The sequence below is a fragment of the Rattus rattus genome, chromosome 3 (assembly GCF_011064425.1).
Source record: "Rattus rattus isolate New Zealand chromosome 3, Rrattus_CSIRO_v1, whole genome shotgun sequence".
Taxonomy (NCBI): domain Eukaryota; kingdom Metazoa; phylum Chordata; class Mammalia; order Rodentia; family Muridae; genus Rattus; species Rattus rattus.
In genome coordinates, this window is record NC_046156.1 from 119,112,028 (window position 1) to 119,400,385 (window position 288,358).

Genomic DNA, 288,358 nt, shown 5'->3' on the forward strand with positions numbered 1-288,358 from the left:
CGGTTTCAAAAGAATCCTCTCATTCCCAGCATGCTCTCTGCTCCCTGCTTGTGGATCAAAATGTAAGCTCTCATCTGCAGCTCCAGCCCTGCCACCTGATACCTCTGCTCTGCCATCGTGAACTCTAATCCTCTGGAATCATAAGCCCCAGACTTTCTTCTACAAGTTCCCTTTGTATCAACATCGGCAAAGCATGAGACTTTATCATTAAAACCTAATCTTAGAGAGTGGGAATGTAGCTCACTGATGATTGGCAAGCCTGCATAAGGCCCTGAGTTCAATTCCTAGAACCGTACACACATGTGTAGAGATGTCATTTAATGTTTCCTGTCTTAGTTTATGGTTTTCTGAGACAGGATGTAGCTATGTATCCCTGCTTGGCTCAGAACTCACTAGGTAGGCTTCCTACCTCCAGATTGCCTCCCTGCCTCCTGATGACTGTAATCACAGCGCTCACTTCTTCAGGCTTAAGCTTAACCTCATAGCTACACATAGTACAAGCACTGGGTGGCTGGGAAACGTGTGTATAAAGTGTTGTATCTTGCTACAACATAGAAAAAAGAGACACATGCCTAGATCTATGACTACGTTTTAGCCACAAAGATAACAGCCAATTTTGAAGAAATAAACTACAAACTGATTTTTTTCATTTATCAATTTTATTTCACACGACATAAAAGAAGTGAGAACCTTGTCAGTTTAAAAAGAAAGGGAAAGAAAGAAACCTACTTTATTTCATGCCATTATTTCTTTTCAGTCTCCTTGCTAAAAACCCACCCATACCTGCTTTTGTTTCTAGATCCTTATTATAGTGTCCATAAAAATCATTAGAAATACACTGTTTCAGAGAGAGAAGTTGATTCCTCATCTGTCTAAATTGTTAGTTTTCTGATTGACTCCCAAAACCAAAACTTTACTCTCTTGGAGGGAAAATAATCTATTTTCACAGTGAATTCTGATCTGTCAGTCACTCTGATAGATGCACGGTTCCGACCATATTATTTTTTGTTTCAACGAACATATTTTAAAATTATTTTTAAAGGCAAAGGCAACTCAATGTCTTGATTAGTTCCAAAAGTTCTCTCTCTCTCTTTCTTTTAGGGAGAAGGCAGAGTTTTATAGTTGTTGTTGTTCTGCTTAGCTTTGTTTGAGACAGGGTCTCGTAGCCCAGGATAGCCTCCACTTATCTATGATGAAGACGGACAAGTTCCTAGACGTGTCCCTCCAACCTGGCGGCTGTTGCTGCTGCGGATTCTTCTTAGTCCTCCTCCTCTTTCCCCTCTCCTTCCCTTTCCCTCCTCCTCCCCCTTACTTCTTCTTTTGTTTTGCCTGTTGTTTGAGGCAGCATCTATCTGTGTAAGACAGGTTAACCTTGAACATATGACAATCCTCCTGTCTCAGCTTCCTAAGTGCTTACCATGAATCACCACGCCCACCTCAGTTCTCTAGTCATCCAATGACTGCCAAGTTTTCTGAAGTAAGACATTCTGACGTAAGACGCTCTCCTCTAGCAGCGAACAACCCCGTGATCCGTCCAGACATGCAAACTGCACCCACACATGATCTCTCAGCAGGAGAGGCTGCAACGCAAAGTCTGTAGCGCGTATATTTTTAGTTTTAAATTGCACAGCAAGTAACTTTAGCTCCCAGACATTAAAAAAAAAAAAATGACTAAAAGGGAAGAAAATAAGTTCAGGAAGTCCTCGCTGCTCATGGTTTTAATCAATGATTCATCTGTGTGGGCCATGGGGACTGTCACAATGGATCTCTATGTGAGGACACCAACTGTAGTTCACTGTCACTTCCTCTGGGGAACTAGAATATTCCAAGTCTCTAGCTCAAAGTATTGATGGAGGTTAGAGAGTTGGGGGATTGTTTTTTTTTAGCAATTATTCTTCAAAAGAATTCCTCTACGAAAACTTGTCTTAGTTGTTGCAGAAACAAGACGTTGTGGTGCGTGCTGAGGGTTTTCTAGAAGCCAGTTATCCAAGAGAGTTCAGCCTAGAAAAGGACATATTCAGTAAGGAGGTATTTGGAAAGATTAGGTTCTCTGTTTCCACCGCATGGGACCCTGGGATCGCCCACGCCATCAGGTTTGCCAGCAAGCACCCTTCCACGCCGAGCCGTCTCACTGGCCCTGGTTGAGCTGATCCTCGGAAGGAAGAAACCTGATAAAAACATTATACAAGTTGGTAGGCTCATGCTGTTACACACACACACACACACACACACACACACACACACACACACACACACACGTCTTCCTGTCTGTTCGTTTCCTCTCTCCCCCCACACTTTCCATTTAAATCTTACTATCTTTAGCCTGGACCAGGCTTGAATCCTGTGTTTTGACTGCTGCAGTTACTCACCAGCCAGAACCTTCAGGAAAAAGTGCTTCAGGAGGCCGAATACAGCAGGTCTCTGAGGCATGAGACTCAATAGCTACAACAAGCAGCCAAGAACAAGGACTATTGTTTAAAAAGTGTGTAAGGTTGCCACATGAACATTATGTCACATTATGGTAAAAGAAACTGCTTCTTTCAGTAGCCCAGGCTGACCTTAAACTCCTGACCTGCTTCAACCTCCAGAGTGTTAGAACTTAGTTTCCCTAAATTTTTTTTATATTCTTCAGTTTGCAATTAGATCAATAAAGTTTACATTGAAAAAATACAGAGAATATCTTGCCAGTTCACTCCATCCCATCCACCCATCCACCCATCTACCCATCTATCCAACCATCCAATCTATCTGTCTGTCTATATCTATCTGTCTGTCTGTCTATCTATCTATCTATCTATCTATCTATCTATCTATCTATCTATCTATCTAATGAGGTAGGGTCTTCTGTAGCTCAGGCTAGCCCTGATTGATCGATTGATTGATCAATTGATTGATTGATTGAGGTAGAGTCTTTTGTAGCTCAGACTGGCCTCAATTTGCTGTGTAGCTGAAGATGACCTTGAACCCTGGCTTCCCGATCCTGAGTGCTGAGGTTACGGATAGGGGTCACTTGACCTTGAACACCTGGCTTCCAGTTACATATATTGACTGTATGCCAGAGCCAGAGTTAATACTCTGGTAGTTTTTTTTTTTTTTCTTTTTTCTTTTTTCTTTTTTTTTGGAGCTGGGGACTGAACCCAGGGCCTTGCACTTGCTAGGCAAGTGCTCTCCCACTGAGCTAAATCCCCAACCCCTCTGGTGGTTTTTTATTTACACATGCATGTAGTGTATTTTGATCACACTCACCCACCCTGTCCTGTTTCCCCTCCCACCCTCACTGGCTGCCTTCCTATTCCCAGCTAGTCCCCTTCAACTTTTCGGAGGTGGAGGGGGTTGAGGGGTGGAGAGTTTCATTAGGGTTCATACAGGAGCTTGAGTGAGAGGTTATTTACAGGAGAATGGGCACCTTACCTGTGGCTACTGCAATAAAGGACAATGTCTCAACCCTTCCATCGTCATTAACAGCCTATAGATCCCCAGGGAGGGATTTCTCTCCCACAGAGATGTTTTTCATCTGTTTACCTGATCTTTTCTCAGATATTCCACCTTAGAATTTACAGCTGAGCCATTCCAGTGACTATAAAAGTACTGTGGACTGGGGTCTTCTCCGCCAGTCACAGGTAAAAACTGTGTGCCAAGTGACACTCCAATGTGACGTCATTCAGAAGGTCAGTGTGAACACAGCACTTCCAGATCCTACAATTTATCCTGAGGAGCTGAGAATATGTTACTATTCATGTGCTTTCCCAATTCCTGGCTATTGGTATATGAATAGAACTTATCTGAAACTGGCCATGATGATGTGCTCCTCTATCCCAGCACTTGGGAGGAGGAGGTTGGAAGACCAGGAGTTCAAGGCGAGCTTGGGCTACATGAGACTCTGTTCAAGAAAATATACTATATAAGTAAAATGAAATGGCACACATCTTGGCTGAGTGTTTCGCAGCTTTCATTCTCCTTCCAGTGGCAATTTCCCCTCTCCCGCTGTCTGGAGCTCCTCTGGCCTCTGCCGTCCTTTGTCCTCAGCCTCAGCTCGGCTTGCTGTCTGTCCTCTTAGGCTGCCTTTTAGGTCCATCTCTCCATGAAGACTTAGTGTGCCACCCATGTGACAGGTTCTAGGAGGGCAGATGTGGAGCCATGGCACCCCTATTTTAGAATGCGTGTTAACACCAGACTGGAACTAACTAATGCAAAATAGCCTTTTTTCTCATTCTTTGTAAAACATCTTTATGACAGGGTCTCAAGTCACAATCCTCCTGCCTCAGTTCCCCAAGTGTTGAGATTACAGTTATGAAATATCATGACTGCTTTAAGGGTTAATTGTGCTAACAGTGGTACACTGTTCTAGGCCATCACTGTGACCCACTAATACCATAACTCCTAGGAGCTCTGGGTCTTCTCATCCAGATACAGAGAGAAAATGGAGCTCTGAGTTTACTCTGCTCATATTCTGTGAAGTTCAAATATTTGTTTGTGGATGTTTGTGTACGTGTTAGGTATTTGTAGTTTTGGAAAAAGGGTCTTCAGTAGCTCTGTAGCCAAGGATGACTCCTAATCCCCCTGCCTCTACCTCCCAAATATTGAGCTATGTGAACACAACTGGCTTAATAAGAGTCTTAAAGGTCATTTTTAAAAAATGTCTATAACATAGTTGCACTGGCTGGTTTTGTGTCAACTTGACACAAGCTGGAATTATCACAGAGAAAGGAGCCTCCCTTGAGGAAATGCCTCTATGAGATCCAGCTGTAAGACATTTTCAAGGTGATCAAGGGGGGGAGGGCCCATTGTGCCATCCCTGGGCTGGGCTCTATAAGAAAGCAATTTGAGCAAGCCAGGGGAAGCAATCCACTAAGCAGCACCCGTCCATGGCCTCTGCAGCATCTCCTGCCTCCAAATTCCTGCCCTGTGTGAGGTCCTGTCCTGACTTCCTTTGATGATGAACAGCAATGTGGAAGTGTAAGCTGAATAAACCCTTTCCTCCCTAACTTAACTTCTTGGTCATGATGTTTTGTGCAGGAATACAAACCCTGACTAGACAACAGTGGTTAAAACAACAAACAAAACCAACAAAAGCAAAGTAAGCGGTCAGGGAGACTCTGTGGATGAGGACACTTGTTGCCAAGCCTGGCAGCTGAGTTCAACCCCCGAGACCCACATGGTGGAAGAACTGAGTCCTGAGTCCTGAAAATTTGTCCTTTCCCTTCCACACATGCTCTGTGGTGTGTGTGTGTGTGTGTGTGTGTGTGTGTGTGTGTGTGCATGCGCACATACACACAAAGGCATGTATGCGTGTCCAAATAAATTATTGTAGTCAAATTTGCTTAAAGGGAAAAAACTAAGAAGTAGAACTTGTGCTGGACATGAATCTCAGTTCGTAAAAGTTCTTGCTCACTATGCCTGAAACTCTAATTCAATCCCCAACACCTCAGGTGATCCCTCATCAGCCTTTCTGAGCTGGGATCACAGCTGTGGCTTGCCTCAAAACACTACTTTTTGTTTGGTTGGTTGGCTGTTGTTTCCTTCTTTTTATTATTTAAGTTTTTCCTTTATTTTTATCTTATGCATATGGTGTTTCACCTGCATGTCTGTGTATTAGATGCATGCTGTGCCCTCAGAGGCCTGAAGAGGGTGTCAGATTTCCTGAGCTGGAATTACAGAGAGTTGTGAGCCACCAAGTGGGTGCTGGGAACCAAACCCAGGTCCTCTGCAAAAAAGACCAAGTGCTAGTCACTGCTGAAACATCATTCCAACCTGTTTGTTGTTTCTTGAGAGATGATTTATATAGCCCAGGCTAGCCTAATACAGCCCAGGCTAGCCTACATTGAGGGCTGTGATTATCGGTATGCATTGCCACACCTGTACCTGATTTTGCCTTTTTAAATTTTCTTATGGCATGTTTAAGCTATCTAGTATCTCCAAGGGGATTATTGGTTCTCTTCTCCTATCTGTAAAGCTTGGCATTCACCCTCCCCATCCCTGCAAAAGACTGATGGTTTGTTCTTTGGAGAAAGTAGGCGACGTGGGGTGATCAGGCACAGCTTAGGACAGCACTGTGCTGAATCTAAGAGAGGCCTCAGTGCCGTGCAGAGACATCCTCCAAACACCCACGCAGCTAGATGGGTAGTTCTTCCCACACACTGTCCTCCAACCTCCAGCTAGGAATTAGAAGCACTTTTTCCAACCACCCAAGAGAAAAGGTTCTTCAAAAGAAAAATGCTAAGAGAAAGGTTGGACGGAGGGTCTCACACAGAGTATGCCCCACCTTCTCATAGTAACTAAGACAAATACTTTGATAGACGCAGGTGGAATGAAGCACAGCTGTTTAACAACAACGACAAAATCAATGCTATCGATAAACTATTACAGTTAGAGGGCTGGGGATGTGGCTCAGTTGGTAGACTCCCTGGTGTGTGGAAGGCTCTCGGGTTTTGATCTCCAACACAGAATCGCACTGTGTACAATGGTGAATCTCAGTATTCAGGAGGTAGAGACAGAATCGAGGATTAAAGGGCAGCCTTGGCTACATAGAAAGGTAGGGGCCTGTCAGATTACATGAACCCCTGTGTCAAACAGAAAGAAAAAAAAAAGGCCATTCATTTGTTTAACATATTTATCAAACAGGCGGGGTGTCGGGCTGAGCATTTTCTATAAGGATGCATGAAGGATTCAGAGAAGCACCTCCCGTAGAGAAGTGTACATCCCAGAGGAGGTGTACTGAGCACAGAGGCTCAGAAAGCATATTTAATCCCTGAAAGGAAGAGTAAGAAGGTTTGGGACTACAGATTAAAATGAGCCACAAAAGAGAAGCTGAGAACATGAATGTATTTGAACTTTTTCTTATATTTAGAATTTGATGTATGTGTGTAGACATGCATGCAAACATTGTGATATTTACAAAAATAAAACACAGTTGTAAATATTAAGAATCTAGAGGTCATTTTACAGTTCTTCCCAGAAGGAAGAATGGGGCATGACACACAATCCAGCAGTCAGCAAACTTCGGTAAGGCTTCTCAGAAACCAGGCTGCAAGAGCGTCACACTCACACTGACCAAGTGGTCTGGTGCCCTTCAGGAAGTAAGATACTTCATAAATAAAGATGTGTGGACAGAGTGTGTGACACAGTAAAGCCTCCACAACGAGATAGGAAGGGACCGGAAGAGGAGTGAGATTGGGATGTGTGAGGTAAAATTGACAAAGACCCAATAAAAACTTAAAAGAGGGGGCGGAGGAAGAGGAGGAGGAGGAGGAGGAGGAGGAGGTGGAGGAGGAGGAAGAAGAGGAGGAGGAGGAGGAGGAGGAGGAGGAGGAGGGACATTCAGGCTGGGTGTAGTGCTGCGTGCATTAAATCCCAGCACTCTCAGAGGCAGAGGCAGGAAAATCTATGAGTTCAAGGCCAGTCAGCTACAGAGTGAGTCCCAGGATACCCAGGGCTATACAGAGAAACCCTGTCTGGAGGTGGGGGTCTGGGTTGGGGATTGAGGGAGGAGATTATGTTTTTTGTTTGTTTGTTTGTTTGTTTGTTTGTTTGTTTTTGCCTTGTCAGCTATTCTGTGAATTTTCCTTGGAAGCTATGAATAAACATCTATTTCACACCAGATCTCTTTGGGACTCCCTCATTGGGCTCTAATGTCCTGCCTCCTCTGTCCCCTCCTGCCTAGCCACAGACTGATCAACTCTTTATTAATCAATCAGAGACAAAGGAAAACGGTTTCAATATAACATTGAGTTGGGAGATGCTTGACCGTGCCAATGGCTGGACTGCAAACGGATGTCTGAGCACACTGAGATGTCAGTATCTGAATACACAGCCTACTCACCTGAGGTAAGACTCTAGCCCATTGATGTGGTTCACAGTGCTATGGTATTGCTGGAGGGGGTGGACAGTAGGAAGTAGGGTGTAGTAGTATTGGGGGAGGGGATGCTTGTGCTCCCTTTGCTCCCAAATAACTTCAGGGAGATTCTATGCCTGCTCTAGCCCATTTTAGCTCTCGAGTAACTGACACAGGCCTTGTATTTTTTTTTTTTTTTTTTTGTTTTTTTTTTGAGCTGGGGATCGAACCCAGGGCCTGCGCTTCCTAGGCAAGCGCTCTACCACTGAGCTAAATCCCAACCCCTCTTGTATTTATTAATAATCTGCGAGCACTAAGCTGCAGGTCCTGTGGAATTCTAACCCTCTAAGGCTGTCTATTCCCATCTTCATGGTCCTTTATCTTCAATCCGAGTCTTGCCCTGACTCACTCTGCTCCACGTGTGTCCTCATGGTGACTCTTTCTGGTCCCTCCACATGGTCTTTCCACACCTTTTCTTCCTCCCTCTTCAACTTCTTTCTCCCTCTCTTGGTCTCTTTGGGACTCCCTCATTGGGCTCTAATGTCCTGTCTCCTCTGTTCCCTCCCACCCAGTCATAGACTGATCAGCTCTTTATTAATCAATCAGAAACAAAGGAAAACGGTTTCCATATAACATTGAGTCGGGAGATGCTTGACCATGCCAATAGCTGGACTGCAAACGGATGTGTGAGCACACTGAGATGTCAGTGTCTGAATACACAGTGCATTAGACCAACCCTTAACACGTCGGTCCTAGTGAGAGGATGTGGGTGTGTCTTGTTTCTTGTCCTTGGTCTCTTCCTGTCCTTTGTTAGGGGTTTTCAACTTTCCTAATCCTGGGACCCCTTAAAACAGTTCCTCATGTTGTGGTGACCCCAACCATAAAATTATTTTGTTGCTACTTCATAACTGTAATTTTGCCACTGTTACAAATTTTAATGCAAATATCTGATATGCAGGGTAACTGATATGTGACCTTCAAAAGGGCCTCAATCCATACATCCAGGGCCTTAGGTTGGCCCATCCCATCGATTATCCCATCTATGAACTGCTGGAGCACATGAAGGGGCCGGCCCTGCAGATCCAAAGCTGCAGGGTCTCCATGACACAGCACAACAGCAGATACCTGAGAGGAGTCCCAGAGAAGATCCAGGATTAATGATATAGCAGAAAGCAGAGGCCTCGAGCCTGACCAACAACTCATTGCAATGAACATTTGAAGTAAAGAGGTGTGGAGAGAATGAAGAGTACACAGGGGACACGCTGTGACGCTCTACAGCTTCCTCAACTAGATTTATGTTTTCCTTTCTGGGGGAGGTTGCAAAGGTGGAGGGTGGGTACTGGGAGACAAGGAGATGAGTGGAATTGGGGTACATGATGGGAAACTCACAAAGAATCAATAAAAAGTAAAAAAGCGTCCCTGGGGGTGAAGTTGGCTCAGCTGTTAAGAGTACTCGCTCTTGCTCTGATCCCAAGGGACCTGGGTTCAATTCCAACTCACATAATGACCTATAGCCATTCACAGTTCCAGTTCCAGGGGATGTGAAGCCTACTTCTGACTTTCATGGTAGCAGGCACTCACATGCACACATACATACATGTAGGCACAGCATTTATATGCATTAAAAAGATAAATAAAAATAATTGTCCCGTTCCCTTCCATTCCTATGACAGAGACCATCTTGGAGGTGGGACTGGAGGGTTTAGATGATCTTTTTGATTAGAAAAGCTTCAAAAATATCTATGACAGGTATTTCCACAAATTAAAACCACACATTCAAAATATGCGAGTATTTTCAAAATGCTCCTTACAATATAACACAGTATAGGCAGAAAAGAATGAGGCTCTAACTCAGAAACTGGGTGGTGTGGTGTGTGACCCCCATGCCCTGAAATGAGTGTATAGTGCCGTACCCGAGTGTGACCAGAACCCACAAGAACAGTAAGGTACTATTAGAGGTCAATGGAAGTTAGATAGAGCTGGTGGTTTCAAAAGAACTTCTCTTATGCCTATGACGCTAGCTTTTGTTACAGCTAAAATCTTTGAGTCCATTCAGTAATTAGATGGAAAGGACTTATCTCCTACAGTGTGGCTGAGGTGAGACGGTGGCCTGGGACAAATGACTAATCCCAAGGGCATAAGCTGGAGCTGTCCTGCTTGAGTTTTCTGTGTGTGAGAAGCATGCATGAGAGCGGGACACAATTCTCAGACATAATTATGAGGGTTCATTGCTTTGGGGAGAGGTAAGACGTAAGGGCCCTACAATCCAGCCCACTCCCTTCTCTAAGCCCGTGTCTCTCAGACTCAATTCATTGCTGTTTCCAAGCCCCAGCTCCCCCAGCACAACCTCGTCTATCTTGTCTTTTTTCTTTTTCGATGACATCTCTCTATTACGTAGCTCAGGCTAACATGGAACTCACTATGCAGCCGAGGAAGACCTCAAACTCACACAGACCCATCGGCCTCTGTCTCTCAAGTACTGGATCAAAGGATCAAGCATACGACAGGCTTGTCTTTGCTTTTAATATTTATTTAGTTATTTACTTATTTGTTATTGCGTATATGTGTAAGTTTGGGCACACAAATGTCACTGCACTCGTGTGAGGATCAGAGGGTAACTCTCCAGGGTTGGATCTTTCCCTCCGTTGCACATTTCAGGGATCAAACTCAGATTATAAGGTGTATGCAGCAAGCCTTTTTTTTTAAACCCACTGAACCATCTTTGCAGTCCTTATTTTATTTTTGAGACAGAACCTTAAGTAGCCCAGGTTGCCCATAAACTCGATGTGTAGGGGAGGATGACCTTGAACTGTCCCTACTTCCCCAGTGCTAGAATTCTGAGAGTTTGCCACACCAGTCAATGCAGTATTGGGATCCAGTCCAGGGCTTCATAAACTCTACCAACTAAGCCACATCCTCAGCCTGTTATCATGCATGCGTTTAATCCCAACACTCAAGGGGCAGAGGGAGGCAGATCTCTGTGAGTTTGAGACCAGCATGGCCTACAGATAGAGTTCCAGGACAGGCAGAACTATAATGGAAAACTCTGTCTTGTAAAACCAAACCAAACAAACAAATAAAAGGGGGAGGTGGGGAATGAAAGAAAGAAGCAAAGAGACACCGAATGTAGGACGGCCATACAGGCCAGAGGGAGGACATGGACCTAGAAGGATGTCAATAAATAAATAACCAAGACCTTAACACTGGTGGTTTCCACACAAAGCCTTTTATAATCCAGAACAGGGTCACCTTTTCCCTCTCCTAGTTAGGGAAAGACATTGTCTAAGATCACAGGTCAAACCAGGCATGGTTGTCTATACCTGTACTCCAAACATTAAGGAAGTGGATGCAGGAAGACGGGAGTTCAAGACCAACTCTGAATGTACAGTGAATTTGAGACCAGCTGGGCCTACATGAGACTGTTTCTCAACAACAACCAAACAACCACGGAAACAAGAGAAACTGTGAATCCCTTGCACCTGCTTCCTCCTCTGTTGATGGCTCCCCCTCTCCCTCTTCTCTTTCCTTCCTCTCAGATGATCTGCATCTCAAGGTGAATCTGAACTATTTATGTCTGGACTTAGCTTTTCCTCTGTATGGAGCTATACTCGGGGAGGTCTGGATTCCTGTTGGCTCTCCAGCCCTACAATAGGTCTCCAGGATGAACCAGTTAGATGGCTCAGGAAAGATGCCACCAAGGCTGGCAGCCTTGGTTCAGTCCCTGGGACCTGCACAGCGTCCTCTGGCTTACATAAACTCAACACAGGAGTGTGGGATGCGCGCGCACGCGCGCGCGCACACACACACACACACACACACACACACACTTTTTAAGAGTTGGAGTTTGCATCCCAGCTTCTCTAATTTCAACCGAGGTCGCCAAGTTCTGTGCTCCACACCCAGGCCCTCTGGTACATTTTCTCTTTGAACTCTGTGAGGAACTGCGCACTCGCGGGCGACTTGTCCATCATACACTTGATCCTCAGAGAGAACCGGAACTTGCTGAAACCTGCAAACAATGCTACTACATGCAAATCTTCAACTTCCCACAAGTTTCCTCACCCTAAACTGGAGAGTCACCCCTCTGAGACTCCTTCCGGTGGGGAACCCAGTCCTTGGTCCCCAATCTCTGAGAAGGCTTTCTGAGTAAGCCAAAAGAGACAGCCTAAGTGCAGCATGCGCGTCCATCCCTCGCCGCTGCATTTCTGCAGCCCTTTCTCTGTACTCATAGCAAAGTCCCACTTCGCTGTAAAACTAAAGTTTATGGCGGAGGTGTTTGCTCAGCATCTTTAAACGTACACAACATCAGCAAACGCAAACTCTCAGCAGACAGACGACAGGAGATTGACCTTGTTCTGAGAACAGTGCTAGAAACTTCCCCAAGTTGGAGCTACGATGTGGCTGGAGTCTCTGAGCAGTGTCCTTGGTTGTTGGATTTTTTTTTTGTTTTTGTTTTGTTTTTTGTTTTTGTTTTAAATTGTTTTAGCTAAGACTTGTTCTCTCCCTGTTCCCCAGCATGGCCTCTTGTATCCTTCCCACCTCAGACTCTAGAGAGGCTAAGACTACTCTCCCACCCACAGACCTGACCTCTTTGTATTCTACATAATATACAACACAAGCTCAGGCATGGAGAAAAAAGATTAGATGCAGTTGATGAAGTTGATGCAGGGCCTGAGGGATAGCTAAGTTGAGTGTTTGCCTCCTACGCACAAAGCCCTAGGTGGGATCCTTAGCACTGAATAAAGGAGGGCGGGGAGTTAGTGAGCCGGCTCAGGGACTTACAAAACATTTGCTGCCTCGGTCTCAGGACTGAATTCAGTCCCCAGAAACCACAGTAGAAGAGAGACCATCCTAAAAATTTATTTCTGACTGCCACAATGCCCGTGCATCAACAATCATATACCTACACATGGAGATAGAGAGTAACTATAACACATTCTTTTAAAAGGCCTAAAATGATGGTCCACGCGGGTGACCCCAGCGCCAGGAAGGTGGAGGCAGGAGGATCAGAAATTCAATATTATTCTTGGCTGTATCTGAGCCCATTTCAGACTACAGGAGATCCTGTCTCAAGAGAAAAAAAACCAAACAACGCTGATTCAGTCACGACTGTGGAGAGCGCAGACTCAGTGGGCATAACTGTCCGGTGCTATGCTCAGAGCTATACAAACATCACACCTATGATGTCAGCAGATCCCTGAGGCAGGTCTTAGCAGCCTCAGCTCACAGAACAGAAGATGTCTTGCCGGGCCTGAGGAACTTCTTCCGGCTTCTGAGACACTTCCAACGCCTGACTCAAAGGTCTCTCTCTGTGTTTGCCTGCTGGGACCCTCATAGCCTAAGAGAAGCACACCAAACACCATCAGCTACAACAGAAGCAACTTTATCATGAAGGAAATCCTTCAAACCTTTGGGAATTCTGGTCCTCAAATAAGACACCAAGTCCTAGAAGCCTGGGGAAGTAGCCTCCTCAGAAGAGGAGAGGAAGGTTCACCCTACTGGTAAATACATTTTAGACGTGGGTTTCTGTTACTGTCGTCTAGACCTTATCCATATGCTGCCAACAATGTACAACACATATCCACACTCACGTAGATATCAGACTCCTCTAGCAGACCATCTGAAGCTTTGCCCAAGGAAGCCACTGGTCACAGGCACCTGACTCAGACTTCCACTGCTCTCTAAACAGTACTCTCAGCACCACACAGTTCCTGACATCACAAAGCATGTACGTAGTGATTATGGATACCACGGCTGGCCAGCATTCCTATATATAGTTTTCTTGTTATTACTGTGTATTATGTGTGGGAGCTAGGTGGGCACGGGTGTTATATGGTGCACATGTGGAGGTCAGTTCTCTGCTCCTACCTGTAGGTGGGTTCCAGGGATTGAGCTCAAGCCATCAGGCTTGTTTAGTAAGGGCCTTTAGCCATTCAGCATTCTCACCAGTTTTTTGTTTTCTTCTTGGGTAGGGCCTCATGTGGCCGATTTGGCCTTGAATTTACCACTTAGATAAGAATGATCCTTGATTGTCCTATCTGCCTAGGTGCTGAGAGGACAGGATGATCACCAGCTGAAGACTGTGTGTCTGTGTGTGTGTGCACGTGTGTGCATGTGTGTCTGTAAGATTGAGATGGGGCTCCTGTTCTGCTGTTTTTTGCCTTGCTGCCTTCAGACCCGGTTTCTCACTGAACCAGGAATGAGTCAGGCAGCAGCAAGCCTCAGCCACTATCATGTCTCCAACCTTCTCTTCTAGCACTAGGGTTACAAGCAAGGACAAGAGACTGCTCCCAACTTCTTACATGGGTACTGGGACCCGAACTCAGGTCCCTCATGTTTGCATAGCAAGCACTCTCCCCTACTAAAGTCGTCTCTCCAGCCCGTCGGAAGCTTTTTTGTAAGAGACATGACAATGCATGCTTATTTCTCCCAGCACTTGGAAGATAGGAGCAGAAGTTTCCAGGCCATTCTAGGCTATAACAGACCAGACTCAGAAAACCAAACCAAACCAAGACAACACAAAAGCAAGCAAACAAAAACAAAAACAAAACACAAAACAAGAACAAAAACAATGGGCTGGAGAGATGGCTCAGTGGTTAAGAGCACCGACCTGCTCTTCCAGAGGTCCTGAGTTCAAATCCCAGCAACCACATGGTAGCTCACAACCATCTGTAATGGAATCTTATGCCCTCTTCTGGTGTGTCTGAAGACAGCTACAGTGTACTCATATGCATTAAATAAATAAATAAATAAATAAATAAATAAATAAATAAATAAATAAATATTTTTAGAGAGTACTTACTTCTGTATAATACACAATTAGAAAAAGAGAAAAGAAAGAGAGAACCAATACAGCCACATCCAGAGTTTGAAAAACAGTCTTCAGCAAGATTGGTTGCTTGGGGCAAACTTTCTGGATCATTCAAACCTTATCTTTGAAGAAAAAAAAAAGAGTTGATTTGTACTACTTCAAATTACCTGTGTAGGAGGGGAGGATCTGAGGCAGCTGCATGTGAGTACACTTGCTCTCAGAGGCCTGAGGGATCAGATCCTCTTGGAGCCAGAGTTACAGGATTGGATACCCTGAGAAACTGATCTAAAAGAGAGAGACAGCATGGGCGAGCAGATCTGAAATCCCACTGTTGAGGAGGGGGAGGCTAGGGATCACCACACGTCTGAGTCCAGCCTGGTCTGTATAGTGAGTTCTAGACCAGACAGGGCTACACAGCAAGGCTCTTTCTCAAAAGACAGTGTAAAATAACACTAAAATAGGATAAAGCAGGAAAAGCCTGCCAGCGTTGGAGAGTAGGGGCAGATGACGTAGCCCTCCACAGGAGGGTCTGCAGGCCGTCGGCCAGCTCAGGAGCCTAGAGCCCAAGATGTCCATGGTCAATCCTATTCTTCCTCACATGAGGTTATTGGTAACTTTCTGTATTTTTCCCCCTTTAAACTTGGAAAAATTGTTCCAGAACCAACTGCCAACGGGGAAAATTTGGTTCTGAGGACTCATTAGGGATTTTGTGTAGAAAATGGCCCAATATCATTTGTAGGGAATATTCTTGTAGACATTTGTGGGAGCACAGCTGTTGAGCCCTGCAATTCCTTAATAAAAGATCATTTCCCTTCAGCTAAATCTCAGTTAGAAACACTATTAGACAAGTCTTGGTCACCCTCTGCTCCAGTCTTTTCTGCAATTTGGACACTTGAGGATTTCATGCAAAATGCACTGTGTACTGAGTCTGGCTTCATGTGATCCTGGGTTTTCTCTTTGATGTAATCACTTAAGTGCATCCATCCTGGTAGAAAAACAGCCGAGTTTGGGCAAACAGTGCTCGCTCAGACCCTGGATCCCTTTCAGACCTGGGGACCCTTCATCTAGCCCAGTTCCCATTCTTGTGCCTCTCCCCGCGGCTTTCCCCAGTGCCATTTTATTAAAGCCCCAGTTCATCCACATCCAGCCGCACGACTTCTTACAGGCTTCAGAATAAATCACCACATCGCTCCGATCTTGGCTTCTCTGCCCTCGGCTTTCAATTAAATTTAGAATTGACTTTAAAGGTTCAACCTCAATGTGCATGGTTGAAAATGACCTTGTTTCCCCTCTCCCACCGCCTGCGACTTCCTGCGAGGGGTTCTTACACTTCAGCTCCCGGTTCAAAAACTAGAAACAGGAATTGGCTTCATGCTCCCGTGGCAAACTGTAAGTCTCAAGCTGTTTAAAGACTTTAAAGTCCTATCCAAAAGGTAAAGTATACTCTGCAGAGAGAAATCTGGGGGCCAGAATCTGTGTCTGCCTGTATCCAGGAAGAGGCACCGAAGGAGACGGAGAAGACAGAGAATCCCATCTCTCCGCTGAACACTTTTAATTAGTTTTGTTTCTGGTTTTTCTGCTCATAACATACATCCACCGTTTAGGTAATAGTGTGAAGTCTTTAAAGACTCAGCGATGAGAAGCCACCAAGGCAGACTGAGAACAAAACCAATTTTTGCCTTTTGTTTTATCTCTTGGCCTCTGACTCTTCGCAAGGACTGTGGAGTAGGGAGCAGACATATTGAGCTTTTTAGAACCCTCTGCTCTGCCCGCCCCCTCCCCCCCAGCAGAAAAGGGTGGCTTGTTTGAAAACACTTCTCTCTCCGTGCATGAACCATTAATATTTTAAGACACAGGATTCTCTCTCTCTCTGAGGGCAATAAGGTCCCTCCGGTTTGGAAAAGGAGAAGAAAAGAATGAATTGCTCGTCCAGAGGATCAGAGAAGATTCTTTAGGGGAGGGTCTGTGAACTGCAGGTGACTTCTTCATTCCGTATCAACCAGTGGATTGGGTATTCATCACACAAGTCTCACTTTTCTCCCCTTGAAAATGGGTGCAGAGACCCTTTGTCTTATGGAGGTAGGAATTAAGCAACAGAATACACACAAAACAGGACCAGACCAACCTAAAACTTTATTTTTATTCTTGTATTTTAAAGATCCATTTATTTTCACGTGTATGCGTGTTTACTCGCATGTTATACATGTGCACCAACTCCCCTGGAAACAGGACTTATGAGAAGCAGGCAGTTGTGAGAAGCTATGTGAAGGTCTCAAACGCACAATGGCTGAGCCATGTCTGCGGTCCCAAACTAGGGTTTTGTTGTTTGTATGTGACTACTGTGAAGGTCAAAAACTTGTGAAAGTTGGCTTTTCCACCATGTGGGATCCAGGACTCAAGCGTAAGTCATCAGGCCTGGCAGAGAGGGTCTTTACCATACTGAGTCGCCCTTGAGACTGGATATTGGAGCTTTACATAAATATACAAGTTTTCCAAATGTGTGGCAGCTAGAACAAAAAAAAAACCTCTCAGATTTGCTATTTTTTTGTTTGCTTGTTTGTTTCGTTTTTGGCAAAAGAGGTTTTGTGTAGTCCAGGCTAACCTCAGTCTCATTAAATAACCAAGAATGACCTTGAACTCCTGGTCCTCCCACGTCCACTTCCAGATTACAGGTATATATGTCTTAGGGTTCCTATTGCTGTGATGAAACACCATGACCAGAGACAACCTGGGGGAGAAAAGGAGGGTTATTCACTCATGGGTCATCATCAAAAGCAGTGAGGGCAGGAACTCAAGCAGGGCAGGAACCTGGAGGCAGGAGCTGATGCAGAGGCCATGGAGGGGTGCTGCTTACTGGCTTGCTCCTCATGGCTTGCTCAGCTTGCTTTCACACAGAACCCAGGACCACCAGCCCAGAGATGGCACCACCCACAATGGGCTGGGTCCTTCCCCCATCCATCACTAATTACAGCAGGAATTTATAGGGTCATTTTTTCAGTTAAAGTCCCCCCCCCCTTAGATACCTCCAGCTTGTGTCAACTTAACATAAAACTAGTCACATCTAGTCTAACTATTGGATTTGAAGCATAAAATTTGACAGGTTTCAAAGTTCTCAAACCTCAAGTCAAAATGCTTTTCTATTATTTTCCCTTCAGAAAGATTTACTAGGGCTAAGGAAACAGAGACATGAAGATGACTGCAAGCTTAGGGAAAGCAGGAACTACATAGTAAGTTACAGCAGGTCAGCTAGACCTACACAGGAAGACCCTGTCCCACAAAAGCACAGGAGGGAAAGATTAGTAAGCAAACAGTGAGGGTTTTAGTCCCAATTCACCTCCCCTCCTTCATGCTGAGTATGTGTGTGTGTGTTTGACCCAGTGAGTTTCATTTAGGTAGAATACGTGATCATAGGTGAGAGATTGTTTATAGGAACATAGGCACCTTACCTGCAGTTACAACAATGAAGAAAATATCTCTCTTCCTCAGAAACCATTAGTTACCTGTAGATATTGGTGGGCCCAATATCATGCAGGTCTTCTGCAGATATTTATGGCTGCTATGAATTCATGAGTGCAATGGCCGTGCTGTACCCGAAAGACAACACATTACAACACTTCGTCTCTTCCAACCCTAACGGTCTTTCTGCTCTCTCTTCCACGATGCTCTCTGAGCCGTGGAGGACATGAGATAGATGTCCTATTTATGGTTGAACCTTGGGCCTTCAAGAATCTCTTATACTTAGCACTCTGACCAGTTCCCTGGTCTGCAGTCACACCTTGTAAAAAGAAGTTTCTCTGACCACAGCTTACAACAGGGACAATTTACAATAGAGACTTAGTCATTTAGAAGGCAAGTTTGTTATAAGGGTAACCAACCCTTTCTGATTGGAATCGACTTACTCCTGAGAGGCCAAACCTACTTCATCTTGGGACCGGCCTCCTTCTTAAAGAAAAGAAAAAAGCTTGACAACTTGACCTTCAGCAGAACTCGAGCTGCACCCATGTACCAGAAAGGACCTCAGGGCTTGTCCATGGCCAGAGTTCCCCCCTAGCTACTTCCTAGCAACAGTTAATCAAAGATTAGTCTGATTGTTTCAGATGTTTATGGCCTTGCTTCAGAGCACCCACCTGTCCACTTACAGTCATTCTATTAGTTGCTCACCAGATTGGACACCCCTTCCCTCATCCCCTCACTTGCTTCTATTTTCCTAGAAAAACTTGTCCTGCTGAGGGTTTGAGGCTGCACCACTGTCTCAGTCAAGATTTCTATTCCTGCACAAACATCATGACCAAGAAGCAAGTTGGGGAGGAAAGGGTTATTCAGCTTACACTTCCATGTTGCTGGTCATCACTAAAGGAAGTCAGGATTGAAATTCAAGCAGGTAAGGGAGCAGGAGCTGTTGCAGAAGCCATGGAGAGATGTTACTTACTGGCTTGCTTCCCCTGACTTGCTCAGCTTGCTCTCCTGTAGAACCCAAGACCACCAGCCCAGGGACCACACCACCCACAATAGGCTGGGTCCTTCCCCTTGATCACTAGTTGAGAAAATGACTTACAGCTGGATCTCATGGAGGCATTTCCTCAACAGAGACTCCTTTCTCTGTGATAACTCCAGCTTGTGTCAAGTTGATACACAAAACTAGCCAGTACGTCCACCTTCCCTCCCTGTCCTGCTGTGTCAGGGTTGGGTTGGAGGAGAACCCAAGCCTGAACTTGTAATAAAGAGACCCTAATGCTATTACACTGGAGACAGTCCTTGGTGGTCTTCTGGAGTTCATGAACACTTCCTGACACAACACTCCATAGGAAAGAACTCACATCTGGTATTCCTGCTGGTTGAAAGCTAAGGACTAGAAGATACTAGGCTCTACTGGGGCTAACTGAACATGATGGGCAAGGGAGGCACGTGGCTTGGCAGTTAAGTAATAGAACATTTTGGTGGTGGGCTTTTTGGGTTTTGTTTGTTTGTTTGTATGTTTGAGACAGGGATGCATATGGTCCAGGTTGGCCTAGAACTCGGTCTGTAACCAAGCTGGCTTTGTACTACTGATCCTCCTGCCTCTGTCTTCCAAGGCTGGCTTTGAGTCACTAATGCTCCAGTCTCCACTTCTCAAGTGCTGGGATTTCAGGCATGGGCCACCGTGCTTGGCTTGACAAGTATAATTTCTCCTTCTGTCTTGCACATAACATTCTATCGTGAATTTCTTTCTTTTCCATTTAAATACTTCCAGGTAGAACCTTCCTTTTCAGCACTAAGAGATCAATATTGGCAGGGCTGTTTCTGACAGCTTTGATTCTCTTTTCCTTTCTCTCCAGAACACTTATGCTTCTCTTGGGAAGGAAACCACACACATGTGGAAGACTGTGAACTCAAGATAGGAAAGGAGGTTGCACCGTGCTGACCCTCTTCTGAAAGGCTACCGCCACCCCCTCGGTTAACTGATTCCTCTTTCCTAATTCTATATTTTACAGCCTTCCAAAAAAGGCAACTCTTAAGTGGATGTATGTGCCCTGCTCTCGGCCTTCCCATCACAGGAAAAATGACAGTCAGACATTAAAGTCAAACCCGGCAACTCAGGGCTGAAGCTGTTGCTGGGTAGATCCACCGCAGTTGTTTCCGTGTTGTTTGATTGGGTCTGATTTGGCTTTGGAATTTTGGGAAGGGGTTTCACTATGAAGCTCGGGTCAAATTAATTGCCTAGATGCATAAGTGTGTGTCAGCATCAAGAAGCTTGGTGGGTAGGGCCCAGGCTCCATAGCATTTTGAAGGTATTAAGGAGATGCCAACTTCCCTAAAATCGTTCTTCTGAGACTGTCACCCTCAACCCAGTTGGCGTGACAGCATTGATACAGTGTACTTGGCCCAGACTTGCTGACTGAACTAAGTCTGTCCATAGAACAAAAGGTCTTGCTTCTTAGGGATGGATGGTTCTTTTAACACTTTTCTCCTTCCTTCTTTTCCTAATTGTTCTTTCCCCAGTGGATAACAGGAAGGCACTACACTGCTCTTCCACCGCTGTGGATTCCTCGCCGTCCGAGACAGTCTGTAAGTTTCAGAATGAAAAAGATTGAAGGGTAAAAGCATCCTCTGGGACTTGGGGACGGGGGAAGGGAGGAGATGGGAAGAGGAAGGATACAGTCTGAGCTCTTGAGAATGTCTCATGGAAAATAAATGTGCAAGTTACCATGTGTGTCGTGATGCTGTCAAGGTTGGGCAGTGTGTACGATGGGCATACTTGTCAGTGTGGCTTACAGTTCTAAGGTACTGATAGGTATTTGGCCTTGAAAATATTTTAAATCTATTTTTTTTCTAGAATGTAATTCATGGATAGTCATGCTAACATGACAGGGTGTGTTGGAATAATGAAACAGGATGATCTCCCGGTCAAGGCCAGCCTGGGCACGATAATGAGATCCTGTCTGAAAGGGAAAAAGAAAAACTGGACAACTGGGAATGTAAATGTATCCCCCTTGCAGAGTGCTTGCCTGCCCTCATAGAGTCTTGGGCTCTGTTCCTGGCAGTCTTCTTCAATCTGTGGAATGGTGGTGTTAGCAATAAAGGACCATTAATGGAAAACCAGTCAAAAGAATAGAATCTGATGCTGGGCATGGTGGTACCAGCTTTTGATCCCCAAGCTAAGGAAGCAGAGGCAGGAGGGTCTCTGAGTTTGAGGCCAGTCTGATTTACATATTGAGTTCTAGGCTGGCCTGGTTTACATAGTAAGTCTCTGTGTCAAAACAAAATAAAAACCCAACAGGTCAAGTAAAATGAGAGGGGGGAAAGAGAGGAGAGAGGAGGGAGAGAACTGAATCTCTAGCCAAGGTGGAGATCCAACATTCGGCTATGCAGTGTCAATCACCTGGCTAAGGGACACCCCTAGGAAGCTTGGTCTACCTTAAGCCGGGCTAGAGAGACCATTTTCCTTTATTGAGATGCTGTATCTTTTTTTCCCCAGAGTTCCTGACTCTGGTGCAGTGCACTCAAGCCAAGCTGAGCAGCCCGAGTGTCCTAGAGACTGAACACTTTTCCCAGTACAGCATCCCCTTCCCTTTACCTTTTACCCTTTATCCTCTTCCTTCTGTTGCTGGCCTGAACTAAGAATGTTTTCTCTGATACTTGGGCTTCCCAACTCCTTCAGCTTGCCCCTTGTGAAGGACCTTCCAGCCAGTAACCCAAAAGGCATAGCATTATCCTTCTCTTCCCCCAGTCTCCTCCAAGCAGATGCTGAGCTCTAGAGCTCCCCTGCTCTAGGGTTTTCCTTTTAAATTCTTTTTTTTCCTAAAGATTTATTTATTTATTATATATAAGCACACTGTTGCTGTCTTCAGACACACCAGAAGAGGGCATCGGATCTCATTACAAATGGTTGTGAGCCACCATGTGGTTGCTGGGATTTGAACTCAGGACCTCTGGAAGAGTGGTCAGTGCTCTTAACCATCACTCCAGCCCTTCCTTTTAAATTCTAATAAAATTATCATTTTCCTTCCATGTGAACATTATTTTATTAAGAACCTCAGAGGGAACCTTGATCTTCCCAGAGTCCCGGGTGCTGTTACTGCTCTCCTGGGAGTGCTCTGTGATTCTGTGCTCTGGGAAGACTGCTCTCAGTAACCTATGGCTATTCAGGAAGTGCTAAAGTCCAGATCTTTCTCTTGAAGTTCTGGTGTGGAGTCAAGAGAATATCACAAAAAGATGATGCTCCGTGGTTATGTCCCCTCAAACTTCCTCCTGAAGACCACAGCTTTCTCTTAACCTACAGAACCCTATGGGAGGAGCACACATAGGTAGGGAAACTGGTCACAATCATGGAAGATCCATAGGCTGCTGTAAGCGGAAGCTGGACTCAGTCAGTAACTTCTCTGTGCTGTCCCCATCAAGACAGGGCAGACCTTGGGGCCTTGGAACTTCCTGTTGTACTGCTGGGAACTCAGGTGGTCACTTGGCTTCCTCCTGGTCAAGGACATTCCCCCAAGGACATAGCCACTATCTGGTCGGAGTCAACTAGACCTCTTGCCTTCTGTGGACTCTGCAGCCCCTTATCTTGTTTATTTTTGAGGCCACTTCTCACTCTGACCTTGAACTTTCCCCTCTGCTACACCTTCCAGGAGCATCCTGTCTCATCCGGGTCAACACCCCCCTCCCCCATCTTGGCTGGATTTTTCTGCTAACACTTTTCTTCCCTTATTTTTACTGTTATTATTTTTACTTTTGAGACACGGACTCACTATGCAGCTTTGGCTGTCCTCAAACTCATAGTACCCAGCCCACCTCTGCTTCTCAAAGGCTGGGATTGAACGTATGCGCCACCACAACCCACTCCTGACACTCACCAATATACGAAATTGCCTGTCCATGAGAAGGTAACAGCCATAAAGAAGGAATATTGAGGAATTTCTCTAGCTAGTGTCATTGAACATTTGCTGAATGATGAGACTGTGTTATTGGGTATGAAATGATGGTATTCCTATTTATTTAGTAAGGCTGTAGTGTGTGTGTGCTGTGCACAACTTGTGGGAACCGGTTCTCTCCACATAAGGATTCCAGAGTTTCAGGTTAGGTCATCAGGCTTGGGCCCTGGTGGAGTCATAGTTATTTTAGGACTTGGTATTAGGATGTGGGCTTCTCACATCGACCTTTTCACTTCTGATATTTCTTTTTATGTCTTAAAGATGACTTTATTTTCGATTTGATGTCTGTAAGCATTTCTCCTGCATGTGTGTACGGATGTGCACTACATGCATGCCTGGTGCCTGAGGAGGTTGGAATAAGGAAGGCATCAGATTCCCTGGAACCGGAGTCACAGACGGTTGTGAGCCTCCATGTGGGTTCTGGCAACTGGACCCGGGTCCTGTGAGAGAGCAGCAAGTGCTTCTTAACTGCTGAGCCATCTCTCCCACTTATACTCTGATCTTTCAACCACCATTTCCAGCCTTGTGCTGGGACCCGGAGCATCATTAAAACCACATGACTCATTTAAAGAAAAAGAGAGAAATTAACCCTTTTCTAAAATCGGTAAATTTCACCTAGAAAGAATACTGTCCACTCGAGGCATGGTGGGCCTCACTCACTATCCCCATAAAGAGTGTGCAGCCAACTCCGGCAGGCTAGGAGAACTGCAAAACAAACAAACAAACACAACCCCAAACCAGCTCTGACCTTATCACCTTCCCCTCTACTCCAAGCTGCTCTCTTCCATGGCCCCAGGTCATGCTCAAGACCTCCACCCAGAAGGCCCTCGGGGTCTCCGCTTTTCCCAGGCCTAGTGTGTCTCCCATTTGCTGGAGGGTGTTGTAAAACACCTTTTATCTTTTTTTTTTTATCTCCACAATCAGCCCTGAAAGAACATCGGTTCCATCCCTTAGCCTTAACCTTCCCCTCCCAAACCTAGTGACCTCTGGGATCTCCTGTAAAGTTAGGGAGAAATTTTGAAATAATTCGTACCCCAAGGAGAACTCGGGGTACCTTGACCATACCATTCTTTGGTTTGTTTTTTAGTTTTTATTTCATGTGCATTGGTGTTTTGCCTGCATGTATGTCTTTATGAGCCTGGCAGAGCATCTGGAACTGGAGTTACAGAGAGTTGTGAGCTGCCATGTAGGTGCTGGAAGTCGAACCCAGGTCCTCTGGGAGAACAGCCATCTCTAACTGCTGAGCCATCTCTCCAGTCCGGACCATACCATTCTTGACATGTGTTTTCAGTGTCCCAAACAGATGAGCCAAACATACCATGGAACCAGCAGAGTTTTCAGCCATCCTTGTACCAAAGAGAATCCAAGAGAAGGCTCCAACGTAACTCAAATTGTTTTTGTTTTTGGTGATTTTTTTGTTTGTTTGTTTGTTTTGTTTGTTTGTTTGTTTGGTTGGTTGGTTTTTTTAAAGATTTATTTATTTATTTTATGTATGATGTACACTGTTGATATCTTCAGACACACCAGAAGAGGGCATCTGATCCCATTACAGATGGTTGTGAGCCACCATGTGGTTCCTGGGATTTGAACTCAGGACCTCTAGAAGAGCAGTCAGTGCTCTTAACCACAGTTTACTAGGATACTTACTTAACGACTGGAGACATATCTCAGTAGAAACTGGGGCTCTCAGGAGCTGAATATATGAATTGGGTAGGAAGACAGTTCATTGCTCTGAAAAAAAAAAAATCAAAAAAAATTTTTTTTTTTTGGTTCTTTTTTCCAGAGCTGGGGACGAACAGGGCCTTGCGCTTCCTAGGCAAGCACTCTACCACTGAGCTAAATCCCCAACCCCCAAAAAAAAATCAAAATTAAGAGCTAAGGACTAGGACTATAGCCCAGTTGGTAGAGTGCTCACCTAGTCACAAAGCCTAGGTTCCAACCGTGGCACTGAGCAAAGTGGGCATGGTATCCATAACTCAGCACTTGGGAAGTAGAGGTAGAAGTTCAGAAGTTCAAAGTCATCCTTAGCCACCTGGGACTCATGAGACTGTCTGGAGAGAGAGAGAGAGAGAGAGAGAGAGAGAGAGAGAGAGAGAGAGAGAGAGAGAGAGAGAGAGAGAGAGAGGAGATACAGAGATCTTGTTTTGTCTAACCTCAGGCACTGCACCATCCTGGACAGCAACGTGGATGCTCTAAGTCTGTCCCCAGGTCACTATAGTCATGTCTAAGATTATTTTCAATGGGAGGAGGCCTTTAGCCACAAGTGAGCAGACATGTCGGACTATAATGAGGTAAAATTCATCTTCCAGCATCTCATAAGAGCCTTCTATTTTTATTGCCCAAGCTACTACGGCAGGGGTTTTTCTTGAATTGGGACTATTAATGCTTGTAAGATAGAAAGAAACCTACAGTGTTTACCAGCACAAAGGCCTTCCCTAAATCAACAACACACAAAATGTGGTGTGAGAACCCAGCTGTCTCTGCTTCCTGTTCCTCCAGAGCTGGAACAGGTGAGAAGCCCCAGCGACAAACCTCAGAGCTGAGTGCTGCCTCGCTCCCCCACCAGCCTGTGTTCAGGGCTCAGTCCTCAGGAACCAGCGTTGAAAACTCCACCTTTCCACATTGTCAGCTACTCCAAGAACATCCCCAGCTAGGAAAGGCCCAGAAAGGAGACCTCGATGCGATCCCTAAAGTTCCCGTCTGGAATAACCTGGAGCAGTTTAGGAGTAAATGCCAAGTGTGAGCAGCAGGGCATTGTTTGATTCAAGCACCAAATGCAGCTTTGTAAGAGGCCTTAGGAAGTGCGCTCTCCATGTAGGAGCTCAGAGAGGCCACAGTGGAGCCTGAAGCAGGCTGTGGAGAAGGGACCAAAACTGAGCTCTAGGTAAGGAAGCTGAGGAGGCTGCTGCTTCTCCAGCTCCCGTCAGTGAACTGTGAACCCCGGCTTCTGCTTGTTCTGCTCCTTCTGTTGTCCTGGGCATGCCATCTATCGAAAGCAAGCTCAACACGTAGTCCTCCTTCCCAGGGCCAGAGCTAGTTCCGGAGCCTTGGCTTGGGCGGGAGTTACCTGTTCAAACTCCTCCTGAATGTCTCCCTGGTCTTCACAGGGAATGATGAAAAATAACAAACAAAAAATAAGGTAAGTGGACGAGACCACCCACTTCCCCCTCCACCCCACTCCCACTCTACTCTTCTGGTACCAAGAGAAGTCTTTTACTTGTTCATCTGCCCCACGGGAGGCAGCATCTCTGACTTGGCCTTGGAGAAGTTGACCACATTGACTGAAGAAAAAAGCATAAAGATAGGCGGCTTCTTCTTCCCTGGGGTTGGGCCTTTGGTTCTGGGTTTTCGTTGTTTTTTGTTTTTTGTTTTTTTGTTTTTTGGTTTTTTTGTTTTTGTTTTAGAGGCAGGGACTCATGTATTTCAGGCTAGCTCAAATTCACTGAGGTTTGCCTTAAACCGATCTCTACGCCCACTTCCAACTGATGAGATAAGAGGCCGGCACGTTCACGTCCAATTATAAAAACCTTAAGGAACAAACAAAGCATTCTTTTTTCAGGATCTAGCTTCATAAGAGTGGTCCTCATCCCTAGTCAAGGAAACGTCTCTTTGCAACATAAGTAGACCATTACAGAAAACCACAGCCAATCACATTGCAGAATTGTGAAGCCCAGTCACATAGTTACATTTATAAAACTCCCCCACACACACACACACACACACACACACACACACACACACACACACACACACACCCCTAAGGCTCAGGGAATAGTGCAGAACACAGGGCAGAAAGATTGTAAAAGCCATAGAATTGGGGGTGGGGCTTCGGGTAGGATGAAGGGCGGCTGGTGAGACTGTCTCCTAGGGATGTCACCCATGAAGTCTAAACAACATGACTAATTAAACATGAACTGGATAAGGACGATAGGAATGACCAAGATGAGTGGGAGAAAGACCAGGAGGCTTCATCCCTGTATAAAGAACGGCAGGCAACCAGGGAGTGCCAAGAACGGCCGACATAATCTTCCCCAAGGAAAAGCACATGGATTGGTTATCCGATGCCAGAGATCAGCCCTGAAAACACACATACGAGTAATATTACGTAGACTGAGCAGGTTATATTTAGGAATATGTGTGTTATACAAATATATGTATATGTACACATATATGTGTATGTATATAATAACAATAAGAAAAAAAGCGATTGATTTGAAAGAGCAAGAAGAGGTATATGGAAGGGTTTAGAGGAAGGAAATAGATGATGTAATTACAACCTCAAAAAATAAAAGAGAGGTGTACATTTCCCAAACAAGACGTGTACTCTACCAAACAGGACAAAGGCAGTCCCGTTTCTGTGACTGTGTGTTCTCGTATCTTCTTGGAGAGATGCTGGCAAGAGAGTAATACAGCATTGTCCTTGGTCTCTTTTTGGACTATCTCACAGGTTTGTTTGTTTGTTTTTTGTTGTTTTGCTTTTATATATTGATATCCCAAAGTGACATATTCCTCACACTCTTTTAGCCCCTCCACTTGAATATGGTTTGAACTCACGACTTGGTTTGCCCTGTAGAATATGATGGGGAGGAATTTGGCCAGTTCAAGGTTTGAGCCTGCAAAGGCTATACGTCATTTCCCTTTAATTAAACATGGCTCTAGCCTGTAATAGAGTTGCAGGATGCCAAAACCACAGGGAGATTTCCTGAGGAGAAGCATGGCTTTCTGTTTGACCAGTCAAGTAGCATGACTTCCCGATAGCCTCCAACCATTACCAATGTCTGTCTCCCTGTGCGTTGTATTAGAAACCAACGTTGGAAGGTTCAGAACAGATGAATTCCAGACAACACGGCCCAAAGACTCTGATTCCACTGGCAACAGAGGATGCTCAGATAATTCTGAACCAAATCACCATAAGAGATAATAATAATAATAATAATAATAATAATAATAATAATAATAATAAAAATGGCTGTTGCTTCAGGCAATCAAATTTCACACTGTTTTATTAGGCAGCAACGAGCAAATAAACATTATCAATCAAATATAACAAGCAACCTTTGCCCTCTAGCCATGAGATTAGCCTCCAGACTCCTTCTAGGTATACGAGTGTGTATAAACGAGATATATGACTTATTAGTATCCTGAAAACTATACCTGTGGAGTACATATAGAGCACACACACATACATATTCACACATGTACACACACATATATACGAACACACACACACACACACACACACACACACACACACACACACACACACCAAACTAGAGAAAGCCTGCATAAATGTGGTGGTTCATGCCTGTAGTTTCAGGCAGAGACAGGATGGCCATGAATTCAAAGCTATCCTGGAATACCAATAAGACTGTGGTAAACAGCAAGACCGTGTCTCAAGTAAACAAGTAACCAAGCAAACAAAACAAACCCCACAGACTGCTGGTGGATATTGGTGCATGCCTATAACCGCATAACTCAAGAGGCAGGCAGAGGGAGGTGAGTCTCTGTTTCCTAGGCCAGTCTGGGCTACATCGTGAGAGTCTTGAAAGCAAACTGCAGCAAAAGCCCTCACATAAGAATAACAAAAAGAACTTGTTTTCAGAGATGATTTTTCCATTTTATTTTATTTATTCTCTCTCTCTCTCTCTCTCTCTCTCTCTCTGTGTGTGTGTGTGTGTGTGTGTGTGTGTGTATACATGTCATGGATCCCTTGTGGAGGAGATCAGATAATGATTTTGTGAAGTTGGGTCTTTTCTACCATGTATGTTCCCAGGATGGAACTCAGGCCCCTAGGCTTCTGTGGCAAGTTCCTACCCACCAAGCTGACCATTCCCAATTCCTCACCCATGTTGGGTTTTAAAAATAACTGGTTTTGGTAGCTTCCCTTCCTCCAAACCTTCCATGCAAAGAAACGTCAAACTCATATGTCTAGCCATAATGATATGATATTCATATCAATTTTAGAATTGGGGAAAAAAATCACTGGGATTTACAGATGCAAAATTGGTTCAGGTGAAGTTTATGTGACCTTTTTTTCCTCTTCTCATCCCAGTAAATAAGTCCCCAAGGATAAGTGTGGGCATCATCTCTAACAAAAGTAATCAAATAAAGCCAGAACAACGTAGACCCAAACCACACAGACGAGACTGATAGAAGTTATTATTTCAAACACACAGCTCTCCAATCTTGTCTCCCTGGAAGAGAAAGCAAAGCCTGGGCACTCATCGATCGCATCCTTCCGTGGCCTCCTGCCCAGGCAGGATCTTTGCCCTGCCTTGAGGAAGATGGGGGGGAGATGGGGGGAACGACGGACTTCTCTATGTGGCCTCGTGGTACAAGTGACCATGGCTGCAGAGGAGGAGAAAAGCCCATGAAGCTGAAAAATTTTGCAAAGAGAAAACAATTGTCCCGCAGACCACAGTAAATAAAATAACAGCGGTGGGGCGATTTGCAAGCATGTAACGCGCTTTTGTGCGGGGCTGTTCCTGCAGGCCTCGAGGGTTTCTGTGCGCCTTCTCCGCAGGACCTCCGTGACTGGCCTGCAGCACAAAGGCCGAGACTGCGCCCCTCCTCCAGCGGCTCACCCCCAATCTTCCCCATGCTGAGGAGGTCTTACAGCGCACTGAAGACTTTCAGTGGGGTGCAGGGCAGTGCAATTTAGGATTTCTGCAGTACCGGGTGGATTTTCAAGCCGGGCAGACAGGAGCCAGATTTAAAAATAGCCTTTACTCACCCGATTAACCCTTTCCTCGCTGAGCTGCTCTTTGCTATTGCTTGTTCTGAACAGTGTAAGACCCAGCTTCTCGTGGTTTGGAGACCAGTTGAATAAATGTCATGATTCACTGCCAAAATTTAAATTATCGTCCTTTATGGCAGGGTTGAAGGGGAAGAGAGTTAGCGAGCAGGAGAGAGGTGATGACCGAAGGAGAGAGAGAGAGAGAGAGAGGGAGAGAGAGAGAGAGAGAGAGGGAGAGAGAGAGAGAGAGAGAGAGAGAGAGAGAGAGAGAGAGAGAGAGAGAGAGAGATCATGGTTAAAGGAGAGACTGCCGCCTTGCCCTCACATGGGGACCGAGATGAGTCTGTGATTACTTTAATGACCGTGAAACTTGAGTATTCAAAGAAATAAATGAAGCTATGTAATCACTTTCTAAGTCCCATCAAAGGCCAGTGAAGGCACGATGGGAGGGGCCGGTTATATAATAGTATTTATGTCCCACAGTGCTCTGCAGGCCAAAGAAAGCAAGGGCGGACGTGTCAGGGGGAGAGCAGGACCGAATTCGACCCTATGGTGAAAGCCTTATCTAAAGCAGGGAAGGGTAGCCCGGCCCATTGGGGCCGTGGTGGGCTCCTCTGAGCCCTTTGGCCAGGAAAGTTCTACTGCTGTTCTGTGTTTCTGAAAGTTTTACAGTGCAAGTCAGCCTTCAGCATTTCACAGAAGACGGGCAAACACCACCCAGCGTGTGCCTGTATGCTTTAATTTTTAAATAAAAGCACAGGACCCACCCAATCAAAAGACAAACTCCTGATTATCCTAAAGTGATTTTATCTTTATACTTGTATCTTTTTGTGGTTGTTAATGTGGCGTTATTGACCTCCTGCTCTTTCTAGGGCTGAAATCGCTGGTCCTTTTTTAATTTTTTTGCCTTTACCTCCCGAATTCTGGGACTGCCTACTTGTGCCTGGTTATAGCATTTGGGATCCAACACCGGCTCGTGAATGTTAGGCACAAACCCTATCACCTAAGCCACATGTCAAGCCTCAGACAGTTGTGATTTTGGCCAACTTTAGTTTTTTTCAGCCTGTTTCTCTGGCACAGGTCTCTGCTGGCTTCCAGCTCTGATTCTTGTCCTCACAGCTCAGTGTGCCAGGGTCTCTGGCGCCTTCTCTGGAGACCCGGATACGTTTCATGCTAAGTACCTTGTTTTGGGGACACACATTGACAAATAGGTAGTGTCTGCTGTTTGACTGACATGTCTGAGCCGCAATGATGTTGTTCTGCTCCAAGATTCCAGCAGGTTACAGAATTCTTAATGTTCTTCATCCTTAGCAGTTGGAGTAAATGAAGCCTTTAAAAAGCAAAATAATACCTCCCGATTTCTATGAGTTTTTTATTGTTGAAATTCTCTAGAAAAAGAGAAAAAAGAAAAGAAAAGAAACAAAAGCTAAAAAGCAACAAAAAACAAAACGCAGACATCCAGTTAAATTTGAATTTGAGATGAATTGACATTTTTCAATGTAAATATATCTCAGGAGAAAAACAAGTTGTTTAAAATTCTAGTTTGGTTGGCCAGCCAATTCCTACATGCCAAACTGGGCCCTCTAAATTTGACTGGGTGTCTGGTTTTTGTTTTTGTTTTGTTTTGTTTGTTTGTTTTGTTTTTTTAACCACAACCAAAATAATAATAAAAAATGAAATTAGATTACAAAAAAGAAACAAAGAAAGAAAGGAATAAAGAATTAAAAGTGGTACTTTTAGGTTTTTTATTTTAAATGTTAAAGGTTTAAAAGTTGTGATCTGCCTCTACTGTTCCTTCTTCATTATTGATTCACATGAATTCTCTTAGTTTCATTTTTATAATATTCCAGTGCGTATATATATATATATATATTTATGTATATGCACATATGTACTTCCTATATATATGTGCAAACATATATGCTACATATACATGCATACTATATATACATACGTACTATATGTACTATGTGTATGAGCGTGTGCTTGCACAGATGTATGTGTATCCATATGAGTTCCTGGTGTCCATGGAGCAAGAAGAAAGCATCAGGTTCCTAGATTCAGTTTCAGGTGTTTATGAGCCTCCATGTGGGTGCTGGGAGGTGAACGTGACTCCTTTACAAAGGCAGCCAATGCTCTAACCACTTAGCCACCTTCCCAGCACTTCCTCCTACCTTACGACTCAACACAGCACAACCATAAATAAGCAGATCGGGCTGGAGATGGCCTTCAATCAGTGCAACTCCAGTTCCAGACACTTTAGACCACAGTGTGCATGGACCTCGGCTGTTGCATATCAGTCTGACAAACCAGGAGACACGACTACCACAGGCTTTAGCACAAATGGCCTATGACGGATGCAGATGTGGCGTCATGCAGGAACCCCAAAGCACCTGCAGGAACCCCCCAAATATCTCACTTGCCTCTGGCAGACAGAGGCTCACCTGAATCTGAGCACCAACTGGCCACAAGTACAGTTTCCTATCTCCACATGGAAGACGTTTGAGGGCTGGTGACTGAGTATAGAGTAGATGTCACAGTGTCACACACCGGCTCGGCTTGTCAAGAGAGTCTGTGACAGAAGGAGCAGCGTTCGTCAGCTTTTTGTTAGGTGGTTGTGAGCGAAGTCAACTGTGTTTCCTTTTCATGAGGCTGGGCCTGCTCTGCAATGGAGAGGCAGACTGAGGTGTCTCTGGTCCTCCCTTCCCATCACAGGTAAAGCAAGCCCACCTTCTGTTTTGGATTAGATGACAAATCAAGAATGAAACTGCAATCTTTCCCCCTACATGCTTAATAACAAACACACACACACACATGCGACTTATTCTGCTATGATAAAACACCACGATCAAAATCAACTTGGGGAGGAAAGGGCTTATTTCCTCTTACAGCTTTCAGCCCATCATGAAGGGAAGTAGGCAAGAGCTGAGGGCAAGAACCCAGAGGCAGAAACTGAAGTAAAGGCCACAGAGGAAAGCCACTTACTGCTTACTCTTCTTCACAGCTTCCTCGCTTATCCCCATTCCCTTTTTTAAATTTTATTTTATGTATATATGAGGACACTGTGGCTCTCTTCAGACACACCAGGAGAGGGCATCGGATCCCATTACAGATGGTTGTGAGCTACTATGTGGTTGCCAGGAATTGAACTCAGGATCTCTGGAAGAGTCCCTGCTCTTAACTGCGGATCTATTTCCCCATCCCACTCGCTTGCCTGTTGCAACCCAGATCTACTTGCTTAAGACTGACAGCTGCACAGTGGGCTTGGCCCTGAGGCATCAATCACAGATCAAGACAATGCTCTACAGTCTTGCCTGTGTGGAAGCATCTTCTCTATTGCCGTTATTCTTTCTAGGTGACTCTAGATTGTGCCAAAATGACAAAACCTAACATGTGTGAGTGAGAGAGTGAGTGTGTATGTGTATGCATGTTTGTGAGTGTGAGTGTGTAGGGTTGTGTGTGTGAGAGAGTGAGTGTGTGTGTACATGTGTGTGTGAGAGAGACAGTGTGTATGTGAGTGAGTGTGTGTGTGTAGGTGTGTGTGTGTGAGAGAGAGACAGTGAGTGTGTATGTGTATACATGTTTGTGTGTGAGTGAGTGTGAGTGTGTGTGTGTGTAGGGGTGTGTGAGTGAGTGTGTGTGTGTATGTGTGTGAGAGTGTGAGTGTGTGTGTATGCATGTTTGTGAGTGTGAGTGTGTGTGTGTATAGGGGTGTGTGTGAGAGAGTGTGAGTGTGTGTGTACATGTGTGTGTGAGAGAGAGACAGTGAGTGTGTATGTGAGTGAGTATGTGTGTGTGTGTGAGAGAGAGAATGAGTGTGTGTGTATGCATGTTTGTGAGTGTGTGTGTGTAGGTGTGTGTACGTGTGTGTGAGATAGACAGTGAGTGTGTATGTGTATACATGTTTGTGTGTGAGTGAATGTGAGTGTGTGTGTTGTAGGGTTGTGTGAGTGAGTGTGTGAGTGTGTGTGTGTACGTGTGTGAATTCCTTGGATTTTTCCGTTTGGTTGACTTTGCTTGTTTATATTTTTAAGGAGAGAGAGAGAGAAAGAGTATGAATTGGCTGGTTGAGGAGGTGGGGAGGATCTCGGGGGAGTTAGGGAAGGGAAAACTTATGACCAGAATATATTGTATGAAAGAACGTTTTCCAATAGGGAGTGGGAGGATCCTCAGGCTAGGGAGATGTCTTCGTGAGCAAATGAAATTGCTGCCCAGACTGACTAGCTGACTTTCAACCCTGGGGCCCTCTGGTTGAAGGAGAGCACGAAAATCTTCAGAAGGAACACGGGAGGGACAGCCTGCCTAGCGTGCCCAACAGCAGGTTTTGTCTCCGGAGAGGAGATGCTGCAGCTGTGGGTGAGGGGGATCACGTGCAAACTTCTGCCACCAGCCCAAGAAACGAGGTCTTACTTCATTGTGCAGGCTAGCCTCAGGCTCCTGAGCCAAAGTGTCTGCCAGCTCAGGGTTCCCCACCCTGACTGCCCAGCCCTGCTGGGCAGGTATCAGCAGTATCAGAGCCTGGCTAGAGTAATCATTGACACATGCTAGAAGACCAGGCAGAAGTTTTTCACTCATCCTCAGAATAGGCAACCAGCCATCTTCCAGGCCACAGCACTGTGGTTTACACTGCATTCAAACACCGGCAGTCAGCATATAACAGTGACCTACTTGCCCCTGCCTCTAGAGTGCTAGAAATAAAGGCACATACCCTGTGCCTGGCCCCCATCAACTATTTTATTATCTCTCTTCTGTTTCTCTTCTTTCTTTTTTTCTTCCTTCCTTCCTTCCTTTCTTTCTTTCCTTCTGTCTGTCTGTCTGTCTATCTATCTATCTATCTATCTATCTATCTATCTATCTATCTATCTATCTATGGGTCAAGCCATACCTCAATCTTTCCGAGCTACATACTTCTAGGATTGATAAGACTCTCTTTCTCTTATTGTTTCACATGTCACACTCAAGTATGCTTCCTGAAATGTCTGAATTGTTGTCTGTGTCGGAGTCAAATTTAAAACTATGGTACTGGGCATTCTCGATGCTGTACAGCTGTCATAATTACCAAGAAAAGCTTTCCAAACATCTGGCCCTTGCATAGGTTCTAAGGGCTAAGTAAGTGATTTGCTTTGAACTGAGGCCGGAGTAACCCTTTGTTGATATCTCTGAGTGTAGGAGATGTGACTTTTCCCTGTTTTGTTTTTGTTGTTGTTTTTAAAATAGAACCTACATACACCTTGCTCTGAGTCCTCCAAAGGTTTGTCTCCTGACTGAAAAGAGTCTGTGAGTTAAAAACCTCTTAGAACTCAGTCACGGCATAAGGCTCTGAGCTGAGCAAATTGCATGATTCTGGACCAGTCTTGCTCACCAATAACTCACTCGTGCCCTCTCCGATTTAATCAGCTGTGGACAGGAGCTGTGTTTCCTTCCCAAGACCTGCAGCTCATCTTCAGCATAAGCCTCAGATTTCCTTTTGAGTTGCTGTTGGAATATATTCCAACCCAGTTTTTCTATGTGAGCGGATCTCAGGCATCAGTTGCGAGTCTCTACTGACTTAAGGTTTCTTGGTAAGGGCTGGGTGTGTTGGTGCCTGTAATGAGAGCAGTGGGAGTGAGAGGAGGAGGCAGGAGGACCAGGGGTTCAAATCATCCCCTTCACAGTGCATTTGAGAGACCAGCCTGAGCTATAGGAGACTTCAACTAAAGGGTGAAAAAGGAAGGGAGGGAAAGAGCGAAACACCATGAAAATAACCTTTTCCTCCTGCCTTATTCTATGCTACCCAAAACCTTTGTGTTCACTGACTAATTTGATGCTCACCAGACCATTCTGGAGGCTTTCACTCTCTGCTCCTGTCTTTCAGTATATTTGTGCCAGGATAGTGGTGAATGCCCGTGATGCCAGCCCTTGGGAGATGGAGACAGAAAGATAACTAGTTCTAAGTTAGTCTTAGCTGCATACCAAGTTCAAGACCAGTCTCAGATGCAGGGGGCCCTGTCTCAAAAAAACAAAACAAGACAGCTGTTGAGGAGAGGCTCATGGGGGCCCCATCTCTGCCCGAGGATCTTGGATAGTTAATGGTTGCTGGAAGGTGAGGTATGCGTCTTTGATACTCACCAGACGCTGGATGGGTGACTCTGGGATTGGATCCCACTCTCCCAGCCAGGGGGTGTTACATACTCACATGCAAATGCTGTACAGCAGAGTGTAAGAAGATCAGTGCGTTTGCTGTGAGATGGCGTTTCCAGAAGCTACACCTGTAAAGGCTCACCAACATGGCCACCCAAACCTGAGCTGAACAAGGAGGACACAATGAACATGTCGAGGTACAGGAGGAAAAGTTCATGAAGTCTCAGCCCTACACAAAGACTTATAGGCACCCAAGGAATGCTGGGAATGGGAGAGGTGCTCTTCCACATCAGTTCACTGCCCGATTGCCAAACAGCCCTGAACACATACATACAAGAACCATACAGACTCAGCAGTCTGTATTTAGGAATGCGTATGTGCGTACATGTGTACTCTCAATAACAAATAGTGAGAAAAGATTTGAGAGAGAGAGGAGAGGGACACATGGAGGGTTTGGAGGGAGGAAAGATGAGAAGAAATGTCATAATTAAATGGTAATCTCCAAAAAAGGTGCTAGATAGCAACTGGATTGCTGTCTTTTCAGATTTGATTTCTAAAATTGACCTAGGAAGATTATAAAGGTATCAGAAGGACACTGGCAAGGTTTGTGACCCTGACTGACAACTGCTGAGGGACCAAGTTTGGTCACCAGGGAGGGTCTTCCTGAGGTTCTCAGACTAATTTGCTCAAATGAAAGGGAAGGTTTTCTTGTGCATTCCAGCCCCAGGACCCAAACCACCTGGAGTATCTTGTCCTTTCCCAAGGGGTGTGTGTGTGTGTGTGTGTGTGTGTGTGTGTGTGTGTGTGTGTGTGTGTGTGTATGTGTGTGTGTGTGTGTGTGTGTGTGTGTGTGTGTGTGTGTGTGTGTGTATCCTGACTAAATAAATCAGGGTCTCTAACCTGCTGGACAAGTGCTCTGTCACTGAGATACACTCTCCTCATGCAGTTTTTTTCCCCTCCATTTTTTAAAGTTTGCACAGGCCAGCGAGAAAGCAGGAGCACAAAGGCATGATGGAGTTCAAGGTCATCTCAGTTAGAGATAGAGACTATCTCAGACAAACAAACAGAATGCCTAAGGATAGGCGGAGTAGACAGCCGTGACTTGGGAGGCAGAGGCAGAAAGAGCAGGAGTTCTAAGGTCACATGGGCTGTAAAAAGTGAGGAGCCAACTTGGACTACACAAATTTTGTTTCTGACTCCCAGGGGGGTGGAAAAATCCAAGTTGAATCAAACATTGGCATCATTTTGTCTGTCTTTTTGTTCTGTTTTTTAAGATAAGGTTTCTCTGTGTGGCCTTGGCTGTCCTGGAACTCACTCTGTAGCCCAGGCTAGCCTTGAACTCAGAGATCTAGTGTGCTGGGATTAAGGGCTTATGCAGCCACCACCCCACTTGATTTTTATGTTTAGAAAGGGCTAAATTAACACAAATAAACATTATAGCATTCTGCAAGTACCACTTCGCTGTCTGTCTGTCTGTCTATTTGTCTGTCTATCCATCTATCGAGACAGGAGCTCTCTATGTAGCTCAGGCTGTCCTAGAATTGCTCTGTAGACCAGGATGACTCCTTGAGTTTCTATCGTGTCCCAAATGCTTGATTAAAAGCAGGTACCATCATATAGGGCACTGCCAACTCTTTAAATATGAGGAATAAATCTCCAAGAAGAGGGGCTGGGGATTTAGCTCAGTGGTAGAGCGCTTACCTAGGAAGCACAAGGCCCTGGGTTGGTCCCCAGCTCCAAAAAAAGAACCAAAAAAAAAAAAAAAAAAAAATCTCCAAGAAGAGCAAAAGTAGAAGATAATTTTGTTTCTTCAATCTTGCCAAGATATTAAAAGACAGCAGTCCATAAAAACTAAGGGGCGGGCGGGACATGGCACGGGGTGGGGGTGGGGTAGGATGCTCACTCTTAAAGAATGAAGCTCTGAACCCTTAATCCCCCTCGCCCCAATACACAAGAAAGAAAAAGAAACCCTGGGTTTGAACCAGCACAGAATGAAGCCAGAAGCATGTGAAGCAGAGGCAGAAGGATCAGGAAGAAGCTCCAGCTTGCCTAAATAGTGAGCTGTTGATACACAGGAAGTTCTAGGTCAGCCTGGGCTCCTTGAGACCTTGTCCCTAAAAGAGAAAAAACAAAGCAAGTTCCATCAATGGGCATGGAGGTAAAAATGTTTGTATAGCATGGTCAAGGCCTGGGTTTGATCAGAACGGGAGGGAAATCTGTGCAGTCATTTAGTTAGTTACACAAAACTGTCTTGAACTCTCAACCAGTGTTTTAAAAAAATCATATACAACAGAAAGGGGCAGATTTCTGGGAATTCAAGGCCAACATGGTTTATATAGTGAGTTTCGGGCAGTGAGGGATGCATAGTGACAGTGTGTCTCAACCAACCAATCAACCAACCAATCAATCAAAATATTTAATTAGAAAGCATGTACAATGCCAAGTGGTGATGGCACACTCCTTTAATTTCAGCACTGGGGAGGCAAAGGCAGGCAGATCTCTGAGTTCAAGGCCAGCCTGGTCTACAAGTGAGTTCCAGGACAGCCAGGGCTATATAGAACCCCGAGTCAAAAAAATAAAAATGGGGAAAAGAAAGAAAGAAGTCATGCACAATGGTAAACATAATTGGCAAATTTTACTGAATTTAAGTCTTTTTTAAAGATTAACAGTTTTTCTATGTATTCCCCGGGGTCACCTTTATTTAACGCCCCATAAAAAACAAAACCTTTCCTCTTCTTCTTCTTCTTCTTCTTCTTCTTCTTCTTCTTCTTCTTCTTCTTCTTCTTCTTCTTCTTCTTCTTCTCCTCCTCCTCCTCCTCCTCCTCCTCCTCCTCCTCCTCCTCCTCCTCCTCCTCCTCCTCCTCCTCCTCCTCCTCCTCCTCCTCCTCCTCCTCCTCCTCCTCCTCCTCCTCCTCCCTCCTCCTCCTCCTCCTCCTCCTCCTCCTCCTCCTCCTCCTCCTCCTCCTCCTCCTCCTCCTCCTCCTCCTCCTCCTCCTCTTTCTAAGACAGGATTCTACTATGTAACTTGGCTGTCCTGGAACTCACTGCATAGACCAGACTTGCCTTAAGCTCACAGAGAACTGTCTGCCTTCCACCTCAGGAGTGCTGCGATTCAAAGAGTGAACCATCATGCCATCATGCTTGGACCCCATTAAAGAAAAGTAAATAGTAATGGTATTTAATTGGGAAATTGATTTATGTATGATCCTATTCCTGTCATTTCATCCCACATCTGAGTGCAGGGGCCCCTTGAGCAATCTGTCTACAGATCCATCGCTGGAAGGGCATCATCCCTGTGAGATCTATGCTGTCCTGGGGAACAATAGCATCACTGGGACATGCTTAAGACAAAGAAGTGTGTCGTGAGGGTGAGGAGGAAACAGCCAAGGTGATCTTTATTGAACTCTCAATCCGTCTATTGAAGATGAATCACTGTTTTCTTAGCTAAGCTGTTGTCATGTCTAACTTTTCTCGAGTAGCAAATAATCTACACTTCCAACTAAGTTATTCATGGTCCAGTTTGTTCTCAGAATACTATAATAGGCTTTGTGGAGATAAGTTTTATAATAGGGATTTAATGGACTGAGAAGCCTAGTAAGGCCCAGGCCTTAGAGCAGGAAGTGTGTGTGTGGAGCACCCCCTCCCACTCTGCACCCCAAAGGATATTCAGCCTCACTTAGAATTTTCACAAAAGAATCAGATGGAAAGGCATGGCAGCTGCTTCCTATGGGGAAGGCCCTTGCCATTTGCAGAGCTGGAAAAGGGGGAATAGCAAATAGGGATGGGGGGAGCTCAGCGGGGGTCAAGGCAGAGCCCTTCTGGGCCTCTTTCAGTGAGTGGCCTAACGGTGCTCTCCCAGGAGAAGTGGTGCATTCTGCAAAAAGTAAGGGTGTGTGTGTGTGTGTGTGTGTGTGTGTGTGTGTGTGTGTGTGTGTGTACGTACGTGTGTGCACATAAATGCACCCGCACACACTAATAGACTTACAAGGGTATATACTCCTTGGTTTTATTCTGCAGGCTTTAGATAGCTTGAACTGTTGACTACTTGTAACTCTTCAAGGAGACGCTGTTACATTTTGTCCTTTTTTTTTTTTTCCCCTCTGTCTTCTTCTTTAGCCACGTGTGATGTTACTTTCCTTATTTACACATTTTCCTTAATTTGTATCCAAATGGAGGCTATTAGTCATTTGCTTTACAAAGTAGCAAGGGAGTGAGGCAGACAATTCCATCATCAATCCCCACTGCCCAGCATTGTCCAGAGAAGGCATCGCTGTCAAAATTCCTCCTTTAAAACATTTCAAAACAGGCAGGCACTTTACTACTTAACAATGCTACAAGTTCTTTGTTTACTAATGACTTTTAATAATTAGCTTTCTTTTCTACCACAGGTTACTCTAGCTTTGTCTAGTTCCTTGTAGCTCTTCCTATCTTATTTGCATATTTGTAGCAAAATATATAAAAAGAGTAACAATGTTTTATTATCTACATAAACCTGATTTTAGTCAGGTAGGGAATCCGAATCTGATACAAGAGCACTTGTAACTTTTGAAAGCTGCGTTCCTTGTTTTGCTCCGTGAGCTTTAATGATTTCTGGGACTGACAACCCCTCACTTGCCTGTTAAAGTGTTTATACTGTCCCCAATAACACTCAGCAAATGCTGTCGTCTCTGGCTAAATCCTTACTTAGGGTGCATGCTATGCCTCTGTGAGACAGGGTCAGGAGGTCAGAATTGATTTTGGAGGCCACCTGGAGAGTCTAGGCCATGAACTGACTCAAAAAATTTCTCTCTGAGCCAGAGTGGAGCACCTCCCACGGTCAGATGTGGCCTGACACTCCAACCACAGGACCAGCATTGCTTGGGCTCAGGGAGAGGGCAGAGTTGTCGACCCCAAGAACTGACCTCTTCAAACTTCAGGAGAATTTTTTTGGCAGTTACCACGGTGACTGGATACTCTAAAGGCTTATCCTTCTTACTGAATGGAGTAGGGGGAAAAATAGGAAAAAATATGTTAAAACCTACCTCACAGAGATGTGTATCACAGTTAATGTTTTTCAAAAGAAAAAGAAAGACACTTTTGATTTGTTTATACTTTGGATATTGATAAAGACCTAAAAGACGCTCTTCCAAACCGAGAAGTTTGGTGTTTGAAGCAGATACTGTTTTTATGTTTGTTTCGTGTCTTTTTTTTTCTTCTTTCTTCCTATTTTTTGGGGTCAGATTGTTGACAACATATGAATGAGTCACAGGCAAACATTTTTCTACGTCACTTTTGACACAAAGACGATTGTCTTTGAAATCCTAATATTTCCCTGCTCCTCTCAGAGAATAATCGACTCTGAAATAAGACCCAGCATAAATTTTACCTACCGGGAGAAATCTCTGAATAAACATTTTTATTTCTAATACGGGCTCAGGGTATTTTTCCCCCTTGAGTGAAGAGTCTTCCTTGGACCTCCCTTGAAATAATAAAATTATGGAGGGAAAACTTCCAAAAGACTTGCTATTAATACTTAATCTTGTAACAAATGACTTTAAAAAAATAATATGTATGTTAAAGACAACACCCAGGACAGGAGAGGTGGCTCAGCCGATTAGGACCACTGGCCCCCCCTTTCAGAGGACCCAGGTTCAATTCCCAGTAACCACATAGCGGCTCACCCCTGTCTGTAATTGAAGTCCCAGGGAATCCAGTGCCCTCTTCTGACTTCCATGGACACTGGGCATGCACATGGTATACTGTCATATGTGTAGACAAAATACCTGGACACATGAAAATGAAAAAAAAAACCCTAGAAATACTTTATGCATAACAAAGAATATACAGAGGGAAAAAAGTACTTTATTTTAGAACAAAATAAATATTGAAGCTTTGTTCTTTCATGTTAATACTAAATCTGACCTTGTTATAAAGTGCCAGGCAATGAAAATACTCTCGTGGTTTTGATTCTTCATAGCAAATGCAGATACGTTAGAAAAACTGCTACTTGAGTTTTGGTCACAGGTTATAACACAAAATTCCTTAAAATAGTTCCTGGGCGTAATATGAAATTAAATGAAAATCAAAATAAGTATTTCTTTTCTTTTCTTTTTTTTAAGCTTGAAAACAGACAGTCTCTGGTGATCAGGGCCTGGGTTTGAGTCTCGACATTGGCAATGACAAACCAAGTAGAAGCTGAGTGATTACTTCTGGGAAACGGAACCACAGACTTTCAGTGCTGTGTCTGCTCTGATCCACCCCTGCTTTTCTCATCCACCACCTCATCTGAGGCATCGGCAAGGCCCCCTCCCTCCTCCACCTCCTGCATGCTTGATGTATGCCCACCCTTTGGTGCCGGTGTTTAGGAACACTCCTTCACACACACACCATCAAGCACCGGAGAAGAGAGGGTTGCCGGGCATTTAAAGAACCGCTGGCTGTATAGTAAAACAATGTCTTTGGTCTAGATAGCATTTCTCTGCTGGAAATGTCCATCCCAGATCGAGGCCATCCTCTGATTCATCATGAGTTCAAGGCCAGCTTAGAATAGAGAGCCTGATTTACAAAATAAAGAAGTAAACATATATCATCTCATATTGATTCGAAGCCTCCCTCCAAAAGATGAATTATAGAAATGTAGTAACTGCCACACCAAAAGTGACACAGAAGTGACAGATAAGTATTCTAAGCTGATCTTGAAGGTGCTTTCTGTTGTGAACAATGTTTATTGTTCTCTAATCACCACTGGTTTCCTGGAACAGAGTGCACACAAATCTATGTATTCACTAAGTCCCGTGTGTGTATGTGAGTGTGTGTGTGTGTGTGTGTGTGTGTGTGTGTGTGTGTGTGTGTGTTAAAAAGAGTCTCTCTAATCTGTACTCTTGAGTGTCCTCTTGAGTGTCCTGGAATTCAATATGTAGACCTGGATAGTCTTGAACTTGCTGCCTGCATCTACTTTTCAATTGCTGGGGTTAAAAGCATGAACCACCGCATCTGGTTAAATTACCTTTTTTAAAGGTAACCTGTTTTCATTGCTGTGGGTTTTTTTTTTTTTTTTTCTTTTCTTTTTTTTCGGAGCTGGGGACCGAACCCAGGGCCTTGCGCTTCCTAGGCAAGCGCTCTACCTCTGAGCTAAATCCCCAACCCCTGCTGTGGGTTTTGTTGGTTGGTTTAAGACAAGGTTTCTTGGTCTAGCCCTGGCAGGCCTGGAACTCACTCTGTAGACCAGGCTGGCCCTGAACTCAGAGACCTACTTTCCTTTGCCTCCCAAGCTCTGGGATCAAAAGGTGTGTGCCATCATGCCCAACTGGCTATTTGTTTTCTTTGAAACAATCTCCAGTGGCCCTGGCTGACCTCAGTCTGAGATTCGCCTGTCTGATTCTTTCTAGGGCTGGGACTACAGGCATGTATCACTGATTAATTGATCTTAGTTTTAAAATTAATTTTAAAAGGAAACAAAGTATAATTCAGAAATCATTTCTGTCTCTGTCTGTCTCTGTCTGTCTCTGTCTCTCTCTCTCTCTCTCTCTCTCTCTCTCTCTTTCTCTCTCTCTCTTTCTCTCTCTCTCTCTTTCTCTCTCTCATCTTTTGATCAGAATGCCCATAGAAGAATAGAGCTCAAGTTAACCCTGCTGTGTTACCAAATACAGAGAGAGAATGCTGTTGGTTCTCCACTGTGTAAGTCACTAAAACTGTGGTGCCACCCATTGTTTGAGATGAACTCACATGGTCCTTCTACTTCTGGGGACCTCCTGGCAAACTTCTTACAGGGCCCAGCGATGACAAAACAGGAGGACTCAGCAAACGGAAATGAAGACTTTCTTAAGAGAAGAGATGTCTGAACTCAGACCAAAGCAAGCAGTCAGGTTCTCTTTCACGGATCTTGAGGAGAATATAATTTCTAGGTTCTATCTGAAAAAGGAAAAAACAGATAAGATATAAATCTCTTATTCCCAAGACCCTCCAGTTAGCTTTTCTAGTTGTCAGTCCGCCCCCGACATTTTTCCTTCCTTTTTTCCTGTGATGCCCTTGAGCTTCAGAATCTCCTGCTTCCACTACTGTTTATGCTGCACTGGAGATCTAAGCCCAGAGCTTCTTGCACCCTAGGAAAGCTTTTCACCAACTGAGCTACACCCCAGCCCTCATTTTGTGCATAAACATTTATGCAATGATACGGATATTTTATTTAGCAACTCATCAAGCTGAATGTTCTCTAATGGTGAAGATCTACAAGCGTGTTGTGGTATGAAGCACGCGCTAAGACTTAAGATAAATTTATAGTAGCAAAGTCTGAACTCCAGAGGCCCCACTGGCTGGAATCCTCTCTGAGACCTGGGGGCCTGCTGAGCCCCCTGACAGACCAGGGAATATCAACCGGCAACATCAGTCCTTCAGGTACCCAATGCAAAACCACTTAAGCTACTCTTCCAGGAACAACGTGAGCAGAGACTCCACAAACCCAGGTGTAAAGAAACAAAGTCCTGAGCCTTGAGAAGCTTCACAATTCCCAGGAGGTGGATTGTATGGAACACAGCGAGGTCATGTTGTTGGTATTATTTCTCCAATTTCCTTTCTTGAGTTGTTATGGCCGATAATAGTGACCCTCGGATTTTAATTGATGTCAAACAGAGGAGTTGCCAGCCTTCCGTTTATCTCCCTTAGTGGCAGGAAAGATCGCCCAGACACCCTGGAGCTGTGTGACCCAGGATGGCTGACTGTCCAAACATGTCTTCACCTTGTCGCTTTAACGTTGCTCCATTTGACACCAGCTTTGCTGCTGCCTGCCTCCAGGACCCAAGAACCTTGACAAGAGTTAGAAGAATCCTCTCCTTCCTCCTTCTGGCTGCCACTTGTGGCTGCTTTCAGTCTTTGCAGAGTGGCCTCATATTTCTCTTACTCATTACTTTTGTGAGAACCCCCCTCCCCCACCTTTTCTTACTGTTGGTTAGATCATGGTTTAATTATGAAAAATGTCCAGGGAGCCCCAGAGGAGAAATGAGTGAGGGAAAAGATGACTATTTCTTATTTCTTTTTTTTTTAAAGGTTTATTTATTTATTATATATAAGTACACTGTAGCTGTCTTCCGACACACCAGAAGAGGGCATCAGATTTCGTTACAGATGGTTGCAAGCCACCATGTGGTTGCTGGGAATTGAACTCAGGACCCCTGGAAGAGCAGCCAATGCTCTTAACCTCTGAGCCATCTCTCCAGCCCCTATTTCTTATTTCTTTTCCTTCTCCTTTTTCCTCCTCTTTTTCTTTTGATAGGGTCTGATGTACACCAGGCTGGCCTGGGATTCTCTTTGCAGATGAGAATGAATTTCAGTGTCTGATTCCCCTGCCTCCTATCCCCAGTGCTGAGTTGATAGCTGTGCACCGCTATGCTCAGTGGGGCTGGGGTTGTAGCTGAGTTGGTGGAAGGCTTGCTAACCTGTAAAGTGGGGCTGGGGTCGTAGCTGAGTTGGTGGAAGGCTTGCTAACCTGTAAAGGCCCTGGTTCAATCCTTTACAGCATATACTAGGTATGGTGACACATGCCTATATCCCAGTACTCAAGAGGTGGGGGCAGGAGGATCAGAGGTCCAAGGTTATCCTCAGCTATACGGTGAGTTCTAGGCTAACCTGGGCTACAAGAAGCCCTGTCTTAAAATCAAACGGAAACAAGAAGTGGAGTCCAGAGCTGGACAGAGAGAAGAAAGTGGGCAAGGCTTGTGGAAATGAGGGGTGGACGTGTCCCTGATCAGGGGTGAAGCCAGTGGAGAAAAGAGGTGATGGCCTGGCCACACCCTGTCCTTCTCAGACGTGATCCCTTTGCCCCTCTAGACACATGGCCCTGCTCTTTGAAGTAGAGCTCTCTGGGCGTGGCATGGGCAACTCAACCCATGTGGAAAGGCCTCCCTGGCATCCTTCATAGGCCTTTGGGAAGCTGTTGGAGATGGGATGTCTTCTATTAGAGCACACTGGCTCCATCGTCACATACATGCATCAACAGAGGCTCAGACGTGTGCCCCCCCCATCCCACTTCCCCCTCTCTGCTGTCCTTCCTCCAGCTAAATAGTTCTTCCTTTTGCTTTCGAGTGATTTAAAACTCGATTGCACACAGGGAAAACTTGTCAGTTTGTTTGTCTTTTGTTTTGCTCTCCCTAGTACCCTTTCAGGTACATGTCTAAAAATAGAATTTTTTGGGCCAACAAGATGGCTCAGTTGGAGAAGGCGACTGCTGTCAAGCCTGACACCTTGAATTCAATCCCTGGGACTCACATAGTGCGAGGAGGACATCTTCTGACCTCCATGTCCACACATCCACATAAATAAATAAACATGCACAGAAATCTCGATATTGTAATTGAACTGCCTTTTCGTTGTTGTTGTTTTTTCAAGACAAGGTAGGTCTCATATAATCCAGGTTGCTCTCTTAACCACGATGGTGCTGAGGATGGCCTTGAACCAATGTTCCTCCAGCCTCCAGTTTCTGAGATTCTATGTGTGAGCCACCAGACCAGTTGATGACATTCCGGGGATGGAGCCCACGGAATCCTGATGCTAGGTAGGTGCTCTACACTTGAGCCACATGCGAGCCCTTGACTACTATTTTGTTTATTGCTTGTCCTGGCACTAGAGATTGAAGCTAGAGTCCCTCAAACACCCAGTGGATGCTCTGTAAACAGAACTCGATAGATAATGAATTTTGATGATTGTCAGAAAAGATGGGTGAGGCCAGCAAATGGTCCATCTGCCCAGTCTACCTGCTCCCAAGACACTCTTGGCCATCGTAGATATCCCCAGTACAAAAAGAGGGGCATAGAAAGGTGAAGACGTCAGGTCTAGGATCCTGGTTCTGGACACACAATAGTCACTCATCTACATATAGAAAACAACACAAACAGAGCAAAGCCCTTAATGGCTTCAGGGTCTCCCTCCCAGTTTGCTCAAGGGCATTGTAGGAAGACACTTCAGTGTCTGATTCTCCTGCCTCCTTATCCCCAGGGCTGAGCTGACAGCTGTGCACCACTACGCACAGCTGGGGTTGTAGCTGAGTTGGTGGAAGGCTTGCCTAGCTGGTGTGTAAAGGTTCCAGCTCAATGCCTTACTGTAGCCTGAATCCCAATACTCAGGGAGGACCTAGAATTACCCAGGTGATGGGCGAATGGAAATCACACACACACACACACACACACACACACACACACACACACACACACACACAACACCGCCAAACATACATACATAAACACAAGCATACGTATACATACTTACACATGCATGTATCTTTTTATACCTCAACATCAAGCGCAGCCCACCCACAGAGGTGATGGGGGATTGGGAAGAGAGGAGTGTTACTACAGGAGGAGCTGGATCACCAGAACTCACAAGACCTGTACAGGGATATGACTAAATGGCTTGGGTGCTCCTTCTGCTAGCCTGGACCTTGTCTCTATGGGGAACAGTGCCTAGGACGCTTCTCTCAGCCACAGGTTTGTTCTCAGGCCTCCAACTTGCTGTATATCTTGTGTTTAAATCTTCAGAGTCCCAGGCATATGCTACCGTGTCTGGTTTATGTGGGAAATCCAGGCTTTTCTGCACGCTAGGAAAGCACTACCAAATGAGCTACATCCTCAGCCCCTTCCAGCATCTAGTTTTAATCCCAAAGTACAAGTGCTGGAGAGTGAGACGTCAGGAAACATTACTGCGGGCAATGAAATGGCTGACAAACGGCAGGCGACAGAGCTGTAGCAAGCTGGACGGCTCTCGGCAACAAATAAGGTGGTGTGAGCAGATCCGAATGGTGAGGTGGGGCGAGCTGCAGACCCTGGCCCGGGTCACAGCTTGTGCTCCGACCAGCAGACCTTTGGGTACCTGAGAGCTCTCTAGCTGCCTCCACTGATGGCTCTTGCTCTGGTTTCCTTGTGATCACCCAGTTCCACCAGGGTTGCTCTCTGCTCCACCTGCTCTTATGCTTCCTGAGGTGCAGGTCCACGTCTTAGGCATCCTTGACCTACACATTTTCCTGACCCAGGTGTCTATGTTTGTTTGTTTGAAGTCCAGGGGCCTTGGGATTCCTTGGACTTCCGCCGAGATGAGTGTGCTTGCCTGTGCCTTACCACAGAGAAAATAATGCAGAAGATGAAAACGGTTTGCTCCTCTATGTCTATGTCAGAAGAATATGTGCACATCTTTAAGAACTAAAATGTGAGTTTGAGGAGCTTTCAAAGCGATGTGCGTTTGGTGCCTCCATTCTGGCCTCCGCCCATCTCACGCTGCTGCTAACGGCTGCTGTCAACATGCATGTGTGCTCATAAATTTTGAAGCAACTTTAAACACCTACAATGACCTCGTATACACTTGGTGTTTCATACTAAAGGAAGGAAGGAAGGAAGGAAGGAAGGAAGGAAGGAAGAAGGAAGGAAAGAAAAGGAAGAAATAAATATCTTTATTTTTCATGTGTGTGTGTGTGCACCCACACGTGTGAATACTGGTGCTCCACTGAGGGCAGAAGGCATCAGATTCTTATAGGCTGTTGTAACCTGCTTTGACATGGTGCTAGAAACTGAATTTCGGTCCTGCAAAAGTGGCAAGTATTCTTAACTGCTGAGCCACCTCTCTGCCTCCTTTCTAAGATATGATTTCTTTTAAGGTTGATGCGTCTGATTGTTGATCATAAGTATTCAAATTAAACAAGCCAGTCCCATCCCTCCTCTTAGGGTTGAGTTAGTTATAAAAGTTCAGGTTCAAAATTGAATTCCCCTTTGCACTTCCTCAGGCTTGAATTTGATTAAGGCACAGCACTGGAGTTAAGAGTCACCTTGCTAAACTGGACTCTCTCCTCAGTCTTGTGAGTGCTATGAGCAACACTGTCATAAAATCAATAGGAAAACCTCAGCTGTCACAGATCCTAAGCAACTCCTAGCCACAGAAATGACATGAACTGGCATTTCCCGAGTTGGGAAATGTTCTGCTGGCTGATGTACCCGACTGGCTTCAAGTTTCCCCAAGATCGCTGTGAGAGCAGAGGCCTGCCCCCACTGAGCGACTGAGATGCCGGAATCCGCTTTCTCCTGGTTAGAGACCAGGTGTTCCCTTTCTTCTTTCAGAAACAACCACAGGAGCCAGCACAGCATGTTGAGATGCGGGACTCAGAGCTATTTCTAAGCTCTTCTAAGTTGGCTTTCGTAGAATTTATAACAGGATTTCAAATTAGGTATTTCCCCCCCCTCCAACCGATGGAAAAAAAAATTCAGATTTGGATTTAAAAGTAGAATTCAGAAACCAAGCGCCGAACAGTTAGTTCCAAAGCCAGTCTGCAGGGCCATTGCCCGGGTACTGCAGCATCTAAATCCTGCAACTCCAGAAAATAAGGGCACAGTTTGAATCGCTTTTGTCCCAACTTCCCCGTTGCTGGAGACAAGCTCAGCCTTGCTGCAGTTTGCCTCTCGAAGGCTAGCATGTCACTCAGAGGAGGAGAAGAGGAACCTCTGACTGGACCAACGCTGCTATCCGTGACCTGGTGCCTTCTACTCAGTTCAGCGGCTTGTTTCATGGGAGCTCACTTAAAAACCCATTACTGGATGCACCTACTCTGGGATTCATCCTACTGAAAACACGTTAACCCTCCCCAAAACTTTGCTAAGAAGGCATATGGCTGACTGCTAAGTGGCACACCACAAATTATTTACACACTGTAGGTAAAAGATACTCTGAGAATTCTGTCAGTCTGTGTCGCAAGTAACACAGTTGCCCTGTTCATACATCAAACTACCCCTGTAAGTAAATAAATATACGCATAAGGAAGCTGGAAGGAGCTGGATGATGGTGGCACACACCTTTAATCCCAGTGCTCCCGCAGCACAGGCAAGTGGATCTCTATGAGTTCGAGGCCAGCCTGGTCTACAGAGAGAAGAGAGTTCCAGGACAGCCAGGGCTACACAGAGAAACCCTGTCTGCAAAAGCAAAAGCAAAACCAACCAACCAGTCAAACAAAAACAAAACAAAACAAAACAAAAAACCCCAAAACAAACAAACAAACAAAAAGAGAAAGCTAGAGGTAAACCAGACAGCAGCAGGTCAAGTGACACAGCTTACCGTTTTTATAGCATGATGTGTGACACTTGTCACTGCTAAACCACGGCTGTTGGAGTCCGTATTTCCTATATCTACCATCGTTAAGATCTCTGGTTTGACAATGAAACACCCCACCTCTAATTTGCTCAGCCTTCTGGAGTCAAGGTTGGTATGTTGCACCCACTTAGCTCTGGAAGAAAATAGAACAACCAGAGCTTCTGTAAAAGGCCAGGATTTCAAATCAGCCTCATTTCACAAGCTCTCAGAAGCCACCCGACACATTCCAATTAGTCTTTTGAGACAGGGGCTCAGGCCTAGGTTAGCTTTGAACTTGTGCCTCCCACGTACTGAGATTGCAGACATGCGCCATAGACACCCAGTTGATGCAGTTGAACCGGATGCTTCGCGCATGCCCAGCAGGCGCTCTGACCGACAACTTTGCTGGAGGACTGTGGACACAGCAGAGTTCATCCATGATCGTGGTCCACGGGCTTTTCTAGAACAGCAAGGGGGACAGAAGGGACAAAGTCCACGCAGGTACCAAGTCACTGGCAACGAATGTCACCAGCGAAAGTGGGACAGGCAAAGTCAGGAGCAGGAACATCATGCCAGCTGTGATCAGCTAACCTCTGATGTTTATCGAGACAGCTAACTGGACATTTGATCAGTTTGTTAGCCTTTCTTGCCATTATAGAACTGACTAAATACCATCCCAGTCTGAGGTGAGGTGCTGCTGGGTGGGGAATGGTATGCTTCCAAGACTGCCCTATCCTTTCTTCCCAAGTTTAATACACTGTCCTCCTTGTAGCCAAGGCTGGTCTCAAATAGTCAGTGTTTGATCTTCTGCCTCCCACCCCCTAAATTCCAAACCAACGGTATAAGGTGCTACAGTTAATGAACAAACCGTCCTAAACTCTCATAAGGGTCTGGCCACCTGAATGTGCCTTCCCTAAGCTTTGTCTTAGCTGATTTTACAGACTTATTTGAGTCTCCATTCATCTGTCTAAATGGCCCACAGTATATGCCAAGCCACCAATTCCGGTATACTGTCTCGTCTAGAGTCCCTGTCTGTCCTTGTCCAAGCCAGGCCTTACAAAAGGCTAATTTCCAACCCTGAAATACACTCATAGTACAAAACTCATTACAGCAGCATAACACATGTGACTTCCAAGCTTATAGATCTGAAATCCTGTGGTTCTATTCACTAGATGGGGAACCAGGTATGACGTTCTTCCGCAGACTCGAGTTCTAGGCCAATGGTAAAGAATCTGGCTGACCCTGGAAGCACAAATCCTCGGGGGACTAAGAAGAAGGAAAACTTCCAATGTCCACTTGACAGAGTAGCTACATTTCCCCCCCTTCCCCCAGGTTGTCTCTGTGTATCCCTGGCTGTTCTTGAACTCACTTGTAGCTCAAGCTGGCCTCGAACTCACAGCCGTCCACCTGTCTCTGCCTCCTAAGTGCTGGGAGTAAAGAAATGTACCAGCACACCATGTCTGAGCTACTACATTTCTTAAAGACTCCAGAATCTCCACCTCTTTTTGCTTTCTCTGTCTGTCTCTGTCTCTCTCGGTCTCTGTCTCTCTCTGTTCTCTTTTTAGTCACCAAGAAAATACATCTTAAAAGGAATTCTTCCCTATGCATCTCACTAAGAACAGACATATCAGGCTATCTCTCCTGGGAAGTGTGAGCACTTGTTGGTCTCGGGGGTTAGGGGTGGAGTTTGGGAAATTCGACCTCTGCCTGCCCTTGCAAGTTGTGGGGTTGTAGATTGGCAGGCGCTCTGTGGAGGCAGGGCCAGGGATAGCAGGGGTCAGCGAGGTTGAGAAGTATTCAAATGTAAATTTACACCTGAAAAGACAGAATGGAGTCACCCACTTGGGGGGTGATTTGAGTTTCTTGTGAAAACACGCCCTGAGTGCTTCCTCTGGAAAGATGAAAGTTGCAGTGGAGGGGAACAGTCTAGGAGTGATGGAGCCGGAAGAAAGGACGGAGCAGGGCAGCTTTGATGAGCAAAAGAAACGGGTTCAGCCACCGGTTGTAAATCTATTTCCAACTTTCCCTTTTCAGTGCAGTTTTGGGATTCAATAGTATGGTGGTATTTCTGCCTTACTAAATATTTGGAGGTTGTCTATGAAATCAAGAACATGCAAATAAAGAACCAGTCTATTTTTTTCCCCTGACATTTGAACGGGTTTCCTTTGCCATGTGATAGTTTTGTTTTTGTTTTTTGTTTTTTTTTTAAATGATTGCTACCTACATTGCTTAGTGGAATCCCCAAAGTACCAGTGAGAGAGAGAGAGAGAGAGAGAGAGAGAGAGAGAGAGAGAAAGAGAGAGAGAGAGAGAAGAGAAACTTCCACATTCCAACACTGCCTTCAACCTCAAATGACAGTAAAAGGTCCATTCAGACCCCAGGACCACACGGAGGCATTAATTAGGCTGATGAAATCCATGGAAATGTATGGATTCAGCATAATCAAGTTTCCACCGCAGACTACCGTTCAGGAATACGTGAGCAGCTGGGAGAATAGAAAGTACTGTTAGAGTTAAGTCATGCATGTAATTGAGTATATTTAACATAACCATTTTAATGACCAGTGATTAAAAGTGCATCTTACTTAAATGGTATATCCTCTGCAGCTTCTTCATATCAACTCAGTAATGTTCTCAGAAGGAAAGGGGGGGATACAAATTTCTAAACAAGATTTTTTTTTTTTTTTTGAGTTTGGAAGAAAAAAGCGAGAAAATGGACTGAGAAGAGAATAAAGAGACTCGTGCAAACAGCCTCATCGGTGTGCTCTAGAGTGGTCACTCCTGTGCCTCTTGTGCTCAGTTCAAATAAAGTAGTAGGAATACATAAGCAAATGACATATAAATAGTTTTTCTTAAAGATGAAAATTCGATGGTGTCCATCTGTGTGTGCATGTGTGTGCGTGCTCACCCTCCAGCTCTCACGTGCTAAAACTCCTCTGATGTTGAAGAGTTTCCTTAGGAATCCGGGAAGTTGACCCTTCTGATTCCTCCAACCTGTAGGGTTGGCTGATGTGAATGGCGTCTGCCTCTTGGAAGAAAGGAGACCGGGCACAACAGAAGTGCCCAGCTGTGACTGTCCATGAGCAAACAGTCCAGAAATCTTGAAAGTGGGGGGAATGAACTTTTCAAACCAACAAGGAGCCTGAACCCTCAGCCCATCTGTGTTAGAAGGAAGTCTGCTCTGTTTAGTTCACAGCAACCAGGCCAGAAAAGTGGGGGGGGCTTCGTGGGACCATGCAAGCCAGCTAGTACTTTGTTATATGTTCTCAGTTTTTGTGCTAAAAAAAAAAAAAAAACCAAAAAAAACCAAAAAACAAAACAAAACAAAACAAAACAAAAAACACCAACCAACCAACAACAACAAAAAACCTAAAACCAAAGAACCCCACCCAAACCCCCCACTGACTATGCCCAGGAAAGACAGAGGAGGCTCCAGGCACACAGCTAGGAGTGTGTAGATTGCATGAAAAACACACACCCATACAGGCGCCATTAAAAGTGGGAGTTTAAGAGGGCTGTCCAGCTTCCAAAAGTTGCTTCACAGCCTTCTTTTTATCTCTCTTCGCTCTCCCCCATTCCCACAGAGAGACGATCCATTCTCCTGTTGAAAAGGACGGCCACAGAGGGGCACATCGCTCAGAATGTCTGGGAGTTGTGCCGACACCTTTACTAGCCCAAGAGGAGGGCATTTAAGGGAAGTGTGCAAGCACAGAAAAAGGAGCTTGGTGCATGCGGATAAAGTAAAAAAAATAGTTTTAGGGGAAAATCATTTGGAGTCTCTCGTCTTCCGGGTAACAGGTCTTCCTTGGTTTGGAGGGGTAGGTCTGGGGATGTACTGTCTCTGAGGCGTATTCTTGCCCTCGATGTGCAGTCTATAAATACAGCCCAGGAGTAGAGCCAGAGCGGTCAGAGCACAAAAATCTGAGCCTTGAAAGCGTCTTTTCCTTCTGGCTATGGTGGCACTTAAATGATGATGTGGGCAGTCAAGCTGGGAGATTTATATCTTTTGGAAAGTAGGGCAGGCCAGATGGTAATAGCATCATTAACACACAAACTTGGGACAGGCGAGTGAAGCTTGAAATCAGGGAAGAGCTCAGGAGAACAAAGGGGGTTGCTGTGAAGAACCCCTCCATCCCCCCTGCTGGCCAGAGCTAGGAGCCCCTAAGTACTGAGGGTCTGTTCTTGTCCAGAACTGGGTAATAAACAGTGGCTTTCCCCGTCTTCCAATAGGCAAACTTAACAGTCCTTCACGGGTGACCCTTCATGCTCTGAAGTGGCAGGAGTGGGCCTTTAATTCAAATGTGTGCTCCCCACACTGGTAATGATAAGTCCTGCAACTGTTGGCACTCTATGAAATCAAAGTTCTGCTTAGTGTAGGCTTCAGACAAAAGTTCACCTCCCTCCCCTTAGGCAAACACTGTGTGCAAACAAGGCAAGTCCAGAAGCACCTCCTTTTTTAAAATTTTGGTGTTGGGGTTTGGTGCCAAGGTGTTGGAAGGGGCTGTGGTAAACTATGAGTTTTACTTTGGAAAACTTTGACGTTCCAGTCAAACTCTTACTGAATAGATTGATACGTCTTAGAAGGAACAGAGAAGAGACTAGGACAGTATTAAAGTGGTAATAATAATAGTGTTTATTCTAACTACCTCAACAGACGTTAGTGAGCAGGAAGTGCAGTTGTTAACTGACAAGACAGAAAATTAGTAACTGTGTCATTTCATTAACACGACGTAACACAATATGTACATACATATATACACAACACATTATTAAAAGGAAAAGCAATGTTCTTGACACAGACAGTGTGTGATATACAGCTTCTGGAAGATAGCAAGCAAAGGTGACAGGGATCAAGCGTTGACTGGCTTTGAGTGATACCTGTTAGCAACTAAAAGTTGAAGAGGAACAAACTAAACCGAACGTTTCCCTTTTTCTCCTTCAAAGCAAAACCGAACACCACCCCCCCCCCGCACTCTCAAACTGGAGCTCTTTAAAGACCCTGAGGACTTACGCTCAAGGCTTTATTCAGAAAAACACTGAGCCGGGTCGTTCGTCACAGGCAATTGTTAAAGGCTTTCAAAGAGCCGATCAAACGCGGCCAGAGTAATCTACATTGGAGTCCGGATGGTGGAGTTACGGCGTACACCTGCGGGATGTTTGCTGTCGTTGCTCCTCGCAGAGCTACAAATCTTGATTAAAGCTCCCTGCCTAAGTTGCTCCCCAGTTTGGAAAGAGTTTCTTGGGACAGTTCACGTTGACCAGAGAGCTGTTTGGACACTCCAGCCAGAGAGGAGTGAAGCCACCAAGGTGGGGAGGGACAGGGGCGGTGAACAATTGGGAAGGTCTGCTTCTTGCTTTGACTTTTTGAACAGAACCTCCACCCGACTGTAGACAACCCAGATAGAAGTCCTGATTTGTGGCTTTGAGTTCCCGTATCTCCAAAACTCCTTACTGTCTTTGCCACAACTTTCCGTTGTCCTGGTGTATGGGTGGCAATGCCATCTCGTAGCTTTCTTTAATCTATTCCTACAGGTGTCCACCTAGAGCCAGTTCCCAACCTCGTCCTGCACACCTTTTCTAGTACAAAACTTTATCTTTCTCCCCCAGAGTCCGTATCTAGTTTGAAATTTTCACTTTTGATTCGTTTGTTTGAGATTATTTCCCCTCCTTTTCTGGGTTGGCTAGGTTTCCACTGCTTTTACTCTGAGCGGGGGTGGAAATGCGAAGTTGTGAGAAAAGACGACGCGAAGGTCGGGCACTTGGAGGCGGGAGGGACCTCAGCGTCTGTCTGCAGTCAGCTAGCAAGTCCGCAAACCCTCTGCAATCCCTGAGCGACCCATTTGGGGGGTGGGGTGGAGACTAACCGGCTGCCCGCAATGCCAAGATCAACACTCGGAGCGAATGTTATCAATAGACCAATTTTCTGCTCTTACCCGGGGCTTTTTTGTTTCATTCCTAAGTGGAGAGTGTCTGAGCTGCGCAAGACGCCACTGTACCGAGGCGCCCGGAAAGAGAGGGCGCTAGAAGCGGGAGACGCAAATATGGAAATTAACTCATTAGGAAGGGGTGTGGTTAGCGCGAAGCCCCCTCCTCCATCCCTTCCTTTCTCCCTCGCTGCCACCGTCCTGGCTTGCTAAATATGAGATTACAAACAAACAAATAAAGCAGAAGCTGACTACGCAGCCCCAGATCAAGCACGCTCCAGATAATTCTCTCCACTCAGCGCCGAGGCCAGTTCTGCCACGCAGCACCCGCCCCCGTCGCCACTGGGGGCTGCGGCGTTCCCTGCGCCATCTCCGGTCGCCGGGCACTGCAGCCCGGCCGCCGTCACCTTTCGAAGGCACAGCACGTGGTCCTAACACCCGGCGGGGTGCAGGTTTTAAACCCTAAGACGCCAGCTTCAGCCACTGTGGCGCCCTTCCGAGGGCCTCTGCTGACCTCGAGGTTCTTCTGCAATGGCCCTGGGTGCTGGTGTGCTCTGAGGGAGAAAACAATCGAGCTTAGAAAAGAATGTTCCCGAGTCTCTGGCCTGGGCTTCCCCGCCCCCTGCGGGACCGTACTCCCAGCGCGAGATTGCAGTGTGCCAGGGCTCGGGTGAGACAAAAATTGGCACCAAGGTGGAGGCCTGCTTAGCGTCAGAGCCCGAGGTTGAGATAGTAACAGAAGACGAGGTGCCTAAGAGTGAAGTCTGTGGGGTTGGACCGCCTGGGGTGCAAAATTCCGTGTCTAAATAAAATCGTGAGCGCGCGGGGGGGGGCAATTAAAATGAAACAAAATGCGAAACTCGTCCTCAGTTGAGTCGTTCTCCCCACCCCCTATGTCTCATACAGCCCTGTATCTAGGTCCTCAAAGCCAGGCTTTAGTGTAAGGCCTGAGGCAAAAATGGTACTTCTAACGGCTGTCCTTCCGGCGACCGGCCTCCCCGCCCCTGCTCCCATCCTGGTGCTCCCGCAGCTGCGGGCCTCTTGGAGGAAGGCTGCGCAGTCCCCAGCCTCCCGCTGCCTGCAGGCCACCGCGCCTCAATGCGGGCATTGTCCGCCGCGGGTGGGGAGGCCAGACGACCAACACACAAGAATAGCAATGTGCCCGACTCCTGTTAAGAGAAACTTTCCAAATGTCCTCCTTGTGCTGAAATACTACTTTTTTTAAAGTGCGAGTGCATGTTTCTGTGGGCAAAGATTCGTTTTTGAAAGTCCACTCTCAATTCCTCAATCCTTTTCTCTTCTTTTTAAGTTCTCAGAAAAGGAGAGAGTGGGCAGAGATTAGGGTAAAGTGGTGTTTGGGGGGGAGGTTTGCAAAAAACGTAAATATGGTTGGCGATCAGTGGGACTGTTTAGGAATACCGGCAGTTGTCACCCAGATCTGGTTCGGGGACACGGGGACAGATGCTCGGTTGGCGCGCGGAGTGGGAGGAGGGCCCCGGGGCGCGTGTGCTGGGAAGCGTTTCGCACCTCCTGTTTATCTTAGAAAGGCGCGGAGGGGTGGGTGGGAGCGGATTGTTCCTTTTCCCCCCGACAGGCAGTATTAGTTGACTAAAATGGAGAGGCGGGCGCACACAAAAACAAAACCTCTGCAGGCTCTCCTCTGACCCGAATTCCAAAGGCTGGGGCTTGCTACTCAGAAGACCCCAGCGTCCGCGGTCTTCTGACCACGGCAGAAGCAGTGGTGGATGCCCTTAGAATTGGGCCTTTGGGGACAAGGTTGATGAGGCATCTAGCAGCGGGGACGCCTTCCTTCCAGGAGTGGTCTTTCTCGTGAGAGGGTCTCTGGGTACTCTCAGCTTTTCCCAGGCATTTGAGAAATAATGGCTCAAGTCCCTTGCCAAACTGTCTGAGACAAGTATATTCCAAGACCCTGCAATACTGATTTCGTTAAAAAAAAAAAAAAAAACAGAAAACAAAAAACAAAAACCAAAAACCCCACAGCAGAACAAAATAAGACCAAACCAACCAACCAACCAAAACAAAGCAAAACAAAACGCAGACCCCTGCTCTCCGTGTCCCACAGCCAAATTGACCGTAAGGGCGCCCAAAGGGTTGTGCCTATTGGCAAGTCGTGTTAATTTGGTGAGCTGACTGGATGCCTTAATGATAAATCCCCAATGTAAAGAGCCCGATACAAGCTCTAATTGCTCCTGGGAACTTCTTGCTAGGCTCTGTGGACCACAGCCACCCCAGAAAGCCTCCAACAGTGTGTTTGGATGGTGGGTAGAGGGGTGGGGTGGAGTTTCTACAGCTAGCGGTGCGCACATCTGCTGGGACTTCCATATCGAAGCTGTTCATTTACCGGAGCCAACTTATGAAACCTCCACAATTAGATCTTCATTGTCCTTCCCCCATAATACTGTCGAGAAAGAAAAGGTCTTCTCGGTCGGGGCCAATCCAACGAAGCGTTTGACGTTATTAAATAATAAAGCGATTGTGATTTACATTGTTGTTGAGAAAAAAGGCCAATTATCCACTGTTATGTTGCCATAAAGATCATATTAACTCGAATTAGTAATCAAACAATATGCGAGCGCTTTAAAAGTACAGCAGAACTGGGTGACAGCTACCGCGACGTCTTCACTTTCACCAGCAAACCCACCCGCATCGTCAGCCGGAGCAAAAGAGGCCGACACCACAGGCCCGAAAGGAGGGAAGAGAGCTGCGAAGTGGTGATTAACCGTGTCCAGTGTTAATTATTCTCAATTAATCCCAAACAGTGCAAACCTTTCCTGGTTCTCTGCAAGTTCCCCTGTTGGGGATGCTTTGAGGATGGCGCCTCTCTGGGAAGGAAGAGGCGCCTCGAGTACCTGTGGGATGAGCAAAGAGGCCGGGATGCAGGTGCACTAGAGAACGCTGCGCGTGGCGCGCGCGCGCGGGATGCTCACTGCTTTCCCCACAGCTCCAGCTGCAACCCGATGCAGACTCCAGACGTGGGCAAGGCCCACAGCATCCTTCCGCCCCCCCTCCGTGAATCCTGCGTCTTCTCTACTCAAATCCCTCTCGCGCGCGCCCTCTGTTATTAGGTTTATAACTCTTTGCCCACTTAAATCTGTGCAGCCAACCAAGGAAATCTAAATAGGTTTGAGTTGCCCCTTGGGTACCGAATGGAGGCTTTAATAAGAAAGATTAATTGTGGGTGTGTACCGGCCGGAAGATACGTTAGAGCCTAAGCTTCAGGCGCTGTGGACGGGGGAATCGGAACACTTCTTCTAGGCCTAGGCTTTAAGTAGGCGCCATAGGCATACCTGCCGTAAGACCACAGGCAAGTGAGCTTTGTCTCCCTCTCAGACATCTGTTCCTGCGATTCGGGGTTTTTACAGAATTTGGTCTTTACTATCAATCCCTTTCAGAACCACCCGGCGCACTCCGGCTTCTCTTCTAATCCAGAGGTGAGCAAGGGGGTTCCTTCCGAGTTCCACCGAAGTGTGTAAGTGAATCATAAACAGGTTTTACTGAGGAGAGGTGTTGGAAAGTTGTTTTTCTTGGCTAGAGGGATGCGTTTTAACTGGATGTAAACAGTGAGTGACTCTCCTCAGCATAAATGGGAACTGTCTGTTAGTTGGACCACCTTGGTGTCGCCCTCTCATCACAGGCTAGGGTGGTGCTGAGCAAAGTATCTGTCTTTCCCTAAATCTTCAGATCCAAAACTAAAACCCGGCACAAACCGTGGGGGTAGGGCAGGGTGTTCAAAGAAGGGCCTTGACTGCCAAGTTCCCAGTAGCCTCTCACTCTTAAATAATTCCATTTAAAACTTGCTGCACCCAGGCCTGAGCTCACACCAGCGTGAAGAGGAAAACTCTTCTAGCGTCTGCTAGTTGCCAGCAAGGGCAGCTAAAGGGTGGTCGCATTTCTGTCCAGAGTTTTAAAACAGTTGCCGCCTTTCCTGACCCCCTTCTCATCCTCCCCACCCCTCTCCCCAGTAAAACCAATTCAAAAGGGGACTGGACTGTGCTCAGCAAGATTACCGCGCCTTCATTTGTAGGATTAGCCCTCTCATGCCGCATAATAAAATACTAGAGGTCCTTTTACATTTAAACAAATACACGAAATTCATGCCTTCTCTCCTTTCCTGTTTGATCTCACAGGACTTGCAAGACCCAGCCTTGGAACCTAAGTAGTCTCAGAAAAACTTTTAACTCAGAGTTCTCAGATCCTAGCACATCTGGGCCTCATAGGCATTGATTCTGTGTATGAGCAGAGCGATCCGCTTACTTTTAATATCTACAGCAATAGATTTGAGTTTGGAACTCACGATTAAAACCCTGTTTGTTCCTCCCAGGGCTCATGGATTTCAATGCTGGCCATAGGAACCACAAAATGTTCATTAAAGGAACCTATGCAAGGCTACTGTATGGCCACTTTGTCGGTTCAGAACCGTGGATGGGGGGAAAGTATGTAAGTGTGAGCCGATGTCACGCTGGCCACCAGTGTGTGGTCTATTGTGGGAAATGCTGCTTTTTGACTGAACAGAGGGCCCCCTCCCCCTTTCCCAGCTCTACTGCACCTGCAGTGGATGAGGGAGTCCCTGCCATTCAGCCCGTTGCAGATTGTTCAAACAGAAGACATCTCTGACAGCACTCAATTCATTACATTTCTTCCTGCTTTTCAAACCAACACACACACACAAAATGAGTATTGCCAGCCAGTGACAGCCAAAAAAAAAAAAAAAATCTTAAAATACTTTATATGCAGCTAATTTAGAAGCTCACACAACTAACCATGAAATATTTTGTGTCCTTAACTTGGAAAGCTTCCTGGGGCTGGGTGGGGGATGGGAGGATTACCTGCTTTTCTCAATCTCTCTCTCTCTCTCTCTCTTGAAACCTACCTCCATAGTTTATATGGAAATAGTAAGTTTGTAGAATGACATTGCTTACAGGGCAGGGAGAACTTCCTATAGGGATCAAAGCGGAAACATGCAAGAGAGAATAGGTCCTGATTAATCTTAGCAGAAGGGCCCACTTGATACATACTCATAATTTATGCCGGGAAACCAGCTTACTAATAGAGGTAGGGTACCCACGTTCCAGGAGAAGGCTGTTGAGGAGGAAAGAGGGAAGTACTGGGGCCTGAGGTGTGAGCTAAACATTTACATCAGTTTCCTGACAGCCAAGCCTGACCTCCATATGCTCAGGTTTACTTTGCCATCTTGGATTCTGAAATGCTTTGCACTATTTCAAGCTGACGAGAGGGTGTTTGGAAAGCTGGTGACTGGGTTCAGTCTGGTTTACCAGAAGTTGGAGTAAACACGCTCCCTAGAAGACTAGATTCTGAGGCACCTTCCCTGGGGGAGAGAAGACAGGGGAACAAGCAGAACGGGGACCTTAAGAGACAAGCTTCCTTCAGGGTCACTGGACTGGAACCTTACGCAATAGCCCAGACTGGAGCATTGACTGACTTTTGTGGAATCACTATTTTGTGAGATTCTGGGCCCATATCAGAAAATAAAGTCCAGTTTCCAGACCATTTGTCTTGGAAGGGAATTCAAAAAATGAAACTGATTTGAGGGTTGAAAATAAATCCTGGGCAATGTCCCTCCAGGAACACCAAAGGATGTCCATCTACCAGTGGTTTTGTCCATCTTAGACACACTCCGGCTACCAACTGGTTTTCATCTTTAACTCCCTTGGGGGATGTCCATAATCAAGTGTTTGACTCTAACATGTTATTGTTCTTATTTTGAGATGGGTCTAATGTAGCTCTGGCTAAAAGCTATATAAATCTCCAGGAGTGGAAGTATGAGGACCATGGAAATGGTATGCCAATGGTAAGCCAGAAGCAACTGTTACAATCACCGCGACATCAGCGCCAGAAGACTTTAGAAGCCTGAAGCTGTTGCTGGGACCCAGGAAGATTGAAAAGAGACAAGCCATGGTGCATCTAGGAAGGCCTCTGGCCTAATTTGATAAAGAGTCTGAAGACAAATCAAAACACAGCTGACCAACTCATTCTGATCTCAGAACAAACTCTAGCTACCAGATCACTCAACTCTGAAAACACACATAAAGGAAGAGAGTACTGCTGTAGAGGTATGTGGGCCCTGTGTGAGCAGATCTGGGATTATTTATAAGGGAGATCAGCCATTTGAATGTTGGGGAGGCCGGGGGGCCTCTGAAACTAGATCTGTTAGTATGATTGAAGTCAACTGTACTGGCTTGGTCAGGAACTTTCTGGTGTTTCTTGTGTAGACCTCCCATTGTAGCTGCAGACTCTGACATCACAAGGCGGGGGTTTACCCTACTCTGGCCTGGCCTCCAGGGATAAGAATGCTAGGGGAGAAATCACTGCTCCTTCTAATACAGTCACCATTTTATTGCCCTTTGTGGGTGGGGTGGGGGCAACTCCAGTCTCAACTGCCAATATTCTTCCTTTCAGGAAGATACATGCTGATGGTAAAGTTTCAAAGTGAGTTCCCAGGCTAGCCCTAAGTCAGGAGGGGTGATAAAGAGGTGAGAAGAGGGACCCCCCCTCCAAGACTAACATCAGTCACTGCCTAGGACCCTAACAAGGGCAGGATCTTTGTATACAGCTTTGAGACCACCTTGGCACGTGCTTCCCTGTCTCTCACCTTCTGCAAGACAGTTAATCTCAGGCTCCAATCAAGCTAGTAGATGTAGGGGGTTGTGGGGGTGGTGTTACACAGCTATCTCTACTTCATGCCTTAGGAAGTGAAGGGCAAGCTCATCCCTACCTGTTTCCCTCTCCTCCAAAAACAAAACAAAACAAAATCTCTCAAAGTCTCTCCCATTTTTACCAGTGCTCTCTGGCTCTGATCTTATATGGGAAGAACCCAGTATGGCTTGGCCACAGGCAAAGGACTAGGATAAAATATCAAGAAGATAACACCTAGTTCAACAGCTTCTGATGTTGAGGGTCTGAAGCCAGAAGGCCAGGAACTCAACATATAGAGGGTTCGGGCTCCTGCGCAGGAGACAGGGCACTCTGTAACAGCAAAGGAACTCCGGCAACTTTCTTTCCTTGCAGTATTGAGGCAGGGCAGAGACACTGGGAACCCCTCCGCAGCTTTTCGGGGAGTCTCTGGGGATGGGGGCCTGGCCGCAGTGACGTCAGGTCCTAGTCAGTCCAGGTTAGCTACCAACTCCAGTCGGTACCATGCCACAGTTTCCAGGCTTTGGCCCTGCGGTCCCTTCCCTTCAGGCAGCCTGCAGGAGGCTGGAGAGCTCTCAGCTCAGCCCTGCCGAACCTGGGCCTAGAGAAGCAAAAGTGGTTCAAAGCGCCGAAATCTTTATACACCCGTGTCCACTTGACTCGCTATAGACAAGCAGATGGGGTCATAAAACGAATGGTCCCTCCGAGCTTTGAATCACCTGACCTGCCTGCCAACTAGAAAAAACTACTTCTAGTGCGAACGCTGGCCCAGAAGCAGCAAATACATCTCTGCGTCCTTCAAATGAAAAAGATCACCGCTTGCTTTTGGAGAGGAACTGACACCAGCGTCCGGGCAGTCAGCACTATTCCCGTTCTACCAAAGTACAAAATACAATCTATCCGGAACCGCACACAGAAAGAGGGCTCTGAGTAGAGAAATCCCTGCTTACCTGTGTACTCCAGTCTCTCCAAGAGAGGTTTCGTTAGTCAAAACAAGAAAGTCGAGTCGTCCATTATTTTCTAAAGGCCACAGAAGGAAAATATCCTCGCGGAGAATAACAATACTAGAGCTGGCCAGCATCCCTAGAAGAAAGGAGGCTCCCGGCTGGTGTCACAAACACATTTCCGGGAAAGTTTTTAATAGAAAATAATTATGAAAGACGTCGACCTAATCCTGCAGTTTGAGCCATTTCCCTGTCTTTGGAAAGCGCTGTTGAGCCTTTCATTTTAAATTTCCAGAGGCTGTGTGCCTTTGGACATTATCCAGACTCTCACAGTAAAAGCCAGAGTTTCTCCCTTTTTTAAGGGGTCCATCTCCTAGAAAAAGTCCCTAGGGAGAGGCAGTCAGACATCTTTCAAGTCAGGTCAAAAAAAAAAAAAAAAAAAAGGAAGAATATGATGGAGTCAATCCCCAACCCCAGGCCCAGGTGGAGCCTGCAAAGTCTTAGCTCCAAGAGCCAGGAGAAGCAGCCGAAAACAAACAAAAACAGAGAAAAAAACCCCCACAGAGATGCAAATTATTTTAAAGTAATAGTAGGGTGGGGGTGTGGGAGGGATTTCGAGCTTCAGTCTTGGCCTTTAACAGTTATAGCCAAAAGAAACTCCAGGAAGAAAAATATGAGTGTCTATTTCTCAAAACTTTCAAAAGCAAGGAATGGGGGGGAAGGAGCAGAGAGAAAAGTGCTTTCAATCACAAGATAGAGAGGTAGATGACAGACAGACACAGACGGACAGACAGATAAGAGATGCCAACTAGCAGGCCACAGTCAGACCTCAATTTCAGAGCAGTTAGCTATAAATCGTGAGCAGTTGAAAAGTATAAACCTTGCGCACACACAAAGGCACGGTTTAATTTCGCTCTTCTAATGGTTCTAAATGAAGACCCCAGCACTATGCAGTTTAGCAGTAGTCCTTGCCCCCCTCCCACCCCCAGGCGCTGATCAGCTCCTTTTTAATGTGAGAAAACTGGCAGCTCTAACCCAGTCAATGGAGCGCCTACAACAAAAGTTCTGAAAAGCTGAATGAATTGGGCTGTAATTACTACCCCCCCCAGCTTATCTCTTATTCATTCAATTTATATTATTGTGAAGGAATCTTACTCTCAAAATCATTCGATTACCATTTTACCTAGGGTCATGGAGAAACCTGTGACAGGGCAGGAATGCGCCCCCCTCACAGCATTCAGACCAATAGAAGTGGGGACCACCTTGCACCTCAACTTACTCTGCCATTACCAGAACTCAGTACACTGAGCCTGGTTCCTTCCATTTCAAACCCTTGCTTTTATTGACCAACAGGAATGTGTACCCTACCGAAAGTTCAAAGCCTGACAGGGAGGGGCTTTGCTATTTAGACAAGGCAGATGGTATATGAAATACCACCCAGTTTCCCCCCATATCACAAACTCTAGAAGATCTTGCTAGACACCGTGGCAAAATGAACATAAAATTATATTGTTTTTCCTCTTAAACTAAAAATAGTCACTGAAAGCTGAAATGGGGGTTTGGGGAGGGTGGGGAGTATTTCTCTCCCTTGGCCCCGGAAAACATTTCATGAAAAAAAAAAAAAAAAAGTCAGCCTGGGCAAGCCAGGGCTTCACACACCTTTCCATCGGAGTTGCTTCTGATGGACAGTCTCAGGAGGTTTCTCCACTGCAAGAACGTGTCGCTTCCCAGAAATAAGTACAGCTATTACATCCAAATCTACTAGCAGTCTAAATAATTAATTGAGGCGTTGCTCTTTGACCTTGAAAAGTCCAGTAGGGACACATTTATAGTAATAATACCTCCGAATGAGCCCTTGTCAAATATTCATTTAGTGGTTAATGTGAGCCATTTCCCCCTGGGATGGTCTGTGATACCAGCTTTCCGGCATTGGCAAAGGAACCTTGTTAATCTACTCCCGCTCAGCAAAAATATTTTAACACTCTTTAAGATACGGAGGGGGTGGGTGTGGAAGAAAAAGACTTAGCAAGGGCAGATTCTATGCCCGTCCTGGGACAGATTTCTAGTCTGTGTATAAAGTCGAAGCAACGTTTAAATTCCCCTCTGGACTGAAAATGAAGCCTCGCTGACCAGAATAAAAAGAAAAGAAAGGAAAAGAAGTTAACAGGCAGCAACAGCAGCAAGCCCTCTCTAGGTAGAATTATGACTATCTCTTTTCTTAAAAATGAAATTATTCTTAAAAAGTATTTGCTTATTATTATTAGTCTAGGTACGCAATTACACATCTTGAGAACTGTTTTTTAACTGAATGAAATGGGCAACGCAATGAGTGTTCTTCAGCTGCAGTCTATCAAAGCATCTAGATTGACAAACAAAATACTTTGGCCTCTTCTGCTTTTAAACTGTTTGGTTTGGAGATATGGTGGGATATGAGGAAGAACGAGGCATCTCCCTTTTTGCAGAGGGGTAATCACTTAAAAGAGTTCAACTCGGAAAAAGTGCTCTTCGGTCCTGCAAAACATTTGAACCTGAGTATCTCCCCGAAGTGTTTGGTTTGGGTCAGATACACCAAGCCCTTTTCTTGTTTCTAAGTTGGGAGGCTGAATCGGGTCGATTCTTGTAAACTTTATATATACCCCTAAGATATATTAATTTTCAAATATATATTCTATACTGTCCATTGGCTTGAATTCCGGGAATATCCTCCCCTCCAACACCGTCGTTTGGTTCTTTATTCAAAGTTTCTTTTATTCCTATGTGTGAGCAAGAACTGTCGAATGTGCTCATTACCACGTGAATAATCCTATATGCATCACAATGGCTGGCCGAGCCCGGGGAAATTCTTTTAGAGTCTCTGCATTAATTAGAGAGGAAACTGCCTAGCTTGGACTGGGAACTGAATAAATGTCCCTTCCCAGTACATCACCCTAAAACGAAAATAAAGAAGTAAACAACCCGCTATACACCTGAAATGAAGCGACCGAGAAGAAATAAGAACACAGAAAACGAGACCTTCATAATCCTCCACGGGACATTAGTTGCTCCTCAAGAAAGAAATTACTTTCTTGCAAAAGAGGCGACCCAGGCCTAGAGGCTGAGAGAACTGGCTGCGGCCGGTACCCGGCTGAAGGGCAGAAGGCGCCACGGGATTCTAACTTCTGCAGAGGTGCAGCGAGAGGACGCTCTAGAAATAGAGAAGCAATGCAGAACTCCATAAGGACGCCCCATTCCTGGTTCTTGGTGCCTTTGGATAGAAGATGACCGAAGCTAGGAGATCCCCGTCCCTCCCTCCCCCCACAAAAAGCAAAGCGGGCCAGCAGCCTCTGCTATGCCAGAACCCGCTGCTTAAATTAAAGACCACGGCGATTCCCTCAACTTTTCCGCTCCAGCCGAGGACGTCGCCAACCTCTTTACTTCTCCTGGGGCAAAAGAAAACAGCAAATCCAATCTCGTTTCCCCACCCTCTCTCCTCCCCCTCTCTCTACTACTGTAGTAAAACAGTTAACAGATCAAAAGCACAATCATGTCCAAATGTGATCAGAGCGCACAATGCGAAATATCTACCTCGGAGTCGAGAGCTTTCTTCTGTAATATGTCTGTTGCCTGGCTTCTCTTTTGCGTGTAACCAGCTGCAGAGATTATCCGATTTGGGACTACAGGCTTGGACCCGCGCTGCCAAATTAAGAAGTGGAATCCGGAGTGGGGGGTGGGGGAAGAAAGGGGGGAAATAAATAAATAAAAAGTCCATGATAATGAAGGGAATTTTTGCAAGCCACTCTTCGCTTTTCCCTCACCCCAAACAGGAAAACGTAGAGGACTAAGTTTATGAAGTCAGGAAACAAAGACAGAAAACCACTTGTTTCCTCATACAATAGCAGGGCGAGAGTCACCCAACCACCTACCCGGCAGTACACTCAGCGTGTCTACTTTGTAATTATTCCGATACAAGAAGCATCATTTTCCCCTATAAACCACATTTCAAAGGGCCATTGTGTTGTGAAGAAAATGAAAACCAACCCAGCCAACCTGGTTCTGATTTGGCTCAGTACCCCATCTGCTAAGCTACACGAAAAATTTCAGAATCGACTCGTTCTGGCAACAAGTGCTACAAGAGAGCTTAAGCCCACATCGCGCTTATTCACGCTGCTCAGGAAAGGAGGGGGTGGACTTACAATATATGCTTCTAGTTTCTATTCTAGAAATGCCAGCGCATTTCAGTTTTCCGTTATTAATCATCCAGCCATTTTTTTTTCCTTCTGCAGTTAACGCTAACAGACATTGCTGGTAACACCAAGATCTTGGTGACTGAACAGTTATCCAATCCCCCAAGAAGTTATGTACAAGCATGCTAGCCAAAGAAATGAAAGACTCAGGCATAATTTCAGTGTCCATATTTCAAAAATTTATTTATCTCAAACTGTGCATAATGGAGTAAAAACTTAAGTTGGAAACGTAACTGTTATAAGGATGGTATTAGTTCAAATATATACATGGATTCTCGGCAGCCTGGTTCCAATAACAGCCGAATCTTTTAAAATACAACTACGGAAAATAAAAGGGGGAAAAAAAACCTTAAAATATCACAATTTACAGAAATATTACAAACCATAAGAAAATATTTCAAACACAGTAATTTCCATATTTTTATGTGAACAAAATGAAAAGGGTGGGATTGAACAAAAGCTATTATAAATTACCAACGATATCAACCTGCATGGACATTTTTTTTTTTTGCCTTTAACAGTAAGTTAAAAATTTAGTACAATCTAGAACGTTTGCCCTAAACAAGACCACGAAAACGGTCTTGCCAGTACTTGCTCTCATGTTTTCCTTTTGTACAATTTTAAAACTAAAACGTTCAAATCCGAATAAATTCCTTCCTTGTCTGTAACGGTCCTAAATTTAAGCTGCAGAATCAAAACCCAGCAAGAACCCTTTCCTCGAAAAATATTGGCAAATTCTCAGCTTATAAACAATGGACATTTGATTGCCATGTTTATCTCGATAAATACTGTACAAAAGTTGCTTGCAAATATTAAAACTTTTTTCATCGCCCGGAGTCTAGCTCTAAATATTACTGGTAAAGACTTTTGCGAACTCCCTGCGAAGCGCCTAACGTACCACTAGAACTTTAAAAAAAAGTTTTGCGTAGTTTTTTTCCTCCAGATCTATACATGGTCCGATTCCCCCGCCCTCCCCGCCGCCCTCAGGTTTTCTCTGTACAAAAATAGTCCCCCAAAAAGAAGTCCCAAGATCTCTCATAAAAGTTTTCTAGTCGGCATCACGGTTTTTGCGTTAATTTGGATGGGATTGGTGGTTTTTTTCCGCAGCTGTCATTTTGCTGCGGGTAATGAGATTTTTTTTTTTCCTTTTGAGCATTCAGATTTTTCTTACTCTCCTCTTTTGCACCCCTCCCAATTCCCTTGTATCTTTTTGAAAAATCTCTCCCCTTCTCCAGTTCGCGGTCCGGCCCTCACATGTGCGACAGGGGCAGTGTGCCGTTAATGGCCGTGCCGGGCACCGGGCCGCTCTGGTAGTGCTGGGCCATGTGCAGTCTACTGGGCGCAGCGGGCTCCGGCACCTCGGCGCCGGGGAGGTACATGCTGATCATGTCCCGGAGGTCCCCGGCCTGGCAGGGCGCCCTGGAGTGGGAGGAAGAGGTAACCACGGGGGGGCTGGAACTGGCCTCGGACTTGACCACAGAGCCCATGGAGCCCAGCGCCATACCGGGGGTGCCCTGCTGCGAGTAGGACATGCTGTAGGTGGGCGAGCCGTTCATGTAGGTCTGCGAGCTGGTCATGGAGTTGTACTGCAGGGCGCTGACGTCGTAGCGGTGCATCGGCTGCATCTGTGCCGCGCCGTGAGCGTTGAGGCCCGGGTGCTGCGGGTAGCCCAGCTGCTCCTGCATCATGCTGTAGCTGCCGTTGCTCCAGCCGTTCATGTGCGCGTAGCTGTCCATGCGCTGGTTCACGCCCGCACCCAGGCCGGCGCCCACCCCAACCCCGCTCGCCATGCTGTTCCCGCCGGGGGCCAGCAAGCCTCCGGGAAGCGTGTACTTATCCTTCTTCATGAGCGTCTTGGTTTTCCGCCGCGGCCGGTATTTATAATCCGGGTGCTCCTTCATGTGCAGAGCGCGCAGCCGCTTGGCCTCGTCGATGAACGGCCGCTTCTCGGTCTCCGACAAAAGTTTCCACTCGGCGCCCAGGCGCTTGCTGATCTCCGAGTTGTGCATCTTGGGGTTCTCCTGGGCCATCTTACGCCGCTGCCCCCGGGACCACACCATGAAGGCATTCATGGGCCTCTTGACGCGGTCCGGGCTGTTCTTCTGGTTGCCGCCGGTCGCCGCCGCCGTGGCGTTGCCTCCTCCGCCGCCGCCCCCCGAAGCTTGCTGAGGGCCCGGCGGCTTCAGCTCCGTCTCCATCATGTTATACATGCGGGCGCTGGGCGCGGGCGCGGCCGCCGGCGGCCGCCGACCCTCGGCCCGGCCGGGACTGCGGGGGGCCGCGCGCGGGGCCGGGATGCAGGGTCCGCGGGCGGGGGCGTCGGCGTGCACGGCCTTGCGCGGAGATCTGGCGGAGAATAGTTGGGGGGAAGCGGAGCTCGAGACGGGCGAAGTGCAATTGGGATGAAAAAACAGTCGCTCTCCTCCTCGGGCCGCCGCGATTGTTGTGATTAGTTTTTGGAAAGGCTTAAGCCTCGGGCTCCAAACTTCTCTCCTTTCTTTCTCTCTCCTCTTCTTTCTCCCAGCCCTAGTCTTAAAGAGGCAGCAAAGTACTTTTCCCTTTTTGCAAACACTCTCTTCTCTGCCTTGACAACTCCTGATACTTTTTTGAACAAGTTAATAGACAACCATCCATGTGATGGGGGCTGTCAGGGAATAAATGGGTTTCCGGCGGCCAATCAGCGAGCGCGGGCTCCTGCGCCGGAGCCCAGCCTCGCCAGAGGGTTTTGCATGAAAGGGGGCGGGGCCTGCCGCGCCGCCGAGCCGAGCCCAGCAGAGCGCTGTGCCCCGAACCGCGCGGGGGAGGCGGGCCCGCAGCCTGCAGCCGGCCGCGGGGGAACCTTTGTATCCCCCCCGTTCTCAGCAACAGGTCACGGCGGCACGCCTGTTCGAAGGAAGTGGGTAAACAGCACCAAGACGACAGCTCCTTTCCCCCATGCTACGGAATATTGGCTCTCTCTTGGGTACATAAGGGTGGATGGGGCGCGGAAAGCTGGGGCCAGGGTGGGGCGAGGCCCATGGGTGGTTCGGGGCGACCGTCCAACTAGTATTTCAGGAAGCTGGCAGGGCCGGAGGTGGTGTGCCATTGTTCCTCCGCTCATCCGCGGCACTGCTCTCTGTCCCAGCCCCTCTTCCAACCTTGTTGCCAACACCCACTCACCCCCTCTTCTCACAGAACAGACCAGAAGTTAGACCCAGGCCTCAGCGCCCTCCTGGCTTCCGCGTCATCGGCTGGGTTCCCAAACACGAGTCCTCTGCCCATGTGGCTGACTGTAGAGCTAGGGCCAGGCCCTGTTCACAGCTTTCTTCTAGGCCGACTCAGGTGTGGCTCAAGGAACCACAGCACGTGTCCTGAACCCTAACTCCCTCCTCCACCAATCTGTCCCATCTAAAGGGTGCAAAGGCAAAGCTTGAACTCACTCCTCCCTCTCTTTCTAACCCACAACCCCGACACAAGAGGATTTCAGTGATGGCAATTTCAGATGAGAGCTAGGGGACGAAAGAATCAACGGAAAGAAGCTCCAGAGGGCAGAGGATGGGGGAGGGTCACGCAACTTCCTGGCATCCCACCGCGAGGCACGGAGGTGGCATTTAGGCTGCGCTCACAAACTCCCTCCCACGCAGCGTTCCCAGGATGGGGCAGCGCAGCCGGCATTGCCCCTGCTGATTGGCACAGTGGTAGTCGCGAAGGCCCGGCCGAGAGGCGCCGGGGCCTGGGAAACGCGCGGGGTCCAGAGGTGCAGGTGCAGGCGGCGTGCGCAGAGGGAAGGCCCGCCGAACCCGAGGAGCCGGGACCGAGCAAGCCCAGGCTGTGGGAGAATGGGCTGGGGGCGGGGGTAGGGGCTCAAGAATCTTGCCCGCCCAAGACCCGAGAGGGTAATTTTAGCCGATCTCCCATTGTCCAGACGTAAAGATTTCAATCGGCAGGCGCTCAAAAAGCCCAGAGCCACAGCACCACGTCCGTTACAAATAGGTAGTTTTGTTTCTCTTGTTGTCGCTACACGGAGTCAAACAAAGCCCCGTCTAAGTTTCCTTCCACTCTCTTGTTGGAACCTTTGTGGCTAAAATGCACTTGGGTACAAAAGAGGGGAGAGAAGGAAAAAAGTCCCGATGCCATTTTTTTTTTTTAAATAAAGAGCTTAAACCATCAGGGTTACTTTTTTTTTTTTTCTGCAATACTCTCGCAGCCCCTCCTCCCCTCATCTACCCCAACTCAGCCTAAAGAAAACGTTCAGAAGGGTATCTGCCGGCCACGCTCCGCTCATTGTCCTTACAAACTGCCCTGTTTATTCTCCCCTCTCTGCCCACCACCGCTTCTTCCCCACCCCCACGTCTCCAAACCCTATTCTCCCAGGCTTGGCTGTTATTGTCACACTCAGCTAACTATGCCCACTTAAGACCCAGAAAAGTTGTGGTAAAGAATCTTTGTAAACTTGAAATAAATAATTTCTTCTCTACTCCACCCTCTTCCTGCCCCAGGTTCTCTTTAAGTTTTGGTTGCTTTAGTCCTTGGGAACCCAAGAAAGAACTTATAGAAACGCGTAAATATTTGAGACTCTTTAAATTAAAACATTGTTTTCTGCTTAATCGGGGTGTACCATTACGCTCAACACGAATCTCTGGAGACTAGAGCAAAGGTTGAGCTAGGGAAGGCGGCCACCGACTTTTCAGCGCGCCTGGTTTCTGAGATGTGGCTGCTGCGCCCCCTGCTGGTGGACTCGCTTTTCCAAGACTGTTTTCACCTTTAAAAGAAGGTGTGTAAAAATAAAGTTAAAAAAAAAAAAACGAGGAGGATGGAAGATCAAACTAATTACACATAATCTAAACAAAAGAAAAGTTAACATATCATATAAGCCGTGGGACGAAATCATAAGAATCAAATTTAATTTGCTTAACTTAGAAATGTACATAGAACCGCCAGATAAGTGGGAGGTTAAACGAGGGGAAAATAGGTATAAATTATGAGATTCAAAGTATGAATGAATTATGATTGTCCGCGCGCCACGAAGGGCAGGCCGAGCACTCACTTTGTGATTGTGTATGTATCGGTGGGTGCTTAATAGCATTTTTCTGAAAACTTAGAAAAAGCTTATGGATAATTAAGTTTGAAGAAAAAAAAAAAACCCAGCGAGTTGATGTGGACAACGGTGGCGAATATTTATTAATATAAATACTGATAATGGATGATGATAAAAGAACATCTCTTTAAATCTTGATATCTTTCAAGGTTAGTAGGAAGCAGAATTTTTTTTTCTTCCCCCATTGGGTTATTGTGAACCTCTCAGATGTGTGTTTGCACCTGAACTCTATAATAATCTACTTAAAGAGGGTAAGGGGTCTGGCTAGGTCTCTTGTTAATTGCTTTATCATATGAATAAACTATGGGAGTGCATTACAGTCGTGTTATCATTTGTAGTATTTATTTGCAGCTTTCTTTTTAATTAAGTCTACTGTACTTATCAGAGGCAATAAACTAATGGTGGCTGGTGTTTATGCATAATAATGTGAGACGAAAATAAGATTAAAGAAGATGGTGGTAGCAAAACCCATTTTCTCATTAGAATATTTTTAGAACATATTGAAAAAAAATTAGATCACTGGCCACCCGATTTCAATCCAACACCGTCATAGTCCCCTGAGTATTATTATACTTATAATAATAACTATAACAGCCCCAGTCCATGACAGAAGCAAGCCTCTTTTGGGGTTATACTAGCTGACTATAGTTCCAGCGACAATATACTATTGACTAGCAGACAATCAGAAAAAGACTTGGAACAGGGTGCTTCATCCTCTGAGAATTTAAAATGTTGCTACTGGCATAGTTTATGAAAATTGGAAGTGCTTCATCTAATGTAACACTTCCCTTCCTGGGCAGCAAAAAAGCTATACACTTTTAGACCAGCATTAGTGATTAGCATATGCCTGGAGTAATCAGATTTTATTTTGCTCTGCTATTGGCCCAAGCCAGAAGCCTTAACTGCCAAGTATAACGCAATTTTATTTAAAAATCTTTTACATTTTTCTCTCCTCGAGTATTATATCTGAAGCCAACTGACAATGTTGTGGAGGTGCGGACTGTAGACTTATTTTTTTTTCTTCTTAGTGGCAAATAGAGGTTTAAGTTGCAGTAATTAGCGAGAACTAGCCAAGCATCTTACTATTATGATGCTTGTTAAAAACGCTTCGCTCCTGCATCTGCATTTGAGTGGGTTCCCCTCCTCTCCTAATCTCCTTATGGAAATGAAGGCGAACGGCGGGGGACCGGCCGAGTCTCCGAGAATGCCCTTGTTAACTGGAATTTCTCAGCATTGCTAATTAGCAGAGTTTGACGACCACCAGTATTGGGGGAGAGCTCTGTTTAACCACTCGCCAACCATTCCGAGGAAGAGCAGACTAATTTTATTTTGTAATTAAAATCTGAAAAGGGCCCTATTTGACAGTTAGGGCTATGAGAGTTTTATCTCCCCGAGAAATAATTACTGCCTTGATAACTCAATTTTCTGAAAAATGTCAACTGTGGGCTCCAAAAGTTTTAATTTCATTACATAAGGAAAAGAAGCAAGAAAAATAGGAGAAAATGTACAGAAAGGCTTTCTAATTCTGGAACTGGTTAAATATATTGGGAACCAGCTTTAACCAGACGAAGTGCCCCCCCCAACCCCTTTTGTTAAGTTCCTCTTTCCTTTAAATGCTAACCTTCCAAGCATCTCTTCTGACCACAACATAGCAGGGATCCTTCTACATCGAGGAAATTACATTGGACTCTGGTATTCAAGAGGCAAGTAAATCCAAAAACTGAAATACAGAAACTATAGGAAAGTTCATGATTTTAAAGGCCAAAGATGCAGAGAATATTGGGAGGCTTGGGGAAAGGCTGAGGAATCCGACGAGGTTCCACTTGTCTATCTCCCCCAACTAGTACAGGAAGACAGAGACTTACAGAGTAAGGACATTGGAACGTGCTACTTTGTAAAATGCTTCCTTCTGCCCTCTAAGTCACAAAAATGCCGGGTCACTCCACATGGCAGGTCTCCAGAAGAACCAGAGCTTTAAGATTTAGGAAACACGGGTGGAGATAAAGCAATGCACTTAGAAGGCTTATTTGCCAAATAAATAAGTTCACAAAATCACATACCTTCCAAAAATAATCAACAAGCAATGTGCCAGAAAAATTGGAATATTGAAAGTTAGGGTAGGAATTGGAAAATGAATCCCATTCCTGTGAGGCTTCCTTTCCTCTGACCTAAGTTTCCCTCACTGAAAGAAACCTGTAGGGGATACCTTAATTTTCATAGTATGACTTTGACGATAATGGTTGTTCATTCATCGGTGCCTTACCCATCCCATTTTCTTCCTATGTTAAATGTTATATTTGGTAAGTGTGAGAGATGACTGACAGGGTTCGTAATCCACTTTTTTCAAGATGTTACAAAGAACAACCCCAGACTTCTATCCCTTTTTATTTACCATATGGAGACAAGGTACACTGCTAATTTAAAATTGCTTAATCATATTTTTTTCTTCTTGTGTCTCTCCAGGACCTTGCCTTTAATTTTCAGAAGTGGTGTTATACGCAACAAATGGACAAGGGGCTGTTGAAGCCCAGACCCAATTTTACCAAATAATTTCCCTCAAGAGCTGCAAGGACTCTTGAAACCTGAGGAATGCAGGGTGGTCTGCCCTGCGACTATTGTGTTCACTTTATTCCATCTAACTCTCACTGATGAAGTAAATACATTAAAAAAAAAAAAAGAGTTTGGCAGATAGAAACTTCATATATTTCCCTCTTGCTTTGAAATATATATATATATATAGTATATATATATATATTCGTCTTTTCGAGTCTCCTGGGCTGTATGTAAAAGTCACATAACTTACAGTGCTTCATATATTTTCACATCTTTCAGACAGTCCAGATCAATTATTGTTATTTTTTTTTCTGGGCAAAAGATTCACACTTCACCTTTTAAAAACCATGAGATTCTGTTTCTACCACTGCTGTGGCTGTCCAGGGGAAATGTAGTTTGCCCATTAGATGATCTAATTGCTTTAAAACAGAAATTCCCCTATTGAAGACAAACCGAGGGCATGAAGAGCAGCTACTGTTGGTCTTCAATTGAACTTCTGATTCTCAAAATCAGGGAGGGATCACCAGAGAGACCAAACACTCTAGAGAGACTTTAGTCATTTCGCACCTCCAAATCAACCCTTGGAAGTTTATGTATACACTTATTTGACAGCCAAATATTTTGGGCAACTCATCCTACCAAAGGCATACACATATGTCTTTTGTCCAATGGCCAGGATTGTTTCCGTAATTTAAAGAAAAAGATGTTCCTTTAAAATTGTCTAGCTGCAATTACTTTATTTAGTTGTGCCATCTGAAAACAAACCTAAGCCTTCCTTGAGGTTTTTCTGACCCATATTAAGTGACAGCAATGCAGGCCGGTGACATGTGACTGCTGCAGCAAAGTCCAAGTAGCTGAACTCTTAGCCCGGAGCACTCTTTCCTCGGTGACCTCATATAACTTTCTGCTTTGTGTCACTCAAAAGCTTCCTTTCCGGAAGCTCAACCCGATGGAATACGAACAACAGAAAGTGAGAAGGCTCGGAAAGCAAGAGTCTTAGGGACCCCCAAAGGAAGCGGAAGGGAGGGGAAGGGGGAGATCTGCTCTTCTGGACTGACCGGACTGCTTTTTACAGGAAACGGAGGAAAGTTTTCCACCTGTAGCAGAACAAGAAGTTAAAGCAAGCCTGTGTGTGAAAGTCACCCACAGTCACCACCAGACCTAAAAGAAGCCAAGGCTACCAGTGGAAAGTTTGCCTGTGGCTCATGCTAAACGCCAGTGAATCAGTGTGCTCCCATCCTGGGCAGGCTGGCATCCTTCAGGCCTTCTGTTGACATCAGGAGGCCGCTTCCAAAAGCTCTTCTAACCTCAAAAGCAATGTCGGAGAAGTCAGCTTTCCCTGAGGCCCACTTCTGCTCGTCCTCAGCATCCCTTCCATTCCCCGGCCCAGAGTTGGGCTTCCAAACACATCTCCGCGGAATTCTCAGATCAGATCGCTGGCCTGATAATCTTTAAAGCCTTCTTCTTAGCTGGGGCTCTGACTTTTATCTCCCCTCCCACCCTTCTTGGCTTTTTGTTGGCGGGGGAGGGGGGGCACTCCTTCTTCCTCTCTCACCCCCTCCCCCCTTAATTTGGAGATCAGTGACACGCCATGCTGTAATGAGTCCTTCAGAAACTGTTATGATCTATGGAGACAGTCTCTACACCTAATTCACAGATTATTGACAAGCACCGTAGGCTCAATGGTGTCAAGTTGTACTTGTGGTATCTGCACCCTTCAGCAGCCCACGTAACTGCCGGGCCCTGGTTCTGCAGCCACAGCTTGGCAGTTTATTGAAAGATAATCATCTATCTGTAGCTCTACTCCTTTCAGCCTGGTCCTGTTCTCTCCCTGGCTCTTTGTCTGGGACTTGAATTCCAGGAACTAAAGGTTCTCCAGCAGTTAAAAAAACGAACAAGAAGACTAAACTTAATAAACGAAAGCTCATCCTCGAACCTGGATCTTATTAATGAACCTTGCCCCTGCCCCATCTCCAAATAGCCTGCCCAAGTCCAAACCACACACTCTGCTTCTCAGCGTTTTAAGCTTGGGAGGTAGGGAGAGAGAAAAGAAGGAAGGAAGGGCTGAGGACTTGGCCTGGACTCAGTGGACCTAAGCTAAGTTGGCCCACCCGGCTGGCTGGCTCACAGGATCTCGAAAGACTCACTACTTTACAAAGCAGGGCGCCCAGCCAACCCGCCAGGGCTCAAGCTTGGACGCGGCGACTACAGACCCAAAGCTCCTGCCACGCCCCTAAAGGGTACAGCGCGGCTGGGGAGATCCGGCGGGATGCCAGCCCCAGGAGGCTCTGCCTTCTCCGAGAACTCAACCCCTATTTGGCGGCCTTCCTAGTCTCCAAAGGTGGAGGGGCCTCCTCCCCGTTGGCAGTCCTGTAGCATGGGATTGGAACCGGGGCTCAGCCACCTGCGGCTGCAGAATCACAATGCAGCAGAGCATGGGTGGTGCGCTCAGGCCTGGCTCACCCACTGGCTCACTGCTTTTTGCTCAACCTGGCTGTGCATTCTCCTCCGACTTTGCTTAGTTGCGGATTGGCGGGCTGCACGCCTGTCCCCGCTGATCTTTGCCTAAGTCTTCTGTTCGCTTGCAGGAGAGAAGGCTCGTCCCCTGCCAATTCTTCCACACTCCCCAATGGCGGTTGTCTAACCCCTTTGCAGTCCGCTTCCGAGGCAGGGCCTGCTCTTGGCTTCTCTACTCTTCTGCTCCGCGAGACAGATGACCGCAGCGCTGAGACCAGGATGCCCAAGAAGCGTTCCCCAGGCTCCTCGGTGCGCGTGAGGTCACAAGGCTAGTCTCAGGTTGCGATTTCCCTAACCAGGCCTAGCCTCTTCGTGGAGTAAAGGGTGGAGGTGCCGAGGCAACGGCTCCTGAGTGCTCATCATTTCCACAGACTGTCGGGTAGATTTCTCAAAAGCTGGATATGTGCCCCCCTCTCTACCGAGATCCGATCCCGGAATCAGATGAGAGGGCATGTCATCGCGCGGAGCAACTCCTTTAAAAACCATCTCGGACCCGCTAATCTGGAGGAGGAACAAACACACCCTCAACAGCAGATTTTCAGAGATACGGCATTAAATGTGCACAATGCTATCCCGTTAGGAAATGTTAAAATAGGTTGCTATGCTAAGCGGATAAAAGTTAAAACGGCAAACATGCCCCCGAAGTAGGAAATAGACATTTTGTTCATTTGTTGATGGTTTCTTTTTTTAATTTTAAACTAAACAAACCAACATTTTCCGCTTTGTTGGAGTCCAGAGGCTTTTTGTAATCCGTCTGACTCAAACACAAGGCTACTCTCCTTCCCTCGCTGACAGAAGTTACAGCTCTTTTTTTTTTTTTTTTTAAACACAGACAGGTTTGGAAGCATTAAATAAAACAAAACAAAACTGTTTCCAGGATAACTTGGATTCCTAACCAATAAAATGTATCCTAGACCAACCTCCCCTGAAATTCTACATTGATATCAAAGTCAGAAAGACACCTGTTTGGTAGACAATAGCTGGAATTTAACCGATTGCCAGGAAGGAAAAGTTTGATCAAGAGTGGTTTGAGGGGAGGTAAATACTTGAAGGAGAGACTGGACTTTTAATTACATTCTGGAATTAATAATCAAATATAAACGAGTTACTTCATCCACTAGAGATCCAAGCAGTTTATATTTGGAGACCTTGTATCTGAAACGCAGCTGGCATTTAAGCGATGCACTCTTCCCTTTAGAGTTATTTTGTAAAAATCGGACAAGCAGAAGAAGCATTTTTCTTTTTTTTTTCTCTGTGGTACCATGGCATAACCTCTAAAAGAAGACCCCGAACCAAGCCAGGATGGAGGAGGGAGACTGGGATGTAAGGAGGAATGCCATTTTTTAAAGAAATGGAATTGAAAAGAATACAATCTCTTTGGTTTTTGTTGAATTATAGTTATCTTTTCGAGGCGTAAAAACTTGTTTCCGCACCCCCACTTCCTTTTCTGAGGGCAATAAAGAGTTTTCTCTAACCCCAGGGCAAGAACTGAAGGGGGTTCCGGAGGGTGCTGTGCATCTCCCACTGCGTCCAATAGGGGGCGCTGTCACGAGACCGCGGAGTTGCTTCTCTTCTGAGCTGCTCCGGGCCCTACCGCGACAGCCGCTGGAGGGGTCGAGCTAGAGCTTTCGTCTTTGCGGATAAAAAGAGATTAAAGGCTAAATTCTTTTTGGGTGTGGTGTGTGTGTGCGGGTGTGTGTGTGTATGAAGAGAGGGTATCAGTTTTAACCAACTACGAAAATGTAGAGCTTTGATGTTCTTATAAAGAAACTCCTATCGGTTGTAAAATTATAAGGTTTCTGAGCCAATACGCAGCTACACTCTGTGTGGGAATTGTTTAATTAAAAAATATTTTCCATACGTTTATACGATCCTTTAGAAGTACTTTAAAAGCTGACGTTTAATCTTTTGGCTGGCCTGTTGACCCTGCCACAAGTTTCTAATAGTTTTATTTTAGCTGGGTTGAAGGCCCTTCTGTTAATTCGAAGGGGAAAAAGAGAGACCCAAATATTTAAATCCCTCGCTAAACAGTTATTGGTCTGTTTCTTCCATACTTTGTTTAAATGGGGGCAGTTATGTGACGGACACATTTTACTCTGTTGCTTCCTCAAAGCCAGGTATAAATGACCAAAAGGAATTCTAAGAGGAAAAATCCGGTGTTGGACCACATAACCATCATAGTACAAGGAGAAGTCTAAATAAAATTGTAACCCACCCACCCCCACCCCAACTTAAAAAAAGAAAACCTACCCTTCACCTGTATTTAAATAGCGTGTCTTTAATTACAGCGGCGGGGGTTGCCTGAGGCTGGAACGAAATTAGCAGTCATTACCGTCCTTTAACTCCGTGGTGCTTTGATCAGCACTAGATTAGTTTTCCAGTTCTAACAAAGGCTGTACAGCAAGCAGAGGGCTGTAAATAAGACCGCGCGACCTGCCCTCAACACCTTTTCTCTTGTCAATCATAGCTTTATCATTCAGCCCAAGATTAACCTTTATCTACCAAAATTTTAAATAAAAAAAAAAAAGAGGAAAAGAAGGAGGAGGAGGACGACGACGACGACGAAGAGGAGGAGAGAGAGGGAGAGGGAGGCCCCTGGTCACTGCATGCCTAGGTGACAGAGGTCCTCAGGAGCCTCCTTGAATTGCGATGATGGGCGGGTGTCAGGATGCACAGACCCTCACACTGGTCTTCCCAAACACACTCTCAGGCTGAGAAGCCTCTGTTCCCCACTGCACTGCTCATCCCCACAGGGCCTGGCTCCACGAATCAAACAGCCATCCATCATCCTTTCCTCGGCTTGGAGGGAATACGCGCGCCAAAAATCACCTGTACTAAGTTTCTGGACTGAAAAATACCTATCTCTTCTACTAAGTGCAGAGAAAAGAAAAGCAAAACAAATACAAACCAAATCAACCAGCCAACCAAACAAGCAACAACAACAACAACAACAACAAAAACCCCACAGCCTCCACAGCGACAAAACCCTCTCCTGAGCGTGGGATGGCGAAGGCAATGTCGTTCGATTTGTCATTAGAGGGCGCCAGAGAGTAGCCCACCGCCCTAGCCAGCTTTTCACAGCCCTCCCAGCTCCCAGCCTCGTCAGCCTCTGTATTCCCTCTCAGGTAATAGTTCTTGATAATCCTGCCCCCTTGCGTTTCTATCTCCCTCTATTTCAGTTGCATAAAGAATGAGGGTTCGTCATGTCTCCTGCCTCACTTTTTAAAAAAATGCAAGCTCTTTCTTACCCCAATTACAGGCGCCCCCCCCCCGCCCCCAAGTACCAACGGGGATTGAAGTGAGCCCTTCAGTATCTGTACCTTTCATTCCAAGTCACTGCGGTCTGCACAGGGCTCTTAGTAGGAGAGCAATACTAGAATTTAACAGTTTTAAGATGGAAACCCGAAATTTTTCATTATTGGATTTACCTATGGGGACTCACGGATGTTTCTTAGTGTTCACTTAAAGAGAAATACACACACCCCTTTCATCCATCCATACAACACCTTGATGACGTTCAGACCTTAAAACTATCTGCTCAAAAGAGAATAAAATGTCACTTCAGTTCTGCATTTGTTAAAGAGATCTTAATTAGCATTTAATTCCAAACTTAACACCTTCAGACTTAAATCGGCCTGCGTTTAATAATTGCCACACAGGGTGGGTATCCAGTTCTCTTAAAGGTCACACACACACACACACACACACACACACACACACACACACACACAAAGAGGCAGAATGAGAGGAGAGGAAAGTGAGTGAGTGTGTGTTGGGGGGTGGGGAGAGAGAGCTAGCCTTGAATGTCAAAGTTGCAAGCTACTTACGTCCATGCCAGAGCAGGGTGTTGTCTTGTAGCAGTTTGATTGGCAGGTAAAAAAGCACTGAACGTGAAGGCTCCGGAGCCTCTTGTCAGCCCAAGCTGGATCACTCCTCACCGGACAGAACGAGTTGAAGGAGCTCGCACTTCCCCGCTCTTCCTCCATCCAAGGCACGGAGAATCCATTTCGGCTTTTCTTCGACCAGTCTCTCCCATCAGCGTCCTGCCTTACCCGCACCGCCTTCCACCAGCCTCCAAGACCTAGCCTAGCTTTGCCTCTGCAATCCCCTGCAACAAGAAAAATCGTTTATGGCTTAAAACCCCAAATGGCTGATTTTTTAAAAGAGAGCGAGAGAGAGGGAGAGGGAGAGAGAGAGGAGAGAGAGAGAGGGTGAGGGGGAGAGAGAGGGGGAGCGAGAAGAATGCACCCAGAGAACAACAAAAAAGTCAGTTATCCTAACATTGCTCTGTCCCCCACCGTACAGAAGAATAAAAAAAAAAAAAAAAAAAAAACAAGCTTTATGTTTTTCAGTGGGTATTCAAAGATAATTTGATGCCATTGTTTCTGCTACAGATGGTTCTTTTAAATACAATAACACGGCTCTTTGTGCAAGCTACTCACAATAAAATCCAAAGCGTTCCCCTGAATAACCATTTTGTTCTCTCTTGTATGGGGCCAACAAAAGATTCCGTGAGGTAATGGGTTCTGTTTATTGAAGCCCATAGAATAGGGGTTTGATAAAGATTTTTTTTTTTTTTTAAGCAGAAGACCTTGGAAGGTCGGGCTGATCTCTTCATATTTTTTATTAAAATATTTGTCCAATACATTATTCCTTGGTGCAGCTGCAAGCTTCCTCCTCAATTCTTAATCAGCCCAAACATCTGTCTCTTGAAGGCTTTAAAAATCTGCAATTGTATCAGTAGTGCAGTAACCTTATGAGACCCTAAATCTTCAGTCTCAGTGCAGGCTTGAAGGCGATGCAGTTTCAACTGGGTGTGGGTGAAAGGAGGGTTGGAGGAGAAGAGACAGGCAATCTCAGTTTCAATGACTTAAGGAGATGTGGCTTCCCTCTCCTCCCCAGGCTGGCTGACCATGCTACCAGATGAATCAGACACATGCATATCAACAAGGACTTCTTCCATCCTGAGATGAGCCTCCTCCCCTCTGCCAGCATCCTCGGTGTACACAGGAGGAGCAGGGGGCAAGGCATTCTTTTTTTATCCCAGCTGTCCTTCCTCTCTGCTAATCTAAAAATCCTAGGCTGGGAGCCTAGGTTGAGTAGAAGCAGTTAAAGGTCAGTCTCTGACACTCAATGAATCCTACTCTTAGCTCTCTTTGATTCATCCCTAGCTACTTGTGACTGTGAAGGGTCTCAGGATGGGACTGATGGCCAACCTCCTGCTGCAGCGCCTGTCTCTCAGGGTGGCCCTTACAGCCAGCTGCTCCCTTTCTTTCTGTCGCTTCCTCTCACTTAGGAAACCCAACGTGAGAACTCAAGGAGGGTCGGAATGAACCGCAGCAGCGCCCCCACACTGGCACAGGGGAAACTGCAGGGAAGTGGTGAGTTTCTGGTGAGCCTTTCTGGATACTCGATGATGCTCTTTCTGGATACATGGAGGGTGCGCTGCACTTTAGGCCTGCAAGAGCCCAGAGCCACAGTCACTACTTTCCTGACTTGTGCTGTCTGCGTTATTTGAGGCAAGACAACAGTCTAGGAAAATCCCTTTCATTTTAAAAACAAGTTTCAGTGAAATTTTCCCAACCCTCCCCTTTATTACTCCTTTTCTTCTCAGAAATCTCCCAAATAAAAGTCACCCAAACAGATCCTTAATAAACATGATATCATCTTCTTTCTTTTCCTTTAGGAAAAAAATTCTGTTATCGGTTTACAAGTGGACATCTCACAAGGGATTTGGGGAGGGTGGTTACATGAATGTTAGAAAAAAAAAACCTTGGCAGCAAAATCATTTTAGGGCTTATTTCTCAATAATTTAGTTTCTAAATTATTTAAGATGGAGTTTCACAATGCAGCCCTAGTTGGCCTGGAACTCACTATGTAGACCAGGCTGGCTTCATTGCCTCTGCCTCCAGACTCTTGGGATTAAAGGGGGTGTGCTATCTCACCTGGCTTAAATTATTTATTGTATATTGTATAAATTGTTGAGATAAGCAACTTAATATAAGTCTGAAAAGAATAAAATTGTGTCTGTATTTTATAAAGTTATGCCTCTCTCTCTCTCTCTCTCTCTCTCTCTCTCTCTCTCTCTCTCTCTCTCTCTCTCTTTCTCGCTGGTGGTATTTTTGGTACAGGTTTTCCTGACTATCCTGGAGCTAACTCTGTTGACCGGGCTGACCTCGAACTCAGAGATCCGCCAGTCTCTGCCTCCTCAGTGCAGGGATTAAAGGTGAAGTTAAGCATTTCTTAAGACTGGTTGAAAAGGTGAGCTCCAACTGGTGCTGTAGCAGCTGGATGGTAAAGCCCTCTCCTTGTATGCATGAGGTCTTAGGTTTAATCCCCAGTGCTGCCAGCAAGAAAAGACCTTGAGCCTGTATGTGTGTGTGCAGGGAGGGAGGGATCTTTAGGACTGGCACAGAACATGTGGGTATTTTCCACCTGGGGCACTGTGCGAATGGGTGGGGCACCATACAGTTAGTAGGAACACTTCTAATAACTCTGGGGACGAGGAAGGCAAGTGTGACTCAAATGCCCACGTTGTCATAGCAACTAACTCTGGAAAGACCAGAGTGAACCACTGTACCGCTCTCCCTATGTTTCCACTATTTAGATTCACAGGCTGTGGTCAAAGTTTCCCCCTGTTTTACATGAACTGAAGAAGACTCAAGCTGATGACTTCTCTCCACTGAGGAATCTGAGACTAGACCTAAGGCTCTGGCTATCTTACAAGCTGAGTCTGTACCGTCCAGACCTAGGATGTTTAAAATTAGTTGTCCCTTGTCTCCTGTAAGCAATCAAGAAGGTGTTCACCTGCTTGTGTGTGTGTGTGTGTGTGTGTGTGAGAGAGAGAGAGAGAGAGAGAGAGAGAGAGAGAGAGAGAGAGAATGTAAGTCTCAGAAGGCTTAATGTAAAGGCTTTGCACTCAACTAGGAAGCCAACACTGAACTAATTAATGAAGGAAGGAAATGTTCCAACAAGTGATGGCTCAAAGGTCTTTGCAGATAAGAAATCTGGATTCAGTGGAGAGCTACGAGGAAAGGAAGGAAGCGGGGGGTGGGGGGAGGGAGGGAGGGAGGGAGGAAAGAAAGGAGATGGTGGAACAGGTGGAAATAAGGAAATAAGGAAGAGATTGAAGAGAGGAGGGAGGGAGGAAAGAGAGGCTTTCTATAGTAAGGGACAAAGCTAACTAATCTTCCACCCCGCCCCTGCCCCCATGTTTGGGGCAAAGAGCCACTAAAAGGATGCTAGAGGCCTGGGAAGAGGCAGCTGCTCTCTGGGTATTTAGATAGGCTCTTTGGGACCTAGGCTAAGTCCTGCAAGTCTTCCATTGGGGAGAATGGGTGAGGTTCCTTCAGAATGGGAGTGGCTAGCTCTCAACAGGAATAGATCAGGATGAGGAAAGGAAGAGGGAGGGAAGGAGAAAGGTGGAGCACCTTGTGGTCCAGGAGCAGTACAGAGCATCCGGCTTACAGATAGGCAGCCCATGAAGCCTGCAGCTTCCATTGGCAGAAGCCCTCAACCATCCACACTCTGCACTCAGCACCCATCCATGCTCTCCACAGGGAGAGCAGGATTGCTGGGATCTGAACAGGACATGGTGATAGTGACCTGCTGGCTTGCCCCAGGTCAGGACTTGCCCCAGCCTGAGGAAGTGCTCCTGGCAAGCCAAGAAGGGAAGGGACTAGCCACTTCAGGAGGTTAGATGTAAGCATAGGACACCCTCCAAGTGTTCTCTTGGACCTAAACCCAAATGTGGCTACAGGGAGGCTAATGATGTCCCTGTAAGGCACCACCTGAGGGAAGACAGGACTTAGGATCCAATTGTCTGAGGGCTGAGCACCCTCTGAACTGCAAACCACCACAGAACCGAAGGCGTCTTCTCGGCGGTCCTGTCTCTGCTATGGCCAGCCTTAGCCAACTTCCCCTAGGTTGGAAAGTGGGGTTGGGGTGGCCAAACTGGGTTTCCTTAGCATTCCACCTGGCTCGTGATCAAGTCCCGTGTGGCCCCTGAGGGCCTGGCCCAGATCAGAGAGAAGAAGCCTCTGCAGCAAGGTGCAGAAGCCATTTGTAGGCCATAGCTTTCAAGGTTGCTGTTTTTCACAAGCTTGTATGGGCCCACAGGCTGCTTCAATGTGTGTGTGTGTGTGTGTGTGTGTGTGTGTGTGTGTGTGTGTGTGTGTGTATCTCTGACTACAGGCTCAGACTTTGAAATGACCTTAGAATACTTCTTCCTCTGAGCACACAGTGTGGCCAGACTGGTTTGGGGACGGGAGCTCGGGGATTCTCTAGGGAGGACTGGGTTACCAGAGAGGGAGGACCTGAGATGGAAAGTCTTGCTGGAGAAGACTGCCTACCTCGGAGGGGGCTAGGTCAGCCAATCTGACTCGGAACCAGGAGCCGCCAGCTGTTATGCCTGTCGGCTGTAAGGAGGGCATTTGCTTAGCAAGGCACAGTCTGGCACTCGCTGAAGTTCCTGGTGTTGACAGACAACCTGAACCTAAGAAAGGTGAGCTTTATAACTAAGTGGAAGGTTCAGCAAAAGCAAGGGTTACTGGGAGACTGCACTGTGGTTCCCCTCAGGGATACTTTTCGTCTATGAACGGAGATTATACGAACAGCCATATACTTTATCTGTATATTTGAAAATATCCCTTTTTGCCAGGTATAGTGCCTCACATTTATAATTTCACCACTCAAGAGAGGGAGACCGAGGCAGGATGAATAGTTGCCTTTTATTCAAGACCATCCTAGTCTATATAGAGAGTTGCAGCCAGGAATAGGGGTAAGGCCATATTTTAAAAAAAAAAACAACAAAGAAACAAACCAAAATATGACAGGGGGACTGTGGCCATAGCTTGTGGTAGCGAGCTTGCCTGGTGTGTGCAATGCCTTAGGCCCAATTGCTAGAATCGTGGTAAATAAGGAGATGAATAAAAATAAAACATGAAAAAAATAAATAGTTGGACTCATTCTATACATCAGTATGATTGACAGTTGAAGACACCAATCGAGGAACATATTAATCTCTTCCTAATTTTCCACAAACTTTCGATATCCTTTTGTCTGCCTAAGGATTTTTCCTTTATTGCCTCTCTACAGGAGGTACATATGCTAAACTGCAAAGACTGGTCTACGTCTACAATCTCAGCACCTGGGGAGCTGAAGTAGTGAGACTGTCAGTATCTGGGGCCAGCCTGGGCTACAAAGAAAAACATTCTTGTATCAAAAGAAAAACATGAATAAAGAAAATTAATGAAGACTATTAAACATTTAAACTGTGTTACGACGTTTTTACGAACCTGTTAATAAGTGTCTTAATCTACCTATATATTAATTCACCTGAGTGTTACTCAGAGGCATGGTGGGAGGGAAAGCAGGGGCTGCAGGGTGTGCTCCCAGAGTGTGTCATTGGTACCAGCCATGGGGAAGGCTGCTGCTGGGCAGCGTAAGGAAAGAATCTTTCTGTACCAATAAAATACTAGTGTTACCTGTTAGACCTCGAGACTCATGCGGCCGATGCCATTTTCAAAAGACATGTTTTCTAATCTGTTTTAAAACAGAGTCTCGTATATCTTTGGCTTACTCAAAGCCGGTATGGAACAGCCTTAAATTTCTGAGCCCCTTCATGGCTGGAGAGGTAGCTCAGTGGCTAAGAGCATCGGCTGCTACTTCAGAGCACCTGGGCTCAACAGTCAGCATCCGCGTGGCCGATGGAAATTGAAACTCCAGTTCCCAGGGATCCAACACCTTCTTCTGACCTCCATGGGTAACAGACAGGGGTATGGCATACATACATACATACATACATACATACATACATACATACATACAGGCAAAACACTCATATACAAAATGAAAAAGAAGTAAAAATGTAAACGAAGAAAGAAGAGCAGCAAGACGAATGCAACCTTTTGCTTCTCCTGCCTGAGGAGCTGCAGTTCTAGGTGTTCAACCCCCCCCCCCACCAGCTGACTGCATTATGTACAACTCAAGTTACCAATTCCATCTACCACGCTTGAGTTTTCTGAGCCAAAGTGCTTAGAATTTAACCCCACTCTCACCATCACAGACCCAGGGCACAGCGGTTTGGAGAGGACTCGAATGGCATTCCCTTCCTTCCAGGCACAAGAGCAGGCAGCTGGCTTGGGGAAACTAACTTACTGGGGCTTTGTGGTTGCTGAGATACAATCTCATACAGTCCAGGCTAGCCTTGGACTTGCTATAAAGTTGAGAATGACCATAAACCCTAACCCTTCTGTCTCCACATCCCAAGGGCTAGAATGACGGATGTGCACTACCTCACCAGCCAGGGCTCAGGATTAAACTCAGGCTGTTGGGCCTGCAAGGCAAACATTCTGCCAATGCAGTCACCGCCTCGGCCTCACTCACGAATGGTAAAGACGTCCTCAGGAATTATTATTGTGGCAGATTCTGACAGAAAGGAAGAGCATTCTTGGGGGACTTGTCTAGGAGGAATCAATGACCCAAAGGAACCTTCCACGGAGGGTTTCTATTGCTTTCTCCCCACAGTGCATCCTAACATTCCCTTCCTCTTTGGAGAATAAACAGCATCCTATTCACTGAGGATGAACCCGAAAGGAACTAACCTTGAATCTGGACAGCAACTACTGTCTCGACTTCTCTTAGCAGCATGTGAAGTTGGAATTACTCTAGTCCCCTTTACCTTACAGCATAAAAGGAGATGCTGGGTGCAAGGCCTGTGGCTTCTGAGCTGGGATCAGACTCAGCTTTCTCACGTGACTCTGAAGCACTGTGCGGTCTTTAGAATGCGGTAGACTGAGGCCAAGTGGACTCGAGCAAATATCCCTGATGCTGATGTCTGTGAGCACAGGAGGAAACTGGCTGCACACTTAGGTTCTTGCCTTTCTGTTTTCCTGCAAGACAGACTTTCCCTTTGTCCCTACCCCCTACCCCTGACCACTTGGTTGTAATTTGGATACAGGATCCCACTATGCAGGTCAGGCTGAGTGGATCTCACCATGTAGCTCAGGTTGGCCTCAAGTTCTCAATCTTACTGCCTCAGCCTCTGGAAGGCAGGGTTAGAGCTGAAACAGTCCAATAATTCTGAACCTTAGGATCCTTGATATACTATTGTGTGTATCTTCCTGAACTCCAGAGTTGGGCCTACAGGTTACATTAATTTTTTTTCTTTTTATTTGAGACAGCATCTTAAACATCCCTTCCTGGCCTCAAACTCTTTATTGAGCTGAAGGTGCCTTTGAATTTCTGATCCCCCTACCTCTATCTTCGTAGGGCTGGGGTCACAGGCTAGAGTCACCATACCTAGCTTATGGAGTGCTGGGTCTCAGATTTAGGGCTTTTGAATTTGCCATCAAGACCCTGTCTCCCCTTAGGCGACCCTGGTCCAGGCCACGGCTCCGTGAACTTAGATTATACAATCTGAGGAAGCATTAGCCTTAAAGTCAAAGGTCCGGGAGGGAAATAGAGAAATAGCAGGGCATATGTTGCTAACTAACCTTACTAAGGACTGCAAACTAGAGAGTGTTTATGTTTGTGTTTTCTCAGAAAGGCAGCGGAGGATTCTGCTTTGTGTGCGCACTCCATAGGTGATGACTTCCATCAAAACTGCCCTTCAAGGTCAGTAGCCCTTATTTTAAGTCAGCAAAATATAAAATAAACATTGTTATTTTAATAGGTGCTCTGGACGGTTTAATTTGTATCTCATATAGAATGAAACATATGGTGAGCAAGGTATAATAGGTATTTTACACTCTGCTTGCCAGCGTGGCAACAGTGGCCAGCTCCTCTCACCGGCAGACTTGCCCATGGTGTGTTTACTGGCTTATTTGAATCAAAATAAAGCTTCGAGTCTGCTGGCTGCACCGCATTATCTATGAGACGTTAATCCTGCGAGCAAATCCTGTATCTTCTAGAACTGGCTCTTTTGTTTGGGATTACTGAGAGCTTAGTTTATAACAAAGAAGGAGGAGGCATCTTTCTCCTCCTCATAATTAAGTGTAGGGACTAATTCAGAAACAAACCCAGAGAGATGTACTACTTAGAGTTATATTTCTATGCAGAATGGAGAGGAAATGGGGTGGGCCAGACACCTGATTGTTAGCAGAAGGTTTACACTATTAGATAAGTGTACTACAGGATTCCGACCCATTAAAATGAAGAGCAGCAGCCAATGAGGCACCGAGAGAGCCTCCGCCCAGGGCAGCGATTCTGCAAGGAGGATCTGAAAGTTTGTCTGTGAAGAGAAAGTGCTCGGGTCGGGCTTGATTTGCTGTGCGCTGAGCCTGGGTGTCATTTGTCTTCCTCTTCCGTTACTCTAAGAGGCTACGAAATTCATAGTTGTCCCGTGCAGAGTCATTAAGTGAGAAATAAGTGGAGCAAAAATACTTCTATCCATTAGGAAAAAGCACGCAACTTTCCCTCACTAGAATTGTCAATGTTTCGCCCCCCAAGGGGCACACGATTTTACAGATGTACAGATAACTCGAATGTGCGTGCAAAGGAAGGGTTTTACAGAACGATACAGGCTGCTTAACAATCCGCGTGCGAACTGATGTCTGTTTATTGATGGAGAAGGAAAACAGGCTGACTGATCAACGTCACCAATATTAACTGTCACAGACAGGAATTGGAGGATGTCTGTAAAACCGAAACAGACTGCACTGTAACAGGCCCTCCGACTTTGAAACCATCTAGGCAAAGTGACAGTTCAGAACATCTGCTAGCCTTCTGTTGAGCCTGCACTAGAAGTCATGGGGTGCACAGCTGTAGGCATTTCAGCCTTTTCTCCCCCAACATCTGTCACAGCAGTGTAATAATGCAGGTAATTATCAACACCTTACACAAACTGTTTGCTATTTCAGCTTTGAGAAAGAGTAAAATTAGCGTTCCGATGATTGGGAAAAAAAATGGAGATAAATGTAATTATATTTTTATCTAAAAGTGAATAAACGATCTGATCTTTTAAAAACACACACATTTTACATATTTTCTGCAGCTGACTTGGGTATGTATTGTATTAAAAAGCAAATATCACGCATAGCATTACGTTTGAAAGTAAGGGCAGAGCGAATGAGAGAAGAAAGAAGCCAGCGACCAGCTCTCCCAGCAAACGAAGGTGCTATGGTTTGTGATTAAGAAGTAACATTTGACACATGGACTGACCCAGGGCTCCAACTGCATACGTAGTAGAGAATAGCCTTGTTGGGGCACCAGGGGAAGGGGAAGCCCTTGGTCCTGCCAAGGTTGGACCCCCAGGGCAGGGGAATATAGGGGGGGCAGTAAGGAGGAATACCCGTATAGGGGAGAGGGAGGGAGTGGGAGCTTATGGACGGGAAACTGGGAATGGGAATAACATTTGAAATGTAAGTAAAGAAATATATCTAATAAAAAATAAAAAATAAAAAGTAGCATTTGCTAAAACTACACAATTCTGGCATTAACTGATTGTGTCTTCATAAGAAATTAAAAATTCATTTAAAATACCGCTCTAACACAGTCCACGGTGCTGAATTATTAAAGCCTGCATCTGCCCGCTCCTCTTGCAGTACTAGAATTCTGCATCGATGAAGAAAATGAAGCTGTGATTCATACTGCACCAGCCCAGTGACTGGAAGTCACACACCTTACGTGTACCCAAGGCCCCTTTACTCTTTAAGATCAGCCTGCCTGCAGATCACCTACCAGAGACAGCGCTGGACTGTTTCACAGCTGATCCCTTCAGTCTGTTCAGTTATTTTCCAGCCTAAATCACCCTGAGAGACAAGATTGTCTTGCAAAGTACCTGTTCTAGTGGAAGATGACGGTCAGTGATGCCTTGTCGGGAGACCAGGACTAGAGGGAGCGGTATAGCCGAGCTTTATCATTTACACATGCAGTGTCATGGCTGCCAACTAATTACACACTTCTTTTGTTTCTGCTACAAAAAAGGATGCTACTTTTGTCAGAGGCTGTATGCCTAGTAGGTTCAGGCAAAGACAAGAGAAAAATTGAAAAAGTGCTATTACTTCTACCCACAGTGAAGAAGAATGGTACAGTCATAACCACCATCCCAAAGACCACAGTTTGCTAAAGTTTCTGGGTTGTCACAGAAAGATGTAAGAAGGGGCTGGAGATCCTAATTACATTTCTGTTGCCATGATAAAGCACCATGACCAAGGCAACTTAGAAAAGAAAGTGTTTAATTTGGGGGTTATGGTTCCAGAGAGTTAGAGTCCATTACTATCATGGGGTGGGGGGAACATGGCAGCAGGCAGACAGGCATGATGCTCGAGTAGTATCTGAGAGCTTACATCCAAGCCACAAAGCACAGGAGAGAGAGCTAACTGGGGATGGTGTGGGCTTTTTTGAAACATCAGAGCACACCTAATAACACACTTCCTCCACCGGGCCACACCTTCTAACTCTTCCCAAACAGTTCCACCAACTGGGGACCAAGCATTCAAAGTTCTGAGCCTGTTATTCTCATCCAAACCACAACAGATGGCTCAGCAGTTAAGAGCATTGGCTACTCTCGCAGAGCTTGATGCTCACCTCCCACATGATGGCTCACAATGGTCTATGACTTCGGTTCCAGGGACTTCAACACTCTCTCTTGTCCTTCACAGGACCCAGGCATGCAAGTGGTCCACAGACATATATACAGGCAAAACATTCATACACATAAGATAAAAATAAAAATAAAAGTTAATATGGAGAGCTCATTAAAAAATGAAGAAAGATATAAGGAAAGGGAATCATGAAGAGTGCTGGGTGAGAATTGTTCTCAAACATGCGGCAAAATGAAACAGTTTAGTCACGATTGTATGTGTTCAGCATTATTCTTTCTTAGGAGTATCTTATGGAGGATGGATAGTTTGTTAATGGGCTCACTGTGGCAAAATACTGTGTCTCCAACTCATACTCTAATGATCTAGAAAGAGTGGCAGAGGTAAAAGGACGTTAGGGGTAAAGATGACTTTGTGGTTGTCGTGGTTCATGCCTGTATTCCCAGCACTCTGGAGGCTAAGGCAAGGATAGAGAGTGAGCTCTCTTCTCAAACAGCCATCAGACTGAGCAAACCCCCAAACCAAACAAAACCCAAGAGTAAAGGTAAGAAAAAGAACAAGGAGAGCTGGAGAGATGGCTCGGTGGTTATAGAGCACTGCCTGCTCTTCCAGAGGTCCTGAGTTCAAGACTCAGCAGCCACATGTCTGAAGACTGCTATAGTGTACTTACATATAATAAATAAATAAATCTTTTTCCTTTAAAAGGAGAAAGGAAGGAGGTATTGATGGCCAAACAGATGAAAGTTTAGGTGCTGTAAAGGTGATGGTTTCTACAGAGAGTCTTGGAAAGAGAAATATTTTTAAATTGTAAGCTTAAAGTTTGGTTTTGAAACCTGTTGAAGTGGGCTTATTTGATACGTTTCAATGTCCTGCTTCGGTATATTTTGAAGTCCAGAAAAAGGGAAGAGAAGAAAGAAACTGAGTTTCTGAATGGCTTGGTGAATGATTTCATGTCTTGGCCTTTGTGAGGGCATTGCTTTTCCTACCTGGCTAAAGCAGGAGGAACATATCAGCAACTGCAGATAATATCAAGATGATTGTGCTAGAGCGGTGGTTCTCAACCTTCCTAATGCTGCCACCCTTCAATATACTTCCTCATGTTGTGGTGACCTCCAACCATAAAATTATCTCATTACTAATTAATACCCAGTCTTGCTATTATGAATCATAATATAAATATCTGATACGCAGGATATCTGATATGTGATCCTTGTGAAAGGGTCATTCATCCCCAAAAGGGTCCCACTAGTGCCCCACTGTGCTGGAACAACCCCCTGACGTGGGACCATGTGAGGAAATGTTCAGAATGCATTGTGAGCACCAGGGGCCCTGTCTACAAGCATCCTCTTCCTATTTAGAGAACTCTGTTCTTGGTGGAATAGGCTCGGACTCTTGGGGTGATCTGTTTCACAGGTCTTTGGGGCGCACAGTTGGCAGCCCGCCCACATCCCTTTCCTCTTTTGTGTTATCTTCGGTCCCTGAATGAGCCCACTGCCTTCCTCATCTTTCATGAAGAGTTTGGCTATGGGTCCATCTTCCCCGGGTATGTCCTAGGCTAGCCCCATCCTTCTGCTTTTTGAAATCTGAAATAAATGGCTCATAAATTGATCCACCAAGACAAATAGGTGACTGATAACAACATCAAATGCTTACTTTAGAGAAAGGAAACAGATTGTAGCCATGTTTGTCTTTTTTTTTTTTTTTATAGACATGAACTCCTTGGCCTTTGCAGATGCCTGTCTTTCTCCCTAAAGCTCGCTATATATGATAGTTATCTCCTATGATTAAAATTTGGTTTGGGGGGTTCTACTAGCAACAGTGATGGAGGACAATCAGAGGGTCTTTTTGTTTCTGAGATAGGGCTTTTCTATGTATCTCTGGTTAGCTTGTGAACTCACTATGTAAACCAGTCTGGCACTGTACTCAAAGACATTCCCCGGCCTCTGCCACTGTCTTAGTTAGGATTCACTGCTGTGAACAGACACCATGGCCAAGGCAACCCTTATAAGGACAGCATTTAATTGAGGCTGGCTTACAGGTTCAGAGGTTTAGTCAGTTATCGTCAAGGTAGGGACATGGCAGCATCCAGGAAGGCTTGGTGCAGGAGGAGCTGAGAGTTCTCTGTCTTTATCTGAAGGCTGCTAGCATGATACTGGCTTCCAGGCAGCTAGGATGAGGGTCTTAAAGCTCACATCCACAATGACATACCTATTCCAATGAGGCCACATCTATTTCAACAGGGCCACATCTTCTAACAGTGTCACTCCCTGGGCCAAACACATACAAACCATCACAGCCTCCTTGTGCTGGCGTTAAAAGTGCATGCAATTACAACCGACTTAAGATTAGAGTTTTTAGATATCAATTTTCTCTTTCCTGATATTTATTATTATTATTATGTTAAAGAGACAACTCTAAAGGCAACACTCATCTGTTCTACCACATTAAGAAATGCTCCATATTAAATTCTCCATATTTTGGCCCACAAACACTTGGTATGTACCAAGTCAGCACGCACACACACACACACACACACACACACACACACACACACACACAGAGAGAGAGAGAGAGAGAGAAAGAGAGAGAGAGAGAGTTTCTCTGCATAGCCCTGGCTGTCCTGGAACTTGCTCTTGCTTTGTATATCAGGCTGGCCTCAAACTCACAGAGATCCACTTGCCTCTGCCTCCCGAGTTCTGAGACTAAAGGCGTGAGCCAGCACACCCAGTGGGTCTTCTTTTGTAGAAGGGGACATTAGTAGCATAGATTCTTAGAGCCTTAAAGTAGTGCTAAAGGAAAGAGGCCTGCACCCCTTGAGTCTATTTGAAAAAACGCCCAGCTTTCAGCTTCTCTATCTTTATCACTAGCGTTTCTCAAGACAGAGCTTAGCGGTGTAGTTCACTGTTCATAAAACGGGTCTTTAATGCTTCCAGCATCGTAGCAGCCTGCTTGTTTTCACTGTTGCAGCCTCACTGGAGGAACTCTGCAATGTTCTGTCAATCAAGGATCATAGGGAGTGGTTTTGAGTGTAAATGATTATTAGCGTTACTGTGATAGAGCTAGAAAGATTTGGAAGAATCTCACAATGTGAGGGGTAGCCTTGAACCAATAAAAAGAAGAACTGAAAGCTATGACAGGGTACTTTTTTTTTTCAGAGCTGAGGACTGAACTCAGGGCCTTGCCTAGCAAGCACTCTCCCACTGAGCTAAATTTCCAACCCCATGACAGGGCACTTTATCAGAAACCTTCCCTCGAGCTGTGTATGGTGGTACACACCTGTAATCCCAGCACATGGGAAGTAGATGCAGAAGGATCAGGGGTTCAAGGTCAACCTTAGCTACATACCTTATACTGAGTTCAAGGCCAGACTGGGTAGCATGAAATAAGAGATAGATAGATAGATAGATAGATAGATAGATAGATAGATAGATAGACAGACAGACAGATAGAGGATGGATAAATAGATGATAGATAGACAGATAGATGATAGATGGAAAGATATATAGATGATAGACAATGGATACATAGATAGAGGGATAGGTAGACAGGTGGGTAGATAGAGGGATAGATGGATGGATGGATGGATGGGGAGAGATAGAGAGAGAGAGAGAGAGAGAGAGAGAGAGAGAGACTGACTGATTTTCTCTTTTACTCTGTTTTGACCCTCTAGTTAGTTGTCTTCATGTTATATACACAGTATAAATAACTACCTCCCTTCCTCACACTTCCCAACAAGACAGACAGACACACATCTTGATACCCAGTTGATGGAGGCTGATTCTTTGTAGTGTAAAATTCAGTCAGTCCTCTCTACTCCCAACATTTAAAGAAAGGGATTCATGATGTAGTCAGGACTGGCCTTGAACTCATAATTCTTCAACCTCAGCCTCCAAAGGGCAGCCCCACAGGGTGTGTCACCAGGCTCAGTTTAAAACACCACTTGATACTTCAATGGAAGTCTGAGGCCATTAACCAATGTGGACTATTATCAGTATTAACATGGAAAGAGATTGCATCACCAGACCTGTGCAATTCTGTTCCACAGAAAGCAACTGACACACACAGTGCCAGGAGCCAGGCCATAAGCTAGATGTAAGGCACTTACACACCTGTCCTCAGCTGTGCTATTCATTGTAAGTGCTGTCACTTTTGTTCATTCTTGCCTGTAGGCTGACTAATTCTCTGACTCCATAATATCCACAGCACAGACAGCACAAACAGATGTGTATGGGGGTCATGAAAAACACGAAAGGGTGGTGACGCAGGTTGCATTTGCACTCTGCCTGCAGTCAGTCACAGACGCCCTGAGGAGAGGCAGCATCTCCAAACACCACCTTGGCTCCTGTGCCCAGCTTCCATTCACTCCACCTCCCCAGCCAGCTGGCCTGACAGCACACCACCTCATCTTATATTGCAGGCGAAAAGCCAACAAAAACACAATCACACAGAAAAGTCTTTTAAACAGTGAGCACCTCCCCTTCCCCATGGTTCCTGTTCTTTCACATTCCTAGTAGTAGCTTTTAAAGCAGTTTCCCCAACTCTTCGCCTGACTCATTCCATGGCTGGAGTAGATACAGCAAGAGTCTGCTCATCAAGAGACTTTTACACCCACTGTGTCCCTCTACACCTTGTCTCTGCTAAACTAACTCTTCAGGTATGGGCTGGCTTCTTGTCTGAACTATTTTGCATATTCCAAGTCATTTACAACTTAAATACAACTATTTAAGATGAAGTTTGGAGCTGCGTACGTAGAGTTTTTGTTTGCCAAGACGCCTTACTTGTGACTGACTTGTGGGACTCAGTCAAGGTGCATCCAGTTGGGTGTGTAAATGTATAGAGGAAGTCTGGAAGGGATATGGCTCAGGGAGAGAGCGCTTGCCTAGCATGTATGAGGCTCTGGGTTCAATCCCCAGCACTGCAGAAAGCTCCCCGAATAAGCCTTGAAGTAGTAACTGTCAAACTAGTGACACCCTGTGTGGTGGTTTGAATAGGTTTGGCCCCCATAGATTCATGCGTTAGAAGGCTTGGCCATAGAGAGTCGTGGCATTATTAGAGGTGTGGCCTTGTTGGAGGAAGTGTGCCACTCCAGTGTAGAATCACAGTCCCCTCCTGCTGCCTTTGGATCAAGATGTAGAACTCTCAGCTTCATCTCCAGCACCATGTGTGTTTATACCCTGCCATGCTTCCCACCACGATGATAATGGACTGAACCTCTGAACCTGTGAGCCAGCCCCAACTGAATGTTTTCCTTTATAAGAGTTGCCTTGGTCATGGTGTCTGTTCACAGCAGAAAAACCCAAGCTAAGGCACCGTGTTTACTAAGGCACCCAGTTTCCAGGTGATTGGAAAATTTCCCTGTTCTTTTCTCAGGACAAGAAAAAGGTGAAAGTAACAGATATTAGATAGATTGCTAATATCTAAATCTAGATATTAGAAAACCTGACTGTGGTCTGTGAGTAAGGCTCTAAAGGGTTGTTTACACTTGGCCTTTTATAAGTGCACTGGCTGCGTTGTGTGTCAACTTGACCCAAGCTAGAATCATCAGACAGAAAGGAGCCTCAGTTGAGGAAATGCCTCCATGAGATCCAGCTGTAAGGCATTTTCTCAATTAGAGATCAATGGAGGAGGGCCTGGTCCATTATGGGTGGTGCTATCTTTGGGCTTGTGGGCCTGGGTTATATAAGAAAGCAGGCTGAACAAGCCAGGGGAAGCAAGTCAGTAAGTAACATCCCTCCATGGCCTCTGCATCAGCTCCTGCCTCCAGGTTCCTGCCCTGCTTGAGTTCCTGTCCTAACTTCCTTCAATGACGGACTGTGATCTAGAAGTGTGAGTTGAATGAACCCTTCCTCCCCACCTTGCTTTTTGTTCATGTTTTTGTCGCAGCAACAGAAATCCCAAGACAGTGTTTGTTGTGTGCTGTGTGCTGAGAGTTGTACAGTAGATATGCACAACATAACAAACACTGGGTCCTGGAAGAAACTTCCAAGCTAGTGAGAAGAACGATGAATAAAATAGGAACAAACTAATACACGCGTAGAGAAACAGGCTGTGTAGGTGCGCCCGAGTGATAACAGCTTGTGTAGCTGAGAGATAACAACCAACCTGTGGAGGAGGCTTCACAGGCGTCTCCATGGTTAAGGGTGTTGCTGCCCTTGCAGTGGAGCCGCACGGTGGCTCACAACTGCCCATAGCTCTGATTCTAGGGCATGCGGTCCCCTTTCTGACTTCTGCAGGGCGAGGCTCCCATGTGGTAGACATACATGGATTCAGGCAAAGACGGACACAAATCCTAAGGGGGGGGGAACCCTTAAAAGTAAGGTTCTGATAAAAAGATGAACCTGGAGTTGGGAGAGTGAGCTAGGATGGTCAAGATCTGAAGTAGAGAAGCATTTCCAGGCTGGGTAGGCAGCTCCATTGGTAAAGGTTTACCTTGCGAGCAAAGAGTAAAATCAGCCGGGCATGGTGGCACAGCCTTGTGATCCCAGCCAGCCCCGCCTGATGAGTTTCAGCTCCTGTTTCCAAACCCACGGTGGGCAGTGTCTGCCTGGCCAATCTCTTCACATTGAAGAAGTCGGCAGGTTACTGAGCCACCCGTGAAATCCCATCTTTATGACCAAAGTTTCTCTTTTGTCTTACGTATAAAACACTCTGGGGGCTCCGCTCTCAGATGAGCTGGTCACTTGGTTCAGCTTCTGAAGCAACTATTTCTTTCTTTTTTCTTTAAAAGATCAATTATAAAAACACAAGGATTTTTACAGGTCCCTGGGGACAAACAGTAGGACTAGTTCCTGGAATGGAGAGGAAAATAGGAAATAGGTGACTTTGGTCAAGGAAACACTTCCCTTTGACCTCCTTCTCCTCTTCTTTTCTAGACTTTGAGGCCCTTATTTATTTGCATTTGTGTGCACATGCACCCGTGTATATCCATGTGTGTGGGCACATGTATGCCACAGCCTGTGTGTGGAGCTCAGACTACAATTTGCAGGAGTCTGGCGTAGAGAAGCTGGACTCCTTAGCCGCTGCTGGTGGGAAGGTAGAACTCTGCAGGTGCTCTGCCTAACAGTGGGGAATGTAAATGTTTGGCTCATCAAACAGCATCCTTTTTCTAGCTATCCCCCGAGGAGGAATGGAGATTAGGGTCTGCAGGGTCCCAAAAATGGCTGGAATCTGCCATCCCGGTCTCACACCTCTAACCTCAGTAGAGAGGTGAGACCGGAGAAATTCAAGGTCAGCTTTGGCTACATACAAGTGTCAAGGGCAGCCTGGCCTACATGTGAACCTGTCTAGAAAAAGAAAACAGAGAGGATAGATCTCATATTAAATGCTGTGCACACACTTAGAGACACACATTTAATTATATTTTCGAAATGTGGGTGACTATCTTTGAGGATTCTGAGCACAAAACATGGGTGCCCCAAAGACGGTTCAAACCTTTTGGGAGGTTTCTCTGATCTGCTGGCTAGGGTTCGGATCTCTCCAGAGCACCTTCCTAACACCCTAAGCACAGGGTGATCTCTGCGAGCGCACCTGCTAGGGGTGGTAGGAAGGAAGCATTGCTTGCAAGTGCAGTCCGAGTAGCTGTATCTTCTGTCTACTAACCCCCTCTTATTTTTATTTTATTTGTGTTCAGGTGGGGTATTCCTGTGCTGACCAAGCTGGCCTGGACCCTCTGGTGGTGCTCTTTATGTCAGCTTCCAAAGTGACTGGGACTACAGTTGGGGCCTACTACACGTGACCTGAACTTTTTTAAAAATTAGAACTGTATGTTAAAGAGATAAGAAACAGGGTCGCAGAGAGATAGCCTTCAAAGTAAGGATATGTCTCTCTCCCTGGAACCCACATGGTTGAAGGAGAGAAATAACTCCCTCTGACTCCAGAGAGGTGCCACAGAACACACACACACACACACACACACACACACACACACACACACACACACACACACACACACATACACACACACGCATCCATGCCTTTGCACAACATGCACAGACACATGAGTGCATGCATGCAATGTTCTAAATAAACAAAATTTTACGTTGAAAAAAATTAGAAGAAGGTTAATGGGAGGAGCCCGCGACCAGCAAGCTCTTTCCTTTCGCTGCTGCGTCTGCAGCCATGAGTATGCTTAGGCTACAGAAGAGGCTTGCCTCTAGCGTCCTCCGCTGTGGTAAAAAGAAGGTGTAGTTGGACCCCAATGAAACCAACGAAATCGCCAATGCCAACTCCCGTCAACAGATCAGGAAGCTGATCAAAGATGGCCTGATCATCCGGAAGCCTGTGACTGTCCATTCCCGGGCTCGATGCCGGAAGAACACCTTGGCCCGACGGAAGGGCAGGCATATGGGCATAGGGAAGAGGAAGGGTACTGCCAACGCTCGGATGCCCGAGAAGGTGACCTGGATAAGAAGGATGAGGATCCTGCGCCGGCTTCTCAGGAGATACCGGGAATCTAAGAAGATTGACCGCCATATGTATCACAGCCTGTACCTGAAGGTCAAAGGGAATGTGTTCAAAACCAAGCGCATTCTCATGGAGCACATCCACAAACTGAAGGCAGACAAGGCCCGCAAGAAGCTACTGGCTGACCAGGCTGAGGCTCGCAGGTCTAAGACCAAGGAAGCACGAAAGCACCGGGAGGAGCGCCTCCAAGCCAAGAAGGAGGAGATCATCAAGACTCTGTCCAAGGAGGAAGAGACCAAGAAATGAAGCTTCCCTCACGTCTGTACACAGTGGCCAGGCTGTGGCCTCACGTGGATCAGCCATTAAAATAAAACAAGCCTTAAAAAAAAATTAGAAGAAATAAATACAATTCTTCATTCTTTTGCTTCCATGAGTGAGAAAAGAAGCCAGGAATAAGATTTGAAGTAGAAATACTATGCCTGAGGCTGGTACCACCCATTGCAAAGGCAGGTACAGTCCGATGTGATTGCGATAGATAGTTCTAACTGGATTTTGTTTTCAATGCTGGAGACTGAGCCCAGGGCTCCACAATCCAGGAGCAGTGCTCTCTGACTAGGCTAAGGGCTCAGTCCCTTTGTTGGATTTATGAGGAACAAAATAACATTTATATGATGTCCACAGGCTGGAAATGTTTAGACAGAACATACACCAGCATTAACATGCCACGAAACATGTCGGTAACAGTGTTGCTGACTTTACAGTATGTAAGGGACTGAGGACACAGAATGCAGAGTGCAGGGACATGGAGTCATAAATGTTGCCAGCACCGAGTGACAGGACAATGGCTGAAGGTGAAAATGACCACTACATTTTTCCTGACTGGGGAGAGCAAAATGGTTCCTAAGCAAAATTAACTCAAAGTAAAAATTGATCCATCTACACGAAAAATAAGGATTTTTTCAATGTAATACAATAGTATTAATAAGCATGCATGAAAATATAATGAAGCCCATTACATATAATTTAACATGTGGTCATAAAGTCATCAAAAAGAAAGTGGTATTTGTAATTCTTAAAGCCAATAAGGGAAAATGTCCAAATTATGTAAAACTCCTAGATTACTAAAATATGGGGAACTCAAGAGAAAGAAAACTTTACAAGGGCAAATAAGTAACTTACGGAAGAGGTCCAAATAAATTGCAAATATATGAAAATTGTCATTCACTGTAAAGGCATGAGATCCAAATTAACAAAATATCACCTTGTATATATTCTGGTAGTAATTAGGAAGGTGAATATTACCAGGTATTAGAGATGGTTTGTGGCAGAGGAGAAGTCTGCATTGTTATGAATAATCCACAAGTAACTTGACAATAGCCAGATACATCAAATACAAAAAGAATCGCATTCAAGTTTCTCAGAGAACCTGCAGAAGTTTGGTAGGGACACATGTATGGATATAGTGGCCACTGACAGGAGAGAAGATGTGAACTCCATCTGAGGTGTTCACCAGCAGCTGAGTTAGTAGTTGACTACAGAGGATACGCACTACAGAATACTATGCAGGTAAGCAATAACGAGTTAAGAGGCTGCAGAGAGGGGGTGGGGATTTAGCTCAGTGGTAGAGCGTTTGCCTAGCAAGCGCAAGGCCCTGGGTTCGGTCCCCAGCTCCAAGAGAAAGAAAAAAAAAAAAAAGAGGCTGCAGAGAAGCCTCAAATTCAGTCCCGGGAGAAAATGCAGGCCACAAGATAGGAGTGACCTAAATGGAAAATACAGTTCCTTATAAAACAACCAAACAACCAAGCACACTCTGCAATGCAATTTATATTTAAAAACACATCTCCAGGTTGGTGGGCAAACATGGAGGAAGATCACAGAGAAAAATAGAAGAAAGAAAGGAGAAGGAGGAGGAGGGGAGAGGAAGAGGAGGGGAGAAGAAGAGGAGGGAGAGGAGGAGGGAAAGGAAGAAGAGGAAGAGGAGAAGTCACACATGGACCAAAGGTGACAACAGACTGAGAAACTGCAGCTCCAATTTCATTATTCTGCTGCCTCTGCAGGTGCGACTCTAAACCTGAAACTCAAAATAAATCACACAAGACTTGAGCTAAGCATTGGAGAGTTCCCTTAGTGGTTAAGAACACAGGGTATTCTTGTAGAGGATCCAGGTTTAGCTTCCAGCACCCGCCTAACATCTGCGTGTTACACAACCAAATGTAACTTCATTCCAGGGTAGCTGATACCCTCTTCTGACCTCTGTAGATGCTAGGCATGCACTGGTGCACATATGTGCATGCAGGCAAAACACACACACATTAAAAAAAGGTTTCAAGAAAAATGATGGGCTTTGTATAGTCTTTTGCTATAGAAAATTATGCCATAGAGGTCATTGTTATAATACATATTTTTCACATTAATCATATTCTTTAAAATAATTTTTTTAGATTTAGTTTTATTTATACATATGTGTGTATATATGCCCTGTGTGTGCAGAACCCTCAGATACCAGAAGAGGGCACCAGATTGACTAGAGCTGGAATTCCAGTCATTGTGAGCTCCCTAATGTAGGTTTTGGGAACTAAACTTTGAACCTCTGGAAGCAGGAGCTGTTAATGGCTGAGCCATCTCTCTGGCCCCTTAACATTCTTTAATTTAAGAAAAAGTTTATTTATTTAGTCTGTGTGTGTGTGTGTGTGTGTGTGTGTGTGTGTGTGTGTGTGTGTGAGAGAGAGAGAGAGAGAGAGAGAGAGAGAGAGAGAGAGAGTGAGTTCAAAGGACCACTTGGAAGAGTCTGTTCTCTCCTACCCTGAGGATCCTGGAATTGAACTAAGGTTGTCAGGCGTGGTGGCAAGTACTTTATTACTTGGTTATCTATATTTTTGTTTAAAAACTGCTAAAAACTAACATTCTACAAGTTATGTGTTTGTGTACAGGAGGCCTCAGTATGTAGGCCAAAGTGGCCTCAAGCTTGAGATCCGACTGCTTTAATTTCCAAGGTGTCTCCACTGTAGGTGTGCACGCTGTTCCCTGCAAAGTGTTTGCCTCTGCTGTGCAGTTTTTGCAAAATCTCCTCTGCTCAGAATTCTACCTAAGAGAGACTTGTAGTGGAGTTATGGTTACGCGGCTTCGAGACAGATGAGGTATGTTGGGGGTCTCTAGAGTGTCGCTGTCTGAGACACAAATTCCATTTCAGTCATCCTCTGCAAACAGCCTCACTTGCACACCCCTTACCCCCTTGACATCATATAGTCCAAAGAGGTTCTGTCAGTTGTTGTATAAGAAATCAAGATGGAAAATAATGCAATATGAAAATAATAGTATTCTTGAACAAAAGATCATTGTCTCAAAACAGGATGTTAGTGAGAACCTGGAAGAAATGTCCTGGATGTGCAAACCTCCTTAGTGCCTGGCTTCAGAGAGGACAGTGGGGTCTCCCATTTACTCTCCCATTCAGTCTCTGAGATGCTCCTACTCAAATAGCACTGGACAGGCCAGCTTTGCACAGACCACTATTAGAGAAGTAAGGGGTCCTTTAAAAGCTTTTCCAGATAGCCAGGGATGTTCCATCTGATGCTGCTCAATGAGCAAGGGATGGGACACTGTCATGACATAGCTGGTGACTCTTCCAGGGAGTTCTGGAAGTTGATTTTACTAAAGTCCTACAGCATATCTTGGATTTTGACATGTTATTTCCCCCATACCTGGTTTTACGCAGCACTGGTTGTTTGGAAGACATTAGTTCATGGGGCTGTGTGCATCAGGTCCAGTGTTTGAATGTACAATATATGTTGATGACAGTAGGCTCCTTAGAGGAGGCTGCATGGGTTGGGAGGCTGTGAGCACTCTCCATGTCAGTAAGTTTCCCAGAATGGTGGGACTTTCATTTGAAAGCTGAAAGTTCATCACTGATACTTTCCCCATTCTTTGTGCATGTGTGCATGTGTGCATGTGTGCATGTGTGCATGTGTGCATATATGCACGTGTGTATGTGTACACCCCAAATGAGACAGGGTCTAACTAGGTAGCCTAAGCTGCCTTTGAAATCATGCACTCCTCAGAGGTGAGATTAAGGCAGGCGTCAGTCACCTACCTTGCCCTGGCTCGGTGGAGTTACGCATGCCCCATAGCTAATGACCATTTCCTGCACCCTCGCTTGGCCTTTATCTTTTCCATATCCTAATTGTGAAAAAGAGTCCATTAGCCAGAATAGCTTAATTTTCAAAGTAACAGTTTAGGAGGAGGTCCAAGAAGTTATCTAAGGGGAGTAGTTAAGGAAAAACACGTGGAGAGGGATGGGAGCAGACGCGGCACTGGGGAGTGGGGCGAGCTTCTTCTCGAGGATGACTGCACTGTAGCTTTAGAAATTCCCATAGTGGTCGGTCCCATATTGAACTCGAGTTGGAAGAGGCAAGTCTGGTCTCAAAATGGAGGGCCACGATCCAAAGGAACCAGAGCAGCCGAGGAAGCTGTTGAGCTTTGTGGTGGTCTGAGCTTTGAAACCACAGATGGTAGCTTAAGAGAACATTCTGAGAAATGGGGCACACTTACAGACTGTGTGGTAATGAGAGATCCTCAAACAGAACGTTCCAGAGGCTTTGGTTTTGTGACCTACTCTTGTGTCAAAGAGGTGGATGCTGCAATGTGTGCTCGGCCACACAAGGTGGATGGACGTGTGGTGGAACCAAAGAGAGCTGTTTCTAGAGAGGATTCTGTAAAGCCTGGTGCCCATTTAATGGTGGAGAAGATTTTTGTTGGTGGTATTAAAGAGGATACAGAAGAATATAATCTGAGAGACTACTTTGAAAAGTATGGCAAGATTGAAACCATGGAAGTTATGGAAGACAGGCAGAGTGGGAAAAAGAGAGGATTTGCTTTTGTAACTTTTGATGATCATGACACAATTGATAAAATTGTTTTTCAGAAACACCACGCTATTAACGGGCATAATTGTGAAGTGAAAAAGGCCATTTCTAAACAAGAGATGCTGTCTGCTGGGTCACAGAGAGGTCGTGGAGGTGGATCTGGCAACTTTATGGGACGTGGAGGGAACTTTGGTGGAAGAGGAGGCTATGGTGGTGGAGGTGGTGGCAGCAGAGGCAGTTTTGGAGATGGTGATGGTGGATATAATGGATTTGGAGGTGATGGTGGCAACTATGGTGGTGGTCCTGGTTACAGTAGTAGAGGATGTTATGGAGGTGGTGGTCCAGGATATGGAAACCAAGGTGATGGAACTGGTGGTGGTGGAGGAGGAGGATATGATGTTTACAATGAAGGAGGAAATTTTGGTGGAGGTAACTATGGTGGTGGTGGGAACTATAATGACTTTGGAAATTATAGTGGACAGCAACAATCAAATCATGGACCCATGAAGGGGGGCAGTTTTGGTGGAAGAAGCTCAGGCAGTCCCTATGGTGGTGGCTATGGATCTGGAGGTGGAAGTGGTGGATATGGTGACAGAAAGTTTTAAAATAAAACAAACAAACGGCTACAGTTCTCAGCAGGAGAGAGAGCGAGGAGTTGTCAGGAAAGCTGCAGGTTACTTTGAGACAGTCGTCCTAAATGCATTAGAGGAACTGTAAAAATCTGCCACAGAAGGAACGATGATCCATAGTCAGAAAAGTTACTGCAGCTTAAACAGGAAGCCCTTCTTGTTCAGGGCTGTCATAGCCACAGTTTGCAAAAGTACAGCTATCGATTAATGCAATGTAGTGTCAATTAGATGTACATTCCTGAGGTCTTTTATCTGTTGTATCTTTGTCTTTTTCTTTTTCTTTTCATTACATCAGGTATATTGCCCTGTAAATTGTGGTAGTGGTACCAGGAATAAAAAAATTAAGGAATTTTTAACTTTTCAAAAAAAAGAAAAGAAATTCCCATAGTGAAACTTAAGCAATGACATATCCTAGAGTGCTAGAGTAGGAAAAAGCTTTCCAGCAATGACATCATAAGATATGCAAGAATTATTTTTAATGGTTTTTATATATGTAAAATATAGTTAAAAATGTAAATATATATTTTACAAAGGTACCTCTTGGCTGGGCATGGCATGCCTTCAATCCTAGCACTTAGGAGGCAGAGGCAGGAGGATCTCCTGAGTTGAGGCCTAGCCTGGTCTACAGAGTGAGTTCTAGGACAGCCAGGGCTACACAGAGAAACCCTGCTTGAAAAAAAAACAGAATAAGACAAACAAAGAAGCAATTTTGCAAAGAGTCAAGGACAAATGCCTATGACATATCAAATAAAGGATGAAACTCCTTAGTGCTCTGAGAACCAGAAGCCATAGCACAGTGGGTGGAACGCAGAGGCACGTATTTCCCAGAAAAGCGAGTGTGAATGGCTCCTTACCACAAGATGTTCACCCGTGCTCTTCCTCAGCAGCAATCAGAGCCACAGCCCGACGCGGCTGCCCACCTAGCAAACAGGCCCAACCCTTCGCTTTGCTTCATGCTGGCAACATTCAGGAGGCACGGGAATCCTGCCAACTGTTACAGGAGCGTAAGCTGGTGTACCTCCTGCCCAGAGCAATTTAGAAACAGCTCTCAAATTCTGCTGCTCGAGAGTTTTGTTGAGATGGACTTGTGCATGAATATATGTGAAATTGCATGGAAACAAAGGGATAACATTTTGTATTTTGTTTTATCACCAAAAACGTAGAAACTATTAGCTGTCCATCACATGCGTTGGTCGGAGTTTGTGATGACAGGGGCTCTCGCAGATGGGAGCAGGAGGAAGACTAGATATATTATGTTTTCCCCTCTTGTGCTAAAGATAGGAACTAGGGTCTTGTGCACAACAGGCAAATGCTCTTCCAGTGAGTGGCACCTCCAGTTTGAATGATGGAACGGTGATGGGTGATCATAGACATGGGAGCTCATGTCTATGAATACAAAAGCAAGGGGGGAGGGGTACAGCTCAGTGGGTGAGTCTTTGCTTGGCATGTTCAAGACCCTAGCAGCACTACACACACACACACACACACACACACACACACACACACACACACACACACACACTTCTTAAGGAAGAGCTACCCCATGTGGATGGACAGTTGTCTATATGAGATCTTTATGGTTAAGAATTAAACCCACTCTTTTTGACCAACCATGAATACACATTGCTATTATACAGAATAAACAATCTGCTTTGTTGCTCATGAAAACAGAAGCTGAGCTGAAGAGCTTTCCTTTCCTTTCCTTTCTTTTCTTTTCCTTTCTTTTCTTTTCCTTTCTTGGATATTTTCTTTATTTACATTTCAAATGTTATCCCCTCTCCTTTTTCTGTTATCCCCTTTCCTGTTTCTGCTCCAGAAACCCCCATCCCATCCGCCTTCCTCCTGCTTCTATGAAGGTGCTTCCCCTCCCACCCACTGCTCCCTCCTCCCCACCCTGTCATTCCTTTACACTGGGGAAATGAGCCTTCACAGGACCAAGGGCCTCTCCTCTTATTGATGTCAGACAATGCCATCCTCTGCTATGTATGAGGCCGGAGCCTTGGGTCCCTCCATGTGTATTCTTTGGTTGGTGGTTTAGCCCCTGGGAGCTCTGGAGTGTCTGATAGGTTGATATTGTTGTTCTTCCTGTGGGGTTGCAAACCCCTTCAGCTCCTTCAGTCCTTTCTCTAACTCCTCCACTGGGGATGCCATTCTCAAGCTGAAGAGCTCTAACTCTGAGATCTCACTGCTGATTCACTGATGCCTGAACGAAAACATTTCCTTAGACCACTGCAATGTCAGGAAATGCCCCAGAAAAGCTTAGAATCCAGCAAGTCAAAATGTACATTTACGATGATATAATATGAAATATACTTAATGCTGACGACCAATAACAGAGGAAGAGGCCATATTAGTTTCTTAATTACTCTTTCATGAGTTCTCATGTTTAACACAAATTATCATATGCTCCTTTTATTGTACGTTGTAATTGTCGTTAATCTCCCTTTTAGAAAGAAACTACTGGCAATGGAGGTTCACAGCTCATCGCACAGTGTCAAATATCTGACAGACGGCGAGAAAACAGGCAAACTGTGATTTGGTTTGCAGGATGAGACACTTCACAGCTTTGCCTGTGTGTTTGCAGGCATGCACACATGGTAGCAAGCAATTCATTACCAGCTTTTGGGAAGCTTTTATTGGTGAAAAAAGAATGTTAGCATAATGTATATTTGTAAATGATGTAATTATGGTCATTTATTTTTGATATATTTTTGATCATTTTGCACCATTAAATTATCCCTAAGTAAAAAAAATTACCATCCTATGAATTTTAATTTTAAGAACTAATAAAGTCAAGGTCAAAATACTCTTAATTTTTTCCCATATAATAAGATAAAACTACTAATATTACATCTATCTACCTATGTATCTATGTATCTATGTATCTATGTATCTATGTATCTATCTATCTATGTATCTATGTATCTATCTATGTATCTATCTATGTATCTATCTATGTATCTATCTATGTATCTATCTATCTATCTATCTATCTATCTATCTATCTATCTATCTATCTATCTATCTATCTATGTCTCTGTGTGTGTGTGTGTGTGTACATCAGAGTATATGCTACAATATTACCTGTGGAGGTCAGGGGACAACTTTTGGGAGTCAGTTCTCTCTTTCCACTTTGTGGGACCAAACTCTGGTTGTCAGAGTTTAATTTCAGATTAAACTTTGTGTCTGGGGCAGTGGAGGTAAGCCTCTGTGTCTAGGAGACTCAGAGGTCCTCTCCGAGAGCTCAAAATCCACTTCTGCCTCTATTAAATCTCACAGGCATTCTGGAGAATGGATTGGGTCAAGCATAGAGGGCTAGAAACTTCTGGAATATTTGTGGAATGAGAATCTTGTGCAGAGATGGTCACCCACTCATGCCTAGGGGCAGCAGGAATGTAGCGTCTGGGAAGAACCCTCGTCAAAGGCCTTTTCATTATCAACAGTATATGCCTGCCTGCCAGAGAATGTCTCGGCCGCTTGTGAAGCTGTGCCCTGGAGTTCATTCGGGGAGCAGTCAGTGCAGTAGAGAGGTTGCAAAGGATAGTGACTGACATGGGGTCTTTATAGTTCTCACTCTGCTGGAGACCTCCAATGAGTAGCCTTAGACCTGCAGGAAGCGTCTGCAAGTTACTCTCTGAGAAGAACAGGATAGACTCCTTGGTTTCTAAAATACCAGCTTCAGCAGTTAGAATACTTGAAGCACTTGTCGCTATTACAGAGGACCCAGGTTCAGTTCCCAGCACTCACGTGGTGACTCACAACCACCCTTGGGTCTTTTGACTCCTACACAGTGCACATAATACATGCAGGCAAACCACTCCTACACATAACAAGGTAAATTTCAAATAGTATTTTTGTTAAAGTTTTTCCTGGAAGTAGTGGTAAGATTTTGTTTTGTTTTTTAGTTTGTTCTTTTGAGATAAGATCTCTCTACTTAGCCCTGGCTGCTCTTGAACTCAGTCTGTAGACAAGGCTGACTTTGAATTCACAGAGATCTTCCTGTTTCTGCCTCCCTAGTGCTAGATTAAGAGTGTGAGCTACCATTCTCTACCCAGCAAGATTTTCCTTTCCTTCTTTTCTGGTCCTGGGAATCAAAGCCAGGGCTCCATCCATGCCAGGCAAACGCTTTCTCAGCCAAGCCTCTCTACAGCCTCGAGGGATTCCTTTAATCCAGCATGATTATTATAATGGGGCTGCAGAACTTATATTTCTGGGCCTGGAGAGATGGCTCAGTGGTTAGCGGCATCCATTTCCAGCACCCCCATGGAAGCTCACAAGTGCCTGTGACTCCGGTTCCTGGGGACCTAGTGCTCTCTTTTGACCTCTACAAGATCCTGTCTGCAAATGTTACACAAAAACTCACACAAGCAACACACACATACAGTTATGCATAATTTTAAAAAGAATATACAGTATAAGAAAATTCTGTACAGACTATAAATGTTGCAAGGCATGGCGGGTCACACCTATAACTTCAGTCTTTGCTAGACTAAGGGAGGAAGGTCTTGACTTCTAGGCTATACTGGGCTAACACACCCAGAGCCTGTATTAACAGGCTGAGAGCAAAGCAACGAGCAAACACACAGCCCTAAAGTGCTACTGAACTTTTTCTTTTCAGAAAGAACTTCACCTGCATTTACATATTCATGAACCCCAAATCACTATTAAAACCTTAAAATTACCAAAAATGACACTGGGAAGTAATTCCCAGGATAATCTTGATAATATCTTTTTATGAAGACTATTTTTTAATCTGGGTACACCAGCATACAGTTTTTATCCTAGCATAGGATCTCCATGAGTTCAAGGCCAGCCTGGTTGATATAGTGGTCTACATAAAAGGACCCCATCTCAAAAAATAAAAGACTATGTTTCAAGACCTTTTTGATGCATTGAACATTGTTGTGTTGGGTCCATCTTTATTTTTAAAATGTAATTAATTAATTTCTGGGTACTGTATGGTATATGTGTATGTGTGTGTGAATATGTTCATGTTCATGCATGTGGAGTACACTGGGTATCTCCTGTCCTTTCCTGTCTTATTTTCTGAGACAGGGTCCCTAGTGAAACTCAAGCTTCAAAATGCCTAGGTTGGCTGGTAGTGAGCTTTTGGGAGCTGCCTGTCTCCAGGCCCTGGCTCCATGGTCACTGGTACTCGTGGGAATGCTGGACTTTCATGTGGGTGCTTAGGAGTTGAACTCAGGTCCTCTGCCTTTCATAGAAAGCTCCATTACACAGATGGGTGTGACTCCACATGGGAGGGGGGGAGGAACTCAGATGAATTGGGGGAGGGAAAACTCTACTCAGAATATATTGTATGAAAAAAACCCTATTTTCAATAGAAGAAAAATAGACAAGCAAAACCAAAAAGCCCAAAACATCTAACTGTGTAACCTAGGCTAGGGTAGAACTCACAATGTTCCCACCACAGGCTTCTGAGTGCTGAGTGTGGGTTACCAGGTGTGTACCACGTGCCCTGTCAGATTAGCCTTCAGAAGCATGACGAGAGCGAGCTTCCTCTTTAGTTTACACGACTTGATTACCCCCCTGTGTGAAGGACATAAAGGACTTGCCTGGGTATCTTGGTGACTTATTTCTGGATGTGCCCGTGATTCCTGTCAGAGTATTTGGCACACGCTGTGGATGTGCCATGTGGGACACCCTAGCTGTGCTCTCAGCTCATTTCTCGTCAACGCGTGAGGTACAGCACTCACCAGCAATCTGCTTAGTGTGTGCTTCGCCTCTCAGAGTGTGTGGTCTTGGGAACTGTGAGGCAGGCTGGAATTCTTCATGGATAAAGTCGGTGACGCACAGTTGCTTCAAATCGCCTCTCTGCCGGTGGAAAGAAATGGTGGCTTTGAGCAGTTGGGGTGTTGGTCACCTGTCATTCTCACACTGGGAAGCTGGAGGCAGGGGATCAGGAGTTCAAGGCTGACTTGGGCTTTATGAGAGAGACTCTTAACTAAAAAAATAAAAAAATAAAAACATAAAAAATTAATAGAAATGGAGACAGAAGAGGAGGTGCCGTGGTGCACAGAACGAGGCCAGTTCCCTTTTGTGTGTGTCGTTACACGATCTAAAACGCATAGAAAAATCTCTCTTTGATTCAGCAGATAAGTCCTGGTTTTTCAAGTCTGTGTTTTTCCTCTACAGGCCTAGTGTGCGTACCCAATAAGTGTACTACACAGAGACTGTTTATAAAAATTCTGGAATTAAAGCTAGAAATTTACTTTATTTATTAACCCTGAGCATGGAGAGTAGTCAGGTTAGGCATCGCTCTCTCTCTCTCTCTCTCTCTCTCTCTCTCTCTCTCTCTCTCTCTCTCTCTCTCTCTCTCTCTCCTCCCTGTTTTCCTTCTTGTGGCACTCAGGACTGAGTGATGGCTCTCTGCCCTCAGCCCTTTTTACACGTTTTGAGACAGATTATTACTACACTTCCCAGATTGGCCTTGAACTCATGATCTGCCCTAACATCTGAAGTAGCTGGAATTTCAAGTCTGTACTGCGGGGTCAGCTCACGTTCCAGGTGGTGTTTTTGTGGCTGACTGGCTCTTCATCCACGAATGCTTCAGACTCCTCAGGAAGTGGACCTCCAGCACATCTTCCTGTGAGTCACCCCAATCTGTGTGGTGACATCAGCCATTCCAGCCTCTTCCAAGTCTGCTCTCTCATCTTCAACCTGGACTCTTGTCTCAGCAGAACATCTTGCATCTTGAGCATGACGTCTCTCGTGAGCAAAGGAGGCTCTTGAGGCTGAAGTTGCTCTCGGCAGCTTCCTTTCTCCGCTCTCCACTCCCAATACTTTGAACCCCTCCCCTGTGTCCCTTCGTACCAGAGTGCACTGTGTAGCTTGGAGAGATGTACAATTGCATGTCTATACTCAAAGCAGAACAAGTATGCTAATGAGGTACTACAAGGATGGGGCGGTCATTTTCCCACAAGTGTTAAGCCGCATCTTCAAAACTCCCTAAAAATAGAGTGTAGCTTATAGGCAGACATCTATCATTTAATCCAACCACTAATTACCGAACCTTAGATCTCGCCGAAGGCTCTCCTGTGTTTTTGTCTTCTGGGCTGAGGAAGGCTGTTGTGGGGGAGGCAGTCCACACTGGGTCTACATATCCACATCCCACCGAAACAGACTTTACTCATGTATGGAGAGAATAAGCAATGTATGCCCCAGGGTTTTTTCATGTAACACTAAATCATATCCAGCTGGCCTGCTGTTTTCAATGTTCACTGTTTTATGGACCTGGGAAAGCAGCTACTGAGTGCTGCATGGATCATGCTAAAAAGGCCTTTTTATTGTCATTAATAGCTGAAGTACCAGGACCATCCAGGAAGTCAGACATGATGTCTGCTTTATTCAATACTAAAGAAAAAGGAAAAAAGGAACCCAGTTTATTTATGACTCTTAATAGGTGCCCCCTAAATGCTTAAGAAAATCATTATTCTCAAATAATCATCTAATGATGCTTATTCTCCTAGCTGGTCAGATACAGAACAGTGACTAAATGGCATGGTTCCTCCAACTATGTGAAGAGGCAAAAACGGAACTGCTCCCCACACCCGTCTTTTTAAGACAGAGCCTTGATGTAGCTTTGGCTATCCTGGAACTCACTTTGCAGAGCTGATGAGGCTGGTCTCGAACTCACAGAGATTGGCCTACTGCTGCCTTCCCCATGCTGAGATTAAAGGTATGTGCCACCACGCCCAGCTTCTGTTTTACTTTTCAAGACACAGTCTCTCTGTGTAGCTTAGGTGGACCTTGAACTTGTAGCAATCCTCATGTCTCTCTCCTACACACCAACATTGCCTTTCATCTTATATAGTACATATATAATCAAAGGGTTTCAACATTGAGTTGACTTTTTTTTATGAAATTTGTTACTCTGATTCCAAAATATTTATAAAAGGTTTACGCAGCTTTCAGATCCTCGCTGGATTTTTTGAACTTTCAAACATATTAGTCATTTTGATCTAACTCAGTCTATTTTCTGCCATTCAAAATCCAAAACATATTCTGAGTTTTCCCTCTCACCACCCTGCCTTGTATCTCTTCTTATGGGGATGTTACTCTATTTCGTGCAGCTTTCTAGAGAAGTGGTGTGTGTGTGTGTGTGTGTGTGTGTGTGTGTGTGTGTGTGTGTGTGTACGAGTGTGCTACCCATGGAGGCCAGAAGAGGGCTTTGGATCCCAATGAGCTGCCTGACCTAGGTGCTAGGAACTGAACCCAGGTCCTTCTAATAAGCATTCTAAGATCTTAACCACTGAGTGGAGCTCTCTTTCAGGCCTTAAACTTACATCTTAAAAGTTATAAAATGCCTCTCTAACACTTCCCTTTTCCATACCTCTAGTGTATTGAAAGACCAAGTTGAGATTCCATGACTTTTTTTTTTAAAACTAATTTTAAGCTGTAGAACATTCCAGAAATCCAGAATATTGAAATCATGACAGAGAGCAAAGGAGGGAAGGAGAGAGAAACTTAACCTGTCACAGTTTTTCCCTTGTCCCAGTGTTCTGTGAATGTTCTAGAGATCAACTGCTCCAACCGCCATTTTGTGAATTGTTTCCTGATTGCTAGTAGAGTTAATTTAGTCTGAAGAGGTAACCGTGATTCTGAAAAGAAAGCTACTGTGGTCTGTGAGTTCACCCCAAAATGCTGAGCACAGAGCTGCAGAATTATCCTTTACTTGAAAGTTGAAGACAGACTTAAAATTAATTATGTTCAGGGGACATGGTCATTGGTCAGTGTGGCCACTAAAGGAGGTATTCCCCTCTCAGATCACAACAGTTCCTAATTATTTCTTTGTCTTTGTGGACAATTATAATAGTTAGTGGAAACCAGACACTTCAGGATAAAGGGTGTATAGCTGGGAAGGAGAGCTGGAGAAGGAGAGTAGACAGAGCAGAGGAGCTCAGGGGAAAAGCCAGGAAGGAAGAGGTAGTCCTGTGCCTCATTAGCATTGGTGAATCCCAGCCATTCAGAGCCTAGTACATCAGTGTTAGGGAGCTAAATAGATGCTTACCTGCTGGGGGCTGCTGGTCAGGGGGCAGCCATATTGATTGCATTGAGTTCAGGGTTAGGTACTTTCTTAATGCTTAGTAGAGTATTCGGAGAACATGATTTCATATGTTCCAGAGTCCACTGATTGGCTGTAAATCAGAAACAGCACTACAGAACCTCAAGGACCTATGCAAAAACCCAACCAAACAACCTACCAAGCAACCCCAACAAAGACCAACCAACCACGGTTTCAGACAGAGCGTCTCTGGCTTTGGCTGGGTTCAAACTTCCCATGATCACCTTGGACTCCTGAGTCTCCTGCCTCCACGTGCTAGGATTACAGGCACGTGGCACCATGCTGGTGTGGTGCTGGGGACTGAACCAAGAGCTTCATGAATGCTAGATGAGCGGTTACCAGTCCAGGCATAACCATAGCCTCCACGGTCAACTTCTATCGCTAAATTCCAGTGCCTTTTCCTACAAATAAAAAGTGCCTAATAGGAAAAGAGAAAGCTTTAGAGACCTGTGGTTGCTGGTAAGGCAGTGCTATAAGTAATTTCTTACTGGATCAACGAGACTGTGTGTTTTCATGAAATGTCAGGCATGCATGCCTAAACAATTCACCATGGCTCTTCTGGGGACACCGAGGCAGCCGAGTGTTGAGCTGGTGGTGAGAAGAGGACCTGAGGTTAGACCTCATCCCCATGAACACCAGCTGTGGAAGTGGGCTTGCTGGATGCCCTTGCCCTTTAGGCGAGGTCTTCGCTGCAGTTTCTGCTGTGGCTTTCGGAGTCCCTTTCTGTGTCACTGTCACACACTCACTTTAGCAAAGTCTGTGGAAGGAAAGTGGGCCTGGTGCTGGGGACTGGGTCTGATTTCTATCCCTGTCTATTCTGTCTTAGCGGAGGGCGCTTACTTTGTGTCTCCATCTCTCAGTCTCCTCATTTGTCCTATGGAGGGTGACAGTGATCATGAGTGGTGTTTGTAAGGTAATTGCTGTTAGTCCCCTTACCATACAGAAACTCCAGGATGCCTCTGTACTGTTTTGGACACAGTAGAAGCAGCCCTCGAAGTCTTCATTTTCATTTCATGGATTCACAATGAAGATTTAAAACACCCACTTATTCTTTGGCAATATTTCATCTGTGTATAATATACTCTGGTCACATCCTTCCTTCGCCCTCTCTCCCTTCCTACAGTTGAGGCTTTGGTTAGGTCTGGATGTTTTAGGAAGAAGTCAGATGTCTGTACCCTTTGACTGGATCCAGTGTGCCCCCCTTTCCTTACATCCCAATCCCCCTACCTCCCACCCCGGCTCTGAGGCATGGTCAGAGGCAAGTTTGTGCCTGTGAGTTCCTGTGTGTAGGTCAGAGGTCAACATCCCATGTCCCTCAATTGCTTCCCCACTTAGTCCTTTGAGAGAGGGACTCTCACTGAACCTGGTATTAGGTGTTTAGACTAGGCTCTTGCCCTGTGACCTGCCAGTGCTGGGGTTATGGGAGTGTACTGCCATGCTGAAGATCCGAACTCACGCCCTCATTCTTACACAGTGAGCACTTGTACTCACTGGGCCATCGCTCCAGCCTGATACTTTTCTTTTTAGTTGGAGGCATTTCCAGGCTAACAGGGCTTAATTTTCTGTTTTCTTATCTTGTGTATTCTGTGTGACAATCTTTGGTATTCTAATATGCCTGAAGACACGTTGGAGTGCTGTATACTGTTCTAATGGTACTAACGTCGTAACTTTGTATACAGTGTTTCACAATGCAAAAAGAAAAAAATAGAAATATATATTGTTCTCCCTTAAAAAAAAAAAAAGATGGGTTAGGTTCATGGTTCCAGGCAAATAGCTTAGTCAATGCTTCATAACTAAAAACAGTCAAACAGAATAAACAGCTGGAGGGCTTAGATTATGAAGAATCTCTTTGAAAATCCGTTCGCTACAAAGATGTTTACTGCAGAGTGATTTGTAACTGACAGACTGAAAGCAATCTAAATGGCTAATGTCAGGCACATGAGTGGCAACAACAATAAAGATTTATTAAACATCTGCTATGGGCCAGGCTCTTACGTTTTCCAGGTGGTGGCTCATTTAATCCTCACACTACAGCTATGGTGTGGACAAGCCTAACTGTTACACTTGCAGGGAGGAGATGGGCCCAGAGCTGTGGGTGAATTGCCCACATTTCCACAGCTGGAGAGGGGCAGGGTAGTGTCCCCACTTAGTCCAGTGGTGTTGGGGCTCAAGTCTGTGGTATCTGTGTAATATTTATAACCTGCAAGTGGTGCCTCACACGCCTTTGCTGACACGGCATGATGGTGTTGTGATGGGACACAGACTTCAGGACCAGGGTCACAGAAACAGTATCCTCTGGAGGCTGAAAAAGTGTGTGGCAAAAAAAGCCCAAAACAAATTAGTTTCCTCTGTTGGGGGTCTGACGACATGTGCCTGTAAAGCTATCGGTGGGCAGGATGAGGCAGAAGGATTGCCTCAAGTTAGAGGCAAATCAGACCTACATAGAAGCAGACCAGCCAGGACTGCATAGAAAGACCATGTCTCAAGACAAACAAGCAAACAAAAGCAGTGAAATTACATTTAAAATTTAAATTATCATTATGCACGCACATATGAATGTGGTATCTGTGTGCACGCCTCATGCCATGTGTGTGGAGGTTAGAGGACAACTTATTCCCACAAATTCTCTCTTTCTACCATAGATAGGTCCCTGGGATTGAACTCAAGTCAATCATGGTGGATCATGCCTTTATTCACTGAGCCATCTTGCCAGCCTGACCTGGGATGTTTTTTCCTTGAATATATATATCTGGGAAGAAAGATTTTAATTTTCAATTAATTAATTAATTAATTAATTAATTTTGAAACAGGGTCTCTCTATGTAGTCCTGGCTGTCCAGGAACTTACTACATAGACCAGGCTGGCTTTGAACTCACTGAGATCTGCCTGCCTCTGCCTCCTGAGTGCTGGGATTTAAGGTGTGTGTGTACCTCTGAAATGAAAGTATCTTAATTGAGAAAATACCTCCGCAGTACTGGCCCGTGGGCAAGCCTGTTCAGGCATTTTCCTGATTGATGGTTGATGTGAAGGACCCCACTCACTATGGGTAAGGACACCCCTGGTGGTCTTGGGTATCTTGCTGCTTATGCCTGGGGAGGGAACCTAGGGCCTTGGGGGTATAGAGAAGTGCTCTATGTCTGAGCTGCACCCAGGCCTGGGAGCCTCTCGATCCTGTCAGAAACTGCTCTTATCCGAAGCTCACCTCCTCTGACCCTCTGGCCTGGCTCTTCTACGTACTCTTCTTGCTTTTTTGTGCTGTGTGTGGCTTTTTAATCGTTGTGCCTCTGCTTCCACTTAGCCACCACACCTGCTACCATAAACTGCTCAACCAGTACCTCCCAAGGAAATCCCCATGTGTGTTGGCCTTGGGCTGGCTCTCACCACACAGAGAACATTCTTCTTCCACAGGATGCACAGAACTTCTCATTATGAACAAGAGCTCTTGGTGTCTCAGCTACCACACTCCAGGCATGTGACGTCACTTGTCATTTCCCCTGACTTAGGGAAGTCTCCTTTAGATGTCACTCATGCCCACAAGGGGCAGAACCCCTCAACGCAAGAGGCTGCGTAATTGGCCTCAGTACTGGCGAATGGCAGTTAGGACCACAAAACAGGTCAAATCCCGTCATTAAAGTTCTCTTAGGACCTCTGGGTACTGCTCTGCTTAGAAGATGACCTTTTGTCTTGGTGACTCAGGGTGACAGTGATGAGCGTGGTTAATGTGCTGTATGGAGCGGTGGCCCCTTCAGAGGCCATGGGAGTTCTTCTGTCTGTCTCCTAATGAGCAGCATGCCTCTCTGGCTCGCGACGTGATCATTAGGTGTTCTGATATGCAACTTCTGATTTGGAGCACCAGGTTGAATTCCGTTACCCACCGGTGTTAATGAATCACGTATCAGCTGGCTCAGGCAGCCCAGAGGGCAGGCCTAGGGACTTCTCTTCTGGGTTTTGGGAGCTGTGGATGCTGCTGGGTATCTTGGCAATTTGGGGGACTTCGTTCGAGCCATGCTCTGCATAGCTGACACTGATTAATAAGACGAGGATTTTGAAGTCCCTTTCAAGCCTCCGAGGGCAGATAACTTAGCAGGTGCCATCACTAAACGCACCCCACCAGACGTGGGTGAGTGGAGAAGAAGAGAATTTGCTCGCCCATCCTCAGCACCACTTTCTCTGCCACCATTAGATGTTAGAGTCGGAAGCACAGTATCTGGGGTGTACCTCAGTGACTTATCCAGCATGTATTCCTATGCTCACTTCCAAAACCCAGAATAAAACAAAAACAAATGAAAACAAAGAGCCAGACGAAGGTTGGAAGTGAGAGACAGAGCAGCATTCCTCACCTCCAAGCAGACTTGCTGGAGAGTCAGACACTTCCAACATCAAGGTCCTGCTGTTCTAGGGAACCCGTGGAGAGTTTTTCTTGTTATTTTTGAAAACCTGTTGGGCTATGGGAGGCTTTTCTTTTCTTTTTTTCCCCGTCTACAGAGATAAGATGGCAAAAAGACTGCTATTTCCCAAGTCTTTTTCATTTAAAAGAGATCGTCAGATATCCTACCCCTTGCAGATTTAGAGGACCTTTTAGGGACTCCAAGATAGGTTCAGCAGAATCAGGGCTTTTCTGTAGCATTTGGACTACTTTATCATTTCAACAAGATGCCACGCTGATTTACTTATTCACTCAGCAAGATAGGGTTGGGATGAGGGGGCTGGGGAGAGGGAGGGAGGGAGGGAGAGAGGGGGGGGAGGAGGAAGGGGAGGAGGAGGAGGAAGAAGGAGAGAGTGCTTCTAACCTTGCCAGATGCAAAATGAAATTTGGTTTTGAGTCTATGTGAACGGAAAGAGAAGAAATGAGGCCTCTACACAACACTTTTATTCAGATAAAAACATACTTTGAGGAGTTGCAAGATGGCTCAGTGAGTAAAGACCTATGCCGCCAAGCCTGCCAAACCTCAGTTTGATCCCTGGAGTCCACACAGTGGAAGAAGAGGTACCCGCTCCCCTCCCCGCCCACACATACAAATACAATGTAAAAGCAAACTAAAAACCTCACTCTTTACCTAGCTGAGATTCACATTATCTCACAATCAGTCACACACGTACGGTTGTGAGGACACACACTGGGTCTTTGAGGGCCTCTTTGTTTTGTACGGAACACTGACAGTCAAGGACAGTACAGAGGGCGGGGGGTTCATTCTTCACCTAACATGGAGAGGTAGAGAAGGGGCTACAAGTATGGACAGTGACTTAAGAGGCCACACGTGGCCCAATAGAATCAGTTCCTGCCGCACAGCTGAGACGCACGGATCAGCTGGGTGGAGATATTGTGGGAGGAGCCAACAGCATCTCCCAGAGCGTAGGACAGTTCCGCTAAGCATTGCCTCCCGGAACAAGTACACTTTTTTGTTTGTTTTATTGTTTAGATGAGGAAGTTAGCTTTGGAGGCCCTAAGCTACACTCAAAAGGCTGCTAGGCTAGATTTGAACCCCAGCCTCTTTATCCTTGAAGGGGACATTCTCACCATGATACTCCCCTCTCTTCAGGAGGGACTGTCGAAAATTGCAAGCTAAGGAGCTTCCTCATCCTCTTCTGTGAACCAGGGCAGCATTGCTCTACTCTGGTAAGAAAGGCTCCCTGATCTCTCTGAGTGCCAAGACCTCTGCTTTTGGGGGTTTTGTTTGTTTGTTTTTAAGATTTATTTATTCTATGTGAGTACACTGTTGCTCTCTTCAGACACACTAGAAGAGGTTATCAGATCCCATTACAGATGGTTGTGAGCCACCATGTGGTTGCTGGGAATTGAACTCAGGACCTCTGGAAGAGCAGTCAGTGCTCTTAACCACTGAGCCATCTCTCCAGTCTTAAGACCTCTGTTTTGAAAGTAGGGACCAGAGGGCACTCTGAGGAAATAAAAGAAAAGTTTGATTTCAAGGCAAGTTCTGTTCTCTGTTCAAAATGCTGTGGGAGGAGGCTCAAATTGCATTTTGTTTAGCCAATGGGCATTAATTTGACATCTATACTGTATACAATATACACTGTATACAGCTGGTGCCCAGTCACGTGTGTCATGGAGTCCGGTTTGGACCCTTGAACTTTCCAGAGGGTCGTCTAACAATTTCATTACAGCAGTTCTCTCCAATCCTTGTCCCTGGAGAGTGGAACTCAGCAGGCTGGGATTTCCCATTTGTAAGTGTTCACAGAGGCAGCTAAGCTGAGGGTGGGGGGTGTGCACTTGGGGAAGACTTGCTCCAGGCAATAGTTCAAAAAAAAAAAAAAAAAAAAAACAAAAAACAAAAACAAAAACAAAAACTTGAAATCTGTGACCGGAATCTTGAGGTCAGCAGGCTCCAAAGGGGAAGGATCTGTTTTCGATCTTAGCAGTGAAGACTTTGATAGATAGCATTATTTGAATGTGAATGTGATGAAACTGAAGATTGCAATGGACGGTTAATCTAAGAGAATCTGTGCATGTGTATAAGGAACACAGTAGTCCTAGGTATGCAAAGTGCAGGCATGTAGGTGCATATGCTGCTCTGTATGATCTACATCTCATTCTGTCCTATAAAATGGCCAAGTTTGTCTCCATTTTCATTAGTTTGGCTCAATTTTTGCTGGAGAGCACTTGGTGTGTGCTTTGGCCATGCAAGCTCCTATTCTCTCATTCCTCACAACGAATGTGTGTGCACATATGCACTCGTTTGTGCACACATGCAGTCACACACAAATGTACACACACATACACATGCACACACAAATGTACACATACACTTATACACACGTACACACACACACACACACACACACACACACACACACACACACACACACACCACAGGGATTCTTCTGCTCTTTACCACCTTTCCCACAAAACCAGCTTTAACTGGTTTAAACTCTTTAAACTTTGCTGATATATTCTCTCTTTCCTTTTTGACACAGGGCTTCATGTAACCTAGCTGGGTGGCTTCAATTCCTCATTCTCCTGCCTCTGATACTTGAGTGTTGGCATTAAGGTGTGCGAACCAGGCCTGCCTTATGTGTTGCAGAGGATGAAACCTAAGGCTTTGTGCACTCTATCAATTGAGCTAAACCCCTAGACTATGGATACCCATTATAACACGAGTCTTCGTCTTCTTCTTTTTAAGAAAAGAAACAAAAAACCATGTAGGGGAAAGAAACAGCAACAGCGTGAACATCCTGATAGGTCTGTGGTGGGTTGGGGGCTGGGCTCCATGGTGACTTTGTCTGCAGAGCTGTACCCCCCAAAGTGACAAGCACAGATTCCATCCATTGAACTGGCAGGCTCAGCCCACCAGCCCAGGGGGTTCCCCCAGGGTGGCATTGCTGAAAAGAACAGGCTTCTAAGGATATTCTTTGGAAAATGCAGACAATAGGGTTACAGTAGCTTGCCCTGTTCATCTTCTCTGTCAAGAAACCTGTAATTTATGTGAACAAACTGAGACTCCAGATGCTTGAAAGCAGAACCTGAGACTCTGGGTAATTAGGCCCTGGGAAGAGATTAGCTTTATTCTGTGTTTTCATTTTAACTGATTATTTATTTATTTAGTCTTGTTATATAGTTCTGGCTGGAGTGGTACTCATTACAATTCTCCTGTCTCAGCCTCCTCAACAGAGTGCTGGGATTTCACAGGAGTACTAACACACAGACAAAAGACCATTCATAAAATCTCAGCCAGTTTACTGGGTTCCCATCACTGTAAAAGGCCTTCCAAGGTTCTAACTCATAACATCTTCCAATGCCTGGTGTATGGCCACTATTGAGGCATAGCAAGCCCTGGCATACTAAATTTCTATTGCTGTGATAAGATACCATAACAAGACAATTTATTAAACAAAGTGCTTTATCTGGGGCTTATGGTTCCAGAGGGTGAGACTCCACAACCATCATGGTGAGAAGCATGGCAGCGGGCACATAGGTGTGACACGAGAGTACTAGCTGAGAACTTATATCTTGATCCACAAGCGCAAGAAGAGAGAGCTAATTGGAAATGGCTGGGCTTTTGAAACCTCAAAGCCCTCTGCCAGTGACACACCTCCAGCAAGGCCACACCTCCTAATCCTTCCCAAACAGTTCCACCAAATAGGAATCTATGAGGCCATTCTCATTTAACCTCAAATCCTATGTTTGTTAGAATAAAAATAATGATTTGTTTTAAATTCCATTATTTTATTCTATATTTAGTTTATTTTCAAACAATCATATATATAATATTCATTATGTGCATATATAATGTATGACTTATATATGATATATATTTCACATGTATGAAGAAAGTGGGGTGAATTATTATATATATAATATATATTATAAATCAGATAAAGATCTGGAGATAAAGAACACTGTGTGGGTGGATAGGGGACCTTCTTTAATATGAATTTAAAGGGTATTCTGGTCTTACGTACCTCAAATCATTTTTTAGAGAGTGAAGGAAATAATTTTTTGTAAGAAACTTAATAAAGATTAACACTAAGGCTGAGGACACAGCAACAATCTGTGTACAAACATCGTTTTCTTTACCTTCTTGTGTGATTTCATGTCTTGGCTATTGTGAGTGGAGCTGAGAAAGTAGGTATCCATGCTTATCTCTCACGTGCTGACTTCCTACCCAGGAATGGAATACTGGAACTTATGGTAGATTAGTCTGCTTGGGTTGTTAAGGCCTGATTCTTGTGGAGATTGAGTTAGTCTGTTATAGAAGTTGCATCTTTAAACAGAATCCAAAATGCTTCCTCCAACAACTGAAACTCTAGCACCTTTAAAAAAGGATAGAGTGCTTAGTTAGTACCTAGGCAGCCCTGGGTTCAATTTCTAGTACTTCATACACACACAGGTTAAAACCAACACTATCCATCATGATGGCCACACCGTATGTTAGTATGTCAATGTATCACAGTCTCTTTAATCGTTAGGGTCTACTTCCCTCCTCGCTGTGTGCAAACTGCTGTGTTGAATGTTGCTCCATACACAATGACAGAAACTATGAATGATTCTTTCTATGGCATAATCTCTCAAAGGTAGGTATCTGTAGGGTACAGGTAGGTACATTTCAATGTAACTGATGGACTCTTTTCTATGAGAGGCTATTTAACGCCTCCACAATGATTTTTTTTTTTGAATGTCTGTTTCACTGTTACTTGCTAGTTCTTAACTTTATGTTATTTTTCTCATAAAGTTAAAGCTACCAGTAATTTTCTTTGTGATTTCTGAGTTGTTTCATGCTAAGATTAAATAAAATTCTTGATTCTTTTTATTTCTTTTTAGTTTAGTAATTTTTAAGAAGTCACATTTAAGTTGTCAGTACATTAGGAATGTATTTGTGGTTGGTTTGAGGTAAAGATTAATAAACATTGACATGCTCCTTCCTGCCGGCCCTGTGGCTTCACACAAGTGTGTGGGTGTATATTACTTACTGAAACCTGCTGTCTCCCACCCCTGACCCCAGTCAGCATTGTGTTTTGGAGATCATTTTTTGATAGAGCAAAGGGGTTGACTTGTACCTTCCTGGTACCATAGTGTGTTTGTGGATTGACTCCTGTGGAGTTCAGTCAATTGTCTGTTGCTGCCGAGTTTCCAGAGTTTTCGTGACACAAGCCATTGTGACCTCTACCTATCTGTCCCTGGTGTATGCTCTAGTCTCTCAGGAGACATGAAGTAGAACTGTCAGGTCAGCTGGCTGAGCACGGCTTGCATTTTATAAGACACTGAAAAAATGCCTTCTCAGTCGACTTACCAGTTTTATTTATTTTTGAAGTTAAGTTTCATGGATGAATAAAAACATAAGGACTGTATGTATCATGGGTAACACTATGTTTCAATTCAGTATATAATGTTTAAACTTGATTTAAACTTGGGCCTCTCCTTAAACATTTACTATTATTGATATTGTTATTAATTGGGCCTTTAAAGCCAAGGTCTCATGTAGCCCAGGCTGGTGTCAAATTCACTACATAGCTGAGAATGGCCTTTGATCATTCTGCTTCCACTCCTGGGATTATACCACTGTGCTTGGCCTGTATTACTTTCCTTTTGTTTTCAGAAACAGTGTCTCTATACAGTCTTTGCTGGAATAGAACTTGCTAGGTAAGCCTGTTGGCCTTGAACTTTCAGTAGTTCTCCTGTCTCTATTCTTCGTGGTAAAACTTTTAAAAATCTTTTTGTGTCACTGTGTGAACTATGCCACACCTTACTATTGCCTGCGACCACCCTGCTGGATAGAGGCTCCCAGGGCTTCTCGCTTCATTTAATTTTACCTCCACAGCTGCTGTATGCACGAGAGCATTTTGTTTACTCAAATTCCCAGAGTGGAGGTCTTGTGAGAGGACTCAGAGGTTGAGAGCCTAAGCTGCTCTTACAGGGGATCTGGGGTTCAGTTCCCAGCACCGACATGGAAGCTCAAAACCACCCGTTATTCCAGTTCCAGGGGATATGCCGCCCTCTTCTGGTCTCTGTGGGCACTGCCTGCACAGGGCACACAGGTGTACATGTAAGCCAAACACCCATACACAGATCATAGAATAAATATGCCTTAATTATATAAGAATTTGTAGAGTTTTCCCAGGCGTCTCTATGCTAGCCTGCTTCTTTGTTTAACTGCTAGGTGCAATTTAGGCAAATTCACAATCTGAACTGGAATGATATCATGGGAGAGCTTTAAGTTTTTAAGTTCCATCAGAGAAATATTTTTCTTTAGTCTGCCTTAAAAATCTCAAACAGACTGTTTTGTGTAAAACTGTTGTACCCCCTTTTTAAAATGCTGCTAGAGTTTCAGCTGTTGGAGGGAACATTTTGAACTCTGTTTAAAGATGTAGCTATTATGACAGACTTACTCAACACCCACAAGAATCAGGCCTCAACCCGTGCAGACTAATCTATCGTAAGTCCCAGTATTCCATTCCTGGGTAGGAAGTCAGCATGTGAGAGATAAGCATGGACACCTGCATTCCCAGCTCCAATCACAATAGCCAAGACAGGAAGTCACAGGAGAAGGTAAAGAAAATGACGTTTATATGCATATGCATACACTATATGCCATAAAACATAATTTCTTATTTGGCCATAAATAGTGAAATTAGTCTATCTCTAGGAAAATGGATGATGGAATGGGAGTTCATCTTGTTGAGAAGACTTAGCTGAAGAAAGAAAAGGGCTACAAACTAACTCAAAATAAAGAACGGACTTCCATGGAAGAGGCCGCCAGGCAGTGGATAGACGGCTGTCAAGAGCAGGCATGTTTTAATCAATTATGATCCACAATGAGCACATAGTGAGGTTCACCGACAGAGAAATCGGCTATCACTAAAACACTCCCTAAAGAGAAAAATCACTAAACCGTGTATGTATGGAATGTGTGTGCTGTATGTGTGTGTATGGTATGTGTGTTTATTGTATGTGCATGTATGGATTGCATGTGTGCTATATGTGCATGTATGGTACGTATGTGTGCTGTATGTATATGCATGGATTGTATGTGTGTTGTATGTGCATGCAAGGAATGTGTGTGCTGTATGTGCATGCATGGATTGTATGTGCTATATATGTGTGTGCTTATGTGCATACATGTAATGTATGTATGCTGTATGTACTTGTATGGTATGTGTGTGCTGTATATGCATGCATGGATTGTGTATCCTGTATGTGTGTGTGCTATGTGCATGTATGGTGTGTATGTGCTATGGGCATGTATGGTATGTATGCTATGTGCATGTATGGTGTGTGTGCTGTGTGTTTATGTGTGATATATGTATAGTGAGTATATGTGGTATGTGTATGTGGTGTGTGTATGTATATGGTGTATATTTATGGCATATACATGTGTTTGTGTTGTATGTGCATGCATAGAATGTATGTGTGCTGTATGTACATGTATGGTATGTGTGTGTACTGTATGTATATGCATGGAATGTGTTTGTGCTATATGTGCATGTATGGTGTGTGTGCTGTGTGTTTATGCATGATATGTTTATAGCGAGTATATGTGTTATGTGTATATGGTGTGTGCGTATGGTATGTATATATGGCATGTTTGTGTGTATAGTTGTAGTATACATGTGGTATATATATAGTATGTGTACATGTATGGGGTATGTGTGGCATGTGTGTATGAATATATATGGTGTGTGTCATATGTGTGTGTATAAGTGTAGTATATGTGGTGTATTTATGTGTACAGTGTGTATGTTTGGCGTGTGTGTGTGTGTGTGTCTGTGTGTGTATGTATGTGTTTGTGTATTATGGTGTTATGTGTTTTTGTGTGTGGTGCAAGTGGTAGGCAATGCCAAGAGGAATAGCCACCTTGTGTGACTCCTTATTGAACCTCTATGATGGCTTCAGATGCTCTATAAAGACAGAATCAAAACTTCCAGCAGGTTCCACGTCACTATGAAGTAGAGCAAGACATGCTGAACGCCAAGGATAACTGTTAGCCTCTGGTCCTCGTACACTTTCTGAGTGCTGGGACTAGAGGTGTGCAAGGCTGCAAGGCCCTGCTTGGTTTTTTCATGTCTGAGATCAAATTCAAGGCTCCAGGACTTCTAGGCAAACATTCTGCTAATTGAACTACATCCTCAACCCAACTGCCTTTGCTTTTTGAGGCAGCATTTTGATAGGTAGCCCAGGCTGGTCCCACACTTACAAGTCTCTTGAATACTAGAATTCTAGGCACATGCCAAGGCACTGAGTTTGGTATAGAATATCTTTTTAAAGATGCTATATAGTCAGGTGTGGTGTCACACACCTTTAATCCCAGCATCCGGAAAGCAGAGGCAGGCAGAGCTCTGAGATTCTCAACTACCCTAGCCTACAGAGTTCCACGGTAGCCTGGGCTCTATTGTGAGATCCTGTCTTCAAAGCTAGCCAGTCATCCAGCAAGCAGACAGACAGACATAAATAAATAAATAATAAAAATAACATAAAATAAAAACAAAAACAAAAAAATTGAACAAAAACAACTTCTAAAGCCTCAATAAACAAAAGCTCAAGTGTTATATAAACAAGAGAAAACCATAAAGTGAGAATTAGAAATTAAATGTGATCTACCCGCCCCTACCTTTCTGCGTCCCACCATGAATTCAAATTGAGGAGTGCTCCCTTAATTTCACAAGTCACTCAGGTATTAGGGATCTATGGAGGTTCACTCACTCAAATTGCTGGACTGTGGACTCAATTCTAGTTCTGTTAAATCTATCAAAGCCAGGAGTCAACATGAAGCATTTCTGCTTTGGAACAGCGCCTCACAGCAGCTTCTACAGAGCAGAGAGCATGGCTGGTGGGGCAGTTGAATGCATGGAACTCGCCAGCCAGCAAACCAGAGCCCCCTGCATCGCTTTATCTGCGAGCAGAATGGTGGGGAAAGCTGTCTCTTAAGGCACAGGACACTCAAGGTCACCAATGGTGTTCAAGTCCTCCGGTCCACGACTCTCTTTTCGTTGCCTTTCTTATGTGCTGTTTAAGGACATTTAAAAACTCTTCTCTATGACAATGGAATCAAACAGCTTTAAAAATGTCGCGATTTGTTGATTAACTTCGCTTCTAAAATTATATTATACCAGTGTTGATTTTTTTTAAAAAAATGTTTTAACTGTTTCCAAATGCAATTATCTTGAAATAACCATGAATAGAATATTGGCTATAACAGAAAAGACAGGCTCTCGTAATGTGTTAAAGTACCTAATTTAGTAAGTTGAATAGCGGGGACCCGCGGAATCCATTTTTGAGTCTGTAATTATAAGTTAAGTCACTATTAAGATGACATGCATATATATTTCCAGTTTAAAATAATTAAAGCTTCACCCCATCCCAATGCTTCTGCTCATAACAGGAGACACTTGTGAACATATGAGCTCATATATACACAGAAATATTTCATATTTATCTACCATACTTGACAAATGGGGTCTGTCTATCCCGTTCTCTCCCAGCACTACCTACCTTCACCAACGGTCGTGCATTTTAACCAGGGTAGCTAACTGTGAAATGGCCAGCTAACATTTGAGAGTCAGAAGTGATCATACACTGACCACCCTTAATCGTAACCCAGCCTTGGGGCGTTGTATGTCTCCAGGGCAGGCGCCCCTCCTGTTTTATTTACTCATAGTATCATTAATACCGAAGATATACAACCTTTTCTGCCTGTATGTCACCCTCTCTTTGGGTCTTTAGTAGTGCTTGCTTATCTATTTCAGTCAAATGTATTTCTTATTTAAAAAAAAAAAGAGTAAGAGACCTGACAACACAGTGTTATCGAATGTTTTCAGCTGAGACCCACATGTCATTCGGCATTCAGATGTGCGTGCGCTTGATTGATGGATGGGTTTGCGACAAATAAAACTAGGATCAACAGCTTTGCCCCTTTCCCCCATCAGAGAGCAGAGGAAAGCATAACTCTACAACAATAGCAGGATTAGGGATGCATTAGCCAGCCATCGACCAGAACCATCCGTCCCCATCAATACCCCGCACGTAATAACCTGAAGCTATGATAAGGAAACAAAAGCTGGAGAAAGGAGACAGGAGAAAACAAATCAATAGAAGAAGGTGTCGTCTGAAAGCTGCACTGACCACACGAAGACCCCCCCCACCCCACCCCACCCCCGCATTCCAGGGGCTCCTGCTACCGAGTGTAGAGCCGCCTTACCCAGAGTTCGCGTGGGGAAGGAGATGGACAAGGGTTTGGGACCTGAATTTTGGTCTCAATGTGTGGTATTTATGCAGCGAGCCTGTGTCCCCAAAATTGCTTTTAAAGAAAGAACACCTTTTACCTAAATGGTTCAGACCCTGGGTGATCAGAGAGCTCTCAGAGACCTAGTGGAATGAGTGTTAATGTCCAAACACTCGTGTAAATATTCCCTTGAATATGGGCTAGCTCGACAAATCCCGATCGACTAGTTCTGTGAGACACACACAAAGCGTAACTTTATCTCTTAATGGAAAAATACCAGTAGTCTTTGACAGAAACCAATGCCAATCCTAGAAGTCTTACTTTTCTACATAGGTTTTTTTTTTTCTTACAAGATCTTTTTCACAAAAATTTATTTTTCCATTCAAATTGTAGAATATTTTGATGATAATTCCATCATTTCCCCCCACAAACAATGGAGGCTTATTTATTCAGCTTTCTTGTTCTGTGTCTTTGGAGAGAGCTTTTGATTTTTGTATTACCTGTCATATTTGTTCCAATTTACAATTTGTTCTAATTGGCCATTGAAAGGGCCGGGGTGGCTTTCCCCTGGCGAGGAGGACATTAGCGATATTTGTTCTCCTCTGAAGAAGAGGTGAGAAAGGAAGGGTGCCCACCTCTGATTGTGGAGCCCTGCTCTTGGGAAAGAGGCTTCATCACTGGGCTTCAGCTCCACGCTCAGAAGAAGCAGCCCATTATGATAATTCGTCATTATCATCATTGCTGTCATTATTAATGTTGTTAATATTCTTTATTGACATGGTCTAGTGCTTCATTTCCTCGTGTAAGTTTGCAAAGTGTTGAAAAGAAAAGTCATTTAGCTCTATCCGGATGCTTGTTTAGTTCTGGGAAGCTTGACTGGAGTAAATACAGAAAGAACTTTGAGGAACTGTACCTCCAAACAGCATGCAGACAATTCTTGGCACAGGATGTAAGCTTCCAAGTGTGTGGACGCGAGACATAAGCGATATTAGAGAGTTTCTAGTCTGGATCTGGTTGTACAGGCCAGTGGTCCCAGCTGCTTAGGAGATTCACAGGTTCAAGGCTTCCTTAGGCTTCAGGGTGAGATCAAGGCCAGCTTGGGCAAACTAGTGAGAGCTTGCCTTAAGATCAAGTAAAATGAAAAATAGTAAAATCTAGGGATGTAATTCAGTGATAGAGCGCTTACGTAATAATTGCCCTGTACGTCAAAGAAAACAGATTTCAGTGAGATTTTTGTTTATTTGGTTTTCTTTTAGTGTGTATAAGTGTTTTGGCTGCATGTTTATCTGTGCACCACATGCACGTGTCCACAGAGCCCAGAAGAGAGAGCTTGGTCCTCTGGAAAAGAAGTTATAGGTGATTATGAGCTACTATGTGGGTATTGAGACGGGTCCTCTGGAAGAGCAGACAGTGCTCTTAATACCCCCCACCTCACCCCTAGCCCTCTCTCCAGCCCCTGGTTTCTTGTTTTTGTAGTTTGTTTTCAGGTAGAATCTTGCTAGGAACCCCAGGTCATTCTTACACGACAGGGACCCCAGCCTGAAGGCTTTCTGGTTGCTGTAGACACCATTCAGCCAGTGATGGCTATTATTATATTTGTGAAATCTTATTCGAGAATCCAAAGACAACTGTTTGCAGATGCACAGGCAGATTTGGGCTTGCATTATCGAAGGCCGGGGCCATATTAATCATGAAACAGAATTACTGTAAACACACTCAGAGAACAATTGCATTTCAATTATGAGTCTTTGGACTTGAAACGCTTACAATTTTCAAAGCACAAACTTAATATTTTAGATAGCATTTCCTACACACCAGTGAGGTTGGTAGTGTTTGAAAGTCTTTGTGTAAGCTGAACACCTTTAAGGTGCAAGTCCCTAAGGGAGCCTGAATTATATTTGCTCCTAAATTAGACCTATTTTATAATGGGTATAATCTAATGGGTATTTTTCCTCTGTGTGTGTGAGCGTGTGTGTTGTGGATGAATGTGTTGTGGACATATGCTTAATATGTATGTGTGTGTAGTGTGGATGTGTGTGAGTGTGTTTGTGGTACATGTGGGGTATGGATGAGTGTGTTGAGGATGTATGTGTAGTGTGGATTGTGTGAATGTGTGTGTATGTGTGTATCTAGGGGAGCCATGCATGTATTTGCATTTTAAAGTTCATTATTTATTGTTGTTGTTGTTATTGTTGTTGTTGTTAAGAAAGAGTCTCTTACTTAACCAGGACCTTTCCAACTTGGCTCTACTGAAAAACCAGTGAGCTCCAGGCATTCACCCGGCTCCCTGCACCCAGCCCTGGGATTAATGGCATACAGCCTCACACCAAGCTTTTCACATAGATACTAGGCCTAGCCCTCAGGTCTTCCTGTCTGTACTGCACGTGCTTCACTGGCTGACACGTGTCTCAGCCCTCTAGTGGGTATTTCTTTCAGATCTTAAAACATTTCAGGGCAGTCTCAGTAAGTGACCAGGTGACCGAGGCCTACCTCCACTGAAGCCAAATGAACCCAACAGCTAACTCTGACTTCGGCGTTAGGTTCATCCCACCCTCCAGCCCTACTAGACCTCTCTCTGCAGCACACTCACCAGATCTGAGCAGATCCTGGCCCTGCATCTGAACTATGTATCCACCAGAGGAATGTCCAGAATTCAGAGGTCCATCAATGCAGTATTAAGGGATATTGCTAAGCTCCAACTGACATCAATCTAAATGGGACGATGACCCTTGATACATTTGCAAAATCTAGGTCATGCACGGCCTGATTGATAGCCTTTCTCTAGGGCATAGTTATCATTTTAGTGGTCCATGAAAGCTATTTCAACGGCTCTTATGCCCATGGCCCAATGCAGGGCCCCTGACTCATTCTGTCCAAGGTAGCATGAGTAAAAACCCAGCCTTCTCTATACTGTTTGTGCACTAGAGGAGAAGGAAGCCATTTCTTCCAATGACTGGGTAGATGCAGCTCTTTGGATGGTATTGGAAGATTACTCCATGCTGTATGTGTCCCTGGTCTTTGACACTGAGATACAATGGCCGCATTATTATCTACCAAGTTCACAAGAGAACAGTGCAATTGAGTTACGAAAAGGAAAAAAAAAAAAAAAAAGAAATGAGAGAAAAATAGCACATGCTAAGTAAATTTCCAATATTTGTGGATGAATGTGTTGTGGATGTATGTTTAGTGTGGATGTGTGTGAGTGTGGATGTGTGTGTAGTGTGGATGTGTGTGTAGTGTGGATGTGTGTGAGTGTGGATGTGTGGATGTGTGTGAGTGTGGATGTGTGTGAGTGTGGATGTGTGTGAGTGTGGATGTGTGTGTGTGTGTGGGTGTGTGTGAGTGTGTGTGTGGGAGTGTGTGTGTGTGTGTGGATGTGTGTGTGTGTGGATGTGTTTGTAGTGTGGATGTGTGTGAGTGTGGATGTGTGTGAGTGTGGATGTGTGTATGTGGATGTGTGTATGTGTGTGTAGTGTGGATGTGTGTGAGTGTGGATATGTGTGTGTAGTGTGGATGTGTGTGAGTGTGAGTGTGGATGTGTGTGTAGTGTGAATGTGTGTATAGTGTGGATGTGTGTGAGTGTGGATGTGTGTGTAGTGTGGATGTGTGTAGTGTGGATGTGTGTATAGTGTGGATGTGTGTATAGTGTGGATGTGTGTGTAGTGTGGATGTGTGTATAGTGTGGATGTGTGTGTAGTGTGGATGTGTGTGAGTGTGTTTGTGGTCCATGTGGGGTATGGATGAGTGTGTTGAGAATGTATGTGTAGTACTCACAGCCATACTTGGTTCCAGGTAGCCTTCAGACCAAGGAGTAGACAAGTCTGGATGGCACTGGTGCGCATTCTAGAGCAGTGGCAGACCCTGGAGACAATACTTGTGTTGTCTAGGGTTAACTGTGCACAGTCTGATACAGACCACGAAAGGCACTTGGGAATATTAATTACACAGAAGGAGACATATGTGTTTCAGGACAACTGTGCATGCATCCTAGCAATTTAAGAAGCTCAAGAATGATGGTCAGTGTTTGATACACTCTCACTCAGTATTCAAGCATGCAGTACAGTGTTAAGTGCAACCATCTCTGTCTCTCCAATTCAGGTGCAAAACAAACTGTGGGCTGATTATGAGGGTCATCCTTGGGAAGTCGACATGAGATGTTTAATTGTGACTATGCAGATATCATCTGAATGCAAACATTAAGGCTTAAATGTGAATGAACCATTAAGACCAGGACACAAAATATAAAACAGCTATGCCTAAAATTTTCTTTTTTTTCTTTTCCTACGTCAAGACCAAAGGCGAGGCTCGGAGGCAGAAGTGCACATTCCGCCATTCTGCCTGTAGCCTGATGCTGCTTTTGTGGGTAGAGCTTTGTTGATTAATAACCATGGCAATTGGCATATTGCTTCGTATGCTTTTTCTTTCTCCCTTCCTTCCTTCTTCTTTCCGTTTCTACCTCCCTTCTCTTTCTATTTACAATTTTTTTACTTTATTTTATGTGATTGTCTTGTGTGCACGCGCACGTGTGTGTGCGTGTGTGTGTGCATGCTCGTGCTCATGTGCATCAGGAGCATGCCTGGTACCCATGGAGGCCAGAAGAGGACTTCCCATGTGGCTTCTGGGAACTGAGCCTGGATCCTGTGCAAGAGCAACAAGTGCCCTTAGTCACCCACCCATCTCTCTAGCTCCTTACTGAGACAGGGACTTAGTGTCTTGCTAAGTAAGTAGCTCTGGCCAGTCCAGAACTCTATGTAAATCAGGCTGGCCTCAGACTCACAGCAATCCTCCTGCCTCTGCTTCCCAAGTGCTGGGACTGCAGGTGTAGTCATTAGGTCTGCTTCTGTCTATGTTTTATATGGCTGTTTTTATACTTCGAGGTCACACAGCTCAGTGGTAAGGACGACCATATGGTATGAACTGTGCCCTCCCCATCCCAAATCCATATATTCAAGTCCTTGCCCCCTAATATCCCAGAATGAGACCTTTAGTGACAGGATTGCCAAGTGCGCATTCATTTAAGATGAGACCACACTCACACTCTGGTACGAGTCACTCAGAAGAGCCTCCTTATCCAAGGGTGAATTTGGATGCAGACCTGCATCAGAGGGTGGATCTCTTGTGAAGATGAAGGCAGAGATTGGGATGACACAGACTACGAAAGCCAAAGCTGGCTTTGTTGAACAGAAGCTGGGAGACGGGCATGGAAACTGCCTCGTGTTTTCAGCCCACTGCACCGAATGCCAGACTCTGGTTGCAGAACCCAGGGGCAGTGATTCTTGTTGTAACCACTCTCTCTGGCATACATTTGCACACCTCCCAACTAACTCACCAGCTCCTTGCACCTCTCAACCAGCAGTGCCTGCCCTAAGCACTTCCCGACTTGCTGCACCTGTGTTGTGCCCTACTTGGCTGTTAGAAACCCTGGTGAGTCCTAGTGTAAGGCTCTGGCTCAAGAACTTGGTGGAATTAAGTGTAAGAATTAGAGGCTGAGGGTGGGTTCAGAAGCACGTGTGAGGTCATGATTCCAATCCTTAGAGTGAACTTGAGCCTGAATGCCAACACACACACACACACACACACACACACACACACACACACACACACACACACACACACACACGAATTAGTCATATGTAGTGGTTTGGGGCTTTAAATTTTTGGTAATGAGATCTCTTAGAGTTGTGGTTCAGTTGGTAGACTGTCTACTTAGCATGTGTACAGCTCTGGGTTCCGTCTCTAGCACCACATAACAGGGAATAATGCCCGAAATAAACTTCTGAGCTATAAGCACGAGGAACAGATGTTCATCTTGGTGTATAGTGAGTTTGAGGCCAGTCTGGGTACATGAAGTCTTTCCTCAAGCAAAACAAAACCAAACAAAGCTGAAACATAGAAAGAAACAATGCTTGCCGCTTTGTTGCAGGTGTGTTTTAATACATCCACAGACTTGACATTTCTGTGCTGCCTGTGCTTCAGGGTAGAGAGCCCTGAGAGAGCAATGAGGGAAATGGATCAGCGGCTTAAGCATTAATTCACTCGGAAGCTGTGAGATCGAAAGGCTAACCATGCCATTTTGCCAAATTAACAAATTTTTAAATCTGTACAGCATCCTACTTGGCTGTTTGGTAGGGCCTGGCTCTGACCTGTAAGAAAACACCTTGACAGCTAGAGGCTCCTTAACACTCAGACTTCTTAAGAAAAACTTCAGTGCCTTGTGTATCCGTGAGCATCCCAGTCCTGTCTCCTTTGAGATATGTAACTAAGTTGGAATTAAAACCTGGGCTGCATGGGCATATTCAAGTCAGGCAGGAGGAGGTTTGCTTTTTCTCCTTCAGTTTAGGAAGTAGATGGGGATAGTTTACCCCACTCAGAAATATCTCAATCCTTTATTTTATAAATAATGATAAGAAAGGAAAACTTTTTGTTTTAAGGAGAAAATCCTCAGAGCTTGAGAATTAAAAGCATTTTGTGTAATTCAAGGTAATCTATGCTGTTCCCTCTGAAGCAGTAATTACTTCTAAATCTTTTTTATAAATTAAAATATGACAATATGATCACTTGACAAATTTGTACATGTATGCAATGTGTTATGAACCCCCCACCATGAACCACCTCCAACTTCCCCTAAGGGGAGTTTAAATCTTTTTTGACTTATGACAAGCATGATGGAGGAGGTTAGGTGACTGCAAAGACCCCTATGCATGGGTTTTCTCAACCCCAAGAGAGTCTCGGTAGCATTTAGGGACAAGGCAAGCTTAAAACGGATGTAGATCTCTCCTGAGAGACACACCCAGAATACAGCAAATACATAGGCGAATGCCAGCAGCAAACCACTGAACTGAGATTGGGACCCCCATTGAAGGAATCAGAGAAAGGTCTGGAAGAGCTCGAAGGGGCTTGAGACCCCATATGAACAACAATGCCAAGCAACCAGAGCTTCCAGGGACTAAGCCACTACCCAAAGACTATACATGGACTGACCCTGGGCTCCAACCACATAGGTAGCAATGAATAGCCTAGTAAGAGCACCAGTGGAAGGGGAAGTCCTTGGTCCTGCCAAGACTGAACCCCCAGTGAACGTGATTGTTGGGGGGAGGGCGGTAATGGGAGGAGGATGAGGAGGGGAAGCCCATAAAGAGGGGAGGGGAGGGGTTAGGGGGATGTTGGCCTGTAAACCGGGAAAGGGAATAACATTTGAAATCGTAAATGTAACTAAGAAATACTCAAGTTAATAAAGATAAAAAAAAAAAAACAAAAACAAAAAACAAAAACAAAAAAAAACAAAACCCTTTGCTTCTCAATGCAGGGTCATAAGCCTCCAGTGTCAACACTGCCCTATGGCCTGTCAGACATGCAAGATCTAACTGGGGAGTTTTGCAAGCACGAGTACCCAAGTTGGATTCCCAGAACTACCCAACAGGTGCTTGTAATCCCAGCTCTGGGGAGGCAAAGACAGGGGATCCCTGGGACTTAGTGGTCAGCCAGCCTAGCTTATTTGGTGAGCACTAAGTCAATAGGACACTGTCTCAAGCACAAGGTGCATGCACACACACAACATGCGCAGGCATGCAGGCACATGCCCACACAGGCGCGCACACGCAAACACACACACACACACACACACACACACACACACACACACAGTGGGGGATGGGTGGAGAAAGGGAGAAGAGGGCATGGGAGAGTCTCCACTTCTACTCCACACCTAAGGGACCTGGTAACACTCTTCAGGGAGCCTCAGCACTGGCCTGTTTGCAACCTGTTCCATGGTTGGCACGTGGACTGGACAGACAGCTGACAGCACTCTGCGCCTCCTAACCATCTTACAATTGCAGGCTGGGTTCTTTCTCCTCCCTGCCCGCTTTCCCTCATTCTTGACAACCTTGCTGGAGAATGAAACGCTCGCTAGGTACCAAACGTTTTTCTGCGTGTGGGGCAAAGATCACATCGTTTAAGGTTTAAAAAGTTTTCAAGATCGCAACACTAACCTCCCCCTTCAAGTCATGAGGAAACAGAGGCACATCAGAATAACTCACCCCAAATCAGCCTGTACAGGATCAGGTCTGGCTCTAGAGTACCCCCGACTTCTCCACCTTCTTGTCTTTTATTCCTGTGTATGTTAGGCAAATTCATGTTAAAGAATGTACTGGCGTCAGAAAGGCATGCTGAGCCATTGTCTTTTGTACTGCACGATTCGCCAGGTTGAACCCCAGTGTGCTCTAGTGACAAAGGCAGAGGCTGGGTGGAAACTGGAGAGTCAGCCGCTCACTGCTCCAAGGGAATGCATTCTGACAGATCGGAAGCCTGAACTCATGCATGTCTGCTCGGCTACTGTTTTAACAAGGGCCCTGTAAAATGCTGAGCCTGAAATACCTTGATTTGTCTGGGGCATTTGGATGCCCTGAGGGCACGGCACGGAATGGCACTCATCTCAATTCGTGGGATGGTTGCATGGGCCCAGTTCCCACCGTGTGTCACATTTGGGAGGCTGCAGACTTCATTTGGACAGAGCAAGGGTCTGTTGTCTGATTGGATTTCTCCATCCAAGTTTTTGCTACCCTCAGTAAAATAATCCCATTCTCTATGTCCCAAATGAGGAGTATGATCTTATATATGCATAGGTGGATACCTGTAGCCTCTCTCTCTCTCTCTCTCTCTCTCTCTCTCTCTCTCTCTCTCTCTGTCTCTCTCTCTCTGTCTGTCTCTCTCTCTCTCTCTTTCCCTCCCTCCCTCCTCTGTCAAAGAAGAGAATGCACTTACAAAGCACGCTCATGTAAGTTTTGGGGATTGACCTCAGGTGGTCAGACTTGGGGACAAACACTTTTACTGGTTGTATATCTCCCAGAACCTACACCAAGCTTTATTACGTGGTTCACAGTTATCAATTTTAGGCCCTCAAGCTTGCAAGAAAAAAAAAAAAAGACTACTTTCCTAACAAAGTCATTTCTTAGTCCCCCTCTTCCCTCTTTAATGCACAACCTTGAAATCCTTCCTACACAAGACTCCTTGAGGACCAGAGCCCTCTTAGTTCCATCCTGGTTTCTCCTCCTTGCTCAGCTCCTATTGTACAATGCGGAAGTCATCTCAGGGATAAGGGACTTTCCTATGTAAGTCCAGCACTTAGAAATGTAAGATACGATCCTCAGACCACACATGAAGCTCAAAAAGAAGGACGACCAAAGTGTGGATGCTTCAGTCCTTCTTAGAAGGGGGAACAAAAATATTCATAGAGGAGATATGGAGACAAAGTTTAGAGCAGAGAATGAAGGAAAAGCCATCTAGAGACTGCCTCACCTGGGGATCCAGGCCATATACAGCCACCAATCCCAGACAATATTGCTGATGCCAAGAAGTGCAAGCTGGCAGGAGCCTGATAGAGCTGTCTCCTGAGAGGCTCTGCCAGAGCCTGACAGATACAGAGGCTGATGCTCGCAGACAACCATTGAACTGAGAATGGGGTCCCAAATGGAGGAGTTAGAAAAAGGATTGAAGGAGCTGAAGGAGCTTGCAACTCCATAGGAACAACAATGACAACAACCAGAGCTCCCAGGGACTAAACCACCACCCAAAGACTACACATGGAGAGACCCATGGCTCCAGATGCATATGTAGCAGAGGATGGCCTTGTTGGGCACCAACGGGAGAAGAAGTCCTTGGTCCTGCCAAGGCTCGATGCCCCAGTGTAGGGGAATGTCAGGGTGGGGAGGTGAGAAGGGGTGGATGGGTGGGTAGGGGAACACCCAGGGGATGGGATAGGGGGTTTATGCATGGGAAACTAGGAAAGGAGATAACATTTGAAATGTAAATAAAAAAATCCAATAAAAAAAAGAAAGAGATGCTGGGTAGGAGCTAGTGAGTCAGCAGAAGGCAGAGAGCACCACAGTCAGGTGTGATGATGGAGAATGTGCATGTTTCAGAGGAGAAACTCTTGGTTTCTACCATAACCATTGTCTAAAGTGATCATAGTCAGCTCAGTGCATCAGCAAAGTGAGAAGTTACACAGGTCTTTGGTAGCTATGGCAGATAAAATGTTTTTTGTCACACTATTGTAGTTTCCCCTTCTTGGGCCATTGTAAAGACTCCACTTCCTAGTTGCTTTCAAACTTGGGGGGCCTTGGGGTTAAGGATAACCTTCGGAGTGGGCAGAACATTTCACGGGCTCTTTCCAGGACTTCTTTTTTTTTTTTTTTCAGGACTTGCTTCTAACAGGACTTCAGGTCTTGCTTTCCCTACCAAAGGTGACCTTGGAAGATATACCACAGGTGACAAAGCAACAGAACGGAAGGTCATTTGGCCTTCACAACAAAATCTTACTCAACATTTGGGATTATCTGGGTGATATAATTGGGTGTTAGAACCAAAATGTTGGATATCAGCATTTAAACACATTCTGCTATGGTCTCTTCCTATTGATATTGGGGTGGGGGTTGAATTAAAAACAGAGGAAAGAGAATCTTGACCCTTCAGGCGAGCTGCTGCAGAGTGATCACCCACACGTGGGCTAGACGTCACTTGGTGTTGGTTTGCTATGTGGGTTGCATGGCCAGTAAGTCAAAAGCCACACCCCAGCTCAGTGCTCAGAGACATAAGCTGGGTGGCCTTGATTAGCACCAGAACAGCACCAACTCTTACTGCCAAATGTTACCCGAGGCCCTCCTGAAATCCCAGTCAGTTTGCTGGGTATGTTGCTGTGTGTCTTTAACTCCAATACTCAGGAGGCAGAGGCAGAGGCAGGTGAATCTCTGTGAGGTGGAGACCAGCCTAGTGGACATAGTGAGATCCGACATTAAATAACAATGACAAAACATTCCCAGTGGGCCTCACGATCCTCTCTTGAGTGCCGGTGCTCGTGTTACTTGGAATTTTAAGTTGTGATAAATTGTTCTGATGTTAGACACTGCAGCAGTGGCCAGGAGCAATCTCAGACTTGCCCAATGTTCTGTTTTCAGACTCACAACTGCTGCTGAGTGGGCCAGCTTTGTCAACTAGGCACATGGCTCTCAGCATCTCAGAGGGACTATTTGCAAGCAGCCCAAGACTCTTAAGAGTTAACATTATTCTAATCACTGACAGAAAAAGAACAGGAGCGGAATATGTCCTTTATGAGAGGAGAGTTTCCCAGCACTGGACACTTCAGGTCTCTCTTTGGAGTTCAACAAAAGTTCTGACTTCTTTAATGATGGTGTCTTAGTCACTGTTCAATTGCTGTGAGAGACACCATGACCAAGTCAACTTACAGAAGAAAGCATTTACTTGGGGACTTCCTTACAGTTTCAGTTACTTCATGATAGAGGTGATAAGGGTGGTGTCAGGCAGGCATAGTTCTGGAGCAGCAGCTGAAAGCTCACAGCCAATCCACAGACTCGAGGCAGAGAGCATGAGATGGGACTTCGTGTGGGCTTTTGAAACCTCGAAGTCCACCCCCAATGCCACACTTCCTGCAACAAGGGCCCACCTCCTAATCCTTCCCAAACAGTTTACCATCCGGGAACCAAATGTTCAAAGACACAACAAGCCGATGGAAGCCATTCTCATTCAAACCCACACAGGGAGAGGGAAGTGACAGGGATGCCAAGCACTTGTTCATGGTTACCCTCAGGGAAGGTTTGGATCCAGCCTGCATGGCTCCCCAATCCAGACCCCTTGATGACTCTCAGCTTGCTGCTAGTAATTCTTGCACAGTGCCTACAACAGGCCAGGACCCTTGGAAGCGAATTCACGGCTTACACTTATTCTCAGCAGACACTCAGAGGGCAGAGCAGTTTGGACAGTCACAAAACCTTTATTTTGACCATGTGGCATGGCTAGCCCTTAGGGTCAGAATCTCACTGCCACACAAATGAAGGAAATTGGTGAGTAACTCAGCTGTCAGACTCTGAGCCAACTTAAGGAGTTTTGCAAAGGGATTAGCTTCTAGCTTGCTGGCAAACATAAATTATGACTAACGAGGGAAATGCCAAAGATTTCAAAACTCAAAAACTGTACATAGAGCATCAGTGACTATTTCCTACTGGCAGTCTGTTATGGACTAAGCTTAGGGGTAGATCTGACATCATGGCTTTAATTCATATGTTAAAATAAGCCTCTGGTTCGTTTGTTTGTTTGCTTGCTTGTCATGTGCACCTGCATACATGCGTGGCAGAGAAACATCATTTCTATTGCTCTCCATCTTAGGGTTTTGAGGCAGGGTCTCTTGAGGAACCACCTTATTGCTTGGCTGGAATGATGGCCAGCAGGTCCCAGGCACAGTCCTTTAGCCGTGTCCCCAGCACTGGGTGTACAGATGCTCACTACTATGTCTTGTTTCTTAAAACTGTGGGTGCTGGGGATCCACATTCAGGTCCTCGTGTTTGCACAGCAACCACATGACCACCGAGCCATCTCTCCAACCTCACGATACCTACGTGAATTATTTCTAATAATTTATTTCACACACCATGAGTTAATACTTTCACGATTTATGTATCTTTAAAAACACAAAGAATTGAACTAAGATACCTCACTCGTTGTAAGACTTAATGTTCTGCTGTCAGAGACACCAAGACGTGGAAATGCCCTTCAACAGATGCAACCTGGCTTGACAATGCTATGGCAGACAAGGGGGTCCCATGAAGTAGGTTGGCAGTTACGTTGCGTTGATGCAAAGCCAGCACGGAGTAGTTCAGTTAAAGGCCTCAGAGTTTGCCATGTGACATAGCGTGTCTCCGTGTGCATTTACTTTGCATAATGTGGAAGTAAATGTCTTCTTGGGGCTGGGAACTCAAATCCCCAGGAGCTGTTCGGGGTCTGAGCATCCTGTGAGATGGTGTACACTAGCTGATGAGCCAAGAGTCTCTGCTCCACTCTCGGCTGTGGGCTGCTTCCCCACCGCGCCTTCCAGTGTCTGGTTCCCTCTCTGTCCTGAAATCAATTCTTATTTTAGCTTATAATGAAAAAGAACGTTTCCCCCTCTCATAAAGTAAGACCTTTGTTTCCAAGACATTGCTTGGCTGGCTACTTCTTTTGCAAACAACAGACAGTTTCTTCTAGTTTGAATGGCTCAAGATGTCTCAAAGCAACAGCATAAGAGAGATTTGAGAGTGAGCACACCAGACCCCGCAAAGCATAAGGAAGCACAGAATGATTTCATAAAAATAGTTCTAGCAATTAAGACCCACAGTTTAGAGAAACATAAGGTGCATACATACTTGAGTCAGAGTCCCAAGGCGTTTCCCTCAGCAGGGACGGCAACAGCACCTCTCAGCATTGGGATTCTCTCTCACAGAACAGTGCTTACCCAGAACCCACCTCCTCCCTGTTCTAACCTCTGGGAGCCATTGTTTTGTGAGCCTCTGGAGAGACTCAGCACAAATGTTGCTGGCTGGCTGGAATAATGGGCCCAATATAGGCAGTTAATTTTCTTTCCGTATACAGCCTTATTAAAACAGGATTTGTCCTATTTTCCTGTTTGTGTGTGTGTGTGTGTGTGTGTGTCTGTGTGTGTGTGTCTCTGTGTGTGTGTCTCTGTGTGTGTGTCTCTGTGTGTGTCTGTGTGTCTGTGTGTAGTAAATATGTGTGTGTCTCTGTGTGTGTGTCTCTGTGTGTGTGTGTCTGTGTGTGTGAATGTGTATGTCTGTGTGTCTGTATGTGTCTCTGTGTCTGTGTGTGTGTGTAAATGTATGTGTCTGTATGTGTGTAAATGTGTGTGTGTGTGTGCGTGCGTGTGTGTATCTGTGTGTATGTGCTCTATTGTCTACTTTATTTGTTATGGTTACTTACTATATACTCTCTCTGACCTGGAACTTGCCGAGTATGGGTTCGGCTGAAGACTTAGTTCTCGGAATCTATCTGCTTCCACTTCCCCAGTGCAAGGTTTCAAAGGAACACCACCACACCAGCCACTTTACACAGATGTGGGGATCAAACTTGGGAGATCTTCATGCTTGCAAGGTGAGCCAATTATCAGCAATGTCGAACCTCCAGGCCAGAGAAAGACTCTGTTTCAACAACTAAGGTAGGCGGAGCCTAAGAAATGACACCTGAGGCTTTTTGCTGCTCTCCACACTTGTCTGCCTACATATGCACATACATTGAACACACATGTACACCTCCACAACAAGCATGCACACATGCATGTTTCTTAAAAACGCATCTCCCTAGAAGTGAAAATAAAAACCGTTTCAATCGTCAACATTTTTATATATAAAATTATTATGTAATTAAATGGACAGAAAACACGTTTAGATTAAACAGATTATGAGTCATTCTCATAATGTTTGATGTTAATGTATGGAGCTGCAGGAACAAGATGCTATCATTTCTATAATGAATTGTTTATATTTTTCTCTAGTAAAAAAGTTTCAGCCGAGTTCACTCCTGTAAGCCCAGCACCCAAAAGACTGAGGCAGGAGGATCAACCACATGCTACAGGTTAGACTGGACTAGCCTGGGCTATAAACTGAAATTTTTGCCTCACCCCCTCCCAATCCAAAGAAATAAAAACAAAATAAAACAACTGACCCAAATATAACCCCCGAGTTATCATTGTTAGGAGAGATTGAACTAGAGAGAGATAAATAAAGTCAAAACCGGGTTTAATTACAAGCCAATACTTTAAAAAGTATTTCATTCTTGTTTTGTATGTCCAAGTGTTTTGCCTTCATGTATGTATGTGCATCGTGTATATATCTAGCACCCACAGAGGCCAGAAACCGGTGTCGGATTCCCTGGAACGAGAGTTACAGTGGCTGTGAGCTGCCATGCTGGTACCTATAACAGTCAGCGCTCTTAACCGGCAGCCATCTCTCCAGCCCTGAAGCGGACGCTGTTGTTTCTTTTTCATATGGTACCATTACTTCTTCATTATCACTGTATATTAATCCAAGCTAGGTGGACAGATGGACTTTAATTTCAAGATGGGTGAACGGGGATACTGTGATAAGCCTCAACAGTGACAAACACACGAGGAACAAGGAAACTGTTCCAATGCACACACAGATCGGAGGTCTGGATTCAGTCCAGTTGTTCCCACAGCTGGAATGAACATCTGGGCCGTGCTGGGATTCAATAGCCGTTTTAGGTCCATTCAGTCCCACTGGTATAAGCCCTTCCTATGTGTTGGGCACCATGGGAGGCTTTTAAGTATTTTTTTTTAAATATGAAATTCCCTCCTAGTAGCCGTGTATATTATAGGCACCCACTTTGAAGATGAGAAGCTGCCTAGATAGGTTAGGTATAATACCCAGAGCAGTTATAGAGCTAAGGGATCCACTCAGGCTTGGGGATGCCGTGGGGTTCCTTTCCCCTGCTACCAGAATGCTACCCAGGCACTGTCTGTACTGAATGGAGACCCTGACTGGAGTTGAGACAGTTCAATGAAAAGTTAGAGCCTCAGGTATAACAAAAATGAAGCCACGTGGCTTATATCCAGACACCTGTAAGTTCTCTGGAGCGGGGAGACACCGATAGCGATAGCACGAACCTTGTTCCCTCTGAGCCCCCGTGGGCATGGCAGAAGGTTCAGGGGATAGCGGGGATCCAGGGAGGAGACACGAGCCTGGACTTCGGGCTACAGGCATGAAGAAGGAATAGGAGGCCAGGTAGGAGGGATGATGGCGGCTGCCGCATTGAGGGTTTCAGATCAAAGGCAGAGTCGTCTGTCTGTGATTCTCCGTGTTAAGGCTCGCTGGAACGTTCTGGGGAGAGGCGGCTTGAGGAGATTCATGAGGACGTGGCATGGAGGAGCCAGTCTGTTTCCCACAGGCCAGCTGGCTTCCACTGAGAGTCCACACAGAGCCACTATCCTCAGTTAAGAGGCAGAGTGCTAAGGACTTGCCGAAGGCTCTGGGAACAAACTCAAGAGCAAATTCTTTGAATGCTGGGACTTTAGGTCTGTCCAGCAGACTTGCGTTATTCAGGTAAGGTATTGACAGCCCTGAGCCCAGTCCCTGAGGGGGCTCAGAAGACCTGCACCCTGCCTCACTAGGATGAGGGAAGGGACCCTGTGTGCACAGAGATTTCAGAATAGCAGCACATTGCACAAGGCCACATCATCTTCATTCTAATGACTTATACAGAAACCACCTAAAAAACCATTAGGACATTAGGACATTTCCTCTCATCAAGCCCGGGACTTCATTCAGAAAAGGAGGCCGATGCCCTATTAGTCTCCCAGGGAGGCAAATACTGTGTGACCCTGGGTGCATCATTTAACTGTGAATTTTAGCGTCTTTATCAGTGTTACACTTGGCCTGTAGGGACCAAATAAGATAACAGCTGTGAAGGGATCTTGTATACGAAACCACCTTATCTCAGGAGTGGGGAAAGAGAATGGAAAGTGGGGAGGGGAGGAAGGGGAGGAAGAAGGAAAATAGAGAGAAGGAGGGAGAGAGAGAGAGAGAGAGAGAGAGAGAGAGAGAGAGAGAGAGAGAGAGAGAAAGAGAGAGAGAGAGAGAGGAGGTATCCTGAGAAGGCCCAACAGCATTTACAAATTAATGAGACTGTAGGCTTGTTGAAAGTGAACTAATGAATTAAACCCATCACCCCACAGGCTGGAGTCGGGAAGCTCATTTCTGGTTTACATGGTGTTTGAAAACTGCCTGCAGCAGACAAGGAAGTAGGCAGAGTAACCAGGGCCTGTGTGGTCCTGACCCAAAGCAACACATCTGAGATTCAAAGACACACACACACACACACACACACACACACACACACACACACACACACACACACACTTTAAAACTCATATAGTAATTTAAAAATGAAAAAAAAAACAGTTGATTTGATGAAAAATTAGTATAGATTTCTAATCTTGGAGGAGGGTTGGCTCCATAATGAATAGATAATGGGACACGTGTTACTGATTTAGGGCACTTACTGAAGAAAATTAAGATACATTGATACATTTAAAGCAAGAGTTTCTCTAATCAACCAAGGCCTGAGATGTGGGGGGCTGAGGAGTGAGAGTGGAGGGCACACTAACTACATGCTGAGGGGATAAGCAGTGACTCGGGCTCCTTTTCTGTTTGAGTGGCAAGTGCTGAAGTTCTGGGACTACAAAGGTCATAAACCTTGGTGACTATCCTGCCTCAGTCACTCACTCAGCAGAGGAAAAGGTCACAGCTATTTAAGAAATCGAAAAAGAAGACTGGAATAGCTGTGAACAGGAGAGTGTGGAACCCGGGAGCACTCACTTTGCACTGAGAAAAGCTTCTGGGTTAAGGAGCCTGTAGATTCTTAAACTTTGCCTTTTAAAGAATCAAGGACCTGGTTTACCCATCCCACTGAGATTGTAACTGTTATAATGCAAAAACAACGGATCATGCTTTAATATTCTCAGGGCAGATACAAAGAGAAACTGTAGGAACTATGGGTTGTTTTTGTCTTTTTCTCCCCGGTGTCATTTAACCATGATAAACTTTGCTTATATAAAGCAAAAAAGATTTAAAAATCCTCATGATCCCCATTGGCTTTCATTCCAACAATCAGTAATTTATTGAAACATTAATGTCAATTGACTTTCGTTGATTTTTTTTTTTTTTTTGGCTCCATGCTGGCACAAATGTGTGAAGAGAATATGGATGGACAAGGGAATTAATCAATCCTTCTCCTTATGTCTCATAACACTGGAGATCTTATCAAAGTCCCTTGGGAGGGCAGAGAGAGCAGTAGGGAGACATTGGGGAGCATCTAGGCAGGGTAGAGAGAGCCCTAAGGAGACATTAGGGAGCACCTAGGCAGGGCAGAGCGAGCACTAGGGAGACATTGGGGAGCACCTAGGCAGGGCAGAGCGAGCACTAGGGAAACTTTAGGAAGCACCTAGACAGGGCAGAACGAGCACTAGGGAGACACTGGGGAGCACCTAGGCAGGGCAGAGCGAGCACTAGGGAGACATTGGGGAGCATCTAGGCAGGGCAGAGCGAGCACTAGGGAGATATTAGGGAGCACCCAAGCAGGGCAGAACAAACACTAGAGAGACATTGGGGAGCACCTAGGCAGGGCAGAGCGAGCACTAGGAAGACATTGGGGAGCACCTAGGCAGGGCAGAGCCAGCACCATGTGGATGATGCAGCTACTTTACCCCCATGAATAGCGAAACTTTCATTTTGCCAATCATTTAGAAAAATCTAGAAAAAGCTGCCCATCCTGTATGTTATACAGCTTTAGTATATGCCTTAAAAACCAAGTAGAATGTATATAGAAGGACTCTGTTGTTTGAATTTGCTAATCAGTTATCCCAGTTCAAGAATAAAAGCGTCATAGCAAAGCAATAAAATATAAATTTAAAAATATTTTACGTAAATTAAAAAAATGCATCAAATTTATTTTTATTTCTGCAACCGCCTAAGGCTGAGCAAGACTCTTTGGGAAAATATTAAGAGGAATCGGTCAGTATTAGGCATATTAAAATGTTTAGGTGAGAGGAATCTTCCAGCTATGTTAATAAACAGAGCGGGCCGGAGAGCTGGCCCCGCCCCAGCATTATTTTGAGTTAGCGCTCACATCTGACACGCATGTGGAGCTTTAGGAGAGGTGTCAGGGAGAGGAGAGTGTAAGCACTGAGGTGGCTGAACTTGTGAAGGACATGTGCCTGTAATTGGCCTTTCTCGTTTCTGTCTTGTTAACAAGTATATAAATAAGAGAAGGCTTCAGTAATTGGCTCAGGGTTACTAATGAATTAATTAACTTCAGTCTATTTTACCTAACCTTTAATAATAAAAGTCCCTTTTTTTTCTCTTTTTTTCCGTCCTTTCTTTCCTTCTTTTTTTTCTTCCATTTTGCAATAGGTCTGACGGACTGAAGAAAAAAAAAAAAAAAAAAAAAAAAACCAGACGTGCGGCCAAGCTCTTGAAAATTAATGAGAAACGAGGAAAGGATCGATGTACTCTCTGCTTGCGGGGAACTGACACAAAAAAGACACAATAAGCTTGGGACAAACACAGTCAGTTTAAAAAATAGGTTAGAAAAAGTGGGCAAATTCAATTATAGAAGTAATTAGAAGATCCAGGGCAGGCTGCCTTTGGGACTCTGCCAGCAAACATGAATTAATATGAGTGAATAGAGAGCCCATGTAGTAATTAAGAAACAATCACCTATAGCAATGAGCACCTGAAAACAGGCCTAAAACCATTAATTCAGTGATCAAAAATATTTTTAGATGATTAATATGGCAAATTTATTTTTAAAAGACTAATTTCTGGAAAGATATCAAGACAATGGCATACCGTTTGTTCTTCTGGCATTTATATAGCTAATTAAATTTTATAATTTGCAACAACAGTCATTATTATCTGAAAACAGTGAAGGCAGTATTTCACCTCTCTCTCTCTCTCTCTCTCTCTCTCTCTCTCTCTCTCTCTCTCTCATTCTAAAATCAATAACGCAAACTCGGCTCCCACTGGCCTCCTGCAAGTGGCTAAGTCTTGATTACTACATTATTTCAATGTGTAATTTTTCTTCATATGGCTGTGTTTCATAAATGTTAAAACGTTCGAATGAACAGGCATATTCTCAAAAGGTTTTACATGTTCCTGTACCTGGGCAGGAATTCCACACACTGTTTAATTTCAACACTATCAAATAAAAGCATTTAATATACTATTTGTGCATCAGAGACGTTCTTACTTGGTCAACAGAGGTCTGTCACTTTAGTGCACACCGTTCCTCCCCTAAGAACACAAAGGCACACAGGGGCTCGCTGGAGAGTCCTTTAGAACACACAGAGGCTAATGGCTTCTGAAATAGGTGATTATCAGAGCCCCGGAGAGCAAGATGAGGGTCTGGCTGGGAGTAAATAACCTCTCAATATGAATTATTCTATTTCCACCGCTTTAAGAAAACGCATGTTTCATTGTAGATCAGAAAAGTCTGGAAAATGCTGTCTTTTTGGAAATAATAGGGGGCTACTAAGGCTGAGCAGCTGAGCAGCAGGTGCAGTGGGACACCTGCTAAGGGATGGGGTGCTAAGGGAACCCCTGACCTACAGCCTCATAGTCATTTCTGCCCGTGTGAATTCCCTCTGCAAAACAAACTGTGTCTGTCAGGCTTTAGGGAGGGCAGATATTCAGTCGCTCAGGAAACGGTTGGTATCACCTTCGCACACTGCAAGGAGAAGCGGATGAATAGAACAGAGGTTCTCAACCGGTGGGTCGCGACCTTTTATGGGTCGTCTGAGACCATCAGAAACCACAGTTGTTTCCATTATGATTCAGAACAGTAGCAAAACTACAGTTAGGAAGTAACGATAAAATAATATTATGATGGGGGGTGTCACCACAACAGGAGGAACAACTGTATTAAAGGGTCGCAGCATTAGGAAGGTGACGAACCACTGGCATAGACAAAAGCAGAAAATGAAAAGCATCCAAGTTACCGGCTGAAGCTGATTGCACTGTTGCCATTCCAGCTCTCATTTCTAAAGACAAATCGGGTGTTCTGGGAAAGACAATGGGAAAGAAGTGTGTATGCACCAGGTCTCAGGTCCCTGAGTGAACTTGAGGCTAAGCAGCCTTTCCCAGGCAGAACAGCAGCGAGCAGGCACAGGGGCTCCCCAGAGGCAGGGCGATTGGGAGCTAGTGAAGTGAGCAGAGCTTTGAGAGGTCTGAACAGGACCCACTTACCATGAAACGTCAACGAGGGGAGAGTGAGCATGGGGCTGCCAACAGCGCCTCCACTGGTTGGAAAGCGTACCCAGGCCCTTTGCAAGGGTGCAGAGAAGGCAGGCACCCTGATACGCAGAAGGAAGGAGAAGCAAAGAATAAAGCAGTCAAAGGTTACAGTGGTGGCAGACACCTGTAACCTGAGCACTCTGGAGGTTAGGTCGGAGGGAGTATGGGAAGTCCAAGGCCAGCCGTGGCTACAAAGGGGGAATTTGCAGAAAGCCAGAACTACTCGGGACCCTGTCATATAATAAGGTGCAGCAATGCAACCTAAGTCAAAAGCGAAACAAAAGCAAAACAGAAAAGACAATAACTTTTTATTATTCAAAGGTAAAAGTTCTTTCCTTTCCTTCCTGTGTTCATTCACAGAACATTTTCCGAGTTCCTTTTACCAAATTCTTAAAGTTAAGAAGTAAGGGTGGAGGGGAGGGCAGGGGAGGGGCGGTAGTGGTGTTGGGGGAGGTGTCTAGAAATATGCCAGACACAGACATAGTGGAAGGAGAAGCTTCTCTTTCTCTCAACAACAACAACAACAACAACAACAACAACAACAACAACAACAACAACAACACAGTCTCTTTTAGTCCAGTCTGGCCTTGAATTCACTTTGTAAATGAGGATGACTGTGAATTCCTGATTCTCCTGCCTCAGCCTCTGGGAGTGCTGGGATTACTGGCGTGCACCACGGTGCCTCCGCTGTTCGCTGTTCGTTTTCCTTCTCTTCTTTGGGTCTCACTGTACAGTCTAGACTGGCCTCCACATCTTTCTGCCGCAGCCTCCCGAGTACTTAGTTTACAGGCACACACTAGTACATCGTACTTTGAGGCTGCCCATTTCAAAGCTCTTACTCCAGAAGAAGCAGGGTAGAGCCGGAGTGAGTTATAAAAGGTGTTGAAAGTTGACAGAGGAGTAGCAAGTCCTGCAGGCCTTGCAGAATTCACGCCTGGCTTGAATAACCTCAGCCTATTCGTCTGAAGGGAACTTTCTCTTGTTTTACCATAAATCTGGGGCCTGAAGATCAGTTATTTCAGGAAACAGCGAGTCTACAAGACAGCCATTGGGGTGTGTGTGTGTGTGTGTGTGTGTGTGTGTGTGTGTGTGTGAAAACAGTGACTGTATACGTGTGAGAGAGGAAGCTGAGGGGTGCAGGGCAAAAGACCCTCAAGAGGTGTGAGAGGAAAACTTGAGGGAATGTAAAAGGAAGAGGGGATTGTTGGAGGTTGTGGGAGCTGGGAGTGTGAGCGGGGAGCTGGGAAGGGAATTTGAGTAGACAGCTGAAGCTAAGTGTGAGTGAACAGCTGAGGAGGAGTTTGAGGGAGCCTGGAGAACACGAGGGGGGAGCATAAAGGGCAAGCTTGGGGCTCTTTGGAATCTCTAATACATCTTTTCCAAATCATAAACTTCTTCCTTCTTCAGATAGTTCTCTCTTCCCTGTGCCCCCACACCCCCACCCCCTGATTCTCTGAGACAATGTCTCCCTGCGTAGCCCCTAATGGCCTAGAATTTGCTATGGAGGCTGGGCTAGCAGTGCACTCACAGATCCACCTGCCTCTACCCACCCCCCAAAGGCTGGGTAGGATTAAAGGTAATGCACCATCACACCTGCTAGTGCTTGCTCTCAAACACACTTCTGGTTTGAACTCACTTTCATGTGTAGGTTTTAGGTTTTGTCTGGTTGGAAAAATGAGATGTCCTCATAAGTTTTTATCTTTTGTGCGCCTGTGCATGCCTAGGCACGCATGTGCATGTCTGTCATGCTGTGCATGTAGAAATCAGAGGATAATTTGTGGGAGTCAGTTCTCTCTTACTACCATATGGATCCAGGGGACCAAACTTAGGTAGGCATGCTTGGTGGTAGATAGCTCCTTTTTAAATCAGGTAACTATTAAGTATTTTCTAATTACAGATGTTCTGCCAGCTACCCTTTACTCCTTCCTGGTTTCTACCTTGGAAATCACTTGAAAGATGCCCTGAGGAGAAGATGCCCTGAGGAGAAGATGCCCTGAGGAGAAGATGCCCCTGAGGAGAAGGCCCCTGAGAAGATGCCCCTAGGGGAAGATGCCCCCGAGGAGAAGATGCCCCTGAGGAGAAGATGCCCCTAGGGAGAAGATGCCCTGAGGGGAAGATGCCCCTAGGGAAGATGCCCTGAGGAGAAGATGCCCCTGAGGAGAAGATGCCCCTAGGAGAAGATGCCCCTGAGGAGAAGATGCCCCTGAGGAGAAGATGCCCCTGAGGAGAAGATGCCCTGAGGAGAAGATGCCCTGAGGAGAAGATGCCCCTGAGGAGAAGATGCCCTGAGGAGAAGATGCCCTGAGGAGAAGATGCCCCTGAGGAGAAGATGCCCTGAGGAGAAGATGCCCTGAGGAGACAATTACATTTCAACAGTTCCATTCTGGAACAGGTATGGTCGTTAGGAACATTGGGGTCTGGTTTATTTAGTTTTTAAAGGATTTTCAATGGAAGACTAAAGAACTACAGCCCAGTTAAACCACCACACAGGTTTATCTAAGCAGAGAAGACTATGACTAGCTCGGGTCAGAAGCTTCCCACATACAAGCCCAGCGTTGTTTATTGGATGTACAGAATGTCTCTATGTCTTTCAGGAGCAGAGAAGTTGCCATCATTCTGAACACTAATTCAATGGGTTCCTTTGTAAGTGTTCTGCTGGGGGGATACAGTGATGATTAAAACATGAGTCTTGCCTTTTAGGAGAGTCCTCCCTCAAGAAGCAGATGAGGTAGATAAGTAAATCAATTATCACTACAGCTGGAAGAAGATTTAGTGGCGATAAGCTGAAACACCGAGAACCCAGTGGAGGTGGGATAGTGGGGGAAGGGGGTGTCAGAACCAGGGATTTTAGGAACGGGAATTTAATTAGCTGAGGATGGGAACAAGGGAGTTCATGCAAAGACTGATGGTTGAGCCAGGGAAGGTGTTTCCTGACTCCATAGACGGAATGGTTGGCTTGGTACATACACAGAGGGCATATAGGCATGCGTCAAGCCACCCCTGCAGACCTGCGGAGGAGGCTCCCCTTGGTGTCTGCTGTTCTTTGACTCCTTTTTCTCTAATCCCCTTTCTTCTTCAAGGTTTCTTCACAGAACCTAGGAAGTCCGGCTGCTGACCACTTCCAAACTGGAAACTGTTGGGTTCCAGCACGCTTGTGGATGGGTCAGAAGCACACCCACTAAGCGCCCAGGTGGGCATGTGGCATGCAGCAGAGAGGGGTCACATTACAGCCCGAGAGTCTCACGAGGATGCCAATGTGTATGAAATGATTTCTCTTTCTGTGTCAATGCATTTCCACACCTGAAGTTATAGTTTGGTACAGGCCGCTTGTCATGGAAACTGCAAAATGTTTCCCACATTAGCAATGCCAAAAAGAGTGCCATGGCAGTTCTCAGGAGCGTATTCTGCATGGGGTCAGCGTCCCACACAATTTGATAAGCATTTTTGGTAGAGTCTGCTTTCCCACGAGTCCCCTGCCTGGCTGGCAGCTGCTTGTCATTCTGATGTCAGTTTTAAATGTCCTCCCGCCACCCCCAGACATCTTGCCTAATCTTTTCTATCAGACCACCTCCCTCCGCCAGGGTTTCCTTAGAACCTGGTACTTTTCCAATATTGCACTGTATAATTAACAGATTCTCTCTGCTCCTGTCAGTGGTGTATCAGCCTCCTGAGGGCAGAGGCTAGATTTTCTAATTGGAATACCCATAGTGCCTAGCACCATTTTGGCACACAGTAGGTGTTTAATAAATGCCCCATAAATGATTGACTTACGTCTTAATTCGATTGGTGATTGAAACCCAAATGCAACTGTCTGACAGGGACCCAAGCAGAACTAGACTTGCCATTACCAGAAGTCTCTCAACACTCACACTGGCTTTTAGAGGAATTCAAATGAGGGAACTCCTCTCAATGCCCTTCTCAGCCTCCTTGCATGCCAGGTGGCTCAAAACAAACCCAGCCTCTCCCCATTCAGGCGTTTTCAGCCCTGTTGTCTGGTCAGGGCTGCCTTCATCACTGAGCTACCCAGTGCTGAGGATGCAGCTCAGACTGGGTCTGCCTGTGGAGGAGAGGAAGAGCTGCCCTGTACACAGCTGCCTGGAGAAGGCAGTGCTGTGTCCAGGAGCCGCTGTCCATGATCAGTTTCCCAGCTTAAAGAATCCAGTCCCCGTTATGGTGCACAGCACCCTGGAAAAAACAGTTTAATAAAAAAGCTGCCAAGACTCACCTTACCTCTCTTAGGGGTGGAGAACATGAAGGTGGGGGCAGAGCCACAAGGAGTAAGGCTGTTGTGAGCAAGAGGAGAAGAAGGAGAGAAAGAGGAAGAGGAGGAGGAGGGGGAGGGGAGGAAGAGGAAGAGGAGGAGGGGAGGAGAAAGAGGAAAAGAAAGGAAGAGGGGGAGGAGGAGGAAGGAGAGGAGGAGAAGGAGGAAGAGGAAGAGAGGAGGAGGGGAAGAAGGAAGAGGGAAGAGGGAAGGAGAAGGAGAAGGAGAAGGAGAAGGAGAAGGAGAAGAAGGAGAAGGAAGAAGGAGAAGAAGAAGAAGAGAAGGAAGAAGGAGAAGAAGAAGAAAGAAGAAGAAGAAGGGAGTAGAAAACAAGTGGGAAAGGAGTGAAAGAAAGATCTATAAGAATGTCTGGGTAGCAGACACAGCAATAAGCTGGTGCATGCACAAACGGTTGACCACTTTCTTGGTGTTGGCCTAGAGTTGGTCCTGTCTCAGGCTGCTCTTAGGTAGGTGGAAATTTCTCCTTGTGAATTCTACAACGAATGAGACAGATGGCTGGAACCATTTTGGGTCAAAGCCAGATCTTAATTACATTACTGTATTCCAGGGCTTCGTGAATCCAATTTGCCTCTTTTTTCCTATCCTACTCATTCAGGCTGATTTCCGTTTTGAGAAATGTTCTAAGAAGGAGCCATACCCTACTTTCAAAGTTTCACTGAAGCTTGGGCTTAGAGATGCATCTATAGCTGGGAGCTCTTATCTACTCCAATTTTTTTTATTCCCTTTTAAAATCAAAGCAGCTCCAAAAGTCTCCATTCGGTCACGAGAGCAAGTGGCGATGCCTCAGAGGATGACAAATGGCATGCTGGTATCGGCATAGGAAGGCTTGTCCCTGTGTCTGTGAGGGCAGTGCCCGCCACGAACACGGATGCAGAACACTGTTAGCATACTAATGTGATTCTCTACCTAAAGAATGGGAGACTCTTTTGACATAGACAGCTGTCCATGAATTGCTAGGGTGACCTCTGGTCAATTTTCCATCTGTCTTAGGGTAAGAACTCCAGAACGAGGCTACACTGGCCCTGAGATTTCACACAGCTTTCTTCGTCCACAGTTTCGTGGTGGCTCATCTGTAAAATGGGGGTGCAGCCAAAGGAGCTTCTCTTCCATGGTTGAAGTGAGGGTCAGATGAGCACCATGCCAGCAGAGACTGTAATTTAAAACATGGTTTTTCTTTTGCTCCTTGTCTGGAATACATTTAAGGCCCTCATCTACATAGGCATATGCTTGGGACGTTTATGCTCTAATTTGACTACCCATCTGAACAGAGAGAGAGAGGTGGACAGTGACCTTGCTGAGTAAATTCTGAGATGTATGGGGCTGAATGTGTGTATGTGATACACACACACACACACATTTACACACATACACATATGTATGTATGTATAGTCTATATACTATACATTCATATATGTGTATAGATACACATATAAACTATTCTCTCTGTATAAACTCCTATCTCTGTCTCTCTTTCTGTCTTTATATCTCTCTCTTTCTCTCTGTCTCTCTCTCTGTCTCTCTCTGTCTCTGTCTGTCTGTCTCTCTCTCTACACACACACACACACACACACCCACACACACACACACACACACACCCTGGCTGACCTAGAACTCTCTATGTACACCAGACTGGCCTCAAATTCACAGATATCTCCTTGCCTCTGCCTCTCAAGTACTGGGATTAAAGCCCACACCACCACACCCAACCCTTTCACTTTATTTTTTGAGACAGGGTCTCTCATGGGACCCAGAACTCACTAGTTAGGCTAGGTTGGCTTGTTCTTAAGTCCCAGGAATCCTCCTGTCTCTGCTTTCCCAGTGTTGGGATTACAGCTACACACTAGCTTTTTGGATAGATGGTGGGGATTGAACCCAGGACTTCACATTTGTGTGCTTTACAGCTTGAGCATCAAGGTTTATTATTTATCTTTAATGAGAATTCTGAGGGTATAGAGTGACTGCTTCTTCCCTTTGCCTTTTGCTCATTAAATGTCGGAGGACCAGGGCAGAGAAGTACGGAGTGGAGACTGTCTGGGATGTCAGGTTGACAAACTCCTGCTTATAACTCATGCTTCCTTTGCCCTGCCTCCTGTCTCTGGACCTGTGGCTGTCTCCCCCAGTCATGCCTCACAGTCACCAATAGAGTTCAGAATGTACTCGTGAGTGGCTTTTATCCTCAGACCTCCTGATGTAATGAGTTTGGCTGTACTCTGAATTTTGGACTTTAAAAACCATTGTGAGAAAAGGATCGCATTTGGAACACCAAAAATTTTAAAACTATCTGTTTTCCATGTAAAGTTTGAAGTAACATACACCAACAGTACAATTGGTAAAACGACGGAACTTGGCATAATTGTACAATGAGGTCATTTGGTAACGACCCTGTGGTGTCACATGATTCTGGCATCTGCTTTAACTGTGCACAGTGCCAGCACTGTGGCTCCCTGGAGACTCAGGCTGGGGCGACAGCTTCAACAGAGGAAGCACTGTGGAGAGTCAGAGATGCCCCAGTGTCACCCCAGCTCACATCTCAGGAGCTCCAGGAAGTCAGGAATCACTGTGGTTTGTTCTTCTGGAAGCTTGGCTGCCACTTTCGCTTTCGTTTTTTTATCATTGTCTTTTTAAGCCTCTGTCCACTGCCACAGGCCTCCTGGCAGCAGCCTCAGGCCTGTATCACTTCATGCTATTCTTACCATCTTCTCTCTCAGTTTTCCCACTGGTTCTTCTAAGTCTCTACTTCATTCTTGCTGTGCGCTTCACTTAAAAATATTATTATTACTTTTATTATTTTGGGTTTTTTTTGAAATAGGTCCTCGGTGTGTATCTCTGGCTATCCTGGAGCTCATTATGTAGACTAGGCTGACCTCCAGCTCACAGAGATTGGGTTGCCTCTGCCTCCAAAAAAAAAGCATGCACCACTATGCCTGACTTTGATTTATTTTTATTTTATATGTATGAGTGTTTTGTCTACATGTATGTATATATGTATGTAGTATGTATGTATGTATGTATGTATGTATGTATGTATGTATGTATGTGCACTGTGTGCCCTTAGAGGTCTGAAAGAGGTTTTTGTTCTCACTTCCTGGAACTGGAGTTAGTGATGGCTGTAAGATACCACACAGGTGCTAGGAACCAAATCTGCAAGAACATCAGTTCTCCTAACCATTGGGCCATCTTTCTAGTTTCAAAGTGTGTGTGTGTGTGTGTGTGTGTGTGTGTGTGTGTGTGTGTGTGTTGGGTGTCTGTCTGTCTGTGTATGTGTCTGTGCGTCTTTGTGTGTTCATTGAATTTCATGAGGAAGGTCTTGACTAGCACTGAGCTTGCAGGAAACATGAACTAATCTGATGTTCTCGGTGCTCAGGTGTTAAGGGTCAGTCACAGCAAATTCAAGGTCAATCTTGAAATCACGATGCTTTTGCCCATTTACCCCAGTATGTTGTCATGCAGGGAGAATGTGTTGGGGTTAAGTCACCCTGGGGGACTTCCCCCTGCCATAAGTGTCCACAAGGAAGAAAGCTTGAAGTCATGTAAAAGTTAAAGAAGTTTCTCTTACAAGATAGTATACCGGCACTGCATACTAATGGGGAACCCAAGGGACCTTCCATGTTCCGTTACTGTGGCACTTTGGTGTGGGGGCAGAAAGGGCCTTGTGCTCTTTAACTGGAGAAAGGAGCCAGGGATATAGCCATGTTATGCTATATCTGAACTCCAAACAAGGAAAAATGTCCTAAATAATTTCATCAAACTTCCACCACCAAAAATCAGCTTATAAACATGTCACATGAACATACAAACATTATGAAATGATAAGGGTCGAAGTGTGCTAGTTAGCTAGACAGACAGTCTGGCTTCTCCGGATGCTCAGGGTCCTTGTGATGCAAGCTGTCACGGGCGTCACTTCACTCCTTCATTTGCTACCTGAGCTTGTCAGCTACATGCAGTGAGGGGCTACTGGTAGCATAGTTTAACCTTAGCATTAATCCCCTCTCCCCAAATTCCTGAGCAGAAAGGCAGACGAGGCTTGAATTCAAGGCATGGAGAAGAGAATAGAGTTGGGAGATTATAGCCAGCCTTCAGCCAATGACTGTTGGTGGGTGGTTGCCATGGTGACGACAGTGCTGGAAGTTTCCTGACAAATGTTTTCAGAGTCGGGCTGTGAAAGAGGGGACAAGGCTATTTTCCAACAAAACCAAACAAAAAGTCTACAATTTTGAACCTAACTTGTCAGATTTGGTTTTGAGGAAGTTTTAAATGTAAAATAAGGAATGAGAGGTTTATGAAAACCTAGTTTTTTTTAATATTAAAATCATGGAATGTGTTCTGTATTTCTGATTTCAGTATTCTTTTAATTTCAATATTCTGATCTATTAGTGGGAGATAGATGCTTAGTGTTTTCAGTTAAGAGACTCAAGGTCTTATTTTGTTATTTTGTAGTATAATGGATCTAGCTTGGTAAATGCACCAAAGGTGTGTGTGCATGTGCGTGTGCCTGTGTGTGTATGCATGCATGTGCACATGTGTGCATGTGTGCACATGTGTGCATGTGTGTGTGTGTATGTTTGTGTGTGTATTTGTGTGTATGTGTGTTTTTGTGTATGTGTGCATGTGTGCATGTGTGTGTGCATGTGTGTATGTGTGTGTATGCATGCATGTGCACATGTGTGCATGTGTGCACATGTGTGCATGTGTGTGTATGTATGTGTGTGCATGTGTGATGTCTATATGTATGTCTGTATATATGTGTATATATGAATGAATTCCTCATTGTCATCATGAGGGAATTAAAAAGTCATAGTGTGGCCCATGTCTGTTAACATTCTTTGATTTAATGCTGTTGGCTGTGATGGATTTCATAAAATCAATAAGTGCTGACCCCAGTGTGACTCACTTACCAAGAGAACCTGAGACTAGAGAGACGGCTCGGCAGATAAAGCCCTTGCCACACAGGCACGGGCACCTGAGTTCAAATCTCCACCATGCGCATAGCTGCCAGGCATGGCAGCATTCTCTATAATCCTAGTACTGGGTAATCAGACACAGGAGGATCCCACGGGCTCACTGGAAACCGGCTTTGCCTAATCAATGAAGTCCAGGCTCAATTAGAAAAGTGAGGTGTAAAGTTACAGAACAAGATCCTGGTGCCAACCTTTGGCCTCCACAGGTACATAAACCTCCACACCACAAAACATACACAATTTAAAAATAAAGATACAATCAGGGATTGTATTGATGGGGAACTTGCAAACTTTTCACAGCAGCAGCTGTACTGAGTCCTACCCTCCTCTTACTCTGTGCCTTCCGTCTGCTCCCCTCCAGCCTTGCGTTGTGAGAGTTGTTGAGCCTCCACTCTGGGGGAGGAGGGGTCAGTCCTGGCCTTTGCGGTTGGATCTGTTGGCTTCACTGAGCTTTTATGCCACTAGAGCCAGTTTCCCGTCCTCCAGGCGCCTCTTCCCTGAACTGGCTCCAGCTTCCCAGAGCTGCAGCAGAGGTTAGCAGTGTGAGTAGTAGCTCTCTGGACAGTGATGCGGACGGTGGTAACTCCAGCTATCATGACGGGATCATCCAGACAAGGGGACGGTCAAGTAGGGCTTACAGTCCACTTGAGTTTTTCTGATTGTAAAACCAGCCATTTTTCAATTTAAATAATTTAAGGATCCCAGTGTCCCTATAGTCTCAGGCTCATTTAGCCTCTTATTAGCTAATAGTTTCTCTAGTTCAAGAGGTGGAAGGGAAGATACAGTTAATTCACAACAGCGAGTAGCATAAACAAAAAAGCAAAAATCAAAAAGACAAAACAAAGCGAAAACCCAAACCATGCGAAGGCAAAGGGAAGACACAATAGGAATCTATACAAATAACCATAATTGATTTTAAAAGTTAATTAAAAGAATCAAAGGAAGCCAGCACTTTGAGGCCCAGCATGTATCAATAAGTAGATGACACAGGAGAATAGATTAGAAAATTGATCTAAGCTAACTAGATGGGAAGAAACAGAGCTCTTGGTTTTACCTTAAGCACCCCCAAATTCTTCCCTGGGCCTTTCCCTCATATTTCCTAACAACGTTCCGTAGATAGAAACCCCGAGATGAACAAGAGGAAGCAAGCAAACAAAATCAAGTTCCAACCTCCCAAAGGGGTAGGATGGTTCAGAGACTCTGCTTTGACTCCTTGTGACAGCAAAGGCAGACGCTACAGTGGACACAGGGACTCTGTGACAGCAGAAGCAGACACTATAGTGGACACAGGGACTCTGTGACAGCAGAAGCAGACACTATAGTGGACACAGGGACTCTGTGACAGCTAAGGCAGACGCTATAGTGGACATAGGGTTCTGTGACAGCAAAGACAGACGCTACAGTGGACACAGGGACTTTGTGACAGCTAAGGCAGACACGACAGTGGACACAGGGACCCTGTGACAGCAGAGGCAGACACGACAGTGGACACAGGGACCCTGTGACAGCAGAGGCAGATGCTACAGTGGACACAGGGATCTGTGAAGGCTAAAGCAGACACGACAGTGGACACAGGGACTCTGTGACAGCAGAGGCAGACACTTGAGTGGACACAGGGTTCTGTGACAACTAAGGCAGATGCTACGGTGACACAGGGACCCTCTGACAACTAAGGCAGATGCTACAGTGACACAGGGACCCTGTGACAGCAAAGGCAGATGCTACAGTGGACACGGGAACTCACTTATGAGCACTTTCCCCTTTTGACTTTTGAAGTCTCCATAGCTTTTCATGTCTCTGAGCTTGAGCATGACCACAGGAGTAAATACTCTGCCTCTGGGTGGATCTCCAGAGAGCAATGCAACAAGAAGGCAGAATTCTCCTGCCATTTCCAGAAGCTTCTCTGGGTAGTACCACATTTTCTGTTCTCCTGTACTAGAGACATGAAGATGGTCTTAGGACCACAAGTTAACTGTGCTCATGTCTGATTGCACTGTGTGTCAGCCCACTGCCACCCGAGAGAGACCATTGAATGACCAGTCAGAGAAAACACTTTCTGTCTGAGATAGGGCCCATGGTACCACCAAGAACTGAATCTGATTGCCAGACACTCTGAGCTATGACAGACAAGTAAGGTATGTGGGCTTCTGCATGAAGAAAGTCTTGTGTCAGCCCCTGAAAGGACTCTTTGTGTCTGAAGGACAACACGGCCAAGGAGTCTGGAGGGATGAGGTCAGAAAGTGGGCTGTGCCTGGGTCCTTCCTCCTTTTCCCCTTCGTATCTCCTTTCCAAACAGCACATGCACACGTTCCTGCACTACCACAGAAGAACCTCAGAGGCATCTCCTGATGCATAAGTGGTCCTCAGGAGGTCACCAGGCTGTGCCTTCAGCACTGGTGGGCACCCTCAGGCCCCCTGCCCTTTTCTCTCAGTTTAGAATCAGGGGGAAAAAAGTCCAACAAAACAAATAAAAAACCCAACAACAACAACAACAACAACAACAACAACAACAACAAAACAAACACAGCCAGATCAAACTACAAATGTCAGAAATACCCAGAACTATTGGGGCTGCTCCCTGACTTAGTATTGGTGGTGCCCCTCCCCAGCTCTGCCAGCACTGTAGGTGACGGGCTCCGCTTGCCTAACTGATTCCTGGACTCCCAGCACCTGAGCTCTGTGCTTACCTATTTTTGTTGAGGGAGTGAAAAAGTGGGATTTCCTTTCTATAAGATGAAGGTAAGGAGGGGTAAGCGCGTACACAGTTAACAAATTACTTGGTAGGGCTTCTTGTTTGGGCTGTTGCTTATTTAAGAACTCCCCAAAATGTGTTCAATAAAACATTAGGCTCAGAGAATAAAGGCAGCAAATTTTCACAAAAGCTGTGTTTTCATATATGTGTAATGAAACTTGCAAATAATATAATTTGGGGTGATCCATACATATATACAAACTATATATATATAATATATATATATGTGTGTGTGTGTGCATGTATGTATATATCAGAGTATTCACTCCTGAACACACACACACACACACACATTTTCTCTAGTGTTTTTTTCGACTTTCACTATGAATTGCCTAGATAAAGATATTATGTTCTATGTCCCTAAATATATCATGTTATCCTGTCATGTGGCAAAGCTTACAGGAATTGTATTTCATCAGATGCATTTTTGGAAAATCTGTAACTCAATTTACCTTAATTTATTCTATGTTTCTTACATTTGAATTCAAGTCCTAATAAAAATTTCCACTTTGGAAAAAAAAAATGAGCCATGAGCTTTTAAATGCTGGGTTGGTCACCTTTACATTCTGTGTGATTTAAAAACCGCACTCACATTTAAAAAATTACCTCCAAAATATCACTGTCCTAGGGAACAAAAGATGGACCAATACTTTAATAACACCATTATGCACCCAGAAATAATAGTACGGCGGAGACAAAGGGCAGGACAGGGTACAAGTTCACGTCTTGACTCTGAACACAGGGCTTTCCCCTCATGTGTGCCTTTAGTAACAGAATGTCTACACAATGAGCAGCGATGTGGGGGAAAGTCCACCATAGTTCAAGACTGAGAAACAAAGTTGACTATGTCACCGTTTCGGTGGACAATCCTGTGTATACTGTGCATCCCTATGTACTGGTGGTCTGAGTAATTCTTCATCTTGTACCTCACACACATCCAGCAGCCGTGGCACAGGTTCTCTGAGCTTAAGGGACCAAACCGTTACCAGCCCCCTGTTCTCTACAGCCTCAGTGTCCCCAAGAAAACTTAGTTTGAAAATTACAATGCTTAATAGCCTCTAAGGTTCTTCTCAGATTGTCCTCTTAGGAAAGCAGGGAAGAGCTTGGGAGGCTAAAGGAGAAAACAAGTGTTGATGTGGGTAGAGGCCGTGGGGCTGAGGGAGACCAGTGGAAACACATTCTGTTGGAACGTGTTACCGTGGTATCTAATACATTATGTGCTGATTTAAAAGATAAAAACGTAAAAGAATGTTTTGCTCTCGCTTCTTGGAATAATATTGAAATGACAAAGAATGTGTCCAGCCTGAAGCTCGTGGGCCCCTGGAATTTTATACAGACCCATGTAGTCTTCAGTTGTTCAAGGACAGAACTGTGTTGTACTATGTGTGGCCAGCACCTTTGTAATTTCAACATATAGCTTAGATTTAGGAAAAAAAAGAAAAAAGTAAGGGAAATATTTCCAGAATGGGCTTAGAGGATTTGCAGATACAGCTGAACATGTAAACCTGACAGCAAGTTCAAACTGCATGTAAATATCATCCCAGAGAAGTTGCCTGTTTATATTGTTTTCTGAGACCCTCTTAGTTTTTAATGAGCAAGGTTTGGCTAAAAACAAAAAGTGTTAATTGCATAAATATGCTTATTCTCAAAGTATAACACTGTGTTATGATTAATAAACAATGGAGAAATGAATACAGAAGTGTTTCAGCAGAAATGCTGTTGCACAAACAGTCTTGGAAATCACTACATGTTTATTGGGAAAATGATTTACGTCTCGCAGAGCCACAAAAGCAACATTAACCTCCTTGAAATGCAATAGCAAAGTCAGAGATGTGTGGCTCCCCAGCAGGCACAGTAAAGTCGGAAACACAGGATCGCCAGCAGGCGTGGGACCAGCTTTCTGAAGAAGGTAAACAGAATGTAACACGTACTTAACGCTACAACAGGACCTGGGTTAATCTGCCTGCAGACGATTCAGGACACACGTGTGTCTGAAGGAATCACCATACAGATTGTTCTAAAGACAAGAGTCTTGGAAATGAGGAACCGTGTGTTTTCTGCTTGTCTTAGTTTGGACCCTGCTGGTTCTGCAATTTTGTACCCAGCATCTTCCAATTTGTCCTTACATAGACATGTATCTATCTTTTGGAGGTAGGCATTAGCCACATTGAGAGGGTACCAAACTCTTTCATTTTATCTGCTATAAGATTAGGTCGTTGTGATTCTGAACCAAAGAGCAAGCTTGCCTAGGCAAAAACGTATATAAAAAAAAAAAAAAAAACCAAAAAACCAAAAACCAAAAAACAAAAAACAAAAACAAAAAAACAAACCACAAAAGAACCCCTAAAACATCCACAATTTATCCCAAACCAGCATTGTCAACAAGCCCAAGTCTCCAGAATATAAGTTAAAAATGAGTGCTGAAATAAACACAGTATAACCACACTTCCAGCTGAAATATTTCTCATGAGATTAATTTTGTCGCCATTACTTTACGATAAGATCTGCTATTTATCTACTCTTACTCTTATTTTAAACGGTTCACACTTGAAAATGTGTCATTGTTTTAACAATCCCAAAATAGTTCATTAAGATCGGTTTTGTAGGGTTTTTTTTGTTGTTGTTTTCTTATTTTAGTTTGAGACGTATTAAAAAAAAAAAGGTCAAAAGTCAAAAGGGGTGATAGCTGATGGTTTTGATAATGCTAATTATATATTACCAGGAAAAAGATAGAGAGGGAAGTATGACTACAAAAGAAAGATAAACATCCAAATGCTGGATTTAAAAAAATAATGAAAAAACCCCCTTAAAACGTCTTTGTACTTCACTGTCATAACTCAAAGCCATAATGAAGCCTGAATTAAAAACGTCAGCTTCTGCGAGTGTTGATAACTTGGCTCTTTGTTGGGCCAGTCAAAATGTGTCTGTTTGATAGGCAAAAATGACAGTCTAAAAATGGGAGAAGTGGGTTCTAAAAAAAGAAACACACACACATGCACAGACGTACACGTGCACAGACACACACACACACACACACACACACACACACACACACACACACACACACACACACACATCCCGCTCTTTCAAAAAGGCCCATAATGTACTTGAAGGAAGACCTGTAGGGCAGGAGGTATTATCTTTAGGAAGTCACCAGGCAGCACTAAAAAGCAATGTCCATGTCCAATCAAAACGATTTCTGGGGCTGCTGGGGCTCCTGCATCTCCTTCTTCACACTAGACTGGAAACCCTTTGTACTAATTACCAGACTGTACCAGATTTTCTGGTTCAGTTCAATCCTATAATTGACTGACAGTGATGGGCAAGCAAGGGGGGAAATTCAGGCTCGCTGCTGCAAGCAGAGGGTCAGAAATGGCTTCAGACAGCTCGTCACAGCCTGGCCCCAAAATGGGGCTGAGTAGCCATCATCAGTGTGCACTTTTAATTCCCATGTTAAAAAAAAAAAAACAAAACAAAACAGGAGGAAAATGCAGCAGCCTGTAGCTGGCTGAATCTTACAGAAACTCTTAGCATGCAACTGGTCTATATAAAATGAACGGAGCCGGTAATTTTAGCTGTCACTGATTATTTTGCTTTTGGCTAGTATGTATCGGTCTGACTCCAAAACTCAAGTGGGGCATCCAGCCCACATTAAATAGACTTTGATCCTGTTTGCAGAAACTCAAAGAAACAATGTTGCTATTTCATCTTAGAGCTCAAAAAATCAGCCAAGACTGAGGCATGTTGAGTTTGTGAAATGTGATGTATCGGACTTGAACACTCCAAAGCACTGTATGGCAACTTTCTTATACCCTTACCTGCCTGCAGTTCACTAATCCAGACTTTGTGTAGCCCTAGCAACTATTGAAATTTGTCTACAAAATCCAGAGTTTAAAAAGTACAAGAATAATTTTCATGAACTTAGAGTTAATACATTAAAAAAAAAGAAAGAAAGAAAGAAAACAAACCAACCCTCACAAACAACCTCGCCGAGCACTATTTCAGAAATAGTTATGGTCCACAGCACTGGGACTCACTCTGGGCTCTTATGTTCTCACTTTACTTTTGAACGAAAAGAACAAGTCTTCCCGTTGCACCGGGAGACATTAAAAGCACAGGTGTCAGAACCAGGGTCAAAACAGGAACCCGGGGCCTTTCGGGAGGCAAGGGAGAATTATGTGTTATCATGTTGAGGTCAATTGACTTGAAACTTAATCACAGATTAAGCCCCTTTTCTCTCCAGGCTAAAGGGGGAGCAGCACCTGTGCCAGCAGCCACTCACCCTGCACTTGACACAGCAGCCACTTCAGTTTTTTAGTTACAAGTCAATTACTTACTGGAATAGAAAGAGTATTTCACTCATTCCATGGATGGCCACTTTTCTGGAGAAATCTGTCAGGTTTGCTAGAGGAAGAAGAAGGAGGAGAAAGAAGAGGAAGAGGAGGAGGAGGAGGAGAAGAAGAAGAAGAACAGAGAGGTGAAAGTTAAAAATCTATGGTTCTCCACAAAGTTTCCGAGCTAGGCCAGCCCACCCTGGCAGAGAGCTACGCAATCCCTTACCTTCTCAGTACTGCATAGAGCGCTTGGGGGTGAGGCCTGTCCCAGCTGGCAAGTCCTGGGACCGTCCCCATCAGAGGATCAAGGTTGAGTGCAAGGGTGTGGCCGTGCACCTGAGGACGGGAGCCAGCTAATGTGTGGTCAGAGAGAGCCAGCAGGAGAGTGTCCCCTGCCACAGCCAGCCCTGTGCAGGGACTTGGAACACACTGGCTGTGGACTTTTGTTCAAAGCTGTCTTTTTTTTCCTTTCCCTTTATTTCTTCTTTCTTTCCTTTTTTTCTTTTCTTCTTCTTCTTTCTTTTTTTTTAGTGAAGCTAGATTAGTTCATACAAAACTCAACAATACAGCACTGAAACCCATTGTTGATATTCAACATTTTTCACATAGCGGAACAGAATAGACAATACGGTATCTAAGAAACCACGGGCTGGATTGCACACTGATGATGCTGTGTCCTTCTGGGGGCCTGGAATCCCTTTTTATTACCTACCACAGTAAAAAAAAAAAGAGAGAGAGAGAGAGAGAGAGAGAGAGAGAGAGAGAGAGAGAGAGAGAGCAAAAAACCCAAACCAAACCAAAAATAAAAAAAAACCTAAACGAACAAACAAGCAAACAAAAAACCCCACCAAGATGTGTTTGGAACTCTCTCAGAATAAATCTATAACATTGCTATTCTTAGAAATAGGAACAATTGACAGGGAATCACTTTCCCAGTACTGAGTCCCAAGGTATCATTCCTTTTCAATCAAGTTATTGATTTTTTTAAACTACTGTTATCCTAACTTTTATGTGAACACCCATGGGCTTTTAACAACAAAATTATTTGCAGATGTTTGTTTAAACGTAATGTTTAAAATTTACTTGATTTTCCTGATGCCTTATAAAAAAAATACCTGGAAAGTGAGTTGTTTTAAGGTCCCTAAGACCAGAGGGGAGATGGCACAGCGCAAGTTGTTATGAACTTGTAGCTGTTATTACTGAGTTATTATTCATTCCTCTATTAAGAGAACATTAATTTCCAGGGTTTGGGGTGGGGGTTGGTTACCTCTTACCTAGCTCAGTGAACAGTATTTTACTTTTAACCTCATGTTTCATTTTTTTTTTTCATCTTGAAAATGCATAGTGGTAGAGCCATTCTTTAGCGGGCAGTGATGCCCATTAACCTTTCTGGTGATCTGGCCCAATCCCTTTAAAACATGCAATCCAGTTCCCACGCTTTTCTCAAGCCTCCCAATGGTCTAGGTAGCCACAGAAGTGATTGTTCCAACTGGGTTCTTTTCATCACTTCTGCAATTGACCAATTGACAACTGATTGATGGTTATCTTTTCACTTCAACAATGAAGGAAATTACCATCACTATAGCTATGTACAGTAAATGCCTCCGGAGTAAATTACATGATTCTAAAATTCTCCTTAGCTCACTTGGTAAAAACATCAACACAAAAAAACTTTCTTTTTGTGCCTGCTTTGCAGCATCCCAGATTTGGCCTTTCCTGTCAGCTGCAGAAAGAGAACTTGACAGCTTCTTTAAAAGGGGAGCATAAAGGAGCCGGAATAAAGGATGTTCGGGGCCTGTCTCGAGCCAGTGGCCGTTCTTCACGTTTGGAGAAAAAAAAAAAAGTAGGCATGAAGCATGGGTGTGCAGAAAAACCCTGTACTACGACTCCCATAACCCACCATGCCCTGGAACCTGGACGTTCTCTCTGAGCTATTCCTCCACACGGGTTCTGAACACAGTGCAGACAATTCATCCCGACTAGGTACGAGTTCTCGACTACAGATTTTCAACCTTCTTGAGAGTTTCAAGACCCCTCCCCTCACCCCAGCTCAGCAGGCAAGCTCCAGCAGACACCATGGTGAAAAGGACACATTCCTCCAGAGGATACGCTGAAAGGCACGAGCCCAAAACTCTGCCCCAAATCTAAGCTCACCGTAAACATGGATTACAACCTCATACAAAAGGCCCAGATCTTGTCAAGGATGGTCAGTCAAACATTTTCTTCACACTCATGCAATTAAAGCCCCCTCCCTCCACCCCCGCCACTGGAGAAGTGAGTATGCTGCTCTAGAAGACAGATTGGTATAGTCACCCTTCTTACCGCTCCCCTTTGATTACATCTGTAAAGTGGAAAAAATAAAATAAAAATCAAACCCCAAGAAAACCACACACACTTGTGGACAAGACTCGGGTCTTATTAGGCATCTAAATGCTTTAGAATGTCCCACTCAGTACCTAGAGACACACGGAACGAGACTCTGCTCTTTTATGACAACAGGGTCTCAAGTAGCCCAGGATGCCCCTGAACTCTAGGTCCAGGATGGCCTTGAACTTCTGATTTTCCTGCTTCAAGTTTCCTGAGTGGTTGGGTTTATAGGTGTATGCTCTGTTCCATTTTGTGCCTCGGTAGAGATCCAACTTAGGGCTTTGCAAGCGTGTTCTCACTGAGCTGTGTCTTCACCATGCATTACAACTTTATAGTCTAGAATATTGTGACATCGTTGAACACGGTTACATCGTACACATGCATTTCAGGTGGCATCCATGAAATATAGTTTACAGATGATTTCTCAGGACACCTGTGTTCAGGTGCTCATTTACAAAGGGTTCCTGGATATGTCTCTACCCAAGAGGCATTGCTGCCGAAGTGGCCACCTCCTGCCCTGTTTCACCAGGTTTGAAGATCTTGGTGTAAAGTCTTTCCTCATTGCATTAGCCCTAAGCTCTCCTTTCTGCCTCTAATCCTCCTCAAAATACAGACCTAGCACAGCCTCTCTCACCAGGGTTTCCTCACTTCTCACACTCTGGTGTGATTCTTGCTATTCTTCTTATTTATTATTACTATTACTTCTTATTTTCACTATTACTATAGTTCTTACTATTAGTACATGTCTAGTATAAACCGTGCACTCTATTTTCAAATGTGTGCATACATGTATTTGAGTGTTTATGTGTGTACTGGACAGTTTTGAGTGTCAACCTGATATAAGCTGGAGTTACCACAGAGAAAGGAGCCTCAGTTGAGGAAATGCTTCCATGAGACCCAGCTGTAAGGCATTTTCTTAATTAGCGATCAAGGGGGGTAGGACCCAGCCCACTGTAGGTGGTGCCATCCCTAGACTGGTGGTCCTGGCTTCCGTAAGAGAGCAAGCTGAGCAAGCCAGGGGAAACAAGCCAGTAAGTAACATCCCTCCATGGCCTCTGCATCCTGCCCCGTGTGAGTTCCAGTCCTGACTTCCTTTGGTGATGTACAGCAATGTGGGAGTATAAGTTGAATAAACCCTTTCTTCCCCAACTTGCTTCTTGGTCGTGCAGGACTAGAAACCCCGACTAAGAAAATGTGCATGTACATATATATGTATGATGGATGCACATGTGTGTCTTGTGTGTGGGAAGCCAGAGAAAGACATCAAGTGTCCTGCTGTGTCACTCTCTACCTTATTCACTGTGACAGGGTCACTCACTGAGCCTAGACCTAAGTTGGTAGTAACTTACCCCTCTCTCACTATCCCTCACAATAGGAGTTACAATGTTAGCGCTACAACTCCAGGCCCAAGGTTTTGCCTAGGGTGCGGAAGATTCAAACCCATGTTTGTTTAGGAAGTGTGGCTACTCACTGAGCCTTCTTCCCCAACCCAATATTCCAGTCTTGATTCTCATCCTGGGCAACAGCCCAAATAAGCCAGTCCCCTCAGGAAACTTTCCCTCCTGGAAGAGTTTTTATAGCATCCTACTGTGCCTCCTACTGCTATGATGTAACACTGATCGAAAACTCAGGGAGGAAAGGGCTTACACTTCCATGTTACGTCTATTGCCGAGGGAAGTCAGAGCAGGGACCTGGAGGCAGAGACCATGGGGGAGTGGTGCTGTCTGGCTCGCCCCTCAAGGCTTGCTTAGTGTGCTTTCATATATAACTCAGGACTACCTGTCCAGGAGTGGCACCATCTGCAGTGGGCTGGACCCTGCTATGTCAACTAGCCGTCAATTAAGAAAAACGCCCACAGGACAGCCTGGTTATGGTGATTTTAGTCAACTTGGCTCAAAGTTGAGTCGGATGGGAAACAGGACTCTGAATTGAGAAAAGGCCTCCATAAGATTAGCTTATAGACAGGTATGTATTGTATTTTCTTAATTAGTGATTGATGGGGGAGAGCCTATGCCGTTGTGGCTGGTGACGCTGGCTCTATAATAAAGCAGGCTGAGTACGCCATGAGGAGCCAACCAGCAAGCAGCTCCCCTCCACTGTGTCTGCAGCAGTGTCTGCCCTGACTTCCCTGGGCGAGTGGACTGCAAGCTGTAAAATGAAATGAAGCTTTCCCCCAAAGTTAGGTCTTATCACAGCAACAGAGAACCTGATTGTTGCAGCAGGGGGTAGGGGGGCAGTTTCTCAACTGAAGGCCGTTCTTCCCAGGTGTGACAGGCTGACTCTGAAGCTTTTACACTCAGGTCTACTGGTAGTGTTTTTATTAGTGACTTTAATACTCAGTTCGGGTTAAACATCACCACGTCACCAAGACCTCCTTAACCGCTGAGATGCAATGAGTCTCTTCTTCCACCGCTCCCTGTGGGCGTGGGTGATCCGAACTCAGATCCAGGCTATGATGTTGGTGCAGGAAGCATTTTACTAACTGAGACATCTCCCATCTCCGCTGCTTATTTTTGTTTATTTTTTTGGATTTTTTGAGACAGGACTTCCTCACGTAGCCCTGGCTGTCCCAGAACTTGCTCTGTAGACCAGACTGGCCTCAAACTCAGAGATCCTCCGAGTCCCCAAGTGCTGGGGTGCTTGTGCCACCACCATGCAGCTTTTATTTTATTTCTGACGTAGGTTCTTATGTAATCCACACTAGCCTTGAACTTCCAGTGCTCGGGATTTAGGTTTGCTGAGTGCTGGGATTACAGGTGGCCTTAACAGCAAGAATTTAAGTGTTTACAGAAAAGCATCTTCTCAAAGCCAATCTCTTGGAACATGGAACTCCCAGGAGGAAGAGTCACGTTTCCCAGGCCAGTTGAAGAGGTGCCTGTTCGGTTTGTAACCACCATGATGTAAAACAACACCTCATCCTGCCAAAATCCGGCAGTCGGAAGAAGCACTCGAATGAATCCTTCATACAAGTTGCTCTATTCGTCCTTGACATGACCTTGGGAGGCAAGCCTCCTCGTTGCCATTGTCCAGAGAAGCAGCTAGGACTTGAGCTGGGGAGATGGCTTGGCAAAGGCTGCTAAGCCCGGGGACATGAGCTCCATCGCAAGACCCACATAGAAGGAGGGAAGAGACTTCAGAGTTAGCCTCTGACTTCCCTCGTGTGCCCTCCTAGTCTCTCTACCTCTCTTTCCCCAATAAATAAGTTAAATAGATATAAAAAATGTTCCAAAGAGAAGAAGCTAGGACTTCAGAGGTCGACTCTCAAAGCCACTTACTCAGGAGACATCACAGATGGGGCGGACTCTCAGTTCTGTTGGGCTCTAAGATTTCTTTGCTTTGTGGTGTCCCAAACTCCAAAGGTGCCACTCTACCCACAGTATTGGTTCTCAGGTAAAAGCCGGGAGAGGGAGTCTTAAATATGAAAGAGGAAGGCGTTTATCCCCACAGGAGCAATCTGAGGTGTCTTGGTTAAAATGTCTGTATCACTCTGATTTTTCTTTCTTCGTACATACCTTACGGACATGTACTCAGATACCTTCCTCAATCTATTCAGTTCCCAGCATCCTCTCTACCGACCTCTACTTAAGGCAAAGCTCTCTACGTTCTCCCTTTCCTACTGAGAACAGCCTCTGCCTCGGGTTCCAAGGCTTCTCCAAGTGGCAAGAGTGATTGAATGTCTTTGTAAAACAGGAATAAAATCATTCACTAGGGGATTGTTTAGTTAGGGTTTCCATGGCCGTGAAGAGACACCATGACCAAGTCAACCCTAATAAAAGTGAACCTTAAATGGAGCTGGTTTACAGTTTCAGAAGTTCAGTCCATTATCATCGTGGCGGGAGGCACGGCAGCATGCAGGCAGAAATGGTGCTGGAGGAGACAAGTGGTCTACATCTTGATCTGAAGCAGCCAGAAGGAGACCTGCCTTCCCACAGGCAACAAGGAGAGGATCTCTTTTGGAACAGGCAGAGGTTGAGCATAGGACCTTAAAGCCCACCTCCACAATGACACACTTTCTCCAACAAGGCCACACCTCCTACTGGTGCCATCATATTCAAACCACCATAGGAATAATAAGTTATTCTGGATAGGAGATGATGGAGGTGGCCAGGGATTAGCAAGTGAGAAAGGTAGAATGCAAAGGAATGTGTTTCTCTGCCTTGGGTGCTGGCTACCCCCTCTCACACATCTGTAATACTCTCTCCTCATTGGCTTGGCTGCCAGGAGTTTTGGAGGACTCTTCCAACATACTCTTGGGGGTCATGGTTCAGCCTCTACCCTCACTTCTCCCTTTTGCCTCCGTGTTCTGAAATACCCCAGATTCAGTGGTTTGGTTATCAAAGTCATAGTAAACCCTGATCTTCCCCCTTACATTCTAGATCTGTGGGTTTCTGTTTTTATTTTTCTCTTTCACTAAATTTTATCTTTTCTTTGTTTTGTAACAAAGAGGTTTCTGGTGTTTTAGGCTGGCCTTGAACTCTGTGTGTAGCCAGGAATGACTGAGCATTTCCAGATCTTTCTGGCTGTACCCTCCAGAGTGCTGGGATGACAGGTGTGAACTGATACAAGCCGTGAATGTGGCACTGGGGATGGAAGTCCGGGCTTCGTGCACGCCACACAAACACTCTACTACCCAGGCCTCATTCCAGTTCTTAGATGTGCATTGAATCACATATTCAATCGTCCACTGGAACTCCACTACCCAAGCTTCACTATGCATCAAACTGTCCGTCACTTCCTGTAAAGCCACCTTGTCTGGCATGCTTGGGGGTCCTCAGCCGCCTCACCGCCAGCACTGTGGTCTCCAAAGCAAGAAACCTTCAATAAAGGTCTCTCATTCATGGTCCAGGAGACTAGCAATTTCCTCTTTATAAGATCAACTTCACTGCTTGTTGTATTCCTGTTCCAAGTTTAATCTTCCTTTGTTCTCATGAAGCAATTCTCTCTGTTTCTAAGTCTTTTCCCCTCGAACAATCCTCCATTCTTTGTCAGCAACTTCAGTCTAGATGCAGGCCTGCTTCCTCTACTCTGGAGGTCCTCACTGGTGGTTATCAGGAGCCCCTGGAATCCTAGAGGTGTTCAAAGGACCCCAACATCAAATTATAAGTCATACATGAAAAAAACTGAACAGATACTGTCTCAGTGCCAGACACAAATGCAGTATGTGTCAGCGGAGAGGAATCTATGCGTCACTAGACAAGTAAGGAAAGAGTCGAAGTTGTCTCCTAAGGACTACAGAGCAGGACCCAAACCATCTGGATGGCTGCATGAAAACTTGCCAAACGGACAGGAGCAAAGGATAAATCATCCCTCTTGGCACATGGTGAAGGTCATCATAAGTAAGAAGTGTAACAAACATAATGGTAGGAGGAAGTACATGCAAAGCCCCCCTTTTTAACATCAGTACAATACTGAAGGGCTCTGTGGGGGACTAGTATGTGCTCACAAACGGTAAAGTTCTATATGGAAAAAGTCAAGTGACCTCCGAATCTGTTGACCAAATGACATCTCCACCAGGACCAGCTTTGATGCAAGGACCCGGGGTGGGAATGTGGAAAGCCGTGTTTGTACTGAACACATGGAAACAATCATGGGTGCAGCTACTGTGGGGGAGTGCTCTAGTACGGGGGTGTTCTAGACAGGCACAACTATGGGTTCTGTGTGCGCACACAGACATACAATACCACAGAGAAATAAAACAGCAATAGACAAAGACAATGGGAGCAGTGATCTTGCAGAAGAGGTTTTTCGAAAATACATTTGAGGAATGATCTGATTTGCATAAACAGACCTTAATAAAAGGCGGCTGCATTTTCAAAGAATTTTATGCAGATCAGCTGGTGCAGAAGGGTCTACTAGCCAAATGAAACAGTTACTTCTGAGCGCTTGTAAACATTGGATAACTACTGCCATTCACTGTGTAGTATACTTTCGGAATTCACTCCTTTTGGGGAAGAGGCAGTGGAGACACTATCTGAGGTGGCTCTCAAACTCACTCTGTAGCTGAGGACACTGAATTCTGGGTCCTGCAGGCGTGTACCACTACACCTAGAAAGGTCGACTTTTTTATGTAGTTGAAATGGGCAGTAGTACATCTTCAATTGTGTGTTAATTAAGCCAGCTTCCACATTTCCCCTACGATTAATTATGCTAATTCCCATATCTTTCTGATAATTTCCATCACTCCATAGAACCCAATTTGGCAATATTTACTTACAATAACAGATGAAATATTAGAGGGGAACAGAGCCATACTGAGACTGTGTACTAAGCCCAAGTAAATGGGACTCTAAAGAATGGCACCTTCAGTGCCCCAGGCCCAGGTTATCGTAGAGTCAGTCTTCATAGAACCCACCTCCCTTTGGGTTCTAGCCTTCCCCTCTCCCACAGTCTCTGTCTCTCTGGCAGGGTTTTGCTTTGGAGCCCTGGTTGACCTTCACCCTGGGATTCTCTTCCGTCCTTAGCTCCCTCTGTGCTAGGAACCAAGACTTTTTTTTTTCACTTTAAGAAGTTACAAAGCTAGGTATGGTCAGCCTGAGCTACATAGCAAGACCTCCATCTAAGATGGGCTGGGGAGATGGCTCAGTGGTTAAGAGCACTGACTGCTCTTCCAGAGGTCCTGAGTTCAAGTCCTGGCAACCACACAGTGGCTCACAACCATCTGTAATGGGATCCGATACCCTCTTCTGGTGTGTCTGAAGACAGCAACAGTGCATGCGCGCGCACGCGTGCGCGCACGAACACACACACACACACACACACACACACTAAACCTTAAAAAAACAAAAGAAACTATACACTTTCACATGATCATTCATGCACCCTTGTGTACTTGTGTGCACACATATGTGTACATATATATGCTTGTGGGAATGTGTTTTCCAACCAGGGATGAAAAATCTGAGTTTTAGAGGAGGAGTGCTTGCCCAGCATGTATGTGCAAGGTCCTGAGTTAGATCCCCAACGCCATATAAATTGGGTGTGATACTACATGCCTGTCATCCCAGCACTCTGGAGGTAGAGGCAAGAGGATCAGGAGTTCAAAGTCACCCTCAGCTACCCAGCACATTAGGGGCCAACTTGGGCTGTATGAAACACTGCTTTTAAAAAAAAGCCTGAGTTTTGGAATTAGACTATATTTAAAAACTCTGGCACATATTAGCAGTTTGGTGCCAAGACCAGACTGTGGGTGAGTTGGTGTTCTCATATGCAAACAGTGGGAGGGGCCGCCTCATTCAGAGTCAGGAAATGAGATGATTATCTGAAACAGCCTGATGTGGCAGTGAACTCTAATGTCACATTATTGCCTGCCTTGTCATTTCCTACTCCCACTTCAAGAGCCAGCTCTAATAACCACCTCCTTCCTCCAGTGGCCACTGGAGGTTGAGATTTGCATTAAACTTTAGGGGAGAGATGACCCGGACCCCTCCCCCATACAGCGAGAGCATTCAAGAGACAGGGATTGAGAGAAAGGCTTGTTTATCAGCTAATCCCTTTAAATCTGACTTGCCATTGATACAATGAGGTTAACAACAACACATAGCTACTAAGTAGTTATTTTTTTACAAAAAGATCAGGAACCACATGATGAGTCCCAAGGCTGCACCTGACACTTAGTAGGGGTGCCATTTTTTTTTTCTGTCAATCAAGCCCCCTGCATTTCTCTTTCTTTTTTCCTTTGCTTGAAGCTTAGCTGAGGTCTTTTCCTCAGGCTACGCCCATGTTCAGTCTCCATGCCAAGTTGGTGCATGGAGATTGCTTCCCCTCATCAAGATGGGCAGCCCCATGAATACTACGGCTTGGGATGGTGGCCACACCTGTAATCTCAGCACTGGGAGACTGAGGCAGGAGAATTGTGAGTTCAAGTCCAGCCTGAGCATTTTTAGTGAGAATTTGTGCCAAAACAAACCAAGAAACCATCAATCCATCCGGCAAACACAAACAAGCAGTGGGAGGAGAAGAAGCTGGCATACGGTAGCCACAGCGCAGCCACAGCGCAGCCACAGCGCAGCCACAGCGCAGCACACAGCGCGGCCACAGCGCGGCCACAGCGCAGCACACAGCGCAGCCCTAAGACTTTCACTGGAGAAGGTGCAGATTGACACCTTAAATGAAATACGATAGATCCAGAAAGACAAGTTCTGCACTGTATTTTCTATCCTAGGTGAAATCTAGGTGTTCAATTTGATGCTTGAAAAGCAGAAAGGGAACTAAACAGGGGAGAGGGGGAGGGGCCCAAAGGAGGGATATGGGGAATGAGGGCAATAACATGGACGAGAGAATAAAATACACATATCACACATTTTCTCATATTTGGACTCTAGATTTAAACACACACACACACATGCTGTGAAAGCAGAGGCGGGAACCGTCACGTGATTTCCGCTATTTGTGGCGCTGCGCAGGAAGGACAAGCGAGGGTAATGGGGGTTGAGCAAACTGTGATAGACACTCGTGAAAATGTCAGGACGAGGCCCATTATCTTGTATGTTAATTAAAAAATTAATAAAAAGATCCTGTAGATGCCCTGAGAAAGGGCTTCGTTGCTTTTATTATTTCCCCAAGCAAGTACTTAGTCTATCAAAACCAGCCAGAGTTCACCTTTTTCAACATTTTTATTAAGATTTCATACTCAGGAGTCAGTGGTATGTAATTTTGGAGTTCGATGCCAGTTTTAATTAATTTTCATAGGTTTGCTAATTAACAAATTAAGAAGTGGGGCTTACCCAGTGGAAAATAATTGGAAGATCACTGGAGCCTTAGCAATGAGGTTTTCCATGTCATAAAATGCTGTAAATTTGTTTTAAGATTAGCTAGAGCTCTGAAAGAAGTAATTATAACATCGAAAAGGCGTGTCTGAGTTTGGCCTTTTTAAGAGCCATTTTTGCTGGGGCCTCTAGAAGCTTCTTTTTGCCTCTGTGTTCATGATTAGGAGATGACTAGCATCAGAATACTGTCATCAGTATCAGTGTGGTTGGTACACAGGGATGCTGTGTAAAAATTACAGAAATGAGAAACCAGGCAGGGCAGAGGGGGTTCATGGGGGAGGGGTTGAGCAAACTACAATGAAACTTCAAACCTCTTCCTCAGGCCTCCAAGGAGAGAGATTTTCTAACTTGAAGTCACCAAACCAAGAGGCGAAAAGCTATTTTCTGGGAAGTTAATAAAGGACATCTCTAAAAAAGACAGAGCTGTGTCAAAATGAGGGAGTATCTCTAGGCGGGAGCCCAGGAGGTCTGAACCCCATCATAGCTGAAACAGGGAGAAATGGAGATTCCCAAGGAATGACCGTGGGGACTGGGTTAATGTAGTCAAGTCTCTAAGAACAATGCTCATAAACAGGAAGAAAAGCAGTTTTCTCTAGGTCAGCCCTCCAGCTTTTGCAGGCTTCTCTGGTCGCTGTGGGAGGTCCAAGGGATAGTGGTATGAAACTTGCTGATTGGTCAGCTTGCTGATTGGTTGGTACAGGACAACCATATCCTCTGATCCTGGCTACTTTATTTTAGGACCTTTGTTCTAACACTGTAAGCCTTTAATACAGTTCCTCATATTGTGATGACACCCTGCCCCCTAACCATAAAATTATTTTGCTGCTACTTCATAACTGTAATTTTGCTACTGTTAGGATTCTTAGCATACATCTTGGTGTTTTGCAACTCCTGTGAAAGGGGTGTGTGTGTCCCGATCCACACATTAAGAACCGATGTTTTTGGGGGATTTAGCCTAAGAACATAACAAGAAGGAAGCCTTAGTATGCTGTGGAAGGTGATGGGGATGGGTCACCCCAGCTCTTGAGAGGTTGAGGAGGGACACCCATAAGGCAGCAGGAGCTCAAGGTCAGCCTGGTCAATAGCACGAATCTGCCTTAGAAAAGGTAAACACAGAAAACCCTCAGAAATAATTTCATACAAAGGTAGTTCATATTATTCATATTAAATTTTGAAAAATCTAAATGTCAGAAAATAGAGGAATAAATGAAATATTATCTAACAGGTGATAGTGATTTTTTTTTAGGACTACTATAGCATAATTAAAAATACTGGCCTGTATTCTTTTGTAATGAATGTTAATTGTATGTAAAATGCCAATGTAAGTGAAATTGGGGAAATAGTAGCTAGGATATGGTTTTAAAATTATTTTTTAAATTAAAGATTTATTTTTTAAATTATTTCTTCTATTGTTTGAGATTATAATATAATTACATCATTTTTCTCCCCTCTCTAAACCCTCCCACTTAGCCCTATTTTTCCCTCAGATTTTTTTCTTTTTCTTTTTTTTTTTTTTTTTTCTTTTTTTTTGGAGCTGGGGACCAAACCCAGGGCCTTACGCTTGCTCGGTAAGCGCTCTACCACTGAGTTAAATCCCCAACCCCTTTCCCTCAGATTTATGGTTCCTTTTTTCATTAATCATTGTTGCATACACACACACACACATGCACACATATTCCTAAATACATAATTACAACCTGTTGTATATTCATACATACATGTGTTAGAGTTCAGGAGTCACTTCAGGAATGACACAAAATTACTGGTCTCAGTCAGACAGAGATGGTATTGAGCTCATACCCTGATGCTGATCGATTAGGATGGTAGCTCAGAATTCTGGGGCTACGAACATCTTTCTCTGTCAGCTAATAAAGGCCCAAACTGCAAAGACCACAATGAGCTCTACTCAGGTGCAGGAAGTGCTGCCAGGTGGTCAGCTCTGACTCAAGCCATTTCAGACACAACAGTTCATACTGACCTTTAATCTGATGGGTCTTATGTAAAGCTTTGTGGAATTTCTCAAGATTGACAAACCTCAGAACAGACGGGACATGACAAGGTATGTGATCAGCACGACCTTGCTCCGAGTCAAGTTATTCAATGACTGGCAGGCATGGAACAAAATGGCTACAGCTATGCTGGGGGCGGGGGTGGGGCAGACCTCAACACATGCATGTGTGTGTTTTCAGGGCTGATCCTTTGGTGCTGGATAACCAGTTCTGGGCTGTTCCCTGAGGAAGGCGCTTTCCCCCATTCTCAGTGCTCACTAGCTCCCTGTAGTTCTTTGTGTAGAGTTGCTTTGTTAATGTATACGCCAGTTTTTCCTGCGTGCATGTTTGAGCGCCACACTGTGAAGTTCCCACAGAGTTCAGAAGAGGATGTTTCTATCCTCTGGAACTGGAGTTACTGACAGTTGTGTATAGATGTGGGTGCTGGGAATTGAACCATGGCGCTGCCTAACTGCTGAGCCATCTCTCTAGCCCCTATAAGTATGGTTCCCATTATTTAAGGTATGTCAAGAATGTATCCTTTAAAAAGTACACAAGTAAATTGAGTAGGTCAGAGAATTAGAGTAAGGCTTGTGAACTTCTAAAAGGGTTAAGTAATAAATCCTTTAGACTTCCTGCCCCAGGGCCTCTGTTCTCCATATGATCAGCCTTTGAGGGAAAACAGCCACAGGGCGACACCTGCTCCTGGAACGTCTCATCAGGATGTAACAAGTCTATTTGGTGTCTCTACTTGTTACTTTCCATCTGAGGTAGAACGGCAGGTGCATTTACTGCCTTCCAATGTTTTTCTGAAGTTTTTTTTTTTTTTTCAGTAAGAAAAGTTTCCACCATGTCCCTCCACTTCCCACTTCCTCCCTCCCCTACTTCCCACCCCCTCCCTCCCCTACTTCCCACTTCTTCCTTCCCCTACTCCTCCACCTCTCTGATGGGATCTTGCTAAGTTGTCCAGGATGGCCGCAAACTCACAGCCTCCTGAGTAGTTGGGTTTACAGATCTGTGCCTCTGTACTTGGTTGCAAAGCTTACTTTCATAATCTGGCATTAAAACATGAAAGCTGTATGTGTAATATATCTTTTCTGGGGTTTTGGGTTGGTTCCTAGTGCTGCAAAAACAAACAAGCAAACCATCAAACCCAGCACATGCAGCCTATGATGCACGGGAATAGCATGGTTCTGTTGAGGATGGGCGGAGTGCGCTGATTAAACCCGTGTCATTGCCTGCCTGATCGTCAAGTTTGTCTCTTCAGGATCCACATGTTGAAGGCTTTGGGAAGTCTCTGGGAAGTAGAAGGGCCCTTCCTTCATGAGTCTTAAGTGTCCTAATCACAGAGGCTCCCCAGAGAGCTGGCACGCTCCTTCCCACCCTTTGAGGCCCCAAGAAGCTTTGAACCCTGAAACAGGATCCTCACCAAACTCTGACTCTAAGTCATGATTGCATCTTGAGTGTCTACTTTCCAGAGGATGAGACTTTAGATGTTGATGAGTTACCATTCAGAGTAATTCGTTACAATGATTTAAATAGACTAAGATATCATAGAGCTCCTGAGAAGTCCTAAGAGCCCATGTCATGATTCAACCCTGTTATTTTCCCTAGCATATAAGGCCTGAGGCCCTGGGCTTGGCTGCTGGCTGTACCCTCGCGTCATTTTGGTCACTCTGTCTCAGAGAGCTTGCTCTGACTATGGGTGCTCTGCTGTGATGCTGGCCAGGGCTGACTTAGTGCACACTGAGGAGTCCTGGCCCTGGTCACCCTGTGTGGACTTGGAAATCTCTGCTGGGAAATTGTCCATTCTCTGAATCCTAAAAAAAGCATGTGTGTGTGTATATGTGTGTGTATATATGTGTGTGTATATATGTGTGTATACATATAAAGTATCTTAACATTTGCCTTGATTTTCTGTATTTGTAATTTTAACATTTTATTTTATTATTTTTAATTTTGTTTTCCAGAATATCTTTTACATTTTACTCTCTCTGTCTCTTTGTCTTACTGTGTCTCTGCCTCTCTGCCTGTTTCTGTTTCTCTGTCTTTTTTTCTGTTTTTGTCTCTTTTTTGTCTCCCTGACTCTGTTTGTGTTTCTCTCTCAAACTCTTTGTTGCTGCTTCTGTTTCTCTCCCTCTATTCCTCTGTCTTTCTCTCTCTTTGTTTCTCTCTCACACACTCTGTCTCTCCTTGGTTTTCTGTATTTGTAATTTTTATATTTTATTTTATTATTTTTTATTTTGTTTTCCAGAATATCTTTTAAACTTTACTGTCTCTGTCCTTCTGTCTTGCTGTGTCTCTGTCCCTCTGCCTCTCTGTCTCTGTCTCTCCCTCTCCCTGTAGGCGTGTGTGTAATTGGGTGTTCCTGTGCTATGGCACACGTGTGGAGGATGACCTTCAGCAGTTGGCTGTCTCCTCCCACCATGTAGGTCATAGACTTAGACTCAGGCTACTAGACTTGGCTGAGCCTTAATCGGCTGAGCCATCTTGGTGGTATCTGTTTTTCTGTCCTTTTTTTTTCTCTCCAGATTTTTGTCATAGAAAAGTTCAGCAACTCTCTTGTTGTGGTAACAAACAACGCAAATTCAGATGCAGCAGAAGGGTCTGGATGTGTTTGTTTTAACATTTTATCGGTAGCATACAGGGAAGCGTTTGATTATGGCATCTTCATGCATATTTGTCACCGTGTTTTGTTCTAATTCTCCCCACCCCACTCTCTGTCACTTCTGCCCCTCTCTGGCCGGATGTCTTGCTACACTCACATGCACACGCGCACACACAGTCACCCGCATGCTCTCATGTCACATGTATCTCATTACCCTGTCTTCCTCTGCCCTCATTGTCCTCTTCCTAGTTTCACACACACGTACCTAAACTTTCATCTGGGCTCCCCACATGAAATCAAGCTCCCAACACTTGTCTTTCTGTGTTTGGCTTATTTTGGTTAACATAATGATTTCTAGCTCCATCCATTTTTCCTATGAATGTCATGATTTCATTTCTCCTCACAGCCACCTAAAACTCCCTTGTGTATATGTAGCACATTTTCTTTACCCATTCCTCTGTTGATGGACAGCTTGCCCAGTTCTATTTCTCGGCTATTGTGAATGAACAGCATGAACACGGATGTGTGGACATCTCTGTGGTGTATTACCTTAGAGTACTTTGGGTGTATGCTGGGGAACAGCATAGCGGGCTCAACATGGAAGTTTTATCTTTGGCTTTTGAGAAACCTCAACAGTGATGTCTGGGTCTGGTGGTCTGTCCAATCAGTGGAGGCTCCCACACCTTCGCCAGCACTTGCTGTCATTGGTTTCCATGGTAGCTATTCTAATTTTGGGAGGTGGAGTCTCATCCTAAAGCACTTTCAGTTTGCACCCCCTGGCCCCCACGTCCTGATGGCTGAGAATGTTGAACTTGTCCATTTGTGGTTCTTCTATCAAGAGATCTCCATTCAGCCTTAGCCCACTTCTTGACTGGATGGCCTGCTTGGTGTGTTGTGTTTAATATTTGCAGTTTTTCCATGTGTTCTAGATGTCAACTCACCACCCCAAGATGTAGTGGCAAAGATCTCTTCCCATCGATACAAGGCATGTGCAACTTTTAGATACTGAAACAAGATGTTTCATCTGCAAGAGGCATCTGAGTCCAAAAAAAAAAAAAAAAAAAAGCTAAAAAAAATTTTTTCTGCCCACTCCCTCAAAAATGTGTTAAGTAACTTATTTTATGTCAGGCCGCATCTTCACTACCCTTGAGCTGGGTGTAGCCTGGTCTATGGGTCAGACACACCTACACATGCAACTTTACTCTGGTGATTGTACACTTTGCTTTTTAAGGTCATGTAATCTCGTTTATCAGTGGGGCTATTTTCCGTTCCAGTGGGAAGTCCTTGCCAATCCTTCATCTTGAAGTGTTTCTCCTGTTTTAGGATGTTTCAGAGTTTCAGATCTAACAGGAAGGTCTTGCCTTTAGAACCACTTTGAAATGGTTTTTATGCAGGGTGAAAAATATGGCTGTACTTTTACCCTTCTGTATGTGGAAATCTAATTTCCCCAGAACTGGTGGTTGAAGAAGCTATGTTTTTTCCCACTCTATGTCTTTGGGTTAACTTCTGGGTCCTCTATTCTATACCATTGACCTAGGTGTCTGCTCCAGTACTGGTCTGTCTGTGTCACTATGGCTCAGCAGTGTAGTTTAAAGGCAGGTGATGTCCTCAGCACTGCCTTTTCTGTTTCGGATGACTTTGGATGTTTGACAGTTCTTTGTTTGTTTTGCTTTGTTTTTGTGTGCATGTGTGAGTGCGTGTGCGTGTGCGTTTACATGTGTGTGCCTCTTTGTAAATTTTAGGATTGTCATTTTTTTACTTATATGAGGAATGTTATTGCAATTTTCAATGGCATAACAGTGAATCTGTAGACTGATTTTCACAATATTAATCCTGCCAATTATTGAGCATAGGAGATCTTAATTTTTTTTAAGTTTATTTCTTCAGTTCCTTAAGGTTTTCACTGTTGAGCCCTTTTGTACCTTTAGTTAGGATTATTCCTAGGTACTCTCTGTATTTATTGGCGTTATTATGAATGAGGTGGGTGTGGTTTTCCCTGATGTTTCTTAGCAAGTTTGTTGTTTGCATCCAGTCTTGGGTGTTGACTTAGCTGAGAATGTTTACAGGGTCTAAGGGTTTTACGCTGTCTTTGCAGATATGATTACGCCTACAACTAGAGACACTTTGACTCCTTTCCTGGCCACATCCCTGTCATTTCTTTCTCTTGTTTAAAACATCACTGCATTGCATAAGAACAGGAAGCAGGGGCTGCCTTGGATCACTGTGCTGAGTAGGGGTGGAGAGAATGGGTGGCCTTGCATGCTCTGGGTTTCTGAGGAAATACTCTCAGAATGTCCCCATCTAGAGGAACACTGGCTGTAAGTTTGTTATACTCTGCTTTTATTGTGAGGTATGTTTCTTCTCATCCTAGTTTCTTCAAGATTTTCTTGCCACAAAGGGATGTGGACTTTGTCAGAGAGCTTTTCCGCATCGATTGAGCTGATCATGTATTTCCCATCCTTAGCCATGGACTGAGTCATGACTTTTGTGTGTTGCCTTTACACAGGGGCCATGTTAGCCTTGTCCCAAGTATATTATATGTGCTGCTGAACCATCAGACATGTCTCGATGAGATAAAAGGCTGCACACACATCTGCAGAGCCAACACAAGCACCTCAGGACATGATCTAAATTTTAAAAGGATAACATTTTATAGAAAGCCTAATTTATTTTATCCTCTTTTTTGCTTACCACATCTATTTCTGACCTCGTGTTTATCAACATACAACATCTCTATCAATATATTTACCAAATGTCTTGTCAATCAGTTAAAATGGATATTTTTATAGTTTTATTTCAGCTTATTTTTTTTTATTTTTACTTTTTTATTTACATTTTAAATGTTATCCCCTTTCCTGGTTTCCCCTCCAGAAACCCCACTATCCCATCCCCCCTCCCCTGCTTCTATGAGGGTGCTCCCTTACCCACCCAACCACTCCCTCTTGCCTCCCCGTCCTGGCATTTCCCTACAATGGGACATCCATTGAGCCTTGGCAGAATCAAGGGCTTCTTCTCCAATTGATGCCCGACAAGGCCATCTTCTGCTACATATACTGCTAGAGACATAGGTTCATTTCACTGGGGTGTCTGGTTGGTTGATATTGTTGTTCTTATGGGGTTGCAAACCACTTCAGCTCCTTCAATCCTTTCTCTAACTCCTCCATTAGGGACCCCGTTCTCAGTCCAATGGTTGGCTATGAGCATCCACCTTTGTATTTGTCAGACTCTGGCAGAGCCTCTCAGCTATATCAGGCTCCTGGCAGCATGCACTTTTTGGCATCCACAGTATTGTCTGGATTTGATGGCTGAATGTGGGATGGATTCCCCAGGTGTGGCAGTCTCTGGATGACCTTTCAATCAGTCTCTGCTCCACATTTTGCCCCCATATTTCCTCCTTTGAGTATTTTGTTTCCCCTTCTAAGACGGTCTGAAGCGTCCATACTTTGCTCTTCCTTCTTCTTGAGCTATATGTGGTTTGTGAATTGAATCTTGGGTATTCTAAGCTTTTGGGCTAATACCCACTTATCAGTGAATGCATACTATGTGTGTTCTTTTGTGACTGGGTTACCTCCTCAGGATGATATTTTCCAGTTCCATCCATTTGCCTAAGAATTTCATGAAGTCATTGTTTTTAATAGCGAGTAGCACTCCATTGTGTAGATGAACCACATTTTCTGTATCCATTCCTCTGTTGAAGGGCATCTGGGTTCTTTCCAACTTCTGGCTATTATAAATAAGGCTGCTATGAACATAGTGGAGCATGTGTCTTTGTTGTATGTTGGAGCACCATTTGGGTATATGCCCAAGAGAGGTATAGCTGGGTCCTCAGGTAGCACAATGTACAATTTTCTGAAGAACCACCAGATTGATTTCCAGAATGGGTGTACCAGCTTGCAATCCCACCAACAATGGAGTAGTGTTCCTCTTTCTTCACATCCTCACCAGCATTTGCTGTCACCTGAGTTTTTGATCTTAGCCATTTGACTGGTGTGAGGTAGAATCTCAGGGTCGTTTTGATTCGCATTTCCCTGATGACTAAGGATGTTGAACATTTCTTTAGGTGTTTCTCAGCCATTTGAGATTCCTTAGTTGAGAATTCTCTATTTAGCTCTTTACTGCATTTTAAAATAGAGTTATTTGATTCTCTGTAGTCTAACTTCTTGAGTTCTTTGGATATTAGCCCTCTATTGACTGTGGGATTGGTAAAGATCTTTTTCCAATCTGTTGGTTGCTGTTTGTTTTGTCCTAATGACAATGTCTTTTGCCTTACAGAAGCTTTGAAATTTAATGAAGTCACATTTGTTGATTCCTGATTTGAGAGCATAAGCCATTGGTTCAGGAAATTTTCCCCAGTGCCCATGTGTGGTTCTTCCCCACCCTCTCTTTTATTAGTTTCAGTGTATCTGGTTTTATGTGGAGGTTCTTGATCCACTTGGACTTGAGCTTTGTACAAGGCAATAAGAATGGATCAATTTGCATTCTTCTACATGCTGACCTCCAGTTGAACCAGGACCATTTGTTGAAAATGCTGTCCTTTTCCCACTGGATGGTTTTAGCTCCTTTATCAGAGAGCAAGTGACCATAGGTGTGTGGGTTCATTTCTGGATCTTCAGTTCTATTCTATTGATCTACCTCCCTGTCTCTGTACCAATACCATACCGTTTTTGTCACTATTGCTCTGTAATACAGCTGGAGGTTAGGGATGGTGATTCCCCCAGAAGTCCTTTTGTTGTTGAGAATAGTTTTCCATATCCTGTTTTGTTATTCCAAATGTATTTGCAAATTGCTCTTTCTAACTCCGTGAAGAGTTGATTTTGCTTGATTTCTCAGGAGAGTGACAAAGCGCCTGTTTTTGGAGACAGAGTCTTTGCTTTGCGGGCCAGGCTGGCTTTGAATTCCCCATCCTCCTGTGTCAGCTGCTCAAACCCCAGGATTGAAAGTGGCATCACTAAAAAGATTTAACGTATATTTTATATATCTAAAGCCATATGTGGGGCTAGGAAGGTGGCTGAGCAAAGTGCCTGTTACTCAATCATGAGGATTCCGAGAATCAATGCAAAAAGCCAGGCATGATGGTGCTCCTCTAATCCCAGCTCTCCAGAGGTAGAGACTAGATGATCCCTGGGGCTTGCCTGTAGCCAGTTGTGCTGGCTAGTTTTAAATCAACTTGGCACAAGCTAGAGTCATTTGGGAGGAGGGAACCTTACTTAAGGAAATGTCCCTACCGGATTGGCCTATGGGCAAGCCTGTGTGGTATTTCTCTGACTGATGATTGATGTGGGTAGGCTGTGGTGGTTTGAATGAATATGGCCCCTATAGGCCCATAGGGAGTGGGACTATTAGAAGGTGCAGTCTGGTTGGAGAATTATGGCCTTGTTAGAGAAGGTGTGGCCTAGTTGGAGGAAGTGTGTCACTAGAGATGGGCTCTGAGGTTTCAGAAACTCAAGTCAGGCCCAGTGGCTCTTTGTCTCTTCCTGCTGCCTCGGATCCAGACGTACAATTGTCAGATAGCTCTCTAGCACCATGTCTGCTACCATGACAATAATAGCCTAAACCTCCAAACTGTAAGCCAGATCGCATTATAAGAGTGGCTGTGATCATGGTATCTCTTCACAGCAATAAACTCTAAGATAAGGGTGCAGCTCACTGTGGGCGGTGCTGCCCTTGGGTTCTATAAGAAAGCAGACTGAACAAGCCCCAAGGGGCATGTCAGTAACCAACACTCCTCCACGGTTTCTGCATTAGCTTTGGCTTCCAGGTTCCTACTCTGGTTTTTCCTGGTTGATTTACTTCGATATGTAAGATGAAATAAATTCTTTTCTCTCCACGTTGTTTTGGTCACGGTGTTTTGTCACAGCAATAGAAATCCTAACTGAGACACCAGTCTAAGTGGATTGGTAAAGGTTGGGTTTAGCGAGAGACCTTGTAAGTGAGAAAGGTATCCAGAGTTGGGCTCTGGCTTCCACTCGCATCTTCAGCTGCACACATCTGTTCCCTGGGTGTGACTTGGGCTCAGGATCTTTGTCTTCTACTGCTGTTTAGTAATCTCTTTAGCGTGTTATTGTGGGAACCTTTGAGAGTTGTAGAGAAATTAGCTTTTATTTGTTATATGCTCCACCCATAACCTCTACCCAATTTTTATTTAGTTTTGTAATGCAGAAATTATTAAAAACGTTCTGTCCAAATTGATAGCTTCTGTACGTCTTCTGAACTATATGGCATGCATGAAAGTCCTTCTCTACCAAACAAATGAATAAAAACTGTGGCCCAGTGCTTTCTCCCAGTATCGTTATAATTTGTTTTCCTCTCCTGAGACTTTAACCCAAGGCATAAAATGACACAGGGAAATGTGTGTCTTACGTCTGTCTGCAGTTTACTGGGGCAGAACACTGACCGCAGAGTAACTGTCCCGTTTCCTGGACCCCTGGGTTCTTCAACTCCCAGACCTGCTGGGTGGCCCAACTCCTATATCAAAGTGTTAGTTAGCGTGGACTAACACCTTCCAACAAGTGATTTGGATCAATATTTTCTGATTTTTGATTATCTGAACACCACTTTAGTGATATATATATATATATATATATATATGCTTATAGTGTGTGTATGTTTACTTGTGTATGCATGTGTGTGCACCATTGCAGGCGGTATGTATGTGCATGTGTGTGTACAGGCAAGTCAGGTGTCTTCCTATATTACTCTCTACATAATTAATTGTGGCTGTCCTGGAACTTGCTTTATAGACTTGGCTAGCCTCGATCTCATAGAGATCTGTCTGCCTCTGCCTCCAGAGTGCTGGGATTAAAGGTATGTGTCACCACTCCCTGTTTATCTACCATATTTTTAGGAGACGGGATCTCTCACCTGGGGCTCACCGATGGCTAGGCTGCCCGGTCAATGTACTCGACCCAAGCCTATTGCCGCACCAGCCTCCAGTCTCAGGTTCTAGACAATATGTCAATGTGCTGGGTACTTTTAATTGTCAGCTTGACTCTGCCACAACCTGCACAGTTTAGGGACTGACTTATTAGGGGTGACTGGAAATAAATAAACAACAGACACACATACGGAGAAAGTGGAGTTGGAGATGAACAGCGGCACTCCTGAAACTCACTCCAATTTATATACAGTACCAAGGAGGATGAAGCAGGTTGGTTAATCTAGGTAGGTGGTCTCTGGAGAGGAGCAGTCTCTGACTGTAGCTATCCAGGAGGAGGAAGCTGTGATTGGTACTTCTACACACTTTGTTGACATCTGTACTCAGACCAGGAAAAGGCTTTGCCATTCCCCTGAGCCTGACCCAGGGAAGGCCTTGCTCTTTTTGTGGGTCCAAGGCATCGGGTTCTTGACATGGTCCTGCTCATGTCAACAACGGACATTCACAAAGGACTTCAACTACTTCCCATGAGACTCAATCAAGGATCATTTGGGATGGGAGAGCATCAGTGAATGGTTATCTAGATAAGGTTGGCTCGTGGGAATGTCTGTGGGGGAATTGTGTAATGTTAATTGATGTAGAAAGGCCCATCCATTATAGGCGACATCATTCCTTGGGCAGGGCAGTCTAATTCTGTTAAGAGAGGAGAAAGTGAGCAGAACATTAGCATCCAGCAAGGTGACTGGTGGAAAAGATACTTGCTGCCAAACCTGACCAGAGCTCAACCTCCGAGAACCGCATGGCACAAGGAGCGAGCGAACCCAATTGCATGCGCTCTCCTTTGACCTCACAATGTGCTATGACACGCGCGTACCTCTCCACCCAAATAATTAAAATTTAAGAGCCACGGAATGGAAAGATAGAATGTTGAAGAGTATCTCATCTGCCTAGATTCAGACATAGATCGCACTGACGTACCACAGGGCTTTGGGGGAAAAATTGAGCCCAACTCTCATGCCCAGTCTTACAGAAGAAAATACCTCCAAAGACAAACTTTCCATTATTACTCATATTCTATGTTCAATTCATACCTAGAGGTAGGTGATTTTGTAGCATTTTGGATACAGACATCACAGCAGGATACTGGAAATTAGCCAGACCGTCTGCAATGCTGTGCCACATGGATTCCCAGGGCCTGTGGGAGCTATGCAAGAAGATACTGGAGAGCATGTGAGCTTCCAATCAAATGACACAGCCATTGAGTGGGAGAGGAACAACACTAGGCTAGTCTTGGTAAGCGGGGCACAGCACTGTCTTTGTTTAAATGAATGACGTCAGCCATCAGAGAGTGCACGCTCAGAACACAATGGGACATGTGCGTGACTGTCCATTGACGACAGAACAGTGGTACGGGGTTTAGTAAGCACTGTGCTTTTTAGAGATACTGTCTCATGTACTCCTCAACATATTAACACCTCTCAGCATTGAGGTGAGCGAATTAGGTCTCAGAAGAGTAAGGGAATGCTGACTGGCCACCCACCAGGAAAACAGAAGAGCAACAATGTGAAACCAGGCTTTCAGGATAGGTGGCTTTGCCTAGGAGTTGTGGCATGTCCCTGCTCTGCCCACCTTCCCCGATCTGCAGCAACTGTCCCTTGAGAGAGAAAAATCCCAGTAGAAGAAACATCCGGTACCTCATATCTCACCTGAAACAGGGTTGAACCAGCTTTCATTTGATAATGAGGCCAAGAAACTGCAGGGGCCACATAAAACTGCTATTTCTAACCGAAAGTCATAGGCTTTGGCAACAAATCACCTGCCACTTAGATGACCTATTCAGCATCGATGGGGGCTTGGAGTTCTGTATGAAATAATTCATGCGGTTCAGGCTGGAAAGAAACAAACAACATTTGCAGGAGTCTGATTCCTAAGCTCCCCTGTGGGGTTTTGATTGGCAGCTCACTGCATTTCTCAGAGCACAGTCCACATCCCTGGGGTGTGCAGAACACTTGCATTAATGGAAACCACAAGAACATCTGACGAGCCGTTTATGGGGGCTTCGCCACAGCTGTTACCTAAGAATTTCTCCTCTGCAGAAATGTTGTCAGAATCCCATAGAATTACACAGAAATCTCCTTCTAATTCGACATACCAAGGAAGAAAATTCTGATAGTGTTTTCTGTAAGATGTTGATGTCATACTTTAAAGATGAGTCTCAGATCATAGGAAAAGGCATGATATTAGGGGAGCCAGCCGGAAGTAGATAGAACATATATAGTATCAGGGAAGAGGTCCAAGATAGGCTGATCTGGTTTTAAGTTCTGACAAGTGCTAGGGAAACAGAGAGAGAGCCTTCTGTCTCAGGGGACCAGATGGGAAGCAGGGCCTGCATGCAAATCACAGAGAACCCAGGTTCAGGTCGCATTCCACAAACACCACCTCTCTTTTCTATGCACATCCCAAACACCTAAGAAAAGCCCCCTCTTACTTAGTTTTGCACTGACAATAGCTATTAAGAGAAAATGTGAAGAGAGCGGAATGGCTGGTCACCTTTGTAACAAACCATTATGGGGAGATTTGATTGGATCCAAAAGAAATTTGGGGGGGGGTTGGGGGGAGGATCCCTAGTAGCACAGGCTGTCCTCAAATGCCTCATGTGACTGAGAATGACCTTAAACTTTTGGTCCTTCTACCAGTACCTCCCAAGTGCTGGGATTACACGGCTGTGTTAGCAGATTCTTGTGCTGCCGGGATGAAATCCAAGCTTTGTTCAACGTGAGGCAACACTCTTATCAACTGAGCTGTAACCCCACCCTCCGACCAAAGGTTCCCTGCTGAACAAATAGAACATTTTAGAAGGTACACCATTGTATTGTTATTAAGGTAGTAATGTAAAAAGGATGAGATATATACAAAGTCTCGCTTCATTATATTTACAACTTATTTTAAAGTCTTAGGAGTATGCCAGTAGTTTCTTGACAGATATCAGACCCGACACGTAAGGTAACTATGGAATAATAACATCACAACGGAGTCAGTATTAACTGAAAATACAGCACTCGTCACCTGCCTGCTATTTGGCCTGGGAATTGTAACTGATTTAGCCACATTGAATCTACCCAATAACCAAAGCTCACGACCACATTTTACAGGGGAGAAAATTGAGGTCAATGGCATGTTCCAGAACCAAGTGGGAACCATGAGCACGAAGGGAAGGGGACTAGGATAAATTATACTGTTTATAAAGCTGCAGTCTGTCTAAATTCAAAAAAATCCTAGGCCATTTAGTATCAAGTTGGTCCCTTGAGTTGCTTGGGCTGCGGTTCCGTCTAGAATCTTCTCTCTGCAAGGTTGCATTTATACCCTGTTGCTGTCCTTTCCCAGTGAAATATAACCACATGAAAACGAGGAAATGAAATCAAATATGGGTTACTCAGCATGGATAGTGAGATATATAAGATGTAAATCCCTAAGCTTTAGGGCTTAAATAATTTGTAAGAGCTATTTTCATGGTCCTTGTATTTACAAGTGAAGTGTTTGTATGGGAAGATGGGGAAGCGGTTGGTACCATGTCTGTCATGTTGCATGTGGTACCATGTCTGTCATGTTGCATGTGGTACCATGTCTGTCATGTTGCATGTGGTACCATGTCTGTCATGTTGCATGAGGTTCTGAAGTTGTGTTTGTAGAGGTGAAGGAGATGTGACCCCACCTTTAATGAATGAGGAACCTACAGGGGAGAATCATGGATTTAATTTTCTGAAGTATTCTTCTGGGTTAGTCTAGTTATATCTGTGCTATTTGGGAAATGGTCCTTTATCGGTTCCAAGTATTTCTTCATGGTAACTGCCAGTCAGTGTCAGATATGGCTTGAACACACTGTAATTTCAATTAAGTGCACACCATTTAAATATGCACATGAATACATTGCGTATAAAAATTAAGGATGAAGATAGGCTGATCTAACGATAACCTGTCAGGACGTGGTAAACACTGGTCATGGCAGATTTCTCTGACATTCTCCTTCTGGGGGAAATATATACAGTCATATTTTTATTAAGGATGCTTAAATCAATAAACTGAGTGTCAGAAACCTGATTAAAATTGGAAGAGTGTTGGAGGCAGCTTTGGGGAGTTTTATCTTGCTATTCTTTAATGGGGCAGTGACTGAGTTCCTTGGGTTGAGTGTGACTGTGGATTTTGATCATCTGGGTCGCATGGGGGTAATTAGGTAGCTCACTCTAGTCTGGACCTCCGTGTCAGCCTTTAGGTGATCCTTTGCTAGCCTTGGACAAGTCTGCACATGAGATTGTGTCCCCAACTGAAGTTAGAGGGCACAACATCTGGTCCAACCTACTTTCCATTCCGTATCTCCTTAAGCCTAAGTCAAGCATGAAACCAAAGCCTGACACTATTCAGGGTCAGTCTAGACCCTGCCTTAGCAGGTGGTGGTGTGAAATGAACTCCACCTGCCCTTGGTTTTGTGCTTGACAAAGCAGGCTCAAGTCCTGTTTTGGTCCTGTGCCACCTGGGGACACTGAGTAAAAGATCAGGTTCTCAGAACCATCGTTTCTGTACTTGAAACTAGAAAACTTCTTCTAGGGTGGATGTGAAGATAAAATTCAACACACATAACAGTTATTGGGAGTTATTCTTTTGAAATTAATAACAAATTTGTTATTTATTTATGCAGTTGTGTGTGTGTGTGTGTGTGTGTGTGTGTGTGTGTGTGTAGGTTTGTGCATGTGTGCAGGTGCCCATGGAAGCCAGAAGTGGGCATCAGAGCCTTGGAACTGAAGTGACTGGTAGTCATCAGCCACCTAACAAGGGTGTTGGGAACTAAACTCAGGTCCTCTGCTAGAACAGCAATGGCTTGTGACTGCTGAGCCATCCTCTCTCTAATACCCTTGTTGTGATTTGTTTTTTAATTGCTTGTAGTAGCTGGTATGCATTAACCCTGGATGATGTTTCCAGTGCTAACAGGAAACTGAATTTTCAACGTGGTTACAAAGTACCTGAATGGTGAAGGACAAGGGAATGCAGCTCCACAGGGTGTCATGTTGTCCAACTCTCATCCTGTGGCCCAACAGAACAGCTACATACATGTAACACCTGCAAGGTCCTTTAAGAAGCCAAGAAAGCACCTCTGAGCCATGACTGATGTCACCACATAGCACACAGCTATCTCTGAAGATATGCTATCAGTTCTACATGGAGACGAAAAGCACCTTCTTCTACTAAGTCATCCCACATCTGATTGCCATGGAAAATGTTTTAGCCTTCCCACTAGGAAGCCAGGCAAGAAACATGTATATACAGGAAGTCATTTATTTTACCGCATTTGTTTTGCATGTATATGTATTTTACATGTATATGAATAATTTGACGAACACTTCAAGAGAGCCCATGTGTGAGACCCTCCCGTTCTTCCTAGAGACAGAAACACCTTTGCCTGTCAAATTCTTAGTCTCCTCAGGAAAGACGAAACCTTTATTTCTTTTATATGCATATCTGTCTATATTTATAGCACCAACTTACGGAACTGCTGACTAGGGGAGGGTGGTTTATTTGTTTCTGCATTCCTCTGTGGCACCTAGAATACAACAAATCTAACAAATAGGAAAACAGAGTTCTCTCTCCATCCCTACTGTGTCAGCAGAGAATGTCACCTAGCTTTCTTGGGCGCCATTTCTTACCAAGACAATGGGGACAAATGTTCTGTTTTGTGAGTGGTGCTTTAATCAGTCACTGAATTTACATTTTCAAAGTCATTTCCACAGCTCTGGCGTGACAGAGAACTCAGATGTAAGGTCCAGGTACTGTGTTTGTTTGTTTGTTTGTTTGTTTGTTTGTTTGTTTTATGGTCATGGCTCACACATTCCCAGGAAGCTTCAGAGATTCCTACCACACAGTTAACCAACAGAGGTGACCAGATCTGGGCTGCTGGTCTCCTGCCATCTAAATATTTCTGTGGTGACAGTGAACACTGTTGTGTCACTTCTTCAGTATTCTTCAGGAAAGTATTGTCAGAGCAAGTGATTTGAAGTGTCTCACAATGACACCAGCTCTGTGCTCTCCATCTCTGTCTGTCTGTCTGTCTGCCTGACTGACTGACTGACTGTCTCCTTTTAGTCCAGGTCTTTGGAAGTGAACCTAGGCCTCCGATCTGCTAGGCAAGCTCTCTACTTCTCAACTGTGCCCCTGCCTCAGTCTTTTTATCCCTTCCCTCTCTCTGAGTCCGATCTCATTCTGTAGCCGTGGCTCATCTAAAACTCACTATTTGGCCAGGCTGCCCTCATACACGGGGATCTGCCTGCCTCTGCCTCGTGAATGCTGTCGAACAAACTATTTGTACTACTTTTATCTTTGCATCACGATTTGCATCTTTAAAACTCACCACTGAAGAGGTGCACTGAAAAGGCAAAGGGACAGCATGGGAACTTATAATAGGAGACATTGCCCATGGAGATGGCCAGACTTAGACACTGATTTTAGACACAGATTCTCTAGCATAGTTTCAATGGCAGAGAGAGAGAGAGAGAGAGAGAGAGAGAGAGAGAGAGAGAGAGATTGATTTTAATTTTCACATTGTCTCTGTGTGTGACACCATCTCCATATCCTTGATCAAGGATGTTTAAAATTCCATTCTTTGGGCTAAGGTCACCCCCTATTGAGTCCTGGGAGCCTCTCACACCCTAGGTCTTGACTTTCTAGGGGTTCCCCCCACCTCACCCCCAGCAGCTGCACATTTCCATTCATTCTTCTGGCCATCTGGGCTTCTCTCCTGTCTCCTCCATACCTGATCCTACCCCCCTTTCCCCTCCCATTCCCCTCTCCCATCCAGATCCCTCCCCCATTCTGCCTCCTGTGAGTATTTTGTTCTCCTTCTAAGTGAAAGTGAAGCATCCTCACTTGGGCATTCCTTCTTGTTTAGCTTCTTAGGGTCTATGGGGTATAGCATGGGTATTCTGTATTTTTTGGCTAATATCCACTTATCAGTGAGTACATACCACGTATGTCCTTTTGGGTCTGGATTACCTCACTCAGGATGATATTTTCTAGTTCCATCCATTTGCCTAAAAAAATTCATGATGTCTTCATTTTTAATAGCTGAATAATATTCCATTGTGGAAATGAGCCACATTTTAACCTGAAGAGACCACCTCCAGTAGTTAGACAGAGCCCTCAGTGAAGGGATGGGACACCATCCCACCTTCAAAAATTTTGACCCAGAATTGTTCCTGTCTAATCGAAATGCAGGAAAAATGAAGCAGAGACTGAAGGAAAGGCCACCCAGTGATTGGCCCAACTTGGGATCTGACCCATGGTAGGCACCAAACCCTGACACTATTACTGATGCCATGTTATGCTTACAGTCAGGAGCCAAGCATGGCTGTCTTCTGAGAGGCTCTACCAACAGCTGACTGAGACAGATGTAGATACTTACAGCCATTAGACTGAGGTCAGGGATCCCTATGAAAGAGTTAGGGGAAGGATTGAAGAAGCTGAAGGGAAGGGTGACCCCACAGAAAGAGCAACAGTGTCAACTAATCTGAACCCTTAGGAGCTCCCAGAGACAGAGCTGCCAACCAAGGAGCATATATGGGCTGGTCCATGGTCCCCAGTACATATGTAGCAGAGCCTTGACTGGCCTCCATGGGAGAGGATGCACCTAATCCTGCAGAGACTTGAGGCCCCTGGGGTTGGGGAGCAGCTTCTCAGAGACAAAGGGGAAGGAGGACTGTGTAAAGAACTCTGGGAGGGGAGACCTGGAGGGAGCAACATTTTGGATGTAAATAAATAAAATAATTAACTTTTAAAATTCCATTGTTTGGAGAAAGAGACCATAACTCATGCTGGTACACATCAGCCCACATGACCTACCAATACAGACTTATTTAGAACTATGGTATCTGGTGTGAGGAACACATCAATGAGCTAGCTGCCATTCTCATTTTGTGGAGAATGTGTCAGAGGGACACTGACTGTCTGTGGTGATAACCATTCAGTTCTAGATTTTCTTTGAAAAAGAATTAAGTGCTTGTGAAATTTTTGTACAAGAAAACATTGGTTTCTACAAACCATCCCTAATTTTTTTTTATTATATGAGCTAAATTGCTTTTAAAAGTCAATTATTCAGCATGGTCTGAGAGTCCCTGCCAGAACAAACAAGGGGGTTGGGGTAGGCAGAGCAGAGAAGAGAAACCCATTTGCCACTGTTTAAAGAGGATGAGACCTGTGTGTTAAGGCCCCAAAATTTCCCCAAGAAAAATAAGCAAGTAAGTAGAATTAATACATGAATTCAGCAAAGTTGTAGGAAGTTAAACCAACATGTACATGTTAGTGCAGGTGCAAGACTCCAGGAATTAATTATCTAGAATAGAAACCAAGAAAGTTACCTCCTAATAGCTACAGAAATCCAACCAACCAACCAACCAACCAACCAACCAACCAACCAGTGTAGGAGTGAACTCAACTGGAGGTATAAGGGCTTTAAAACTGTTTTTTTTTTAAAAGATTTGTTTATTTAATGTATGAGTACACTATTGCTGTCTTCAGACACATACCAGAAGAAGGATCCCTTTACAGATGGTTGTGAGCCACCATGTGGTTGCTGGGATTTGAACTCAGGACCTCTGGAAGAGCAGTCAGTGCTCTTAACCACTGAGCCACCTCTCCAGCCCTAAAACTGTTTTAAATTAATTTTTATTTATATGAGTACACTGAAGCTGTCTTCAGACACATCAGAAGAGGGCACGAGATCTCATTACAGATGACTGTGAGCCACCATGTGGTTGCCGGAATTGAACTCAGGACCTCTGGAAGAGCAGTCGGTGCTCTTAACCGCTGAGCCATCTCTCCAGCCTGAGATCATTAAACATTAATGAGAGATACTGAGAATGACACAAAAAGTAGAAAGTTATACTATTTTCATAGATCAGAGGAATCATTACTGTTAAGTAGCTATACTGCCCATAGCAAGTTTGGTTTATTGTTTGTTTATTTATGAGAAAAGCCTTCACCATGCATCCCTGACAGGCCTGGAACTCACTTTGTAGAACAAGCAAGCTGGCTCTGAACTCTCAGTGGTCTACCTGCTTCTGCCTCCCAAATGAAGGAAGCTTTGACTTTGATTTGAATTGTAGACCGGGCTGGCTGCCGTCAGAAAGACTAACACTAAGAAACGCTGATGAAGGGCACGCCATTGGCGAGAATGCAAGTTAATCCAGCTGCCGTGGATGGTGGGCTGACTCTCCAAGAAGGTAAAGATAGGAGAAATGCGGTCAGTGGGCCTTGCATTGGCCTCTGCTCTTCAGCTCAGGTCACCACTGCACAAATGGAAACAGAGTAAGAGAAAAAGAAAATGTGGTGTTATGGCTTATGCTCTAAGATCAAGAATCGACAAATGGGATCTCATAAAACTGCAAAGCTTCTGTAAGGCAAAGGACACTGTGGTTAGGACAAAACGGCAACCAAGAGATTGGGAAAAGATCTTTACCAATCCTACAACAGATAGAGGCCTTATATCCAAAATATACAAAGAACTCAAGAAGTTAGACCGCAGGGAGACAAATAACCCTATTAAAAAATGGGGTTCAGAGCTAAACAGAGAATTCACAGCTGAGGAATGCCGAATGGCTGAGAAACACCTAAAGAAATGTTCAACATCTTTAGTCATAAGGGAAATGCAAATCAAAACAACCCTGAGATTTCACCTCACACCAGTGAGAATGGCTAAGATCAAAAACTCAGGTGACAGCAAATGCTGGCGAGGATATGGAGAAAGAGGAACACTCCTCCATTGTTGGTGGGGTTGCAGACTGGTACAACCATTCTGGAAATCAGTCTGGAGGTTCCTCAGAAAATTGGACATTGAACTGCCTGAGGATCCAGCTATACCTCTCTTGGGCATATACCCAAAAGATGCCCCAACATATAAAAAAGACACGTGCTCCACTATGTTCATCGCAGCCTTATTTATAATAGCCAGAAGCTGGAAAGAACCCAGATGCCCTTCAACAGAGGAATGGATACAGAAAATGTGGTACATCTACACAATGGAATATTACTCAGCTATCAAAAAAACAACGACTTTATGAAATTGTAGGCAAATGGTTGGAACTGGAAAATATCATCCTGAGTGAGCTAACCCAATCACAGAAAGACATACATGGTATGCACTCACTGATAAGTGGCTATTAGCCCAAATGCTTGAATTACCCTAGTTGCCTAGAACAAATGAAACTCAAGACGGATGATCAAAATGTGAATGCTTCACTCCTTCTTTAAAAGGGGAACAAGAATACCCTTGGCAGGGAAGAGAGAGGCAAAGATTAAAACAGAGACTGAAGGAACACCCATTCAGAGCCTGCCCCACATGTGGCCCATACATATACAGCCACCCAATTAGACAAGATGGATGAAGCAAAGAAGTGCAGACCGACAGGAGCCGGATGTAGATCGATCCTGAGAGACACAGCCAGAATACAGCAAATACAGAGGCTAATGCCAGCAGCAAACCACTGAACTGAGAATAGGACCCCGTTGAAGGAATCAGAGAAAGAACTGGAAGAGCTTGAAGGGGCTTGAGACCCCATATGTACAACAAAGCCAAGCAACCAGAGCTTCCAGGACTAAGCCACTACCTAAAAGACTATACATGGACTGACCCTGGACTCTGACCTCATAGGTAGCAATGAATATCCTAGTAAGAGCACCAGTGGAAGGGGAAGCCCTGGGTCCTGCTAAGACTGAACCCCAGTGAACTAGATTGTTGGGGGAGGGGCAAGGGGGAGGATGGGAGGGGAACACCCATAAAGAAGGGGAGGGGGGGGGGGGTGATTGCCCGGAAAAGGGGAAAGGGAATAACACTCGAAATGTATATAAGAAATATTCAAGTTAATAAAAAAAAAAAGAAAAAAAAGAAAAAAAAAAGAAAATGTGGTGTTATCCATACGGAATGCTACTGGACCACAAAAATGAAGTCCAGTCATTTGTGTCTACATGGATGGAACTGGAGGTCACTATTTCAAGTAGCTAGGCACAGAGGCAATCGATGTGTGTCATTCCTGTGTGGACTCTGAAAAACGCTGAGTCGTGGATGCTGAGCATAACATGGTAGTTACCAGAGGCTGGGCTGGGCTGGGCTGGAGGACAGAGGGTGTCTTAGTCACTTGGCTGCTACCAGATAAGTCACCACGACAAAGTTTTATTAGGGATTACAGTTTCAGAGGCTGAGTCCATCATCATCATGGCCAGGAGTTTGGCCATAGACAGGAGCAGCTAAGAGCACACATCTTGATCAGCAAATAGGAAACAGAGAGAGCTAACTGGAGATAATGTGAGCTTCTGATACCTCAAAGCCTATCCCAGGGACACACCTTCGCCAACAAGACCACACCTCCTAATCCTTTCCAAACAGTTCCTTCAACTGGGGACCAAGTATTCAAACATGTCAGCTTATGGAAGTCTATTCTCATTTTATCTACCATAGCAGGGGAAGTTTCCTTAACATGTACTGGATTAAAGTTGGACAGGAGCACAAGGTTCTGGTGGATATAACAAGAATGTACTGTTCATTCAAAAGTTAGAATAATGGATGCTGGAAGTTTTCATCACAAGAAGATGATAATGTGTAACTGATTTAACATAACTGCTGTGTGCATGTATCACAACAATGCATGGTGTCCACCAATATATATAATATTCATCATTTTTGTGTGTCAGTTTAAGGTAAGAGTAACAGAGCTGGTAAGATGGCTCAGTGGGTAAGGCACCCATTGCCAAGTCTGACCGCCTGAGTTCTCTCCTTGGATTCCACATAGTGGAAGGAGAGAAATGACTTCTGCACTTCTGCTCTCCCTCCCTATACTCTCTATGTGCTGCATGCACCCCAACATAAAACACAGTGGAAAACAACAAAATATAAGAATCATAAAACCAATATATTTGTTCCTCTCTTAATTTCCAAAATAAAATATGGAGACATGCATCTTAGCTTAGTAACAAAGCAAACAGACAACAGCATCCACTCCAGCTATACTGGCAGAATGCAATGAGACTCTGTCATCTCATTTGAACAGTCCAGCATAGCTCTAAAAGGAAGAAATGTAAGAACCAGTAACCATGCAAACAACTAAAGCTGGCAAGATGTTGAGACTATAGCATGACTCTTGTGTAATTCTTGAGGGCCCAGGCATTCATTCATAAAGGTACAGAACCAGATAGACTTCTGGGTAAGTGCTCAGCAAGTTGGATGGGAAGAACGTTAAAGGCTTTGCTCTCATCAGGAAAAGAACAAACTACATGTTCACATGTAGGCTACCTCCCTGACCACGCCCCTACATCCACGACCACGCCCCTACCTACCTGACCACGCCCCCTACCTCCCTGACCATGTCCCCTACAGGTAATCCACAGAAAAACTCCGCTACCTCCCTATGTCCCCTACCTCCCTGACCACGTCCCTTCTTATGAACCCATCCACCCATGGGGCCTCCTAAGTGCCCAGCAGAAGCCGATGGTGCACACCGCTAGGGTTTGTTTGTTTCATTCTGTGCACAGGGTGTTCCTACTGTTTCTGCCTTCTGAGCGCAGGGGGTACGCCGCCACATCTTCATCTATCAGTTCTTGCTAGCAAATCCTTCGGGAAAGCAGCAACAGGACCATAGTAATGATGTTAGACACAGCTTTGCCATTCTCAGCTTTGTGATACGGAGTTGACCTTCCCTGACATTCAGAGGAAGGAGGACACTCCTTACTTAAATCAAGAAGAAATCGTGTGGCAATGCACTTTACGATGCCTAGAAGAACAGGAAAAATACCACAATCTACAAGCACCAGACAGAGCACTTCTAGCACAATTGACGAACCTGCCTGGAGGGGGTGGTGAAACCTTTGTGATAAATGAAACTTCACTCAGACATTGCTTACTGTCGGCTAATGATGCTCCTATATTTTCAGGTCAATAATACAAATTTCATTAAGATTTCCTGAAGGTCCGGGGTTTTATTAAAATGCCAATGCCACAGGATTGGATCATGGCAAAAATAAATAAATAAATAAATAAATAAATAAATAAATAATCCAACAACAAATAGCAAACTGGGAGAAAAGAGCATCATTTAAATAAAACGCCACCAATTTCCCAAGAGCTCCAGTAACAGCTTCCATTTTACCATATTTTCACAGTTGCTCTGACAGAAAAGTGAGGCTGGGGCAGGACCCCTATTTCAGAACACAGGGTCACGGGAGGTTGCTGACTAGCTCCTGGAGGACGATTACATCATCATCTTGCTGTTCTCATAGAAATCTTACTCTCATCTTGAAATGAGGCCAATTGCAGTGGATGGAGCCCAGAGTTACAGGTAATCCACAGAAGAACTCATTGTCCTGAGAAAGGAAGACCAGGCCAGAGTGGCTAAATCCTTGGGGACATTGATTGGACTATTATTGGAGAGCTCTGTTCTTCAGGCTTTTACTCTCCTAGACTCCATGTTCTGTTTTACCCAACCACTTCATTCCTGGAACCCATTACAGTGACTCTTGCTTCTGACGAACATCCAGTTTCACAGCCGCGCTCGGACTTCAGGCACCTGGTGGATGTGCGGAACTCACTTAATTCCTCCAAGTGTGTGGCGTATAGCTACAGTTTTACAGCTTCTCTCAAGCAAATAAAAAAGCCCCAAAGCTTTTCAGGAGTAGTCAGCATTTCAATGTTTATGGAACTTACCAGAAGTTAGAGTACCTGCAGAAAACATCATCTAGTGAACTTTCGTTTGGCTCTTTCAAGTAATTTATCCTTACTAGAAATACTTTCTTCAGAGGAGCCCTCTGGTAATAAGCTGGCAAAGACCTCAAGACGAAATACATACAAGAAGGAAATGCATCCAAGTTCCCATCTTGGCTTAGGAGTTCTAAAAGGTCAGAAGGGGGAAGACGCAGGGGCCCGAGAAAATACCATCCTCCCTGGAAGACCTGTTCCAATGTGCAGGAAGGTCTTGGCTCCCTCATTGTGGGGAAACAGCAGATGTGCCCCGAAGTCTCAACCCTTTGCCCTACGCACCCATCCCCTCACCTCTGAGAGAAAAATGACTTCGATAAATCGTTTTTATTTTAAATTCAATTTTATTTCACAGAGTTAAGGATCTGACCTCAGCCCCCATGAGTGCCAAGCCAGGCACCCTGGTCCTTCTGCCACACCCCATATCCCCAATATTTTAGTTCCAGTTTTTAATCCAAGTAAAGTTATTTAGCATTATGATATCAAGTAATAAAATTTGGTAAAAAGTCCCCCACTGTGTCTCACTAGCAGACTGCAAACAGAAAAAGAGGGAATTAAACAAAGCAGTGACATTAAAAACTCAGAAACAAAGGTTCGCGGATCACAAGGCGTCTGTACGGAAGCTGCCCGCCTCCTTGTCTGAGAACCTTCATGAGCTCATTTGAATAGTGCAAAACAAGTACGCAGTCTGTTAGACGCTGAGGACTTATAAAGCCAGAGGATTAAGTCCTTAACCTTTACTCAAAAAAGGATTAGTTAGGATAACTTTTAAATTTTACTTTAGGAAGAAAGCTTCAAAATTAAATAATGCATAATGGCCCACACTAAAGGAATTCCTCTCAGGTGGAGGAGAGCCCATTTCTGTCATGACAGTTGGCTTCAAAGCCACATAGATTATTTCATTCTTGAATTCGTTATGGAGAAGATCTAGTGTGCACAGTCTGTGTATATTTAATTGCATCATAATATATTCATAATCTATTCAAATGAGGAAATACAAACAACACATCTGAATAGAGTTCCCACTTTGGGAGGCACAGATAAATTAGTAAATTAATGTAGAGGTTGATTAGTAAAAGACACCCTATCGACCTAAATGACTTTACCTGCTGAGCAGTGTGTGTGTACACAGTGACGAATTACAGACTGAGCAAACCTGATTGTTTACTCTCCCTTCCTCTTAAAGTATTGCAAAAGACCTTTCTAGACGGTATAGTAATTTGCAGGCACAGACGAGGGGGCCATGCTAATCCAGGCAGATGATTGGGGAGATCGTGCAAGTTCAGTTCCACGTGAAGGATGCAAATTTTGCTCAGCGTTTGTAGCAGGAGGAGCATCATGAATTCAAGAGCAAAGTGATGTCCACTCCCCGTCACCCCCCTCCCATCATAGGCCCTCCAGCCACTCAGCCTCCCTATTGGCTTTAGCGACTCTTCTAGAATTGCCTAGGAGACATTTGATTGGCAGAAGGAGAGTGGGATTTTAGGTAATTGTGTCTGAGAGTGTGCGCTGCTGACTCCTGATGCCTTTTTAGTGGGCCCTGAAGTCCATCTTATTTCTGTGGCACCACTGTGTCAGTCGTCCTATTCTACATTGAGATTGGCTGGTGACATAAAGTGGGACATTACTAAGCAAAGGACACCGACAGCTCTCAAATTGTTTACTTATGCACCCCTAAATAAAAAGTCGATCTCATTTAATATCACTGATTAAACAATGGAAGTTACTAATTTTCCTATCTCCCCGGCATGTGTCTCTTCCAGCATTCTGTCGGACCTAATGGAAGCACCCACAAAGCAGTTCTGTGTGCTGGAGTCAGACGGTGGTCCATGGCTGTTAGAGGTCTTTGAGCAGTAAGCAGCTTTTGGGATGAGATTCTTGGTGACTGTAATCAATGTGGTTTGGTTATTAAGTATTGCGTGACAAAATACATCAGTGTTAGCGAGATTTGGGGCAAACGCATGACATCGCAGTCATGAGTAGGTAAAGGCTCCAAAGAAGCCAGTGTGATTTAATGTGGGTACATCGATAGCTCACTGATACATACGGATCAAAATGCCATTTGAAGATTAATCTGTATCCCCCCATGTCAGGTTGGGAGTAGAGTCAAGGGATACCCTGATCCCAAGAAAAGGTTCCTCCTCCCAGCTCATGCTTGTATTTCCCGCTGAGCTCGGAGACACCGGTCCCTTCTAGATGCTCACACGCCTGGGATTTGCAAAAGCTTCACTTCCGTTTGTACATTTGAAAATGTCAAATAGAAACGGAAACGTGAAATAAAAAAAGATACGGGGGAAATGCCTCTTGTTTCAGGAAATGTTTTTATCACTAATATTAATGTTGGTTATAGCTCTCATGAATAGTTATTTTGTTACTGAATTAGGTACTTATTGCAATTTTTTTAAGTAGCCAAGTGTATTAAAGTTTCTCAATCTCACTTTCTAATAATATGACTATTCCCAGCGCGATAAGCCAGAGCTCTTCGCTGTCATCAAGACTTTTAAAGAATGCAACGTTTTCTGAAGTTAAAAGTGACAACCACTAACTTCCATCTAGACTCTAAATATTAAAACTTTAGGTTACAATTTTTTTAATGACAAAATTACATTCATGGCACACGCACAGCGTTGCTGCATGTTGCATTGTGAATTGGCCACATGGATGTAGTCACTCACACATATAGCTTTGTGCGGGAGAGAACACCTGTAATGTGTTCTCAGCAGCTCTCAAGGGAATAACCCATGGCCATTCCCTATGGGCACCATGTTACACGGCAGCCCTCGTGAAATTATTCCTCTTGTCTAACTGAAATTTCCTACCATCCCTGTTAACTTTTGGAACGTCTGTTCCATCTGAGCGAGTGGCTCCATGGAGATCTCGTTTGGAATTATAGCCCCAGCAGACTGTGCGACCTTGGCTAGGCTGCTTACCCATCCTTAGCCTAAGCTCTTCAGGAACAGAATGAGAATGCTAATAAGGTAATAATGGCAAAGCTACCCAAGTAGGGCTGTGAGGATTAAGTGGGGTAATCCCCCTGAAGACACTAATCACCTGCTTGAACAAACGGGTGTTTTTTCTGACCATGCTTTGAGAGCACCCTTCCTGCAATTCACAGTAAAAACCTCTGGAAGCTTCCAGATGCCTATGGAAAACATAGCCCCCAATTTTTTTCCCATAGTTGCCTCATGGAATGTAGGAAATATCTTAAAAGGGATTTCATGTTGTTCTTTATAAAAAGCTAGGCAAAAATGATTCTTTGTCGTTGGGAAGACAGGCACTTTCTGCATTGGCCATGTCTAGCCTTACGTTTGGGATTCTCCTTGCCTTGAGTCCTTGGGAACAAATAAAGCCAGAGGAAAGAGGTTCCTCACAGTCACATCAGCAAAATGCTTTATATTTTGGTGTAATTGAAAGAAATGTCTGGAACGACCAGCGAGTGTTCTGTTCTGATACTAATCAAAGGGAGCACGTTGTGTGTACTAGGGACAGTTCAGGATGCCAGTAGGGAGGCTGGCCTTCACAGCTAACCTACGAGCCAGGCACAGCCAGCTCCATTTTCTGGCTGGGAAAATCAAGTCTCCGTGAACTTTAACAATCCTACGAAGACGGAGAAAGAAAAAAGCAACAGGAAAATGAAACCTTTTAAACTGCGAGGGGAACACATCATTGTTTTGTGCCCGTGTGCCTGTGTGTGCTCCTGTGAACATATGTGCATGCATGTGCACATGTGTGTACATGTATATGTGTGTGTGTGTATATCCATGTCTGTGGCATGTATACGAATGTGTATGTAGAGGCTAGAGGTTGGTGTCAGATGTTTTCCTTAGCCATTATCCAGTTTGCTTTTGGAGACAGGGTCTCTCACTGAACCAGTGAGTTGTGGGGAGTGAAGCCTGTTAAGTTCCAAAACGCTGGAAGGTCAGTATACTGAGAGGTAGCGTGAAGGTACAGTGGCTACTCGGGGGGACAATGACTGCACCTTCCAGCTTGGGCTTCCCCTTTTCATATTGTTACACGCCAGGCGAATGCCCTAGCAGGGGTGCTCATGACACCATGATGGAAGGGATCAGGGTGAGCCCAACCTCATTACTCTCCCCTCATTCTTTTCAGAGGAGGTTTATGAAACCGCAGTTGTCAGAGTGGTGAACCACGAATGCCTATCTTATTTTACATGTATTTCAGATTTATTATTTTATTTTACACACTTGCGTGTTTTGCCTACATGTGTGTCTGTGCACAACATGTGTGCCTGATGCCTGTGGAGGTCAAAAGAGAGTGTCAAATCCCCTGGAATGGAAGTTACAGGTGATTGTGAATCTCCATGTAGGTGCTGAGAACTAAATGTGGGCCCCCCGAAAGAGCAGCCAGTGCTCTTAAACACTGAGCCATCTCTCTAGCTCATAGACTAAGTTATTTTTTTATAATTCTGCAATTTATTTGCTCTATCAAATTCAGAAACTTTACTACACACCTCTGATAATAAAGGTGTGTAGTAACTCATAACTCTGAATATGTCATAAAAAGCTAGGAAGCCCTTTTCCCATTAAAAGCATGTCAGAGAGATTTAAATTTGCGGTTTAAATAATTCAATAGCAAATGTTTAAGACATATCATATTCCTTTCTTTTGTTCCATGTAAAATTTTATTGAGAAAAAAAAATCAAACCTCTTCAGCTGTAAAAAAAGAGAAAAATTCAAAAGCATAATGGAGCGGGCCCAGGTGGATTCTCGGATATGGTTACTTTTTAGTAGTCAGACAATCAGAGAACCTTTAGAGATTACAGGAGACTCCAGCTCTGGATTCTGGGAAGGAGCAGACCAATTATGAAGAGTGTGTGTCTCAGGGTTTCAATCGCTGGGATAAACACTAGGTCCTAAAGCAGTGTGAGAGGAAAGGGTTTGCATTCACTTTTAGTAACAGTCCATCACTGAGGGAAGTCAGGACAGGGACACAAGGCAGGAACCTGGAGGCAGGAGCTGAAGCAGGAGCCGCTCACTGCCTTGCTCTTCGTGGCTTGCTCAGTCTGCTTTCTTATAAGACCCAGGACCAACCTAAGGATGGCATCGTCCACAGTGAGAGCTGGCACTCCTGAATCAGACATTGCTCAAGATAATGCCCCTCAGGACTGTCTACAGGTCAATCCAATAGGAGTTTTCTTAATTAAAGTTCCCTACCATCAGACGACTATAGCTTGTGTTAAGCTGACATAAAGAACGAACATAGTATGGAACAGTTTGAATCAATGAAATTGAGGAAAGGTCCCATGTAGCACTGCATGGCCTTGATCTCTGTGTGTAGCCAAGGATCATCCTGAATACCGTGGGCTTGATTTACTACACCCAGCAGAATTATTTCAAAATCCTTTTCTTTTTACTTTTCTTTGAGGCAGGGTCTCATTTTATATCCCTGCCTATCCTGGAACTCCCTTTGTAGACCAGGCTGGCCTCAGACTCACAGAGATCCCCCTGCCTCTGCCTCCCCAGTGCTAGGATTAAAGGCGTATACATCACTACACCCAGCTGAATTTTGAAGTCTTAAATTCACTTTTCACCGTCCTAATCGCTGAAAATAACCTAATGTTGCTTGGTTTTCACGAAGTAGGGTACTTTAAAGAAAAGCCTTTAGAATGTGAATGCTTCACCTTCTTTAAAAGGGGAATAAGAATACCCTTTGGCAGGGAATAGAGAGGCAAAGATTGAAACAGACACAGAAGGAACACCCATTCAGAGCCTGCCCCACATGTGGCCCATACATACAGCCACCCAATTAGACAAGATGGATGAAGCAAAGAAGTGCAGGTTTATTGGAGCCGGATGTTGATCTCCTGAGAGACACAGCCAGAATACAGCAACAGAGGCGAATGCCAGCAGCAAACCACTGAACTGAGAATAGGACCCCTGCTGAAGGAATCAGAGAAAGAACTGAAGAGCTTGAAGGCCTGAGACCCCTTATGAACAACAATGCCAAGCAACTCGAGCTTCCAGGGACTAAGCCACTACCCAAAGACTATACATGGACTGACCCTGGACTCTGACCTCATAGGTAGCATTGAATATCCTAGTAAGAGCACCAGTGGAAGGGGAAGCCCTGGGTCCTGCTAAGACTGAACCCCCAGTGAACTAGATTGTTGTGGGAGGGCGGCAATGGAGGAGGATGGGGAGGGGAACACCACAAAGAAGGGGAGGGGAGGGATTAGGGATGTTTGCCTGGAAACCGGAAAGGGAATAACACCAAATGTAAATAAGAAATACTCAAGTTAATAAAAAAAAATAAATAAAAGCCCTGGGAAGGGCATTTATCACCCATAAACCCAAAAAAAAAAAAAAAAAGAAAAGCCTTTAGAGTCAGAAAGATTGCTCAGTGGGCAAATTCTCTCATCCCTCGACCGCAGCAGCTTGCCAGCCTGACTTGAGTCCTTCAAACCTGCATGCGAGTGGAAGGAGAGACTCCAAAAAGTTATCCTTTAACTTCCACACATGTCGCATGCTCATCCCCCATCATACATGTGCACGAACACACACACACACACACACACACACACAGAGCAATGAAAGAAGAGAAAGAAGAAGGGTTTGGGGGTTGAAAGATGCCACGATCTAGGGAATTTGGTTAAGATGTCTGAAAATCAAGGTAAAAGACTTTAGAATCATCCACAGCGGAAGCACCTTGTCTATACTTCCATAGAAGGAAGAGCTGGCATTAAAAAACGAAAAACAACAACACCAAAAAAAAAAAATCAGAAAACAACAACAAAACCTAATGTTCTAATGTGGGTCACAGAGATGGCTGGTGGCCTTGGAGGGACAAAGTTTGAGGAACGACATGTACTCTGAGCCAAACAGTCACCAGTGTCATCTGCTTTGGGGACTTGTGGCAGACCACAGCTCACACAGCAACGGTTAGCCCGGTTAGCCCGTGATAGGACTTCCCGCCTCTCACAAAGCAGCTTGGTAACCGTCAGCTCACTTCACAGATCCAAACACACAGCAAGGTTGCCTACGGAACGTTTTCTAAGCTACAGCCCTTGTTTCCTCTGAGACAGGGTCTCACTGTACGGTCCCTGATGGCCTGAAACTTACTATGTAGATCAGCCTGGCCTAAACCCACAGGGAATCATTTGCCTTTGACTCAGGGATGCTGAGATTAGGGTGTGGGGCACAACACCTCACATGGTTTTATGATGCTTAATCATTCTTCTGTGGCATCAAAAAATCATTTTATCAGAATACATTAATTATTCATAATGGGCTCCATGTGACTTTTCATACATGTACATGTATATTTTGACCACATTCACCCCCACCAACCTCTCTTCTGCTAAACCCTCCTCTTCCCACCCAGCCCCCACTTCTGGTTTTCATTTTTTCCTGGTGATTTAATTCGTTTAACTAGGGTTGCTCACAGGAGCATGGCTGAGGGGCTATTTACAGAAACACCGACACCTTACCAATGGCTACACCACTGAAGAAAATGTCTCCAACCCTCAGCAAACCTGAACCATGTCAGGGGAGTGTGGGGGCCTCAGGAGCTTCACCCCCCCCAACTTCATGATTTTTGTTGTATGTCAGCATGCAAATGTCCTTCTGTGAAAGTGTGAGTCTGACTGGAGTTCCCGGGATCTGTCCTGTTTCCAGACGGCACATTTTGCTGTTACTACAAAATCTATGAGCCACTTGGTGCCAGCTCCATGTTTACTGGTTTAGTCAACTTGAATGACTATATTAGTCTTTTAACAATGAAACTTAATTCGTATCAGGTGAAGGAGGAACTGCATCTGGGATCTGTTAGGACTCCATGTTTATGAGTTTATTTCGACAGGGAAAGGAAAAGACATGTTAACCACAGCTCTGATTCAGAATTCTGAATTCAGTCGCTCTGTGGCCACTTGGATCTGGTCCATGGATCAATTATGACGCATCTCCTTCCCACATCTTGCTGTCCCAGTTTGAAATAAGTACAATGTGGTTTGTTTTGTCAGCCCACCTATTAAATCTGCCTGGGCAGTGCCCAGACATTTTGGTCTGTCTTTTGCACATTGAACATGCACATATTCCCTTAAACACCGTGTCTTCTTCTGAAGAACCACATGTAGAACATTTGATTGTCAATACTTAAGTCATTGACTGGCTTCTCCCGGCACTCGGAGGACACTAGGCATTCCCACGACCCATCTAGACGGGCTGGCTGTGAGACTTCTGGATTTGGAAGGTTGTGCTGGACTGTGATTCATGGAAGAAGACCGCTGTTCACAAAGTGTCACTCCGTCTAACGGTGCCGGTGGCGGCGATGGTGCTGGAGTGTTTTCCAGTAAGACCTTCCATTTTCTTGTCCGATGTGAAGGGCTAATGCGTTTGTCCTGGAGTAAGACAAAGATCCTGCGTCCCTGAAGCATTTCTGTAACCCCATGTGACATTTCCACTATAATTTCTTTATTCATGGACTGACTGAACAGACATTTTGGGGGAAAAAAACCTTCTTTTTGTTTGTTTTGTTTTGTTTGAGACAGGGTTTCTTTGCGTAACCTTGGCTTTCCCCGAACTCCCTCTATAGACTAGGTTGATCCCCAATTCAGAGATCTCTGCCTCCTAAGTGCTGGGACCAAAGGGATGCACTACCACACTCCTGCTTCACACTTATTGTTTTCAAAAGCATTGATTGATTGATTGATTGATTGATTGTGTGTTGGGGGCATGCTTTAGTGCCAGTGTGTGTGTGTGGGGGGGCGCAAAGAACTTGGTTCCTTCCTTCCATCGTGTGGATTTTGGGAATTGTTGAGGTCATCGGGCGCAGTGGCTTTACCTGCTGAGCTACCTTGTCAGCCCCAAGGGGGACATTTTATGAGCTATAAGGCATGCTTTAGAAAGATGATATGTGGCAATTTACGCACATACAAAAAACCCTCGAAGACAAGGTTTACATTCGGTGCCATCCGTTGCCCTCTCACGTTTACTATATAAAGGCATCACTGGGCTTCACGGAGGAGCACAAACCAGACACGGATCCCACCTCATTTCTCACTATTAATATGATTTAAAATACAATGTTTTTATATACATGTGGAGGAGAAACAGGCACGATGACCACAAATGCAGCGAACTGCTACCTGACAGCAGGGGCCTTTGTGTTATTCTTTTGAATTTTCAGGATGGTAGATACTGTCTTAAATAAAAGGAGTTTGAGTGTTTGCTTTGAAAACAAGTAAGTCATCTATCTAAGGGCCTGAGGTGATGTCAGGGTCCCTCCGATTGTGGGGATGCCACCTGCATCCTTTGCCTCTGTACTGCTTCTGAAATCACGCTGTGACTTTAGGTGGCCCTTGGCAAATGTGTAAATACGGAGTGCTCACTTTTCCTTTGAGGTACCAGTTTTTCAGGCCGTGTCTCTTCCAGTTAGGGCATATGTAGCACACATGAGGGCACAAGCGGGAGATTGGTCGACCACCGGGTTCAGGTCTCACCTCAACAGCCGGAAGCTTTGGTCCTGCCTGACCTCTTCACCGAACTCTCACTTCACTGACTCCTCTGGCTCTCAACCGTGGGCAAGTTCAAACCTGGGCTTTCTTTCTTCTTCCCTCCCACTAATTTCCCCTCTCCTTTCCCCTCCTCCCCCTCCTTCTCCAACCCCTCCCTGCTTGTCCTCCTTCTTTCCTCCTCTTCTTCCTCCTTCATGCCTCCAACAGACACTTAGGTGCAGCTAGCACTCAGGACTGGTTGCTGCATGAATGCACGAGGAAGTCTAGACTGAGATGCGGGCTTCAGCGCTCTTCAGCTGGCCTCTTTGATTTGCTTTCTCCCGTGAAGGTGGCTGTGACCTTCCAGGGCCAAGGTAACCCAGAGTGCAAAATGGGATTCATGTGACACTGTATGAAGTGGCTTTCTGCTCAGAGCTGTAACAAACAAACTATGTTTTGGTAATAACACAGAGGCAGTACTTTCCAAAGGACAGCTGACTAAAACCAGGGCAGTCTCTGGCCGGCTGCATTCTTAACCTGTGTCACGAGCCCCACATTATGTATGTGTGTTTCTAATGATGTTAGAATGAAGGGGTAAAAGACCACTACAGAGATGAGGGTGCTCCTGCCTCCTGGGAACCCCCTCAGGTTTGATAACTCTGTTTCCAACTGCCCCGTTCACACAATTATCATCAGTGAACACAGTTGCCTGCTGCTGGATCATATACAAATATTCAGATTTTTGTTTTCCTCCCCATTCTGAAGGTTATCTCTCTGGTTGCTCTGAAAATTAACTGACAACCATTTCCCATGATGCTCTGTGGGCTGTCAAGCTGTCTGTCAAGCTGTCAGCTGACCAACTGTTCCCATGGTTCTTTTAGACTTCCGTATGATAAATTGAAAGGCCCCGTTATCTGTCTGTTGTGAAGGGGAGCTGTCTGGGCTTTGATAAGATATCACTTCTCCCAGGTGAGAGGTGGCTGACAGCAGGCTGGAGCAAATCAACACCTCGGAGCTGAGCCAGGGGCAAGAAGCCGGGGGGCCACAGTTTATAGACCACACTGGATACTGTTTGCTACTTTTCTTTGTACAGAAGTTCCAGACTCATCCTTCCAAGGTGCAGTTATTTCTCTTTCTAGCTTTCAAATAACAACTGCTACTCTTTTCACCATGGAGAAAGAGCCTTAAAGCTGACAACAAAGTTTGTGAGCTTAGGTTCCCCGCACACAGGCTGTCCACCTCCTGTCCACCAGATCCTGTTCCCTGATGTCACACTTATCCACCTTCCAGAAGAGACGCAAAGATACATTTAATTACTGGTGTTTGGGTAGGCGCCATCAATATCACCAGGTTTAGGTTTGGCGTTTATTAGTTCACACTTTAGTGTCATTTAGGCAATAAATGAAATTATGACATAGATTCAATACTTTAAAAGTCTTTTCACTTCTTACGTTGCATGTATACGATGTGCATGTGGGTGAGTCAGAGGACAAGTTTGTGGAGCTGTATTTCTCCTTTAGCCTCTGTGTGAGTTGCAGGGATTGAACTCGGGTCCTTGGGCTTGCATAACAAGCACTTTACCTTGTGAGGAAAAGAAAAGAGCCTTCCTGTTTTAATGGTTTTGAATTATACCAGTATAGTAAAAGTTGAATTTCCACGTGTGATACCCTAAGGGGGAGAGCAGACTCAATAGACCAGTCAGGGGAGGGCTTTGAGGAGAAGGCTATCTGTGGGACATCTACCTGGAAATAGATGTATTTCAATCACAAACTTGCATTTAGAATCAGGACCTGTGGGATTCTACATTTTGTGGGAAACAGGCCAAGCTCCCGAAGTGTTGACTCTGGGTAAGAATTCCCTTCTCTCCCTCCTGCAACTCTTGACACATGCTGACTGGCTGTCACCACAAATGACTGCATGTGCCCTTTGGCAATCACTCGGGGAGACAGTCTGTTGTTGTTGCTTGTGTTCTTAAGCAGGATAAAAGTATGGCAGCTGCTAACATCACCACCTTGTGTACAAACAGATTTTTGCACACGGTCTCTTGTCATTAGTGCCTTGCAATCTCACAGAGCGAGGGAGAATTCCGATGACAGACAACAGTCGAGTAACTTTGTAATATGGAGTCTGAACAAAGACACTATGGCTTGTTTCCATTCATGATAATTAGCTATGCATGCAACACTCCTGAAATAAGCAAGAATAGCCCAGAGCCCTCGAGGACTGAGAATCTGTCAGGCTTGGGGACAATGACTCAAGAGAAAACATAAAGGGGTGGTGAGATGGCTCAATTGACACAGACGCTTGACGCCACCAAGGGCCTAAGCCTGATACCCACCACCCACATGGTGGGCGTAGGGAGCCAACTTCCACAGATGAGTCTCTGACCTCCACATACACACTGTGGCACGTGTGCTCTACCTGTTATGGATTAATCAATAAAAATGCAATGAATTTTTTAAAAAGAAAGAAATTTGAACCTTCTTTGGTGCCAGGCAAGGCCCTGACTCAAGAGTCACATTCACTGAGCCCTTTTGACTTGTAAATGGATAAATGTTTGATGTAAATATTTGCTTAAAGGCATAATTTTGGTCTCCATCCAGTGAGGGAGACAGATCTCTTGAGGTTCCGAATACCAGACTTTTCCTACTGGCTTCTGGCGTGCTAGAGCACCCAGGCAAGTGCAAATTCTCAGTCATCCTCGGAGAGCATCTAGCTTGACCACCACATCCCTTTCCACAAAGAAATTCTTTATCACTTCCCACCTTGTGGCTAAAATCAAGTGTAAGAAATACCTTATATTCCACTGAAGTAGGTGGTGACTCGGGAAGAGGGGATGGGAATATCCGTGCAGGCTTCCGAGGACACAAGTAAGTGTCTCATGCTATTCTTCCTCTCAAAAACAATTCCAGTTCATTTCTAAGAAAAAAATTAATTTTACATTAATTTTCTCATAGGTTTCCTCTTTTGATAATAAACTCATTAAATTCTATTATCTCACTGGTCTAGGAAGACCAGTCAGAGAGTAAAAATGTGTCCCTGAGTTAGGTCCCAAAGGCCCAGATTTAAAAGCTGGGCCTAGTGTATGCTCTTGTAACCTGTGCTAAGGGGGCAGACGTATGCCTAGGACTTCTGGGCCATGTAGCCCAGCCTAATCAGGGATTTCCAGGTCAATTACAAACATGGTTCCAATAAGATGACAGCTCCTAAGGTTGATGTTGGACTCCATACAACGGTGCACACATACATATGCACCTATGTATGCACACATATATGCACATGTATATAAATACATAGATATGTATTTATTAGCTCACATAGCAGCAAAATAACTGTTATAAGCTGTTAAAAAAAGGTTTCAATCGCTGTGGTAGAACACCATGGACAAAGCAACTTGGGAAGGAAAAGGTTTACTTTATCTTATTGCTTTCAGGTCAAACTTCATCCTTGGGGGAAGTCAAGGCAGGAACTGAGGCAGAGGCCATGGAGGAGTGCTGCTTACCGGATTGCTCCACATGGCTTGTTACCATACTTTCCTTATTTTGCCCAGAATCAACTGACCAGGGGTGACCCCGCCCACAATGGGCTACACACTACCACTTCAATCTCTAGTTAATAAATTTTATGGTGGCATTTCCTTGATTGAGAGTCCCTCTTCTCAAATGACTCTAGCTTGTGTCAAGCTGACATAAAGCCAGCCAGCACAGTTGGTATCCTGTAGGTGTGGAGTTTTCATATTAAGGATGTTTGATTCTGTGCTAAAATTTTTGCTTAGTAGTTTTAAAAGCTAAGAATAGTAATTCACACTGTGATTGAATGTATTTCTCCACGTGTGTTTGTTTTTGTCTCTCCCTGAGGAACTTGGCCCGGTGCATTTGTGACATTGGCTAATAAAGTTTGTTCTAGTCTTGATTTCTTATTATGATCTCCTAATACTAGATTGAAAAAAAAATCTTGTGTATAGCCACACCATCCTGAATGATCTTGGAAGCTAAGGGAGTCAGGCTCACCTTGAATAACATTCTGCTTAAGAATATCAGGTAACTGTTGGCTTAAAAAAATCTTGCAGAAAAAGTAAGAGTTATATATCATCTTTTTAAAAAAAATCAATGTATGTACATGAGTTTATTGTTGCTGGTATTATTTCATCCCATTTCCTAGAGGCAAAGATGAGTTTCAGTTTAGAAGTACAATCCAAATGAACAAACTGTACAAAATGCTGTGTTCCTCCATGACTCAGTCACATGACCAAAATATTTACACAATGCTGCTCCCAATCCGTAGTCTTCGACAGTTCCAGACTCGTGGTTTTCTAACTACGCAAATGCATTCGTACCTTCTTCCCTACGTTAATGTACTTATTGCTGTGTGCAATGGGCTGGAATTAACCAGACTGAATTACATGTATCTGTAGTCTCTTGATTTATGTGGATTTGTGGATGTTGTTAGCCTGACAATTTTTCTGATAAATCAACTAGGGAAACTGCAAAGGCTTGATTTCAGCCATTGTTGTGGAAGCAACCTGTCAACCCTGCAATTCTAGCCTCTGACTGGTGACTTGTGCTCTATTGAATGGATGCAGTTTCTTGATGTCTGTGTCTGTGTGCATGTCTGTATGTGCGTCTCTGTGTGCATGCATACATATGCACTTGTATGCTTTGCTCGGAAGCCAGAGAAAGGAGTTGAATTCCCTGGTACTGGAATTATAGGCAGTTATAGCCATCTGATATGTGTGCTGGGAACTAAACCTGGATACCCTACAAGAATACCAAAAGCTCCTTTTTTGTTTCTTTTGAGACAGAGTCTCACCATGTAGCTCTGGCTGTCTTAGACTACTCTGGGTAGACCAGGCTGACCTTGAGCTCACAGACATTCACTTGCCTCTGCCTTCCAAGTTCTGGGATTAAAGGCGTGAACTATCTCACCCTGCTAATAGCAACCACTCTTAACTGATAAGCCATCTCTCAAGCCCACAAGATTTCTTTTGTGTCAATAGTGATGACGGGGCTATCCCTATTGGGATGGAGACCACAGACGATCAGCAAGATGACAGAGAGGTTAGCCACTGAGCAAAGAAAGAGCTTACTAGACTGATTTCTGATTCAAAGCCAGTTGTATACCTTCACTTTGCCATGATCAGCAGAGGCCTCTGGCACAGCACCTTAATGACTCAGGAAGGAAGACTGTTTGCCAGGAGGTTGGCCCCATTTATGTAGAAATCTACTTAAAAAGCAGTATCTATCTACTCTTAACTGGACAGCCAACCTAGTGTCATGATGTTAGTTGTGGAGGAACTCAATATCTACTCCTATGCTCTTTTTTCTTTTTTTTTTTAGATCCAATTGTAAGATATAACTGCCCACCTAAACATACAAAGCCCAGTACCATCCATCCCTTAAGAACATTAATAACAACCTGTAAATACACAGAGCAGAATCTTAACGTCACCTGCCATGGCTTCTCACCCTCTCCCTCCTCCTGTCTCTTCCACCTTTCTCTTTCAGTCTTCTCCTCTTCCTTCAAACTTCTTTCCCACCCATCCTTCCTTCTCCTCCAATGACAGGCCTTCTTCTATCCTCTACCTGCCCCTCACTTGTATTTTACAAATTCAATGGGGAGAAGGTTCTGGTGAAGTCACCTGAGTTCTGAGTATGTGACTAGGTAGCTGTCCTTGGGGCAGTGGAATTAGCATCAAAACACAGATAACTTCAGGGCAAACCACAACATTTCCCCCTTTTACAGTTAAAAGGCCTTTTCACTTACATATAAATTGAGTACAATTATTACCATTCTACAATTTATAAAACACACGATACACTCAAACACCAGTCCATCAATTTTGTCCATTAACTAAAGCACCTTGTCACCTATCCTAAAAGACTATAATTCTATACCTGACTTATATCCTGGTTTGAGATCGTATGCCATCTGAAAAACCACCCTTTCAAATTTATTATCCTTCTCAATGCTAAATATCTTGGATTGTTTACAAAACTACCAGTCTTCAACCACGTCAGAAATCTTAGAATGACCAAATATCTATACACATAGGAAGCCTAACACAGCTTCCAGAACTGAGAGGTTGTAGAGACAAATCTCCACCAGCACAGTCCTCTGTTAGCAACATGTGAGCGCAAGTCTTCAGTCTTCTGGCCCCAAATCAACTGACAGACTCTTGAAATGCAGATTTTTGAAGGGCTGATCACCCTGTTTTGGCAGAGCTTATCAGTCAACTATTCTGCATAATTTGTCCTTTTCTGGACAGTATAGTTTGCAGATGAAACAGGCAGTTTTGTCCAGTAGCTGTCTAGCCACAAAGTATTGCCTCACCTGGAGGTAGAGATGTTTAAATTCTTCATTGAATCCACAAAAGGAGAACTGTTAGGAGCAGATATGTCTCAACAAAAGATAAATAACTTTAAATCTCAAATTTTGTGGATTTCTGATGTTTTTGAAAACCATCTATATAAAACAATCTTGACTGTTGTCTTTATATCTTAATGTTATCTTGCAAGTAGTTGCACAAAGTCAGAGCCATGAATTTGCTATTTGGCCCTTTACTCACATGTGTAATCAACTCAGAAGTTTGTAATGACATCAGTAGAAGGACTGGCTTTAAACCTTGTACTTTTAAACTTTTTTGACAAATAAATTCTATACCAAAGCAAAGTTACCAAAGTTATTTTAGCTTAGTTACCAAATGAGATTGTAACTATACAACTCAATCTAGCTAATCCCCCCCCCCGTTAAATTACAACCATTTCTAAATTCCTCATAAAAACAACTTTAGAATAACCACTTTCAGTCCCCCCACCCCAAAGTCCAGGGAATTGGGGGAATGACAACTCCATAACTTCTTCAAGCTATACATGGGCGTTGAGATATCCTTGGGGGTAGGGGGTAGGAAGAATGAAGCAAATGCTGTAGCCGGATGTGTCCTGACTGGACCCATCTGAAAGTCCTTGAGACCAGGAATCCAAGTAGGCACACTCTGTAGAATACAACTCTCAAGACAAAAGTTTAGAATCAAGATATCTTTTGTTTGATTCTCCTGAATCAATTTTTCAGGTGGTCTACCTCTATGAAATCTGATCAGTATGACTCTGTGAGGTTTCCAGAGCCTATCACACTTTTTAAAAACACAAAGACAAAATCTTTCTCCCAAAATACTGTGTTCCTTAGTCTGTAACTAGAAAAGCTTGTATCTTGCACTCTCTGCCAGAGTAATAATTAACCATAAACTCAAAGTCACACCCATTATGAAGATTAAACAATTTTTTAAAAAAGGAACTAAGCTAAACAATGAGCCTGATGGGCTTTTTGTACTCTGTGATATCAGGAAATGAACCCAAAATTCTTGTTAAAAGTATCTGAGCTTCCTGTTGTGGTAAATATCAAAAGTAACCACAAACCCTCGCTAGCCGGCATCAATGAGCCATATGGCCTTTAGCGGGGTAATTCATAAAACAAACTAAACACCTTTTATCAATTCTAATACCAATAAGCAACATATCAAACCAGGACTTTAGCCCAAAATATATCCATCTGTTAAGCTCTCTACCTGGATCCACAGATTTTTATTTAACCTTAATAACTTGTAAATATCACAATACTCTACTTGGGGTCAGTGACTAATTTTTCCCTAAGTTCCGAACCATGGATGAAAATCCCCACGTGATTTGGGTAATCTCTATACTCTCCTTAAAACAAACTTAAACACATTCTATCAATTCTAATACCAATAAACAACTTATCAAACCAGGACTTTAGCCCAAAATATATCTATCCGACAAGCTCTCTACCCAGAGCCACAGATTTTTCTTTAACCTTAATAACTTATAAATACTTTCTATCAATTCCAATATCAATAAGCAACTTAAAATCAGGACTTTCGGCCAAAATATATCTATTTGTTAAGCTCTCTACCTGGAGCCACAGATTTTTATTTAACCCTAATAATTTCTATAATATATGTCTGCATTGGTGTTACAGACATTTATCACAACTCTCTACTTGGAGTTTAGTGACTAATTTTTCCCTAAATTCTGAACCGTGGGTGAAAATCTCCACCTGATTCAGGTAATCTCTTTACTTTCTTCTTTCTAAAAACAAACTTAATCACCCTTTAATAATATCTGTCATTAAGAAGTATCTTCTCTAACCAGGATTTCAACCCAAAATTCCTGTGGAGCCCAGGTTAGAAGAAATATGAGTATCCTGAAAGACTTTCTAAACACCTTTCTTTAAAAAGCAGCTTTTAATCTCTTTCTCCCATTACTTATCACACAGCAGGGGACCTACAGCCTGCCAGCCCAGGCTACTTCCCTGTTTCTTCGTTAAATTCCCATGCTTGAGATATCACATGACTTAACATGGTGCTGGCCTCCTCTTACTTAGAAAATAAAAACTTTCTCTCAACTCTTAGTATTACTAGTGGATTCTTGCCAGTCACGTTGGTTCGCCATCTGTAAGTACACAGAGCAGAATCTTAAGGTCACCTGCCATGGCTTCTCGCCCTCTCCCTCCTCCTGGCTCTTCCCTACCCCTCTGTTATATGACAACAAGCAAGCACCCTTACATGCACATGTGAGGAACCTGTGATGCCATGGACTGCAAAGAATGCCAACGGAAGTTTCTCCTGGCATTGTCTTAGAAGGCTTCAAGCTTCTCTCCTGGAGCACTTTACTTGACAGTAAGCAATAGTTTCAAGCATTTGATGTCTAAAACGTCTCGAAGATGGTACAAGGAGAAAGCCAACTTGCCAAGTCTGCAAAATGCCTGGTGGACACTGACTGATTCCGTTTGCATCTACTCAAGTTAAGTAATGTGTGTGGGCAGGGTGAAGAAGGCTGCAGTGTGTGGGCGGGGTGAAGAAGGCTGCAGTGTGTGGGCGGGGTGAAGAAGGCTGCAGTGTGAAGAAGGGTGTGGGGGAAGAAGGCTGCAGTGTGTGGGTGGGGTGAAGAAGCTGCAGTGTGGGGGGGTGAAGAAGGCTGCAGTGGGTGGGAAGACTGCAGTGTGTGGGGGTGAAGGAGGCTGCAGTGTGTGGGCGGGGTGAAGAAGACTGTAGTGTGTGGGCGGGGTGAAGAAGGCTGCAGTGTGTGGGCGGGGTGAAGAAGGCTGCAGTGTGTGGGCGGGGTGAAGAAGGCTGCAGTGTGTGGGCGGGGTGAAGAAGACTGTAGTGACAGTGTGAGCTGAACTGGTCTCCTTTGGCTCAGGTGCTTATCTATTCAAAATACTGTCCTAGACCTGAAAGGTAATACTGAGATGTTTTAATACAATTAACTTTCTAAGGGCTGGAGAGATGGCTTAGTGGTGAAGACTACTAGCTACTCTTCCAGCACTGTTTGTAGCACCCAAACGGTGGCTTACAACCTTCTGAAACCCAGTTGCAGGGAGTCCAGTAGCTTACACAGGCAGTGTATGCACATGGTACATGGACACACTTGCAGGCAAAACATAATACAAATAAAACAATACATAAAATATAACTTTAGAGGTTACAAACCTAGACTAAAATAGCATGTATTTTCACTGCCCTCCTTTTTTTCTGACACAGTGTCTCCTGTAGCCCAGGTTGGCCTTGAATTCAATCTGTGTAGCAAAGTATGTCCTTGAGTTATTGATCTTTCTGCCTCCATATCCCAACTGCTGGAATGACTTGGCCTCTCCAGGCTCTGTTTTATGCGGTGCTTGTGATCAAACCCAGGCTTCATGTGTGCTGAAAAAGCACTCTACCCAATGAGCTGTATCTCCAGTCCTAATATTAAATTTAATTTATACACGAGAATTGATGAGTGCTATTTAATGGAAATTGCTTAGCAATTTCTTACTTGTCTCTAAATATTCAGACAGTCTAACACTTCTACAGGACAAACTCCACAGCTGATGTCCTTGGCAAATGCCTGAGTTCTCCACTCTGCTTGAGACATTAGCAAAATGCCATTTAAATGAAAGTGAAGTTGAAGATGCTGGCCACCACTTACAAGAAAGAAATAGGGGTCTTCCATGTCAATTCTATTTCCAAAACTCAAAATCATAGCCATGAAGCCTTCTACACAAGCAACTTTTAGACCTGGAAGGGGGCATCTAATTCTTTTGATGCATCAAACCAGGGAAACAGGTCTCCTGTTTAAAATTTCCTTTATTACTTCGCCATAGTCATATCTTTCTGCAGCTTGAATTACCCTCTTTTTCTCAGACTGGTAAGGCAGTGAAAAGATGTTTGTTCTGCTAATTAACTTTATTACCCTGATAACTCCCTGCAGCCTCTGAGGAAAACAATTACCGGTAGCCCCCTCCCCCCATTTTTTGCCAGTAGGGGTAAGAAAAAAAAAAGAAAGAAAAAAAAAAGGACAAAAAAGACTATTAATTAGAATGGAGGCCCAGGTCCCTGCCACGTTCCCAGGCCCTCGAGCAGGATAGCATTACATTGTCAGTAGTAATTTAGCTCTCATCTGTCTGCTCTAATTATTGTCACATTCATCAAATTCATCAACAGAAGTGCTCTCAGAAGGATTGCATATTTGCTGTTAATACAGCATAAACTGGTGTTACCCATCACCACATTTGTGATTGTGAGAGGGACACAACTTATTCATCCCTAATTAGAGCAAGCTGGGTAATTAATTATGCATTCCGCCTTATTACTTCTGAGTTCCCAGATATTGTTTGTCTAAAAAGGGGGGGAGAAAGCAGGAGAGAGAAGCCTGAAAAAAAAATTCAAAAAAAAAAAAAAAAAGAGAGAGAGAAAAAAAGGGGGGAAAGGGTGATGTGTTTTGTCACATGTGGTGCGCCATAATTCCCACCTGACAAAATAGCCGATTCAGCGGGAAATTGCGAGTTGTCAGCAGGAGAATAAACTGCTGACGTCTCTGATTAGCGATCAGCACCTGTCACAGGTGCTGTACGGGACTGTAAACTTGGTTTGATTAACAGTCACTGGACGAATAAATATTAGTGACAGTCATCGGAGAGCAAGTTTGCTTGTTTTCTTCCTCGTTAACAAATCGCACGCGTTAAAGTTATTGATATTTCTGTCTGAGGCACAGTTGTTTTTTTTTAATCTGCCAACACTGGCAGGGAGTTCTAATGGGTTGTGTTTATTTCTGTTCTCTTATTTTATTTCAGAGGTGACATTGTATTTTGATGGGATGACCTGGAGGGGTTTAAACCCACCAGGTGTGAGAGAAAAAGGAAAAAGAAAAAAAAAAAACCCACAACAAAACAGAAACAAGAACAATAAGAAAACAACCCACACTTGGCTTAATTGTTGCTCTCTGGGTAGCAGTGTGTGTGTGTGTGTGTGTGTGTGTGTGTGTGTGTGTGTGTGTGTGTGTGTAGATATGCATGTATGTGCCTACGTTCATTACACCCACTTACACATATATACAATAATTACAAAGGAAGTTCATTTAAAATAAGGCACAGGTTAAACTAATGTAGACAGTGTGGTAACCACCTCATTTTTAAGTGTTTAAGTTTATTTTGGAAATATCAGCAGTGAGAGTCCAGAGTTGAAAGGACCATTCTCTTCAGCTAGGCAAAGCTTTTGCTAGCCTGTGTGTTTTCTGGGAGTTGTCCAGGATGGGCAGGAGGGGGCTAACCTGGTTCAGTGACTATTGCCCTTGAGCCAAGCTGTACAAGTTGGCAAGCAGAGGGTGAGTGATGGAAATAACACGTTTTGTCTTAAAACAGTGTGTCATGTGTGTGATATTAGGGCCTCATGTAGCCCAGGCTAGCCTTAAACTCACTATGTAGCCGGGATGACCTTGGCCTCCGGTTCCTCCAGCCTGTACCTTCCAGGTGCTGGGGTTAGATGCATGTGCCTCTTGGCCCAGTTTATGTTGTGTGGGCATGGAGCCTAAATCTCTGTGTATGTGATTAACTGAGCTCTGCCCCCGGTCTTTCTGTTTAGATTGTAGTAATAACAGAAGACACTGCCTTCACTGTGGTAGCTTTTCATGTTTGTAGAACATGTTTCTAGGGAAGTTAAGACTGGGATCCTGAAGACCTCCATGTGAGCCTGTCTACCCTTTTTGATCTGCAAAAGTTTTTGCTTTCTTCTGGGTGAGTGGGGACATCGTCAACATACACCATGTAGAAACAAGACAGGGGGTTCCCTTGACTGTACCTGCCACAGGCAGTGCCAAGTATCAACTTAGTCAAATGTACCTAATATTCAGGTTGCCTCAGGTTTCTGTTTCACATGGAGGCTTACCAACTGCTTGCCCTTTTCCTTCCTCAAAGTACAACCCGAAACAAAAATTAAAGCGACATTATGTCCATCTATCCCTGCATGAAAAAATAACAAGAAGAGAGACCTCACAGTAGTGACACCCCAAGGAGCTACCGGGAGGCTTCTGGAAGTTGTGGGTGACAGTCAAGATCTGCTGAGAGAAATAGTGCCTTCATACATATGGATGGAACTGACGTAACTACCAAATGACAGGAACAAAGCACAGCACAAGGCAAGCTCATCCTGCCCATTTAGCATGTATTTAGTATGTACATACATGTTAACCACCTAAGGAACTAAAGTGACTGACCTGCTAAAAGCCTGGTGCCCCACAGCTTTCACACCAGTGTTAAGAAGACTGTTAGGCTTGATGTCTGGGCCTGCAACCCAGCTACTTGGAAGGCTGAGGCAAGAGGATTACAACAAGGCCAGCATGAGCAAGTTCTCTTAGTGAGACCTTGTTGAAAAATAAAGGTTAGATAGATAGGTAGGTAGACGGACAGACAGACAGATAGACAGGCAGACACATAGGTGGATGGATAAATGGATGACTAGATGGACAGATATTTAGACAGACAGATGGATGATAGATAGATGAATGTATGGATGAATAGATAGAAAATAGATAATAGGTAGATGAATGGATGGACGGATAGATAGATAAATGGATAGATGGATGGATAGATGGATGAATAGATAGAAAATAGGTAATAGGTAAATGGATAGATGGATGGATACATGGATGGATGGATAGATGGATGGATACATGGATGGATGGATGGATGGATGGATAGATAGATGGATAGATGGATAGATAGATGGATGGATGGATGGATAGATGAAATGAGGGGTAGAGATGAAGCAGTTCAGTCTCAGTAGCTCATATATAGGAAGTAGTAAAGCTAACATTCCCTGGGGTTTAGAAAGTATGTGTGTGGTGATTAGTCTTATGTCAACTTGACACACAACTCAAGTTTTCTGAAAGGAGGGAACCTTAATTAAGAAACTGCCTCGTAAGACCCAACTGTAAGGCATTTTCTTAATTAGTTATTGTAGACGAGGGCCCAGGCCATTGGGTGAGGCCATCCCTGGTCCCGGGTTCTGTGAGAAAGCAGGCTGAACAAGCTATGGAAAGCAAGCCAGGAAGAAGCATCCCTCCATGGCCTCCGCATTGGCTCTTGCCTCCAGGATCCTTTCCTGTTTTGAGATTCTGTCCTGACTTCCTTCAGTGGTTAACAGTGCTGTGGAAATGTAAGCTGAGTAAACCCTTCCACCCCCACTTGCTTCTGGGCCATGGTGTGTCTCATCCCAGCAATGGAACCCCTAACTAGGCCAATATGCCTGCTGGATCATCTCCAATTCATAATATAGAGCATATAGGCATATATGGCATGTAAATATTCCATAGCTGACTGGTGTCTGGTTTCTTTCTGTGTTACTTGTGGCTTATGAGTTATTATAGCAAAAAATACATGTCCAACAAAACCAGAAATATTTACTATTTGGTCCTTTTTATCTACTTTATTTTTTTTTATTTGATCCTTTTTAGAACATGTTCATCTCTATTGAAGAGTAGTATTGTTCAAAGTTTGGGACCACCCGGGTCAGGCATCCAAGTCCCCTAAGGTCTTCTTGACACACTTTCAGACTTAGTGTGTTATTCTGCATTCCTTACTGGCTGCCCAAGGACCACTGTGGTGCAGCAGAGGCCTGGACCACCACTCTTACCATTGAGTCTTGGGTCTGCCTGGTCAAGGGCAGGTCTTTCAGAAATGGATGCATTTCAGCTAAGCCTATAAGACAGGGTAGGAGTCTAGAGTGTGTGATTCCGGCCCACGTGGCACTGGGATGCTGTAGGTGAGTAGTTTATTTCTAAGAGTGAGAAGGAAAGGAGATCATTGGATATTTAAACCATTCAAAGTCTTTATTTAAGCTGATACAGATGTGTTACCTTATTTCACTGGCATTCAACTGTGATGTTTTAAAATTTTGATAATCATTTGTAACTGTGTGTGTGAGTGTGTGTGTGTGTGTGTGTGTGTGTGTGTGTTGTACTTCAGGCATCTGTGGAGGCCAGAGGCTGACATTAGAATGTCTTCCTCAATCACTGTGTACCTCTGTCTCTCTGTCTCTGTCTCTCTGTCTGTCTCCTTTTGTGTCTCTGTCTCTGTCTCTCTCTGTCTGTCTCTGTCTGTCTATCTCTGTCTCTGTCTCTGTCTCTGTCTCTCTCTTTCACTCACTCTCTCTGTCAGCAGGGTCTCTTTCCATCATTGAACCTTATCATTTTAGCAAGGCTGGCCGGCCAATGCCATGTCCCTCACCCAGGAACTGACTTCCTCTTCTTTTCCCCACAGTGCTGAGTTTACGGACATGTGCCACAGGCCTGGCTTGCTGTGAGTACTGATGACCCACACCGTAAGCTCTCCTGCTTATGGAGCAAGCACTTCCTTAACGCCCAGCCTCTATTAAAGGTTTATAAACAACTAGAAGAGAGGAGTTGGAAGCTTCTGGACATAGAGAGTGATGGATATTAAAATGCTAATTACCGAGCCTCATCATGATGAATTAGAGTATATATAGGATTGTCACACCGTGTCCCATAAATATGCATGGTCATTATGTGACAAGTAAGGTAAATAACAAAATAGATAAAAGCAAGTGTGAGAACAAGATGATTAGATGAAAAGCTGCACCAAGATTTATTCTTAACCGTTTGGGTAAAGTACAAAAAGAAATGGCCAGCATGAAGGAGGATTTTACATGGACCCTTGGAAACAGTCCTGGGGAGACCAGGGCTACTCAGAAGAGGACATGGCAAGACCGTGCACCAAAGCCTCTGTGTGGTTGTCACAGGAAGACTTAGAAAGGGCAGGGGGGCTGGCCTCGAGTAGACTAGTTGGGGACTATAGTGGGCACAAGGGCTCATGTTTGCTTGTCCCTATGTGAAGCTCAGCCCAGGTGCTGCGGTGTGACTGTAAAAACCAAGAAGGACTTGGACTTATGAGCTTGAGTTGTTTGGTTTGTGTGTGAGAGCTAGTCTCCTGGGCGAGAAGTTTGCTGTCCCCTGGATTCAGCATTCGGAGCAAAAGTTCTCTGGGGGTCAAAGCATCAGACAAAATGTGGATTTCTCTGTTCCCTAGATAGTTATGGGGTAGCACTGCCCAAGCACAGGTCTTTCATTACCTGTGTTCTGTTTTTTGTCTTCTTTTTTTTGTTGTTGTTGTTGGTTGTTGGTTTTTTTGTTTGTTTGTTTGTTTGTTTTGCATGGCCAGTCTCCCTTCAGAGTTACAGTCTACCTCAGATGTGACCAGTCTCCAGCATTTTGCTTTTCCTCAGATGTGACTGGTATCTAGAGTTACATCCTTTCTCAGATGTCACCAGTCTCCCTTCAGAGTTACACTCTTCCTCAGATCTGTTCATCCTTCTGTTCTTCCTGTTTTTACTTGTTAAGGCAGGAGCATGCTGCGCTGTCCTGGCTGGGACCATGTGACCATTCTGCTCCAGCCTTCTGAGGATCAGGGACTGCAGATACCGATCCTCCTCATTCTTCATCACACAGTGACTCCAGCCCTGGGGCAACACTCATTCCTGTGATAGGATACCACACTTCCCTTATGGGTCATTCCAATATGGTAATGAGGAGGAGGTACTGAGTGAGAGAGGGCTGGTCCAGTGACCTAATAAGAGTTACTGTGTCACCATTACCAAACTAGCTTCTTCATCAATCAAAAGAGACCAGGAAGTTTGGAGTTATAGTTTCCAGATCCCCATGCCTTTGAAACTGACTGGCCTGAGACACTTTTGTTAGTCACAAAAGAGCATGGCTCACTTACTAACGCTACATCTTAGCAGAGTGTAGAGGCCTTAATCTCCCGTTCTTGCTATTCCTGATGCTTGTTTATAACTCTTTAATTGATTTCTTCACTAAGAGAATAAAATGGGAGACCTGGAAAGGCGGATCAGTCTGTAAAGTGGGCCTGAGTTTGGATACCTAGCATCTACATGAAAAGATCTGGTCATGCTGATATACCATTACACAGTGCTAGGGACATGGAACCAGGAGGATCGTGGGGATTCATTGGTCAGCAAGTCTAGTTGAATCGGTGAGCTCCAGGACAATAAAAGACCCCGTTTCAAAAACAAAACACAACCAAACAAGATGGCTGAGAAAGCATTCAAGAATTCAAGTTTGTCTTCTGGTATCCCCACACATGTGCACCACATAGACATGTCCTTGAATATCACACCACACCACTGCACCACCCCCAACACACGCATGCGCACACACGCCCTGTAAATTCTTTGAGGCAGATCTTACTAATTCTTTAGTCTTATATGCCTCAGCATTTTATGTTAAAGGACAATACAAGAAACATAAGACCTAGGTAAAGCTGAATTAGGGTGTGAGCTCCTTCAAGTAAAGAGTTTTGGAGAGCAGAATTCAGGTGAGTCCTAAGTGAACCTTGTACAACAGTGAGGTTGCTGACAACTCGGTTGGTTGACATGTGACAGATTCTGTAAGGTTATAAAATCATTCTCTTTCTCTGAAAACCTTGAAAGAGTCCTGGACTTTAAAATTACCCAATAATTTCATTATACTTCTAGTGATTAAAGTGATATCTGATTATTCTACAATTAGATTTTACTAACTAATTAACAACAGTTGAACATTGAGATTGGAATCTTTGGACCCAGCAGGACCATGCACACTTAGGATCGCAGGATCATGAACTGAAAATCAGTGAAGTCCAGCCTGGGCTACATAGTGAAACCCTGCCTAAGAAACTCAGCAGAGTTGAGTGTATTATTAATTTGTCTGGAAGAAGATGACCTATCTAGAGTATTGTTAGGGCTAAGCCCACTTGAGTCTTCTAATATATTTCTGTTTCTATATGATGCTTATTTTTTTTTTTAGCAGAAATCTAAAATGTTGCAGTGGATGGGGAGGTGGGGTGGGCAAGCACAGGACTAATGCCAAAAGATGCAAAATAAATAAATAAATAAATAAAGCCATGAAAACGCTTGGCCCAGAACTAATAGCTTACCAAAACACACACACAGTTGTTGGACTCCTGAGCAGAGATACATCGATGCCTGTGTAGGCATCAGTGCTGCTGGTCAACAAGCCTGGAGGCAGGCCAGCCCCATCCTGATGCCACTGCCAAGGATGAGCCATTTGGCATCCTATCCCTTGGCTGTCAACCTCCTCTCCTTCTCTCTGGCATGAGTTTTTACAGGGGCTGCGCAAATAAATTAAGACTCTGAAGAGTTCTGGATGAACGCGGTGCGACACTGTAGAGCACCACACCATGGGAGTTCTTCGTGTGTCTCCTCTCTTCTCTAAGTTTCATAGAACTCTTATGCCTTTGCAATCCCCACAGAGAAATACAATCCCATAGGAAATTAAGAGTGCTGGGATTTGATCTCTGCAGGAAGCCGGCCCTCTTCAAACCCAGATATGTCTCTCTCTCTCTTCTCTCTCTCTCTCTCTCTCTCTTCTCTCTCTCTCTCTCTCTATTTCTCTCTCTCTCTCTCTTTCTCTCTCTCTGTGTGTGTGTCTGTCTGTCTGTACATGTGTGCCCAGATGCACATGTATGGGCATGTGTGTATACACATGTGTGCAGGTATACGTAGAAGTCAGAGGGGACCTTGGGTGTCATTCTTCAGGCACAATCTACCTTGTCTTATAAGAGGTTCTTACACTAGAATGGGGAGTCGGGAGCACAGTTAGGCTAGAGTGGCTGGCCAGTAAGCCTCAAGGATGTATGCTTGTGTCTACTTCCTCAGTGCCAGGATCTTCAAGTGCTGCATCCCACATCCAACTTTTTTTTTTAAATGTGGATTCCAGACCATTCTAAAGCTTGCTGCATGCATGAAGCCCTTAACAAGAGCATAGTTCTGTGATTCACTCAACAATGGCAGATCCAAGAACAGTACAGGAAGATACTTCCACGAAAATCTCATACTTTATTTTGCACAACACATAGTATTTTGAAGTTCAAATTAATATCACAGCAGAACATTAAAGTGCCATGGTATATAAAGAAAAGTAGGTGAAAGGGGACAGGCTGTCCTTGCTCCTCTTGACTCTTCGAGCTAATTCTGAGCAACTGTAATGTCAGAACTTGAGGGGAATTGTTGGCATACTCCAGAATGTTTTTCCACCTTGCCCACAATCAAATTCTGGGGTTACCTTGTCAGGCCCACTCACAAAGTAAATGATCATCTACACAACAATTGAGCTTTACCCTGTAAGTCTTTAGGGAGGGCCCCAGGTTACAGCTATGTAGCAAAGCAACAATTGTTCTCACATATCTGAGCATCATTGACTCTGACAAACCATCCCCAGAGACACAGGATAAATGGACCACATGTTTATTGCCAAGCTCAGAAAAGATGACTGCTCTAACATGTGGACGATCCACCAGGCAGCCTCACTTGCACAGTTGCGCTGCTTAAAGCCTCACAATGAGTCACACGCCCATGACCAGGCATAACTTATGTGACTGACACATGGAAGATACAGCTTAGTCACAGCCAAGCATGTGGCTGAGTATGTTGCAGAAAATAACAAGGACTACTTAGTCATAGAGCCATGTTTAACTATTTGTTTTCCAAAATATATATTAATATCACAAGAAATTCTTCCAATTTCTCAAAAAGATTGTTGCCAACTACTCTGAAGTGCTGTATCCATGGTTTGAGCGCTTCCTAGCACATGACATGCTCTGGCATGAGAGAATGACTATAGAAACACACACATGTGATGTGGTATTGTCTTATACTTACTTTGTGATCTCCTAACTCACCAGTCTAAATAAAGCCTTTTGGTAGGTCTTCTGGGATCTACCTGACCCCTCACTGTAGAAGATCGGTTTAGCGTTGTCTACATAATTCTCAGTGTTATCGTCTCAAGAATGACACTCTGAGAGATAGTATCTCCTTTCTGTCTGAACTGAGGGCCAAGTTAATTTGTTCCCTTTTTACTGATTGTGGTAGGAGGAGCAGCTTCATGGACCTGCAAGATGGCTTGGCAGATCAAATCGTGACAACTGACTTCCATCCCCTGAGCTCACATGGAGAACGACACTCTCTCCAGGGCTGTTCCATAACCTCTGTGTGTAGGCCACGGCATGTGCACCCTCATTTTGAAACAAGAGAGTGGCTTCAACCTGGGTTCCTGTTTCCTTTGCTCTTCGTGTCTGTCTTTGAACAGCAGCTCTACCCTTCCCCTTTCCTGACCCATCTACAAGCCTCAAACCCATAGAAACATCAGTAGCTCGAGCAGCAGCCACAGGGATGCCTGGTCCTTCCTCACTGAACGACCACTCCAAAATGCCAGGACTGAATACTGTTATCCCAGATGAGAAGCTTTATGGTAGATGTCACGTCACAGATTGCCCAGTAACGTTTGTTCACACATTTGATGCTTCTGTGGGATGATGACGCTGACATGTCTGAGCTGATTCTTTAAGCACCAATTTTGGGGCATGCTAATCAGTCTTTTCCTTTTTCCTTTTTTTCCTTTTCCTAGGCATTTAGCATGTGTTCTAGAGGTATTTTTCTGTTTGTGATCTATGTACAGTATTGTTGAAGTTTGAACAGTACAGCTGCCATTTTAAGGATAAAGGAAATAAGGGTTCTTGTAGTGAGGTCTCGGGGCTAAGGTGATGTGGGAACAATCTGCACCTGGCTTTTGAAGTCCAGAACCCATACTCTGTCTTTCTGTCTCTGTCTGTCTGTCTGTCTGTCTGTCTGTCTCTCTCTCTCTGTGTTATGTGTGTTATGTGTGTAGAGGGGTTGCATGTTTGTCCTGGTACATGTACGGATCACAGGTTGACTTAGGGTGTCTTCTATCATTCTCCATCTTTTTAAAAAGATTTAATGATATTTACTTAGTGTGTGTGTGTGTGTGTGTGTGTGTGTGATGATACACGTGTAGAAGAAGTCAGAAGGCAACTCCCTTCTTCTCTGAGCATGTGGGTCCTCTGAGGTTCATTCAAATCATTTGGTGGTTTGGCAGCAAGCACTACTACTCACTGGGCCATCTTGTCTACCTTCCACCTTATTATTTTGAGATAGAGCATCTCATTTATCTGGAGCTCACCATTTTGATTAGTTCTACTGTTCCTCCTGTCTCTGCTCCCCTGCCCCAGTACTTCCCTGTAGCACCCAGCTTTTCCATGAGTGCTGGGGATTGAACTCAGGTCCCCATGATCCCACAGCAAGTGCTTAACTATATTTCCAGTCCTCAGAGCCCACAGCTGTGTACAGTATAAATCTTATTCCAACACAGAAAGCTATCAGATGAAAAAGATCTAAGAGCTACTACTCTAGACTTTGGAGTTGCACTAAGCTAACAAAGTGTGCCTCCATATCCATGCGGAAATCAGCTTTCTGAGTGGGAACAAGATGTATTCATTTCTAAGAGTGAATGGTACACCGCTGGTCCCCTATGTAATCATTCCCTGGATGGCACTCTAGGACCACTGCCTCTGTGTGTATTCTCAGAAAGATTTCTGAGTCAACTCAATTATACTTTATACTGACTGCTTTTAAACTTCTAAACAAATCACTATTGTTTAGAAAATGAGAATCTTGTAAGTTAATAATGACCTCTGGGGAGGACCCTGACTGTGGGAACAGAAAGTACAGCAAATGAACTACGTATAATTAATGCAACAGAAAGGAGCTGGCTGAATGGCAGAATGGTCTAAGTCTCCAGTTCACTATGAGTTTCCCCTCTCTGCTCCATATCAGGAGAGGGAGATGAATGATGATGTCACAGTATCCAGGTACACAGACTCCTTACCTTCATCTCACTTTCCTCTAAGCCCATTTATAGGAAAGGTAATGAGATTGGAAAGACAAGAAGTGATAGGCCTGAGACTCACACCCAAGACTTCTAATATCTACTCTTATTTTTTTTCAAGATTTCAATCTAGAAAACTGATCTCCAAATATATTCTCCAGTCAGGCAATATTTGAGTTGATGGTTTAACCCCTTCAGAACCTGTGCTTTAAAAAAAATCACTGATTAGACAATGAACCTGGTTTTAAAGGAAGGTTTCTATGTACAGACTCAACACCTGGATTCAAATGCTGGTCTTTAAATGTACCATGGTTGGGCAAGAGGCTCAATTTGTCACTAAATTAGCAAAGAAAAGCTAAATTATATTTAGTAAATTATACCAGAAAGACATGGCCAACAGTGTGACAGTAGCTGACTAATAGATTCACATAGCTGTGAAGCAGAATTGAGAGTCCAGAAAGCAGACCAAATATCTACAGCCAGCTAAGTTTTGACAAGTAACAATGGATAGTTTTAAACCTCCAACATCCACAATTTAGGATCACTGGGAAGGTCTCAACTGAGTCATTGTCCTTACCAGCTATGCCTATGGGCATGTCTGTGAAGGGATATCTCCATAGTTAAAAGATGCAGAAGGGCCAAGATCATTGGGGAGAGGGGGGGACTCCATTCCCAAATAGGTATATAAGAAAGTTAGGTTAAGTATAAACCTGCTGGTCAGTCAGCTTTATGGTTCCTGCTATTCCACATTAGCTGTGAAGTGAATTCCTTGGTCATAGGTAACACTGTGTGGAGTAGCAATCAGATCTGCCTTCAAGCTCCTGCTTTGACTCCCTTCAGTGATGGACTGTGATCTGGAATCGTAAGCTGAAATAAAACCTTCCCCATCTTAGACTGTTTTTGGTCTGGGTGTCTGTCACAGCATCGGAAGGGAAACTAGAACAACAGGGATCAAGTTTAGTCACAGAGAAGTAACAGCCTCTCAGTAAAGGAGGCACCTAGATCACTGTGTGCCAGAGACTGGGTTGACTGTTCACACCACATGCAAAAATTAACTAAAAATAACAAACAACTTAAATATAAGAACTAAACCTATAAAAAATGAAAGAGGGTAAAATTTCATGAACTTGAAGTTGCAATGGATTCTTAGCTATGACATAATCACATAGGAGCAATAAAAGAGAAAAATAGATGAATTAGACTTTTCATTAAACTTAAGGACATTTTCTGACTTGAATGACATTGTTAAAAAAATAAAAAGACAACATACGGAATGGGAAATAGATTTGCTAAACATGTATACATAGAAACTCTGACAGTTCAACAACCGAAAATAAATGGCTGGGCTTAAGAAATTGGCAGATGGGCTGGAGACACAGCCTAGTGTTAAAAAACATTCTTCCACAGGACCCAAGTCTAGTTCCCAGTGTCCACAAAGCAGCTCAAATGTACTTCTAACGCCAGCCTTCTTCTACCCTTTGAAGGTAACTGGACTCACATGTATGTACCATACTTTCACATATATGTAATTAAACATAAAATAAATGTATAAAGGAGATGGGCAAAGGACTTAGAGAGACATCTCTTCAAGGACGACTTGTGAATGAGCAACAAGCCCAACATCATGGGCCATTCTGGAAATGTGAGTGGAAGCGTGCACGGAAGGAGAGACCATGGCGTGACAGACCCCTGGGAAAACCAGTTTGTAGGTTCAATAGGCTAGGCATGGAATTCCCATGCAACGCAGCTATCCCACGCCTAATTCTTTTCCCAGGCATGTTCTCATGTGTGAAACCGCACAGCAGCAGAGCTCACGATGGCCAGAGGCACACAAGTCAGGTACATCTGACAGATGAACACTTGATCAAAATGTGGTCCCTGTGGACCACAAATATCCCTCACTTACAAAGAGGAGTGAAGCCCTCCTGTACATGATTCACGAAGAAAGAAAGATACGTAAGAACAAATATTGTATGATTCCACATAGACGAAAAATTGGGAATAGACAAATCCATAGGAATATAAAGTAGAACAGAGAAATTACTAAATGCTGAAGAAAGGGAAGTGGGACGTTACTGTTGAATGCTGTAGACTTTCTGTTTGATTGCCCTCTAATGTCATCTCTGCTCACCCACAGATTAGTGCAGCTCTCTATCTTCATCAGAGTAGTATGTGGTTAACAGAAACTCATAACTGGTGCAAGGAGTGCCCAGCCACAAATAGGACATCCCATCCTCATCTCATCCCAGCTCCCAGAGCTTGCATTGTGAAAGGAGTGGTGGTGGGAAGACTGAGAGAGAGCTCAGACACGACTGGATCGCAGCCGTGCCTTCTGGATAGGACAGGACCTCTGCATTCATGAACTCACAGCAGCCATCAGAAGACTTGCAGGAAATCAGGCCAGTCAACTTCTAGCAAAGGGAAGAAGGGGGTTATAGGCCCCTACCTTCAGCTGTGGAATCATTGACAATTGACAGCTTCTGGAGGAGAGAAGTCAGTTTTCTTTAAGGGTGTAGCTCTAAGCGAGTCACCTGTGTACAGTGGATGGCCCGACACCCGTGAATAGAGGGGCTGCATACATTAGAGTTGATGTATTATTAAGGAACAGAAAGGGGGGAAAAGCGAACAAACAAAAAATTATTAAAAGACAGGGCTGAGAGATAGCTCAGTAGTTAAGAGCACTGGCTGCTCTTCTAAAAGACCTGGGTTCAATTTCCAACACCCCCATGACAGCTCATAACTGTTTGTAATTCCAGTTCCAAGGGATCTGACACCCTCACACCAATAAAAAATTTAAAAATTAAATATATTATAAAAAAACCAAAGAAACCAAAAGGGACACAAAATTGGGGACACTAGGAAGGCAGTGGGAGTTAGAGGAAGGAAGTGACAAACATGATCAAAATATATTGTATGAAATTCTCAAGAAAATAATAAAAGTATGAAAGTAATTTCTCTTAAAAAGTATTCTAAATGTTTGTTATTATGACTGATTAGGCTTTAATAATCTTCAGAATTAATGGTTATTAAAACCATTTTATTAATTCTTTAAGAATTTTGCACCATACATTAATTCCCCCACAAGTCCTCCCAGAGCTACTGGGACTTCCCTACGCATTTGTGGTGGTTTGAATGTGAATGACCCCCATATTTGAATATTTGGTCCTCGGTTGGTGGAACTGTTTGGTAAGGTTAGGAGGTGTGGCCTTCTTTGGAGGTGGGGGTTGGGGTAGGAAGAAAGATTTCCAAAGATCATGCCATTCCCAGTTAGCCATCTCTCTGCCTTGTGCTGGTGGGGCAGATGTAAGCTCTCAGCAATTGCTCCACACCATGCTGCTACCATGCTCCCTGCCATGATGGTCATAGATTCACTCTCTGGAACCTTAAGCCCCCATTTAAACGCTTTCTTTTCTAAGTTGCCTTGGTATTTTGTCCTAGCAATAGAAAAGTCACTAAGACACTATCCAACTTTGTGTCTCTTCTTCCATTTTTAAACCACCAAGTCCAGTTTGTGTTACTCATATATCCTTGGGGTTATGAGTCTTCCGTGGAGAGTGGTCAACCTGCCAGGGCTCACACCTTTAAAGGAAACGAATTCTCTCTCTTCCATCAGTGATCAATTGTGAATAACTCTTCAGCTATGGGTGGAACTTCTTGCCCACTTCCCAATCTACTGGGATTATTTTTTTCCTGGCTCGGGTTTGCACAGGTCTTCCCCATGCTTACTGTCATAACCGCTCTGAGTTCACCCATGCAGCTGCTGGGCTGGGTCTGGAAGACACGGTTTAGCCCATCATATTCAGGGAAGGTGAAGGTACAGAAAAGGATTGGAAAAATGAGTCTGTTTTGGGGGTGCCTCATGACTCCAAGGCCAGGAGAATTTGAATAAAGGCACTAGTCAAAAGACAGAAACATTGTTATAGACCACGAAAGAATGAAACATTGTTATAGACCACGTAGACATTACCACAATAGTATTAGACTCCACCTTCCTCTTTTCCTAGCTCTAAACATAACCGCATCCTCTATGCCCTAAGCAACCTGGCCTCTAAGGCAAGTATGTGTATTGGGAGGTACTCTGGCCATGATTGACAGCCCAGGCATTCCTTAGTTCCCGTTATGACTGGACATAAATAGTGTTATATTATTAACAGGCGAGAGCAAGGAGACTGCCTGTACTAAAGGAAATTGTTACAAAAAAGCAAAGCATCAATACAAAACCAAACCAACCCTCCCCCAAAACCCTCATGCTCTGTTCAGTACTTTGGTATCAACATTGAGGAGAACGCTGTGAAACTTTTGGATAAATATTTCCCATAAGAAAGTCATAATCCTATCATCATTTCCATGAATTGCATGCTATGAATTATGTTTTTCTGAGCAGCGAGTGAAGGTGAAATGTGATGTGGCCACGTGCTTTCTCTTTCCCTAAGAGAGCTGACAAAAGAGAATTTGGTCATATGTTCCGTGGAGCAGACCGTTGACATATAGGAAATCTGGTTGGGGGTGGATTTGGGTGCTGGAAGGAAGCATCAGCAATCAGCGATCCAAGCAGCAGCTCTGCTTGTAGGGAGCTGGGCCTGCAGGAGGCAGCTGGTGGCTGGGCCAGAGCCCAAGAGCTGCAGGGGGTTGCTGCCAGGGAGCCAGGGGTGATTAGCATGGCTTATGCTGACATCCTGTCAGTCTCTAGGGATCAGCCTGAAATCCTTCCTAAGGAATGAATCGGATTTAAAGAAATGAGCAATAGATAATCAATACTTGCTGCTCAGGGCTGAAGACAAATGCAGTCATACCTGCGTAAGGGCAAGGATGGAGTAGCGTAGGCTAAAGGAACACAGCACTGGAAGAGCCACAGTGCTCTTATGGCTGTGAAAACAGCATCTGAGACGGAGGACTCATCAAACGCCAGGGCTCTAGCAGCTTCTGGGAGAAGATTTAAGATCCTTAGTAGAAGCTTCCCTTCATCTAGGGAGTTCTACCAGCAGAGGAAAACAAAACAAAACAACTTAATTTAACAGTCTATTCCATTGACATGGTAAGGCCTGGGTACTCTGGAGAAAAAAAAAAAAGGACGAATGTTCAAACAGTGTGGTTTTAACCTATGGCCAAAAGAGAAACGGAGAGAATATGTCTCTGGTTTTAGTCACAAGCCAAAATGATTTTACAATTTTTGGTCGCAGGGCAAAGACGTCCTATAAGGTAAAGATCATGGCTTCCAAGCCCTGTGTGGAGAAGCCAGGGTTGTCCTGGGAAGGTTGGCGGTCTCTTGGGCTGCCTTCCACCTTTAGCAGCCAAGAACTGGGTTTGATTTCCCCTGCGCTGGGAAGTGACTTAGCCTCTTTAAACACACAGACTCACTACCGGCCGCTTTGGGCTCTGTACTGGCTAAATATTAATCAAACCGGGTCAATCATTTCCAGGTTTGGCAATCTCTCTGCGGCCGTGGTTTGCTTTATGGAGTCTGTTCTTATGCCGCTCTGCATTAGTTTCAGTCATATCCTTCTTTCAGGAGATTTCATGTTTCTCAGCTCTCCGAGAGTCTGTGCAAGGTTACCTGACTTGGTATTGGGAACTTCGGAAATAAAAGGAGAAGCAACATCGGCCATCAGGAGTGAAGATGGCAGAGACCCCAGGAGGGAGTGCTGAGTGTTAAATCACAGTAGCCACATACCCGGGAAGTTAGATTCTCTCTCTCTGACTACTCCCCACCCCACCCCTTAGATAAACTCTCGCCTATCCAGACTAGCCTGCTAGCCTGAAAATTACTTTTTCATCGAGGATGGCCTTGGTCTTGAACTTCTTTTCTCCTGCCTCTACCTCTGGAGTGCTGTGTCACCATTGCTTAATCATTCTCAGTTTTGCTGACTAATTGTTAAGTTCACTGGGTTCTCCCTTCAGGTACAGACCTATGCTCTTCTCTGGGCAGATGGGAAATATGTGCCCTCCCTTCAGAAGGAGAAAATATAGTCATGTTCTCACATTTTCACCTTTAGTATCCTTGCAGGTCAGGAGGGGGATCTTTCTAAATTCAGTTTTCAAAAAAAAAAAAAAGATTTATTTGTTTTTATGTATGTGAGCACTGTTGCTGTCTTCAGACATAACAGAAGAGGGCATCGGATCCCATTTCAGATGGTTGTGAGCCATCATATGGTTGCTAGGAACTCAGGACCTCTGCAAGAGCAGTCAGTGGCCTTAACCACTGCGCCATCTCTCCAGCCTCTCTAAATTTATGTTTAGGAGAAGGTGTGCAACATCAGGGCTCCTCATGATGCACAGCAGAACAAGCACCGTGGACATCTTTTCCCAAAAGAGCTGCCCCTCATTTTGACTCCTCCAATAGACACAGTCTATCCCTGGGTAGGCACAGGTCCCACCCCAAGGCAGGCTCTAGAGAAGCAGAGGAGACACCCACACAAGGCTGAGTATGCTATCAGAAGAGGCACTGCTAAACAGAGGGTAGAGACATAGCTCAGAGAATACAACACTCGCCTCCCAAGCTTGAGGACCTGAGTTCAAATCCCTAGAACCTCTGAGAGTCTCAGTGGTAGCCATGAAAATCAAAGTTTGCTGACTGACAAATGTGGTAAACTTTGCCCATTTCCAGATCAACAAGAGACATCCTAACCCTAATCCCGGTCCAACCTGAGGACCAACTCGAGAATGTCCTCTGATTGCCTCACATATGTCTACATTCATATTTGTGAACACACACACACACACACACACACACACACACACACACATCCATACAGGTAGTACAGGGTCTCCCACAGCAGATAAAAAGACGTTGACAATATTGCAGGAAGAAGAAAATCTTAGTTGCTGCCTCACCCAGTAGGTAGCCACTCCTTATTTAAGTTTAAATTAGTTAAAATTGAATAAAAAGTTCAATTCCTTAGTGGCTGGGACAAAATAGACCGCTACCATCCTAACCAAAAATTCTGTAATGCTTGGTAATGGAGGCGCTGCAGAGGAAGAGGCAGAGAAAGGTCAGGGAGAAAGGGGTAGAATTATTCAGAGCTGTTTGAGCCCCTCGACAAAATTCTAGAAATAACAGTGTATCCATGAGCTTCCTCTTCATATCCAGATTGGGCCTCCATGCCCACAGAAGGATCGATGTCTCTCAGGCAGTTGTGGCCTGGTTGTCACAGTGAGTTCATGCTACAGTCAGTAATGAAGACGTAAGACTTAGCGGGTCAGTCTGATTTCCTCTTCAGTCTGAGCATGCAGATCGAGGTGGCGGAAAGCCAGGCCCTAGGGCACAACTGACAGTGGGTTCTGCTGTTTCTTCTCACAAGGACCTGTGAGCTGACTGGGTACAAGATGAATGACTTAGGTCCCATACAGTTGGAGAGCCAAAGACCAGGCTCCTAATTAAATTGCTGATGTCTTTGCCATGAAGAATCGTGGCAGCCATGCAGGACCTTAAGGGAAGAGGTGTTTCTGAAGAATGTGTATCCCAGAACTAAGTCCTCGCTCCAATACAGATGACCATGCAAAGCCATGCAGCTGGTAGACTGAGGCAAACTTCAGTGTGTTGGTAAAAGCCATTGTCTATGATATCGCTGGAGAGGTTTCACTCATACAGCTGGGGCTGAAGCAATGTTTTTACTGACCGTGGGCTTCAGATGGGCAGAGTGGTCTACTAGGGGTAGGAAGTCACACATCGGGTTTACCTACATGAAAGGGGGTCTAGAATGGGCACCTCTGGTTAAGGACATCCAGAATTGCCTCTTTTGGGTAAATCAAATTCAGCTCTTTGGTTGAGATGTCATGGTCTAGGTACTACTTCTGATCACCTTGGACTCAATCACTGTTTGCAATTAGCCTACATTATTCTACCAAGACTGACTGAATGTGCATCTGGGATTATTTGAACTCCACTGTTAGGCAGTGGGATGTGTAATATCCCAAGAGCACAGGTGTGCTTGGGCACACGCGCATGCGCACGCACACGCACACGCACACACATACCGTGCACACGCCTCCTTCATATTTTGTTTGGTTGAAGGCGACTTGGGGAGTTGGATTCTTCCCTCTTAGAGGCTGGTAAGAACTGGTTCTCTCAGTACCACAGCTCTGGAGTCAAAGGCACCACTAAGTACACAAACACACAACTGGCTATTTCTGTGTAATGCTAACCAATAAAATGGCTGGAGCAAAAAAAAAGGGGGGGGAGCAAAACAAAAGAATATAGATTTTATATGGTTCAGTGTATTTTATTTATTTATTTATTTATTTATTTATTTATTTATTTATTTATTTATTTAGAGAATACTTTTAGGGAGACAGGGTCTAGTCCCTTAGGTCTTGACTTAGCTTTTGTTTGGGACTGACTCTGCAGTGAGCTCCTGAATCTTCATAGGAGAGGGTTTTTCCCATCTGAATACAATCAGATGAAAGCAGAAACAATTAATTTTGGCTGTCTTATTTCCAGAGGGTTCCTGTGTTTCACGGACATGGGTGGACCACCTGGTATTATTTCTCTGTTTCCTGTCGTCTCACCAAAGTCACAAGCATGATTAATTTCCTCTACTTATTGGGGGCAATTATTTGCTTCAGCTTAAAATGCTCCCGAGGGTAAATATCTTTAACCAGATTGTAAGAGCAGCCTGCGCTCAGGTCATCTCCCCTATTTCATAATTTTGGCTCTCTACACTGTTAGACGAGGCTAGCCTCTCTTACCTTGACTATGGTAGACATTTAGAATTTCTCTGACTCATGAATATAAATCGTTGTGCAAAAATAAATTTTATAAAACCAGAGCTGGTAACAAAACATCACCTAGCGATCGGCCACTCTAAAAGAATCTCTCTCGTGTTCCATTCTTCTGAATGTCAGATTAAAGTAACATGTGCCAGTCAATATTGCTACACTGTGACCCTTGGTGCTTCCCAGGCAAAACTATTAAGTCCAACATTCTCTCCTGTAAGCACTTATCTGTAAGGATGGCTAACATGTCCTCTGAAGCAGATATTGAAACTGATTGGACAATAGGTAGATACAGACAGGGGCCTGGGGGCCGACCTCTCGAAATAGGGGCAGAAAACTCTTAATCTGCAACACAATGGCGTCTCTGGAAACCCTATCATTTGCACTTGCCGTGCGTCTGCTGCCTGACTGTGAATGGATTTGAAAAGGAATGGTTAGTGCTGAAAATTGGATCAGAGCTAACATTCTCTCATTTTTATCAGCGGCTGGCAAAGGTCATCTGACATAATAGCTGATGAATCCAAGCCCGGTGGAGTTCATTTGCAATTTTCAATTTACGGAGGCCTCCAAGCCCCACGGTGATAAAAGCTTTCCCCCTATCGTGGCCTGTCACAAACATCAAGAAACGGCACAAACCCCCAAGAAAGAGAAAAGAGAGAGCGGTGCATCGTCCCAGTTACAGATAAGAACAGTGAGCAGGGGGCTCCGTGAGGGAAGGTGGAGCTGTGTGTGTGTGGCTGCGTGTGGCTGCCTCCACCGTGAAGAACAATCAAACGGCTGCCAGAGAATAACATCATGTTTCTCTGCAGCTTTTGTGTGGAAACTGCCTTTTAATCTGCTACTTGACATGCCCCCAAACAAAAATGTGAGTGTCCATATGCAAATAAGAGGGAAAAAGGGAATAAAGAATCCTTGCTTACTTGGTCATTGGGAAAGACGCTGTCTGGGTCTTCCCAGAGTTTTGCTTTACCAGATGCGTACGTACTCCCCAGGCTGGACCATGGCAGTGCCAACCAGCGTTAAGAAGCCATTTGTTTCCTTGCAGAGAAATGGGAGATCCCCTCATTGATCTCCCCCGAGTCCAAAGGACTGATACAGCAAGAGTGCCTAAGTGGGTCAAGATACAGCGCATATGGGAGACGAATTGCCAAGAGGAAGAGAGCCATTTTTTTCTCTCTCCTCTTAAAGCTTCTGACAGGGACTTTAGGTAGGACCAGGGACTCGATCCTGTTCTCGGCAACTACTGGAACTGAGGAGACCACATTCCCGGGCTTCAGGGGAATACCAAGGCTGAAGGCAGATCAGTTCCATTTTATCCTTCTGGGCTCACGACGTAGCCAGCAAGAGAGAGAAGGAAAGGATGAGTGTTGGAGGGGACTGCCTAGAGAATCTAGTTTCAGGATCCCATTCCTAGCACATAGGCTCCGGAAGGCTTCTGAAATTGGCTGATGGGGCGAATGGGCCAGGAGGTGGGCGTCTCCCGAGCTGCCTAATGACACAATGTGTTGTGGCACCTGACAAGAAAACCTTCCACTGACTTCAGTGGGACAAGGTTATTAACCTCATTTGTGTGTTACTGACTTGAGAAAAGCAGTTTGGGAAGGAAAACAGAATAATTCCTGGCTAACCCGAAGTAGCTGGCAGATATTGGCAATTCTAAACATAGGGGCTATTAGTATAATTGAATCCTTAGCTCTTTAAAATTCAACTATTAGTAACCGAAAAAAAAAAAAAACTAAACCTTTTAATTCTTCAAAGTTCCAAAATATAAAATAATTTCCTTCGGGAGATGAGCATATCAGGAATGAGCATTCTCTAAAATATTTTATTGAAAAGCTTCAGGAGACATGGGCCATTTTTATGTTAGACATTTTGCTCCATACAGAAGATTGCTGGGATGCTGGGATTTTCCCCCCCTTTCCTCTCTATCTCTCCCCATTCAAGTTACTATAAAACCAAAAAGGACATTCTCCATGATTTTCAGTGTCTGTGGATTCTCCATGAGATCCTAGGGGCAGTAAAAGATTATTTAATGGGTTCTTAATTTAATCAGTCTTCTCAAAAAAAAAAAAAAAAAAAAAAAAGGACATACCCTTGGGGGTGGTTTTCATTATCTCTGCTCCATGCCAGCGATATGTGGCAACTAATACCAAGTGGCCTGCAGTTACTGAGCAGAAAGGTTAATCTCTTTTATGTTCCTTTCATTAGACGACAGATTCAGATCTGTAGGGCAGTCCTAAATTGCTCTTGTACAGTGATTGGCTCAGGAAGACAGTTCTCTCTTCTGCTCCATGTCTAATTACACCCAGCCAGGCTGCTATAGTGTTTGGGTCCAACACAGCACTTCTCACATAGCCCAGGTTGACCTTGAACTTAGCCTGTACTCAAGGACAAGGGTGTGGGGCATACCATTACGAGGTAATACAAATCCCAAAACTTAATTGGTCTTTACTGGATTTTTTTTTTTGTTGTTGTTGTTTTTTTGTTTTGGATAGGAACTCATATAGCCCAGGCTGGCTATAAACTTCCCATCCACCTCTGGTCTGTCTCTACCTCCCGAGTGCTAGGATTACAGCCATGCACTAACACACTGGGTATCTGATGCAGGGTCTCCTGAATACCAGGCAAATGCTCTACCAGAGGAGCCATTGTGGTAGTCCTCATGTCACTTTCCTAGGAGGTTTAATTAACGACTCAGTAACTGGCACAAGACAAAACCAAAACCCTTCGTTGAATGAAAGAGGAATATATTTAAGGACAACAAAAACAGAGACTCCAAAGAGCAAGACAGGGAACCAGACAATGTTCCAAATGCTTCATCGCAGTGCGATTTTCTTCTCACGAGCGAGTCACACTGGCGAGCCTTCCTTACAATTTTACAAATTCGGACTGTGCTAGAGCTCCTGTGTTTGTGGATATGCTGAAATATAGCACCAGCTAGTGACCCCACACATGATCCCTTAGAGACAGCGGTTATGAACTCATGACCACTGGAGACTCACACATGCCTAATGGACAAGCGGTGCTCACAGAACTTGAGTTCATGCATCCAGATTACAAAGGCATGCAGAAGGAGCATTAGCTGCACAGCTCTGGGTGCCCCTCCAGAAGGCTCCTGTCAATCACTGGCCCAAACACAGGCCCTAGTCGGTTTTACATGCTTTGAACTTGAAAACGACTATTTTAGTGGATAATTAAAGGGTGTTACAAGCGATTGAGCTTGTGTGTAGAATCAGGGAAATTGGTAGGATTGGACATTTGGGTCTCACCAGTTTTCCTCTCCTGCTTTCTATCGCCAACGCCTCTTTCTTCATTTCTGTTGGTGCCAGAGATTGAACCCAGGGATGCACACATGCGTGCCAAGCATCCTTTCATGAAGCAACATCTCCAGCCCCTTTCAGATTTTTTACTCTAAGATAGTTTCTTACTAAGTTGCCCTAGGAGGCCTGGATCTGGCTCTGTGTCTAGGTAGGCCTTGAACTTGCTGTCTTCTTGTCTCAGCTTCATGTGTCAACGGGCCATCTGCAAAGGATGGTACTGCTGGAAAACCAAAGCTCAAACATGGAATCACAATGGGCACTCAGTTTTAATGTGCACCAGGGCCACTGATGTTCCCTTTGGTCTTTCCATGCACAGACATGGGTGCCTACACATGCATATCACACACACACACACACACACACACACACACATTCTATCTCTCTTACACATACTCACATATTCTCTCTTTCTGCCTCTCTCTGTCTCTGTCTCTCTGTCTCTCTCTCTTTCTCTCACACATACACTCGCAGACTCTCTTTTTCTGTCTCTCTGTCTCTCTCTCTCACACACACATACCACACACTCTCTCTGTCTGTCTCTGTCTCTCTGTCTCTCTGTCTCTCTCTCTCTCTCTCACACACACACACACTCTAGCATTCTATCTCTCTCACACATACACTCACATACTCTCTCAGCTTCTCTCTCTCTCTCTCTCTCTCTCTCTCTCTCACACACACACACACACACACACACACTACAGATTTTTGGAAGGTAGGGAGAGGAAGCAGCCCTTAGTGAATCTAATCCTGAATAGATATGTAGTATTGATATGGACACAGCCTTGTTGAAAACCCCAAAACCTTGAACCCATGAGAAACTATCAAAATTTGGACCCGGCTCAGAAAGGCAAAGCTTCTTTTCTTCTGGTCCAAGTACAAGTGTTTATGGACGATGGATCAATGTGTAAAACTCTAGCAACTCTAGCTTCTTCCTCCACCCAGGTGTTTGCGGCCCAACACTGCTTGCCTACAGATATCTCATATAATGACTAGAACACCTCCCTCCCTCCTGTACATAATAAATATGAGGAGGGTTCAGGGTCATGGTGGCATTGGTTCAGTTCCCTCGAAGTGCATGCCCCACAATCTGTTTCCAGCTTCCTCATATGTGTGTCTCTATGTCTGGCCTTTCTTCATTCCCTTACTACCTGTAGTCAGGGTTCCAGCCGCCAAGCTGCAGGGGTAGTGCTTCCTCTCTGGAGGGGCAGTATGACCTCCCACAGTTTACCTTACAGAGAGCTACATCCTGGTGCACTGTTTAATGCTATACTTGTCATGCACACAATCCTTTAAAAATCAATGAATCAATTCACCTCATTGACCTCCTGTGTGCTTCTTGTAAATTCTATTACTATGTATCTTTTCAAAGGTAATCAAAGGACTGGATCTAGTATGTGACTGGGTATAACATGTATAGTGTCAAGTGTTTTAAAAGTCATACAGCCATCCTGTGAATACCCTCAGACTCTCTTCCAGCCCATTCCCATTCCTTTGTCCATGGCCACATGGAGCTGGAACTCAGGTAGGCAGACCACACTGTCATTCCTGTCTGTCATCATGATCTCAACATCTTACTCTTAGACTCTGTGGTAACCTGCTTGCAGGTGTCCCTCTTCCTACCTCGACTCCATACCCTGGAGACCCAAAGTCTTGGTACAGCCCTAGGGTCCTCCTAGTGTTTTTTTTCTTCTCTCCTCCCCCCATCTCTCTCTCTCTCTCTCTCTCTCTCTATATATATATATATATATATATATATATATAACCACACAACACAGGACACACACACACACACACACAAATGGGATATCTTAAAACCTCAATCTACTCAAGGCTTGGAAGATATAAAATTTGGGGATGGGTTCCATTTACTAAATGGGATGTCTTCATCAAACTCAACTCAAGGCTTAGGAAGATATAAAAATTCAGTAAGATTATAAGAGCCAGAAAGGAAGGATGTTACTAAGGAAAACATATTTTTAGACAGGACACGACTAAGTCACATATGACCCCACAGAGACTGTGGCAGGATGCACTGGTTCTGAACAAGTTTAAGCCAGACGATCCCAGTGCTGAGATGGATAAGTGGACATGAACTCCCGTCTCTAATCAAGAGGCTATCCCCAATTGATAATTGCTTACAAGGGAAAAAATAGTTTTTGCCAACCGACTCTCACTGATCATATTAACTATTCTTAAGGGTAGGCCCTGTGCCTAGCAATAGATGACCAGTGCAGAACAAACTGAGTGGACTTTCTGTAGATGTTTTTGTCTGATCACTTTGTTTGGGTATTTACCAGTCTGGCTTGTATGGTATCAATTCTGGTTTTATGTTTTTTGGGTTTTGTGTATATGTACATGTGGATTTCTTGTGCTTTTTTTTTTCTGTAAAAAATTCTGGTTTGTTTGTTTTCTTTGTTTGCCTGTTTGTTTTTAAAGAGAGAGAGAGGACATGGAGTTGAGTGGTTGGGAGATGGGAAGGGTCTAGGAGGAGTTGAGAGAGTAGAAACTGCTATCAAAATACCTTTTATGAAAAATTATTTCCAATAATATATATGTCATTACAGCTTGGGCAACACTCCATAACTCTCTGTCCTGGTTAGTTGTTGTGTGTGTGTGTGTGTGTGTGTGTGTGTGTGTGTGTGTGTGTGTGAACTAGACATGACCTAGAGTTATCCAGGAAGATGGGGTCTCAACTAAAGAATTGCCTAGCTCAAAATGGCCCGTGGCCCTGTCTGTGAATGGCTGTCTTGATTGATGGTTGGTGAGAAAAGGCCAAGCCCACTGTGGGTGGTGTCATCCCTAGGCAGGTAGGCCTAGGCTATATAAGAAAGTTAGCAGAACATCAATCCATGAGCAGACCGAAGAGTAAACCAGTAAGTAGCATCCCTCCATGGTTTCTGCTTCAAGATCTTGCCTTGAGTTCCTGCCCTGACTTCTCTTAATTACAGACTTTGACAAAGAAATCTTTCCTTCCTGGTTGTTTTTCCTGGTGTTTATTACAGTAACATAAAGGGAGCCAGGACAAATGCTTCTGTGTTTTCATTTGAATCTGTATTTTATGTGTGTTTACATTGACACATATAGGTTGAAATCACCTTAATTTCATATTTTACATTAAAAAATAGGTCATATTCACTGCCATTGAATTTTTTCAATTCCTTGAAAATATGAACAATCTGGTAATGAGCATTTCTGTTATTTTGTTTTCTTAGCATACAAGATAAGATAATGTGATATATATATATATTATGTAAAATATTTTGCTTTGCTATGGTCACTACCTTCTCCCCTCTTATTCCTCTCTACTCTCCCTATCCTGCTTCTGTAAGGAGAGAAATCACACAAGATTTATTTTTATTACCCCATCTTCTTCTTTTGTCCCCCACTTTTTCTTCTCCCCAAGTTCATTTTCTAGTCACGTCATATGTAAACTTACACTTTAGTCTAGCATTTGAGAAAAAACATGATGCTTATCTGTCTGATTCTGTTTATTTCATGAAACGAGATGATCTACTGTTCCATACCTTTTTTTTCTGTGGCTGGCATAGGAATATTCCTTGTGGTTGAATCAAGTCCACCCTCTGCCTCCGTCCCTGTTGCTGTCTCTGTCTCTCTGTCTCTGTGGTGTGTGTGTGTGTGTGTGTGTGTGTGTGTGTGTGTGTGCGTGCGTGTGCGTGCGTGCGTGCATGCGTGTGTGTGTGTGTGTGTGTGTGTGTGCAACCTTGGGCAGTTCTGCTGATGCTGCCTAGGCTAGGCCCACATCTTAACTGTGAAAACTCCTGCAGCCCAGAAAGATGCACAGGCATCTGGGGCTAACACTGTCAACATCTTTCTTGGCTCCAGGGTTTCTTGTCTCAATTTTGGGTTGCTCAGTGGATATCTATGGACTGAGCACAGCTGGCTTCAGTGACTTTGAGGGTGTTCGTGTCCTGCTCCCTGCTACCCCAGTAAGAGGGGAGTTCCTGGAGCTACAGCAGTTGCTCTTGTGGGAAGACCGTTGTCACAGACAGCCTTGGCTTAGCACTGAGCTCTTTACACCCCAGTCAACCCTCCTTCCTCTCTCCCATCCAATACCACTGTCTTGTCCAGAAGGCCCTGGGAAAGCCTGCCCTCCATTACAATGACCTCGCTCTTAGGAACTCCCCTCAGCTGTGCAATGTTCTACAGCTTCTGTGGAACACAGATGATCTAGAAGAGATTCAGCAGCAGTAGCCTATGCACGGTCTCCTTCCCTCCCCTTGCTTTGCCTCTTTCTCTGTTCCCCTATGAGGTAAATTCCTTTCTTCTTTTTTCTTCCCCTTTTCTTGTTCTGGCTTGGAATAAAAACAGGAAAAATTTAAGTGGTTATTAATTAGTTAGGACTTTGTATTACTTTATGTAGCAATTTAGTAACTTGGAGGTTTTTGCAAAACTTCTGCTTCATATAAATTTCCAATAAAATTGGACTGGATCCGTACCGTTATTCTTTCTTGATAGGCTAGCACATGGATTTTTCAGAAATTCTAGTTTCAAAATATTTTGATATTTATAGGTGGCATATGCCCTAAAGTATTTGGTGTTGTATTTGAAAGCTTGCCAAATACTTTTTCCAAAGTATTTTTCATTACCTTCTAACTTAGTCACAGAAACATGTCACATTTTATCATTGTGCATGCACGCTTGCATGTGTCCATGTGTGTACATATGTGCACATGTGTGTGCTTGTGTGTTAATGCACATGTGTATGTGTGGGTATCGGTGAATATGTGTGTTTGTGTGTTGCTGGAGATCAAAACCACAGCCTCTGCTATGCTAGGGAAGTGCTTTCTCACTAAGCCGCCTCCTCAGAACTAATTTTTGAAATGTTAGGTTGTTTTCCTCTGGGTGTGCAGTGGCACACACACCTTGGCAGTAAAAACAGCTCTCTAATGGAACTTAAGACTTCCTCAATAAGAGGGAAACCATGCCTGGTATTGGAAACTTGGCCAACTACCCAGAGCTAGTGAAGTCACAGACCTTGGAGGAGAGCCTGCAACCACAACTTAACTAAACCAGCATAATCCCTGACAACAATCTCTAAACATTTGTTATTATACCCACAGGTAGGTGTACTCTTCACCGCCCTCCCCACCACCCGAGGAAATCTCTCTTTGCAACAGAGACCACTACAGAAAACCACAACCAACCCGAGTGCAGAGGTGTGGGGCGCAGTCCCAATGCTACAGCTTCAGCACAACACCTGCACTTAAAGCTTAGGGGTTACGAGAAAAGGAGAAGATCAAAAAGCTACAGGGAGACATGGCAAGGAGGTGACTGTCTGCACAACAGGAGGAGATCCCTCACCAGGTCCTGACCGTGTCAGAACTCTGAAAGAGCCCACTTTCTATGTAGTTTTTGGCATTTTGTCTCGATGGCTCCAGCAGACCAAGACAGCTGAGAAAGACATCCACAGACATTGAGCATGATGACTCACACTGGAGTATTAAAAGATTGGCTGTTGAAATTTGGGATGAAATTTTTATTCCCTTCATTAATATTATTTAAATTTGTATTAGGGCTCTTAGGCAGTGTGATAGGACAACAAAAAGTAAAATTTTTATTATGACATTGTATATACCTAAAATATAAAATAATCTATGGATAAACTCTTGGAACTAATAAGTAAAAATTCAAGGAATGCTAGCGATAAAGAAACATAAAGAAGTCAATTGTATGTTCACATACCAGCAAAAGCAACTCTAAAATAAATTTTAAAATATATGTAAAATTTAAAATTATATGCAATGAAGTAAAAATCAAGTGCTTTGGAAAGTAAATGGGCTTGCTACAAAGAGAATTGTCATGCAAAATTAAAAAATTAAAAGACATATCTGTGTGTGTGTGTGTGTGTGTGGTGTGTGGTGTGTGATGTGTGGTGTGTGTATGTATGTGGTATGGTGTGTGTGTGGTGTGTGTGTGGTATGTGTGTCTGTGTGTGGTGTGTGTGTCTTTGTGTGGTGTGTGTGTCTTTGTGTGGTGTGTGTGTGGTGTGTGTGTGTGTGTGTGTGTGTGTGTGGTGTGTGTGTGTGTGTGTGTATGTGTGTCTGTGTGTGGTGTGTGTGTGTGGTGTGTGTGGTGTGTGTGTGTGTGTGTGTGTGGTGTGTGTGTGTGTGGTGTGTGTGTGGTGTGTGTGGTGTGTGTGTGGTGTGTGTCTGTGTGTGGTTGTTTTGTTGTGTTTTGCGAGGTATGGGTTTTTGTTTTTCTTGTTTCGGTTGCGGTTGGGGCGCTTTTGGCGTGTGTTGGGGGTTGTGGGGGGTGTTGGGTGTGTGTGTGTGTGTGGTGTGTGTCTCTGTGTAGTGTGTGTGTGTGTGGTGTGTGTCTCTTTTCGGGCGTGTTGTGTGGTGTGTGTGTGTGGTGTGGTGTGTGTGTGGTGTGTGTGTGTGTGTGGTGTGTGTGTGTGTGTGGTGTGTGTGTAATATCCCATGTATGTAATGCCTGCAGAGATCAGAAGAGAGAGTTAGACTCCTTGGAGCTGGAGATTCAGGCAGTTGTGAGTGATCTTAAGTGAGTGCAGGAAACAAAACTGGGGTCTCATGTGTACTCTGAACTACAGAGCCATTTTTCCAGGCCAAATTATTTTTATAGTTAACTTAATGAAAAAATATAGTACAGTTAAAAAAGTCAGTTCATAGTTGAAAGACAGTATTTTAGGTTTAAAAACCCAGTGCTAAAGAAGCTGCTTGCTCTCATAGTGATCCATCCATCAATACAATCACGACCTCAGAGACAGAGTGGGCAGGTATCTGGATTAGGGAATACTTTGGTCTCATCAAAATCAAGCTCAGTTGATCAGCCAAAATGAATCATTCGGCCCAAGGGATCTGGGTGGAGGAAGAAAGCCAGACATTAAAGAGCTGGACTTCAGTGTGGAGGGAAATTCCTGAACCATTAGGTTAAAGGACCAAGAGAAAATGAGTGTGCGAAGATGTCTCTTGTGCTTCCTGGTCCACATCTTCAGAATTTCTTCAGACCTCTCAGCTCCAGAGAAAGAATTATCTTTCCCAGTGTATTTGTGATCTGTGAGGTTCAGATAGCATTTAAAACAGTCATCAAGATTTGATATTTCTTCTTCTTCTTCTTCTTCTTCTTCTTCTTCTTCTTCTTCTTCTTCTTCTTCTTCTTCTTCTTCTTCTTCTTCTTCTTCTTCTTCTTCTTCTTCTTCTTCTCTCTCTCTCTCTCTCTCTCTCTCTCTCTCTCTCTCTCTCTCTCTCCTCTCTCTCTCTCTCCTCTCTTTCCCCTCCCTTCCTTCCTTTTCCTTCCTTCTCCTCCTTTTTCTTTGAAACTGGGTCTCTTTGTACACTTGGCTGTCCTGGGGTTGACCAGGCTAAACATGAACTCACAGAAATCCTCCTGCTTCTGCCTCCCAAGTGCTAGGATCACAGGTGTGTACTACCACGTCTGGCTAAGATTTGAGTTTCTGAAAGCTGTTCTGTTTTGTTCTGTTTTTGTCATATCCATTTTCAGGAAAAGATGTTAAAATTTAACATATGTGTACATATGATGTCCTTAAAATTTTAGAGACATGAAAATGTAAAAAGGAAAATCTCAACAATGTGACTCAAAGGCAGAAAAACATAAATGCTGTTTATGGTGGAGGCAGGGTCCTCTCTGTGGTGGGAGCCATAGCCGTTTGTATGCCAGGCAATCACTTCCCCATCAAATGGCGCTACTGAATACTCCCCTGCGTTAGCAGGCTTCCATCAGAGCACACTCTTGGTTTTCTATTTAACATTCCACTGTAGCCTTTTTTTTTTCCTGAACAATTCTTGATCCTTATCACTTCATCAGGGACTCCATTTGCAGAAGCAACATGTTAAAAGCAGAGTTTGCCACACTTTCTGCCATCTAATTGCTGCTAATATTCTGATTGGTTATTTTGACTCTTTGTGCCTCTATTTTCTTATCTGCGCAAAAGGAGACACTAATCACACCATCCACGTTACAGGACTGTGGCGAAGATTAAACAAGCTATTAAGTGCGGGGGCTGGAACAGAGGCTGGCACACAACTGGATGACATCAGTGAAGCCACGGTCGGTATTATTCAAGACTGCTCACTGCATGCCTACTAGACGCCAAGGTCTGTGCTGAGCTTTGCCGGTAGACAGAAGCGAAGAACACACCTTCCTGTCATGTAGGAGGGAGGCTGGCTGCCAGCAAATGACTAAACCAGAGACCTTTGGGCTTAAAACTTCTATAAAATACACAGGCATAGGAAGGTAGAACATTGAGGAGTGGGTGTTGACTGCCTGGAGGAGGACGGTGAGCGAAGAAACACTGAGCAGCCAGGGAGCCTCTCTACCTTCAGAAACATGGATAATATTTGCATGAGCGTGAGCAACTTACCAGTGCCTACACCACTGAAGAAAATGTCTGTCTCCCAGCACCTCCTACCTTGTGAACCCCTCTCCACTTATGACAGAACGTTGACAGGCCCCATTTTCTGAGGGTAATCACAATGGCTGAGAGTTCAAGAGTCTAATAGGCACGCCATCCCTGGGAGACAGCAGCACACAGTTCCCTCCCCATCATCCAACTCTTCCAGTCCTTCTGTCTCGTCTTCCATGATGTCCCCTGGGCCCTGGAGAGAGTGATGCATGGGTATCCTCTTTGTGTGTGTGTGTGTGTGTGTGTGTGTGTGTGTGTGTGTGTGGTATCAGTGTGTGTATATATTTCTGTATGTTTGTATGTGGTGCACTGACCTGTGTATATACACATGCAAACAGAGGTCAACATCCACATCTATCCACTTTCGATTTTAACTTAAAATTCTACGTATTGTTCTGTGTGAGAGATGTCAGGCAAGCGCCACAGTGTACGTGAGGAGGCTGGGGGACAACTTAAGGGTATCGTTTCTCTCTTTCTACCCCTGGGTTCTAGCGATCACACTCAGGTTACCAGGCTTAGGGGAAAGCACCTTCCCTTACTGAGCCATCTTGTGCCAGCCCCAGGTGACTTCTAGTTGAGACAGGGCCTCTCACCGAGGCTGCAGTTCACTGATTGGCTAAAGCATCTGGCCAGTGATCAGCCAGTTTCTTTTCCCTCAGTCGCTTCAGTGCTAGGGTTTCAGGCATGCACGGAGTGACAGGGACCCAGACTCAGGTCCTCATGCTTGTGTACTTTACCCAACAGAAGTCATGCACTGGCCAACCAGGTCCCCAAACTATCATCATTCACAAGTCCTCAAATCCTTCTCTTCCCTCACTGCCCATAGGAAAGCTGGGACAAGGTGAATCTGTGCAACCCCAGGAGCTTTCCTAAGTTCCTGGCACTTTCTCCTCAGCTTTCATACAGATGCAGGCATGCTCAATGTGTTGCCATTGTGACAGATGACAGGGCACTGTCAAATACAAAATTTACCTTCAAAATTGGCCTGGTCAAATTCCAAAACAGTCAAATACAGGGTAAGTATGTTAGAGTTCATAATATCTTTGCATGAAAATGGCTTTATGCAACTTCATATACTAAATTTTAAAAGTTCCAGCAACCACAAAATCATTTCAGAATGTTTTAAGTTTACAGTTTTGTTTGGTGCTATGTATGGCCTAAAGGTTAGGCATTCCAGTTTGGATTTATGAATGGAGTCTCCATATTTCTGTGTTTCTGACAAAACTCTATAAAATCTTCAGGTCAGAAACCAGTGTGTGTGGCGTGTGTGTGTGTGTGTGTGTGTGTGTGTGTGTGTGTGTGCATGTGTATGAGTGTGTGAATGTGTGTGAATGAGTGTGTATGTGTGTGTGAATGAGTGTGTGTATGTGTGTGTATTTGAGTGTGTATGTGTGTGAATGAGTGTGTACGTGTGTGAATAGTGTGTGTATGTGTGTGTATGAGTGTATGTATATGAGTATGTGTATGTGTGTGTGAATGAGTATGTGTGTATGAGTGTATGTATATGAGCATGTGTATGTATGTGTGTGTGTATGTGTGTGTGTATGAGTGTGTGTATACACATTGGATATGTATGTGCTGTATGCACTGCTGTGGTGGTTTAAGTGAAAATGGCTCCCCTCATCTCATATGGAGTGGCACTGCGGCCTTGTTAGAGTAGGTGCTGCCTTGTTGGAAGAACTGTGACTCAGGGAGCAGGCTTTAGGGTTTCTGAAGCTCAAGCTAGGCCCAGTATCACTCTCTCTTTCTTCTGCCTGCAAATCTAGATATAGAACGCTCAGTTACCTCTCTAGCACCGTGCCTGCCTGCATGCTGCTGTGTTTCCCATCATGATGACAATGAACTCAATCTCTAAACTGTAAGGCAGCCCCAATTAAATGCTTTCCTTCATGAGTTGCTGTGGTTGTGGTGTCCCTTCACAGAAAGAGAAGCCACAAGACAATTGCACGTGTGTATGTATGCGGTATGTGTGTGTTTGTATATGTATGTGGTATTGTGGTGCATGTGTACCTATATGTATAATGTATATATGTGGTATATGTGTGCATATGTGTGTTGCCTTAGTTAGGGTTTCTATTGCTGTGATGAAACACCACAACCAAAAAGAAAGTTGGGGAGGAAAGTGTTTATCTGTCTTATACTTCCACACACTAGTTCCATCACTGAAGGAAGCCAGGACAAGGAATTCAAAGAGTACAGGAACCTGGAGGCAGGAGCTGATGCAGAAGCCATGGAAGGGTGCTGCTTACTGGCTTGTTCATCACGGCTTGCTCAGCCTGCTTTGTTATAGAACCCAGGACCACCAGCCTAGAGATGGCCCCACCCACCATGAGCTGGGCCCTCACTATCAATTGCTATGGAAGAAAATGCCCTACAGGCTTGTGGACAACCTGATACTATGCGGGCATTTTCATAATTGAGGTTCCCTCCTCTCAGATGACTTTAGCTTGTAAGGGAAAATACATGTGTATATGTGGTGTAGTGGTGGTATGTGGACATGTTTATGTGTACACACACACACACACGTTCTGTCTGGCATTCATTTGTGTATGCGGTGTGGGTATGTGTTAGTGTGTGTGTGTGTGTGTGTGTGTGTGTGTGTGTGTGTGTGTGTTTCCAGGACTGTCAGAAGTAGACATCAGGCTATCCCCAAGTCACTCTCTGCCTTATTTCTGAGGCAGGATCTCTCACCAAGCCCATCTCTCCAGTGCAGGGTCACAGATGGCCACCAGCACACTGGGGATCCAAACTCAGTCCTTTAAGCTTACAAAGCAAGCCCTTTACCCACTACGCTGTCTCCCCAGCTCAGGAACCAGTCTTTATATCACACTCATATTTCTCACACTGAACTCTTATTCTCAAAGTCTTTCTTAATAAATATTTGTCATTGAAATGAAATCGGAACTCGGTACACCGTGACCTTGATTCTGGCAAAGCCAAGCACATCCTCGGCTTCCAAATGGACGATGACAGAGGGTTTGAAGCATCCCCTCTCCTGCTCTGCTCACACAGAGAGCCGGGCCATCTGAAGCTTCATCACCAGTCTTTGTGGTGTTTGGATGCGTTGAGGAAAGTCGTGTGTGAAGCAAATGCTCTCATTTTAGGCGGCAGTGCCTCTGCCATCAAACCCGCTTTTATGTAGACTTCTTATCAGTGCACTGGGTGGAAACAACGAGGAAGGAACTGACATGCTTTTCTAACAGAAAGAGCCCTCTGAAAACAAATGCTCATCTGTGATGCACAGTTGTTTATTTTCAAGCAAAAATTATGGAACATTTTGCTATGACTCAATAATGAGTCCTTCAGCTCACATGCTCCTCTCTTGTCCCCTCCACAGTTGAATTGTTGCACAGAAAATTACACTGGATTTCCCCAACAACTTAATGAAGCACCGTAGAGCACTGATACTAAAGGGGGGCCACACGTGCCAACCAGCATATCTACAACCATTTCATCAGTTAGATAAGAATGACTGGTGTTGCCACGATCCCTCGCCCAGTAACTCTGATGCCCGATGAATTCTTTTTCCTTATCGAGTTATATATAGGGATTAGCACTCATGGCTTTTCTCTTCTTGGTGGACATAAAAAATTATCTCTGGCTTTTTGAGTCATGCTATAACATGTTAGTTCTTCTACATGGCTACTGTTTTCTCAGCCTCCCAAATATCCCAACGCCACTGGACTCTGGTAGTGTTGATGTATACGCTTTGGAATGAGTAGAAGTCAATATGTTATCATTCCATAGAAACTCACGCAGCAACAAAACCTCACAAGGACAGCTTCTTTAAAAGCAAAGATAACCATCTGTATGTTTTGTCTGTGTCTGTGGGTGTTAGAAAAAAAATCAGTCTGCGTGGTAAAATGTAAGCAAAGAAATAACATTTGTGGCATTTGTGTAAATTCCTGACCCTTCGCCATGATAAATTTTATCTAACCCTCAACTCAGCATCGAGTGTGATGGAGAAGCAGAGGGGAAATTGATTTCGGGCTCAGAATGACAAATTACAACCACCCAACTTCTGATAGTCAGGTTCAGTAGCAAAGGGCAACTGGGGTGGGCCACTGGCTGTTGGGTAGCAGTGACTGAGCAAAACGCTTATTTGAAAACGGAAAATCCTAAGGTTCTATCGGAGCCAGCCACTTCCCAACTGGGTCACTGGAGACATGAGCTCCTTTGCGTCTCGTTTCCATGTCTGCTGTGTTCTGTACCACTCGCCTTTGAAAATGTCCTTCTGAGGCTGTGAGGTGATTGATTGGCGGTAGTGCTGGCAACTGGGCTAGCCTGCCTTGATTGGTCTGGGAAGGTGTGTTGGGAAGGTTACGCATTGGTTTAAAATACTCTCTTACTTGAAGTTTTGGTTTCAAGTTTACTGACGATTTACAAGTCTTTTTGTCGTTGTTGTTTTTATTTTGGCTTTTTGATCATTTGTTTGCTTTTAAGAGTTATGCATTTTTATTTCCTGAGTTTGCCTGCTTGTGTATGCCTGGTGGCCACCAAGTCAGAAGAGGACATCGGCTCCTGGAGTCATGGGGGATTGTGAGCTGCCGAGTACTTGCCAGTCTGTGGTTTCCAAGGTTAGCTTTGTGTTCTTCTCATTGCTTTCACCAATACAATCAGGTGTAGCCGAAATGCTCACATAACCATCCTCTCTGCACTTCCTAACTGGCAGAATGTGCCTGGGGACACTACTCACACACTGGTCTGTTTGTGGTCATGAACTCTGGGTGTCATTTGTTCACAGTAACCTGCTCAGTACTAGACAAGCATTTGGCCCATCAATGATCACACATATCTGCTGGCCTAAAGGAGCAGAAGTGCATGTACACACAGCACCTCATTTCAAATGCCTGAGGAAACACGCTCCTGCTTTTTAAAAGTACAACTTATAATGAATAGGGCAACGGAAGGTTTGTTCAGATTTCTCTCATTCAAGTCCTTAAGAACTTGTTCTAGGTGGCACCTTGTTGTATTACCACGGGAAGAGGAAAGGGGAGATGAGCTGAACAGAGCTGGAAACTTTGGCTCCTGAAAGGATGCTACCGGATAGCCTTGAGAAACCAGAGGACAGTTTTAAATGTGGTGAGTTTCCTTCAGCTCACAAACAACCGAAAAGTCAGTGTTGCATCCGTTCAGTCTGATTTACAGATCTTTGTGCATCTGTCTGTTAGCAGGGACTGGTAAGGCATCATACCTGCATGCCCAGAGTCTGACACAGCCCAGCTTCTATAAGGTGTTCCAATGAAGGAGGAGGATGGAGCTTACGCTAATAGAATTTACTAAGTGCCAACATTTCGCAAATTCGATTCTAACACCACTTTCCTATTCCTTTATGTGCTCTTGGGAGCCTGGATTAATATTTTTTTTTAAATACACAGCTACTTAGAGGCAGTTTGGTCATTTTATAACCACAGAAACAGATGGGAGATCGTTGCAGCGTGAGTAACACGAACAGCATTCTTTGGAGTGACCAGAGCTTCCTGTTGCTGTCAAGTGTACAGTGAAGAGGACAAACGGCCTCTTTCCAGTTCTTCCCCTGTTTGGTGCCAACTGGGCCCTGGTCTTATTGGTCTCCAATAATCAGCCCGATTACAGCGAGCCCTGGGAGACACGACAGAGAGTCCTCATCTTGCATTAATTGCTCCTATTGAAGCTATGCCACATCTCTCCAAGCTAGATGTTGCTTAGTATCCCTTTGATATGATAATGACATGCTTCTTAGCAGATGAATATGCAAATGAAAAGCAGTAATTTGGTGGCATGCACCTGCTGACACTGCACGGCCATGCTTACGGCGCTCTGCTCCAGCGCTGCAACCCCACAAAAGCAGTGCAGAGGTAAAATTAAATTCTAACGTCGCGCGGATTGAACAGATGCTCCCTTTTTCCTTTGTACATCTACTTTTTCAGATTTTGCCATTGGAATCTCGGCTCTCCTTCTTCGTGCAATTAATGGACATTGATGCATCCCACACAGAAACGCACTCAGTGCTGTTGAAGGGGGCTGATTTTTAAAGAGGTGGCTTACATGTGTGCACCCTAGAAGATGAACATTTCTTCTTCACCGCATTAGAGGCTGATGAGTTACTTTTGTGACACAAAGACTTCCATTCACACACGGGATGCATCTCAGGGCTGCAAAGCTGAAAAAAAAAACACGTTTCCATAGCAGAGAGATGCACTGAGACACGGGGATACCTCAAACTTCCTGGAAAGGCTTTCCCCCATGATTTGAATAGGGTGGCAGAATGCCACATCCATGAAGAAATGCCTTCACCTTACGTAGCTGGTAGAAATGGTGACAAAACACAGCTAGTGCTCACTTAGGTAGGGACTAGTAATTAACTCAGGAACCCAAACGTCTATGCAACATGTCATGTGTACCCGTAAGCTCTGGTGGCATCATGCGTGTGCCATGAACATAAGAGTAGCTGAGTTGGTGAGGACTCAACTGCTCAGTGGGATATGTTTTGACGGTGTGTTATACTATTTAATGATTGCACAGTCTCGTATGAAGTGGAGAGATTCCTGTTTAAATATTCCTCCATTGCTGGGTAGCTAGGTTTCTTCCGTTTCTACAGTTACATGCACACTATTGTAATGAACATCTTATGAGCATTTACCTTCTTTTTGGTTATTTATCTGGAGTAATCTTCTAAAGGTGTGATTTCTAGATCAGATGATAAGAATATGAAGAAGAAGAGGAAGAGGAGGAGGAGGGGAGGAGGAGGGGGGAGAAGGAGGAAGATGAAGATGAAGAGGAGGAGGAGGAAGAAGAAGAGGAAGAGGAAGAAGGGGAGGAGGAGGAGGAGGAGAAGGAGGAGGGAGAGCACAATTTCAGAGCTGGTGATACAGCTAGGTGGCACAGTGCTTGCTTCGGAATGATGCGTTCTCCCCCTGCACGGGCTCATTGTAAGTCTGCATTGCGCTGACTCAAGCATTCTTGAGTGATATGAGTTAGAAAGAAGAAACTCTTGCCACTTAAGCCAGATGAATCAGCTCAATCCCAGGACCCCCACAAGTTGTCCTCTGAACTGCACAGGTCGCAGCATTCGTGGGTCCACGGGCACACGCCCATACTAACAAGTAACAATTGCAAACCCTTCTGAACATCCTTTCTAGGAATCCTGGAGTAGTCACTCAGCAGCTGATCGGAGCGTTGGTGGGCCATCATCGCTGGCCATGTAAAAGTCCCTAGGATTCCAGTTAGTGAAAAGTTTGCAGGACTTACAAAATTGAGTCACTCTCTATAACTGTGTATGTATATGTCACTATACATACTATACATATCCTGTACTATATCATACTACACTGTACTATACTATAAAAGTTACTATATGTAACTTTGGTTTTCTTCTTACTCCTTTGCTTATTTCTCTGCTGTTTCTTTTGAAACAGGACCTTGCTTTGTCACCGAGGCTGGTGTCAACATATGACCCTGATTCCTCAGGCTCCACAGTACAGGGACGACAGTGGTGACCACCATGTCTAGGTTGGTTCTCTTATTTTGGACAAAAATTCCCATTTATTTATATTTTTTTCACATGAAACAAGAAGTGAGTGTATGGATGTCACAGGAGTTTTATGCAAAGACAGAGCACCGCCACAGTGTAGTGACAGCCAAAACAGTGGAGGACAAGTGCTCCAGAGGAGGTCATAACCTTTCAGTCTCATGCTAGCAAATTTGTATGAAACACAGGACTACGAGATTCAAGGTCATTTTTAATTGTATAAAAAGTTCTATCACCATGAAAATTTCTAAAAGTAATGCTACGGTTATACTTAACTTTTTACCTCAAGGAATCATATTGGCATGTTTTCAATGGGGAGAGTCCTTGAAAATCACAGTGAGAGAGCCTGCAGTGGGAGGGAGGTCGGCACAGCGGCAATTCTCAAGTGTTTCATTGTTGTTCATATTGTCCACTGGATGACTAAGTTTTTGGATTGTTTAAGAGGACTTCAAGGTTTTCATTATAGAACCACCGCTTTAACTACCCAAATGTAAGTTTCTCAACAGACTGAAGAGTGTCAACAATGATTTAGGAGAAAGAAAAGCAGGGAACACACCCTCTTCTTCCTCACTCCAGCCCTCAATCATCACCATGGTTCTCTAACGCTGTGCTCAGAGTCGAGTGTGTTTCTGAGCCCAGGTTATCCACCCCTGGAACGTCCCAGCCCTGGAGAGCGCAAGAGTCAGGTTCAAATGTAGCAAGGACAGCTTCAGCTGTCAGGGGGTGACTTCATATTTTCATCAGCAAGAGCGATGCATGTAAAAGACACTTAGTGGGCTAAATGCTGGGTTTTAGGTACCCTTTGAGGGAACAGTGACAGATCAGAGCAAAACAAGCTTCTCTCTTCAACCCCAAATTCTGCCGTGTGAGAGAGAAAACAGGCTCAGGGGATCATATGAGGTGACTGAAGATTAGACACTGTTTTGCTTTCGTTTTGTTAGGTTTTGGGTTTTGACAAGTTCTGATTATGTAGTCCAGGGTGTTTCCATCCTATCATTCCCCCGGCCTCAGTCTCCCAAGTGCTGGGTCCAAGGTGACTCACCTCAGGTCTCTGTTAGCTCCTTCATCCTCTGTCAATCACCAGCAACACTGTTCCTTATTGTCATGATGAAGGGGATAGTAACCACAGCTGTCATTGCTAGGTAGTTACTGGAGCTATTCTTTTCAAAATTTTAATTATTTTGTTGAGGCAGAGTCTCATGTAGCCCAGGCTGGCCTCTAACTCTTTACCTGGCCACAGAAGACCTTGAACTCCTAATCCTTTTACATCTACTTCCCAAGAGCTGAGATTACAGGTAAGCTCTACCATGCCCAGGGGATTGCCTTTAGTCAGCCGACTCCTGCTCAGTGATTATCTTCCTAACTTAGTGGGAGCCTGCTCTGAAGGCTACCCTTGATCATGGACAGTCTAGACAGTGTGTTGGCTAGAGTCATTTAATGAAACCAGGACCACGGCACCTCCCTGATCTTTCCAGTGACTCTTTATTTCCCTCAGAACAAAGCATCACTCTTGACCATGCCAAAAGGTCTTACACAGCCAAGCTCCCATCATCTTTCCCAGCTGAACCCCTACTTGAAAGTTTCTTGCTTTACCCTGCTCCTTCTCACACTAGAACTTTATTTTCTAGGGCACACCCATGTGGTTTGTGCCATTTGAACTCAGGACCTCTCTCTCTCTCTCTGAGCCTCTCTCTCTTTCTCTCACTCTCTCTCTGCCTCTCTCTCTCTGCTGTTTTTCTTCTATGTATCAACATGGCTTTCTCCCTCCCCATCAACATGGACATGCTCCCATGATCCCTTCTGGGGAGCATCTCCTGAGTGTTTGGTCCCGTTCATCTGTCTGTCTGTCCATCTCCGTCCACTCTGTGCCATCACTCTCAATTCACTCATTTGTAGATGGTTTTGTCTGCTCAGTGGTCAGTGGCTCCCGGTACCCAGAGTACCACATGATACTGATGCCATGAAGCCAGGCAGGAGTTTCAGAAGTGCAAGAGGTGGAGAACCGCGTTCTTAAGGTTCTCAGACAGAGCTTGGCTCTGTCATGGGAGAAAGTAACTTTGGTGGGATTATTATATTTTCCATGAGAATGAAGAACTTTAAAAAAAGCTTTCAGCAAAATTTTCCTGGACACTTCTTGTCCATCCTGGATTCTGTCCACTCACTATCTGCAAGAGGCGGGGCTGAGATACAGAGCTGAGCATGCACTGGCCTACTGGAGACCTGTGGGCCCCTCAGGCGAGGGCACCCTGAGAAAGGTAAAGGTCTGGGGTGGGAGCCCAGGAGGCAGCCTGCGGGGCCCACTGTAGGCAGCACAGGTGGAAGTACAGGTTGGAAGGGCCTAAGAATTCCCTTCCTCACATCTCCATCTACTCTGGACCTGAGCAGGATATAAACCATAAAAGGATCTCATGACTGCTGTGTTCATTTGTGTACATACTGAGAAGCACAGCACACCCCATTGGACAGTTCCAAACCAACGGTCACAAGAACAGCCCTGCTTAAAGTCAGTGGTCACACAAGGAAACACAAAGAATGAATGGAGGCAAAGGGCATGTAGGAGAAAGGAGGGAGGGACGGCAGGGGTGGGAGGAAGGGTTAGGGGAGGGTGGAAGGGTTGGAGAGGGAGGGACATGACAGAAGGTGGAATGTTATACTAATCAGAATTCTTTATATATGTGAACAAAATTGCCAACAAAAATGTGTTAACTTATTGTTAAAAATCCCGTGTCTGGAAACAGTTTTATCCATCAAGGTTTGCTTCTTTTTGTTTTTGTTTACATATTTTATTTTTACATTTTCTTTTTTTAAACTTCAAATAGATTTTTTTCATACACTATTTTCTGATCATGGTTTCCCCTCCTTCAGCTCCTCCCAGATCATATTAACCTTCCTACCCACCCAAATCTACTTCTTTAAACACATTTTCACTTCTTAAGTAACCATTATTTGGTTCTTGTTTATTTATTTGTTTACTTTTTCTTATTGTTATTTTGTGGTTTGTACTTGTTAGTTATGTGGTGTACACAACATTTGTCTACTGCGTCCTACAAATATTCTCTACCCATCTATGAAGCTTGACACTTTAGCTTTCTGCATGCATTTTTATAGTCCTCAAACATAAGGTTTAATGTCATGTTTTTAAATAGTTGGTCATGCAATCTTTAGGCTGTGCCTTAACCCTCTGGATTGTTCACTCCATTTTATTCATTATGTTGTCTCTGTTCTATTTGTTTATTTTGTATCTTTTATTTATCTTTGACAGTTTCACTCATGGATACAATGTATCTTGCTCATATCAATTCTCAAATCCCTCCAGACATTCTCAATATGCACTGCCCATTTTAATTTTGTAAGCCCTGATTGCAAGGAGGGTCGCCTTCTGGAATGCTGAATGACTCTGTTGACTTGACCTTGTTCAGGAAATCACAGCTACCGTGAGTGTGAGTGTGATGACCATGGCTGGTCTACTTCCTTATCTTGTACTGGGCAGACCCTGATGTTTTAGAATGTTCTAGACAGTATTTTATTCCTGTCCTTTTTATAGGCAAGCCTCACTCTTAGATTAATTCAAGAACTGGCTTCTATGTTTTTATTTAACATTACGTTGCCAAGGCTGGTAGCTTGAGTTTCACTCCCAGAGCTACATGGAAAGAGAAAAGCAACTCTTGCAAGTTGTCACCTCACCTCACACAAGCAAGCCCCCCCCCTCTGTCTCTCTCTCTCTCTCTCTGTCTGTCTCTCTCTCTCTGTCACTCTCTGTCTCTCTCTTTGTTTCTCTGTCTCTGTCTCTCTCTCTCTCTCATGCACGCATGCACATATACACATTGAAATATAATTTGCGAACATTCATGACCATGTCTATCCTTATTCATGGATTTTATTGGTTTCTTTTTTCTCCCATTTTTGGTACTCATCCTCTTGCTCCTGGTGCCTTGTTTGTTGTTTTCTTCATCACTTCCTTGATTATTTCTTTTCTGAGTGTATTTTTAAAATGCTTTCATTCTGTCCTCAAACCAGAACAGTCCTTTTCTGGTTTTATATTTACGTATCTTTCTATGGAAAAGATGGCCCCCGAGTGAAGAATAAAGACCAGAGGAGGCAGGTGTGTGGCTATCTGAGGGTAGGACAGTCTGACTCAAGGCCTCAACACACTGGTGCTCTGGAATAGATGCAAGGGAGCTAGTTCATTTAATGTCAGTCATCTCAGCCTGCAAGCGTGACAACTGAACCCTCTACAGGAGCCAGTACCTACCATGGCATGTGGTGTGTGCACCAAGGGAATACACAACCCCAGTATAAATTAAACCTTATGCAATGCTACCTCAGTTCACTCACCTATTTTAGGATCAGTCTTGTGGAATGGCATGCAGGGCAGAGCATTTGTTTTGCTCTGAGCAAAGTGTCTGTGATTCTCATTTGTTTGTAGTTCACTTTGTTTTCTTGCTTTGCTGTTCTGGGCTAGAGTCCCAGACCTTGCACATGCATGATAACCATGTACTACAAGCTACAACCTTAGTCCTGCTGGCCACTCTTAAGTGAGCCAATTATTCCTGAACCATAAAACTGACACAGTAATTCTTTCCTTGTCCCTTAGTCCATAGATATACTATCAAGACAAAAGCCGCAAAACAATCACATAACAACATATATGCTATCATTGTCAACTCTCCAGAATAGCTATATCTGCTGATTAATATCAACATGAAAAATATATTCAGATTCACAATGCATAAAACAGTGTCTAAGTAAAACCACAGAATGTGTTTCTGATAAATGTGTTTATAATTGTTTTCAGAACTGAGTTGGGCCACTTTATTCACCATGGTACTCTGGGAATATTTTGGAAGGATGGTATAGAGAGGCAAGATCTTGCTTTTTGGCCCAGGCTGGCTCTGGATCCGTGACTACATTTCATGCTAGATTACAGGTGTGTCACTACGTCCAGCTGAGATTACATGTGTGTGCCACCACTCCCAGTTTAGTGACCTTTTAAATGATCAGGTGCAGATCCCCTCCCATTTACTCAATTTATGTGTCTTTCCCTTTCAAAGTACACTGACTTTATTTTTTAATTGAATATTCAAAAGGATAAATAAAATCTCTGAAATTATACTGCCAGTACACACATATGCACAAACACACATATACCACAAATACAGTCCCACACATAATACATCCCCTATACATGTGCATACATATATACACCATACCCACATATATATATATTACATATACACACCCATACACATGTATACCACTCCTATACACTCACAAACATGCACGGACACATACACCACAACCCCCTACCCAACATATGTATTTACACACATATACCTCCTCTGACACTTCTTACAGGAGATGGTATTTGCTGCCTATAATTGAGGTTTTCCTCCTTTTAGCCCAGTGATGAGCATCCTGTGAATAAAAAAAGAACCAATAACACGGCTCTCATTATGGGTTGTCAGACCACTTTCTAGGGTACAACACTCCATACAGAGATACCCTTCCAGGTCCTGCTCATGTATCCAAAGGGCCTACACAGATTCCCTTCTCCCCTGCTCTTCTTACAGTCATTTCTAAGCCAGTCTTCTGTTTAAATGGTCTGAAGTCCAGTTTGTAGATACCTCAAATAGTCTATGATTTTGAAGACTATGAAATTCTTCTCAGGGGGAAATTTTACTAAATACATGGTCCTGGGAGGAAAGCAGTTACTGCCTCATTGACTTAACATCTGGCCACCAAAGTCCTTGCCAGACATCCTCTGTGCCAGCACGTGCCATGTGTTGACAGTGTTTTCTTAAGAACCAAATGGATCGTGTATTCAGTTTTCACAGTTAAGATTAAGTGAAAAACCTCATAAAGCTAGTACTGACTAATTGTCAGTTCATGAACTCAAAAGGACACTGTTATGCAACTTAATATTAAATGCTGCTCCAACGCTGGAAGCCAGAGGATGCTCGCACGCTGGACATCCTTACAGAGACTCTGCTTCTATAGATCTTGGTTCTGATTCAGAACACCAGCTATGACCCCTGGAAACCTTTTAAAGAGTCTTTAAAGTCACACGCTTGAAGACGGGACCCAGAGGACAGGGTTTCTTTAAGAAAAGCCCGCCTGCTGTCTGTTTTCATTTCTGCATCTTTGACAGAGCCCAAGACACAGGAAATACTTCCCCCTTTGATCTCCCTGGATGGCAGAGAGAAAGCAGAGAGGGGCTGGCTTGCTCTCAGCCTCAGGGAGAGGCTGGGTGTGTGTGCCCCGAGCATCCACTCTCTGTGCCACTTGGAGCCACTCAGGGCTACTGTGGCAGTGAAACCTTTTCTCAGGGTTCTTCTGAAACAGAGTTAGAAACCAGCTGTCATGGCACACATCTTTAATCCCAGAACAGGGGAAGCAGGGGCAGGCACATCTCTGTGACTCAAGGCCAGTCTAGTCTATGTTGTCTACATAGTGAGTTCCAGGACAGCTAGGGCTGCGGAGTGAGATCCTGTCTCAGAAAGGACAGCAACAAGAACAGCAATGACTTTTTCCCCCCCAGCATGCAAATCTTCCTGTAAATTATCTTTCAAAAGCAAACCTTGAAGTCAATAGGCATGTGTGGCCTAGCCTGCCTGGGCCCAGTGACTCAGGCCAGCTGAGGTGAGTCAAGGATCAGCCATTTGCCATGATACCCCACTATCTTCTTCCTCGTGAGCTGGCATCAGCCACAAGACTGCAGAAGGAACCTTGCACAAGGCATCAAGGTCTACTACAGCTGTCATGTAATCTCTCTTTATCGATGTGAATCTCATGGCTTGTGAGTACAATATGGCCTTTGTCACTTTAAGACTGATCAGATCTTCTGGAGAGAGACTCGGGAAGCAATTCCTCTCCATGGCCATTGATCTCCATCACATGTTAAATCCAAAACGTCAAAGAAACAAGGCATAATGAAATGATATCGGTCCGTTTCATGCAGTCGTAAAATCAGAGACACTAGTGGGTAGGAAGGTATCCAGCGGCCGCAGGGCATTTGGTAATGCCCAGCTGCAAGACAAGGTTTTAAACCTTGAATAAAGTCTATGATAGCAATGTCATCTTTTGATAATATAGTGACTCTCATCTGAAGAAGATTCAAGGCTTTCCTAATTCCAACGGACTTAGAAGGAGAGCCGTGAACCCAGAAGCCACATGGGCCACTGCTGTTGGGAAACCTGGGGCTCTCAGCTGACAAGAGCTTGTTTGTCCCACACACTGCTTCTGTCTTCCCTCCTGTGCATCTCTCTTGTCTACCAGCCAGGTCTTCTCCTGGCCTGTTGTGGCCTTGTCAGTTTTCTGAGTTTGAGTCATTTTTCTATCACTTCCTTAAGGGGTGTGGCGACCTGGTGGGCAGCTTGCTTCTGGGCCGATCTACCCCACCCTCCCCACCCCAGACCCTATGGAGTCAATGATTTCCACTCCCCAGTGTGTGGCTTCCCCATACCCCAGCCCCATCGGACTGCACTTGTACCTGGGGCGTGACCTTCAGCTGAGAATCCCGGCAGCTTGCAACTTGCCTTTGGCAGAGGAACTGCGAGCCTGCCAGCTGCCAGATGTCTTCATTTTTAAAACACCTTCAAACGGCTTTCTGGCACCGTTCCACGAGCAAAATGCACTAAGCTGTAGCTGCTGTTCCCATGCTGTGAGCCAAGGAGAAGGGGGTGAGGGGGCAGGTGTGGGCTTGAAGAAGAGGGCTAAATGAGAACATCGGGTGTGACTACCCTTTGTGGGAAGTATCTAGGTGAAAAGTGGTCTGCGGCCTGTGATGTATTCAGTTTGCATGGAAATAGTCGCCAGAAATTAAATGCAATAATTTGAACTGTCAGAGTTTTACATTTTCAACGGATAAATAATTGTATATATTTAGCCAAAGCAATGTGAAATTTTGATGTCTGTACCCATTGTAGAGAGGATCAGTAATGCTAAGCAATACATCTATTATATCGGCAACTATTTGTGTGTGTGTGTGTGTGTGTGTGTGTGACAATCTTAGGAATCTGTTTTTTGAGTAACTATGAAAACACATTACTGCTAATGTAAGGAAACGGGTACTCAGTCAACTCTCTACAACCCTGTCAGCGTCTTCCCCTCCTCTCTGTCCCCACCTCTGCTTACCACCTCCCCATTCCTAATAAAGGAGATACCATACAGAGAAATAGAGTTTCGTGAATTCAAATGGACGAATGATACATCTTCCTAAATACGTTAACATCTGGCTCCTAAGATAATGAATAGTTTTAAAGTTAGAGAGATCTAGTAAAGGGGAAAAAAATCAAGAAACTTCTTTTTTCCTTTCCTTTTCTTTCTTTTTTCTTTTTCTTCAGAAAAGAGAAATTCTCTTGGCTATCAAAACTCAGGGTTTGAAGTGAGAATGTAAAGGAGGGGTCGCCAGATGCTGGGAACCTTTCAATCAAGTTCTTTCCTGTTTCAACTCTTCCTCAAAAGGTGACTGAATAATGAATGCATGGTTCAAAGTCGGACGGGGAGAGCGAGATGCTTTGCATACACTTAGAGTATTTGTGTTCTCCAAACTCCACAGTGGCCGAATGGGAGAAACTGAAGAGGAGGAAGTGGTGTCAGTGACAGGAGTTAGTTGTTACTGGGGTGAGTGTAGTGATTTTAAATTTGTACCTGGTGATGCTTAATATCAGACATAGATGGTGGGGCCCCAGGAAAAACTAGAATATGGCAGTCTAAGCTCAAGCCATAACAACTCAGGGCGAATTCTTTCAATGAGTCTCATGAGGGAAAGGGGTCTGTCCCACAGGAAGTACACGATGGAATGAAACACAAGGCAGCAGGAGAGAGAGACCACAGGCCATTTATTAAGTTCTGACCAAACAGTGTTACCCATCTCAGCTTCTCTCACACAGACCTGGCGGAGCAAGGCTTGGTTTCAGAACACAGAAACCAGAATGGTACCCGTAAGAGTGACGGGGAACTATGTTGGAGATGTAGCTATAGAGTCCAGAAGGAAAAGAAAACCTACCTTATTTATGTTTCCCAAGAAAATCAAGATCTTACAACTGGGCACGGATGCTCTCAGTCCATGAGAAGGGACAGGTTTTCAAGGTGAAACACTGGTCGTGGACGCTGGCCATAGACCATTCACTTCCTTTCCTACTTCCCTGGTGTCTCTCTCCATCCCTGTTCCCTGCTGATGCCTCTCACTCTCCTAGCTCTGTGGGCTGTGCCTCTCTCAGACCCTCCTTGTCCTCCACCAGCATTTTCGACGCCTGTCCATTATCTAAGTTTGTGCTCCAATGCAAGCATCATTTTCATGATTTCTTAATCTATTCTATACCATTGAGAACAATCTCTTTACTGCCCAATTCCCCTGGCTTTTCCTCTTGTCTGTTATGTTTGTCCATTTCCTTATGTAGACTGAATACTATGTCCTCCATATTTCTTTGTTGGCTAATTTTCAGCCTTTAGTCAGGCTCTGGGATCTCCTGCCTTCTCTTCTCTCTTCAATGAATCACAGATCCTTTTATTTATTATGGCTGATGTCTGAGTAGATTCTGGTTTTGTTCTATTTGTCCTATTTTATCAACTAAGAGGAGAGGGAACGGCCACTGTAATGGACAATATAAAATGTGACTTCTAAGTAAAGTTTTAAAGAAGCAAAGACTTCAACCAGGAGATGAGGTGGGAGGGCAGAAAGATAATACTCTGGGTCTTAGAGTGCTCTCGTTCATAACGTATAACTAATATTCGTAGGACTATGTATGAACACATGTGGCTGAGTCAGAAAATATACTCCTGGGAGTCTGGCCTGAGCCCCATGAACCTGGTCAAACCAATAATTCAGAAGAGGCCTGGCATCAGCGGGGACAAAGCAAAACTCCTAGAAATTAAAGTGAAGTTGACTATCGTCCTTAGAGGTTCTCCCGAGACCCCATTGGTGAGAACTCTCAATACAACCATAGTGGAATAACTGTCATCAAGACACCTGAGCATGTCCCTATGGAGCTGGAAAGGAGAGAGCTGAAGTCTCTTGTGGTATTTTAGCTGTAGAGAGTGTGGTGTGGTGGAAGCACGTCTTCACGAGTGGTTAGTGACTCATTCCCAGATAAACAGCGCCATTGCTTTAGAGTGCACACAACTCACTTGAACACTATTGGCTGAGGATTGATGTGCACTGTGAGCTTGGGATATTGGCCATGCGACACTTGGCACATAGACCTCATCAGACAGTAAACAGGGAATCAGTGTTTCAGCCTTGGCTATTTGAGCTGGTGTCCCTTCTCAGGTCTGCTTCTTCGTCTGCAGAACAGAGACGATGACCAAACCTTCAAATGGCCGTTTGACACCACTGTTCTAACACCATCAGCAGCTTAGAGAGGAGAAAACGATGCTTAATAAGAGACCCATGCAGCAGTAATGTCAGCCACCTGTCCACACACTGGACACTGGATATTATTAGTCTGACTTGTTTCCTATTACATTACTTTAAAAGCAGTAGGGAATGACATCTCTCTGAACTCTGTTCTGTCTATAAAAGGGAGAGCTACCGGCTAAGTACCGTGTCGCAGAGAGATGGAAGCCATTGGGACTTAGAACATGTTAGCCTTTGCAATGAGAAGCGTGAAGTGGGGATGTTCGCCTTGCACAGCCTGGAGCAGGTAAAGTGCTGCGGTATCCCCAGGCTTGTGCAGAATAGCCTGGTGCTAACTACTGAGAACCCGACCGAGTAACTTAGGACATGGACACGGTTATTATGTGAACACTCAGAAAGGAAAGAGAAACACTTGAAATAAGAAAGCCCCGTTTCATTAGGAGTCAGATTTTTAAAACAACAGGAAGAGCATGACTAAGCTTTCCTATGCATGCAGACTTATTTATTTATGTGTTTATATATGTATTTATTTATGTGCTCTTCCTTTCGATACAACTTTTTTTTTTTTTTTTTTTTTTTTTTTTTTTGAGCTGAGGACTGAACCCAGGGCCTTGTGCTTGCTAAGCTTTTGATACAACTTTAGTGGGATAACTGCCATTCCTTCCTCTTTTCTTCTCTATCTCCTTATTCCCCACTCCTCGTTCTCTTGAGACAGAGACCTTGATCCTCCTGCCTCTACCCATTTCACGAATGCTGGGATGATAAGCGTGTGCTGCAATACCTAGTTTGTGCCTAGGGTTCTGTGCATGCTAGGCAAACACGCTAGGCAAACACTCTACCAACTGAGCCAAATTCATAGCACACAGAATGAACCAGACTGGACAGAGGACACCAGGAGAAGAAGGTCCTCTGAATCAACTGAGCAAGGCTCCTATGGGCCCACAGAGACTGAAGTAGCAAACACAGGGCCTACATAGGTCTGCCAGGTCCTCTGTGTCTGTATCACAGCTTTCAAGCTTAGTGCTTTTATGGGACCCTTCAGTCTGTAAATGATTGGGACTCCAATTATTGTTCCTGATCTTGGGCCTCTTTTCTTTCTGCCAGGTTGCCTTGTCCAGCCTTGATGGGATGGGTTTTGTTTTATCTTATTATATTTTATTTTTCATGTTTGGTTATTATCTCTCAGAATCCTGTTCTTTTCTAGTAAGAAACAGGAAGGGAGTGGATCCTGAGGGGAGGTGGGGAAGAATTGGGAGGAGTAGAGGGAACAGAGACTGTTATCAGGATATATTGTGTGAGAAAATAATCTATTTTCAACAAAAGGGGGAAAAAGAAATAAGTCATGCATTAAGTCAGCCAGTCACTGAACCACCAACCAGGGAATGTGCATGGGTCTGACCTAGGCCCTCTCCACATATAGAACAGTTGTGTGTCCTGGTCTACCTGTGGGAGTCCTAACAGCTGGAGCAGGGACTGCCTCTGACTCTGTTGCCTGCCTTTGGGATCCTTTCCCCTAACTGGGCTGCCTTGTCCAGCCCCAATAGTGGAAGACAGACCTCGTCTTACTGCAACTTTATATGCCAAGGCTGGTTGATATCCACGGGAAGCTTCCCCTTTGCTGAACAGAAAGAAGAGGGGCAGATGGGCAGGAGGAGAGTAGGTAGAGGGGGAGGATTAGGCGGAGAGGAGGGAGGAGAAACTGTCAGTCACACTGTGTGCACGATTCCATATCTTACTTTTGCGGAGGCATAGGCCTGCCGACTTGTAAAGTCATGTGACCTTGAGACCCGCCATCTAGTTTTCTGTCACCTGTCATTCTTCTCATCATGCCTACTATCAGGCTACTTTTAAATTTTCTAATTAGAAACAAAGTCGTTAGGAAGATCCAAATACTATGGCAGTTTCCTTTTCTGGGGAATTTTCTCAGGTTGAAGTCCTCACAGGGAGTGAGGCAGTGGTAGCACAAACCTTTAATCCTAGCACTCTGGAGGCAGATGCTGGTGGACTTCTGAGTTCAAGACTAACCTGGCTAACAGAGTGAGTTCCAGGTCATCCAGTGTTACACAGAGAAACCCTGTTTTGTAAAACAAACAAACAAACAAACATCCTGGTAGCTAGATTGCTGGGCTATGGTGTGGCAGCTCATTGACCTTACAAGTACTCTCTCACTTTCCCTTCTAGCCGGCAGGCATTCTTTTTTTGTTTGTTTGTTTGTTTTTGTTCTTTTTTCCCCCCATCTTTATTAACTTGAGTATTTCTATTTACATTTCGATTGTTATTTCCCTTCCCGCTTTCCGGGCCAACATCCCCCTAACCCCTCCTCTTCTATATGGGTGTTCCTCCCCATCCTCCCCCATTACTGCCCTCCCCAACAAACGTTCACTGGGGGGTTTCTTTCAGGACCAAGGGCTTCCCCTTCCACTGCTGCTCTTACTAGGCTATTCATTGCTACCTATGAAGTTGGAGCCCAGGGTCAGTCCATGTATAGTCTTTGGGTAGTGGCTTAGTCTCTGGAAGCTCTGGTTGGTTGGCATTGTTGTTCATATGGGGTCTCAAGCCCCTTCAAGCTCTTCCAGTCCTTTCTCTGATTCCTTCAACGGGGTCCCGTTCTCAGTTCATGGCATTGGCCTATGTATTTGCTGTATTCTGGCTGTGTCTCTCAGAGAGATCTACATCCGTTCCTGTCGGCCTGCACTTCTTTGTTTCATCCATCTTATCTAAGGCTGTATATGTATGGGCCATATGTGGGGCAGGCTCTGAATGGGTGTTTCTTCTGCCACTGTTTTAAACTTTGGCAGGCAGGCATTCTTGAGCATCGAGTATTACAATGAAAACAGGTTCTTTCAGAGAGGAGGCTGGAACTTCAGGAACATGCCTTTCATTTCTAGTTGGGGATGGATGGCCATTGTATAGCCCGCAAACCCATGGATAAGTATTTCCTTTTGGAGTGATCATTGTCACTTCCGGTGAGACCCTGACATCAGCATGCCCCACTTGACCTAATTCCCAACTGAACTATGATAACAAATATATAACCTTTCTCCCTAGGTCTTGACACATAACTCTTAATCCTTTAGGTATTAGGGATGCTAGGACCGTCCTTTTTTTGAGTTTCCTTGTGATAGAAATGTGTTTGCTTTAAGGGAGGTGATTTTTGGTAGACTTCTGGTTAGCTTCAAGTTGGGGCTATTAGAAAAATCAAGCCATGCTTAGCAGCTTAAAATGTCTAGTCTCACCCCTCCCTCATCCTCTGGGAAGGAAAGAAGGTATGAAATTAGTTATTGATTAAATACTCCGACATAATAACACTCCCATAAAAATTCCTAAAAGTAGTTGGAAAGCCCCTGTGACCGTGAACATATCAACATACTGGCCAAGTTCCGCCCGAAATAACCCAGGAACATGAGTATGCTCAGGACCCAACTGCATCATCCCACACATTGTATCTTCTCAAGTGTCATTAATAACAACCTCATAAGTATAGGGAAATGCCACGCTGGGTTCTGAGGTACTATATTCTCACATGTAGGGAGGGAGAGACAGAACTGCCCAATTATAGCTAGGTCAGAGGACTGTGATTGACGTCTGAGCTTGGGGAAATACTGTAGGACTGAGCTGTTCTAATACACTCCTCCAGGTGATGGTAAGTCATTAGGCACAGCTCTTTCCCAAGCTCACCATCCCAGCGATTCTTCTTCTGTCCCCAATCCTACTGACTGGATCCATCCTGAGGTATGAAACGCACAGAGCTATCCTGCCCTAACTAAAAGTAACTTCCTATAAAGTAGAGCTTGAATTATCAAAGCATGTTTACATAGAACCCAGTGGTGAAGATCATTTATCACACAACACATCACCATGTGACAGGACTGTGTGAGATGTTTGGGCAAACAGCTATGTTCTCCAGAACAGGCCCAGGCATTAGTGTCTGTGTAGTTAATCATGATATGCTTGAACACTTGTGGAAAGTATATTAAGACCCTTGGAAGATCATTTCTAAGGAGTTTCAGAAACTTTTGCTCAGACGCATACTCTTTCAAATGTTGACTGTGCCTCCCTTGTCAAGCGTATGCATTTGTTATATATGACATCATATATTGTACATACTTATTTATGTGTGTGCAGCATGGATATACACATAAACAAAGAGGGACTGCCTGATATAAACACACGAACTCTTTATATTTTCACTGTGTACTTACTATGCTTTTGTTTGACTTGCTCACATGTACACATTTGCTTTAATAATTAAAAGTAAGCATGGCCTGTAAACTAGTATGAGATATAAGGTAAGGTATCAATAATGAGCTACCCATCTACAGTTCTCGGAGAATAGCTTAACTGGTTGGATTGGTGTTGTTCAAAAAATTTAAATTGCATTTATTTATGTGTGTGTGTGTGCGTGTGTGTGTGTGTGTATGTGCGTGCGTGTGTGTGTGTGTGTGTGTGTGTGTGTGTGTATGTGTGTGAGCATGGTACACATGTGAAGGCTAGGAGCCAACTTGCAGGAGTTAGTTCTCTCCTTCCACCATGTGGGTATCAGGTCTTGAACTTAGGTCACCAGGCTTGGAGGCAAGCACCTCTACTCACTGAGCCATCTCACTAGCCTGAGTTTATGTCTCTCTAAAGACAAGTAGAAGCTTTCACATTGGGATGCTTTGAGCTAAATATGGACTGATTCAAAAAGCTCTGACTGCCTTCAGCGGTGCAGGCCAGGTCTTCCAAGAGAGCTGGAAGGTGAAGGTACTCCATCCCCAATCCCACCAGAGCCCTTCACCCTTGGTTACGTTAGCAACAACTCCAAAGAGCTCAAGGCTAAATGGAACGCCATCACTGTAGACTGCATTCAAATATGTGAAAATGTAGCAGTGTGCTCACTTCTACAGGCATTCTGCGGGACAGTATCTGAGTATGCCTATTCACTACACGTTAAGATGCATAAAATAGATAAACATTTATTATGATAATACACTGGTGTTTTATCTCATGGTGTTACTTTAAAATATACATTCACTCTGAATAAATAGATTTACAAAATTTAGCCACACCCAGTCAGTTTCCTTACAGCAACACTTCTCTAACATGCAAGGGCAGGGATGATATCCGGTTGCCTAGGACTCGGTGATGGATGGTCTCATATTCCAAGTTGTCAAGGTGACTGCAAGTGGTGGGAACCTCAGCTTAAATTCCCTGAGGCAAGAAAGGAACAGTGGATGTTCATACGAACACAATGGGACAGAAGGCCATAAAATACAGGGACACTGATCTCACTGTCCTGTTCCTGTAGACAAGTTTGTAGGACATTCCTTGGTTAATGACTGGTGTAGGATGGCTCATCCCACTGAGGGAAGTGTCACCCATACACAGGAGATCTAGGTGCCATAAGAAAGCAGACTTAACAAACCACAAAGAGCAATCCAGTAAGCAACACTCCTCCATGGCCTCCACATCATCTCCCTCGGTAGATTCCCTCAGTGACCGTAGCATAACACAGAAGTGTCATAATTCACCCTAATCATATGAGTGATAATTCTTTTCCTCCACAAGGTAATCATGGTCTTTATCACAGCACTGGAGGCAAAATAAGCCACATACTAAGGGATGGGAATGACCTTGAAGACGCTGCTTTCTGATTCTGACATTAGAGGGAAGAACCACAAGTGGAGGATGCATGGAGCCTTGGGGGCTGAGATGATGAAGGGAGAAGATTCCCCAAAAGCGTCCAGAGGGGAAAAGTGGCCCAGCAGACCTTTCCAGCTATCTCTGATTCTGATCTCTAAGGTAATACATTTAGGATGGTTTCTTGGTTTTGTTTTGCTAATTTTGAGACACTGTGCTACCCAGGCTTGTCTCAAATCTCTGTTTTTCAGCGATCTTGTCTCAGCCTTTTCTGGAGTAGGAGCACAGGTATATACCACTGTGGCTTGGTTTTGTTTTTCTGTGATACTAAATTGTGGGAGTTTATTTTAGCCATAACAGGGAAACGGTCTAGAGGAGGATAGCGTTTGTCTGCAAGTAAGTTGCAGTGGTCTGAGGAGGACAATGCCACTTAACATCCGGACACTGGAGCACTAATCAAGCAAGTCAAGGCTAGGGATTCAGGAAGATGGCTCAATTGGCAAATGCAGGTTTGAGGATTTGAGTTTGATCTGAACCCATGTTAAAGCAAAACAGAACAGAACAGAACAGAACAAACAGGCACTGTGGCATGTGCTTATAATCCCAGCACTGGGGAGGCAGAGACCGGTTGGTCTTTGGGGCCCCTGGTCAGCAGCCCAGCAAGCTGCAGATCTCAATGATTCTTTCTCAGCAGAAACAACAAACCCAACAGAAGAAAGGGAGCTAGACCCCAAAACCCAACAGAAGAAAGGGAGCTAGACCCCAAGGAGCCCCAGCATCAACCTCTAGCCCTCCTATGTGCACATCTTTATATCTCGAGACCCTGAACTTAAATCACTTCTGTGGAGTTCCTCTGCTATGACAGGTAACTCTCACGACGTTAAACACCTGCACACACACGTGCAGCCACCTGAGCAACATTCACCCGAACAACAACCAACCAAAGTGACAAATGGAGATAAACTTGTAGTGATCCACATTTTCTTGAGTTATTAAATATTCTCTAATGCTCTTTCTTCATATGCAATGACACTTTTGTTGTACGAAAGCTTCTTAAATATAAACTGTCACCTGTTATCACTGCCAGACCAAACCTCAGAGGACAGAGAATAAAGGAAGATCAAGACAAACATGTCTGAAAAGCTGCTCTCCATGGGGAACGGATTGGCTTTTTATGTCTGCGGGTCTCAGCTTGGCCAGGTGACTTCAAAGTTTTTATTTGGTGGATTTTTAAGGATACAAACATGTGCTATTGTGAAGATTTCCTTTTGAAGACTGAGTGTTTCGTACACACAGTCTATGCTGCCCTGTTACCCACTTCCGATGAACAAAAGGGTGGTCACCACATCACAAGCACCTGTCATAGTTTGATCTTCTGAGTCTTGACTGGACTGTGCTCTGACCATCTCTGGTTCAGCTTGGAGGAGTTTGCAAACCCAGATTCTAATATGGGTAACTTTTAAGCAATGTTCTCATATACTTTTTATAAGTACTTATTTTTAAGTGCGTGTGTGTGTGTGTGTGTGTGTGTGCGCGCACGAGCAAGTATAGATGCCCTAAGAGGCATCAGGTCTCTCGGATCTGGTTGGGCGACACCTGATGTGGTTGCTGGGAATTGAACTCAGGTCCTCTGGAAGGGCAGCAAGTGCCGTTAAATGCTGAGACAGCTCTTCAGCCCCAGGCTTGCTTATTCTTAAACAAAGCCTTTACTTCGACATGATAGATAATTCTTGTTCAACTTTCCTTGGAGTCAGTTCAGAACTCCTAAATGAAAAACACCTTGGGAGCTGGGCTAATTACAAGATTTGTTCAATAAATATATCTTGCTTCTTTTCATTGTAGACTATAAATAAAAGCCTGGCAAAGAAGGTTTATATTAGAAGCCAAATCAAGTTACTAATAATTTGTGACTCCTCAGACAACTTCTTCCTTCCTGGAGTTTTACTCAGTTCAAGAGTACATGCCGGCAACTGGAGCCGTGCCTCAGTAGTTAAGAGCACTGCTACTCTTGCAGGGGGCCTAGGTTTGGTTTTGAGCACCCACATATCAGCTTACAGGGATCTGTAACTCCAGTTCCAGGGGATCTGATGCCCTCTTCTGGCCATATAAGTAGATGGTGCACATATGGACATGGGGCTCTTATACACAGAAAATCAAAACAAATCCTCAAACAACAAAAATGGGTATGCAGGGAGTATATATGTTCTATAATACTTGCAGTCGGTAGATATTCTAATAATTAGTGCCATCACTATGAGAGATCCATGTGGACCTGTCAGCAATTCCAAGGGAAGTAGACCCTCCCCGAAGGACTCAATATGGAGAGCATAATCCTACCAGAGCAGCCTCTAGCCTGCTCAAGAAAAAGCCTTCTCTGCTCTACACCTGAAGGAACATTGAGCTCAACTTAGTACTCTCCCCACAGAGATTCTCCTTTGTCATATTAAGACACTGAATGGATGAAAGAAACATTATCTCCTCGTGTTCCTGAACTCCAGATGAAATTTGGGGTCTATTAACCAGGAGGAGTCAAAGTGTTGGGAGCACAGCAGGCTGGTGCCCAAGGTGTGGTAAAGAGAAGCCGACGTTAAGATGCATGGTGGAACAAACTTTTAGCCAACCCCGACTTATTTAAGGGCATGTCTGCTTATACAGAAGCATGCGACCACCCCCTCCACCCATTTGATTTTATCTACGTACATTCTTATCTTGGCGCCACAACTCTGTGATGAAAACCTTAATGCCGGGCTGTCGCAGGCTCCAATCACCAAATTACACAAACAGTTTGGAAAAAAAAAAAAAAAAAAAAAAAAAAAAAAAAAGAACTTGGGCTTGGGAATCGGTCTCAAGTCCCCGTCCCCCACCCAGCACACACACCTGGAACTTACTGGTTACACAGGAGCAGCAGGGGTAGTCACACTTGGCATGGCAACTGGTTTTCATTTGCTTCTGCGGCAAGAATACCCAAGAGCCCTTTGGGCTTGATAACTTTTCTGCTGTGTGTTAAGTAGATGTTTTTCTCTCTTTCCAGGTGAATGCCCCCCCCCCCTTCCTCTGACAGGGAGACCGAGTTCCGTCAGAGTTTTTGGGCTCTTGCATTGCATTTTTATATGGAGCGAAGTGCAAAAGGTTATTTCTAGCATTAATCGTTGCAACTAACGGAGCCGAGGGCCCGGAGGTAGGCGTTGTGCTGTGTAGCTTTTCTACAGCGCCTCAATGAAGATGCTCGATCGCATGTGGCTCCTGTACAGCCCGCTAATAGAGAAGCAGTGTTAATGAAGGATTGCATCATCGGCAATGGGCCTGCTGAGTAGCTGGGCTCTGGTCGGCTGCTGCCAAAATGCAGTTCTCATTTCCAACAAACAAAGTCTATCTGAGAGACAGCACAGAGCCCTTCAGAGCCGGGAAGTCCTGTGCATAATAATGAATCTCAGCTCTTCTTTTGCCAAAGAGCCTGGGCACTTTGGATGTCATAGGTCAGCCCAGTGACTCAGAGGGGGCCTGATCCTTATCTAAGCGTTTGCAGCAAAATTAGAATGTGCTGTAGTCTTATTAAAGAAATGTTTGTCCCTCCGTCAATGGGCTGAAAAGAAAGCAGCTCAAATGTACTTTTGCAAATTACAGCAATAAAACTGCCTGAATTAACTGCTTTATTACAAATATTTAATTATTCCAGGGGTTAAATATCCAACGTTTTAGAAAGACAAAAATTAGCTTGGTAACCTAGTTTGTTTAAAAAATCTCTCATGGTGGCGTGTATTTGTGTTTTTAATTTTTAAGCAGTCCCAACTTTCAGTTGTCTTCCTGGTGAATTTAGCCAGTCTCCTTTCATTTTGAATTAAACAGAAAACACAGCTATCATTCTTGAGGTAAGCTGTCAAGAAAATCAAATCTGTAGCTCGTGAGCGACACAAAAGGCAGACACCGTTTGCTTCTCCGGAAATGTGAACACTCAGGCTGGAGGAGGACTCCTGAGCCACAGAGGTCGTCAAGTACAGCCTATTCTAAGGCACAGATAAAGTAACGTGGCCATTATTTTTAAACAGCTGCTAGTTAAATACCGTTTAAAGTCTATGCCCCCCCTTTTTAAAAACGGCCAGAAAGGAAACTGTACGTTAAAAAGAAAATTTGACAAACGCATACTGAGCAAAAACTAAGTGTTCTCAGACAGGAGTTTTTTTTATGCCCCCCAAATAGAATTCCATACATTAGTCCAAATGTGTTTTCCATTTATTAAATCATTTGAGGCAGATGGAAATTATTTTTTTAAATAGATTTTTTTGGTGTTATATTCCTTAAAAAAAAAAAAGGAGGGAGCATTTTGCCATAAAGCAAAGGAAAACATTACAATAACAGAAAACAGGTCAGGATGCGTCTCTGCAGAGGGCTTATCAAAGCGTACTGCATTCGGGGTGCAGATCCACTGTCTACATCCACAAGTGGACTGCTCAGGGCCAGAAAATCTGCCATGTAGGTCCCAACTCTTCATTGAAGCTCTTAAATGCGTGCTCGGAAACTACAAAGTGCTGAATATATTTTCAGCCTTTTTATGTTCCGATTTACAACTCATGACCTTAGGCAGCGTTCTGCACGTAAAACGAAATGACGAGACCACCCTGGTTCAGAGCCGAATAAAGGTATAGAATCACGCGTCATTGTCATTCAAATTTCACGGGGTGGGGGGGGAAGAATCAGAGACGCCACAGCATATAGATATACAATTCTATTTTGCAGTTTTGTTTTATAAAAAATGCCCCTCTCCCTTGTATTTTGCTATTAAGCAGCTCAGAGCAAGTAGACAATTACCTCAGCTTAATGCTGAAGTAGTAACGCACTGCAAGCATTAACAACCCTCAAGGCACGTCAGCTGGGGCTAAAGCGGTGACCAGTTGCTCCTTAGGCTGCCCACCCTGACGCTCAGTAAAATTATCGTTTTGCTTGATTCAGACCCCGACACTGGGAGACCCTGACATTGGGGTGACTGTGCTGGCAGTGTGTCTCCTGATACCCACAAGAGCTGCCCCTGCTCTCTGTCCCATGAAAGGAGTCCTTGTTACTTCTCTTTGATAGTTGGCACACTGCCCCTTTCACAGACCCAACGAACCGTCATCTTGGATGTAACAAATTAGTACATTCTCAGAATAATAATAAGTGCAGGCATGAAAACACCGTTGTTTTTACTTGGAAATGAAGTAACTCATTTTAGCTGAGTGACTTTTTTCAGTGTAGCACCCCAGGCCAAAAGAAAAAAAAAAACCCTCTTTTTTTTTTTCTTCTGAAAAGAATGGTCAGTTTCAAGAGAGAGAGATGACACATGCTTTACTGTAAAAATCTGAGAAAGTCAAATTAATTTGGGGGGGAAGAGCTTTCACTATAGAACAATTAAAAAAGAAAATTAGGGGCTCAAAGGAAATCCACACGTACCTAAGTGATGTGTCATTAGAGAAAGAAGATCGGAGATGAGTCACCATGGAACTCAGTTTTGATACCAGGTTAAGATGTATCTTGTGATTTTTTTTTCTACTTGTAATTGCAAAAGAAATATTTAACCAGGAGTTAAGAAAAGATTAGGTATAATAGAAAACTAATTGAATGTCTCGAGTGTTAAAACACTAGAGAGTAGCATGAGCATGTTTTCATATGTTAATAATCATGTCAAAATGTACTTCCAGTTCCCAGAAACATTTCTTTACCAGTGAGAGAGCGCTTCTTGTCTCAGGACTGCTCCTTTTACTGCATTAGCAAGAGAGAGCTGATGTTTACACATTTGCATATAGGACGAATCTACTTCAAGGATGACCCACAACCACATGGGAAACACCTTTGCTCTCTCCCTACCTGGCAACGTCAGAAAGTTTGAATAAAACGGCCATGAGAACCTCTGCTACTGCATCTTCACAGCGGCTCTGTCTGAGGGCTGGACTAGGCTCCGAATAGCGAGTGTCCTTTTAAAGCAGACGTAAGTTGAGATTGGAGGAGCTGCTTAATAAACTTATTTCCACTATTCTAGATATGGGCCAATGTGGATATTAGCTCCAGAGGACGGCCTAGACATCCAAGCAATCACTAATCTGTTCTCCCTTCTCTCGAGCTCTCGTCTCCTGAAATAAATGGTCATATTTTTAAATATAAAATGTACTATAAATTTATTAAACTTTCTGGTTCGGATGAGTTCAAAATATCTCATTATAAATGGAGACTTTCCTGAAAGGCAGCCAACCGTGACTAAAAAGATCACTCTTTTACACACGAAAAAAAATAGCCTTCTTACTTTACCCTTTGTTGAAAAGACATTTGGCCAGCCACAGGGGAAAGACATAATCTACTTTTATATTCAAATAATTTATTTGAAAACTCCCTGGCTACAATGACCCTAAATAATTCTGGCTTGAATATACATATTACACCGGTTTATGTGACCTTAACCACTGACTTGTTTTAATGTGCCATCAATGATTTCAGCAATTATTTTTTTTTAAAGGAGAAAGACACATTCTAACACTTTGATTTACAGATTGCCATTAAATAAAATTATAACCAAAGTGGAGTACACGGAACAAGCGAGGTGTGCAATAAGCACACACACACACACACGCAGAGTCAAGCTTGGCGCCCTGCTTCCCTCTTCACACAGCACCGGTCTCTCTGAACTGACTCACATTCCAACACACCCTCTACCTGGTGACAACCTGTCAGAAATGGTGCCATCGCTACTTGGCTTTCATGGAGGCAGACAGCGGTTGCCGAGCATACAAGGCTCTGCAAAGCTTCTCAGCAGATCCATTCTGTTTAGTTCTGGGCATTTCGTCTCAGAATCTTCAAGATAAGGTTGCTTGTATAGGCTCTAGGCAACGGAGAACTTCACTTAGAAGCCCCCTCCCCAACCCCGCCCCACTGCCGCCCCAGGAGCCAAAGAAGACGCCAGCCGTGAATGTTTGCCCATTTGCTGTAAGACACTGTTCCTTTCATTCAGCTGCCCAGCAGCGTCCACTGTTACATAACAGCGGAGAATGGCATTCTGCGAAGTGTGGAAGTGTAAAGCAGGTAGGACCCTCCTAAAGACTCAGCCCTCCTTATTTAGGGTTTTAAGAAAACAGACAGTTGTCAAGTAGCTGTCCAAAGCATTTAAGAAACAGTTTCTACATTCTTAATTTCTTTCCTGTTTGCACATTGCAACCGATCCCTAAAAAGACCACCCGAGAGTCCAGAAAGGAGTCCAGAAAGTTTTCTGATTTTGCTTATGTTTTTTTTTTCCCCCTCTTACAACTTCCCATGGTACGCATGAGATATCCCCTGATACAGAAAACCAAAATGCAAAATGTGGACTTGTGCATTCTGGGCGCCTTCCCCAGACTCTGCCCCTCTTCCAGCCGAGCAGAATGAGTATCTGGGCTAACCACACATTTCAGGACAAAGGAGCTAATTCATGGGGGAGGGGAGACCACACACCATTTATAAGGTTTGTTCGGTTTACAAGAAAACCATTGTCAATGCTTTGTTGATTCATTATCAATGACCCTCGTGACAAATAACAAGTGACCACCTCCTGGCTCAGCTCCTCAGCGTCTTCCCCATGCAGGAGCAGCCGGCCTCTACTGGGCTAATTGCTATTCAAGGAAACTGGAACTGTGGGGACAGGAGATGGCTCTGATCACAGATGGAGCCTTTAGCTTGAAGATTTGATGGAACTGTGGTTCTGGTATGTGGGATACCAGGGACAATAGGACAGTGCTTGCTTTTACTGTATGTAACTCTGCTGTGAAGAACCAAATTCCAGTAGAGGGAGAGAAAAAGCTGGGAAAGGACCACAGAAGCTTGTGCTGGCTCTATGCAGGGGCCACCGCCAGGATGTTTTAGTCACTACAAATCTTCTTGTATCCCCACCTACAAATGGGACTAAAGTTTTTTCTTTTTCTTTTCTTTTTTTAAAGGAAAATCACCTTAAAATCCTTTGTTGGAAAACTGTTATACAGCAAACGAGCATTATCTTCCTCGCCCATTGAACCTTTGTACTTTTTTCTCTGTCCCAGGGGAAATAATAAATTGACATATTTTCTGTCATCAGAGATCCTTTTAAGACCACAATGCGATTGCGCTCCATGTGCCTCACACTTATCCCCATTAAAAACACACAAAGGGGCGAAAGCAGGATAGGACTGGGTGACACAAAGGGCAGACTGGATCTGCTGTCCTACAGCACCGGTGCTCCTGCCTCACCTGGCTGGCTCCAAGGCAGCCACGAGCAGGCCCTGGATAATTTCCTGCTGAAGCTGTGCTCTATGGGAGAGAAAGCACACCGATTGCACTCCCTGTGGTCGGTTGACTGCAGATCAGCTCTGACCCCAGCTGCTCCAGCACCCTCAGCAGCACCTGTATCTTTTTGACTTCTTTTTGACTGGCTGTTTAGTTGGGAAACACAGGAAGGAAATCTGTTATTGGGACTCCTATATAGTAGTAACATTGCAGATCTCTTCTTCTTCTTCTTCTTCTTCTTCTTCTTCTTCTTCTTCTTCTTCTTCTTCTTCTTCTTCTTCTTCTTCTTCTTCTTCTTCTTCCTCCTCCTCCTCCTCCTCCTCCTCCTCCTCCTCCTCTTCTTCCTCCTCCTCCTTCCCTTCATCCTCCCCTCTTCCTCCTTCTCCTCCTTCCCTTCCTCCTCCCCCTCCTCCTCTTCCTCCTCTTTTCCTCTCCTCCTCTCCCTCCTGTTCCTCTCCCCTTCTCCTCTCCCTCCTCCTCTACCCCCTCCTCTCCCCACTCCTCCTCTCCCCTTCCTCCTCCTCTCCCTCTTCTCCTCTCCTCCTTCTCCTCTTCCCTCTCCTTTCTGTCTGCCTCTTTGTCCTCCCCCTCCTCTTCTTCCTCCTCCTTTGCCTTCTAACATAAACCTAGACCACCATGAAACTGTTCTTTGTGGGGCAGAGGCAGTTCTTCAGCTCCATTAGCTGTGAATTCCCAAGTGGGTTTCAAAAGAAGGTAAGACAATAGTGTCCAGACACTGGAGAGAAAGGCATTCTTAGAGACCACTGATAGAATGTTCTCAGTAGGGCTCCATGGATGGCAGTGGTGCAGTTCCTACTCAAGCCTTGGTGATGGGAATCTATCTGATGGTTCTGATTTAACATGGCCAGAGCTGACGGGAAGGAAGCGCTGCCAATGCTCGTGACCTGGAGCAAAGACACATTACATAACATGGATGTGATCAAATGATCCCAGACGTCTATGCTAAGAGGGCATATATGGATTGTGAGGATCTAAGACTGTCTGGAGGACAGGGCCCAAGTCTCCATGGACCCCACATGTGTCCTTAGAAGTCAGATGTTGGGTATCTCAAGTGAGGTAAGTTCTGAAATAAAGTGGTAGTGACTGAGGAGAAGTGAGAAGGACTAGGTTTGACGCAACCCAAACTGAAGTCAGAGGGTACAAAAACCCAACAAATTTCTCCCAAACACTAGACGCTCTTCCCAGCGGGAAGTGAGTGAGCTTTCTTACCTAATCCCTCAGCGCTTCATCTGCCTGTCAGATTATTGTGAGGATGTGTGTATGTTCAACAACCCCACAAGAAACAAGAGGCTTTATTGACTTAGGTTGTTCTGTTAGGTAGATCTCTTTGGACATATAGTTTGAGAAAGGGGATGGGGAATTCAGGGTAGATAATATTGAGGCTGACCAAGATGGAGAAATGAGAAGGCCGCCAGAGAGTACCCTCTTTCTAGTGTTCAAGTCACTCAGGATTCATGGATGATGACTTTCTACCCTGTGAAAAGTTCCCTTAAAACAAACACTTCTTGGCTATTTCTGCTTTGACTTATTGGGTCCTGGCTGTATGACAGGCACTTGGTCAAGCTTTATAGAATACTGTTGCTTAATCCTCAACATAACTCTGCACTCTAAGTACCAGAGTATAGCAGCCTCCTTACTGTGGGTGAAGAGAACAGAAACTTGAATTACGAAACCAGCCTGATTCAGCCTACACTAAAGTATGGAGTCCTGACTGTACCAGCTCTGGAAACCTGTTTCCTGCCTGGGATTACAGAACCCCCTTCCCTTCCCTTCCCTTCCCTTCCCTTCCCTTCCCTTCCCTTCCCTTCCCTTCCCTTCCCTTCCCTTCCCTTCCCTTTCCTTCCCATTTCCTTCCTTCCTCTTCCTTCTCTTGTTTAGAAATTTTGTTTTCTTTTAACCCCCAATCTACAGGACTATCATAGACATACAATAATTTGTATAATAGGTCAAATTTTTGTAAGTAGATTTAACCGCTTCCTAACTAAACTAAGTTTTATTTTTATCTATTTTAACAGGAATGTTCTGAGTAGGAATAATTCTTTATATTTTCATTAGCATATGTTAATGATATTAATATTGTGTTTCACTATGACATTTTCTCACATGTACATAACATCTTTTGAGGGAGATGACCAGCTTTCTCCTTCCGTGTCACTCAAATCGTAGACTTGGCTCTCTATTTCTTTTCTGCATCTGCCCATCCTCTGGCCTCTGGGATCCAGTACATGATTC

At 44.5% G+C, this 288,358-nt stretch overlaps 1 protein-coding gene, 1 long non-coding RNA gene and 2 pseudogenes across 4 annotated transcripts; 2 read left to right on the forward strand and 2 right to left on the reverse strand.

Moving 5' to 3' along the window:
• Positions 1 to 41,176: 41,176 nt before the first annotated feature.
• Positions 41,177 to 215,805, reverse strand: LOC116896944. Of its 3 annotated transcripts, XR_004387381.1 has the most exons (5): positions 167,274 to 167,627; positions 167,051 to 167,117; positions 81,716 to 81,996; positions 43,611 to 43,796; positions 41,177 to 42,440 (listed from the first exon to the last, which is right to left on the reverse strand). It is a non-coding gene; the product is annotated as an uncharacterized LOC116896944 (long non-coding RNA). The 3 variants fall into 3 exon arrangements; XR_004387382.1 differs by lacking the exons at positions 167,051 to 167,117; positions 167,274 to 167,627 and adding an exon at positions 215,679 to 215,805; XR_004387380.1 differs by lacking the exons at positions 167,051 to 167,117; positions 167,274 to 167,627 and having other exon boundaries at positions 81,716 to 82,124.
• On the reverse strand, positions 67,898 to 70,356 carry Sox2 (SRY-box transcription factor 2). The gene has a single exon (XM_032898509.1). It carries the CDS (start codon positions 69,949 to 69,951, stop codon positions 68,992 to 68,994), a length of 960 nt encoding a protein of 319 aa, XP_032754400.1. The 5' UTR covers positions 69,952 to 70,356; the 3' UTR covers positions 67,898 to 68,991.
• Positions 100,503 to 101,144, forward strand: LOC116896943 (annotated as a pseudogene).
• LOC116896940 lies at positions 105,256 to 106,298 on the forward strand (annotated as a pseudogene).
• Positions 215,806 to 288,358: the final 72,553 nt, after the last annotated feature.

Coding starts and splice junctions, on each gene's coding strand:
- Sox2 (XM_032898509.1), bottom strand. CDS start 69,951: ATGTATAACATGATGGAGACGGAGCTGAAGCCGCCGGGCCCTCAGCAA.